This window comes from Xenopus laevis, chromosome 2L (genome assembly GCF_017654675.1).
Source record: "Xenopus laevis strain J_2021 chromosome 2L, Xenopus_laevis_v10.1, whole genome shotgun sequence".
NCBI classification, from domain to species: domain Eukaryota; kingdom Metazoa; phylum Chordata; class Amphibia; order Anura; family Pipidae; genus Xenopus; species Xenopus laevis.
Window position 1 is genome coordinate 2773495 of NC_054373.1, and position 288358 is coordinate 3061852.

Sequence of the window (288358 nt, forward strand, 5' to 3'; positions counted from 1 at the left end):
GTGGCCCAGCTGTACAGATCCACTTTGATAGCGATCGGAACCACTGGTTGGCATCTTGTTTCACATCCGATAGAGTGGAGATCATGGACAGCTTAAAATCCTCCAAACTCAGCAATTCCATGAAGAGACAAATCCTGGAATACTATGGGGAAGTGGCCCCAGATCCTCTGGGAAGCCTGATACAACTAAAGGTGCACCAGCAACCCAATGGCAATGACTGTGGGGTATATGCCATAGCCAATGTGTGCGAATTACTGGCAAACGGAGGCCCCAATGGCTGCAGGTATGATGAGAAGAGAATGAGGCAGCACCTCGTTGAATGCCTGGAGAGGGGAGAGATCACCCCATTCCCCAAAAAGGCTCAACGCTCCTCACAGAGTGTAACAAAGAGACAGAAGAGAGACAAAGAGAGTAATGCTCAATGCAGTAAGGTCCAGGCAAAGGCCCCAACAGATACAAGTGTGGCCCCTACACACAGTAATGTGACCTTACAGTGGCTCCTCATTAAGTGTGAGTGTGAGCTGATACTGCACCTCTCATGTTATGCGGTGTACTTGCATATATGCACCCCTATTGCTCTAGTGCAACTATCCTTCAGCCTCCTCCTTCCTCTACTCAACTGAAGCTGAATGGATCAAAACCTGCAGAGCTAACGGTATCACAAACTGGATCCACAGCAGAACATCACTGTGAGATCCAATCATTCCAAGTGCACATCATCCAGAGAAAGAAACGATAATCTAACATGGAGTATAGAGTGAAACTACAATCCTACCGTGCGAACCCTTTCTCTGGACCAGCTGACCAGCACTGTGACCTTACCGGTCATCATGGACAGGTGAGTGACATTTATTCACAGCACAGGCCATAAGAACTTCTCTTTGGGAGGGTCTCTAATCCGGCTCAGGCTCACGTGCTGCTGTACGGTGCATGTGGTGGGAATGTTCCGCCCGAGCAATAGTGTCCCATTAAACAGGTACTAACTGGATGCTGCTTTTCATTGCAGATTCCTCAGCTCGGAACCAGCGGCTTGGACCAGTATCCTGCAAAAGAAACATTCCAATAGGAAATGCTGGTGCCAAAAGGAATTCTGCAGGAGCTGTGGAAGAAGATTTTGGGTGGGGGGCTGGGGAAGAAGATTCTGTACAAAACTTTTCTTGCCTCCCAGACTCCCCACCAGTGAGCATCAACTTCTGAAACAGGGGGGCTACAGATTCTTTGCCCCCCCCCACAGTTCCAATGTGCATGGAATTCTTTTGTTATATTATACCCTTTCCTTTTTCCCTATAAAAATAATTGTATTTATATAAATGTTTAATAATAATAAAAAATATAATAATGTGACTATGAGGCTTTGTTGACTTTTTATGGCTGTAGAACATGTGAAAGGGAACAAAGGAGCAGGACTGGATGGGATTCACTCCAGGGTAATAAAAGAGCTCAGCCAATCAAACAAGGTTACGCAGAGGGGTCAAGACAAGGGTTAGATATTAGGGATGAATCAACACTTTTAATAATTTAGAATTATTGGCATCTAAATCTTGGAATGAGTTTATAGAAACTGAAGTCCATGGGGGGTTAGTGGATGAGGAGGTTTCCCTATATTCTACATTTACAAATAAATCCCAAAAATATCCGTCTCTGGGTGAGATACAAGTTATGCATCAGTTTGTGATTGAAGTAAAACCTCCTTTGTAGGATCACAGGGTGATAACTTAACTGCTGGGGAGAGGAAGGCCCTTCAACATCTACAGAACATGGACCAATTGGTGATGAAGTCCTCCGACAAGGGGGCAAAGTGTTATTAATGGGCCTAGAATATTATATATGGGAGGCTGAGACACAGCTCAAAGACCCCTCCCAATATATGAAACTTGATGGTAATCCTTTACAACAGTAACAATGTAGGTTAAAGACCATTTTACATGAGGCGTTGGCCGTGGGGGTAATTAACCCTTTAAGTGCCACAGAACGTAGAATCTACGTTCTGTGGATCAAAGGACCAAAGTGCCACAGATCGTAGATTCTACGTTCTGCAGCACTTCCGGGTTTGCGAGCGGAGGAGCGGCTGTTAGAGCCGCTCGCTCCGCTCCTTCACGATCCCCTGCCCCTAGACAACGAGCAGAGCAGGGGATCGTGTGGCCCCTGGGGCGCGATCGCCCAGGGGCCCCAAAGCAGCAGCAGGGACGCGTTTCCTATGCGTCCTGCTGCTGCCTGCGCCGCACTTCCGCCCAGCTCCGCCCCCACATGGCTGATGATCGTTGGAGCTGGAGATCTGCTGCGTGGGACCCTTTCTGATCGATCTGCAGCATCTACCCCAGGTAAGTGTAACATTTACACACACAAAAACACACAAACACACCAACACACACTTATTACAGTAATATACACTTACATTCACACTTACACACACTCACACATAGATTTTTGGGGATTGGGGGGGTCACACACACTCACAGCACCCATGTACACTTGCACACGCGCACATGCGCAAATAACATGCAATTTACCCGTTGTGCACACGCATATGTACATATATGGCTTTGTGGCTTTTTTTTTTTTTTTTCTTATCGCATCGTCTCTTTTTGGGCTAAAAAAAATGTTTTATTGCCGTTCCGAATAGCGTATTCGCTAACCGTACTGTGCAATAGCTTTTGTATGTTATTTTGGTGGTTATATTGCAATTTTGGGTATTTTGGTGCATTTTTAGCCATTTTATTGAATTTTTAGCCATTTTATTGCATTTTCAGCTCTGCATTTGTGTTGTTCACTTGTTTCTGCCCGTATAATCGATTTGGCCCAGCTAAAATATTCAAACGGTAATTCTGGTGGCCGATTACACTAGTGTGAAAAAAAAAAGCATTGATTTTTGTGGTTTTATTAGTTTTTGGTGATTTATTTGCATTTCACACTGTTCTGTGTTATTTTGTTTTGCCTATGTAAATTTTATCTACTATATATCCATTTGGGGGTCTCTGTGCGCCACATAGTTTGGTATATCTATGCATATTGGGCATCAAAGTGTTCAGTAGACCCCTGTCATTCATATTTAGGATGTTTTATGCTGATACGTTACGAAATGTGGGGCACATAATGGGGTAAAATTCAAGCTTTGTGACGATTTTCAGAAATTTGATAAAAACCGTTATGTTCAGCATTGCTTTGCAGTTTGGCAGTTTGCTGTAGAAACACTTATTTACCCATTTTGGATTCGTCAGAATGTGTACTTTCTGAAAATATATGGTTTTCTGGGGTCTCTGTACTGTTAGGGGGGTCTAATGTCGCATAATACACACACCAGGTGCTTATATTGCAGCAGCCAGCGCGTCAGCTGTGAAAATGTCTATACATTTTTTTTTAACAATTCTTTTATTGAAACAATTGTACATGCAACCAACATCACTGTCACAAACACAATTTTTGTACCGTTTTATACACGTACCATGCAAGCATTTTGTTACAAAATAAAACATAAACTAAAAAACAATTACACGGTGTCATTGTCATTCTATAAATTCTTGCATTATTCCTGCATTTGATCGTGATTTCTTTGCCATAGCTTTAGAATTAGACCCATGCAGTTCTATCACAGCACATCAAGTTAACCATAAGTGTAACTGTAACAAGTATCGAAAACTGCCATTGTTTCCCGTCATGACTCAATTTAAACACACAGTACTAATCCCATCCCGACTTTGTCCCGCATACCTTTGTCTCCCAACCATAGTAAGAGCAGACTGTGTAAGAGGTAGTGAACCAATAATTAGGCCTATGACATTCCCACATCCCATCCATATAAAACGCACAAACAATGGATAACAGGAGCACAATGTGTGCTGTTAATGAGTCAAGGTGGGTCCAGATCAGGGTCTTCTTCAATCCACAAGCCCCATATCTTAGCAAATTTCTCAGGACAACCCCTTTTCATATACGTAAGTTTGTACAACGGTAAGGATTTTTCTATGATCCGTACCCATTCTTGAACAGTAGGCCCTCCGCTAGATTTCCAGTTGATTGCAATCACTTTTTTAGCATACATACAGAGTATGGACAGTAATGTGCGATGAGCCCTCCTCGGAGAGACGTCCTCTACCTGACTTAGTAAAATTATTCTAGGTTCTAGTGGCACGAAGAGATCAGACTTATCTGCAATGAGTTGCACAATCGCCCGCCAATATATCTTTATCACTGGACAATCCCACACCATATGAAAAAAGTCCGCTGGAGAGTGATGACATCTGGGGCACTCTGAACTAATAGCTGGGTCTATTTTATGCAATCGCTGTGGGGTAAAGTATACTCTATGCAAGTAGTTAATTTGTGTCATCCTATCTTTACTGCTAATCAAACCCTCAAAGATGGAGGTTAGTGAATCTTCCCAGTTTTCTTGCGTGATCTCGGGAATGTCATGCTGCCACTTTGCTCGTAATTTATGTAAAGGGGTACCCCTCGTATTCTGCATCAGAGCATAAAAGTGCGATAGCGGCTTGCGTAACTCCTGATTATGTATCCCTAACTCTAGGCCGTTTGGAGCGATGTCCACAACTGCATTCTTAAATTGGGTTACAAGTGCGTGTCTCAGTTGCAGATATCTGAAAAACATAGTATTCGGTAAAGAATAAGTATCTTTCAGAGCTTGAAAACTGACAGGTTTACCTTCTGTTATGACATTGGACAAGTATTTTATATTATACCTTGCCCAGAGCTGGGGATCTGGGAGTAGCTCCAGCTGCTTCAGATAAGGGTTACACCATAGTGGGGTAAAACCGGAGCACTGGTGTTGCAGCTTCGGATAATATTGGAGAGCCAACTGCCAGGCCTTTAATGTCTCTTTCATCAGAAGAGATACTGCAATATTGTATGTGGCACCCCGGTATGGTAGATTTCTCAATCCTTCAAAAGACCCTGCCAGTTTAGCTTCAAGTATCACAGATGCATTCGTATCATCGGAATTGGCCCAGTTCCTGACAACCACCATCTGTGTTGCCAGATAATAAAGGAACAGGTTGGGGGCTGCCAACCCTCCCTGATGAGAGGGGAGCTGTAAAGTGGTGAGAGCTAATCTGGGAGTAGTGTTATTCCAGTACAGTGTAAGTGTGAGACTTTTGAGTGTGGAGAAGATTGCTCGTGGAATCAACATGGGGGACTGCCTAAATATATAAGTTAATTTCGGTAGTATCACCATTTTAAATAGATTTATTCTACCAAATAGAGATAGGGGTAGACTCGCCCAAGCATTTCTTTTCTGTTCCATATACTTAATTTGAGGCAGAATGTTAAGTTCTGTATATTTGGTTAAATCAGCGTGGATCCAAATCCCTAGATACTTGAAGGTGGACACCCAGTTAAGACCAAGAGTCTTTTGGGGGGTATCCGGTGGGAGAGCATCAATGGGAAAGAGGACGGACTTGGACCAGTTGATCTTAAGTCCAGAATAGTTAGTGTGATCGTTTATAATATTTAGAGCGTGAGCTAGTGCCAGATGGGGGTTGGGTAAATATAATAATGTGTCATCAGCATACATTGAAATCATTTCCGTCAGTTCCCCAATCTTAAGCCCTTCAATTTCATGGGAGGCCCTAATGCGGCAGGCCATAGGTTCCATGGCTAGTGCAAACAATAAAGGAGAAAGAGGGCAACCCTGCCTGGTGCCCCTAAGGATAGGAAATGAAGCAGACAGTTTGGTGTTAGTACGAATTTTGGCTACAGGCCGCCGGTATAGTGCCCTTATCCAGTTAATGTACAATGGGGGTATACCTACTCTGCTCAGTGTGGCCCATAAATAATCCCATTCTACTGAGTCAAAAGCCTTTTCGTTATCCAAAGAGGCAATCAACCTGCTACCTGAATTATCATGTGAAATGGAAATGTTGGTGAACAGTCTCCTGATGTTTATGTCCGTGGATCGCCCAGGCATAAAACCCGTCTGATCTGGGGAAATTAAGTTAGAGAGTAAGGGCGCTAAGCGCGTTGCCAATACTTTCGCTAAAATTTTTGCGTCCGCATTAATGAGTGCAATGGGTCTGTATGAGGTACATTCCAGCGGGTCTTTGCCTGGTTTTAACAATAAAATTATTAAAGACTCTCTCATCGAGGTTGGCAACGGAGACCCAATTTGTACCCCATTATATAGTTCCGTCAGGAGTGGTGCAAGTAGCTTAACATGTTGTTTATACCACTCCATTGGCAACCCATCAGTTCCTGGAGTTTTCCCGGCTGGGAATGAGGCAATAGCAGTTTCAACCTCCACTAGCGTGATACCATCAGCCAGCCCCATAGCTAGTTGTGTCTCCAGAGTTGGCATAGCAATGGATTCCAGATAGTCACGTATGTCATCAGCGGTGGTACATATTTTGGGGCTGTATAAGTCAGCATAAAAATCCATAAATCTTAGATTAATATCGTCTAATGAGGACACAACAGTACCATCCAGTAACCTGACAGCAGGGATTGCCATACTCGGCGTTTCCTCTTTAGCTAGCATCGCAAGTAACTTCCCATTTTTGTCCCCGTGCTCAAATATATTACCTTTCTGATAGAGTATATGTTTTTTGGTGAGCTCAACTTGGGCAAGTTTTAAGGCATTCTGGCTGGCCTGCCACCTCTGATACAGGTGATCGGATGGGCAGTTGATATATGCCGCCTCCTCCGCCTGAGCTGCTACCATTTTTTGGGCTAGGTCAGCCTGCGCTAGTCTTGTTAGTGCAGCAATATTACTAACAAATTCCCCCCTGATATAAGCCTTGAAAGCGTCCCATTTTACATGTAGTGGAGTTTCGTCGCCATTCACGGCTAAAAAATTTTTGATACTAGTAGCAATGGTTTCGTTTAAATGAATATGTTTCGCCCAGTAAGGGCTCAGCCTCCACACTCTATCCATGGGAGCTTGCGAGTATGTAAAGGTAAGTAGCAGGGGAGAGTGATCTGAGATGCCTCTCGTAAGCATCTCCACCTTTTTTACCCATTTATTCATCTCCATACACCCTAGAGCCAGATCAATTCTCGACATGCTGTTGGACCCAGGGGAGTAGCATGTATACTGTCTGATCTGAGGGTTACGAACTCTCCACAAATCCACTAGATTAATGGTGGAAACCCAGCGGTTGAAATACCCCGAGGATACCCGAGGGGGATGTAATTTATCCATGACAGCATCAGGTACAGCATTAAAATCACCAATAAGGAGAAATGGCGCTATGGGCAGATGTAGCATTTGCTCCGTCACTTCATTAAAAAATTCCTCTGTAGGTGAAGGGGGGGCGTAGATATTCGCTAGATTGAATTTTTTGCCAAAAACATTCCCATGCAGAAGGATAAATCTACCATATTTATCAGAAAGCACTTTTTCTACTTTTAGCGGACATGTTTTAGCTAATAAAATAGACACACCCCTAGAATAACTGGAAAAAGTGGAGTGATACATAGATCCGATCCAGGGTTTTTTCAGTGATAACAGTTTAGTGCCCACTAGGTGAGTTTCTTGGAGAAAAATTATCTGTGGCTTGTACCGTCTTATAAAGTCAAAGACCAGTCTACGCTTTATCCCATCCCCCAACCCTCTTACATTCCACGACATTACGCTAATGGTCGCCATCATCACAGGTATAGAGAGTAATGAAACCTGGTGAAGACATAGAGAGACCAAAACTGCACATTGACAGGAAACCACAATAGGTTAAGAATTTCAAGACACCGTAAAAGACAACACTGCTAACATTTCCCGCAACTTTAACCCATACCCAAACCCACCCTACCCACTCCATAACTTTAGAAGAGTGAGTTTTGTTTTCCAACTTACCCCTAAGAAAATAAAGTAAACTATGAAAGGGGGGTTAGTGTACGCACTTTGTCCTTACTAGGCACACTTGAATGTCCATAGGCCAGTCACTGCCGCCCGGGAATGAAAGGATCGTATAAGAACTGTCCTGCAAAAAAACATATTTTGTATTGTTACCTGTCCGGGAGAGTTTCTTCGGATACAGTCAGTGTGAAAAACAATGGTAGACGGACCATGTCTACCAGAATGATATTGTAATCCCAAAGCCCGAGCTGCGTCACACCAGTTGAAAGCAGAGTGAGGCAGCTTATTGCTCTCGCCGTGGAGACTGCCGTGGTCTTTCCTCCAGCCAAGTAAAGACCTCCTCCGGTGTAGTAAAGAAGCTGGCTTTGCCGTTATCTGTTACTCTCAGTCTGGCCGGAAACATCATGGCATACGGGATTTGCCTTTGTCGGAGTCGTTGCTTGGCTTCATTGAATTTCGCCCTCTGTTTCCGAATTTCTGTAGAGAAATCTGGATAAAGTGATATTCGATGATTCTCAAAAAATATTTCTCCCGCTCTCCGAGCCGCTTGTAGAGCCGAGTCTCTGTCACGGTAATTCAGAAGACGGGCAATTAATGGGCGTGGAGGGGCCCCCGGTGGTGGTGGCCTACCCGGCACCCTGTGTGCCCTCTCCACCGTAAAGGCTGATGAGAAGATGGTTCGGGTAAACATATCAGTCAGCCATTTTTCCACAAAGAGTTCTGTGGCTGTTCCCTCAACTCTCTCAGGAAGACCCAGTATCCGTATATTGTTCCGTCTCAGACGGTTCTCCAAGTCATCTGCCTTGTTCTCCAGCAATGCTAATTGTTTTTCTGTGGTTAGCATCCTGTTGGGGAGAGGCGCTGTGTAATCCTCCATGTCACTGACCCTTTCCACCTCCCCTGTTCTCTCCCTCAATTTCTGAACATCATGTTTCAAGATTGCAAAGTCAGTTCTGAGTTCATCTATTTTCCCAACCAGAGCAGTGTGATTTGTGGTAATAGCCTGCAGAACTGCTGATAAGGTAGGCTCTGAGGGGGATGGCACAATTGCAGGGGAGGAGGGTGCAGTATCATTATGCTCTAGAGCCAAAATCCCTGCTGTGTTACATGCAGGGGAAGACATACCTGCTGGTAGAGGTTGTGGTTGTGGCTCTCTGGCAAAGCGTGCTAACTTTCCTGCAGCATCGCCTCCAAGGCCCTGCTGTTCGTCAGAAGCGGAGCGCGCCGCGTGGTTTGCGCCGCCATTTTTGTTAGCCATGGTGCGGGGAGACACAGAATGGCGCGCTGTGTTATTGCGCCGACTTCTCCTCACCATCGGAGGCTCCGGCAGGGCTCCCAGGTACTGTACCCGGCAGGCAGCGAAGATTATGCGCTGTTAAGTGCAGGTTATCCGCAGTATATAGCTCCCTTGCGGCGGAGCTGACGGCCTGTGCTGCCTATCCGGTCGCCATGCAGACCACGCCCCCCGAAAAATGTCTATACATATTGTCATTTGGGGGTCTCTGTGCGCAACATAGTTTGGTATATCTATGCATATTGGGCATCAAAGTGTTCAGTAGACCCCTGGCGCTCATATTTAGGATGTTTTATGCTGATAAGCTACGAAATGTGGGGCATATAATGGGGTAGAATTCAAGCTTTGTGACGATTTTCAGAAATTTGATAAAAACCGTTATGTTCAGCATTGCTTTGCAGTTTGGCAGTTTGCAGTAGAAACACTTATTTACCCATATTGGATTCGTCAAAATGTGTACTTTCTGAAAATATATGGTTTTCTGGGGTCTCTGTGCTGTTAGGTGGTCTAATGTCGCATAATACACACACCGGGTGGTTATATTGCTGCAGCCAGCGCGTCAGCCGTGAAAATGTCTATACATATTGTCATTTGGGGGTCTCTGTGCGCCACATAGTTTGGTATATCTATGCATATTGGGCATCAAAGTGTTCAGTAGACCCCATGCGCTCATATTTAGGATGTTTTATGCTGATAAGTTACGAAATGTGGGGCATATAATGGGGTAAAATTCAAGCTTTGTGACGATGTTCAGAAATTTGATAAAAACCGTTACGTTCAGCATTGCTTTGCAGTTTGACAGTTTGCAGTAGGAACACATATTTACCCATATTGGATTCGTCAAAATGTGTACTTTCTGAAAATATATGGTTTTCTGGGGTCTCTGTACTGTTAGGGGGGTCTAATGTCGCATATTACACACACCAGGTGCTTGTATTGCAGCAGCCAGCGCGCATCAGCCGTGAAAATGTATACACTATTGTCATTTGGGGGTCTCTGTGCGCCACATAGTTTGGTATATCTATGCATATTGGGCATCAAAGTGTTTAGTAGACCCCTGGCGTTCATATTCAGGATGTTTTATGCTGATAAGTTACGAAATGTGGGGCATATAATGGGGTAAAATTCAAGCTTTGTGACGATTTTCAGAAATTTGATAAAAACCGTTACGTTCAGCATTGCTTTGCAGTTTGACAGTATGCAGTAGGAACACATATTTACCCATATTGGATTCGTCAGAATGTGTACTTTCCGAAAATATATGGTTTTCTGGGGTCTCTGTACTGTTAGGGGGGTCTAATGTCGCATATTAGACACACCGGGTGCTTATATTGCAGCAGCCAGCGCGCGTCAGCCGTGAAAATGTATACACTATTGTCATTTGGGGGTCTCTGTGCGCCACATAGTTTGGTATATCTATGCATATTGGGCATTAAAGTGTTCAGTAGACCCCTGGCGTTCATATTCAGGATGTTTTATGCTGATAAGTTACGAAATGTGGGGCATATAATGGGGTAAAATTCAAGCTTTGTGACGATTTTCAGAAATTTGATAAAAACCGTTATGTTCAGCATTGCTTTGCAGTTTGGCAGTTTGCAGTAGAAACACTTATTTACCCATATTGGATTCGTCAGAATGTGTACTTTCTGAAAATATATGGTTTTCTGGGGTCTCTGTACTGTTAGGTGGTCTAATGTCGCATAATACACACACACCGGGTGGTTATATTGCTGCAGCCAGCGTGTCAGCCGTGAAAATGTCTATACATATTGTCATTTGTGGGTCTCTGTGCGCCACATAGTTTGGTATATCTATGCATTTTGGGCATCAAAGTGTTCAGTAGACCCCTGGCGCTCATATTTAGGATGTTTTATGCTGATAAGTTACGAAATGTGGGGCATATAATGGGATAAATTTCAAGCTTTGTGACGATTTTCAGAAATTTGATAAAAACTGTTACGTTCAGCATTGCTTTGCAGTTTGACAGTTTGCAGTAGGAACACATATTTACCCATTTTGGATTCGTCAGAATGTGTACTTTCTGAAAATATATGGTTTTCTGGGGTCTCTGTACTGTTAGGGGGGTCTAATGTCGCATATTACACACACCGGGTGCTTATATTGCAGCAGCCAGCGTGCGTCAGCCGTGAAAATGTATATACACTATTGTCATTTGGGGGTCTCTGTGCGCCACATAGTTTGGTATATCTATGCATATTGGGCATCAAAGTGTTCAGTAGACCCCTGGCGTTCATATTCAGGATGTTTTATGCTGATAAGTTACGAAATGTGGGGCATATAATGGGGTAAAATTCAAGCTTTGTGACGATTTTCAGAAATTTGATAAAAACCGTTACGTTCAGCATTGCTTTGCAGTTTGACAGTTTGCAGTAGGAACACATATTTACCCATATTGGATTCGTCAGAATGTGTACTTTCTGAAAATATATGGTTTTCTGGGGTCTCTGTACTGTTAGGTGGTCTAATGTCGCATAATACACACACCGGGTGGTTATATTGCAGCAGCCAGCGCGTCAGCCGTGAAAATGTCTATACATATTGTCATTTGGGGGTCTCTGTGCCCCACATAGTTTGGTATATCTATGCACATTGGGCATCAAACTGTTTAGTAGACCCCTATGTTTATATTTAGGATGCTTTATGCTGGTAATGATACATGGACAATACGATGCTGGAAAGTTGAAGCTTTGAGGCAATTTTCAAAATATTTTACCAAAACCGCCAAATTTGGCAAAGCCTTGCGACTCAGTAGTTTGGGGCAGAAAGGCATGGGTACCCATTTTAGATTCTGTATAATGTGTACTTTCCAAAAATATATGGGTTTGGGGGGTAAACATATATTTCTGTGTTTTTACCCCACAAAAATGCAGTCAATGTGTTGATTTTTCATTAGCTGAAGTTACCCACAGGACTATTTGTATGCGCTAACTTCATTTTGGGGCCTCTAACTGCCATATACTTTGGTAAACCTATGCACAGTGGGCACCAAACTGTTTGGAAGACCCCTGGCAATCATATTTAGGGTGTTTTTTTTTGGTGCGTAACGATACGTGGGTGATATGGTGCTGAGAAGTTGAAGCTTTGAGGCAATTTTCAGATATTTCACCAAAACCGACAATTGTGGGAAAGCCTTGCGACTCAGTAGTTTGGAGCAGAAAGGCATGGGTACCCATTTTAGATTCGGTAGAATGTGTACTTTCCAAAAATATATGGGTTTGGGGGGTAAACATATATTTCTGTGTTTTTACCCCACAAAAATGCAGTCAATGTGTTGATTTTTCATTAGCTGAAGTTACCCACAGGACTATTTGTATGTGCTAACTTCATTTTGGGGCCTCTAACTGCCATATACTTTGGTAAACCTATGCACAGTGGGCACCAAACTGTTTGGAGGACCCCTGGCAATCATATTTAGGGTGTTTTTTTTTGGTGCGTAACGATACATGGGTGATATGGTGCTGAGAAGTTGAAGCTTTGAGGCAATTTTCAGATATTTCACCAAAACCGACAATTGTGGGAAAGCCTTGCGACTCAGTAGTTTGGAGCAGAAAGGCATGGGTACCCATTTTAGATTCGGTAGAATGTGAACTTTCCAAAAATATATGGGTTTGGGGGGTAAACATATATTTCTGTGTTTTTTACCCCACAAAAATGCAGTCAATGTGTTGATTTTTCATTAGCTGAAGTTACCCACAGGACTATTTGTATGCGCTAACTTCATTTTGGGGCCTCTAACTGCCATATACTTTGGTAAACCTATGCACAGTGGGCACCAAACTGTTTGGAGGACCCCTGGCAATCATATTTAGGGTGTTTTTTTTTTGGTGCGTAACGATACATGGGTGATATGGTGCTGAGAAGTTGAAGCTTTGAGGCAATTTTCAGATATTTCACCAAAACCGACAATTGTGGGAAAGCCTTGCGACTCAGTAGTTTGGAGCAGAAAGGCATGGGTACCCATTTTAGATTCGGTAGAATGTGTACTTTCCAAAATATATGGGTTTGGGGGGTAAACATATATTTCTGTGTTTTTACCCACAAAAATGCAGTCAATGTGTTGATTTTTCATTAGCTGAAGTTACCCACAGGACTATTTGTATGCGCTAACTTCATTTTGGGGCCTCTAACTGCCATATACTTTGGTAAACCTATGCACAGTGGGCACCAAACTGTTTGGAGGACCCCTGGCAATCATATTTAGGGTGTTTTTTTTGGTGCGTAACGATACATGGGTGATATGGTGCTGAGAAGTTGAAGCTTTGAGGAAATTTTCAGATATTTCACCAAAACCGACAATTGTGGGAAAGCCTTGCGACTCAGTAGTTTGGAGCAGAAAGGCATGGGTACCCATTTTAGATTCGGTAGAATGTGTACTTTCCAAAAATATATGGGTTTGGGGGGTAAACATATATTTCTGTGTTTTTACCCCACAAAAATGCAGTCAATGTGTTGATTTTTCATTAGATGAAGTTACCCACAGGACTATTTGTATGCGCTAACTTCATTTTGAGGCCTCTAACTGCCAGATACTTTGGTAAACCTATGAACAATGGCCACCAAACTGTTTGGAGGAACCCTGGCAATCATATTTAGGGTGTTTTTTCTTGGTGCGTAACGATACATGGGTGATATGGTGCTGAGAAGTTGAAGCTTTGAGGCAATTTTCAGATATTTCACCAAAACCGACAATTGTGGGAAAGCCTTGCGACTCAGTAGTTTGGAACAGAAAGGCATGGGTACCCATTTTAGATTCTGTAGAATGTGAACTTTCCAAAAATATATGGGTTTTGGGGGGTAAACATATATTTCTGTGTTTTTACCCCACAAAAATGCAGTCAATGTGTTGATTTTTCATTAGCTGAAGTTACCCACGGGACTGTTTGTATGCGCTAACTTCATTTTGGGGCCTCTAAATGCCAGATACTTTGGTAAACTTATGAACAATGGCCACCAAAATGTTCAGAGGAACCCTGGCAATCATATTTAGGGTGCTTTTTCTTAGTACGTAATGATACATGGGTGATATGGTGCTGAGAAGTTGAAGCTTTGAGGCAATTTTCAGATATTTCACCAAAACCGACAATTGTGGGAAGGCCTTGCGACTCAGTAGTTTGGAGCAGAAAGGCATGGGTACCCATTTTAGATTCTGTAGAATGTGTACTTTCCAAAAATATATGGGTTTTGGGGGGTAAACATATATTTCTGTGTTTTTACCCCACAAAAATGCAGTCAATGTGTTGATTTCTCATTAGATGAAGTTACTCACGGGACTGTTTGTATGCGCTAACTTCATTTTGGGGCCTCTAAATGCCAGATACTTTGGTAAACTTATGAACAATGGCCACCAAAATGTTCAGAGGAACCCTGGCAATCATATTTAGGGTGCTTTTTCTTAGTACGTAATGATACATGGGTGATATGGTGCTGGGAAGTTGAAGTTTTGAGGCAATTTTCAGATATTTCACCAAAACCGACAATTTTGGGAAAGCCTTGCGACTCAGTAGTTTGGAGCAGAAAGGCATGGGTACCCATTTTAGATTCTGTAGAATGTGTTCTTTCCAAAAATATATGGGTTTGGGGGGTAAACATATATTTCTGTGTTTTTACCCCACAAAAAATGCAGTCAATGTGTTGATTTCTCAGTAGCTGAAGTAAAGTCCTGAACAATTTGGATGCGCTAACTTCATATTTGTGTCTCTAAATGCCAGATACTTTGGTAAACCTATGCATAATGGATATCAAACTGTTCAGTGGACCCCTGGCAATCATATTTCAGGTGCTTTTTCTTGGTACGTAATATAGTTTGGGATATGCGGAGCAGCAAAATAAAACCTTTGAAATGATTTTTCAAAATTTTGAATTTTATTTTGAAAAACCGCTATGTTCAGACAAGCTTTTCTGTTTGGTAGTTGGGAGTAGAGAGACATAGTTACCCATTTTGTAATCGGCAGAATGTGTACTTTTCAAAAATGTATGGTTTTCTGGGGTAAACCTATGGTTTCAGGATTTTTTGCCTTGGAATCTAAAGCATGCCGTTTTCTGCCTTAGTGCTTTCAAAATTCAGTAATATACTGCCGGGAGTTTTTGCTGTACAGAAATCCTAAATCTCCCTAAAACTATACATATCTGGTATTGGCACGTTCGAGAGACATAAGGCTTTCCAAATCAGTTGGATTTTCATCTGTAAAATGAAATATTTTTCTGGTATAAATTGATATACAATGAAAAATGGTAATTTTTCATTTTTTTTTGTTATTTAGCACTATAAATTTTTTTGCACAGGTGGAAATACATGAAAACTCAGGCAGATTTAGAAAGCTCAGTTTCTACCGAAAAAAACAATGTATAGTTTTCCTAGGTAAACTATAGGTTTCCCCTCAGAAAATGCCCCTAAAGTGAGAGAGCACAAAATGCTTAAAAACGGCTGGCATTTCGCGTAACCAAAATGTGAAATTCTGCTGGCACTTAAAGGGTTAACAAACAAGAGCATGAATACCTCTGTGTTGAACACCCAACGATATTATGTTTTTATCATAAACTAAAAATCCAGAAAAGATCCACAGATGGAGGGTGGGGGACCCACAGAAACAGTCGAGAGTTGCAATAAATAGATTTTGTCTTGGCACCAATGGTTGAAACACTCCCGTCTTATGTGAAGGACACATTGGAAGTCCTTAGGAAGTTGGTTGGGAGGGAAGTGGGAGATGATGTCCTTTTGGGGGCATTGGGGTTTGAGAGCAGTGGAGACCTATTTAGATATGAGGGGTAACAAGTTCAGAGACAATACAAGATTAGCTTTGATACCTTTGGAGTTTGTGCTCAGCAACAATTTTTCAAATTTTGAGATAAGTTCTACCTCCAGTGTGAGGCACATGGACATGGGGGTGGCCTGTGCGCCTGTGTATACCTGCCTCCATCTGGGTTGAGATGTAAGAGGTCTAACTTGGATGTCAGGTGGCCCCCAGGGGTGGGGGTGCTGTACTCTGGTACATGGACAATGTGCTGTGGAGCAGTTCCCCTGACTAATTGGCAGCCTTTGTGGAAGAGCTTAACCAGAACATCAGATTATTGTACACGAGACATGGAGATGAAACACAAAAAAGATCCACCGCACACCTGTTATCTCAAGCACTAGACTGGTGGTGCTGAGCTGGTTTGGTCCCTGATGAAGGGAGGACGTACCCACAAAACGTTGATACTGGGGTAAGCTCCCCATCTGCATAATTTACAGAAAGCAGCCCTGGGGCCTGGTCAAGACTTTCATTGAGAGGAACTCGTGGAGTGGCCTGGAGGATTACTTCAAGCAGATGGGTCAGTCCTTTTACCCCTGAATAAACTCTTATCCCTGTGCCCATCCTTTATATACCCTACTCTCCTCCCTCCTGTGTCATACTCTCTGACAGGTCTCATTAGTAGGACTGTCTGAATGTTGTGCCTGTGCCCATAGGAATAAGCGCTTGCAGCAATGATATGAATATTTGAGGTTTATAATAAATTAAAACTATTATTATTATAGTTTGCATTATCTTTAATATTTCTAGTTGTTTACTGAATACAAACAGTAGTCCTGTTCTAGACAAAGATACTGTTTAATGATATTGATATTGCTTAATTAACTTACTTGCCACTTGGTATTGTGCTATAATGAGACCAGTAATGGGGGCCCCTGTCCTGAGCCCTGGGGGAGCGGATTTGCTTGATGCCAGTCAGTGAGTGTAGCAGTGGGGTTCAAGTGCAGGGAAGCCACCTCAGATGCCATTGTTCTTGGATGGGAAACTTCATTCCTGCAGAGTCTGATCTGATGATGGAAGAAAACAGTTCAGGTTCTTCAAAATCCATGAGGAGAAGGAATCAGAACCGCAGCCTGGGGGAGAACCTTCCCAAACATGGCAGCCAACACGATTTATTAGGGCCACAGTGAGTCCATGATCCAATTAGGGGCTCAGAGGATTCTCAGCACTTTGTGCCGGGTCTGTTTTTGGTTGAATCCTTAATGTTAAAACAAACCCTAAGTTTAGGGCCACACAGGAGCGGAAATCCTCAGATTTGTGCCATACCACAGGCAGTAGCCTCCTCTCTCTTCCGCATTGAATCGGCTTCAAGAACTGTGAGTCTCTGCATTTTGAGCCGAAATCTGACAAAGTCTATTTTGAAGAGTCAATTCAATGTGGAAGAGAGAGGAGGCCACGTCCCGTGGTATGGCAGAAATCAGAGGATTTTGGCCCCGTATGGCCCTAGACTTAAAGGACCTGTAAAATAAGTGAAAGTAAAATTGATGAGGGGCTATTCTTAGAAATTTTGCAATGTACATTCATTATTTATTTTCCTGGCAACTTCCTTGACTACTTGCTGGTCAGACTGGTGGGAAAATGACCAGCAGGTGGCGCTGTTGTAACAAAATCCATTCATATTAACATTACATGTATCCCTTAATATCTTGGGATCAAAAGAAAATAAATAATACATGTCATTTACAAAACTGCTTAGAATAGCCCCCTCATCAATTTTAAATTCACTTATTTTAAAGGTTTACTTATCCTTTAAAGTCATGTGTCTACAATGTACCAGATATCTGACTTGGATTTGGTTCGGTATTTGGCTAAACCTTTTGTGAGGAATTTGATATTATTATTGCGACAGAATGGGGAAATCTCAAGGGACCAAGCCGACTAAAGACAGCGGGAAAACCCCAAAAAACACATCCATCTCTGTTTTATAAGAAAAACCGCAATGCCGCGCAAGCCAAGATGGCTCCCTACAGGGCCGAAGACCATGAGGACGCAGCATCGCAAGCGTTAGATTCCTCCGAAGCGGACAGTGAAATAGACAGCACCGTGGATGTCCAGACATATTTAAGGAGATTACCTTCCAAGAGCGATATCAAGGAGATGCTGCACACGATGACCGATGAAATGCGCAAGGAGCTCCATGGAATCAGCAGGAACTGGAGAGCATGGGGACCAGAACCGACTCCCTGGAAAGGAATCAGACGAAATTGGTGAGCAACCAAAAGCAATCTAACGCAATAATCCACAAACAGGCAAGAGAACTCACAGAATTACACAGGCAAGTGGAAGACGTACAAAACAGGAGCAGAAGAAACAATATTAGAGTAAGTGGAATACCAGACGCTATCACCAGAGAAGAAATAATTCCCACACTCCTCCAGATTTTCAACGGCATCCTGGAAAGAGAAGCAACAACCCTGATACCTATAGAAAGAGCGTTTAGAAGTGAATACGGTGCACCATGGAGGGAGATAAATAGACTTGAAAGTCGCTTTAAAAATCCATATTTTATTGTTCCATTATTATTCCGTTACAAAACCACAGCTTAACGCGTTTCGTGGCTATTCAGTCACTTTCTCAAAAGCACACTGGTTCACACAGAAATCGGACATAAATACCCCTAAGTGCAAATAAACCCACCCATAAAATCATTAACCCTTAGTTCACCACAACGACCATATTAACCCTTGGTTCACCTTTAAAGAATGTGTTAGAAAACACTAATACAAAAAACATATAAAAATTGTAAATACCTAAAAACATTATATGTCGGGTCACCCACTGTTCAGGAAGACAAAATACTAACTGAGAAAACAGGACAATTCCCAATCCTGGTTCATACCACCATGTTCCTCTATAGTGTTAAAGTGGTAGATCCAGTGTGTCCCTTTACCCAAGAGCCTTTTATTCACGTCGCCTTTCCTAATCTCCATCTGGGGCTTATCAATAATTTGGAACTAAATATCCACAGGGGCCAGATGTTGCAACTTCATATGAAATTTTGTGAAACTTGAATCCCACTACATGCCTTACACCTGCTACGTCCACACTTATAAGATCCTTTATATTTTATCCAATTTCTATTTTGCACCTTTTTATCAGAGTGATATAGGCTTTTCGAGATCCAAGAAGCTATAATTTTCCCTTTTCGGAATACAAATGAGGGTACCTCATCTAAAACATTTGCCAAATGGGGATCTTGTAAATATGTATCCTAATGTTTTCGAATAATACGTTTGATATTATATGACTGATTTGAGTATCTAGTACTAAAACGTAACTTGGCCCTACTTTGTGTGTGTTGGCCCTCATCTCTATTAGGGATACATACTCTAGGCCAGGGGTCCCCAACCTTTTTTACTCGTGAGCCACATTAAATTGTAAAAAGAGCTGGGGAGCAACACAAGCATGAGAAAGTCCAAATAAGGGCTGTGATTGGCTGTTTGGTAGCCCCTATATGAACTGGCAGCCTACAGGAGAGTCTGTTTGGCAGTACACCCAGGGGCGCTCCGCCAATGAGGCGAGCTGAGCCGCTCGCCTCAGGCGGCAGCGCCAGACAGGATTCCAGGGGCGGCAAAAAGCCACTCCTGCACCTTTAAGAGCCGAATTTCCGGTTTTTAAACCGGAAATTCGGCTGCGCTATTGCGAGAGAGCGCAATTGCGCTCTCCGCAATCGTGTTCCTGCCTCCCCTCGCCGACAGGTAAATCGGTGCGGGGGGCGGCATTGCAGGAGCCGCCTCAGGCGGCTCCTTCCCCAGAAACGGCGCTGAGTACACCTGGTTTTTATGCAACAAAACTTGCCTCCAAGTCTGGAATTCAAAAATAATCTCCTGCTTTGAGACCACTGGGAGCAACATCCAAGGGGTTGGGGAGCAACATGTTACTCATGAGCTACTGGTTGGGGACCACTGCTCTAGGCCTACGTTTAGGTTCAGATTCAGAGTTCATCCTGTGATTCATAGGGAAACTGGGTGCTGTATGGTATTTTTATTTCAAAAGACTGGTTCTATCACATCTCACTGCTTTCTCAAACGCTTCCTTAATGACGGTAGTTTCGTAACCCCGTTCAATAAACCTGTCCCATAACTCCATTGACTCCTTCATAAATGCATCCCATGAGGAGCATATAGGCCTGAGTCGAATAAACTGTCCTGTGGGAATACCGCGTGTACACGGGGTGGGATGCCCACTTGAGGCATGGAGTCCCATTTTCCCATTGAGGAAAACAATATATCTAAAAATGGGATACTAGAATCACTGATCTCATATGTGAATGATATGCCTTCCACTGCACAATTGCAAAATTCAATGAAGGCCTGAAAAGATCTCATCTCCCTCCCATATTCCCACACAATCGTCTATATAGCGATAAAATTGCACAATGTGGGATCTGAAGGGGTTTATATCCCCAAAGACGTGGCGCCGCTCCCACCACCCCATGAAGAGATTGGCATAAGTGGGGGTGAAGGATACCCCCATGGCGGCACCACGTTTTTGGAGAAAAAAACCACCATTAAAATAAAAATAATTAGTATGTAGGAGATATTCTATAGATTGTAAAATAAATACATCCTGAGACTCCGAAAAACAACGTTCGTTATCTAACCAAAAGGTAATGGCCTGTAAACCCAGATCATGTTGTATCGATGAATACAGCGCATTCACGTCCATAGAAAACCACTTGTAAGTAGGTTTCCAAACTATATCCTTAAATTTATTAATACACATCGTTGAATCCCTCAGATATGTCGGTAATTTGACCAGCAACGGAATCAGGAGTTTGTCCCCATAGCAAAAAGAGCGCACAGAGTCTACAAGCCAAGGAATGCGCCAGCAGAAGCACCAAGAGACATATTATACTGTATAAATAACTTTCCACTTAAAGAAGAAATCTTGTTAAAGGCCAGAGCGGAAAAGAAACTCACTTTTGAAAACAACAACATCAGACTATTGCAAGACTTATCATTGACAACGTTAATCAAGAGAAAACAACTCAAGCCATTAACAGATCAACTGAAGTCCAAAGGTATACAATTTAGATGGGGCTATCCCTTCAGCCTAACGGCAAACAAAGATGGAGTTCAAGCGATACTTCGGCTGCCAGCTGATCTGAAGGAGTTTATGAGAAAGTTCCAACTAGACAAAGTCACCATCATGGTGTAAGGAACTTACCCTGGTGGTCTAGCAGCAGCGGGGTCCACGCCATGTCTGTGGAGAAGAAAAGCTCCATTTGGGTAGATTCACTCAAAAAACTTACTACCTGTAGTTTTATCCTGGCCTGGGGGTTCAGTTACAGTTTCGGCCTTGGTGGATTCTGGGGCTGGGGGAAATTTTTTTAGATGCTGCCTTCGCAGAAAGGTATAATATTCCCCTTATTCCCCTCACATCTCCTATGAGGATTTCTGCTATTGATAAAAGCCCACTGGGGTCAGGTTTGGTAACCCAAAAATCCAAGGCATTATCTATGTGTGTGAACAATATGCATTGTGAAAAATTAGCTTTTCACGTTCTCGATGGTTCCTCGTCTCCGTTAATTTTGGGGTTACCATGGCTACAGGTACACAACCCCCACATTGATTGGGTAACTGGGGAGGTTATTCAGTGGGGTTCCAAGTGCCAAGATTCATGTCTAGCTTCCACTCTAATGGTAGCAGTTACTTCCTTAGAGAGACTCCCTTCTGTTGAGCATAGCTCTAAGTCTCGTTCTGGGGTACGTAGTTCCCTATCGGCAGTTACATCCACTCAAAAAAGAGCAGTAGATAAGTCCCATAGGGAAGTACCCAAATTTCAGGTTGTGGACTTGGTTTGGTTATCCACAGGGAATATTAATCTTAGAATTCCAGCTCTTAAGCAGGGGCCCAATGTTATAGGTCCATACCCTATTGTGGAAATCGTGAACCCAACCTCTGTCCGCCTTGAGTTACCTGAGATAATTTTGTTATCTAACCTGTTTTATGTTTCTGTGTTAAAACCAGCCATACAGGTCCACCAACAATCAAGTCCTCATCCTGTGTTGGTGAAAAGTCTGGTCAAGTCTGATGCCAGGGTGGACTACCGTAGGAGACAATCCCATCCCAGGTCTCCTGGTAAGCTTGAGGGTCCGGTGGCCCCTCCTAGAGGAGGGGGTACTGTAAGGAATTTACCCTGGTGGTCTAGCGGCAGCGGGGTCCACGCCGTGTCCTCGGCGTGGACGCCCGTCGCGTTGCTCCCTGCTCCATGCCGGTTCCTGTCCTCTAGGGCGCGCGCGCCGCGCGTGTGCATTATTTAAAGGCGCAGCCACGCCAGCGCGCAATTGCCGCAAAATTCAAACAGTTTAAAAGGGGAATTTGGTTTTCAGCAAATTGCCCATTGTTAGGTTCAATTAGCTTGTTCTTGGGTGTTTGTTCTGTGTGATTCCTGTTTGATCTACTGTGTTTGACCCTTGCCTGCCTGCTTACTACTCTGACCTCTCCAATCCTGACCTTGCCTGTCTAAAACTACGTTGTTCTCTCCAATCCTGACCTTGCCTGCTCTCCGACTATTCTACGATCTCTAATCCTGATTCTGGCCTGTCTGACTATTCTAACTGCTTGTGCTGGCCCCGCCTGCCTGTTCCTGGTGGCTTCCTATGTTCCAGCATCCTTGTAAACAGTCGTGCCCCATTGCCTGCCAGAACTTACGCCTTGCACCTCTCATTAAGTCCAGGTGGCATCTGAGTAAGCCGAGGGCTCCTCCCGAGGCCAAAGGCGGTCACTTAACTGGTGAAGTACGAGCCAAGACCAGGGTGCTTGGCATCTGTTCTGGTGTTGGGTGCCGAACGTGACAGTACAACGGGCCCATGAGACAGAAGAAAATGGAAGAAGCTCCCGCTATTCCGCAAACCACTGAAATGTTGTATTCGACCCTCCTCCAGCGCCTTGATGAACAAGAGGGAAAGCAGAACTTTATTATTCAAGGTCTGCGGTTTCTTTCCGAGAGGTTGGATGCACAGCAATCTGAGATTCCTGAGGGGTCTGTTCCGTCAGTTACTCCGGGTAATAGAGGTTTTTCCCATGACCCAAAAATCCTGGTGGCTTCCTATCTTCCAGCATCCTTGTAAACAGTTGTGCCCCATTGCCTGCCACTTGCACCTCTCGTTAAGTCCAGGTGGCATCTGAGTAAGCCGAGGGTTCCTCCTGAGGCCAAATGCAGTCACTTAACTGGTGAAGTACGAGCCGAGACCAGGGTGCTTGGCATCTGTTCTGGTGTTGGGTGCCGACCGTGACACATGGGCTGGAATGACAAAGGAAAAGACCAACAAGAAACAACTACAGAGGCTGACAATCCATGGCAGGAGGTTCCTCTTATCCAGAAAACCCCAAAAATTATGAGAAGCCGATACCTCAAAGAGACTATACCCAATAAGAGAACGCTGAGTAAAGAATGGGCGGAGTCGTGAGTATATAATGCTTGGACAGTAAATGTTACTTATGCTTAAATTGTATGAGACTATCTCCCCAATGCTCCCACTATAGACATTTTCGAAAAGTCAGTGGGCCACAAACAATGACTGTTGTCCCTTCATACTTACTAACCTCCCCCCCACAGTGGTACACCCCAAGCACAGGCGGTTCAGACCCAATTGCATTTAAAGTTGTAACAGAAAATAATTGTTTATTTGCATTTAAATGTATATTAAGTTATATGTGTTATGGTTCTTCTCCCACCCCCCTATCCAATGGAAGCAGGTCATAATGAGTGAATATCAGATTACACCGTACAAACCATATCACTATGGGACGTAATATTTCTATAACAATATGGTCCCAAAACGTTAACGGGCTAAACAACCCTAAGGAACGTGCACAGATCATTAGCAACTGCAAAAAGCATGACGCTAAAATTGTATATCTCCAGGAAACACACGGGCCTATCGCCCAAAAACAAAGACCAGAAGATAGAAAACTATTTAGAACAACTAGAACTAACTCAGATACCAACGAAGCTGCAACAAAAACTGGAAGCACCATTATCCATAGATGAGTTAACCAAAGCAATTAAAGATTTAGCACCTAATAAGAGCCCAGGGCCAGACGGTTACAGTGCGGGTTCTATAGAGAATTCCAAAGTCATCTCACACCTATTCTTCTCCAGCATTTCAACTCAATCACAGCAGTAAAACACTTCCACAGACAAGCTCAAGAGGCTCAGATTACAAAGACCCGGCGGCTTGTGGAAGCTACAGGCCAATCTCACTGATAAACCTGGATCAAAAACTATACGCAAAAATAATAGCAAATAGACTCCAGACCATTATCCCACTGTTGATACATCCAGATCAAACAGGATTTGTGAAAGGGAGAGAGGGAAAGGATAACTTGATCAAATTAATGAACTTAATATCATACGCTAAAAAAAAAACCACGCCAATGCTTTTGTTAACAACGGACGCGGAAAAAGCATTTGATCGAGTGGACTGGGTATTTCTCAAAGCCACGCTACAAGCGTTTGGATGTGATGATAGTACGGATAATGGCCTTATACAATGCTCCCCACGCATGCATTAAAGTGAATGAAATTCTGTCCTCGCCCTTCGAGATCTCTAATGGAACCTGTCAGGGCTGCCCCTTATCCCCGATACTGTTTGTCCTGGTGATGGAGACGTTAATAACAGCTATAAGACAGAATGAGAACATATCTGGACTTCAAGTAGATAAGCGAGAACACAAAGCAACTGCATTCGCTGATGATCTACTGTTAGTGATAACTAAGCCCGAAATCTCACTACCAAATATAATTCAAGAATTCACAACATTTGGAACCGTTTCTAACTTCAAGATCAACTACTCTAAGTCAGAAGTGCTGGACATCAATATGCCACCCACAAGAGCGAAACAACTACAAGAATCGTTCCCATTTAAATACTTAGGAATCCGTCTACCATCTCAACTGGGGAAACTATATGAGCTGAACCACTTACCTCTACTAAAGAAATTTGTAATACACAGAACCAATGGCAATCCAAGACCATCTCCTGGATTGGGAGAGTACACGTACTAAAGATGATGATAATGCCCAAACTATTCTACTTATTCCAAGTGATTCCCATCAAACTCCCGAAACTATTCTTTAATAACATAGAATTCTTATGTTTCCTATGGGCAAAAAAACACCCAAGAATAAGTTACAGACAACTAATAAAAGTGATTCATGTCTGAAACAGGAAGGATATAACGTTTCCCGATGTCCATTCCTGTGGCCCCTTCATCCTACAATTTGGCTACCACCCCAGGGCTGTGCTTATTGGCAGCTGGTCCTGTTATTCATATGACTATCCAGCCCTCAGTACATATCCCGCCCCCACAGCTAACAGGACAGGCAGGGACTGGCAGTTAAAGGGTAACTATACAGTGAGTGCCAGCTCTGAGCCAAATATCCAGCACTTGTATTGCACCACAATTAGGGAGACGCTTTCCCCACACCCACCTTATTCATCTGAACCCAGAATGTACTGTATAGCACTGGCAGAGCCAAGGGCAGGTATGGGATCTTTTATCCAGAAAGCCCTGAAATGCACCAGTGTTATTTCCCATACAGTTCTATTTAACCCATTTATATCTGAGACAAAACCTTGTAACCAATGGGAGCGGAGCTGCAGAACTCCATGTTGGTGGCACAACAGTCCCATTGGGTTTTTCTGATGATTAGAAGCCTTAAAGTACAGTGACCCAAATTATGGAAAGATCCGTTCCCAGAAAATCTATAGGTGAATAGTGAGTGAGGGGTCAGTAGGGGGGTGTATAGTGCAGCTGAGGATCTAGAAGAGACATTACTCCTAATGAACAAGCTGAGACTGAGCCTCACTGACTCGCACCTCCACTACAATCCCTCCCACCTACACACTCATGTCTCCCCTTTTGTCTTTTTCACAGATGTCCAACAATTTACTTGTGTGAAATTAATAAAATTTGAGAATTGAAATCCGTGTGTTTGTGTCTGTTTTGTACAGTTATTTATTGTCTCTTACAGGAAAATAAATATATAATCATTTAATAGCAAATATGTAACAATTGTGATTTATAGATCTGCACTGAGAGCAGAAAATTGTATTCCTGTTGTAGGGCTTTTCCCAGATTCTGTAAATGTGTGGGTATGTCCCGCAGCCTCATGCCTTTATATGGTCACAGAACAACCCCTCAGTGACTTCTAATATCCTTATCATTTACAGTAGGGGGTACATTAACCCTTATAATACATGAGTGATACTCAGAGTTCCCTGTATAACTCAGCCTGCAGCCTTGTGCCTTTATATGGTCACAGAACAACCCCTCAGTGACTTCTAATATCCTTATCATTTACAGTAGGGGGTACATTATCCCTTATAATACATGAGTGATACTCAGAGTTCCCTGTATAACTCAGCCTGCAGCCTTGTGCCTTTATATGGTCACAGAACAACCCCTCAGTGACTTCTAATATCCTTATCATTTACAGTAGGGGGTACATTATCCCTTATAATACATGAGTGATACTCAGAGTTCCCTGTATAACTCAGCCTGCAGCCTTGTGCCTTTATATGGTCACAGAACAACCCCTCAGTGACTTCTAATATCCTTATCATTTACAGTAGGGGGTACATTATCCCTTATAATACATGAGTGATACTCTTATATATGGTATATACACATATATATTTGGTCACAGACTTCTCCAGTAGAATTGCACATAAACTGCTTCTCTTCATGGTGTCAGGCAATAGAGTGAAACACACAGTTTCCATATTAAATCCAGTAAAACTCATGTAAGGGAGTCAGTTAGGCCAGTTAGGAGGAGATTGCAATAGTCTAAATGGGATGAGATTATTTATCTAGTGAATCTGTTATGACTTTATATGACATGTGGCTACTGAGACTCCCATGCTCCAGAACCAGGCAGAAGTCAGGAGCAGCAGTGCAGCTGGGGGCCACAGGTTGAAGATCCATTGGGACCCAGAGTTACCGAACTAAACGGCTGCAGGTTCCAAGGCAGCAGCATCTGAACTGCTATATCCTCTATACTGAGTGTACCCCACCTGTCCCTGGACTCTCTGCGTAAAGACCTGGGACCCCCCAATATATATACACATAAAAATGGGGGTGGGACAGAAATATAAAAATGAAAGAGGGAATTAGCCTTTACATGCACTGTTAGTGTCACGTAGATAGTGACATTCGATTGGTCTTTGACTCTGGGTTGGGAAGGATTTGCCTTTCTGTTGTGTCTCTCTGCAGTGTGACAGTTAAACTGCTCTCTGCTCTCTAAGGGCACTGCCCCCGGCACTTCATTTAATATGGGGCTGTATTTATATTGTCACATGTTATCACTTATCAGTCAGTGGCCCCAGCAGCAAAATAGCAGTTTCACTGGGAAACTGAGGAGCCACATATCCCATAATCCCTTTCACATGTCCCAGAATCCCTCTCTCTGGTTTACACTACAACATGTAACGGTCACATGACTGCCTGAGACTTTGTGACATCAGAGGTTGATGATGTCATAATGGCAGCAGATGTGGTTTAAGCTTTGCAGTTGATTATTCACTTCAGATCTTGCGACTGACTGAGGTGAGTGGGGGTTCAGCTGATCTGGGGCTCAAAATTCATGCTTTTTATTCATAAAAATGACACCGAGGCATACAAATGATTTTCTTTCATCTTCTATTAGGGGCCTATTTACTATAGGTGGGTAAAACATGGGAAACTACTAATAAATCTGCCTCCAGTGTCGGACTGGCCCACCTGGATACCAGGAAAACTCCCGGTGGGCCTATTTCATGGTCATTCCCTATTTCTTCATGGGAAAAAATATTAGAATATAGAAAGTAGATATAAAAGACTAGGAAAATAAAAAGGTTGAGTGAGGACAGGAGGAATAATGGTTTGGAAAGCGGACCCACGGTCTAAGGCTTGTTTAGGTTTTCTGCTGGGCCCAGTCCGACACTGTCTGCCTCAGTGGGCTCTGGCGCCGCTCACTGTTAGTAAATAAAGCCCATTCATGCCTATTTTCGCTGTACAAGCACTAGGGATTGTAGGAACCAGGCAGTGCCACTAACTGGGCCTCCATTTCTATTGTTCTTGCAGCTTTAGCGATGAACAGGAGCAAGATCATTACTACACTGAAACGGGCGAAAGCTGCTATAGCCAAACCCTTTCATCATCTACTTCATCCCAAAAAGTCCAACCAGTTTCCTGGATCAGATGCCAAAGATCCAGATGTAGAGAAGAGCCACCATTGCTGCTTCCCACCACTGAGCATCTTCAGGAAGAAGAAGAAGAAGAAGGAAGAGGCCCAAGTATCCTATGTGGGTACAGAAGGGGCAGAGCCAGAGAACCCAACTGAGGAAATGACCGTTGGAGATTCAGTGACAGACAAGGGAGCCTCAGACTCGTCGGAAGAGAAACGGCTCCCTGGGCTCAAGCTGACGGCGCGTCAGAAACGAATCCTTCAGGGCTGTGATTGGCTGGAGGATGACGTTATAGATGCGGCACAGGCAATGCTGAAAAGGCAGTTTGGAGCCGACGGCCTCCAATCCGTCATTGAGGCCCAATGGCAGGTTGTACCTGTGTGTGGCCCAGCTGTACAGATCCACTTTGATAGCGATCGGAACCACTGGTTGGCATCTTGTTTCAGATCCGATAGAGTGGAGATCATGGACAGCTTAAAATCCTCCAAACTCAGCAATTCCATGAAGAGACAAATCCTGGAATACTATGGGGAAGTGGCCCCAGATCCTCTGGGAAGCCTGATACAACTAAAGGTGCACCAGCAACCCAATGGCAATGACTGTGGGGTATATGCCATAGCCAATGTGTGCGAATTACTGGCAAACGGAGGCCCCACTGGCTGCAGGTATGATGAGAAGAGAATGAGACAGCACCTCATTGAATGCCTGGAGAGGGGAGAGATCACCCCATTCCCCAAAAAGGCTCAACGCTCCTCACAGAGTGTAACAAAGAGACAGAAGAGAGACAAAGAGAGTAATGCTCAATGCAGTAAGGTCCAGGCAAAGGCCCCAACAGATACAAGTGTGGCCCCTACACACAGTAATGTGACCTTACAGTGGCTCCTCATTGAGTGTGAGTGTGAGCTGATACTGCACCTCTCATGTTATGCGGTGTACTTGCATATATGCACCCCTATTGCTCTAGTGCAACTATCCTTCAGCCTCCTCCTTCCTCTACTCAACTGAAGCTGAATGGATCAAAACCTGCAGAGCTAACGGTATCACAAACTGGATCCACAGCAGAACATCACTGTGAGATCCAATCATTCCAAGTGCACATCATCCAGAGAAAGAAACGATAATCTAACATGGAGTATAGAGTGAAACTACAATTCTACCGTGCCAACCCTTTCTCTGGACCAGCTGACCAGCACTGTGACCTTACCGGTCATCATGGACAGGTGAGTGACATTTATTCACAGCACAGGCCATAAGAACTTCTCTTTGGGAGGATTTCTACACCGGTTTTGTCTGATTAACTTTGGGGGATTCTGTACTACAACACTTAGCATACTCTAGCACAGTGATCCCCAACCAGTAGCTCGTGAGCAAAATGTTGCTCTCCAACCCCTTGGATGTTGCTCCCAGTGGCCTCAAACCAAGCACCTATTTGTCAATTACTGACTTGGAGGCACGTTTTTGTTGCATAAAAATCCCATATTCTGCCAAACAGAGCCTCAAGTAGGTTGACAGTCCTCCTAGGGGCTACCAGATGGCCAATCACAGCACTTATTTGGTACCCCAAGAACATTTTTCATGCTAGTGTTCCTCCCCAACTCCTTTAACATGTGAATGTTGCTCACCGGGATCTCTGCTCTAGCATTAGACTATAAGGAATGTCAGAGGGTGCTGGGAGTTACAGTGACAAGCCGGGGCACAAGGCACACTGCTCTTTGGGTGGGGACTGTACAGAGGCCAATACTGTATAGACCCGGCAGGCTCACGTGCTGCTGTACGGTGCATGTGGTGGGAATGTTCCGCCCGAGCAATAGTGTCCCATTAAACAGGTACTAACTGGATGCTGCTTTTCATTGCAGATTCCTCAGCTCGGAACCAGCGGCTTGGACCAGCATCCTGCAAAAGAAACATTCCAATAGGAAATGCTGGTGCCAAAAGGAATTCTGCAGGAGCTGTGGAAGAAGATTTTGGGTGGGGGGCTGGGGGAGAAGATTCTCTACAAAACTTTTCTTGCCTCCCAGACTCCCCACCAGTGAGCATCAACTTCTGAAACCGGGGGGCTACAGACCCATTGCCCCCCCACAGTTCCAATGTGCATGGAATTCTTCTGTTATATTATACGCTTTCCTTTTTCCCTATAAAAAAATTGTATTTATATAAATGTTTAATAATAATAAAAATATAATAATGTGACTATGAGGCTTTGTTGACTTTTTATGGCTGTAGAACATGTGAAAGGGAACAAAGGAGCAGGACTGGATGGGATTCACTCCAGGGTAATAAAAGAGCTCAGCCAATCAAACAAGGTTACGCAGAGGGGTCAAGACAAGGGTTAGATATCAGGGACGAATTAACACTTTTAATCATTTGGAATTATTGGCATCTAAATCTTGGAATGAGTTTATAGAAACTGAAGTCCATGGGGGGTTAGTGGATGAGGAGGTTTCCCTATATTCTACATCTACAAATAAATCCCAAAAATATCCGTCTCTGGATGAGATACAAGTTGTGTATCAGTTTGTGAAAGTGATTGAAGTAAAACCTCCTTTGTAGGATCACAGGGTGATAACTTAACTGCTGGGGAGAGGAAGGCCCTTCAACATCTTCAGAACATGGACCAATTGGTGATGAAGTCCTCCGACAAGGGGGCAAAGTGGTATTAATGGGCCTAGAATATTATATATGGGAGGCTGAGACACAGCTCAAAGACCCCTCCCAATATATGAAACTTGATGGTAATCCTTTACAACAGTAACAATGTAGGTTAAAGACCATTTTACATGAGGCGTTGGCTGTGGGTGTAATTAACAAACAAGAGCATGAATACTTCTGTGTTGAACACCCAACGATATTTCATAACCAAAAATCCACAAAAGACTCCCCAGATGGAGGGTGGGGGGACCCACAAAAAGAGTCGAGAGTTGCAATAAATAGATTTTGTCTTGGCACCAATGGTTGAAACACTCCCGTCTTATGTGAAGGACACATTGGACGTCCTTAGGAAGTTGGTTGGGAGGGAAGTGGGAGATAATGTCCTTTTGGGGGCATTGGGCTTTGCGTTCTTTCATTGATCCCCCATGAGGTGGGTTTGAGAGCAGTGGAGACCTATTTAGATATGAGGGGTAACAAGTTCAGAGACAATACAAGATTTGCTTTGATACTTTTGGAGTTTGTGCTCAGCAACAATTTTTCAAATTTGGAGATAAGTTCTACCTCCAGTGTGAGGCACACAGACATGGGGGTGGCCTGTGCGCCTGTGTATACCTGCCTCCATCTGGGTCGAGATGTAAGAGGTCTAACTTAGATGTCAGGTGGCCCCCAGGGGTGGGGGTGCTGTACTCTGGTACATGGACAATGTGCTGTGGAGCAGTTCCCCTGACTAATTGGCAGCCTTTGTGGAAGAGCTTAACCAGAACATCAGATTATTGTACACGAGACATGGAGATGAAACACAAAAAAGATCCACCGCACACCTGTTATCTCAAGCACTAGACTGGTGGTGCTGACCTGGTTTGGTCCCTGATGAAGGGAGGACGTACCCCCAAAATGTTGATACTGGGGTAAGCTCCCCATCTGCATAATTTACAGAAAGCAGCCCTGGGGCCTGGTCAAGACTTTCATTGAGAGGAACTCGTGGAGTGGCCTGGAGGATTACTTCAAGCAGATGGGTCAGTCCTTTTACCCCTGAATAAACTCGTATCCCTGTGCCCATCCTTTATATACCCTACTCTCCTCCCTCCTGTGTCATACTCTCTGACAGGTCTCATTAGTAGGAATGTCTGAATGTTGTGACTGTGCCCATAGGAATAAGAGCTTGCAGCAATAATTTGAATTTTTGAGGTTTATAATAAATTAAACTGTTATAGTTTGCATTATCTTTAATATTTCTAATTATTTACTGAATACAAACAGTAGTCCTGTTCTAGAAAAAGATACTGTTTAATGATATTGATATTGCTTAATTAACTTACTTGCCACTTGGTATTGTGCTATAATGAGACCAGTAATGGGGGCCCCTGTCCTGAGCCCTGGGGGAGCGGATTTGCTTGATGCCAGTCAGTGAGTGTAGCAGTGGAGTTCAAGTGCAGGGAAGCCACCTCAGGTGCCATTGTTCATGGATGGGAAACTTCATTCCTGGAGAGTCTGATCTGATGATGGAAGAAAACAGTTCAGGTTCCTCATTAGCCGAGGCTGGAAAATCCATGAGGAGAAGAAGAAGGAATCAGAACCGCAGCCTGGGGGAGAACCTTCCCAAACATGGCAGCCAACATGATCCAACACATATGGGACTAGATATGAGGAGTGATCAAACAGGTGCGCCAACTGCTGGGAATCTACTGGGTATTCATTGGCTACTGAGATATTAAATCTGTGTCTCCCTTCTTCTTCACCCTCTTTCTCTCCTAATTTTTATTAGGGCCACAGTGAGTCCATGATCCAATTAGGGGCTCAGAGGATTCTCAGCACTTTGTGCCGGATCTGTTTTATGGTTGAATCCTTAATGTTAAAACAAACCCTAAGTTTAGGGCCACACAGGAGCGGAAATCCTCTGATTTGTGCCATACCACAGGCAGTAGCCTCCTCTCTCTTCCTCATTGAATCGGCTTCAAGAACTGTGAGTCTCTGCATTTTGAGCCGAAGTCTGACAAAGTCTATTTGTGAAGAGTCAATTCAATGTGGAAGAGAGAGGAGGCCACGTCCCGTGGTATGGCAGAAATCAGAGGATTTTGGCCCCGTATGGCCCTAGACTTAGAGGACCTGTAAAATAAGAGAAAGTAAAATTGATGAGGGGCTATTCTTAGAAATTTTTCAATGTACATTCATTATTTATTTTCCTGACAACTTCCTTGACTACTTGTTGGTCAGACTGGTGGGAAAATGACCAGCAGGTGGCGCTGTTGTAACAAAATTCATTCATATTAACATTACATGTATCCCTTAATATCTTGGAATCAAAAGAAAATAAATATTACATGTCATTTACAAAACTGCTTAGAATAGCCCCCTCATCAATTTTAAATTCACTTGTTTTAAAGGCTTACTTATCCTTAAAAGTCATGTGTCTACAAGGTACCAGATATCTGACTTGGATTTGGTTCGGTATTTGGCTAAACTTTTTGTGAGGAATTTGATATTTGTGGATTTGGTAAACCCCTAATTTAACGGTTACCTTAACATTTATTGCACTGCACTTTAGACCTATGGATTCTGTTTGCTGGACAATTTTCTAAGGAATTTTGAGCTAAGTGATTGATACATAAGGTATTCATTTTTGCACTTTACATTATAATTAATGAATTTATCCTACAAGCATATTGAGTAATTGATTTATTATTTATTAGAATACTTAAGCATCTATCTTATTAATTGATTGAACTCATTGGATTATTTATTGGATTAATAAATCAGCCGCAAGGAGCAGACCTATTAGATCTAATACCTTGGTGGGGGGCGTGGCCAACCCTGAAAAGAAAATGGTCGCACAGTGAAGAGCTCTGCTCTCTAAGCGGCACACTGACAGCCTATTATTGCGACAACATGGGGAAATCTCAAGGGACCAAGCCGACTAAAGACAGCAGGAAAACCCCGAAACACACATCCCATCTCTGTTTTATAAGAAAAAACGCAATGCCGCGCAAGCCAAGATGGCGCCCAACAGGGGCCGAAGACCATGAGGACGCAGCATCGCAAGCGTTAGATTCCTCCGAAGCGGACAGTGAAACAGACAGCACCATGGATGTCCAGACATATTTAAGGAGATTACCTTCCAAGAGCGATATCAAGGAGATGCTGCACACGATGACCGATGAAATGCGCAAGGAGCTCCATGGAATCAGCAGGAACTGGAGAGCATGGGGACCAGAACCAACTCTCTGGAAAGGAATCAGACGAAATTGGTGAGCAACCAAAAGCAATCGAACGCAATAATCCACAAACAGGCAAGAGAACTGACAGAATTACACAGGCAAGTGGAAGACGTACAAAACAGGAGCAGAAGAAACAATATTAGAGTAAGTGGAATACCAGACGCTATCACCAGAGAAGAAATAATTCCCACACTCCTCCAGATTTTCAACGGCAACTGGAAAGAGAAGCCACAACCCTGATACCTATAGTAAGAGCGCACAGAGTCTACAAGCCAAGGAATGCGCCAGCAGAAGCACCAAGAGACATATTATACTGTATAAATAACTTTCCACTTAAAGAAGAAATCTTGTTAAAGGCCAGAGCAGAAAAGAAACTCACTTTTGAAAACAACAACATCAGACTATTGCAAGACTTATCATTGACAACGTTAATCAAGAGAAAACAACTCAAGCCATTAACAGATCAACTGAAGTCCAAAGGTATACAATTTAGATGGGGCTATCCCTTCAGCCTAACGGCAAACAAAGATGGAGTTCAAGCGATACTTCGGCTGCCAGCTGATCTGAAGGACTTTATGAGAAAGTTCCAACTAGACAAAGTCACCATCATGGGCTGGAACGACAAAGGAAAAGACCAACAAGAAACAACTACAGAGGCTGACAATCCATGGCAGGAGGTTCCTCTTATGCAGAAATCCCCAAAAACGACGAGAAGCCGATACTTCAAAGAGACTATACCCAATAAGAAAACGTGTAAAGAATGGGCGGAGTCGTGAGTATATAATGCTTGGACAGTAAATGTTACTTATGCTTAAATTGTATGAGACTATCTCCCCAATGCTCCCACTATAGACATTTTCTAAAAGTCAGTGGGCCACAAACAATGACTGTTGTCCCTTCATACTTACTAACCCCCCCCCCCCACAGTGATACACCCCAAGCACAGGCGGTTCAGACCCAATTGCATTTAAAGTTGTAACAGAAAATAATTGTTTATTTGCATTTAAATGTATATTAAGTTATATGTGTTATGGTTCTTCTCCCACCCCCCTATCCAATGGAAGCAGGTCATAATGAGTGAATATCAGATTACACCGTACAAACCATATCACTATGGGACGTAATATTTCTTTAACAATATGGTCCCAAAACGTTAACGGGCTAAACAACCCTAAGGAACGTGCACAGATCATTAGCAACTGCAAAAAGCTTGACGCTAAAATTGTATATCTCCAGGAAACACACATTAAATCCGCTCATGAATCCATAATTATAAACAAATGGTTTGATAAAGTCTTTTCTAGTACTAACCCAGAAGCCAAAGTGAAGGGCACATTAATCCTCATACATAAAGATGTACCATTCACTTTAATTGACTCTAGAATTGACGCACAAGGTCATTACGTCATAATAAAAGCCACTAGAGTGAAATTCCGCAGCTCTCCATTCATTTCTATGGGATTTTGAAAGGCGTATTTATCAATGGGTGAAAGTTCACCTTTGATAACTACGCCTATAAAAATTCCATAGAAATGAATGGAGAGCTGCGGAATTTCACTCTAGTGGCAGAACTTCACTATTAACTGCACTCTTTGATAAATATACCCCCTTATGTCCGAGTAACCCAAGACAGCTACATCAAAAAGATGACACAAACAATATCTGAATTTGCAGAGGGTATCCTACTTGTCGGAGAAGATTTTAATGTAGCCTTTAATTCTACTATAGACTGCGCATCTCAAAAATCCACCATTACATACAAAGCATTAAAGAAAATTAAAGGACATCTACACAAACTTAACCTAATTGATATATGGAGGACACACAACCCAAAGGAAAGAGACTAAACCTTCTTCTCCAACTCTCACAACAGCTACTCCAGAATAGATCATATGTTTATCAATCAAAAATGGCTACATATTGCCAAGAAGACACAAATTGAACCAATGCTCCTATCCGACCATGCACCATATACAGCTCAAGTAGAGATCCCGGCCACTATGAAGGCAACATTCACATGGAGGTTTAAGGAGAGACTTCTCCTAAACAAAAACAATAGAAGCTCTATACAGGAACAGATACAAGAAACTATAATGTACAATAACTTACCCGGAACAGACCCATCTACATTATGGGAAACAATAAAAGTAGTCACAAGAGACAATCTAATAGCCCTAAGCTCCAAGTTAAAAAAGGAACACAACCTTAAAACACAAACATTACTACAAGAAATCAAAACCCTAGAAAATACACACAAAGGATCTTTAGCCAAACAAGATCACGAGGAGCTGGAATTAAAGAGAATCCAATTAAAGCAACGACTAGACTCATATACAGAACAAGCCTATTTGAAATGTAAGAGAGAATATAATGAATTCGGTACCAAACCCTCTAAAATACTAACTCAGATAATTAAGGCACAAAAAATAAGACATATATTGCACAAATGAAGGTCACCAAACAAAACACATCACACCTACCCAGAAATAGCGAATTGCTTTCAGGAATTTTACTAAGAGCTATATAACTTAAAAATGGGCCTATCGCCCAAAAACAAAGACCAGAAGATAGAAAACGATTTAAAACAACTAGAACCAACTCAGATACCAACGAAGCTGCAACAAAAACTGGAAGCACCATTATCCATAGATGAGCTACCAAAGCAATTAAAGATTTCCCACCTAATAAGAGCCCAGGGCCAGACGGTTACAGTGCGGGTTCTATAGAGAATTCCAAAGTCATCTCACACCTATTCTTCTCCAGCATTTCAACTCAATCACAGCAGTAAAACACTTCCACAGACAAGCTCAAGAGGCTCAGATTACAGTCCTTCATGAGGCCAACAAAGACCCGGCGGCTTGTGGAAGCTACAGGCCAATCTCACTGATAAACCTGGATCAAAAACTATACGCAAAAATAATAGCAAATAGACTCCAGACCATTATCCCACTGTTGATACATCCAGATCAAACAGGATTTGTGAAAGGGAGAGAGGGAAAGGATAACTCGATCAAATTAATGAACTTAATATCATACATTAAAAAAAAAAAACCCCCGCCAATGCTTTTGTTAACAACGGACGCAGAAAAAGCATTTGATCGAGTGGACTGGGTATTTCTCAAAGCCACACTACAAGCGTTTGGATGTGATGATAGTACGGATAATGGCCTTATACAATGCTCCCCACACATGCATTAAAGTGAATGAAATTCTGTCCTCGCCCATAGAGATCTCTAATGGAACACGTCAGGGCTGTCCCTTATCCCCGATACTGTTTGTCCTGGTGATGGAGACGTTAATAACAGCTATAAGACAGAATGAGAACATATCTGGACTTCAAGTAGATAAGCGAGAACACAAAGCAGCTGCATTCGCTGATGATCTACTGTTAATGATAACTAAGCCCGAAATCTCACTACCAAATATAATTCAAGAATTCACAACTTTGGAACCGTTTCTAACTTCAAGATCAACTACTCTAAGTCAGAAGTGCTGAACATCAATATGCCACCCACAAGAGCGAAACAACTACAAGAATCTTCCCATTTAAATGGACATCCCATGCCATAAAATACTTAGGAATCCATCTACCATCTCAACTGGGGAAACTATATGAGCTGAACCACTTACCTCTACTAGAGGAATTTGAAATACACAGAACCAATGGCAATCCAAGACCATCTCATGGATTGGGAGAGTACACGTACTAAAGATGATGATAATGCCCAAACTACTCTACTTATTCCAAGTGATTCCCATCAAACTCCCAAAACTATTCATTAATAACATCAGAAAGGAATTCTCATGTTTCCTATGGGCACAAAAACACCCAAGAATAAGTTACAGACAACTAATAAAACAAAAAATTGACAGTGGCCTGGCTCTTCCAGGCCCAGAACAATATTATATCGCTACTCACCTGCACAGGATTTGGCTCTGGAAGAGGGATTCAGTCCCTAAAATGTGGAAAGAAATTGAACAACATGAAGTACAAGGCAGTTTACGAAACATTATGCATATAAATGACATGGACTTACCTCCACAGCTCAAAAAACCTCCCACAATAGGTGCCACACTACAGATCTGGAACCAACTGCAAGAAGAAACAGAGATATCACCATTCCCGTCACCAGAATTGGAACTGCTAAACAACCCAGGCTTCCCACCAAGCTGAGAAATTGGATTATTGGATAGATGGGCAACAACTAACAATCAACCCACAAAATTGTTCCAATTCATAAAGAATGGGGAGATCATATCTCTGAACAATGTAATCGAGCAATGGGGACACCATCCCAGAAATCAATGGAATTATATGCAAATAACCAACTACCTGAAATCTATGGGAATAATACAGAAAATATGACCACCGACTACATGGGAAATATTATTACAGCAACCTGACATACAACACCCAGTAGCACAATTCTACAAGAAGTTGATTAAAGGGATACAGGATGAAACATCACCTTTTATGAGACAATGGGAACAAGAACTCAATATAGAACTACAATATGAAACCTGGAGAAAAATAATGGAGACAACACACAAGGGGACAAAGTCAAGGAGAACACAGGGAGCCAACTACAAACTGATAAGCAGATGGCATAGGACACCACAATACTTACATAAAATATATGAAACTATATCAGCGAAATGCTGGAGATGTAACGAATTGGAAGGCTCATTCAGTCACATATGGTTCTCCTGTGCAAAAATAAGAGACTACTGGAAAGAAGTATTTGTCACAATTAAAGACTTAAGACCTAAGACACTCACTAACTGTATAGAGATGTCACTATTCAATCTGGATAAGAATGAAAACAAGGGGATAAAGGATAAGCTCACTATTCAATGCTACAAGCAGTGAGAATGGCAACCCCAAAATACTGGAGGAGCCAGGACACGACCCAATAAAGTTGACTGGATAAGAGAAATGGAAAATACTAAGGTGATGGAAGAATTAACTGCAATTAAGAATGGGGCAACCAAAACATTCAGAAAGACTTGGACAGACTGGACACAGTATATGGACTCCAACCCAAGAGAACCATGAAAATGAACTTACATGGACACATAAGCAACATTACAATCCGACAAAGGGAAAGTAAATTAAAATAAAACTCAAGACCTGCTTCCATAACTCCTTATACAACTTCTCTCTCAACCTCTCCATAACCTCCCCCATACCCCCCCCTCCGTAACTCCCCTCTATACCTATATGTTAACCCCCATCTTTATCTTCCCATATATTTCTAACAATAATCAATGCTCAGTTGTAATGATTGATTAACACCAAGCAGACATAAAAGTGATGAACCCACGATTTTACTCAGAAATAAACAGAGTTAGAATGAAACGTGGTAGTAATGTAATGAGAGATAGTGACAATGTGGCAGATAATGTGTATGTAATATTCACATGACCTATGTTCTTATTTTCCCCTTTTCCTTCTGTTCCCCCGGTTAATATGAAAAGCAAAATAAAGACAAAAAAAAAGATCTAATACGTTGGTGTTGCAGTTTTCATTAGTTACCAATCTCCTAAATCTGTATGTTCTGTCTGATAGGTGGAGAGGAATTAAAGGTTTCCGAGTGACCAATTCTCTTTAAACTAGTTTTATACAGGGGACTTTTCTCTCTATAGAAAGTTTCTCTTTAATACATTTACACTGACTTGGGTCAGACCTCTGCTTTAACTAAGTGGACATAATTATAAGTAGATAATCAAGGGCCCTGCTCCTTGTTTTTTCATAACCTTCTTAAACAAAGGGATGAGATTTAGGCCTGAACAGCAGTTCAGAGGATTTGCCCTTTGCATTGATCATCCAAAAGCATCTCTGCCCATAACGTTTAGTCTATCAGATCCCATCACAGCACTTGCCCTGCCTCCGTTTTTAAGTAAGACCTATTTGGCCATGGGAAAGAGAACAACCCAAGATCAGGAAGTGCAGATAATCAGAGCTCTGTACCTGCAGAAGTAGTGCCCGTCTCGCTGGTTTATAATATATTGTTGGCATTTTTACATATTCTCCCTTAATCTTGCAGCATCCAGCCCGATGGGATTGCTGGAGCGGATCAGCCCTACAAAGAAAAGGTATTCGCACCAGGGTTAAGGGGACTTCTACAGGACTCCATTTCCACCATTGAGCAGGTAATGGTGATACATGAAGAGCCAATATTATTTGGCCCCTGGGCTAACAATCAGATCTTATGGTGGCCTGTTGAGCTGGATTAAGGGGCAGATTTGGCACCTTCTTATTGGCCGATGTATGACCAGCTTTGTTCTTCGATTGGCTGAAGGTAGTTCGAGTCCTACGGACATTAAAACAGTTTTTTCTTTATTTCAGCTGAAGAATTCTCTGCTCCTGTCATTCATATGACTATCCAGCCCTCAGTACATATCCCGCCCCCACAGCTAACAGGAAAGGCAGGGACTGGCAGTTAAAGGGTAACTATACAGCGAGTGCCAGCTCTGAGCCAAATATCCAGCACTTGTATTGCACCACAATTAGGGAGACACTTTCCCCACACCCACCTTATTCATCTGAACCCAGAATGTACTGTATAGCACTGGCAGAGCCAAGGGCAGGTATGGGATCTGTTATCCAGAAAGCCCTGAAATGCACCAGTGTTATTTCCCATAGAGTTCTATTTAACCCATTTATTTCTGAGACAAAACCTTGTAACCAATGGGAGCGGAGCTGCAGAACTCCATGTTGGTGGCACAACAGTCCCATTGGGTTTTTCTGATGATTAGAAGCCTTAAAGTACAGTGACCCAAATTATGGAAAGATCCGTTCCCAGAAAATCTATAGGTGAATAGTGAGTGAGGGGTCAGTAGGGGGGTGTATAGTGCAGCTGAGGATCTAGAAGAGACATTACTCCTAATGAACAAGCTGAGACTGAGCCTCACTGACTCGCACCTCCACTACAATCCCTCCCACCTACACACTCATGTCTCCCCTTTTGTCTTTTTCACAGATGTCCAACAATTTACTTGTGTGAAATTAATAAAATTTGAGAATTGAAATCTGTGTGTTTGTGTCTGTTTTGTACAGTTATTTATTGTCTCTTACAGGAAAATAAATATATAATCATTTAATAGCAAGTATGTAACAATTGTGATTTATAGATCTGCACTGAGAGCAGAAAATTGTATTCCTGTTGTAGGGCTTTTCCCAGATTCTGTAAATGTGTGGGTATGTCCCGCAGCCTCATGCCTTTATATGGTCACAGAACAACCCCTCAGTGACTTCTAATATCCTTATCATTTACAGTAGGGGGTACATTATCCCTTATAATACATGAGTGATACTCAGAGTTCCCTGTATAACTCAGCCTGCAGCCTTGTGCCTTTATATGGTCACAGAACAACCCCTCAGTGACTTCTAATATCCTTATCATTTACAGTAGGGGGTACATTATCCCTTATAATACATGAGCGATACTCTTATATATGGTATATACACATATATATTTGGTCACAGACTCCGTCTCCAGTAGAATTGCACATAAACTGCTTCTCTTCATGGTGTCAGGCAATAGAGTGAAACACACAGTTTCCATATTAAATCCAGTAAAACTCATGTAAGGGAGTCAGTTAGGCCAGTTGGGAGGAGATTGCAATAGTCTAAATGGGATAAGATTATTTATCTAGTGAATCTGTTATGACTTTATATGAGATGTGGCTACTGAGACTCCCATGCTCCAGAACCAGGCAGAAGTCAGGAGCAGCAGTGCAGCTGGGGGCCACAGGTTGAAGATCCATTGGGACCCAGAGTTACCGAACTAAACGGCTGCAGGTTCCAAGGCAGCAGCATCTGAACTGCTATATCCTCTATGCTGAGTGTACCCCACCTGTCCCTGGACTCTCTGCGTAAAGACCTGGGACCCCCCAATATATATATATACACACAAAAATGGGGGTGGGACAGAAATATAAAAATGAAAGGGGGAATTAGCCTTTACATGCACTGTTAGTGTCACGTAGATAGTGACATTCGATTGGTCTTTGACTCTGGGTTGGGAAGGATTTGCCTTTCTGTTGTGTCTCTCTGCAGTGTGACAGTTAAACTGCTCTCTGCTCTCTAAGGGCACTGCCCCCGGCACTTCATTTAATATGGGGCTGTATTTATATTGTCACATGTTATCACTTATCAGTCAGTGGCCCCAGCAGCAAAATAGCAGTTTCACTGGGAAACTGAGGAGCCACATATCCCATAATCCCTTTCACATGTCCCAGAATCCCTCTCTCTGGTTTACACTACAACATGTAACGGTCACATGACTGCCTGAGACTTTGTGACATCAGAGGTTGATGATGTCATAATGGCAGCAGATGTGGTTTAAGCTTTGCAGTTGATTATTCACTTCAGATCTTGCGACTGACTGAGGTGAGTGGGGGTTCAGCTGATCTGGGGCTCAAAATTCATGCTTTTTATTCATAAAAATGACACCGAGGCATACAAATGATTTTCTTTCATCTTCTATTAGGGGCCTATTTACTATAGGTGGGTAAAACATGGGAAACTACTAATAAATCTGCTTCCAGTGTCGGACTGGCCCACCTGGATACCAGGAAAACTCCCGGTGGGCCCAGGTGTCAGTGGCCTCTTGCTTCTAACCATTTGGCCTATTTCATGGTCATTCCCTATTTCTTCATGGGAAAAAATATTAGAATATAGAAAGTAGATATAAAAGACTAGGAAAATAAAAAGTTTGAGTGAGGAGAGGAGGAATAATGGTTTGGAAAGCGGACCCACGGTCTAAGGCTTGTTTAGGTTTTGTGGTGGGCCCAGTCTGACACTGTCTGCCTCAGTGGGCTCTGGCGCCGCTCACTGTTAGTAAATAAGGCCCATTTGTGCCTATTTTCGCTGTACAAGCACTAGTGATTGTAGGAACCAGGCAGTGCCACTAACTGGGCCTCCATTTCTATTGTTCTTGCAGCTTTAGCAATGAACAGGAGCAAGATCATTACTACACTGAAACGGGCGAAAGCTGCTATAGCCAAACCCTTTCATCATCTACTTCATCCCAAAAAGTCCAACCAGTTTCCTGGATCAGATGCCAAAGATCCAGATGTAGAGAAGAGCCACCATTGCTGCTTCCCACCACTGAGCATCTTCAGGAAGAAGAAGAAGAAGGAAGAGGCCCAAGTATCCTATGTGGGTACAGAAGGGGCAGAGCCAGAGAACCCAACTGAGGAAATGACCGTTGGAGATTCAGTGACAGACAAGGGAGCGTCAGACTCGTCGGAAGAGAAACGGCTCCCTGGGCTCAAGCTGACGGCGCGTCAGAAACGAATCCTTCAGGGCTGTGATTGGCTGGAGGATGACGTTATAGACGCGGCACAGGCAATGCTGAAAAGGCAGTTTGGAGCCGACGGCCTCCAATCCGTCATTGAGGCCCAATGGCAGGTTGTACCTGTGTGTGGCCCAGCTGTACAGATCCACTTTGATAGCGATCGGAACCACTGGTTGGCATCTTGTTTCAGATCCGATAGAGTGGAGATCATGGACAGCTTAAAATCCTCCAAACTCAGCAATTCCATGAAGAGACAAATCCTGGAATACTATGGGGAAGTGGCCCCAGATCCTCTGGGAAGCCTGATACAACTAAAGGTGCACCAGCAACCCAATGGCAATGACTGTGGGGTATATGCCATAGCCAATGTGTGCGAATTACTGGCAAACGGAGGCCCCACTGGCTGCAGGTATGATGAGAAGAGAATGAGGCAGCACCTCATTGAATGCCTAGAGAGGGGAGAGATCACCCCATTCCCCAAAAAGGCTCAACGCTCCTCACAGAGTGTAACAAAGAGACAGAAGAGAGACAAAGAGAGTAATGCTCAATGCAGTAAGGTCCAGGCAAAGGCCCCAACAAGTGTGGCCCCTACACACAGTAATGTGACCTTACAGTGGCTCCTCATTGAGTGTGAGTGTGAGCTGATACTGCACCTCTCATGTTATGCGGTGTACTTGCATATATGCACCCCTATTGCTCTAGTGCAACTATCCTTCAGCCTCCTCCTTCCTCTACTCAACTGAAGCTGAATGGATCAAAACCTGCAGAGCTAACGGTATCACAAACTGGATCCACAGCAGAACATCACTGTGAGATCCAATCATTCCAAGTGCACATCATCCAGAGAAAGAAACGATAATCTAACATGGAGTATAGAGTGAAACTACAATTCTACCGTGCCAACCCTTTCTCTGGACCAGCTGACCAGCACTGTGACCTTACCGGTCATCATGGACAGGTGAGTGACATTTATTCACAGCACAGGCCATAAGAACTTCTCTTTGGGAGGGTCTCTACACCGGTTTGTCTGATTAACTTTGGGGATTCTGTACTACAACACTTAGCATACTCTAGCACAGTGATCCCCAACCAGTAGCTCGTGAGCAAAATGTTGCTCTCCAACCCCTTGGATGTTGCTCCCAGTGGCCTCAAACCAGCACCTATTTGTCAATTACTGACTTGGAGGCACGTTTTTGTTGCATAAAAATCCCATATTCTGCCAAACAGAACCTCAAGTAGGTTGACAGTCCTCCTAGGGGCTACCAAATGGCCAATCACAGCACTTATTTGGTACCCCAAGAACATTTTTCATGCTAGTGTTCCTCCCCAACTCCTTTAACATGTGAATGTTGCTCACCGGTTCAAAGGGTTGGGGATCTCTGCTCTAGCATTAGACTATAAGGAATGTCAGAGGGTGCTGGGAGTTACAGTGACAAGCCGGGGCACAAGGCACACTGCTCTTTGGGTGGGGACTGTACAGAGGCCAATACTGTATAGACCCGGCAGGCTCACGTGCTGCTGTACGGTGCATGTGGTGGGAATGTTACGCCCGAGCAATAGTGTCCCATTAAACAGGTACTAACTGGATGCTGCTTTTCATTGCAGATTCCTCAGCTCGGAACCAGCGGCTTGGACCAGCATCCTGCAAAAGAAACATTCCAATAGGAAATGCTGGTGCCAAAAGGAATTCTGCAGGAGCTGTGGAAGAAGATTTTGGGTGGGGGCTGGGGGAGAAGATTCTGTACAAAACTTTTCTTGCCTCCCAGACTCCCCACCAGTGAGCATCAACTTCTGAAACCGGGGGGCTACAGACCCCTTGCCCCCCCCCACAGTTCCAATGTGCATGGAATTCTTCTGTTATATTATACCCTTTCCTTTTTCCCTATGAAAATAATTGTATTTGTATAAATGTTTAATAATAATAAAAAATATAATAATGTGACTATGAGGCTTTGTTGACTTTTTATGGCTGTAGAACATGTGAAAGGGAACAAAGGAGCAGGACTGGATGGGATTCACTCCAGGGTAATAAAAGAGCTCAGCCAATCAAACAAGGTTACGCAGAGGGGTCAAGACAAGGGTTAGATATTAGGGACGAATCAACACTTTTAATAATTTAGAATTATTGGCATCTAAATCTTGGAATGAGTTTATAGAAACTGAAGTCCATGGGGGGTAAGTGGATGAGGAGGTTTCCCTATATTCTACATTTACAAATAAATCCCAAAAATATCCGTCTCTGGGTGAGATACAAGTTGTGTATCAGTTTGTGAAAGTGATTGAAGTAAAACCTCCTTTGTAGGATCACAGGGTGATAACTTAACTGCTGGGGAGAGGAAGGCCCTTAAACAACTACAGAACATGGACCAATTGGTGATGAAGTCCTCCGACAAGGGGGCAAAGTGGTATTAATGGGCCTAGAATATTATATATGGGAGGCTGAGACACAGCTCAAAGACCCCTCCCAAAATATGAAACTTGATGGTAATCCTTTACAACAGTAACAATGTAGGTTAAAGACCATTTTACATGAGGCGTTGGCCGTGGGGGTAATTAACAAACAAGAGCATGAATACTTCTGTGTTGAACACCCAACGATATTATGTTTTTATCATAAACCAAAAATCCACAAAAGACTCCACAGATGGAGGGTGGAGGACCCACAGAAAAGAGTCGAGAGTTGCAATAAATAGATTTAATCTTGGCACCAATGGTTGAAAGACTCCCCTCTTAGGTGAAGGACACATTGGAAGTCCTTAGGAAGTTGGTTGGGAAGGAAGTGGGAGATGATGTCCTTTTGGGGGCATTGGGCTTTGCGTTCTTTCATTGATCCCCTATGAGGTGGGTTTGAGAGCAGTGGAGACCTATTTAGATATGAGGGGTAACAAGTTCAGAGACAATACAAGATTTGCTTTGATACATTTGGAGTTTGTGCTCAGCAACAATTTTTCAAATTGGAGATAAGTTCTACCTCCAGTGTGAGGCACATGGACATGGGGGTGGCCTGTGCGCCTGTGTATACCTGCCTCCATCTGGGTCGAGATGTAAGAGGTCTAACTTAGATGTCAGGTGGCCCCCAGGGGTGGGGGTGCTGTACTCTGGTACATGGACAATGTGCTGTGGAGCAGTTCCCCTGACTAATTGGCAGCCTTTGTGGAAGAGCTTAACCAGAACATCAGATTATTGTACACGAGACATGGAGATGAAACACAAAAAAGATCCACCGCACACCTGTTATCTCAAGCACTAGACTGGTGGTGCTGAGCTGGTTTGGTCCCTGATGAAGGGAGGACGTACCCCTAAAACGTTGATACTGGGGTAAGCTCCCCATCTGCATAATTTACAGAAAGCAGCCCTGGGGCCTGGTCAAGACTTTCATTGAGAGGAACTCGTGGAGTGGCCTGGAGGATTACTTCAAGCAGATGGGTCAGTCCTTTTACCCCTGAATAAACTCGTATCCCTGTGCCCATCCTTTATATACCCTACTCTCCTCCCTCCTGTGTCATACTCTCTGACAGGTCTCATTAGTAGGACAGTCTTCATGTTGTGACTGTGCCCATAGGAATAAGCGCTTGCAGCAATAATTTGAATTTTTGAGGTTTATAATAAATTAAACTGTTATTATTATAGTTTGCATTATCTTTAATATTTCTAATTATTTACTGAATACAGACCATAGTCCTGTTCTAGACAAAGATACTGTTTAATGATATTGATATTGCTTAATTAACTTACTTGCCACTTGGTATTGTGCTATAATGAGACCAGTAATGGGGGCCCCTGTCCTGAGCCCTGGGGGAGCGGATTTGCTTGATGCCAGTCAGTGGGTGTAGCAGTGGGGTTCAAGTGCAGGGAAGCCACCTCAGATGCCATTGTTCATGGATGGGAAACTTCATTCCTGCAGAGTCTGATCTGATGATGGAAGAAAACAGTTCAGGTTCTTCATTAGCCGAGGCTGGAAAATCCATGAGGAGAAGGAATCAGAACCGCAGCCTGGGGGAGAACCTTCCCAAACATGGCAGCCAACATGATCCAACACACATGGGACTAGATATCAGGAGTGATCAAACAGGTGCGCCCAACTGCTGGGAATCTACTGAGTATTCATTGGCTACTGAGATATTAAATCTGTGTCTCGCCACCTTCTTCACCCTCTTTCTCTCCTAATTTTTATTAGGGCCACAGTGAGTCCATGATCCAATTAGGGGCTCAGAGGATTCTCAGCACTTTGTGCCGGATCTGTTTTTGGTTGAATCCTTAATGTTAAAACAAACCCTAAGTTTAGGGCCACACAGGAGTGGAAATCCTCTGATTTGTGCCATACCACAGGCAGTAGCCTCCTCTCTCCTCCGCATTGAATCGGCTTCAAGAACTGTGAGTCTCTGCATTTTGAGCTGAAATCTGACTGTCTATTTTGAAGAGTCAATTCAATGTGGAAGAGAGAGGAGGCCACGTCCCGTGGTATGGCAGAAATCAGAGGATTTTGGCCCCGTATGGCCCTAGACTTAGAGGACCTGTAAAATAAGTGAAAGTAAAATTGATGAGGGGCTATTCTTAGAAATTTTGCAATGTACATTCATTATTTATTTTCCTGACAACTTCCTTGACTACTTGCTGGTCAGACTGGTGGGAAACTGACCAGCAGGTGGCGCTGTTGTAACCAAATTCATTCATATTAACAGCACATGTATCCCTTAATATCTTGGAATCAAAAGAAAATAAATAATACATGTCATTTACAAAACTGCTTAGAATAGCCCCCTCATCAATTTTAAATTCACTTATTTTAAAGGTTTACTTATCCTTTAAAGTCATGTGTCTACAAGGTACCAGATATCTGACTTGGATTTGGTTCAGTATTTGGCTAAACCTTTTGTGAGGAATTTGATATTATTATTGCGACAGAATGGGGAAATCTCAAGGGACCAAGCTGACTAAAGACAGCGGGAAAACCTCGAAACACACATCCCATCTCTGTTTTATAAGAAAAAACGCAATGCCGCGCAAGCCAAGATGGCTCCCTACAGGGCTGAAGACCATGAGGACGCAGCATCGCAAGCGTTAGATTCCTCCGAAGCGGACAGTGAAACAGACAGCACCGTGGATCTCCAGACATATTTAAGGAGATTACCTTCCAAGAGCGATATCAAGGAGATGCTGCACACGATGACCGATGAAATGCGCAAGGAGCTCCATGGAATCAGCAGGAACTGGAGAGCATGGGGACCAGAACCGACTCCCTGGAAAGGAATCAGACGAAATTGGTGAGCAACCAAAAGCAATCTAACGCAATAATCCACAAACAGGCAAGAGAACTCACAGAATTACACAGGCAAGTGGAAGACGTACAAAACAGGAGCAGAAGAAACAATATTAGAGTAAGGGGAATACCAGACGCTATCACCAGAGAAGAAATAATTCCCACACTCCTCCAGATTTTCAACGGCAACTGGAAAGAGAAGCCACAACCCTGATACCTATAGAAAGAGCGTTTAGAAGTGAATATGGTGCACCATGGGGGGAGATAAATAGACTTGAAAGTCACTTTAAAAATCCATATTTTATTGTTCCATTATTATTCCGTTACAAAACCACAGCTTAACGCGTTTCGTGACTATTCAGTCACTTTCTCAAAAGCACACTGGTTCACACAGAAATCAGACATAAATACCCCTAAGTGCAAATAAACCCACCCATAAAATCATTAACCCTTAGTTCACCACAACGACCATATTAACCCTTGGTTCACCTTTAAAGAATGTGTTAGAAAACACTAATACAAAAAACATATAAAAATTGTAAATACCTAAAAACATTATATGTCGGGTCACCCACTGTTCAGGAAGACAAAATACTAACTGAGAAAACAGGACAATTCCCAATCCTGGTTCATACCACCATGTTCCTCTATAGTGTTAAGGTGGTAGATCCAGTGTGTCCCTTTACCCAAGAGCCTTTTATTCACGTCGCCTTTCCTAATCTCCATCTGGGGCTTATCAATAATTTGGAACTAAATATCCACAGGGGCCGGATGTTGCAACTTCATATGAAATTTTGTGAAACTCGAATCCCACTACATGCCTTACACCTGCTACGTCCACATTTATAAGATCCTTTATATTTTATCCAATTTCTATTTTGCACCTTTTTATCAGAGTGATATAGGCTTTTCGAGATCCAAGAAGCTATAATTTTCCCTTTTCGGAATACAAATGAGGGTACCTCATCTAAAACATTTGCCAAATGGGGATCTTGTAAATATGTATCCTAATGTTTTCGAATAATACGTTTGATATTATATGACTGATTTGAGTATCTAGTACTAAAACGTAACTTGGCCCTACTTTGTGTGTGTTGGCCCTCATCTCTATTAGGGATACATACTCTAGGCCAGGGGTCCCCAACCTTTTTTACTCGTGAGCCACATTAAATTGTAAAAAGAGCTGGGGAGCAACACAAGCATGAGAAAGTCCAAATAAGGGCTGTGATTGGCTGTTTGGTAGCCCCTATATGAACTGGCAGCCTACAGGAGAGTCTGTTTGGCAGTACACCTGGTTTTTACGCAACAAAACTTGCCTCCAAGTCTGGAATTCAAAAATAATCACCTGCTTTGAGACCACTGGGAGCAACATCCAAGGGGTAGGTGAGCAACATGTTACTCATGAGCTACTGGTTGGGGACCACTGCTCTAGGCCTACTTTTAGGTTCAGATTCAGAGTTCATCCTGTGATTCATAGGGAAACTGGGTGCTGTATTGTATTTTTATTTCAAAAGACTGGTTCTATCACATCTCACTGCTTTCTCAAACGCTTCCTTAATGACGGTAGTTTCGTAACCCCGTTCAATAAACCTGTCCCATAACTCCATTGACTCCTTCATAAATGCATCCCATGAGGAGCATATAGGCCTGAGTCGAATAAACTGTCCTGTGGGAATACCGCGTGTACACGGGGTGGGATGCCCACTTGAGGCATGGAGTCCCATTTTCCCATTGAGGAAAACAATATATCTAAAAATGGGATACTAGAATCTCATATGTGAATGATATGCCTTCCACTGCACAATTGCAAAATTCAATGAAGGCCTGAAAAGATGTCTCATCTCCCTCCCATATTCCCACACAATCCTCTATATAGCGATAAAATTGCACAATGTGGGATCTGAAGGGGTTTATATCCCCAAAGACGTGGCGCCGCTCCCACCACCCCATGAAGAGATTGGCATAAGTGGGGGCGAAGGATAGCCCCATCGCGGCACCACGTTTTTGGAGAAAAAAACCACCATTAAAATAAAAATAATTCGTATGTAGGAGATATTCTATAGATTGTAAAATAAATACATCCTGAGACTCCGAAAAACAACGTTCTTTATCTAACCAAAAGGTAATGGCCTGTAAACCCAGATCATATTGTATCGATGAATACAGCGCATTCACGTCCATAGAAAACCACTTGTAAGTAGGTTTCCAAACTATATCCTTAAATTTATTAATACACAACGTTGAATCCCTCAGATATGTCGGTAATTTGACCAGCAACGGAATCAGGAGTTTGTCCCCATAGCAAAAAGAGCGCACAGAGTCTACAAGCCAAGGAATGCGCCAGCAGAAGCACCAAGAGACATATTATACTGTATAAATAACTTTCCACTTAAAGAAGAAATCTTGTTAAAGGCCAGAGCGGAAAAGAAACTCACTTTTGAAAACAACAACATCAGACTATTGCAAGACTTATCATTGACAACGTTAATCAAGAGAAAACAACTCAAGCCATTAACAGATCAACTGAAGTCCAAAGGTATACAATTTAGATGGGGCTATCCCTTCAGCCTAACGGCAAACAAAGATGGAGTTCAAGCGATACTTCGGCTGCCAGCTGATCTGAAGGAGTTTATGAGAAAGTTCCAACTAGACAAAGTCACCATCATGGTGTAAGGAACTTACCCTGGTGGTCTAGCAGCAGCGGGGTCCACGCCATGTCTGTGGAGAAGAAAAGCTCCATTTGGGTAGATTCACTCAAAAAACTTACTACCTGTAGTTTTATCCTGGCCTGGGGGTTCAGTTACAGTTTCGGCCTTGGTGGATTCTGGGGCTGGGGGAAATTTTTTTAGATGCTGCCTTCGCAGAAAGGTATAATATTCCCCTTATTCCCCTCACACCTCCTATGAGGATTTCTGCTATTGATAAAAGCCCACTGGGGTCAGGTTTGGTAACCCAAAAATCCAAGGCATTATCTATGTGTGTGAACAATATGCATTGTGAAAAATTAGCTTTTCACGTTCTCGATGGTTCCTCGTCTCCGTTAATTTTGGGGTTACCATGGCTACAGGTACACAACCCCCACATTGATTGGGTAACTGGGGAGGTTATTCAGTGGGGTTCCAAGTGCCAAGATTCATGTCTAGCTTCCACTCTAATGGTAGCAGTTACTTCCTTAGAGAGACTCCCTTCTGTTGAGCATAGCTCTAAGTCTCGTTCGGGGGTATGTAGTTCCCTATCGGCAGTTACATCCACTCAAAAAAGAGCAGTAGATAAGTCCCATAGGGAAGTACCCAAATTTCAGGTTGTGGACTTGGTTTGGTTATCCACAGGGAATATTAAGCTTAGAATTCCAGCTCTTAAGCAGGGGCCCAATGTTATAGGTCCATACCCTATTGTGGAAATCGTGAACCCAACCTCTGTCCGCCTTGAGTTACCTGAGATAATTTTGTTATCTAACCTGTTTTATGTTTCTGTGTTAAAACCAGCCATACAGGTCCACCAACAATCAAGTCCTCATCCTGTGTTGGTGAAAAGTCTGGTCAAGTCTGATGCCAGGGTGGACTACCGTAGGAGACAATCCCATCCCAGGTCTCCTGGTAAGCTTGAGGGTCCGGTGGCCCCTCCTAGAGGAGGGGGTACTGTAAGGAATTTACCCTGGTGGTCTAGCGGCAGCGGGGTCCACGCCGTGTCCTCGGCGTGGACGCCCGTCGCGTTGCTCCCTGCTCCATGCCGGTTCCTGTCCTCTAGGGCGCGCGCGCCGCGCGTGTGCATTATTTAAAGGCGCAGCCACGCCAGCGCGCAATTGCCGCAAAATTCAAACAGTTTAAAAGGGGAATTTGGTTTTCAGCAAATTGCCCATTGTTAGGTTCAATTAGCTTGTTCTTGGGTGTTTGTTCTGTGTGATTCCTGTTTGATCTACTGTGTTTGACCCTTGCCTGCTTACTACTCTGACCTCTCCAATCCTGACCTTGCCTGTCTGAAACTACGTTGTTCTCTCCAATCCTGACCTTGCCTGCTCTCCGACTATTCTATGATCTCTAATCCTGATTCTGGCCTGTCTGACTATTCTAACTGCTTGTGCTGGCCCCGCCTGCCTGTTCCTGGTGGCTTCCTATGTTCCAGCATCCTTGTAAACAGTTGTGCCCCATTGCCTGCCAGAACTTACGCCTTGCACCTCTCATTAAGTCCAGGTGGCATCTGAGTAAGCCGAGGGCTCCTCCCGAGGCCAAAGGCGGTCACTTAACTGGTGAAGTACGAGCCAAGACCAGGGTGCTTGGCATCTGTTCTGGTGTTGGGTGCCGAACGTGACAGTACAACGGGCCCATGAGACGGAAGAAAATGGAAGAAGCTCCCGCTATTCCGCAAACCACTGAAATGTTGTATTCGACCCTCCTCCAGCGCCTTGATGAACAAGAGGGAAAGCAGAACTTTATTATTCAAGGTCTGCGGTTTCTTTCCGAGAGGTTGGATGCACAGCAATCTGAGATTCCTGAGGGGTCTGTTCCGTCAGTTACTCCGGGTAATAGAGGTTTTTCCCATGACCCAAAAATCCTGGTGGCTTCCTATCTTCCAGCATCCTTGTAAACAGTTGTGCCCCATTGCCTGCCACTTGCACCTCTCGTTAAGTCCAGGTGGCATCTGAGTAAGCCGAGGGTTCCTCCTGAGGCCAAAGGCAGTCACTTAACTGGTGAAGTACGAGCCGAGACCAGGGTGCTTGGCATCTGTTCTGGTGTTGGGTGCCGACCGTGACACATGGGCTGGAACGACAAAGGAAAAGACCAACAAGAAACAACTACAGAGGCTGACAATCCATGGCAGGAGGTTCCTCTTATCCAGAAAACCCCAAAAATGACGAGAAGCCGATACCTCAAAGAGACTATACCCAATAAGAGAACACTGAGTAAAGAATGGGCAGAGTCGTGAGTATATAATGCTTGGACAGTAAATGCTACTTATGCTTAAATTGTATGAGACTATCTCCCCAATGCTCCCACTATAGACATTTTCGAAAAGTCAGTGGGCCACAAACAATGACTGTTGTCCCTTCATACTTACTAACCCCCAACCCCCCCCACAGTGGTACACCCCAAGCACAGGCGGTTCAGACCCAATTGCATTTAAAGTTGTAACAGAAAATAATTGTTTATTTGCATTTAAATGTATATTAAGTTATATGTGTTATGGTTCTTCTCCCACCCCCCTATCCAATGGAAGCAGGTCATAATGAGTGAATATTAGATTACACCGTACAAACCATATCACTATGGGACGTAATATTTCTTTAACAATATGGTCCCAAAACGTTATCGGGCTAAACAACCCTAAGGAACGTGCACAGATCATTAGCAACTGCAAAAAGCATGACGCTAAAATTGTATATCTCCAGGAAACACACGGGCCTATCGCCCAAAAACAAAGACCAGAAGATAGAAAACTATTTAGAACAACTAGAACTAACTCAGATACCAACGAAGCTGCAACAAAAACTGGAAGCACCATTATCCATAGATGAGTTAACCAAAGCAATTAAAGATTTAGCACTTAATAAGAGCCCAGGGCCAGACGGTTACAGTGCGGGTTCTATAGAGAATTCCAAAGTCATCTCACACCTATTCTTCTCCATCATTTCAACTCAATCACAGCAGTAAAACACTTCCACAGACAAGCTCAAGAGGCTCAGATTACAAAGACCCGGCGGCTTGTGGAAGCTACAGGCCAATCTCACTGATAAACCTGGATCAAAAACTATACGCAAAAATAATAGCAAATAGACTCCAGACCATTATCCCACTGTTGATACATCCAGATCAAACAGGATTTGTGAAAGGGAGAGAGGGAAAGGATAACTTGATCAAATTAATGAACTTAATATCATACGCTAAAAAAAAAACCACGCCAATGCTTTTGTTAACAACGGACGCGGAAAAAGCATTTGATCGAGTGGACTGGGTATTTCTCAAAGCCACGCTACAAGCGTTTGGATGTGATGATAGTACGGATAATGGCCTTATACAATGACCCCCCGCATGCATTAAAGTGAATGAAATTCTGTCCTCGCCCTTCGAGATCTCTAATGGAACCTGTCAGGGCTGCCCCTTATCCCCGATACTGTTTGTCCTGGTGATGGAGACGTTAATAACAGCTATAAGACAGAATGAGAACATATCTGGACTTCAAGTAGATAAGCGAGAACACAAAGCAACTGCATTCGCTGATGATCTACTGTTAGTGATAACTAAGCCCGAAATCTCACTACCAAATATAATTCAAGAAGTCACATTTGGAACCGTTTCTAACTTCAAGATCAACTACTCTAAGTCAGAAGTGCTGAACATCAATATGCCACCCACAAGAGCGAAACAACTACAAGAATCGTTCCCATTTAAATGGACATCCCATGCCATAAAATACTTAGGAATCCATCTACCATCTCAACTGGGGAAACTATATGAGCTGAACCACTTACCTCTACTAAAGAAATTTGTAATACACAGAACCAATGGCAATCCAAGACCATCTCATGGATTGGGAGAGTACACGTACTAAAGATGATGATAATTCCCAAACTACTCTACTTATTCCAAGTGATTCCCATCAAACTCCCGAAACTATTCTTTAATAACATAGAATTCTTATGTTTCCTATGGGCAAAAAAACACCCAAGAATAAGTTACAGACAACTAATGAAAGTGATTCATGTCTGAAACAGGAAGGATATAACGTTTCCCGATGTCCATTCCTGTGGCCCCTTCATCCTACAATTTGGCTACCACCCCAGGGCTGTGCTTATTGGCAGCTGGTCCTGTCATTCATATGACTATCCAGCCCTCAGTACATATCCCGCCCCCACAGCTAACAGGACAGGCAGGGACTGGCAGTTAAAGGGTAACTATACAGCGAGTGCCAGCTCTGAGCCAAATATCCAGCAATGGAAGCTGAGCTGCAGAACTCCATGTTGGTGGCACAACAGTCCCATTGGGTTTTTCTGATGATTAGAAGCCTTAAAGTACAGTGACCCAAATTATGGAAAGATCCGTTCCCAGAAAATCTATAGGTGAATAGTGAGTGAGGGGTCAGTAGGGGGGTGTATAGTGCAGCTGAGGATCTAGAAGAGACATTACTCCTAATGAACAAGCTGAGACTGAGCCTCACTGACTCGCACCTCCACTACAATCCCTCCCACCTACACACTCATGTCTCCCCTTTTGTCTTTTTCACAGATGTCCAACAATTTACTTGTGTGAAATTAATAAAATTTGAGAATTGAAATCCGTGTGTTTGTGTCTGTTTTGTACAGTTATTTATTGTCTCTTACAGGAAAATAAATATATAATCATTTAATAGCAAGTATGTAACAATTGTGATTTATAGATCTGCACTGAGAGCAGAAAATTGTATTCCTGTTGTAGGGCTTTTCCCAGATTCTGTAAATGTGTGGGTATGTCCCGCAGCCTCATGCCTTTATATGGTCACAGAACAACCCCTCAGTGACTTCTAATATCCTTATCATTTACAGTAGGGGGTACATTATCCCTTATAATACATGAGTGATACTCAGAGTTCCCTGTATAACTCAGCCTGCAGCCTTGTGTCTTTATATGGTCAGAGAACAACCCCTCAGTGACTTCTAATATCCTTATCATTTACAGTAGGGGGTACATTATCCCTTATAATACATGAGTGATACTCAGAGTTCCCTGTATTACTCAGCCTGTAGCCTTGTGCCTTTATATGGTCACAGAACAACCCCTCAGTGACTTCTAATATCCTTATCATTTACAGTAGGGGGTACAGTATCCCTTATAATACATGAGTGATACTCTTATATACGGTATATACACATATATATTTGGTCACAGACTCCGTCTCCAGTAGAATTGCACATAAACTGCTTCTCTTCATGGTGCCAGGCAATAGAGTGAAACACACACTTTCCATATTAAATCCAGTAAAACTCATGTAAGGGAGTCAGTTAGGCCAGTTAGGAGGAGATTGCAATAGTCTAAATGGGATAAGATTATTTATCTAGTGAATCTGTTATGACTTTATATGAGATGTGGCTACTGAGACTCCCATGCTCCAGAACCAGGCAGAAGTCAGGAGCAGCAGTGCAGCTGGGGGCCACAGGTTGAAGATCCATTGGGACCCAGAGTTACCGAACTAAACGGCTGCAGGTTCCAAGGCAGCAGCATCTGAACTGCTATATCCTCTATGCTGAGTGTACCCCACCTGTCCCTGGACTCTCTGCGTAAACACCTGGGACCCCCCAATATATATACACACAAAAAACGAAATGAATGAAGCATAGAAGATGCTACTGGATTAGACAGAAATCCATCCCGTCCCATTACACATGGCAGTTTATTTTGGGGGACAGAAATATAAAAATGAAAGGGGGAATTAGCCTTTACATGCACTGCTAGTGTCACGTAGATAGTGACATTCGATTGGTCTTTGACTCTGGGTTGGGAAGGATTTGCCTTTCTGTTGTGTCTCTCTGCAGTGTGACAGTTAAACTGCTCTCTGCTCTCTAAGGGCACTGCCCCCGGCACTTCATTTAATATGGGGCTGTATTTATATTGTCACATGTTATCACTTATCAGTCAGTGGCCCCAGCAGCAAAATAGCAGTTTCACTGGGAAACTGAGGAGCCACATATCCCATAATCCCTTTCACATGTCCCAGAATCCCTCTCTCTGGTTTACACTACAACATGTAACGGTCACATGACTGCCTGAGACTTTGTGACATCAGAGGTTGATGATGTCATAATGGCAGCAGATGTGGTTTAAGCTTTGCAGTTGATTATTCACTTCAGATCTTGCGACTGACTGAGGTGAGTGGGGGTTCAGCTGATCTGGGGCTCAAAATTCATGCTTTTTATTCATAAAAATGACACCGAGGCATACAAATGATTTTCTTTCATCTTCTATTAGGGGCCTATTTACTATAGGTGGGTAAAACATGGGAAACTACTAATAAATCTGCCTCCAGTGTCGGACTGGCCCACCTGGATACCAGGAAAACTCCCGGTGGGCCTATTTCATGGTCATTCCCTATTTCTTCATGGGAAACAATATTAGAATATAGAAAGTAGATATAAAAGACTAGGAAAATAAAAAGGTTGAGTGAGGAGAGGAGGAATAATGGTTTGGAAAGTGGACCCACGGTCTAAGGCTTGTTTAGGTTTTCTGGTGGGCCCAGTCCGACACTGTCTGCCTCGGTGGGCTCTGGCGCCGCTCACTGTTAGTAAATAAAGCCCATTCGTGCTTATTTTCGCTGTACAAGCACTAGGGATTGTAGGAACCAGGCAGTGCCACTAACTGGGCCTCCATTTCTATTGTTCTTGCAGCTTTAGCGATGAACAGGAGCAAGATCATTACTACACTGAAACGGGCGAAAGCTGCTATAGCCAAACCCTTTCACCATCTATTTCATTCCAAAAAGTCCAACCAGTTTCCTGGATCAGATGCCAAAGATCCAGATGTAGAGAAGAGCCACCATTGCTGCTTCCCACCACTGAGCATCTTCAGGAAGAAGAAGAAGAAGAAGGAAGAGGCCCAAGTATCCTATGTGGGTACAGAAGGGGCAGAGCCAGAGAACCCAACTGAGGAAATGACCGTTGGAGATTCAGTGACAGACAAGGGAGCGTCAGACTCGTCGGAAGAGAAACGGCTCCCTGGGCTCAAGCTGACGGCGCGTCAGAAACAAATCCTTCAGGGCTGTGATTGGCTGGAGGATGACGTTATAGACGCGGCACAGGCAATGCTGAAAAGGCAGTTTGGAGCCGACGGCCTCCAATCCGTCATTGAGGCCCAATGGCAGGTTGTACCTGTGTGTGGCCCAGCTGTACAGATCCACTTTGATAGCGATCGGAACCACTGGTTGGCATCTTGTTTCAGATCCGATAGAGTGGAGATCATGGACAGCTTAAAATCCTCCAAACTCAGCAATTCCATGAAGAGACAAATGCTGGAATACTATGGGGAAGTGGCCCCAGATCCTCTGGGAAGCCTGATACAACTAAAGGTGCACCAGCAACCCAATGGCAATGACTGTGGGGTATATGCCATAGCCAATGTGTGTGAGTTACTGGCAAACGGAGGCCCCACTGGCTGCAGGTATGATGAGAAGAGAATGAGGCAGCACCTCATTGAATGCCTGGAGAGGGGAGAGATCACCCCATTCCCCAAAAAGGCTCAACGCTCCTCACAGAGTGTAACAAAGAGACAGAAGAGAGACAAAGAGAGTAATGCTAAATGCAGTAAGGTCCAGGCAAAGGCCCCAACAGATACAAGTGTGGCCCCTACACACAGTAATGTGACCTTACAGTGGCTCCTCATTGAGTGTGAGTGTGAGCTGATACTGCACCTCTCATGTAATGCGGTGTACTTGCATATATGCACCCCTATTGCTCTAGTGCAACTATCCTTCAGCCTCCTCCTTCCTCTACTCAACTGAAGCTGAATGGATCAAAACCTGCAGAGCTAACGGTATCACAAACTGGATCCACAGCAGAACATCACTGTGAGATCCAATCATTCCAAGTGCACATCATCCAGAGAAAGAAACGATAATCTAACATGGAGTATAGAGTGAAATTACAATTCTACCGTGCCAACCCTTTCTCTGGACCAGCTGACCAGCACTGTGACCTTACCGGTCATCATGGACAGGTGAGTGACATTTATTCACAGCACAGGCCATAAGAACTTCTCTTTGGGAGGGTCTCTAATCAGGCTCAGGCTCACGTGCTGCTGTACGGTGCATGTGGTGGGAATGTTCCGCCCGAGCAATAGTGTCCCATTAAACAGGTACTAACTGGATGCTGCTTTTCATTGCAGATTCCTCAGCTCGGAACCAGCGGCTTGGACCAGCATCCTGCAAAAGAAACATTCCAATAGGAAATGCTGGTGCCAAAAGGAATTCTGCAGGAGCTGTGGAAGAAGATTTTGGGTGGGGGGCTGGGGGAGAAGATTCTGTACAAAACTTTTCTTGCCTCCCCGACTCCCCAGCAGTGAGCATCAACTTCTGAAATCGGGGGGCTACAGACCCTTTGCCCCCCCCACAGTTCCAATGTGCATGGAATTCTTCTGTTATATTATACCCTTTCCTTTTTCCCTATAAAAAAATTGTATTTATATAAATGTTTAAAAATAATAAAAAATATAATAATGTGACTATGAGGCTTTGTTGACTTTTTATGGCTGTAGAACATGTGAAAGGGAACAAAGGAGCAGGACTGGATGGGATTCACTCCAGGGTAATAAAAGAGCTTAGCCAATCAAACAAGGTTACGCAGAGGGGTCAAGACAAGGGTTAGATATTAGGGACGAATTAACACTTTTAATAATTTGGAATTATTGGCATCTAAATTTTGGAATGAGTTTATAGAAACTGAAGTCCATGGGGGGTTAGTGGATGAGGAGGTTTCCCTATATTCTACATCTACAAATAAATCCCAAAAATATCCGTCTCTGGGTGAGATACAAGTTGTGTATCAGTTTGTGAAAGTGATTGACGTAAAACCTCCTTTGTAGGATCACAGGGTGATAACTTAACTGCTGGGGAGAGGAAGGCCCTTCAACATCTACAGAACATGGACCAATTGGTGATGAAGTCCTCCGACAAGGGGGCAAAGTGGTATTAATGGGCCTAGAATATTATATATGGGAGGCTGAGACACAGCTCAAAGACCCCTCCCAATATATGAAACTTGATGGTAATCCTTTACAACAGTAACGATGTAGGTTAAAGACCATTTTACATGAGGCGTTGGCCGTGGGGGTAATTAACAAACAAGAGCATGAATACTTTTACATTGAACACAATAACAATATGATGCTTTTAGGATAAACCAAAAATGCACAAATAATACAGGCCCCCAGGGCACCCAATTGTTTCTGGGTGGGGGGATCCACAGAACAAGTCAGGAGGTCCATAGATTTTGTCCTGGCACCAATGGTTGAAACACTCCCGTATTTTGTGAAGGACACATTGGAAGTCCTTGGATGGAATTGGATGGAATGGAAGTGGGAGATGATTTTGGTGGCACTGGACAGCGGTGGAAAGACCCGAAGTCACGAAAGGAGCCGACACTGAAGTCCTGAAGGTGCTGAAAAGACCCGAAGTCATGAAAACAGCTATAATTGAAGTCCTGAAGCCACGAGTTCAATTCTACTGACACCAATGTGGGTTTTTTGTTCTTTTTAATCCCTTGGGCACCAATGTTTTATATTAATAATCTATAGGCCCCTGCCACCAATTTTTTTTATAAATATTTTATGGGGCCCCAATTTTTTTCAACTTGTAAGGGGGCCTTGGCGCCAATGTTTTTTTAAAAAATTATATTTGGCACCAATGCTTTTTTAGCGCTGATGTCTGTGTGGTCTTTTAATTGTGATGTGGAGTGGGGCGGGATCAGGGGTGGGGCTTGGGTGTATGGGGCCCCGTGATTTCTAATGGTGGCCCTGGTGTCGGGTATTGGGTCAGCTTTGGAACCTTTAGCTCAGTTTGTTATGAATATTACAACTTGCTTTAAAGATACCACAGATCTCTTATACAGACTGAATGAATTACATAAGCTAAACCCTGATGTTTCTTTATGTAGTATCGACATACAACGTTTATACACTTCCAAACCCCAAGAGGAAGGGATTCAATATGTCGAAGAGGCCTGACTTGATCCAGACACCCCACATCAGTTCATTTATTTTCTAATTCACTGCCTAAACATTGTATTGAAAAAAAAATTATTTTCGCTTTGCTGGTGAATTCTATTGGCAGAGACAAGGAACATCTATGGGTGCAGCAGTCGCTCCTTATTTTGCCAATATTTTCGTGCACAAGTTAGAGAAACAATTGTTTCTTACTGACCCCTATCTCCAACACATAGTGGGGTATTATAGATTTGTGGATGACATATTAGTGATATGTGACGGCCCCATTACTGGGTTTAATGAAATGGTACAATCTGCAAATAAAGCTCATCCAACAATTACATTTACTATTGAAATAGGGATCCACACCCAGGACCGCCATCAGAAATTGCAGGGCCCCGTGCGACAAAATTTCCTGGGCCCCCTGGGCTGCACCCACCGCAAGCCCCACCTACAGGTCCGCCCTCCCCACCCCACAGTAAAAAAAACAAAAAAAATATTGGTGGCTAGAGTTCCCACATGTTAATAAAAAGATATTGGTGGTCAGGGCCCCCCATGAAAAAACATTTGTGGCCAGGGCCCCTCCATTAAAAAATATTGGTGGCTTGGACCCCACATGAGAAAAAAAAATTGGTGGCCAGGCCCCCCCCACATTATAAGAAAATTGGTGGCCAGTGCCCCTTAAATGTCCATGCCTTATCGAAGTCAGCAGCTCTCAGAAAGATGGGGGGCCCGGCTAATCAAGTAAGTGTGGCGTGGCTGGGCCCCCCTTACCCTCGGGCCCCCTACAACTCTCCCCCCTGTCCCCCCCTGATGGCTGCCCTGTCCACACCATCAAATTCTTGGCTGTTACGATAAAATTGGAAAATGGACGGATTAATACAGAGTTGTACCGTAAAAATACAGATAAAAACAACATTTTACCTGCCTCTGGCTATCACACACCTAAGCTGATCAAGGCTATACCAAAAGGCCAATTTATTAGAGCTCAGAGAATTTGCTCAAAAGATAAAGATTATGAAAATGCAGCTTTCACCCTAAAAGAAAGACTTGTGAGAAGAGGGTATAGACCTAAGATAGTGCAAGTATTTGCTAAAGAGGTAGGGGATATAACTAGAGAACAATCACTTACGTACAAAGTTAAAACTGAACAAAAATCCCTGCCATTTGTGAGCCAATATAATAACTATAGCAAAGATATAGACATTGCATAGTATATAGATATTGGCCCATATTGATACAAGATAAGGGCTTAAAAAAGTCCCTTATTGAACCACCTTTATTCAGCTATATTAAGGGTAAAAGCCTCCGAGACACCAAGTGTCAACCTGAAGTTTCCGTATTAAATAAAGGCACCAGAGGTTCCTGGGGAAACCAAAAATGGGAGCCTGTCCCTGCCTAAATTCCATTTGTTGTCCATGCATTATTAAAGGAGAAGTACTACGGCACCCTACACAAGGCACCCCAATACAATGCAGACATTTCGCCACATGTGATACATCTAATGTTATTTATCTATTGAAATGCCCGTGTGGCAGGGGATATGTAGGACAAACTTCGAGAGCCATTAAAACCCGTATTAAAGAACACAGAGACAGTATACGAATTTTATACAGGGGAGAGCCACAGACACATCAGTTGCACGACATTTCCATGAAGTAAATCATAATCTTACTCAATTAAAGTGGACTGAACTTGAGGTAATACAACTGTTTTGGATTAAATAACTGGACACACAACAACCAAAAGGCTTGAATGACAGTTGGAGTATAAAATGTTTTCTTGGATGACTTTCATTTACATGTGAATATTGATCGCGTATTTTTTCGTTGCAGATAAAGCTATACTTGTCACGGCCGGCTCCCAATACCAGAACAAGTGCCAAGTACCCTGGTCTCGGCTCGGCTTCACCAGTAGTGTGACCACCGTTGGGCTTCGGGAGGAGCCCTCAGCTTACTTGGGTGCCACCTGGACTTAACGAGGGGTGCAAGGCGAGATGTTCTGGCTGGTGAAGGGGCACGGCTGTTAGCAGAGTCTTTTGGGCCGAAGGTCACGGTACAAATGGAGCAGGCAACAGAATCGTCAGACAGGCTGGGTCGAGGAAGGCAGATATCAAGAATCATCAGGCAGGCAAGGGTCAAACCAGGTTGTCAATCAAGGGGTTAAGCAGGAAGAGTTGTCGTAGGCAGGCAAGGGTCAGGATACAGAATGCAGAATAGTCAGGAACAGACTGGGTCAAACACGGGTAATCAAACAGACAAGATTCAGATCAGATGCACAAGGCTCAGGAACCACAAGAAACAAGTTCTATCACGGGCAAAGGGCAGTACACTGAATGGCCCTTAAATACCTTTCAAAATTCGCGCCAAACGTGCAACAAAAACATGCTGGCGCAAAACACGCTAGCGTGCCTGCGCCTTTAAGAGGCGCGCGCCTTAGGAGGCAACATGGCGCCGGCGCCAAGGACAATGCGGCGGGCGACCCTGCCACACAGGTATTTTTCTTACAATAATGCTTATGAGCCCATTAAAAATGAACATGAATTAGTGAGTATAATTGTAATGAAAAAAACTAATCCTGGTGGTCTAGTGGTGCGGCGGGGACGCCCGCCACGCCGCTCCTCTTCTCCTGCGCCAGCTCCATCTTAGTGTGCACACGGCGCGCACTTCCGGTTTTTGTAGGCGCAAGCGCTGGCGTGATGATGTCAGCGCGCAATGGCATGAAATTTAAAAGTAAAAAAAGGGACATTCCTACTGTTTCTCATTGCCAGTGATAGGAGTTTGTTCCTGGTGCTTCCTGAGCTTTTGCTATTCCTGTTTTGAACCTGTTTGATTCTTGTTGTGACCCCTGCCTGGCTTTTGACTATTCTGACCTCTGGGTCCTGACCCCTTGCCTGAATACCAACTACCTCTTCTGCTTAACCCTCTGATTGACTTCCTGGTTTGACCCTTGCCTGCCTGACTACATTTATTCTCTGCCTGCCCCGACCCGGCCTGATCTGACTACTCTATTGCCTAACGCCTTGTACCTGTCAGGGAGCCGGGAGGTCCCTCCAGGGAGGTAGTCAGGATCGAGGAGGAAGCCCTCTTGAGGGAGCAAGGTCGCGGTGTCCAAAGGGTTAATCAAAAGAGTAGTCGGGATCCAGGCAAGAGTTTTAAAGGCAGGCAGAATATTAGCAAAGTCCAAAAGTCCAGGCAAGAGGTCAGCAACAAACAGGAACAAGATAAGTCTTCAGCAAAGCAGACAGGAAACCCAGGAAACTTCACAGGAATGAATCCTATTCTTGGGCGCTGTCACAGTGTTTTGGGCGCCCTTTTATGATGAGATCCCGGCACCAGTGATGACATCATCATGCAGCGACGCTGCAGCCATGTGTTCAGCATGGGCGCCGCCATCTTGGATCTTCACTGTGACCGCCGGGAATGTAAACAGCGCCGTCGGGTACTTCTGGGTCGGGTACTTCTGGCAGTCCTGACAGTACCCCCTCCCCCACGGGGGGCCTCTGGACCACCAGGACAAGGCTTTTGGGGAAACCTGGCGTGGAAATCCCTCACAAGACGAGGAGCATGAACATCAGAGTGTCCTTCCCAGGAGCATTCTTCAGGGCCAAAGCCCTTCCACTTGATGAGGTACTGAAGAGAACCCCTGGAGATTCTGGAGTCAAGGATCTTTTCCACCTCATATTCTTGTTGACCATCCACAGAGATAGTAGGAGGGGGAGACTGGTCAACAGAAAAGCGGTTGGAGGTAGCGGGTTTCACCAAAGAGACATGAAACACGTTGGGAATTCGCATCTCAGGGGGAAGCTGAAGTCTGACAGCCACAGGATTGATCACCTCCGAGATGGAGAATGGACCTACGAACCTCGGACCCAACTTAGGAGATGGTACCTTCAACCGAATGTTCCTGGAAGACAACCAGACTTTATCACCAACCTTGTAGGGAGGAGAGGGTCTACGTCTACGATCTGCAAACGTCTTATGAACCAGAGCACACTTCTCCAGGTTTGACTTGGTTGCAGCACAAACAGCAGATATGTGGGCTGCATGGTCATCAGCGGCCGGAACATCAGACAACACAAAGTCTTGTGGGAAGGCTTGAGGATGTTGACCATACACCGACATAAATGGGGACCTTCCAGTGGAAGTGTGGCAGGCATAGTTATGAGCAAATTCCGCCCACGGGAGGAGATCAGACCAATCATCTTGACAAAGGGAAACGTGGTTCCTCAAGAACTGTTCCAAGGCTTGGTTCACTCGCTCAGCCGCTCCATTTGTCTGGGGATGATAAGCTGAGGAGAACTGAAGATTAATACCCAGATCTTTGCACAGGGAACGCCAGAACTTCGCCGTGAATTGGGACCCTCTGTCAGAAACGATCTCGGCCGGGAAGCCATGCAGGCGAAAAATGAACTGGATGAACAACTGTGACAACTCCACTGCAGATGGAAGCTTCTGTAGAGGGATGAAGTGGGCCATCTTACTGAAGCGGTCAATGACAACCCAGATCACGGTGTTCCCACAGGAGGGAGGAAGTTCAACAATGAAGTCCATTGCCAAATGCGTCCAAGGACGAGAGGGAACAGGCAACGGCTGTAGTAACCCACTGGGGCGAGAATGGCTGGACTTGGAAGTGGCACAAACAGTACAGGCAGAAACAAAGTCTTTGACATCTTTACGGATTGTCGGCCACCAGACTAGACGTCGTAAAAGTTCAAGAGTTTTAACAGGATGTCCCGCTTGTTTGGAACTATGAGTCTGTTGCAGGATAGGCAGAAGAAGCTCAGGAGGTACAAAAGCCATTCCAATGGGGGTATCGGGAGGGGCAGAAGATTGACCAGCCAGGATTTGATCAGCAAACTGAGGGTACAATGAAGCGATGATCTTGACAGCAGAAATAATTGGCTCTTGTCTTTCAGGAGAACGATCCACCGGAGAGAAACTTCGCGACAGAGCATCGGCCTTCCGATTCTTGGAGCCAGGGCGATAAGTCAAGATAAAGTTGAATCGAGAAAAGAAGAGAGACCACCTTGCCTGTCTGGGATTCAGCCTCTTGAGAGACTGAATGAATTCGAGATTCTTATGATCGGTGTAAATCGTGACTGGAATCAAAGAACCTTCAAGGAGGTGACGCCACTCTTCTAAGGCAAGCTTGACAGCCAGAAGTTCTCGATTTCCTACATCATAGTTATGTTCAGCAGGCGAGAACTTCTTGGAGAAATATGCACATGGGTGCAGCTTTCCATCAGAGGGATGTCTTTGGGACAAGATAGCTCCAGCTCCAACTTCAGAAGCATCCACCTCAATGAAGAAAGGTAACCCCGGATCAGGATGGCGGAGAACCGAAGCGGAAGTGAAGGCATCCTTCAGGGATTGAAAGGCTTCAATAGCAGATGGGGGCCAAGAGCTGGGTTTACCCCCTTTTCGGATGAGAGCGAGGATAGGAGCTATACAAGAAGAGAATCCCTTAATGAATTGCCGGTAGTAATTGGCAAAACCAATGAATCTCTGGATCGCCTTGGTGCTCAGCGGAAGGGGCCACTCTTGGATTGCGGACACTTTAACAGGATCCATCTCGAATCCCTCTGGGGAGATGATATAGCCCAGAAAAGGAATCTTGGACACTTCAAAGACACATTTCTCCAGCTTGGCAAAGAGAGAGTTCTTCCTCAAACGAGAGAGTACTTCCTTCACCTGGGAGCGATGGCTTGCAAGGTCCTTGGAGAAAATCAGGATGTCGTCTAGGTATACGACCACAAACTTTCCCAAGAGATCCCGGAAAATGTCGTTCACGAATTCCTGAAAAACAGCGGGGGCATTGCAGAGACCAAAGGGCATTACGAGGTACTCATAGTGCCCATCACGAGTGTTGAATGCTGTCTTCCATTCATCACCTTCCCAGATGCGGATAAGGTTGTACGCCCCACGGAGATCCAACTTAGAGAAGATTTTAGCCCCCTTCAGTTGGTCGAAAAGTTCTGCGATCAGAGGCAAGGGATACCGGTTCTTAACGGTGATTTTGTTTAGACCCCGGTAGTCAATACAAGGACGTAGGCCTCCATCCTTCTTCTCCACGAAGAAGAATCCAGCCCCTGCAGGAGAAGTGGAAGGGCGAATAAACCCCCGCTGTAGATTTTCTTGAATATATTCTTTCATGGCAGAGGTCTCTGCTGGGGAGAGAGGATAAGTGCGACCTCTAGGAGGCATGGTTCCAGGCAGGAGATCAACTGGACAATCGTAGAGACGATGAGGAGGGAGAAATTCTGCAGACTTTTTACAAAAGACATCAGCGAACTCCTTGTAGAAGGAGGGAAGCGTCTTCAAATCTGACGAAGAAATATTCACCCTCTGGATGGGTTCAGCAGGAAGGCAGTGCTGTTGACAGTAAGGACTCCAACGGGAAACCTGCCCCGAGGACCAATCAATAATAGGGTTGTGCAGGCGTAACCAAGGAAGCCCCAAGACGACTGGAACAGAAGGACAGGAAATAATCAGGAACGATAACTTTTCTTTGTGTAAAGTCCCAACCTGTACAGGCAATTCCCCAGTCGTCATAGAGATAAACTCGGATTCAAGGGGTCGATCATCATTGGCGGTTACACGAAGTGGAGGAGTCAATGGAAACAGGGGAACATTCATATGCTTGGCAAAGAGAGCGTCCATGAAATTGCCGGCAGCTCCAGAGTCAATAAAAGCAGAGCCAACAATGGTCTTAGTGGACAGACGGATCTGTAAAGGCAGAAGAAACCTATGAGAGTTCTCTTGTGACTTGGGAGTAACACCCCCTACATGAGTCTTTGCAAGGTTACCTTGAAGAGAGGAACTCTGAGGCTTCACAGGACAGGAGTTGGCAAAGTGAGATTGACCCCCACAGTAGAGACAAAGTCCAGCTGTACGTCTCCGGAGTTTCTCCTGTTCAGAGAGACGAGCTCTTCCGACTTGCATAGGTTCCTCCGGAGGAATAACAGAAGGCTGCTGGGGGGTAGGAGGTAATAGAGGTCTTTGAAAGCGAGGAGCCAACATGGGTTGAAATTTCTTGACTCGGTCCCTATCAGCTTGATGTTCTCTCTGACGGGTGTCCACCTTGACAGACAAAGCAATGAGGTCTTCAACCTGCGTGGGTAATTCACGGGAGACCAGGTCATCTTTGAGGCGGATAGAGAGACCATTGTAGAAGGCAGCATGATAGGCGTCATTGTTCCAAGAAGTCTCTGCAGCGAGAGTACGGAATTCAATGGCATATTCTGCTACACTGCGATTTCCTTGGCGGATCTGGAACAGACGAGAAGCAGCGGTCGCCACCCGACCGGGAGCATCGAACACAGTCCGGAATTCTTGAAGGAAGGCTTTGGAATCATCAATTAAAGGAGACTCCTTCTCCCAGTGTGGAGATGCCCATTCGAGCGCTTTCCCTGCCAGACGAGTGATCACGAAACCAACCTTTGCTCGTTCAGAGTTAAATTCTGCAGGTTGCAGGGAGAACCGAATCTGGCACTGATTCACAAAACCACGACAGGCTTGAGGGTCGCCACTGTAGAGAGGTGGTGCAGGAATACGTGGACCAGAAGTGGAGGACTGTGTAGCCATGTCGGCAGCAACTAGCGTGGGCGTTGTCGGCGTTGGAGTAGTCGGCGTCAGCATAGATAACTTTTCCAAAATGGCCTCCAGCGTGCGTCCGACATAATTTTGCCGAGCTTCGTACGCCTCCATGCGAGTATGCAGACTTTGAAAGGCCCTGCCGAAATCTGGCTGAGCTTCCTCAGTGGGATCCATGGCCCAAGAATAATGTCAGGGACCCGGGAGGTCCCTCCAGGGAGGTAGTCAGGATCGAGGAGGAAGCCCTCTTGAGGGAGCAATGTCGCGGTGTCCAAAGGGTAGTCGGGATCCAGGCAAGAGTTCAAAGGCAGGCAGAATATAAGCAAAGTCCAAAAGTCCAGGCAAGAGGTCAGCAACAAACAGGAACAAGATAAGTCTTCAGCAAAGCAGACAGGAAACCCAGGAAACTTCACAGGAATGAATCCTATTCTTGGGCGCTGTCACAGTGTTTTGGGCGCCCTTTTATGATGAGATCCCGGCACCAGTGATGACATCATCATGCAGCGACGCTGCAGCCATGTGTTCAGCATGGGCGCCGCCATCTTGGATCTTCACTGTGACCGCCGGGAATGTAAACAGCGCCGTCGGGTACTTCTGGGTCGGGTACTTCTGGCAGTCCTGACAGTACCTTGACCTTCTGCCCAAAGACTTTGCTTTACAGTTGTGCCCCTCTGCCTATCCAGAACCTCTAGCCTTGCACCTCTCGTTTAAGTCCTGGTGGCATTCAAGTATCTGAGGGCTCCTCCCGAGGCCAAAGGCGGTCACACTACTGGTGAAGCACGAGCCAAGACCAGGGAGCTTGCCATTTGTTCTGGTGTTGGGTGCCGACCGTGACAATGATACTTACATACTATATATATATATATATTAATGGTTAAGATTATTGGCCATTTATTCCTTCCTATGTTTGTTCTCACTGTGTGTAACATCAAGCTCTGTGATAGGCCCTAGTGTAAGGGCAGTTCCAATATGATGTATTTTGTATTGTTTATTTTATTTCATTATTTGAATTTTAGATGCACTTATTGGACTTGGGAGACTCATTCTCATACTATGGACTGATACTTGCAGCTACACTATTTGTGAAATACACGGACTCGTATGCTAATTTGTACATTGTCCCACCCGGGTGTACCTGGTACTCTATAAATGTTTGCACAATGTATTTTTGTATAGAACACTTTGAGGAAGGGCTGAAACATGTCGTGGAAATAAAACACTTTTGCAGCAAGATCTGCTTATGGCTTTTTCCTAGTAAACCTTAGATGTTTTGCACTAAATCACATGAATTACATACATAGAACATATGGAGTTACATACATCCCAACCAATACCGGTACAAAAGGTGAGGAAGGCCCTGTGCAAAAGAGCTTACAATCTAAAGGGAAGGGAATAAGACACAAGGTGTGGGAGCATTGGATCACATACACTCGCTATTCCATAGGGAACTTTCCCAGAAATTCATTGATGAGAGATGGCGCATTACACGGCAATAGTCACACACTCAGGTGTCCGGTATAGTAAATGTACAGGATCTAATGGGCCCCTTTCACCCTAATTATTAATCTAGTGATAGAAACCCTCACTCAGAGGATAAGGCAAGTCACAGGCCTTGTTTTATGTTTGTGGGAACTGATTATTAAGGGCTGGGTGTGTAGGGGGAATAGCCAACCACAGCCGAGCAGTCACACCCACAGTTCCCTACCAGGTCAGGCTAGCTTCTGATTGGTTCCCCTACACAGCTTGGAAAGGAGGCAGCAGAAGAGGAACAGATGATTTAAGATTTAGGAGGAATGTTTCAATACAACCCAAAATACTACATTTTTCAGCAGTTTTCTTCTATATTTAAAAGAAAATACAGTAACTCAATTGTACTTTCTTGTTTTTTACACAATTTGTCCCCCTTTAATAATAATAAAAAAAAAATCATGTCAGTTTGATTCCTCAGTGATCAGAGGGATTGGACTGTCCCAAATGGGTCTCTCTAGAGGGACTTGATGCCAACTATCCAGTCTATACCCCTGCCCCCTGCTAAGTGCCATGTCCGACCCCGTGTCTCCGACCCCTTTCTTCTTTCCCTTTGTACAGATTTCTAACTGATTTCTCTTGTGTTCCTGCAATATTTTACTTTGACCAATTTAGAAAAAGATTCTGCCAATAAAAAAAGATTTTTTACCCCCTAAAACATTGACTCTTCCCAGACTGTGTTTAACAACGAGCTTCTGTGCAGACGAGCGAGGACTTAATGAAGTGAGTGTCATGTAGAGAGCGACTTGCAATTGGTCTTTGACTCTGGGTTGGGAAGAGTGAGAGATACTCAGAGTTCCCTGTATAACTCAGCCTGCAGCCTTGTGTCTTTATATGGTCACAGAACAACCCCTCAGTGACTTCTAATATCCTTATCATTTACAGTAGGGGGTACATTATCCCTTATAATACATGAGTGATACTCAGAGTTCCCTGTATAACTCAGCCTGCAGCCTTGTGTCTTTATATGGTCACAGAACAACCCCTCAGTGACTTCTAATATCCTTATCATTTACAGTAGGGGGTACATTATCCCTTATAATACATGAGTGATACTCAGAGTTCTCTGTATAACTCAGCCTGCAGTCTTGTGCCTTTATATGGTCACAGAACAACCCCTCAGTGACTTCTAATATCCTTATCATTTACAGTAGGGGGTACATTATCCCTTATAATACATGAGTGATACTCTTATATACGGTATATACACATATATATTTGGTCACAGACTCCGTCTCCAGTAGAATTGCACATAAACTGCTTCTCTTCATGGTGCCAGGCAATAGAGTGAAACACACAGTTTCCATATTAAATCCAGTAAAACTCATGTAAGGGAGTCAGTTAGGCCAGTTAGGAGGAGATTGCAATAGTCTAAATGGGATGAGATTATTTATCTAGTGAATCTGTTATGACTTTATATGAGATGTGGCTACTGAGACTCCCATGCTCCAGAACCAGGCAGAAGTCAGGAGCAGCAGTGCAGCTGGGGGCCACAGGTTGAAGATCCATTGGGACCCAGAGTTACCGAACTAAACGGCTGCAGGTTCCAAGGCAGCAGCATCTGAACTGCTATATCCTCTATGCTGAGTGTACCCCACCTGTCCCTGGACTCTCTGCGTAAACACCTGGGACCCCCCAATATATATACACACAAAAAACTGGGGGGGGGACAGAAATATAAAAATGAAAGGGGGAATTAGCCTTTACATGCACTGTTAGTGTCACGTAGATAGTGACATTCCATTGGTCTTTGACTCTGGGTTGGGAAGGATTTGCCTTTCTGTTGTGTCTCTCTGCAGTGTGACAGTTAAACTGCTCTCTGCTCTCTAAGGGCACTGCCCCCGGCACTTCATTTAATATGGGGCTGTATTTATATTGTCACATGTTATCACTTATCAGTCAGTGGCCCCAGCAGCAAAATAGCAGTTTCACTGGGAAACTGAGGAGCCACATATCCCATAATCCCTCTCTCTGGTTTACACTACAACATGTAACGGTCACATGACTGCCTGAGACTTTGTGACATCAGAGGTTGATGATGTCATAATGGCAGCAGATGTGGTTTAAGCTTTGCAGTTGATTATTCACTTCAGATCTTGCGACTGACTGAGGTGAGTGGGGGTTCAGCTGATCTGGGGCTCAAAATTCATGCTTTTTATTCATAAAAATGACACCGAGGCATACAAATGATTTTCTTTCATCTTCTATTAGGGGCCTATTTACTATAGGTGGGTAAAACATGGGAAACTACTAATAAATCTGCCTCGGTGGGCTCTGGCTCCGCTCACTGTTAGTAAATAAAGCGCATTCGTGCCTATTTTCGCTGTACAAGCACTAGGGATTGTAGGAACCAGGCAGTGCCACTAACTGGGCCTCCATTTCTAATTTTCCCGCAGCTTTAGCGATGAACAGGAGCAAGATCATCACTGAGCTGAAACGGGCGAAAGCTGCTATAGCCAAACCCTTTCACCATCTATTTCATCCCAAAAAGTCCAACCAGTTTCCTGGATCAGATGCCAAAGATCCAGATGTAGAGAAGAGCCACCATTGCTGCTTCCCACCACTGAGCATCTTCAGGAAGAAGAAGAAGAAGAAGGAAGAGGCCCAAGTATCCTATGTGGGTACAGAAGGGGCAGAGCCAGAGAACCCAACTGAGGAAATGACCGTTGGAGATTCAGTGACAGACAAGGGAGCGTCAGACTCATTGGAAGAGAAACGGCTCCCTGGGCTCAAGCTGACGGCGCGTCAGAAACGAATCCTTCAGGGCTGTGATTGGCTGGAGGATGACGTTATAGACGCGGCACAGGCAATGCTGAAAAGGCAGTTTGGAGCCGACGGCCTCCAATCCGTCATTGAGGCCCAATGGCAGGTTGTACCTGTGTGTGGCCCAGCTGTACAGATCCACTTTGATAGCGATCGGAACCACTGGTTGGCATCTTGTTTCAGATCCGATAGAGTGGAGATCATGGACAGCTTAAAATCCTCCAAACTCAGCAATTCCATGAAGAGACAAATCCTGGAATACTATGGGGAAGTGGCCCCAGATCCTCTGGGAAGCCTGATACAACTAAAGGTGCACCAGCAACCCAATGGCAATGACTGTGGGGTATATGCCATAGCCAATGTGTGTGAATTACTGGCAAACGGAGGCCCCACTGGCTGCAGGTATGATGAGAAGAGAATGAGGCAGCACCTCATTGAATGCCTGGAGAGGGGAGAGATCACCCCATTCCCCAAAAAGGCTCAACGCTCCTCACAGAGTGTAACAAAGAGACAGAAGAGAGACAAAGAGAGTAATGCTCAATGCAGTAAGGTCCAGGCAAAGGCCCCAACAGATACAAGTGTGGCCCCTACACACAGTAATGTGACCTTACAGTGGCTCCTCATTGAGTGTGAGTGTGAGCTGATACTGCACCTCTCATGTAATGCGGTGTACTTGCATATATGCACCCCTATTGCTCTAGTGCAACTATCCTTCAGCCTCCTCCTTCCTCTACTCAACTGAAGCTGAATGGATCAAAACCTGCAGAGCTAACGGTATCACAAACTGGATCCACAGCAGAACATCACTGTGAGATCCAATCATTCCAAGTGCACATCATCCAGAGAAAGAAACGATAATCTAACATGGAGTATAGAGTGAAACTACAATTCTACCGTGCCAACCCTTTCTCTGGACCAGCTGACCAGCACTGTGACCTTACCGGTCATCATGGACAGGTGAGTGACATTTATTCACAGCACAGGCCATAAGAACTTCTCTTTGGGAGGATTTCTACACCGGTTTGTCTGATTAACTTTGGGGATTCTGTACTACAACACTTAGCATACTCTAGCACAGTGATCCCCAACCAGTAGCTCGTGAGCAAAATGTTGCTCTCCAACCCCTTGGATGTTGCTCCCAGTGGCCTCAAACCAAGCACCTAATTGTCAATTACTGACTTGGAGGCACGTTTTTGTTGCATAAAAATCCCATATTCTGCCAAACAGAGCCTCAAGTAGGTTGACAGTCCTCCTAGGGGCTACCAGATGACCAATCACAGCACTTATTTGGTACCCCAAGAACATTTTTCATGCTAGTGTTCCTCCCCAACTCCTTTAACATGTGAATGTTGCTCACCGGTTCAAAGGGTTGGGGATCTCTGCTCTAGCATTAGACTATAAGGAATGTCAGAGGGTGCTGGGAGTTACAGTGACAAGCCGGGGCACAAAGCACACTGCTCTTTGGGTGGGGACTGTACAGAGGCCAATACTGTATAGACCCGGCAGGCTCACGTGCTGCTGTACGGTGCATGTGGTGGGAATGTTCCACCCGAGCAATAGTGTCCCATTAAACAGGTACTAACTGGATGCTGCTTTTCATTGCAGATTCCTCAGCTCGGAACCAGCGGCTTGGACCAGCATCCTGCAAAAGAAACATTCCAATAGGAAATGCTGGTGCCAAAAGGAATTCTGCAGGAGCTGTGGAAGAAGATTTTGGGTGGGGGGCTGGGGGAGAAGATTCTGTACAAAACTTTTCTTGCTCCCCGACTCCCCACCAGTGAGCATCAACTTCTGAAACCGGGGGGCTACAGACCCCTTGCCCCCCCAAAGTTCCAATGTGCATGGAATTCTTCTGTTATATTATACCCTTTCCTTTTTCCCTATAAAAAAATTGTATTTATATAAATGTTTATTAATAATAAAAAATATAATAATGTGACTATGAGGCTTTGTTGACTTTTTATGGCTGTAGAACATGTGAAAGGGAACAAAGGAGCAGGACTGGATGGGATTCACTCCAGGGTAATAAAAGAGCTCAGCCAATCAAACAAGGTTACGCAGAGGGGTCAAGACAAGGGTTAGATATTAGGGACGAATTAACACTTTTAATAATTTGGAATTATTGGCATCTAAATCTTGGAATGAGTTTATAGAAACTGAAGTCCATGGGGGGTTAGTGGATGAGGAGGTTTCCCTATATTCTACATTTACAAATAAATCCCAAAAATATCCGTCTCTGAGTGAGATACAAGTTGTGTATCAGTTTGTGAAAGTGATTGAAGTAAAACCTCCTTTGTAGGATCACAGGGTGATAACTTAACTGCTGGGGAGAGGAAGGCCCTTCAACATCTACAGAACATGGACCAATTGGTGATGAAGTCCTCCGACAAGGGGGCAAAGTGGTATTAATGGGCCTAGAAAATTATATATGGGAGGCTGAGACACAGCTCAAAGACACCTCCCAAAATATGAAACTTGATGGTAATCCTTTACAACAGTAACAATGTAGGTTAAAGACCATTTTAGATGAGGCACTGGCCGTGGGGGTAATTAACAAACAAGAGCATGAATACTTCTACATTGAACAACAACAATATTATGCTTTTATCATATACCAAAAATGCACAAAAAATACAGTCCCTGGGGCACCCAATTGTTTCTGGGTGGGGGGATCCACAGAACAAGTCAGGAGGTCCATAGATTTTGTCCGGGCACCAATGGTTGAAACACTCCCGTATTTTGTGAAGGACACATTGGAAGTCCTTGGATGGAATTAGATGGAATGGAAGTGGGAGATGATTTTGGTGGCACTGGACATTCAGTCCTTTCATTGATCCCCCATGAGGTGGGTTTGAGAGTAGTGAGACCTATTTGAATATGAGGTGGTCACCAGTTCAGAGCCAATATGAGATTTGTATTGAGGCTTCTGGAGTTTGTGCTCATCAACAATTTATTGAAATTTGGAGATAGATTCTACCTCAAAGTGAGAGGCTAGGCCATGGGGTGGCCTGTGTACCTGAGTATACCTGCCTCCATCTTTGTAGGTGGGAGATGGAGGAGGTCTACCCTAGATGTGAGGTTGCACCCAGGGGTGCTGTACTCTGGTACATGGATGATGTGCTGGTGCTGAGGAGCAATACCCCTGTAGTAGAAGAGACAAGGTGCCCCAGAATATAATGTAAATAGCTCACCAAGTAGTAGTTGTGGTCCAGGTGCACCAGCCCCACACCCCCAGCTTTAGGGAGCAGCAAACCAGAAAATATGGAAAAAAAGCAGGGCTGTCCAGCACTCAAATCAGATCTACAGGACCAAAATATTTTAGTTAAAAAATAGTACTTTATTAGTCAAAGTTAAAAAGTATTCTTGCATCTCCATCCCCCCTACGTGTTTCCTACCCCCAAGGGTACTAAGTCAAGGGCTATGATGTCACCCACAGGAAATGTACCCCTGACCAATTGGCAGCCTTTGTGGAAGAGCTTAACCAGAATTCCTATAACATCAGAATAACATATACGTGGCATGGGAATGGAATGACCTTCCTCGATCTTTTGATTGAGTTGAAGGGACTCTACACACGGAGGTGTTTAGGAAAGAGACCTCTACAAATCCTCTCCTACATGCCCAGAGTTTTCACCTCCTTAATTAGAGGTTATCCTTTTGGGCAGTGTCTACAAATAAGTCAATCCCTTCAATCAGCTCTGCAAGCTCCATGTGCTCAGCCACCAGCATTCCGACTGTGATAGATCCAAAAAAGTAGTCCAGGACGTGTTTCGGGAAAGCATTCCCTTAGTCATAGGCAACCTAGGTGATGTTGTTACCTACCATGACACAATAAATCATACCACCCAGAGTGCCGCCGGGAGTGTCTACAAATGCAGAGAAACTGTCCAACCAAAGAAACCATTGAGACATTGTCTAGGGATGTGAGTTTGCATCAAGTGAGAGCTCATACTCATACACCTCAGATTTACTGATACCCTGCTGGGCTTTTTCATTCGAGTGCCGAAGGGGTGTTCTTTTTTATCTCTTATAATTTAAATTCCCAACAGAGCGGTTTCCCACGGCGCAAATATATAATAGTGCCAATGTCTCCCACATCCTTTCCCTTAGTGCCCTAAAGCTTTTATCCACAGAAAGTGCTGGGCAAGTCCATCCGAGCCCATATATGTCCCCTTCATTCCACAACTGATCAACTCCTGTCTCTGTCCCATCACTAGATTCCCAGAATAAGGAAGAATAAAGTCTAATAAAATGTGCAGTAAAATAATGGAGTGAATCCCCTGTGCTCATCCTATAGACACAGAACATAGAGCCAAGAAATGGCCTCAAATCAACATCAATTAAATAATGACAGAAAAATAAAAATATAAAAGGGCAAGTGCAACTCAGCACTAGATTAGGGGAGGAATTGGGTACCATGATATCATGGCTCATTTATATTGTGCCACTACTCACACATATAATGTATCAAGTGGCAGAGTTTCAGTAAGTTCATACCCCCATATGTAATAAAAGGCACTGTTTGCCCAGGAGCAGTAACCCATAGCAACCAATAAGATGTTAGCTTTTAGACAGGTGACCAGTAAATGCTGCCAGCTCTGAGCCTGGATATTAGATCTAAGGCAGAATTCCAGCAGGCAAATAACTAAATTTTTGCCATCAAACAGAATTGCCGGGGGAGGAGCCAAGATGGCGCGTGAGCAGATACATTGAACAGTGGCTCCCTACAAGATTTATCCTGCTCTAGATTTTGTACCACTTAATATCACGTGAACTACCGCCAAACTGCTGGCAGCCTCTCTGAGTAATCATGGGGAAGTATGGGCCCAAAATGAACACTAACCGTTTGGACAAATTGCCTCTTCATCTCAAACGACCTCAGAGTCCACTGCAGAACAAGAGCAGGCCTCCATGCCCTCGGACCCCATTCTGTTGCAGGAGGCGTCTGCACCATCATAGCCTTCAAATAAAGATATACTGCAGGCCATGACTGAATTGTATGCCAACACAACGTCGCAGCTGGATACCATTAAGGTGGACCAAAACCTACGCGAGAGGACGAGGGAAGTAGAGCAGCGCGTATCAGTGATGGAGGATACAAAACAATCAGTGGCTGTGGAACTTACCCGACTCTCCAAACAACTGCTAGAAGTCTCGAATAAGACCTCGAGAACAGGCTGCGTTGGAACAATATTCGCCTTGTTGGTCAACCCGAGCCCGCTGAAGGCAAGACGCCGGAACCATTTATTGAGGACTGGCTCAAGCAAAATTTGGGACCGGACCTCTTCTCCACGATGCTGGTCATTGAGCGAGCCCACCGAATTCCGTCTAGGCCACTGCCGCTGGGCGCGCCACCAAGGCCCTTAATAATGAGGTTTCTTAACTTCTGTGACCGCTATGCAGCTCTGCCCATGACCCGCAGAAAGGAGCAACTGATGTATAATGGCGCCCGCATCTCCGTGTTTCCTGACTACTCTGCCTCTGTACAGAAGCAATGAGCATCCTACCAAGGGGTTAAACGCCGGTTGAGAGAAGCAGGCCTCAACTATTCTGTCCTCTTCCCAGCCAAGCTTCGCATTGTTGTGGGTGAGAGATCCCAAGCAGCCGGGAGAGGGCCCAGAAATATCCCGGAGCGGCAATAATGGCTAATCCACAGTAAGTACATAATAACTACGCATCGGAGTGGGCGCCATGGGCGATAACACATGGCCATAGGCCGCACCAGTGGCATATACTGCTATACAGGATATTTTGACTCTTAGTCACCAGAACAATTGCCCTCAGGACTACTATATATATATGTACTCGGCCATAAACACTTGCACAGGCCCAATAGAGCCCCCCTTGCCTATTTGACCATCCACGGGCAGGGCCTACTATTAGTGAGCAAGAAATAGCCCAGCTCGCAAGCCCAAACAAACATGGAAAGATCACACTGGGATACCCCCCTGAGACAGTGGTCTGGACTAAGCGCCAGGGGCTCAGCTATACTGATGCGGCCATTGAACTGTTCAGCAATCCTGATCTGTTTTGGCAGTTCCCATAAAGTAACAGCATCGACCTGTGAGCTCTTCTCTGAGATGATAGTGGTACAACTGTGATTTTAAGTTAAGGGATCAAGGCAACTGTTTGCAGCCTGGCCACAACTGTTCCTACCCATAAGAGTTTCTTTCTTGTTCAGGGTCTTGGCCCACCCATGTTGAGGGGTTGGTCAGGGTGGGTTAGGGAATATGTGGGAATGTTGTTTGTTTCCTTGTTGTCCAATGGTTGACACTACTACTGTTTACATAATACGACTGAATGCTTGCACTGTTATAGGCATCAGATCTCATGCAACTCCTGGAACGTCAGGGGATTAAATTGTAAATTTAAAAGAGCACAGCTTTTTGATTATATTAAGAAATATGAGCCAGCACTCCTCTTCCTCCAAGAAACCCACCTAGTTGGCCAGAAACTGCTTTAACTTAAGAGATGCTGGGTGGCCCATACATACCATGCTCCCTTTTCCACCTATGCCAGGGCGTTTCCATACTGATCTGAAAAGGTATCCAATTTGAGTTCATAGGGGCGAAAATCGACTTCTATGGGAGATATGTAGTGTTGCACTGTAAAATAGCTAACAAACGCCTCACTTTAGCCTATGTGTATTGCCCCCCGCCATTCTCAATTGAGGTTTAGGAGAGAATTTATGTGTATCATCCTTACCTACTGCTCCCATATGCCTGATGGGCTACTTTAATGCCACACTGGACCCAAATCTTGATAGGCTACGTAGGCAGCAGGGGGCGGGCAGGGACTTAAGCGCTGGGTCGATGCTCTGGCCCTTATAGAACTGTGGTGCTGGAAACACCCGGGCATCCACCTGTACTCATGCCACTCCCCTACGCATGCCAACTTGTCTAGAATTGACTTGGCACTAGCATCGGCGGATTTTTGCCCAGCTGGTAGTCTCAGTAGAATACTTACCCAGAGCTTTCTCTGACCACTCGCCCCTAGCCATCAATTGGGAGCAAAAGTAAACCAAGTTGGTGGCTAAACCCCATGTGGCTGAGCAATGAGCAGGTCAGAGATTGCTCCCAAGAGGCAAATATGATGTACTGGGACACAAACCAACGTACTACTACCCCAGATATTTTATGGAAACCCACAGAAGCTAATCATCAGATCCTATGCCAGGCCCCAAAGGTCCCTTGAATTAGGTCAAGTATAATTAACCAGGAAACGGTTACTGTATAAAGACCAAAAGATATTTGACCAGGGAGATAAGACTGGGACATTTTTGGCAAGATTGGCCATAGCCAGAGACTCCCAAACTCTAGTACCTAGAATGAGAGATGCTAAGGGTTGATTTCTACCCCGCAGGGGATACTTGAAGCATTTCTTGACTTCTACAAAGAGCTATATAAATCTAGGGTCACCTACTCTCAGGATCAACTGTCCCAGGTATTAGAGCCAATACAGTTCCCTAAGCTCACAAGGGAAGATGTTAATTATCTCGAGCAACCTATAACGGCACTTGAAGTAGCAATGGCAGTTGCAGCCCTTCCCTCGAACAAAACCCCTGGCACAGATGGGTTCCCAACATCTTGGTATAATTTACAAGGTAACCTCCTAATCCAACACCTGTTTAAAACATTTGAATATGCCATTGAACAGGCAACACTCCCCCCTCCTTTTATGAGGCGAGTATTGTGTTGATTGCCAAAGAAGGGAAAGATCCAGAGTCCTGCGACTCATACAGGCCCATTTCTCTCTAACACTGATACTAAAATATTTCCTAAAATCTTAGCCATGAGACTGATTAAGGTAGCCCCCACTGTCATCAATCTAGACCAAACTGGCTTTATGCCCGCTAAATCAACGGCCATCAATATCAGGAGAGTGTATACCCACCTACAAACAAACTATGACAATGCGGGTGCTAGGGTTCTAGTTTCCTTAGATGCCACTAAGGCATTCAATTCGGTAGAAAGGCCATACTTGTGGGAGGTGATGCAGAGGTTTTGGATTTGGGCCGAAATTCCTAAGCTGGGTCCAGTTGCTGTATTTAAAACCACTAGCATGTATTAAGGTCAATGGACTTACGTCTTCTGTTTTTACTTTAGCCAGGGGGACGAGGCAGGGGTGCTGCCATAGAGCCCCTTTCCCTCTCCCTGCGGCAAAACCCAAGGATTATGGGATTTAAGCATGGCCTAATAGAGGACAAATTGGCTCTATATGCCGATGATCTACTACTTTTTCTGGCCGACCCTAGGGAGTCCCTGAAAACAGCTGTGTCAGAGAGAGACTAGGGAAGTATTCTGGTCTAGTGATAAATAAGTCCAAGTCAGTGATTCTCCCAATAGACCCACTGCCGCAAGCCCCCACTGACATCAGAGGCGTCCAATGGGTCAACCTGGATCCAAGTAATTGACCAATTTAAGGCAGCAGCAGTGGTATGGACTAAACTCCCTATTACCTTACGGGGCCGGGTAAATCTGTATAAGATGATTTACTTGCCCAAACTATTATACAAGCTGCACAATTCCCCCGGTGTGAGTCCCAGAGCATCTATTCCATACGTTTAATGCAAGAATCATCCCCTTCCTCTGGGCCAACATATCCCCACGTATGGCATGGTGCTCCCTCACGGCCCCAGTCCAAAAGGGGGGTCTTGCCCTACTCCACCTAAGGTATTATTTTCTGGCGAGTCAGATGCACCACATACACCCTTGGTTTCAGAGCGATGTGGAAGACCCTACACTCCTGCTGCTAGCAAGCAGACTAGGCTCACTAGAGGCCATTAAAAATATGCCATATAGGAATTTAAAGGACTATGCGGACTGCCCCTCTACGCTGACTACCCCCTTCAGAGCCCGGAGGACTGCCTGTACAATTGCAGGGCATGTGCAACCAATAGTCTCCCCCTTTCTGCCTCTCTGGCGGAACTCTTATCTTCCACACTTGAAATATCTCCAAGACTTCTCATATTGGCCACTAATGGGCGTAAAGTTCCTCGGGGACGTTCTGATAGACCAATCCTTCCCCACCTACCAACAATTGAAAGTAAAACTAGGGAACTCAAACTTGCAACTGTACAGATATCTACAGTTACGACATGCTTTCAGGGCACAATTCTCCTTCTTAGAAGTAGAATAAGTCACTCCCCAAGTGGAACAGATATTGCATAACCAAGAGACAACTAAATTAACATCAAGATTATACCAGGCACTGATAGATACTATTCCCCCACCATTTGCCAGAGCTCAAAGAAGGTGGCAGCCATCTATACCGGCTCTTAGCGAGGAGCAATGGGCAGATGCCACTGACTCGCTGTATAGTGATTTGATTTCACTACGGGACAGACTGATTCAATTTAAATTTGCTCATCAAGTGTATTTCACACCCATGAAAGCTCAGAGGAGGGGAGGGCAAGCTGGTGGTATGTGCCCACGATGTGGGGAACCTGGGGCTTCCTTTCCACACCTGCCATGGGATTGTCCCCCAGTGCATAGATTTTGGGAGAAGGTCGTGAGATACTTAGCAGACAATTTGAATTTAACTCGGATGTGCTCCCCAGAGATTTGCCTACTGGGGCTAGTGGAGGATTTACTCCCCCTAAGCAAGACTCGATCACTCATGAGAGCACTAGTATTCTATGCCAAAAAGGTGGTGATAATGGGATGGATGGGGAAAGAAGACCCACTTTTGAAGTTTTGGTCAGCTTAGTAAATGAAGTGTTGCCCTCAATAACATATGTGGCTCGAGGTTGCCCGGGCAAATTTGATAAAATCTGGGGCCCATGGCTAGATGTACACCTGGCTGAAATCCCAGAGTAGGGCCTAGACCGTAGCATGGCATGACTCCTCTCCCCTCCCTGATACAGGAACCCCAAGCCCTAGGGCTGGTAATCTGTCGGCTCTAATGTGCCCGAAGCATAGGTTGAAATGGATGCTGATTGTACTAAGTATTGACATAATGCTGCAGGATGTATTGTATAATTGTACATGTGAACCATGACATGTCTTGTGTTGTTTGTCTATCCCTCTGTAACCCCTCCTGTTAAAATTCAAAAAATAAAAACCTAAAAAAAAAATTGAATGGCCAAGTAGCCTTTTTTCAGAACCAGACTGATCCCATTACTGGTATCATTAGATATAAGGGAGCATCATTATTATTATTATTATTATTACTATTAATAACATGTATTTATATAGCATATTTTGCAGCGCTGTAAAGTAATTGTGTTTATACAACTAAATCACATGAATTACATACATAGAACATATGGAGTTACATACATCCCAACCAATACCGGTACAAAAGGTGAGGAAGGCCCTGTGCAAAAGAGCTTACAATCTAAAGGGAAGGGAATAAGACACAAGGTGTGGGAGCATTGGATCACATACACTCGCTATTCCATAGGGAACTTTCCCAGAAATTCATTGATGAGAGATGGCGCATTACACGGCAATAGTCACACACTCAGGTGTCCGGTCTAGTAAATGTACAGGATCTAATGGGCCCCTTTCACCCTAATTATTAATCTAGTGATAGAAACCCTCACTCAGAGGATAAGGCAAGTCACAGGCCTTGTTTTATGTTTGTGGGAACTGATTATTAAGGGGTGGGTGTGTAGGGGGAATAGCCAACCACAGCCGAGCAGTCACACCCACAGTTCCCTACCAGGTCAGGCTAGCTTCTGATTGGTTCCCCTACACAGCTTGGAAAGGAGGCAGCAGAAGAGGAACAGATGATTTAAGATTTAGGAGGAATGTTTCAATACAACCCAAAATACTACATTTTTCAGCAGTTTTCTTCTGTATTTAAAAGAAAATAACTCTATGGCACTTTCTTGTTTTTTACACAATTTGTCTCCCTTTAATAATAATAATAATAATAATAAAAATAAAAAATCATGTCAGTTTGATTCCCCGGTGATCAGAGGGATTGGACTGTCCCAAATGGGTCTCTCTAGAGGGAGATACAATTGATCCCCACTCAGTAGAACAGGGGCACACGGCCCAATGACTGAAGTGATTCTCTTTGGGACAGTGTAGCAATTCTTATTCTATATTCCCCCACTGACAGGATCTGCACTAAATCCCCCTGATCTGGGCCTAACAATATTCTCAAAACTTGATGCCAACTATCCAGTCTATACCCCTGCCCCCTGCTAAGTGCCATGTCCGACCCCGTGTCTCCGACCCCTTTCTTCTTTCCCTTTGTACAGATTTCTTACTGATTTCTCTTGTGTTCCTGCAATATTTTACTTTGACCAATTTAGAAAAAGAAAAAGATTTTTTACCCCCATAAACATTGACTTTACCCAGACTGTGTGTAACAACGAGCTTCTGTGCAGACGTGCGAGGACTTAATGAAGTGAGTGTCATGTAGAGAGCGACTTGCAATTGGTCTTTGACTCTGGGTTGGGAAGAGTGAGAGATACTCAGAGTTCCCTGTATAACTCAGCCTGCAGCCTTGTGTCTTTATATGGTCACAGAACAACCCCTCAGTGACTTCTAATATCCTTATCATTTACAGTAGGGGGTACATTATCCCTTATAATACATGAGTGATACTCAGAGTTCCCTGTATAACTCAGCCTGCAGCCTTGTGCCTTTATATGGTCACAGAACAACCCCTCAGTGACTTCTAATATCCTTATCATTTACAGTAGGGGGTACATTATCCCTTATAATACATGAGTGATACTCAGAGTTCTCTGTATAACTCAGCCTGCAGCCTTGTGCCTTTATATGGTCACAGAACAACCCCTCAGTGACTTCTAATATCCTTATCATTTACAGTAGGGGGTACATTATCCCTTATAATACATGAGTGATACTCTTATATACGGTATATACACATATATATTTGGTCACAGACTCCGTCTCCAGTAGAATTGCACATAAACTGCTTCTCTTCATGGTGTCAGGCAATAGAGTGAAACACACAGTTTCCATATTAAATCCAGTAAAACTCATGTAAGGGAGTCAGTTAGGCCAGTTAGGAGGAGATTGCAATAGTCTAAATGGGATGAGATTATTTATCTAGTGAATCTGTTATGACTTTATATGAGATGTGGCTACTGAGACTCCCATGCTCCAGAACCAGGCAGAAGTCAGGAGCAGCAGTGCAGCTGGGGGCCACAGGTTGAAGATCCATTGGGACCCAGAGTTCCAGAACTAAACGGCTGCAGGTTCCAAGGCAGCAGCATCTGAACTGCTATATCCTCTATGCTGAGTGTACCCCACCTGTCCCTGGACTCTCTGCGTAAAGACCTGGGACCCCCCAATATATATATACACACAAAAATGGGGGTGGGACAGAAATATAAAAATGAAAGGGGGAATTAGCCTTTACATGCACTGTTAGTGTCACGTAGATAGTGACATTCGATTGGTCTTTGACTCTGGGTTGGGAAGGATTTGCCTTTCTGTTGTGTCTCTCTGCAGTGTGACAGTTAAACTGCTCTCTGCTCTCTAAGGGCACTGCCCCGGCACTTCATTTAATATGGGGCTGTATTTATATTGTCACATGTTATCACTTATCAGTCAGTGGCCCCAGCAGCAAAATAGCAGTTTCACTGGGAAACTGAGGAGCCACATATCCCATAATCCCTTTCACATGTCCCAGAATCCCTCTCTCTGGTTTACACTACAACATGTAACGGTCACATGACTGCCTGAGACTTTGTGACATCAGAGGTTGATGATGTCATTATGGCAGCAGATGTGGTTTAAGCGTTGCAGTTGATTATTCACTTCAGATCTTGCGACTGACTGAGGTGAGTGGGGGTTCAGCTGATCTGGGGCTCAAAATTCATGCTTTTTATTCATAAAAATGACACCGAGGCATACAAATGATTTTCTTTCATCTTCTATTAGGGGCCTATTTACTATAGGTGGGTAAAACATGGGAAACTACTAATAAATCTGCCTCCAGTGTCGGACTGGCCCACCTGGATACCAGGAAAACTCCCGGTGGGCCCAGGTGTCAGTGGCCTCTTGCTTCTAACCATTTGGCCTATTTCATGGTCATTCCCTATTTCTTCATGGGAAAAAATATTAGAATATAGAAAGTAGATATAAAAGACTAGGAAAATAAAAAGTTTGAGTGAGGAGAGGAGGAATAATGGTTTGGAAAGCGGACCCATGGTCTAAGGCTTGTTTAGGTTTTGTGGTGGGCCCAGTCCGACACTGTCTGCCTCAGTGGGCTCTGGCGCCACTCACTGTTAGTAAATAAGGCCCATTTGTGCCTATTTTCGCTGTACAAGCACTAGGGATTGTAGGAACCAGGCAGTGCCACTAACTGGGCCTCCATTTCTATTGTTCTTGCAGCTTTAGCGATGAACAGGAGCAAGATCATTACTACACTGAAACGGGCGAAAGCTGCTATAGCCAAACCCTTTCATCATCTACTTCATCCCAAAAAGTCCAACCAGTTTCCTGGATCAGATGCCAAAGATCCAGATGTAGAGAAGAGCCACCATTGCTGCTTCCCACCACTGAGCATCTTCAGGAAGAAGAAGAAGAAGAAGAAGGAAGAGGCCCAAGTATCCTATGTGGGTACAGAAGGGGCAGAGCCAGAGAACCCAACTGAGGAAATGACCGTTGGAGATTCAGTGACAGACAAGGGAGCGTCAGACTCGTCGGAAGAGAAACGGCTCCCTGGGCTCAAGCTGACGGCGCGTCAGAAACGAATCCTTCAGGGCTGTGATTGGCTGGAGGATGACGTTATAGACGCGGCACAGGCAATGCTGAAAAGGCAGTTTGGAGCCGACGGCCTCCAATCCGTCATTGAGGCCCAATGGCAGGTTGTACCTGTGTGTGGCCCAGCTGTACAGATCCACTTTGATAGCGATCGGAACCACTGGTTGGCATCTTGTTTCAGATCCGATAGAGTGGAGATCATGGACAGCTTAAAATCCTCCAAACTCAGCAATTCCATGAAGAGACAAATCCTGGAATACTATGGGGAAGTGGCCCCAGATCCTCTGGGAAGCCTGATACAACTAAAGGTGCACCAGCAACCCAATGGCAATGACTGTGGGGTATATGCCATAGCCAATGTGTGCGAATTACTGGCAAACGGAGGCCCCACTGGCTGCAGGTATGATGAGAAGAGAATGAGGCAGCACCTCATTGAATGCCTGGAGAGGGGAGAGATCACCCCATTCCCCAAAAAGGCTCAACGCTCCTCACAGAGTGTAACAAAGAGACAGAAGAGAGACAAAGAGAGTAATGCTCAATGCAGTAAGGTCCAGGCAAAGGCCCCAACAGATACAAGTGTGGCCCCTACACACAGTAATGTGACCTTACAGTGGCTCCTCATTGAGTGTGAGTGTGAGCTGATACTGCACCTCTCATGTTATGCGGTGTACTTGCATATATGCACCCCTATTGCTCTAGTGCAACTATCCTTCAGCCTCCTCCTTCCTCTACTCAACTGAAGCTGAATGGATCAAAACCTGCAGAGCTAACGGTATCACAAACTGGATCCACAGCAGAACATCACTGTGAGATCCAATCATTCCAAGTGCACATCATCCAGAGAAAGAAACGATAATCTAACATGGAGTATAGAGTGAAACTACAATTCTACCGTGCCAACCCTTTCTCTGGACCAGCTGACCAGCACTGTGACCTTACCGGTCATCATGGACAGGTGAGTGACATTTATTCACAGCACAGGCCATAAGAACTTCTCTTTGGGAGGATTTTTACACCGGTTTGTACTACAACACTTAGCATACTCTAGCACAGTGATCCCCAACCAGTAGCTCGTGAGCAAAATGTTGCTCTCCAACCCCTTGGATGTTGCTCCCAGTGGCCTCAAACCAAGCACCTATTTGTCAATTACTGACTTGGAGGCACGTTTTTGTTGCATAAAAATCCCATATTCTGCCAAACAGAGCCTCAAGTAGGTTGACAGTCCTCCTAGGGGCTACCAGGTGGCCAATCACAGCACTTATTTGGTACCCCAAGAACATTTTTCCTCCCCAACTCCTTTAACATGTGAATGTTGCTCACCGGTTCAAAGGGTTGGGGATCTCTGCTCTAGCATTAGACTATAAGGAATGTCAGAGGGTGCTGGGAGTTACAGTGACAAGCCGGGGCACAAGGCACACTGCTCTTTGGGTGGGGACTGTACAGAGGCCAATACTGTATAGACCCGGCAGGCTCACGTGCTGCTGTACGGTGCATGGTGCCGAGCAATAGTGTCCCATTAAACAGGTACTAACTGGATGCTGCTTTTCATTGCAGATTCCTCAGCTCGGAACCAGCGGCTTGGACCAGCATCCTGCAAAAGAAACATTCCAATAGGAAATGCTGGTGCCAAAAGGAATTCTGCAGGAGCTGTGGAAGAAGATTTTGGGTGGGGGCTGGGGGAGAAGATTCTGTACAAAACTTTTCTTGCCTCCCCAACTCCCCACCAGTGAGCATCAACTTCTGAAACCGGGGGGCTACAGAATTCTTTTTTTAGAATTTTACCCTTTCCTTTTTCCCTGTAAAAATAATTGTATTTATATAAATGTTTAATGATAATAAAAAATATAATAATGTGACTATGAGGCTTTGTTGACTTTTTATGGCTGTAGAACATGTGAAAGGGAACAAAGGAACAGGACTGGATGGGATTCACTCCAGGGTAATAAAAGAGCTCAGCCAATCAAACAAGGTTACGCAGAGGGGTCAAGATAAGGGTTAGATTTTAGAAAGAATTAACACTTTTAATAATTTGGAATTATTGGCATCTAAATTTTGGAATGAGTTTATAGAAACTGAAGTCCATGGGGGGTTAGTGGATGAGGAGGTTTCCCTATATTCTACATCTACAAATAACTCCCAAAAATATCCGTCTCTGGGTGAGATACAAGTTGTGTATCAGTTTGTGAAAGTGATTGAAGTAAAACCTCCTTTGTAGGATCACAGGGTGATAACTTAACTGCTGGGGAGAGGAAGGCCCTTAAACATCTACAGAACATGGACCAATTGGTGATGAAGTCCTCCGACAAGGGGGCAAAGTGGTATTAATGGGCCTAGAATATTATATATGGGAGGCTGAGACACAGCTCAAAGACCCCTCCCAATATATGAAACTTGATGGTAATCCTTTACAACAGTAACAATGTAGGTTAAAGACCATTTTACATGAGGCGTTGGCCGTGGGTGTAATTAACAAACAAGAGCATGAATACTTCTGTGTTGTACACCCAACTATATTGTGTTTTTATCATAAACCAAAAATCCACAAAAGACTCCACAGATGGAGGGTGGGGGACCCACCGAAAGAGTCGAGAGTTGTAATAAATAGATTTTGTCTTGGCACCAATGGTTGAAACACTCCCGTCTTATGTGAAGGACACATTGGAAGTCCTTAGGAAGTTGGTTGGGAGGGAAGTGGGAGATGATGTCCTTTTGGGGGCATTGGGCTTTGCGTTCTTTCATTGATCCCCCATGAGGTGCGATTGAGAGCAGTGGAGACCGATTTAGATATGAGGGGTAACAAGTTCAGAGACAATACAAGATTTCCTAGTTATTGGTTTACGGAAAAGGGTCGTATGTACCTCTTTTCCCATTGAGGAAAACAATATATCTAAGAATGGGATACTAGAATCACTGATCTCATATGTGAACGATATGCCTTCCACTGCACAATTGCAAGATTCAATGAAGGCCTGAAAAGATGTCTCATCTCCCTCCCATATTCCCACACAATCGTCTATATAGAGATAAAATTGCACAATGTGGGATCTGAAGAGGTTTATATCCCCAAAGACGTGGCGCCGCTCCCACCACCCCATGAAGAGATTGGCATAGGTGGGGGTGAAGGATGCCCCCATCGCGGCACCACCTTTTTGGAGAAAAAAACCACCATTAAAATAAAAATAATTAGTATGTAGGAGATATTCTATAGATTGTAAAATAAATACATTCTGAGACTCCGAAAAACAACGTTCGTTATCTAACCAAAAGATAATGGTGTGTAAACCCAGATCATGTTGTATCGATGAATACAGCGCATTCACGTCCATAGAAAACCACTTGTAAGTAGGTTTCCAAACTATATCCTTAAATTTATTAATACACATCGTTGAATCCCTCAGATATGTCGGTAATTTGACCAGCAACGGAATCAGGAGTTTGTCCCCATAGCAAAAAGAGCGCACAGAGTCTACAAGCCAAGGAATGCGCCAGCAGAAGCACCAAGAGACATATTATACTGTATAAATAACTTTCCACTTAAAGAAGAAATCTTGTTAAAGGCCAGAGCGGAAAAGAAACTCACTTTTGAAAACAACAACATCAGACTATTGCAAGACTTATCATTGACAACGTTAATCAAGAGAAAACAACTCAAGCCATTAACAGATCAACTGAAGTCCAAAGGTATACAATTTAGATGGGGCTATCCCTTCAGCCTAACGGCAAACAAAGATGGAGTTCAAGCGATACTTCGGCTGCCAGCTGATCTGAAGGAGTTTATGAGAAAGTTCCAACTAGACAAAGTCACCATCATGGTGTACGGAACTTACCCTGGTGGTCTAGCAGCAGCGGGGTCCACGCCATGTCTGTGGAGAAGAAAAGCTCCATTTGGGTAGATTCACTCAAAAAACTTACTACCTGTAGTTTTATCCTGGCCTGGGGGTTCAGTTACAGTTTCGGCCTTGGTGGATTCTGGGGCTGGGGGAAATTTTTTTAGATGCTGCCTTCGCAGAAAGGTATAATATTCCCCTTATTCCCCTCACACCTCCTATGAGGATTTCTGCTATTGATAAAAGCCCACTGGGGTCAGGTTTGGTAACCCAAAAATCCAAGGCATTATCTATGTGTGTGAACAATATGCATTGTGAAAAATTAGCTTTTCACGTTCTCGATGGTTCCTCGTCTCCGTTAATTTTGGGGTTACCATGGCTACAGGTACACAACCCCCACATTGATTGGGTAACTGGGGAGGTTATTCAGTGGGGTTCCAAGTGCCAAGATTCATGTCTAGCTTCCACTCTAATGGTAGCAGTTACTTCCTTAGAGAGACTCCCTTCTGTTGAGCATAGCTCTAAGTCTCGTTCTGGGGTACGTAGTTCCCTATCGGCAGTTACATCCACTCAAAAAAGAGCAGTAGATAAGTCCCATAGGGAAGTACCCAAATTTCAGGTTGTGGACTTGGTTTGGTTATCCACAGGGAATATTAAGCTTAGAATTCCAGCTCTTAAGCAGGGGCCCAATGTTATAGGTCCATACCCTATTGTGGAAATCGTGAACCCAACCTCTGTCCGCCTTGAGTTACCTGAGATAATTTTGTTATCTAACCTGTTTTATGTTTCTGTGTTAAAACCAGCCATACAGGTCCACCAACAATCAAGTCCTCATCCTGTGTTGGTGAAAAGTCTGGTCAAGTCTGATGCCAGGGTGGACTACCGTAGGAGACAATCCCATCCCAGGTCTCCTGGTAAGCTTGAGGGTCCGGTGGCCCCTCCTAGAGGAGGGGGTACTGTAAGGAATTTACCCTGGTGGTCTAGCGGCAGCGGGGTCCACGCCGTGTCCTCGGCGTGGACGCCCGTCGCGTTGCTCCCTGCCGGTTCCTGTCCTCTAGGGCGCGCGCGCCGCGCGTGTGCATTATTTAAAGGCGCAGCCACGCCAGCGCGCAATTGCCGCAAAATTCAAACAGTTTAAAAGGGGAATTTGGTTTTCAGCAAATTGCCCATTGTTAGGTTCAATTAGCTTGTTCTTGGGTGTTTGTTCTGTGTGATTCCTGTTTGATCTACTGTGTTTGACCCTTGCCTGCCTGCTTACTACTCTGACCTCTCCAATCCTGACCTTGCCTGTCTGAAACTACGTTGTTCTCTCCAATCCTGACCTTGCCTGCTCTCCGACTATTCTACGATCTCTAATCCTGATTCTGGCCTGTCTGACTATTCTAACTGCTTGTGCTGGCCCCACCTGCCTGTTCCTGGTGGCTTCCTATGTTCCAGCATCCTTGTAAACAGTCGTGCCCCATTGCCTGCCAGAACTTACGCCTTGCACCTCTCATTAAGTCCAGGTGGCATCTGAGTAAGCCGAGGGCTCCTCCCGAGGCCAAAGGCGGTCACTTAACTGGTGAAGTACGAGCCAAGACCAGGGTGCTTGGCATCTGTTCTGGTGTTGGGTGCCGAACGTGACAGTACAACGGGCCCATGAGACGGAAGAAAATGGAAGAAGCTCCCGCTATTCCGCAAACCACTGAAATGTTGTATTCGACCCTCCTCCAGCGCCTTGATGAACAAGAGAGAAAGCAGAACTTTATTATTCAAGGTCTGCGGTGATTCCTGAGGGGTCTGTTCCGTCAGTTACTCCGGGTAATAGAGGTTTTTCCCATGACCCAAAAATCCTGGTGGCTTCCTATCTTCCAGCATCCTTGTAAACAGTTGTGCCCCATTGCCTGCCACTTGCACCTCTCGTTAAGTCCAGGTGGCATCTGAGTAAGCCGAGGGTTCCTCCTGAGGCCAAAGGCAGTCACTTAACTGGTGAAGTACGAGCCGAGACCAGGGTGCTTGGCATCTGTTCTGGTGTTGGGTGCCGACCGTGACACATGGGCTGGAACGACAAAGGAAAAGACCAACAAGAAACAACTACAGAGGCTGACAATCCATGGCAGGAGGTTCCTCTTATCCAGAAAACCCCAAAAATGACGAGAAGCCGATACCTCAAAGAGACTATACCCAATAAGAGAACGCTGAGTAAAGAATGGGCGGAGTCGTGAGTATATAATGCTTGGACAGTAAAATGCTACTTATGCTTAAATTGTATGAGACTATCTCCCCAATGCTCCCACTATAGACATTTTCGAAAAGTCAGTGGGCCACAAACAATGACTGTTGTCCCTTCATACTTACTAACCTCCCCCCCACAGTGGTACACCCCAAGCACAGGCGGTTCAGACCCAATTGCATTTAAAGTTGTAACAGAAAATAATTGTTTATTTGCATTTAAATGTATATTAAGTTATATGTGTTATGGTTCTTCTCCCACCCCCCTATCCAATGGAAGCAGGTCATAATGAGTGAATATCAGATTACACCGTACAAACCATATCACTATGGGACGTAATATTTCTTTAACAATATGGTCCCAAAACGTTATCGGGCTAAACAACCCTAAGGAACGTGCACAGATCATTAGCAACTGCCAAAAAGCATGACGCTAAAATTGTATATCTCCAGGAAACACACGGGCCTATCGCCCAAAAACAAAGACCAGAAGATAGAAAACTATTTAGAACAACTAGAACTAACTCAGATACCAACGAAGCTGCAACAAAAACTGGAAGCACCATTATCCATAGATGAGTTAACCAAAGCAATTAAAGATTTCCCACCTAATAAGAGCCCAGGGCCAGACGGTTACAGTGCGGGTTCTATAGAGAATTCCAAAGTCATCTCACACCTATTCTTCTCCAGCATTTCAACTCAATCACAGCAGTAAAACACTTCCACAGACAAGATCAAGAGGCTCAGATTACAAAGACCCGGCGGCTTGTGGAAGCTACAGGCCAATCTCACTGATAAACCTGGATCAAAAACTATACGCAAAAATAATAGCAAATAGACTCCAGACCATTATCCCACTGTTGATACATCCAGATCAAACAGGATTTGTGAAAGGGAGAGAGGGAAAGGATAACTTGATCAAATTAATGAACTTAATATCATACGCTAAAAAAAAAAACCACGCCAATGCTTTTGTTAACAACGGACGCGGAAAAAGCATTTGATCGAGTGGACTGGGTATTTCTCAAAGCCACGCTACAAGCGTTTGGATGTGATGATAGTACGGATAATGGCCTTATACAATGCTCCCCACGCATGCATTAAAGTGAATGAAATTCTGTCCTCGCCCTTCGAGATCTCTAATGGAACCTGTCAGGGCTGCCCCTTATCCCCGATACTGTTTGTCCTGGTGATGGAGACGTTAATAACAGATATAAGACAGAATGAGAACATATCTGGACTTCAAGTAGATAAGCGAGAACACAAAGCAACTGCATTCGCTGATGATCTACTGTTAGTGATAACTAAGCCCGAAATCTCACTACCAAATATAATTCAAGAAGTCACATTTGGAACCGTTTCTAACTTCAAGATCAACTACTCTAAGTCAGAAGTGCTGGACATCAATATGCCACCCACAAGAGCGAAACAACTACAAGAATCGTTCCCATTTAAATGGACATCCCATGCCATAAAATACTTAGGAATCCGTCTACCATCTCAACTGGGGAAACTATATGAGCTGAACCACTTACCTCTACTAAAGAAATTTGTAATACACAGAACCAATGGCAATCCAAGACCATCTCATGGATTGGGAGAGTACACGTACTAAAGATGATGATAATGCCCAAACTACTCTACTTATTCCAAGTGATTCCCATCAAACTCCCGAAACTATTCTTTAATAACATAGAATTCTTATGTTTCCTATGGGCAAAAAAACACCCAAGAATAAGTTACAGACAACTAATGAAAGTGATTCATGTCTGAAACAGGAAGGATATAACGTTTCCCGATGTCCATTCCTGTGGCCCCTTCATCCTACAATTTGGCTACCACCCCAGGGCTGTGCTTATTGGCAGCTGGTCCTGTCATTCATATGACTATCCAGCCCTCAGTACATATCCCGCCCCCACAGCTAACAGGACAGGCAGGGACTGGCAGTTAAAGGGTAACTATACAGCGAGTGCCAGCTCTGAGCCAAATATCCAGCACTTGTATTGCACCACAATTAGGGAGACGCTTTCCCCACACCCACCTTATTCATCTGAACCCAGAATGTACTGTATAGCACTGGCAGAGCCAAGGGCAGGTATGGGATCTGTTATCCAGAAAGCCCTGAAATGCACCAGTGTTATTTCCCATAGAGTTCTATTTAACCCATTTATATCTGAGACAAAACCTTGTAACCAATGGGAGCGGAGTTGCAGAACTCCATGTTGGTGGCACAACAGTCCCATTGGGTTTTTCTGATGATTAGAAGCCTTAAAGTACAGTGACCCAAATTATGGAAAGATCCGTTCCCAGAAAATCTATAGGTGAATAGTGAGTGAGGGGTCAGTAGGGGGGTGTATAGTGCAGCTGAGGATCTAGAAGAGACATTACTCCTAATGAACAAGCTGAGACTGAGCCTCACTGACTCGCACCTCCACTACAATCCCTCCCACCTACACACTCATGTCTCCCCTTTTGTCTTTTTCACAGATGTCCAACAATTTACTTGTGTGAAATTAATAAAATTTGAGAATTGAAATCCGTGTGTTTGTGTCTGTTTTGTACAGTTATTTATTGTCTCTTACAGGAAAATAAATATATAATCATTTAATAGCAAGTATGTAACAATTGTGATTTATAGATCTGCACTGAGAGCAGAAAATTGTATTCCTGTTGTAGGGCTTTTCCCAGATTCTGTAAATGTGTGGGTATGTCCCGCAGCCTCATGCCTTTATATGGTCACAGAACAACCCCTCAGTGACTTCTAATATCCTTATCATTTACAGTAGGGGGTACATTATCCCTTATAATACATGAGTGATACTCAGAGTTCCCTGTATAACTCAGCCTGCAGCCTTGTGTCTTTATATGGTCACAGAACAACCCCTCAGTGACTTCTAATATCCTTATCATTTACAGTAGGGGGTACATTATCCCTTATAATACATGAGTGATACTCAGAGTTCCCTGTATAACTCAGCCTGCAGCCTTGTGTCTTTATATGGTCACAGAACAACCCCTCAGTGACTTCTAATATCCTTATCATTTACAGTAGGGGGTACATTATCCCTTGTAATACATGAGTGATACTCAGAGTTCCCTGTATAAGTTAACCTGCAGCCTTGTGCCTTTATATGGTCACAGAACAACCCCTCAGTGACTTCTAATATCCTTATCATTTACAGTAGGGGGTACATTATCCCTTATAATACATGAGTGATACTCTTATATACGGTATATACACATATATATTTGGTCACAGACTCCGTCTCCAGTAGAATTGCACATAAACTGCTTCTCTTCATGGTGTCAGGCAATAGAGTGAAACACACAGTTTCCATATTAAATCCAGTAAAACTCATGTAAGGGAGTCAGTTAGGCCAGTTAGGAGGAGATTGCAATAGTCTAAATGGGATGAGATTATTTATCTAGTGAATCTGTTATGACTTTATATGAGATGTGGCTACTGAGACTCCCATGCTCCAGAACCAGGCAGAAGTCAGGAGCAGCAGTGCAGCTGGGGGCCACAGGTTGAAGATCCATTGGGACCCAGAGTTACCGAACTAAACGGCTGCAGGTTCCAAGGCAGCAGCATCTGAACTGCTATATCCTCTATGCTGAGTGTACCCCACCTGTCCCTGGACTCTCTGCGTAAACACCTGGGACCCCCCAATATATATACACACACACAAAAAACGAAATGAATGAAGCATAGAAGATGCTACTGGATTAGACAGAAATCCATCCCGTCCCATTACACATGGCAGTTTATTTTGGGGGACAGAAATATAAAAATGAAAGGGGGAATTAGCCTTTACATGCACTGCTAGTGTCACGTAGATAGTGACATTCGATTGGTCTTTGACTCTGGGTTGGGAAGGATTTGCCTTTCTGTTGTGTCTCTCTGCAGTGTGACAGTTAAACTGCTCTCTGCTCTCTAAGGGCACTGCCCCCGGCACTTCATTTAATATGGGGCTGTATTTATATTGTCACATGTTATCACTTATCAGTCAGTGGCCCCAGCAGCAAAATAGCAGTTTCGGTGGGAAACTGAGGAGCCACATATCCCATAATCCCTTTCACATGTCCCAGAATCCCTCTCTCTGGTTTACACTACAACATGTAACGGTCACATGACTGCCTGAGACTTTGTGACATCAGAGGTTGATGATGTCATAATGGCAGCAGATGTGGTTTAAGCTTTGCAGTTGATTATTCACTTCAGATCTTGCGACTGACTGAGGTGAGTGGGGGTTCAGCTGATCTGGGGCTCAAAATTCATGCTTTTTATTCATAAAAATGACACCGAGGCATACAAATGATTTCGTTTAATCTACTATTAGGGGCCTATTTACTATAGGTGGGTAAAACATGGGAAACTACTAATAAATCTGCCTCCAGTGTCGGACTGGCCCACCTGGATACCAGGAAAACTCCCGGTGGGCCTATTTCATGGTCATTCCCTATTTCTTCATGGGAAACAATATTAGAATATAGAAAGTAGATATAAAAGACTAGGAAAATAAAAAGGTTGAGTGAGGAGAGGAGGAATAATGGTTTGGAAAGCGGACCCACGGTCTAAGGCTTGTTTAGGTTTTGTGGTGGGCCCAGTCCGACACTGTCTGCCTCAGTGGGCTCTGGCTCCGCTCACTGTTAGTAAATAAAGCCCATTTGTGCCTATTTTCGCTGTACAAGCACTAGGGATTGTAGGAACCAGGCAGTGCCACTAACTGGGCCTCCATTTCTATTGTTCTTGCAGCTTTAGCGATGAACAGGAGCAAGATCATTACTACACTGAAACGGGCGAAAGCTGCTATAGCCAAACCCTTTCATCATCTACTTCATCCCAAAAAGTCCAACCAGTTTCCTGGATCAGATGCCAAAGATTCAGATGTAGAGAAGAGCCACCATTGCTGTTTCCCACCACTGAGCATCTTCAGGAAGAAGAAGAAGGAGGAAGAGGCCCAAGTATCCTATGTGGGTACAGAAGGGGCAGAGCCAGAGAACCCAACTGAGGAAATGACCGTTGGAGATTCAGTGACAGACAAGGGAGCGTCAGACTCGTCGGAAGAGAAACGGCTCCCTGGGCTCAAGCTGACGGCGCGTCAGAAACGAATCCTTCAGGGCTGTGATTGGCTGGAGGATGACGTTATAGACGCGGCACAGGCAATGCTGAAAAGGCAGTTTGGAGCCGACGGCCTCCAATCCGTCATTGAGGCCCAATGGCAGGTTGTACCTGTGTGTGGCCCAGCTGTACAGATCCACTTTGATAGCGATCGGAACCACTGGTTGGCATCTTGTTTCAGATCCGATAGAGTGGAGATCATGGACAGCTTAAAATCCTCCAAACTCAGCAATTCCATGAAGAGACAAATCCTGGAATACTATGGGGAAGTGGCCCCAGATCCTCTGGGAAGCCTGATACAACTAAAGGTGCACCAGCAACCCAATGGCAATGACTGTGGGGTATATGCCATAGCCAATGTGTGCGAATTACTGGCAAACGGAGGCCCCACTGGCTGCAGGTATGATGAGAAGAGAATGAGGCAGCACCTCGTTGAATGCCTGGAGAGGGGAGAGATCACCCCATTCCCCAAAAAGGCTCAACGCTCCTCACAGAGTGTAACAAAGAGACAGAAGAGAGACAAAGAGAGTAATGCTAAATGCAGTGAGGTCCAGGCAAAGGCCCCAACAGATACAAGTGTGGCCCCTACACACAGTAATGTGACCTTACAGTGGCTCCTCATTGAGTGTGAGTGTGAGCTGATACTGCACCTCTCATGTAATGCGGTGTACTTGCATATATGCACCCCTATTGCTCTAGTGCAACTATCCTTCAGCCTCCTCCTTCCTCTACTCAACTGAAGCTGAATGGATCAAAACCTGCAGAGCTAACGGTATCACAAACTGGATCCACAGCAGAACATCACTGTGAGATCCAATCATTCCAAGTGCACATCATCCAGAGAAAGAAACGATAATCTAACATGGAGTATAGAGTGAAACTACAATTCTACCGTGCCAACCCTTTCTCTGGACCATCTGACCAGCACTGTGACCTTACCGGTCATCATGGACAGGTGAGTGACATTTATTCACAGCACAGGCCATAAGAACTTCTCTTTGGGAGGGTCTCTAATCCGGCTCAGGCTCACGTGCTGCTGTACGGTGCATGTGGTGGGAATGTTCCGCCCGAGCAATAGTGTCCCATTAAACAGGTACTAACTGGATGCTGCTTTTCATTGCAGATTCCTCAGCTCGGAACCAGCGGCTTGGACCAGCATCCTGCAAAAGAAACATTCCAATAGGAAATGCTGGTGCCAAAAGGAATTCTGCAGGAGCTGTGGAAGAAGATTTTGGGTGGGGGGCTGGGGGAGAAGATTCTGTACAAAACTTTTATTGACTCCCCGACTCCCCACCAGTGAGCATCAACTTCTGAAACCGGGGGGCTACAGACCCCTTGCCCCCCCCCCCCACAGTTCCAATGTGCATGGAATTCTTCTGTTATATTATACCCTTTCCTTTTTCCCTATAAAAATAATTGTATTTGTATAAATGTTTAATAATAATAAAAAATATAATAATGTGACTATGAGGCTTTGTTGACTTTTTATGGCTGTAGAACATGTGAAAGGGAACAAAGGAGCAGGACTGGATGGGATTCACTCCAGGGTAATAAAAGAGCTCAGCCAATCAAACAAGGTTACGCAGAGGGGTCAAGACAAGGGTTAGATATTAGGGACGAATTAACACTTTTAATAATTTGGAATTATTGGCATCTAAATCTTGGAATGAGTTTATAGAAACTGAAGTCCATGGGGGGTTAGTGGATGAGGAGGTTTCTCTATATTCTACATTTACAAATAAATCCCAAAAATATCCGTCTCTGGGTGAGATACAAGTTGTGCATCAGTTTGTGAAAGTGATTGAAATAAAACCTCCTTTGTAGGATCACAGGGTGATAACTTAACTGCTGGGGAGAGGAAGGCCCTTCAACATCTACAGAACATGGACCAATTGGTGATGAAGTCCTCCGACAAGGGGGCAAAGTGGTATTAATGGGCCTAGAATATTATATATGGGAGGCTGAGACACAGCTCAAAGACCCCTCCCAATATATGAAACTTGATGGTAATCCTTTACAACAGTAACAATGTAGGTTAAAGACCATTTTACATGAGGCGTTGGCCGTGGGTGTAATTAACAAACAAGAGCATGAATACTTCTGTGTTGAACACCCAACTATATTATGTTTTTATCATAAACCAAAAATCCACAAAAGACTCCCCAGATGGAGGGTGGGGGACCCACAGAAAAAGTCGAGAGTTGCAATAAATAGATTTATGTGAAGGACACATTGGAAGTTGGTTGGGAGGGAAGTGGGAGATGATCTCCTTTTGGGGGCATTGGGCTTTGCGTTCTTTCATTGATCCCCTATGAGGTGGGTTTGAGAGCAGTGGAGACCTATTTAGATATGAGGGGTAACAAGTTCAGAGACAATACAAGATTTGCTTTGATACTTTTGGAGTTTGTGCTCAGCAACAATTTTTCAAATTTGGAGATAAGTTCTACCTCCAGTGTGAGGCACACGGACATGGGGGTGGCCTGTGCGCCTGTGTATACCTGCCTCCATCTGGGTCGAGATGTAAGAGGTCTAACTTGGATGTCAGGTGGCCCCCAGGGGTGGGGGTGCTGTACTCTGGTACATGGACAATGTGCTGTGGAGCAGTTCCCCTGACTAATTGGCAGCCTTTGTGGAAGAGCTTAACCAGAACATCAGATTATTGTACACGAGACATGGAGATGAAACACAAAAAAGATCCACCGCACACCTGTTATCTCAAGCACTAGACTGGTGGTGCTGACCTGGTTTGGTCCCTGATGAAGGGAGGACATGCCCCCAAAATGTTGATACTGGGGTAAGCTCCCCATCTGCATAATTTACAGAAAGCAGCCCTGGGGCCTGGTCAAGACTTTCATTGAGAGGAATATGTGGAGTGGCCTGGAGGATTACTTCAAGCAGATGGGTCAGTCCTCTTACCCCTGAATAAACTCGTATCCCTGTGCCCATCCTTTATATACCCTACTCTCCTCCCTCCTGTGTCATACTCTCTGACAGGTCTCATTAGTAGGAATGTCTGAATGTTGTGCCTGTGCCCATAGGAATAAGCGCTTGCAGCAATAATTTGAATTTTTGAGGTTTATAATAAATTAAACTGTTGTTGTTATAGTTTCCATTATCTTTAATATTTCTAATTATTTACTGAATACAGACCATAGTCCTGTTCTAGACAAAGATACTGTTTAATGATATTGATATTGCTTAATTAACTTACTTGCCACTTGGTATTGTGCTATAATGAGATCAGTAATGGGGGCCCTGTCCTGAGCCCTGGGGGAGCGGATTTGCTTGATGCCAGTCAGTGAGTGTAGCAGTGGGGTTCAAGTGCAGGGAAGCCACCTCAGATGCCATTGTTCATGGATGGGAAACTTCATTCCTGCAGAGTCTGATCTAATGATGGAAGAAAACAGTTCAGGTTCCTCATTAGCCGAGGCTGGAAAATCCATGAGGAGAAGGAGAAGGAATCAGAACCGCAGCCTGGGGGAGAACCTTCCCAAACATGGCAGCCAACATGATCCAACACACATGGGACTAGATATGAGGAGTGATCAAACAGGTGCGCCAACTGCTGGGAATCTACTGGGTATTCATTGGGTACTGAGATATTAAATCTGTGTCTCGCCAGCTCCTTCACTCTCTTTCTCTCCTAATTTTTTTTAGGGCCACAGTGAGTCCATGATCCAATTAGGGGCTCAGAGGATTCTCAGCACTTTGTGCCGGATCTGTTTTTTGGTTGAATCCTTAATGTTAAAACAAACCCTAAGTTTAGGGCCACACAGGAGCAGAAATCCTCTGATTTGTACCATACCACAGGCAGTAGCCTCCTCTCTCTTCCGCATTGAATCAGCTTCAAGAACTGTGAGTCTCTGCATTTTGAGCCGAAATCTGACAAAGTCTATTTGCGAAGAGTCAATTCAATGTGGAAGAGAGAGGAGGCCACGTCCCGTGGTATGGCAGAAATCAGAGGATTTTGGTCAGACTGGTGGGAAAATGACCAGCAGGTGGCGCTGTTGTAACAAAATCCATTCATATTAACAGTACATGTATCCCTTAATATCTTGGAATCAAAAGAAAATAAATAATACATGTCATTTACAAAACTGCTTAGAATAGCCCCCTCATCAATTTTAAATTCACTTATTTTAAAGGTTTACTTATCCTTTAAAGTCATGTGTCTACAAGGTACCAGATATCTGACTTGGATTTGGTTCGGTATTTGGCTAAAGATTTTGTGAGGAATTTGATATTTGCGGATTTGATAAACCCCTAATTTAAGGGTTACCTTAACATTTATTGCACTGCACTTTAGACCTATGGATTCTGTTTGCTAGACAATTTTCTAAGGAATTTGGAGCTAATTGATTGATACATAAGGTATTCATTTTTGCACTTTACATTATAATTAATGAATTTATCCTACAAGCATATTGAGTAATTGATTTAATATTTATTAAAATACTTAAGCATCTATTTTATTAATTCATTGAACTCATTGGATTATTTATTGGATTAATAAATCAGCCGCAAGGAGCAGACCTATTAGATCTAATACCTTGGTGGGGGGCGTGGCCAACGCTGAAAGAAAATGGTCGCACAGTGAAGAGCTCTGCTCTCTAAGTGGCAGACTGACAGCCTATTATTGCGACAACATGGGGAAATCTCAAGGGACCAAGCCGACTAAAGACAGCGGGAAAACCCCGAAACACACATCCTATCTCTGTTTTATAAGAAAAAGCGCGATGCCGCGCAAGCCAAGATGGTGCCCGACAGGGCCGAAGACCATGAGGACGCAGCATTGCAAGTGTTATATTCCTCCATGTCCCTTCATACTTACTAACCTCCCCCCCACAGTGGTACACCCCAAGCACAGGCGGTTCAGACCCAATTGCATTTAAAGTTGTAACAGAAAATAATTGTTTATTTGCATTTAAATGTATATTAAGTTATATGTGTTATGGTTCTTCTCCCATCCCCCTATCCAATGGAAGCAGGTCATAATGAGTGAATATCAGATTACACCGTACAAACCATATCACTATGGGACGTAATATTTCTTTAACAATATGGTCCCAAAACGTTATCGGGCTAAACAACCCTAAGGAACGTGCACAGATCATTAGCAACTGCAAACTACTCTACTTATTCCAAATGATTCCCATTAAACTCCCGAAACTATTCTTTAATAACATCAGAAAGGAATTCTCATGTTTCCTATGGGCACAAAAACACCCAAGAATAAGTTACAGACAACTAATAAAACAAAAAATTGACGGTGGCCTGGCTCTTCAATGCCCAGAACAATATTATATCGCTACTCACCTGCACAGGATTTGGCTCTGGAAGAGGGATTCAGTCGCTAAAATGAGGAAAGAAATTGAACAACATGAAGTACAAGGCAGTTTACAAACATTATGCATATAAATGACATGGACTTACCTCCACAGCTCAAAAAACATCCCACAATAGGTGCCACACTACAGATCTGGAACCAACTGCAAGAAGAAACAGAGATATCACCATTCCCGTCACCAGAATTGGAACTGCTAAACAACCCAGGCTTCCCACCCACGAAATTGGATTATTGGATAGATGGGAAACAATTAACAATGAACCCACAAAATTGTTCCAATTCATAAAGAATGGGGAGATCATATCTCTGAACAATGTAATCGAGCAATGGGGACTCCATCCCAGAAATCAATGGAATTATATGCAAATAACCAACTACCTGAAATCTATGGGAATAATACAGAAAATATGACCACCGACTACATGGGAAATATAATTACAGCAACCTGACATACAACACCCAGTAGCACAATTCTACAAGAAGTTGATTAAAGGGATACAGGATGAAAAATCACCTTTTATGAGACAATGGGAACAAGAACTCAATATAGAACTACAATATGAAACCTGGAGAAAAATAATGGAGACAACACACAAGGGGACAAAGTCAAGGAGAACACAGGGAGCCAACTACAAACTGATAAGCAGATGGCATAGGACACCACAATACTTACATAAAATATATGAAACTATATCAGCGAAATGCTGGAGATGTAACGAATTGGAAGGCTCATTCAGTCACATCTGCTTCTCCTGTGCAAAAATAAGAGACTACTGGAAAGAAGTATTTGTCACAATTAAAGACTTAAGACCTAAGACACTCACTAACTGTATAGAGATGTCACTATTCAATCTGGATAAGAATGAAAACAAGGGGATAAAGGATAAGATCCCTATAGATATGCTACAAGCAGCGAGAATGGCAATCCCAAAATACTGGAGGAGCCAGGACACGACCCAATAAAGTTGACTGGATAAGAGAAATGGAAAATACTAAAGTGATGGAAGAATTAACTGCAATTAAGAATGGGGCAACCAAAACATTCAGAAAGACTTGGACAGACTGGACACAGTATATCGACTCCAACCAAAGAAGAGAACCATGAAAACGAACTTACATGGACACATAAGCAACATTACAATCCGACAAAGGGAAAGTAAATTAAAATAAAACTCAAGACCTGCTTCCATAACTCCTTATACAACTTCTCTCTCAACCTCTCCATAACCTCCCCCATACCCCCCCCTCCGTAACTCCCCTCTATACCTATATGTTAACCCCCATCTTTATCTTCCCATATATTTCTAACAATAATCAATGCTCAGTTGTAATGATTGATTAACACCAAGCAGACATAAAAGTGATGAACCCACGATTTTACTCAGAAATAAACAGAGTTAGAATGAAACGTGGTAGTAATGTAATGAGAGATAGTGACAATGTGGCAGATAATGTGTATGTAATATTCACATGACCTATGTTCTTATTTTCCCCTTTTCCTTCTGTTCCCCCGGTTAATATGAAAAGCAAAATAAAGACAAAAAAAAAGATCTAATACGTTGGTGTTGCAGTTTTCATTAGTTACCAATCTCCTAAATCTGTATGTTCTGTCTGATAGGTGGAGAGGAATTAAAGGTTTCCGAGTGACCAATTCTCTTTAAACTAGTTTTATACAGGGGACTTTTCTCTCTATAGAAAGTTTCTCTTTAATACATTTACACTGACTTGGGTCAGACCTCTGCTTTAACTAAGTGGACATAATTATAAGTAGATAATCAAGGGCCCTGCTCCTTGTTTTTTCATAACCTTCTTAAACAAAGGGATGAGACTTAGGCCTGAACAGCAGTTCAGAGGATTTGCCCTTTGCATTGATCATCCAAAAGCATCTCTGCCCATAACGTTTAGTCTATCAGATCACATCACAGCACTTGCCCTGCCTCCGTTTTTAAGTAAGACCTATTTGGCCATGGGAAAGAGAACAACCCAAGATCAGGAAGTGCAGATAATCAGAGCTCTGTACCTGCAGAAGTAGTGCCCGTCTCGCTGGTTTATAATATATTGTTGTGATTTTTACATATTCTCCCTAAATCTTGCAGCATCCAGCCCGATGGGATTGCTGGAGCGGATCAGCCCTACAAAGAAAAGGTATTCGGACCAGGGTTAAGGGGACTTCTACAGGACTCCATTTCCACCATTGAGCAGGTAATGGTGATACATGAATAGTCAATATTATTTGGCCCCTGGGCTAACAATCAGAATTCATGGTGGCCTGTTAAAATGGATTAAGGGCCAGATTTGGCACCTTCTTATTGGTCGATGTATGACCAGCTTTGTTCTTCGATTGGCTGAAGGTAGGTTGAGTCCTACGGACATTTAAACAGTTTTTTCTTTATTTCAGCTGAAGAATTCTCTGCTCCTGTTATTCATATGACTATCCAGCCCTCAGTACATATCCCGCCCCACAGCTAACAGGACAGGCAGGGACTGGCAGTTAAAGGGTAACTATACAGCGAGTGCCAGCTCTGAGCCAAATATCCAGCACTTGTATTGCACCACAATTAGGGAGACGCTTTCCCCACACCCACCTTATTCATCTAAACCCAGAATGTACTGTATAGCACTGGCAGAGCCAAGGGCAGGTATGGGATCTGTTATCCAGAAAGCCCTGAAATGCACCAGTGTTATTTCCCATAGAGTTCTATTTAACCCATTTATTTCTGAGACAAAACCTTGTAACCAATGGGAGCGGAGCTGCAGAACTCCATGTTGGTGGCACAACAGTCCCATTGGGTTTTTCTGATGTTTAGAAGCCTTAAAGTACAGTGACCCAAATTATGGAAAGATCCGTTCCCAGAAAATCTATAGGTGAATAGTGAGTGAGGGGTCAGTAGGGGGGTGTATAGTGCAGCTGAGGATCTAGAAGAGACATTACTCCTAATGAACAAGCTGAGACTGAGCCTCACTGACTCGCACCTCCACTACAATCCCTCCCACCTACACACTCATGTCTCCCCTTTTGTCTTTTTCACAGATGTCCAACAATTTACTTGTGTGAAATTAATAAAATTTGAGAATTGAAATCTGTGTGTTTGTGTCTGTTTTGTACAGTTATTTATTGTCTCTTACAGGAAAATAAATATATAATCATTTAATAGCAAGTATGTAACAATTGTGATTTATAGATCTGCACTGAGAGCAGAAAATTGTATTCCTGTTGTAGGGCTTTTCCCAGATTCTGTAAATGTGTGGGTATGTCCCGCAGCCTCATGCCTTTATATGGTCACAGAACAACCCCTCAGTGACTTCTAATATCCTTATCATTTACAGTAGGGGGTACATTATCCCTTATAATACATGAGTGATACTCAGAGTTCCCTGTATAACTCAGCCTGCAGCCTTGTGCCTTTATATGGTCACAGAACAACCCCTCAGTGACTTCTAATATCCTTATCATTTACAGTAGGGGGTACATTATCCCTTATAATACATGAGTGATACTCTTATATATGGTATATACACATATATATTTGGTCACAGACTCCGTCTCCAGTAGAATTGCACATAAACTGCTTCTCTTCATGGTGCCAGGCAATAGAGTGAAACACACAGTTTCCATATTAAATCCAGTAAAACTCATGTAAGGGAGTCAGTTAGGCCAGTTGGGAGGAGATTGCAATAGTCTAAATGGGATGAGATTATTTATCTAGTGAATCTGTTATGACTTTATATGAGATGTGGCTACTGAGACTCCCATGCTCCAGAACCAGGCAGAAGTCAGGAGCAGCAGTGCAGCTGGGGGCCACAGGTTGAAGATCCATTGGGACCCAGAGTTACCGAACTAAACGGCTGCAGGTTCCAAGGCAGCAGCATCTGAACTGCTATATCCTCTATGCTGAGTGTACCCCACCTGTCCCTGGACTCTCTGCGTAAAGACCTGGGACCCCCCAATATATATACACACAAAAAACGAAATGAATGAAGCATAGAAGATGCTACTGGATTAGACAGAAATCCATCCCGTCCCATTACACATGGCAGTTTATTTTGGGGGACAGAAATATAAAAATGAAAGGGGGAATTAGCCTTTACATGCACTGTTAGTGTCACGTAGATAGTGACATTCGATTGGTCTTTGACTCTGGGTTGGGAAGGATTTGCCTTTCTGTTGTGTCTCTCTGCAGTGTGACAGTTAAACTGCTCTCTGCTCTCTAAGGGCACTGCCCCGGCACTTCATTTAATATGGGGCTGTATTTATATTGTCACATGTTATCACTTATCAGTCAGTGGCCCCAGCAGCAAAATAGCAGTTTCGGTGGGAAACTGAGGAGCCACATATCCCATAATCCCTTTCACATGTCCCAGAATCCCTCTCTCTGGTTTACACTACAACATGTAACGGTCACATGACTGCCTGAGACTTTGTGACATCAGAGGTTGATGATGTCATAATGGCAGCAGATGTGGTTTAAGCTTTGCAGTTGATTATTCACTTCAGATCTTGCGACTGACTGAGGTGAGTGGGGGTTCAGCTGATCTGGGGCTCAAAATTCATGCTTTTTATTCATAAAAATGACACCGAGGCATACAAATGATTTTTTTTAATCTTCTATTAGGGGCCTATTTACTATAGGTGGGTAAAACATGGGAAACTACTAATAAATCTGCCTCCAGTGTCGGACTGGCCCACCTGGATACCAGGAAAACTCCCGGTGGGCCCAGGTGTCAGTGGCCTCTTGTTTCTAACCATTTGGCCTATTTCATGGTCATTCCCTATTTCTTCATGGGAAACAATATTAGAATATAGAAAGTAGATATAAAAGACAAGGAAAATAAAAAGGTTGAGTGAGGAGAGGAGGAATAATGGTTTGGAAAGCGGACCCACGGTCTAAGGCTTGTTTAGGTTTTGTGGTGGGCCCAGTCCGACACTGTCTGCCTCAGTGGGCTCTGGCTCCGCTCACTGTTAGTAAATAAGGCCCATTTGTGCCTATTTTCGCTGTACAAGCACTAGGGATTGTAGGAACCAGGCAGTGGCACTAACTGGGCCTCCATTTCTATTGTTCTTGCAGCTTTAGCGATGAACAGGAGCAAGATCATTACTACACTGAAACGGGCGAAAGCTGCTATAGCCAAACCCTTTCATCATCTACTTCATCCCAAAAAGTCCAACCAGTTTCCTGGATCAGATGCCAAAGATCCAGATGTAGAGAAGAGCCACCATTGCTGCTTCCCACCACTGAGCATCTTCAGGAAGAAGAAGAAGGAAGAGGCCCAAGTATCCTATGTGGGTACAGAAGGGGCAGAGCCAGAGAACCCAACTGAGGAAATGACCGTTGGAGATTCAGTGACAGACAAGGGAGCGTCAGACTCGTCGGAAGAGAAACGGCTCCCTGGGCTCAAGCTGACGGCGCGTCAGAAACGAATCCTTCAGGGCTGTGATTGGCTGGAGGATGACGTTATAGACGCGGCACAGGCAATGCTGAAAAGGCAGTTTGGAGCCGACGGCCTCCAATCCGTCATTGAGGCCCAATGGCAGGTTGTACCTGTGTGTGGCCCAGCTGTACAGATCCACTTTGATAGCGATCGGAACCACTGGTTGGCATCTTGTTTCAGATCCGATAGAGTGGAGATCATGGACAGCTTAAAATCCTCCAAACTCAGCAATTCCATGAAGAGACAAATCCTGGAATACTATGGGGAAGTGGCCCCAGATCCTCTGGGAAGCCTGATACAACTAAAGGTGCACCAGCAACCCAATGGCAATGACTGTGGGGTATATGCCATAGCCAATGTGTGCGAATTACTGGCAAACGGAGGCCCCACTGGCTGCAGGTATGATGAGAAGAGAATGAGGCAGCACCTCATTGAATGCCTGGAGAGGGGAGAGATCACCCCATTCCCCAAAAAGGCTCAACGCTCCTCACAGAGTGTAACAAAGAGACAGAAGAGAGACAAAGAGAGTAATGCTCAATGCAGTAAGGTCCAGGCAAAGGCCCCAACAGATACAAGTGTGGCCCCTACACACAGTAATGTGACCTTACAGTGGCTCCTCATTGAGTGTGAGTGTGAGCTGATACTGCACCTCTCATGTTATGCGGTGTACTTGCATATATGCACCCCTATTGCTCTAGTGCAACTATCCTTCAGCCTCCTCCTTCCTCTACTCAACTGAAGCTGAATGGATCAAAACCTGCAGAGCTAACGGTATCACAAACTGGATCCACAGCAGAACATCACTGTGAGATCCAATCATTCCAAGTGCACATCATCCAGAGAAAGAAACGATAATCTAACATGGAGTATAGAGTGAAACTACAATTCTACCGTGCCAACCCTTTCTCTGGACCAGCTGACCAGCACTGTGACCTTACCGGTCATCATGGACAGGTGAGTGACATTTATTCACAGCACAGGCCATAAGAACTTCTCTTTGGGAGGATTTCTACACCGGTTTGTCTGATTAACTTTGGGGATTCTGTACTACAACACTTAGCATACTCTAGCACAGTGATCCCCAACCAGTAGCTCGTGAGCAAAATGTTGCTCTCCAACCCCTTGGATGTTGCTCCCAGTGGCCTCAAACCAAGCACCTATTTGTCAATTACTGACTTGGAGGCACGTTTTTGTTGCATAAAAATCCCATATTCTGCCAAACAGAGCCTCAAGTAGGTTGACAGTCCTCCTAGGGGCTACCAGATGGCCAATCACAGCACTTATTTGGTACCCCAAGAACATTTTTCATGCTAGTGTTCCTCCCCAACTCCTTTAACATGTGAATGTTGCTCACCGGTTCAAAGGGTTGGGGATCTCTGCTCTAGCATTAGACTATAAGGAATGTCAGAGGGTGCTGGGAGTTACAGTGACAAGCCGGGGCACAAGGCACACTGCTCTTTGGGTGGGGACTGTACAGAGGCCAATACTGTATAGACCCGGCAGGCTCACGTGCTGCTGTACGGTGCATGTGGTGGGAATGTTCCGCCCGAGCAATAGTGTCCCATTAAACAGGTACTAACTGGATGCTGCTTTTCATTGCAGATTCCTCAGCTCGGAACCAGCGGCTTGGACCAGCATCCTGCAAAAGAAACATTCCAATAGGAAATGCTGGTGCCAAAAGGAATTCTGCAGGAGCTGTGGAAGAAGATTTTGGGTGGGGGGCTGGGGGAGAAGATTCTGTACAAAACTTTTCTTGCCTCCCCGACTCCCCACCAGTGAGCATCAACTTCTGAAACCGGGGGGCTACAGAATTCTTTTTTTAAAATTTTACCCTTTCCTTTTTCCCTGTAAAAATAATTGTATTTATATAAATGTTTAATGATAATAAAAAATATAATAATGTGACTATGAGGCTTTGTTGACTTTTTATGGCTGTAGAACATGTGAAAGGGAACAAAGGAGCAGGACTGGATGGGATTCACTCCAGGGTAATAAAAGATCTCAGCCAATCAAACAAGGTTACGCAGAGGGGTCAAGATAAGGGTTAGATTTTAGGAAGAATTAACACTTTTAATAATTTGGAATTATTGGCATCTAAATTTTGGAATGAGTTTATAGAAACTGAAGTCCATGGGGGGTTAGTGGATGAGGAGGTTTCCCTATATTCTACATCTACAAATAAATCCCAAAAATATCCGTCTCTGGGTGAGATACAAGTTGTGTATCAGTTTGTGAAAGTGATTGAAGTAAAACCTCCTTTGTAGGATCACAGGGTGATAACTTAACTGCTGGGGAGAGGAAGGCCCTTAAACATCTACAGAACATGGACCAATTGGTGATGAAGTCCTCCGACAAGGGGGCAAAGTGGTATTAATGGGCCTAGAATATTATATATGGGAGGCTGAGACACAGCTCAAAGACCCCTCCCAATATATGAAACTTGATGGTAATCCTTTACAACAGTAACAATGTAGGTTAAAGACCATTTAACATGAGGCGTTGGCCGTGGGTGTAATTAACAAACAAGAGCATGAATACTTCTGTGTTGAACACCCAACTATATTGTGTTTTTATCATAAACCAAAAATCCACAAAAGACTCCACAGATGGAGGGTGGGGGACCCACCGAAAGAGTCGAGAGTTGTAATAAATAGATTTTGTCTTGGCACCAATGGTTGAAACACTCCCGTCTTATGTGAAGGACACATTGGAAGTCCTTAGGAAGTTGGTTGGGAGGGAAGTGGGAGATGATGTCCTTTTGGGGGCATTGGGCTTTGCGTTCTTTCATTGATCCCCCATGAGGTGCGATTGAGAGCAGTGGAGACCGATTTAGATATGAGGGTTAACAAGTTCAGAGACAATACAAGATTTCCTAGTTATTGGTTTACGGAAAAGGGTCGTATGTACCTCTTTTCCATTGAGGAAAACAATATATCTAAGAATGGGATACTAGAATCACTGATCTCATATGTGAACGATATGCCTTCCACTGCACAATTGCAAGATTCAATGAAGGCCTGAAAAGATGTCTCATCTCCCTCCCATATTCCCACACAATCGTCTATATAGAGATAAAATTGCACAATGTGGGATCTGAAGAGGTTTATGTCCCCAAAGACGTGGCGCCGCTCCCACCACCCCATGAAGAGATTGGCATAGGTGGGGGTGAAGGATGCCCCCATCGCGGCACCACGTTTTTGGAGAAAAAAACCACCATTAAAATAAAAATAATTAGTATGTAGGAGATATTCTATAGATTGTAAAATAAATACATTCTGAGACTCCGAAAAACAACGTTCGTTATCTAACCAAAAGATAATGGTGTGTAAACCCAGATCATATTGTATCGATGAATACAGCGCATTCACGTCCATAGAAAACCACTTGTAAGTAGGTTTCCAAACTATATCCTTAAATTTATTAATACACATCGTTGAATCCCTCAGATATGTCGGTAATTTGACCAGCAACGGAATCAGGAGTTTGTCCGCATAGCAAAAGAGCGCACAGAGTCTACAAGCCAAGGAATGCGCCAGCAGAAGCACCAAGAGACATATTATACTGTATAAATAACTTTCCACTTAAAGAAGAAATCTTGTTAAAGGCCAGAGCGGAAAAGAAACTCACTTTTGAAAACAACAACATCAGACTATTGCAAGACTTATCATTGACAACGTTAATCAAGAGAAAACAACTCAAGCCATTAACAGATCAACTGAAGTCCAAAGGTATACAATTTAGATGGGGCTATCCCTTCAGCCTAACGGCAAACAAAGATGGAGTTCAAGCGATACTTCGGCTGCCAGCTGATCTGAAGGAGTTTATGAGAAAGTTCCAACTAGACAAAGTCACCATCATGGTGTACGGAACTTACCCTGGTGGTCTAGCAGCAGCGGGGTCCACGCCATGTCTGTGGAGAAGAAAAGCTCCATTTGGGTAGATTCACTCAAAAAACTTACTACCTGTAGTTTTATCCTGGCCTGGGGGTTCAGTTACAGTTTCGGCCTTGGTGGATTCTGGGGCTGGGGGAAATTTTTTTAGATGCTGCCTTCGCAGAAAGGTATAATATTCCCCTTATTCCCCTCACACCTCCTATGAGGATTTCTGCTATTGATAAAAGCCCACTGGGGTCAGGTTTGGTAACCCAAAAATCCAAGGCATTATCTATGTGTGTGAACAATATGCATTGTGAAAAATTAGCTTTTCACGTTCTCGATGGTTCCTCGTCTCCGTTAATTTTGGGGTTACCATGGCTACAGGTACACAACCCCCACATTGATTGGGTAACTGGGGAGGTTATTCAGTGGGGTTCCAAGTGCCAAGATTCATGTCTAGCTTCCACTCTAATGGTAGCAGTTACTTCCTTAGAGAGACTCCCTTCTGTTGAGCATAGCTCTAAGTCTCGTTCTGGGGTACGTAGTTCCCTATCGGCAGTTACATCCACTCAAAAAAGAGCAGTAGATAAGTCCCATAGGGAAGTACCCAAATTTCAGGTTGTGGACTTGGTTTGGTTATCCACAGGGAATATTAAGCTTAGAATTCCAGCTCTTAAGCAGGGGCCCAATGTTATAGGTCCATACCCTATTGTGGAAATCGTGAACCCAACCTCTGTCCGCCTTGAGTTACCTGAGATAATTTTGTTATCTAACCTGTTTTATGTTTCTGTGTTAAAACCAGCCATACAGGTCCACCAACAATCAAGTCCTCATCCTGTGTTGGTGAAAAGTCTGGTCAAGTCTGATGCCAGGGTGGACTACCGTAGGAGACAATCCCATCCCAGGTCTCCTGGTAAGCTTGAGGGTCCGGTGGCCCCTCCTAGAGGAGGGGGTACTGTAAGGAATTTACCCTGGTGGTCTAGCGGCAGCGGGGTCCACGCCGTGTCCTCGGCGTGGACGCCCGTCGCGTTGCTCCCTGCTCCATGCCGGTTCCTGTCCTCTAGGGCGCGCGCGTGCATTATTTAAAGGCGCAGCCACGCCAGCGCGCAATTGCCGCAAAATTCAAACAGTTTAAAAGGGGAATTTGGTTTTCAGCAAATTGCCCATTGTTAGGTTCAATTAGCTTGTTCTTGGGTGTTTGTTCTGTGTGATTCCTGTTTGATCTACTGTGTTTGACCCTTGCCTGCCTGCTTACTACTCTGACCTCTCCAATCCTGACCTTGCCTGTCTGAAACTACGTTGTTCTCTCCAATCCTGACCTTGCCTGCTCTCCGACTATTCTACGATCTCTAATCCTGATTCTGGCCTGTCTGACTATTCTAACTGCTTGTGCTGGCCCGGCCTGCCTGTTCCTGGTGGCTTCCTATGTTCCAGCATCCTTGTAAACAGTCGTGTCCCATTGCCTGCCAGAACTTACGCCTTGCACCTCTCATTAAGTCCAGGTGGCATCTGAGTAAGCCGAGGGCTCCTCCCGAGGCCAAAGGCGGTCACTTAACTGGTGAAGTACGAGCCAAGACCAGGGTGCTTGGCATCTGTTCTGGTGTTGGGTGCCGAACGTGACAGTACAACGGGCCCATGAGACGGAAGAAAATGGAAGAAGCTCCCGCTATTCCGCAAACCACTGAAATGTTGTATTCGACCCTCCTCCAGCGCCTTGATGAACAAGAGAGAAAGCAGAACTTTATTATTCAAGGTCTGCGGTTTCTTTCCGAGAGGTTGGATGCACAGCAATCTGAGATTCCTGAGGGGTCTGTTCCGTCAGTTACTCCGGGTAATAGAGGTTTTTCCCATGACCCAAAAATCCTGGTGGCTTCCTATCTTCCAGCATCCTTGTAAACAGTTGTGCCCCATTGCCTGCCACTTGCACCTCTCGTTAAGTCCAGGTGGCATCTGAGTAAGCCGAGGGTTCCTCCTGAGGCCAAAGGCAGTCACTTAACTGGTGAAGTACGAGCCGAGACCAGGGTGCTTGGCATCTGTTCTGGTGTTGGGTGCCGACCGTGACACATGGGCTGGAACGACAAAGGAAAAGACCAACAAGAAACAACTACAGAGGCTGACAATCCATGGCAGGAGGTTCCTCTTATCCAGAAAACCCCAAAAATGACGAGAAGCCGATACCTCAAAGAGACTATACCCAATAAGAGAACGCTGAGTAAAGAATGGGCGGAGTCGTGAGTATATAATGCTTGGACAGTAAATGCTACTTATGCTTAAATTGTATGAGACTATCTCCCCAATGCTCCCACTATAGACATTTTCGAAAAGTCAGTGGGCCACAAACAATGACTGTTGTCCCTTCATACTTACTAACCTCCCCCCCACAGTGGTACACCCCAAGCACAGGCGGTTCAGACCCAATTGCATTTAAAGTTGTAACAGAAAATAATTGTTTATTTGCATTTAAATGTATATTAAGTTATATGTGTTATGGTTCTTCTCCCACCCCCCTATCCAATGGAAGCAGGTCATAATGAGTGAATATCAGATTACATCGTACAAACCATATCACTATGGGACGTAATATTTCTATAACAATATGGTCCCAAGACGTTAACGGGCTAAACAACCCTAAGGAACGTGCACAGATCATTAGCAACTGCAAAAAGCATGACGCTAAAATTGTATATCTCCAGGAAACACACGGGCCTATCGCCCAAAAACAAAGACCAGAAGATAGAAAACTATTTAGAACAACTAGAACTAACTCAGATACCAACGAAGCTGCAACAAAAACTGGAAGCACCATTATCCATAGATGAGTTAACCAAAGCAATTAAAGATTTAGCACCTAATAAGAGCCCAGGGCCAGACGGTTACAGTGCGGGTTCTATAGAGAATTCCAAAGTCATCTCACACCTATTCTTCTCCAGCATTTCAACTCAATCACAGCAGTAAAACACTTCCACAGACAAGCTCAAGAGGCTCAGATTACAAAGACCCGGCGGCTTGTGGAAGCTACAGGCCAATCTCACTGATAAACCTGGATCAAAAACTATACGCAAAAATAATAGCAAATAGACTCCAGACCATTATCCCACTGTTGATACATCCAGATCAAACAGGATTTGTGAAAGGGAGAGAGGGAAAGGATAACTTGATCAAATTAATGAACTTAATTTCATACGCTAAAAAAAAAACCACGCCAATGCTTTTGTTAACAACGGACGCGGAAAAAGCATTTGATCGAGTGGACTGGGTATTTCTCAAAGCCACGCTACAAGCGTTTGGATGTGATGATAGTACGGATAATGGCCTTATACAATGCTCCCCACGCATGCATTAAAGTGAATGAAATTCTGTCCTCGCCCTTCGAGATCTCTAATGGAACCTGTCAGGGCTGCCCCTTATCCCCGATACTGTTTGTCCTGGTGATGGAGACGTTAATAACAGCTATAAGACAGAATGAGAACATATCTGGACTTCAAGTAGATAAGCGAGAACACAAAGCAACTGCATTCGCTGATGATCTACTGTTAGTGATAACTAAGCCCGAAATCTCACTACCAAATATAATTCAAGAAGTCACATTTGGAACCGTTTCTAACTTCAAGATCAACTACTCTAAGTCAGAAGTGCTGGACATCAATATGCCACCCACAAGAGCGAAACAACTACAAGAATCGTTCCCATTTAAATGGACATCCCATGCCATAAAATACTTAGGAATCCGTCTACCATCTCAACTGGGGAAACTATATGAGCTGAACCACTTACCTCTACTAAAGAAATTTGTAATACACAGAACCAATGGCAATCCAAGACCATCTCATGGATTGGGAGAGTACACGTACTAAAGATGATGATAATGCCCAAACTACTCTACTTATTCCAAGTGATTCCCATCAAACTCCCGAAACTATTCTTTAATAACATAGAATTCTTATGTTTCCTATGGGCAAAAAAACACCCAAGAATAAGTTACAGACAACTAATGAAAGTGATTCATGTCTGAAACAGGAAGGATATAACGTTTCCCGATGTCCATTCCTGTGGCCCCTTCAACCTACAATTTGGCTACCACCCCAGGGCTGTGCTTATTGGCAGCTGGTCCTGTTATTCATATGACTATCCAGCCCTCAGTACATATCCCGCCCCCACAGCTAACAGGACAGGCAGGGACTGGCAGTTAAAGGGTAACTATCCAGCGAGTGCCAGCTCTGAGCCAAATATCCAGCACTTGTATTGCACCACAATTAGGGAGACGCTTTCCCCACACCCACCTTATTCATCTGAACCCAGAATGTACTGTATAGCACTGGCAGAGCCAAGGGCAGGTATGGGATCTTTTATCCAGAAAGCCCTGAAATGCACGAGTGTTATTTCCCATACAGTTCTATTTAACCCATTTATATCTGAGACAAAACCTTGTAACCAATGGGAGCGGAGCTGCAGAACTCCATGTTGGTGGCACAACAGTCCCATTGGGTTTTTCTGATGATTAGAAGCCTTAAAGTACAGTGACCCAAATTATGGAAAGATCCGTTCCCAGAAAATCTATAGGTGAATAGTGAGTGAGGGGTCAGTAGGGGGGTGTATAGTGCAGCTGAGGATCTAGAAGAGACATTACTCCTAATGAACAAGCTGAGACTGAGCCTCACTGACTCGCACCTCCACTACAATCCCTCCCACCTACACACTCATGTCTCCCCTTTTGTCTTTTTCACAGATGTCCAACAATTTACTTGTGTGAAATTAATAAAATTTGAAAATTGAAATCCGTGTGTTTGTGTCTGTTTTGTACAGTTATTTATTGTCTCTTACAGGAAAATAAATATATAATCATTTAATAGCAAGTATGTAACAATTGTGATTTATAGATCTGCACTGAGAGCAGAAAATTGTATTCCTGTTGTAGGGCTTTTCCCAGATTCTGTAAATGTGTGGGTATGTCCCGCAGCCTCATGCCTTTATATGGTCACAGAACAACCCCTCAGTGACTTCTAATATCCTTATTATTTACAGTAGGGGGTACATTATCCCTTATAATACATGAGTGATACTCAGAGTTCCCTGTATAACTCAGCCTGCAGCCTTGTGCCTTTATATGGTCATAGAACAACCCCTCAGTGACTTCTAATATCCTTATTATTTACAGTAGGGGGTACATTATCCCTTATAATACATGAGTGATACTCAGAGTTCCCTGTATAACTCAGCCTGCAGCCTTGTGTCTTTATATGGTCACAGAACAACCCCTCAGTGACTTCTAATATCCTTATCATTTACAGTAGGGGGTACATTATCCCTTATGATACATGAGTGATACTCAGAGTTCCCTGTATAACTCAGCCTGCAGCCTTGTGCCTTTATATGGTCACAGAACAACCCCTCAGTGACTTCTAATATCCTTATCATTTACAGTAGGGGGTACATTATCCCTTATAATACATGAGTGATACTCAGAGTTCCCTGTATAACTCAGCCTGCAGCCTTGTGCCTTTATATGGTCACAGAACAACTCCTCAGTGACTTCTAATATCCTTATCATTTACAGTAGGGGGTACATTATCCCTTATAATACATGAGCGATACTCTTATATACGGTATATACACATATATATTTGGTCACAGACTCCGTCTCCAGTAGAATTGCACATAAACTGCTTCTCTTCATGGTGTCAGGCAATAGAGTGAAACACACAGTTTCCATATTAAATCCAGTAAAACTCATGTAAGGGAGTCAGTTAGGCCAGTTAGGAGGAGATTGCAATAGTCTAAATGGGATAAGATTATTTATCTAGTGAATCTGTTATGACTTTATATGAGATGTGGCTACTGAGACTCCCATGCTCCAGAACCAGGCAGAAGTCAGGAGCAGCAGTGCAGCTGGGGGCCACAGGTTGAAGATCCATTGGGACCCAGAGTTACCGAACTAAACGGCTGCAGGTTCCAAGGCAGCAGCATCTGAACTGCTATATCCTCTATGCTGAGTGTACCCCACCTGTCCCTGGACTCTCTGCGTAAAGACCTGGGACCCCCCAATATATATATACACACAAAAATGGGGGTGGGAGAGAAATATAAAAATGAAAGGGGGAATTAGCCTTTACATGCACTGTTAGTGTCACGTAGATAGTGACATTCGATTGGTCTTTGACTCTGGGTTGGGAAGGATTTGCCTTTCTGTTGTGTCTCTCTGCAGTGTGACAGTTAAACTGCTCTCTGCTCTCTAAGGGCACTGCCCCCGGCACTTCATTTAATATGGGGCTGTATTTATATTGTCACATGTTATCACTTATCAGTCAGTGGCCCCAGCAGCAAAATAGCAGTTTCACTGGGAAACTGAGGAGCCACATATCCCATAATCCCTTTCACATGTCCCAGAATCCCTCTCTCTGGTTTACACTACAACATGTAACGGTCACATGACTGCCTGAGACTTTGTGACATCAGAGGTTGATGATGTCATAATGGCAGCAGATGTGGTTTAAGCTTTGCAGTTGATTATTCACTTCAGATCTTGCGACTGACTGAGGTGAGTGGGGGTTCAGCTGATCTGGGGCTCAAAATTCATGCTTTTTATTCATAAAAATGACACCGAGGCATACAAATGATTTTCTTTCATCTTCTATTAGGGGCCTATTTACTATAGGTGGGTAAAACATGGGAAACTACTAATAAATCTGCCTCCAGTGTCGGACTGGCCCACCTGGATACCAGGAAAACTCCCGGTGGGCCCAGGTGTCAGTGGCCTCTTGCTTCTAATCATTTGGCCTATTTCATGGTCATTCCCTATTTCTTCATGGGAAACAATATTAGAATATAGAAAGTAGATATAAAAGACTAGGAAAATAAAAAGTTTGAGTGAGGAGAGGAGGAATAATGGTTTGGAAAGCGGACCCACGGTCTAAGGCTTGTTTAGGTTTTGTGGTGGGCCCAGTCCGACACTGTCTGCCTCAGTGGGCTCTGGCGCCGCTCACTGTTAGTAAATAAGGCCCATTTGTGCCTATTTTCGCTGTACAAGCACTAGGGATTGTAGGAACCAGGCAGTGCCACTAACTGGGCCTCCATTTCTATTGTTCTTGCAGCTTTAGCGATGAACAGGAGCAAGATCATTACTACACTGAAACGGGCGAAAGCTGCTATAGCCAAACCCTTTCATCATCTACTTCATCCCAAAAAGTCCAACCAGTTTCCTGGATCAGATGCCAAAGATCCAGATGTAGAGAAGAGCCACCATTGCTGCTTCCCACCACTGAGCATCTTCAGGAAGAAGAAGAAGAAGAAGGAAGAGGCCCAAGTATCCTATGTGGGTACAGAAGGGGCAGAGCCAGAGAACCCAACTGAGGAAATGACCGTTGGAGATTCAGTGACAGATAAGGGAGCGTCAGACTCGTCGGAAGAGAAACGGCTCCCTGGGCTCAAGCTGACGGCGCGTCAGAAACGAATCCTTCAGGGCTGTGATTGGCTGGAGGATGACGTTATAGACGCGGCACAGGCAATGCTGAAAAGGCAGTTTGGAGCCGACGGCCTCCAATCCGTCATTGAGGCCCAATGGCAGGTTGTACCTGTGTGTGGCCCAGCTGTACAGATCCACTTTGATAGCGATCGGAACCACTGGTTGGCATCTTGTTTCAGATCCGATAGAGTGGAGATCATGGACAGCTTAAAATCCTCCAAACTCAGCAATTCCATGAAGAGACAAATCCTGGAATACTATGGGGAAGTGGCCCCAGATCCTCTGGGAAGCCTGATACAACTAAAGGTGCACCAGCAACCCAATGGCAATGACTGTGGGGTATATGCCATAGCCAATGTGTGTGAGTTACTGGCAAACGGAGGCCCCACTGGCTGCAGGTATGATGAGAAGAGAATGAGGCAGCACCTCATTGAATGCCTGGAGAGGGGAGAGATCACCCCATTCCCCAAAAAGGCTCAACGCTCCTCACAGAGTGTAACAAAGAGACAGAAGACAGACAAAGAGAGTAATGCTCAATGCAGTGAGGTCCAGGCAAAGGCCCCAACAGATACAAGTGTGGCCCCTACACACAGTAATGTGACCTTACAGTGGCTCCTCATTGAGTGTGAGTGTGAGCTGATACTGCACCTCTCATGTTATGCGGTGTACTTGCATATATGCACCCCTATTGCTCTAGTGCAACTATCCTTCAGCCTCCTCCTTCCTCTACTCAACTGAAGCTGAATGGATCAAAACCTGCAGAGCTAACGGTATCACAAACTGGATCCACAGCAGAACATCACTGTGAGATCCAATCATTCCAAGTGCACATCATCCAGAGAAAGAAACGATAATCTAACATGGAGTATAGAGTGAAACTACAATTCTACCGTGCGAACCCTTTCTCTGGACCAGCTGACCAGCACTGTGACCTTACCGGTCATCATGGACAGGTGAGTGACATTTATTCACAGCACAGGCCATAAGAACTTCTCTTTGGGAGGGTCTCTAATCCGGCTCAGGCTCACGTGCTGCTGTACGGTGCATGTGGTGGGAATGTTCCGCCCGAGCAATAGTGTCCCATTAAACAGGTACTAACTGGATGCTGCTTTTCATTGCAGATTCCTCAGCTCGGAACCAGCGGCTTGGACCAGCATCCTGCAAAAGAAACATTCCAATAGGAAATGCTGGTGCCAAAAGGAATTCTGCAGGAGCTGTGGAAGAAGATTTTGGGTGGGGGGCTGGGGGAGAAGATTCTGTACAAAACTTTTCTTGCCTCCCAGACTCCCCACCAGTGAGCATCAACTTCTGAAACCGGGGGGCTACAGACCCTTTGCCCCCCCCCCACAGTTCCAATGTGCATGGAATTCTTCTGTTATATAATACCCTTTCCTTTTTCCCTATAAAAAAATTGTATTTATATAAATGTTTATTAATAATAAAAAATATAATAATGTGACTATGAGGCTTTGTTGACTTTTTATGGCTGTAGAACATGTGAAAGGGAACAAAGGAGCAGGACTGGATGGGATTCACTCCAGGGTAATAAAAGAGCTCAGCCAATCAAACAAGGTTACGCAGAGGGGTCAAGACAAGGGTTAGATATTAGGGACGAATTAACACTTTTAATGATTTGGAATTATTTGCATCTAAATTTTGGAATGAGTTTATAGAAACTGAAGTCCATGGGGGGTTAGTGGAAGAAGAGGTTTCCCTATATTCTACATCTACAAATAAATCCCAAAAATATCCGTCTCTGGGTGAGATACAAGTTGTGTATCAGTTTGTGAAAGTGATTGACGTAAAACCTCCTTTGTAGGATCACAGGGTGATAACTTAACTGCTGGGGAGAGGAAGGCCCTTAAACATCTACAGAACATGGACCAATTGGTGATGAAGTCCTCCGACAAGGGGGCAAAGTGGTATTAATGGGCCTAGAATATTATATATGGGAGGCTGAGACACAGCTCAAAGACCCCTCCCAATATATGAAACTTGATGGTAATCCTTTACAACAGTAACAATGTAGGTTAAAGACCATTTTACATGAGGCGTTGGCCGTGGGGGTAATTAACAAACAAGAGCATGAATACCTCTATGTTGAACACCCAACGATATTATGTTTTTATCAAAAACTAAAAATCCACAAAAGACTCCACAGATGGAGTGTGGGGGACCCACAGAAAGAGTCGAGAGTTGCATTAAATAGATTTTGTCTTGGCACCAATGGTTGAAACACTCCCGTCTTATGTGAAGGACACATTGGAAGTCCTTAGGAAGTTGGTTGGGAGGGAAGTTTTGGGGGCATTGGGTTTTGCGTTCTTTCATTGATCCCCCATGAGGTGGGTTTGAGAGCAGTGGAGACCTATTTAGATATGAGGGGTAACAAGTTCAGAGACAAAACAAGATTTGCTTTGACACTTTTGGAGTTTGTGCTCAGCAACAATTTTTTCAAATTTGGAGATAAGTTCTACCTCCAGTGTGAGGCACATGGACATGGGGGTGGCCTGTGCGCCTGTGTATACCTGCCTCCATCAGGGTCGAGATGTAAGAGGTCTAACTTGGATGTTAGGTGGCCCCCAGGGGTGGGGGTGCTGTACTCTGGTACATGGACAATGTGCTGTGGAGCAGTTCCCCTGAATAATTGGCAGCCTTTGTGGAAGAGCTTAACCAGAACATCAGATTATTGTACACGAGACATGGAGATGAAACACAAAAAAGATCCACCGCACACCTGTTATCTCAAGCACGAGACTGATGGTGCTGACCTGGTTTGGTCGATGATGAAGGAAGGACGTACCCCCAAAACATTGATACTGGGGTAAGCTCTCCATCTGCATAATTTACAGAAAGCAGCCCTGGGGCCTGGTCAAGACTTTCATTGAGAGGAACTCGTGGAGTGGCCTGGAGGATTACTTCAAGCAGATGGGTCAGTCCTCTTACCCCTCAATAAACTCTTATCCCCGTGCCCATCCTTTATATACCCTACTCTCCTCCCTCCTGTGTCATACTCTCTGACAGGTCTCATTAGTAGGACTGTCTGAATGTTGTGCCTGTGCCCATAGGAATAAGCGCTTGCAGCAATAGTTTGAATTTTTAAGGTTTATAATAAATGACACTTATTATTATAGTTTGCATTATCTTTAATATTTCTAATTATTTACTGAATACAGACCATAGTCCTGTTCTAGACAAAGATACTGTTTAATGATATTGATATTGCTTAATTAACTTACTTGCCACTTGGTATTGTGCTATAATGAGACCAGTAATGGGGGCCCCTGTCCTGAGCCCTGGGGGAGCGGATTTGCTTGATGCCAGTCAGTGAGTGTAGCAGTGGGGTTCAAGTGCAGGGAAGCCACCTCAGATGCCATTGTTCATGGATGGGAAACTTCATTCCTGCAGAGTCTGATCTGATGATGGAAGAAAACAGTTAAGGTTCTTCATTAGCCGAGGCTGGAAAATCCATGAGGAGAAGGAATCAGAACCGCAGCCTGGGGGAGAACCTTCCCAAACATGGCAGCCAACATGATCCAACACACATGGGACTAGATATGAGGAGTGATCAAACAGGTGCGCCCAACTGCTGGGAATCTACTGGGTATTCATTGGGTACTGAGATATTAAATCTGTGTCTCGACGCCTTCTTCACCCTCTTTCTCTCCTAATTTTTATTAGGGCCACAGTGAGTCCATGATCCAATTAGGGGCTCAGAGGATTCTCAGCACTTTGTGCAGGATCTGTTTTTGGTTGAATTCTTAATGTTAAAACAAACCCTAAATTTAGGGCCACACAGGAGCGGAAATCCTCTGATTTGTGCCATACCACAGGCAGTAGCCTCCTCTCTCTTCTGCATTGAATTGACTTCAAGAACTGTGAGTCTCTGCATTTTGAGCCAAAATCTGACAAAGTCTATTTGCAAAGAGTCAATTCAATGTGGAAGAGAGAGGAGGCCACGTCCCGTGGTATGGCAGAAATCAGAGGATTTTGGCCCCGTATGGCCCTAGACTTAGAGGACCTGTAAAATAAGTGAAAGTAAAATTGATGAGGGGCTATTCTTAGAAATTTTGCAATGTACATTCATTATTTATTTTCCTGACAACTTCATTGACTACTTGCTGGTCAGACTGGTGGGAAAATGACCAGCAGGTGGCGCTGTTGTAACACAATTCATTTATATTAACAGTACATGTATCCCTTAATATCTTGGAATTTAAAAGAAAATAAATAATACATGTCATTTACAAAACTGCTTCAAATAGCCCACTCATCAATTTTAAATTCACTTATTTTAAAGGTTTACTTACCCTTTAAAGTCATGTGTCTACAAGGTACCAGATATCTTGGTTTTGGTTCGGTATTTGGCTAAAAATAATAAATGTTAATAAGTGCAATAAATGTCAATGTAACCTTTAAATTAGGGGTTACGTTAACATTTATTGCACTGCACTTATTATACCTATTCTAGTTAATTGATGAATTGGGGATGAATTAACCCTAATCTGTTTGCTAGACAATTTTCTAAAGAATTTGGAGCTAAGTGATTGATACATAAGGTATTCATTTTTGCACTTTACATTGGAATTAATGAATTTATCCTACAAGTAATTGATTTATTATTTATTAGAATACTTTAGCATCTACCTTATTAATTAATTGGGATTATTTATTGGATTAATAAATCAGCCGAAGGAGCAGACCTATTAGATCTAATACGTTGGTGTTGCAGTTTTCATTAGTTACCAATCTCCTAAATCTGTATGTTCTGTCTGATAGGTGGAGAGGAATTAAAGGTTTCCGAGTGACCAATTCTCTTTAAACTAGTTTTATACAGGGGACTTTTCTCTCTATAGAAAGTTTCTCTTTAATACATTTACACTGACTTGGGTCAGACCTCTGCTTTAAAGTGGATATAATTAAAAGTAGATAATCAAGGGCCCTGCTCCTTGTTTTATCATTACCTTGTTAAAGGACCAGTAATGTCAAAGATTTTTACAAAAAAATTTGTTAGAATACAACGAAAAAAACCCATCAACACAAATTAAAATTTAAAATAGCAAAGCCTTTATTATGAAATAACTTACAGAAATTCCACTTCCTGTCCTCTTCAGAAACGGCGAAAAGGCGACCATCCATCCTGCAGCGCTCGATTCCTCCTCCTGGCTATTCAATGAGAGCGTGTCCTCTGCCCGATCGCCTTCTCCAGCTCTTCATCATCCTCCTTCATCCAGCAGCAGTAGGAAGGCGATGTCTCCAAACCCCGCTCCTCCGCTCCAGGAATGCAGCCCTGACTGCCGACCCCCGACTGTGTGGGTTGTCGGAAAGAAGCAGCGGTGGATGGTCGCCCCTTCGCCGTTTCTGAAGAGGACAGGAAGTGGAATTTCTGTAAGTTATTTCTTAATAAAGGCTTTGCTATTTTAAATTTTGATTTGTGTTGATGGGTTTTTTTCGTTGTATTCTAACAATTTTTTTTTAAAATGTTTTGATGTTACTGGTCCTTTAAACAAAGGGATGAGACTTAGGCCTGAACAGCAGTTCAGAGGATTTGCCAAAAACATTTCTGCCCATAACTTTTAATCCATCACATCACAGCACTTGCCCTGCCCCATAGAAAACAGTTTTGTAGAAAGACCTATTTGGCCATGGGAAAGAGAACAACCCAAGATCAGGAAGTGCAGATAATCAGAGCTCTGTACCTGCAGAAGTAGTGCCCGTCTCGCTGGTTCTACAGCCTGACCATGGGAAAGAGAATAACCCAACGAGCTCTGATATACAGTTAGACATGGCCCCCTGTGTGATTGGTTGAATTATAGTTGTTTTTCTATCAAAGCTTTAAAAAAAAAAGAGATCCTGTCCTTGGGCTGATTGGATTCACTTACCAAAGCCCGTTCTACCCTTAGCCCAGAACAAGGTTATCCTGTTCCTTCACATGGCAGTGGGCACCGTTGGTTAATCCCCAGTCACGTGATCTGACAGGATATGACAAGCAATCAATAAATGTTGGCTCCCTGCCCCGCCCTTCCATTCTCATTTCCTGTCACGAAGTTGAGCTCACCCCAACTACCAGCGGGGTCTTAGGCCTCTACCTGCTGAAGCTCAGGGACCGGGTATTACTACCTATGTGCGTCCTTTGAGGGTCTGATCCAGACCATGGCCATCCGTTGCCTCACATCGCAATAAGCCGCAAAGCCATTTGGCACATGCGCAGTAAGTCAATGTTTGCATTTTGGGAGAAAATTAACTCCACATACAAGAGGGTAATGTATAGAGGGCTCTCCTCACTGTGCACTCTGTGGGATAGCATTGGACTGGAGATATTTGGACTGTTACTTGTAAGCTATCTGACTCTATGGGCTTGATGCCCCAGAGTGCTTTGTGGATTAACTCCCCTGATAGTGATATTGGGAGGAGAAGTGGGTGAGTTGCAGGAAATTCAGAGTGCCTAAATTCAGCAGTTTTCAATATTGCTCAGTTCAGGTAAGTAGTTAACAGAATCATCCCTTAAAGGGAGAAAGCAATGTCTTTCCATCATGTTAGTAAGCACTTTCTGTGACTGGAAGCTTCTTTAACCATATACTGTAAGGTGAGAGCTCTCCCCACATAGGGCTGGGAACCTGTGCCCACTGCCATGTTACAGTCCAGGAAAAGAAAATCTCTGTAAGTAGGATATGATTTTCCTATTTCCTGTTCCTTCACATGGCAGTGGGCACCGTTGGGACCTTCCCAAGCAGTACATCTACATCTACATTTAGGGAGGGAAAAATAAGCTAAGCCCCATACAGGCACAATACAATTTAGGAATAATTGCACATATGTCACATGATGTGATACGGCAAATGAATTTATGAATATACCACATTTAAGGTAATTATGACTGCATAAATGCATAGTATAATACAGTGACAAAATAAGTAATTTCCTCTTGTTAAGACAGCAAACGTGCATCATGCACTATTATCTTAACTTAGACCAATGGCTTTTAAAACAGCAAGAAAAAAACGTATACCATCCTTGCAAGTTTCAAATGCATTCAATAATTGCATACTTGGGCACATAATTTCAAGGCGACTTACGCCAAAAGGTACCAGCCAAGGCTTGAAACCCACGCCCTCGGGGGGGAATCCAGGCAATTTGCTGTAAGCGCCATATAACAGCCATATATTTGTAGGATACTGATGCTCCAATAAAGTCTCTCTCGAGGTATAAGCTGCTTCTCCAGGCTTGTGTGTTTACAGCAAACGAGTTTTGGGTACTCGATCCTTCAGCCACAGCTGTCTCTAATAAAGCCATAAAGGCTGGAAGGTAGTTAAGCTTCTGTTATAAAAGGAAATTTTTCCTAAAATGAAAAATAAGACTATTTACCTGATTCTCCATTCTCGCCAAATGGAAGGCGGATGATGGACTTCTGGCACTTGCCCTTCCATCACTCTCGTGAGATGGTTTAGGCACAGCAGACTGGAGCTGCTTTTTTGGCAGAGGTGGGAATTGAACCTCCTTTAAGACCACAGTTATTCGATCCGTGCCACAGATAGCTCCCAGCTGTATGGCAATTAGTTGCACAAGCCTCTTGTATGCGGAGTTATTCCTTAATAGAATAGTACCACCAGCTTGCAGCCACAAGCATAGACGCTTCTCCATAATAGTGCATTTATATAGCATAAGACTTATATGGTTAAAGAAGCTTCCAGTCACAGAAAGTGCTTACTAACATGATGGAAAGACATTGCTTTCTCCCTTTAAGGGATGATTCTGTTAACTACTTACCTGAACTGAGCAATATTGAAAACTGCTGAATTTAGGCACTCTGAATTTCCTGCAACTCACCCACTTCTCCTCCCAATATCACTATCAGGGGAGTTAATCCACAAAGCACTCTGGGGCATCAAGCCCATAGAGTCAGATAGCTTACAAGTAACAGTCCAAATATCTCCAGTCCAATGCTATCCCACAGAGTGCACAGTGAGGAGAGCCCTCTATACATTACCCTCTTGTATGTGGAGTTAATTTTCTCCCAAAATGCAAACATTGACTTACTGCGCATGTGCCAAATGGCTTTGCGGCTTATTGCGATGTGAGGCAACGGATGGCCATGATCTGGATCAGACCCTCAAAGGACGCACATAGGTAGTAATACCCGGTCCCTGAGCTTCAGCAGGTAGAGGCCTAAGACCCCGCTGGTAGTTGGGGTGAGCTCAACTTCGTGACAGGAAATGAGGATGGAAGGGCGGGGCAGGGAGCCAACATTTATTGATTGCTTGTCATATCCTGTCAGATCACGTGACTGGGGATTAACCAACGGTGCCCACTGCCATGTTACAGTCCAGGAAAAGAAAATCTCTGTAAGTATGATATGATTTTCCTATATCCACATGTTCAGCAGCAGTGTCTCCCTTCTATAATGTCCCACAATGATTATATAGACCGGAGCACATTCAGCACCCACCTTACTGTGAATTGAGATTCATACATTTTGCACCTCCTTTTCTCCCATACAATTTAGAATTTTTGGCCTGATCCTTTACTATCAGAGGAGTTTGCAGAATAGATAGAGAATATGCAGGAGAAGAAGCAAATGCCTCTGAAATATGTTCCACCCTGTAAGTGATTGGCTGTTTGTTTTCTCTTTAGGCAGGAAAAGAGGTGCCGAGGGAAGGAACACTAGACTGGTACTAGTAATGAGTATCTTGTGAGTATCTACCTGGGGGTGCTGGGGCAGAGTTGTAGAGGGACGTAGATTTCCCATCAGTGCTGAGAACACTGGCACCTTAACAGAATTCTCATGAGAGGAGCAAGTGGAAATATTGTGACCAAAACCAGAGCAGAAAAACAGGTGAAACCATCGTATGTTCTAGGCCTGAGGCTTAATCACTGCCTTTATGCTGGTGCTGTTTCTGAGAAGATTTGGGGTCACAACACACTCTGTATTGCCCTTACTAAGTGGCCTGTACAGCGCCCCCTTGTGGAAATGATTTGTATGTGATTGTGTGATTGTGTTTTCCTCAGCCTGGTTCTGTTGGTCCTACTCAATGTCACCCTGTCAATTTTATTGATGCCCATAGACTTTAATGGGCGTCGGCGACATTTCGCAGGCAGCGAATATTTGGAGAGAGACGAATCGGGTCAAATTCGCCCATCCCTGGGGCTATTCAGTGTTTAATTTATTTCAAAGTAGGCCGACACATACACACTGCACTTCTGTTTGTTGTATTCTGTTACAATTGAAAAAAGGTTAAAACTTTTAAAAGTTTACAATCTGTTTTATGTTTTGCGGCTCCAGACTGGAAAAGGGGGCAAAATGTCTCTTTTGATAGTAAAGGTTGCCGACCCCGGCCCCAGACATATGAAACTGCATTGAAGCCGGAGAGTTATTATTGTTTCTTATTACTTTTTATCTTATACACAACAGTCTCCCAATTCATCTGCCACTTCTGTTATTTCAACCACTGCCTCAGAACTGGAGATTAAAGGGCTGGTTATAGAATGGACAATTCTAAGTCAATTTTCAATTGGTCTTTTTTATTTAGTTTTCTAGTTTTTGAATTATTTCCCTTCTTCTTCTGAATGTTTCCAGCTACATCCTACTAAGAGTTAACTGTTTAATAAGAAGGAATTTGTATCCAGAAGAGCTGAATATAAATATGGGATGAGTTTGGGTGTTACTGGGTGGGGAATTACTAATGGATTTAATAAGAATAATTCCTCTGTACCTTTAAGTGCCCTTCTCTAGTGCCACTCCGAGCTCTCACCACTAGGGGGTAGAGAATATGGTTAGAGAGTCAGCTCCCGTGTTCTGTTTACTGTAACCACACGAGAAAGCTCATAGATGCAGGAATCACGGCACTGGCATGGACAGCTATAGGAAGCACCCCGGAAGTGCCACGCACGCTATTGGCACGCACGCTGCGTTCCATCGCTCATTACGTAATCGATCCCTTCTCTGCAAGTTTATTGGTTGCCTGTGCAAGCGGGAGGGCTCGTATAATCCACGTGACTCTGGGACTGGAGACAGTAAGCTGCTTCCACTCGGCTGAGGATGTGGATGTGGGGAGCGGCGCTGAGGAGGAGCGGGCTGCGCTCATTGGTCGGTGGGTAGGCACGTGGCGCTGGAGGAACTGATACAGTGAAGTGGTGCCAGGGAGGATTATGGGTGCAGGAAGTGATTGTTGTGCCTGAGGGAAGGAGGATGGCGCTGCCATGGGGCTCTGTGTGTTTGAGTTTGTGCAGGAGGCAGAGGAGGTGAAGATGGGGAGTCTGTACATCAGGAGGTGACTGACCATAGAATAATAGAAGGATCTCCCATATAATCTGCTTGAGCATCAGGCCACGCCCACAACCTGCCCAATATACAGATCTGCCTCAAGTTTCTTCTCTATTTTCTGTCTGTTGCATCTCCCCCCCCCCCACTGGAGCAGTTTGATATTAATTGCCCTCATTGTTGTTTAAAGTAGGGCCCCGCTCTCAGGCAGGGAACTGTAGGGCTTGTTAGTCTGACATCTCTGTGCCTCATGCAACTGCCAAGGACTTGCTGGCAGGAGACACAGTAGTAGAGGAGGGGGGGGGGGCACGGTTATTTTGGGTCATTCCCAGAGTTACCTACTACTAATTCACCTTTCCCTTTACTCGCTGACAGGGGCCCCCAGACAGTTTGTATAGAAATCCTTGACTCGCCCCCCCCCAGTTGGACAGAGCAGGACATTGATGAGTTGGACGGGGGTCGCGGTGCCAGTGATTTGGTGGAGAAGTTCCCAGCCTGGCTCTCAGCACATTCCCCTGAATCAACAGAGTCTCATATTCAGGCTGCTGGGAACAGCCCCAAATAAACTCCAGGACCACAGAACAATCGCCCCATTCACTCACTGTCACAACAAACTGCCGCCTGTGGGAATGGGCAGTCGCATTCAGCAGTCGCATTCAGCAGTCGCATTCAGCAGTCGCATTCAGCAGTCGCATTCAGCAGTCGCATTCAGCAGTCGCATTGTCAGTGCTCTCACCAGACCTTGTGCCTTGGCCGAGGGGTTTGTCTGTGCGAATCTTGTGCATCAGACTAAGCGACTAAAGGGGGGAACGAACATATTTTATTTCTTCAGTGAAAGAATAGTGGCAGCCGAGAGGTTAATTAACCCATGATGTACATTTGTTACACTTTGTACTGCACCAATTATCAAAGGGAAAGTAGAGGCTCTCAGGATGATTTGGGCTTTAACAATCTATATATTTAATTGCACAGCCTGTTAATAAAGGGATTGTCTGTGCCGGGATTTCTGTATCCCTCCCATTGTACAGCAGTGAGTCTGTCGTATCCACTTGTCCTGCTCCTGAGAGCTGCGCCTTTAACCCTTCCACCCACAGATGTGACCGGCAGCACCCAGGAATCCATCTGTAGCTATAAACTATTGGTGGCAGCCACGTCAGATACAGATTGTATACAGGGCTGGGATTGTTGCCTGCTCTCGCCCTATTTGCTAGTGCAGGTAGGTGCCTGGGAGTTGCAGCAAGTCTCACTGGTGCAGGTAGGTGCCTGGGAGTTGCAGTAAGTCTCACTAGTGCAGGTAGGTGCCTGGGAGTTGCAGCAAGTCTCACTAGTGCAGGTAGGTGCCTGGGAGTTGCAGTAAGTCTCACTAGTGCAGGTAGGTGCCTGGGAGTTGCAGTAAGTCTCACTAGTGCAGGTAGGTGCCTGGGAGTTGCAGTAAGTCTCACTAGTGCAGGTAGGTGCCTGGGAGTTGCAGTAAGTCTCACTAGTGCAGGTAGGTGCCTGGGAGTTGCAGTCAGAGCTGTGGAGCAATTTTGGGAATCTGAAGTGGGAGTGAACAAAAATGAACAGACTAATGAGCTGAAATAGAAAAGGTGAATATAATGAGATGTACGAGATTCTATGAAGGCGGAAATGACAGAAGTTATTGTGTTTGTAAGAACAAGACTTGAGTTAATTTTGGGTTTTATTTAAAGTGATACAGACACGTTTATATAAAATCAGTAATGTGTCCGTATGAAAGGTGCTGGGTGCTACATATTTAACTCCAAAAGCCCCGCAAACCTTTGTGAAGCCGACCCCTCCGACCCTCCAACACTGATAATGGATCTTGTGCGACTGATTCAGTGGCGCTGGGGGGGGCGACCCTTCCATAGACTCGTCACAAAACAAGGCAGGACTCCGGCCTATGGAAGGATTGCGGGGAGTTGCAGTAAGTCTCTCTAATCACACATTCTGCTGATTTCAGAGCGAGTGACTGTGCTGAAAGGAGGGTCTTGTCCTGTACCCGCTCACACCCCTGTACCCACACGGACACTGGTGATTCAGAGATGGATGTGCAGCAAAGCCCAAGAGACCAAGGCCAAAGAGCCGGGTAAATTACTTCTCATTTTCATTGGTGTTCAAGGGTCGTTAACTGGCCTACAGGGGGCGCTGTGTCTTACAATTGCCACATACAGGAATGTTCTGGGCACACAATAAGCTAAACCCTCATACTGTACTGTCTAAGGGAATCAATATGGCACCTCCCTCCTCCCATATGTATAAATACAAATATACAGAGAAGGAATGTTCTGGGCACGCAATAAGCTATACCCTCATACTGTACTGTCTAAGGGAATCAATATGGCACCTCCCTCCTCCCATATGTATAAATACAAATATACAGAGAAGGAATGTTCTGGGCACACAATAAGCTATACCCTCATACTGTACTGTCTAAGGGAATCAATATGGCACCTCCCTCCTCCCATATGTATAAATACAAATATACAGAGAAGGAATGTTCTGGGCACACAATAAGCTATACCCTCATACTGTACTGTCTAAGGGAATCAATATGGCACCTCCTCCCATATGTATAAATACAAATATACAGAGAAGGAATGTTCTGGGCACGCAATAAGCTATACCCTCATACTGTACTGTCTAAGGGAATCAATATGGCACCTCCTCCTCCCATATGTATAAATACAAATATACAGAGAAGGAATGTTCTGGGCACACAATAAGCTATACCCTCATACTGTACTGTCTAAGGGAATCAATATGGCACCTCCTCCCATATGTATAAATACAAATATACAGAGAAGGAATGTTCTGGGCACGCAATAAGCTATACCCTCATACTGTACTGTCTAAGGGAATCAATATGGCACCTCCCTCCTCCCATATGTATAAATACAAATATACAGAGAAGGAATGTTCTGGGCACACAATAAGCTATACCCTCATACTGTACTGTCTAAGGGAATCAATATGGCACCTCCTCCCATATGTATAAATACAAATATACAGAGAAGGAATGTTCTGGGCACGCAATAAGCTATACCCTCATACTGTACTGTCTAAGGGAATCAATATGGCACCTCCTCCTCCCATATGTATAAATACAAATATACAGAGAAGGAATGTTCTGGGCACACAATAAGCTATACCCTCATACTGTACTGTCTAAGGGAATCAATATGGCACCTCCCATATGTAGAATATTAGAATAACCGGTTTGTTGGTCCATTCAGGGGTCACCTTCAAGGTACCGGGACACAGACCCACAGACTTTGAAAAGAAGATTCTGGTTTGGGGCGGGCGCTTTAAAAAACAAGAGGACATACCTGAGCTTGTCACGTGAGTATATCACCTGCGCTGTGGGAGGGGCCAGTGAGGAAGACTTGTGGGGATTGGCTCCACAGGGGCAAGTAAGCTTGTGATTGGCTGAGGGGAGGCCTAAACAAACTGCATAAAGTTTCTTATGGAAAACTACAAGATGAGGGTTCACTTTGGGGGAGGGGGGAAGAGAAATGAATCGGTGGGGAGGGGTGAGTATTACGGTGCCTCCGGGGCAGAGACAATGGGGCATTTATCAACACTGGGCAAATTTGCCCATGGGCAGTTACCTATAGCAACCAATCAGTGATTAGTTTTTACAACCTGCTGCAATGAATGCCTCAATCTGGTTGCTATTGGTTACTGCCCATGGGCAAATTTGCGCAGTGTTGATAAATGAGCCCCTGTGTGAGGTGGTGCTGCCCTGTGAGTCTCCGCTCATGGTTTGTGCCCTTCCCTAGGTACGACATGGTGGAGATGGCAAAGAGCAGAGTGCGGGTCAAGGTCTCCTACATCATGATCATAATGACTATACTGGGCTGTATCACTATGGTGGTCTCTGGGAAGCAGGTGAGTGTCCCAAATGCCCGCCCCTAGTCACCCAGCCACCATCTGATTGGTCTGTGAACATTCTACCGCTACATTCAGTGCCCTGATTGGCTACACATTGCTCTAGCCTTGTTAGTGTTCTGATTGGCTACACATTGTTTCAACCTTGAGCTCTCATAGGCTGCAGGTTTCTCTAGCTGTGTCCAATGGCACCTTGTTAGTTGCACTTTCATTTGAATATTCCCACAATGTGTTGCCATAGAATATATTGAGCCTAGAGAGTTTGTCTTGTGCCGGGACTCTGACAAGGTCCGATTGGGGCTGTGTTGCCAGAAAGTCACTTTATTTGAGCAACGACTCTGGGGTATTTACTAAACACGCCGTATATTTGGGCTCAGATACCACTGTTAAATGACAGCAGCGTCGCTTTAAATTTCAGATCTTAAAGGGCAACTACCGCAGAAATGAAAATCAAATATAAGCTTCTGAAATAAGAAACTTTCTAAATACAATCAATTAAAAATTCTGCATCATTTCTGAAATAATCAAGTTTATCTTCACTATCCCTCTCTCAGCATCTGTTTCTCTTCATTCTCTCTTCATGCAGCAGTTGGGTGTCAGATATTCAGTTAGATCCAATATATCTTATAGGGGGGCTCCTTTCCTAGCAGATGTATTAGAGCTCCCTCAAATAACTGATTCCAGTACAAACAAAATCTAACAGAATAACTGCCTTTTGCACAAATTCTGCATGTAGAGAGACATGATGTCTGGTGAGTTTAATAGAGTGAGCTCTAATACATCTTCTAGGCAAAAGGAGCCCCCCTATAAGATATATTGGATCTAACTGTCAGTGAATATCTGACACCCAACTGCTGCATTAAAGGAGAATTCAACCTGTAACATTAAAAAACCCTACCCTAGTAATATTCCAGTCCCGAACAACTGTGCATGCGCCCGAAAAAAATCAGAATTTCCAAAACATTTTCATGACATTTTCCGTCACTTTCGGAAATTCTCGTGACGCATGCGCAGTTGTTCGGGATCGTAATATCTCTTCAACTGCGCATGCCCCGAAAGTGACGGTCTGTAGTGATGTGCGGGCCGACCCGATACACGCGGGTCTGGGTCGACCACGCAGTGCTCCGGGTGAGCTCTTCTCCTGCTCTCCCCGCCCGCCACCTTCAAATGCCGGAATCTGGGTTCCGATTTTATATTATCGTGTCTGCTCGTCCCTTTTGTGACGTCATCGGCGGGGCGGGTCTATAAAAGGACCCCCGGACGCGGGTGTGGGTATTAGCAGGGTGGGTTAAGGTCGGGTGGGGGTCAGGGAAAACCCCTGACCCGCACATCACTAACGGTCTGCTTCCGAAATGTAACGAAGAAAAGAAGATGGGAACCGTAAACTCCCGAGGACAGAATCTGCATGAAGGGGTAAGTAGAAAGTTAGGGGCATTTGCTCCGGGTACCAGATAGGCTGAGGGGGGGTCTATGTAGGGTAGGGGTACAGATGCTGAGAGGGATAGTGAAGATAAACTTGATTATTTTAGAAATGGCACAGAATTTTTAATAGATTGTATTTAGAAAGTTTTCTATTTTGAGTATGAAGAAGCTAATATTACATTTTGGCGATAGTTCCCCTTTAAGACGCTGTGTATTTGGGCTCAGGCAAGTGTTAAATGACAGCAGCGTTGCTTTAAATTTCAGATCTTAGTCCAGTCCCGTGTGCCAAGTCTCTGTATAATGAGACGGGATTGGCCGGCCAGAGACTGGGCCGGGAACTGACTGTAAAGGTCGTTTAGATGAACTATAAATATCAGCGCATGGAATTGAGTTCTAACAGCACCAGTCTCTCAGTAGTCTATGTGCCAGGCATGTGATTTATTTGCCCACACACTGAAGCCACTAATCACTATTGCCCCCACTATATACAGGCGGCCGCCAGGCACGAGTCCTTGGCCAGCCGGAACCTGGAGAAGAAGGCGAGGCTGAAGGATGAGCTGCAGAAAGAGATCAGCAAATCAGAGTGAAATGAGGGTCCGGAACCCACACACAATGCCCCCCACCTGTACCCCATCTGTTTGTAGAGTTTTTAGCTAGTGGATGCCACTGACATCACAGTTTATATACTATATATATATATATCTCCACCTGATCATGTGACTGCCCCCCCCAGTCACTGGTCCCTAATTGTGTTATTGCAGCAACATGTGGGTCGAGACATTTCTAGGGACATGAATAGTTTTTTGGGTTCTCTAAATAAGTTACTGATCCATGTGAGTCTAATTGTTCTGCTGGTGAATTAGAAACATTCTCCGAATTAATCTGTAAGAAGTCAGTACAGGAAGTCAGTGTTGTGCAAAATCCATAAACTCCATTGTTCCCTCACTTGCTGTCAGTCCAATGGAAGCTGCGCCCACTAGTTCTACATAAAGGTTCTGGGCTCACAAGTCTTTCCCAATCACGGCTACACACTCACACTCAGGGCCGCCATCAGGGGGGACCAGTGGCCGGGTATGATGAGGGGCCCGGCAGTGCGGCACTTTTGAAAGAGCTGGGCCCCCCTTGCGAGCGTTGAAGATGTGCAGCCACCTGAACCTGAAGTGTTGAACAGCCGAAGTCCCAAAAACAGCCGACATTGAAGTCCTGAAGCCCCGAGTTCTACTGACACCAATTTGTGTTTACTTTATTTAATCCCATGGCCACCAATGGATTATTTTAATATTCTATAGGCCCCTTCCACCAGTCTTTTTTAAAAAATGTATTTTGGGGCCCGAATTTTTTTTACTTGTATAAGGGGCCCTGGCGCCAATGTTTTTTTTTTTTAAAATATTTTTAAGGGGCCCTGATTTTTTTTTACTTGTAAGGGAGGCTCTGGCACCAATGCTTTTTTAAAAAAACTTTTATGGGGGCCCTGGAGCCAATGTTTTTTTTTTTTAAATTTATAAGGGGGCCCTGACCATCAATAGCTTGAGTGTCACAGACACTTTCCAAGATGGTGACCCCCTGTGACAAGTTTGAAGTCCTGGATCATTGCTGCTATTGACAAGCTCAAACTTTAGCCTCGTGCAATAAATTCACTATAGAAAATATGCCATTTTTAGCCACATTCATTTTTAGGTTTTAGTTGTCCTTTAAAGTGGACCTGTCATCCAGACACAAAAATCTGCATAATAAAAGTCCTTTTCAAATTAAACATGAAATCCAATTTATATTTTTTATTAAAGCATTCATAGCTGTTGTAAACTCATTTAAAAATCTCAACTGTCAATCAAATATTGTCTGCCACTCCTTTATGCCAGTGGCATAGAGGCGGGGCAGACAATTACTTTCACTTTCCATTCAGCACTTCCTACATGTCACTGCTCTCCCCACATTCAGCCGTTCTCTTCACCATTTAATTGTGTAACCAGGACATGGGGATGGACATCAGGTCCCACATTCTGGTGCACAAACAAGATTCTGAGATGATACAAGACTTGTCTTAATAACAGTGTCCACAAAATGGCTCCTGCCTGCCTGTTATAATTATGAATTCCCAGACTGAAGGAAACAAGATTCAAATAATTTATATAGTGTAATTAAAGTTCATTTTGCTTGACTAATGTGATAAAATAGGATTTGGAATGTTTTTTTTTGGGTGACGGGTCCCCTTTAATTGGAGAAGGTCCATCAGTGCCAGTCATGGGAATAGATAGCCCACTAGCCCAGGGTACATGATGTAAAGCAGTGTTGGCCGAGGGATGGGGAATACTGGGGAAGGTCTAAATAAAGTGGCCAAGGTGAAGGGCAGTTGTGTAGTGAGGGGCGGGGTCAGTGGAGCTGGAGAGAGAGGAGTAGGTCGGCTTGTTGCACAGTTTGGGCTCCATTGAAAAGTAAAGACGGGAGATCCACTGACAGACCAGCAGCAACTGCACTCCATTATGGAACCCTCACTACTACATGATCTTTAGCCTTTTATTATAGCACTTAAAGAGGTTGATATTTTTCCGTTGAATTGTTGCCCAGTATTTGTTTACCATATGATCCCCTTATATATTTATACATAGTTATCATATCACCCCTTAAGCGCCTCTTCTCCAGTGTGAACATCCCCAATTTGGCCAGTCTTTCCTCATAGCTAAGATTTTCCCTTTACCAGCTTAGTTGCCCTTCTCTGTCCCCTCTCTAATACAATAATGTCCTGTTTGAGTGATGGAGACCAAAACTGTACGGCATATTCTAGATGGGGCCTTACCAGTGCTCTATACAGTGGGACCCCCTCCTCCCGTGACTCTCTGCCCCATTTAATACAAGTCAAGACCTTATTTGCCCTTGATGCTGCTGACTGGCATTACTTGCTACAGACAAGTTTATTATCTACAAGGACTCCAAGCTCCGTCTCCATTATGGATTTGCCTAGTGCAGTCCCATTAAGGGTATAAGTGGATATTGTTACATCCCAGGTGCAGGACTTTACATTTATCAACATTGAATCTCATTTGCCACTTAGCTGCCCAGATTGCCAGTTAGTCAAGATCCTGTTGCAAGTGCCACATCCTGGATGGAATTAATTGGGCTGATAGTTTTGTGTCATCTGCAAACACTGATACATTACTTACAACACCCTCCCCTAAGTCATTAATGAACAAGTTAAATAAAAGTGGCCCCAATACCGAGCCCTGGGGGACCCCACTAAGAACCTTACTCCAAGTAGAGAATGTCCCATTAACAACCACCCTCTGTACCCGATCCTGTAGCCAGTTTCCTATCCACGTGCAAACGACTTCATTAAGCCCAACAGACCTTAGTTTAGAAAGCAGTCGTTTGTGGGGCACAGTATCAAACGCTTTGGCAAAATCCAAATAGATCTACTGCCCCCCCCCACTGTCCAGCATCTTACTTACCTCATCATAAACAGCAATCAAATTAGTCTGACATGACCTATCCTTCATAAAGCCATGCTGATTGCTGCTCATAATGACATTCATTAGGACAAAATTTTGAATGTGATCCCTTAACAAGCCTTCAAATAATTTGCCCACCACAGATGTCAGACTTACTGGCCTATAATTGCCAGGCTGAGATCGTAATCCCTTTTTTAAAGGAAAACTATACCCCCAAAATGAATACTTAAGCAACAGATAGTTTATATCAAATTGAATGACATATTAAAGAATCTTACCAAACTGGAATATATATTTACATAAATCTTTCCCTTTTACATCTCTTGCCTTGAACCACCATTTTGTGACTCTATCTGTGCTGCTTCAGAGATCACCTGACCAGAAATACTACAGCTCTAACTGTAACAGGAAGAAGTGAGGAAGCAAAAGGCAGAACTCTGTCTGTTAATTGGCTCATGTGACCTTACATGTGGTTTGTATGTGTGCACAGTGAATCTTACGATCTCTGGGGGCGGCCCTTATTTTTTAAAATGGCAATTTTCTATTTATGATTGCCCAATGGCACATACTACTAAATAAGTATATTATTATGATAATGGTTCATTTACATGAAGCAGGGTTTTACACATGAGCTGTTTTACTCAGTTTCTTTTAATAGAGACCTACATTGTTTGGGGGGTATAGTTTTCCTTTAATATTGGAATAACATCAGCTTTTCTCCAATCCATAGGCACCATACCAGATGAAAGTGAATCTGAGAAAATCAGAAATAAGGGCTGGTCTAAAACTGAACTAAACTCTCTTAGAACCCGGGGGTGTATGCCATCAGGCCCTGGAGCCTTGTTTACATTAATTTTTATTAAAGCTTTATGAATCATATCCTGAGTCAGCCACTGACTAGATTGAGCTGAGCCATTAGTGCAGCTATAAAGTGAGCCTGGGAACTCACACTCCTCTATTGTATACACTGAAGAAAAGAACTGATTTAACACATTTGCCTTATCTGTATCTGTTACAACCATACTGGTACCATTATTTAATGGAGCAACACTCTCAACCTGCATCTTTTTACTATTAATAGATTTAAAAAACTTTTTAGGGTTAGACTTAGCCTCCACCGCAATTAACTCTTCACTTCTTTTCTTAGCCTTCCGGATTGCTGATTTACAACATTTATTACAGTGTTTATATTCATTAAATGCAGCTTCTGTCCCAACAGATTTGTAGTTATTAAATGCCTTTCTCTTCTTTCCCATTAACTTCTTTACTCCTGTATTAACACACCTCCAGCAATTTTTTGACCACGCCCCTTTCTGTGGCCACACCCCCTAATTACCATGTTTGTTTTACAAAATTTGGCAGGTTATGAAAGTTTGAAAATATTTCTCCTTATCTAAACTGTGTTTTTGTGTCTCAAAATTGTTACAAAGTATCTTATTTGCACCTGTTAGCTGTTCTGGGCTCTCTGCTAAAAGCCAATTAAGTGAGAAATTATTTTTCTGGCTGTTCAGTGCAGAGAAAAGAGGGACTTTCCAGTACAAATGAGGGACTGCGGGTTGAGCTGTCAAAAGAGGGACTGTCCCTCCGAAAAAGGGACAGTTGGGAGGTATGTTGTATTAAGCCACACAGGATGATTCTTAGAGCTTCTACGTTTTCTCATTAAGGGAATAAATTGAGAACAGTAATGATTTAATATCAGTTTAAAGGACAACCATTTCTGTTCTGTGTTTTTAGCTGAAAACCTAATGCCCCAATCAATACTCTGTAGGGCAGCCCTCAAGGCACTAAAATTAGCTTTTCCAAAATTCCTGGTTGTTGTTGCCCCAGTATATTTTGTTTTTTGCACCAGACATTAAATGATATAACATTATGGTCACTATTACCCAGGGGTTCAATGACTTGCACATTTGCTATAAGTTCTGGCTCATTAGAGATCAATAGATCCACAATAGCATTTTTTCTGGTTGGCTCCTCAACAACCTGTGCCATAAAATTGTCATGTAACAAGTTTCTAAATGATAAACTTTTTCAGTTAAAGTCCTAATTGACCTTTTACCTCCCCCCCAATGACAACAAATACATCTTCACCCCAAATAACCTCAGGCCGGGCTCCCTGGTGTATCTAGCAGAACCATTCCCCCCATAACCCCTATAACCCCCAAACGGGCTTTGCCTGAATACTGGATACACAATTGCATTATTAGAATCCAGCGTCACTTCTATGGCTGACACTTTGGACTGGGGTGCAGGTTGGGGGCAGAGCTGATGATGTTTAGGACTAATGAAGGGCTGGACCCACATCAATCAGGACAGTCGTTTCTGGGTTCCAAACCCAATGGGATGATCACATTTACTGGCAGATATCCGGTCGATTCTCAGAATGACAGTTGTAGGGAGATCCCCATCCACAACTGGAGCTCATATCAGCCTGTGATTGGCCAACAACAACCCTCATGGTATAATTAATAATAACAGAGGCATATTATTATTTTGTATTATTGCAGCTTTCAAGCAATAATTAGTGATTGGGATGGGGGCCCCCAGTGTTTCCTCTCTCTGCTGCACAGAATGCTGGGAAGGACAGAGAATGACACATTCCCTTATCCAATCACAACAGGGGCTTTATCTCCCTCAGCTTTAGTCTATAGGGAAGAAGCTGCTGCGTGTCCCTCTGGTATCTGGGGGGGCTCGGAACCTTTATGTAACTGCCACACCCACTACAAGAATTTGGAGTTTGCTGGTCAAAGGAGAACTGGGAGATCTGTGTCTCCAGAGATGCCCCAGTAGCTCCCCATCTTCTTTTCTACTGATTCACATGCTCTGTGCTGCTGTCACTTACTGAGCTTAGGGACCCACTCACAATATATCACACACACACACACACACACACACGAAAGCAAGATCCAAGATGGGGAGTTGCTAGGGGCAACTGTGAAGGCCTGGACCATGACAGTTACATGGCTGCTGTACCTCTGGGCTGGTGCAGTCCATTCAGCATAAATTATACAGCATTAAAGTAATAGTTTAGTGTGAAAATAAAAACTGTGTAAATAAATAGGCTGTGCAAAATAAATAATGTTTCTAATATAGTTATAGTTAGTTAGGCAAAAATGTAATGTATAAAGGCTGGAGTGAACAGATGTCTAATAAAACAGCCAGAATCCAACTTCCTGCTTTTCAGCTCTCTAACTCTGAGTTAGTCAGTGACTATAAGGGGGACCACATGGGACATAACTGTTCAGTGAGTTTGTAATTGACCCTCAGCAGCTCAGATTCAACAGCAACAGTTATGTCCCATGTGGCCCCCTCAAGTCTCTGATTGGTTACTGCCTGGTAACCAGGGTAACCAGTCAGTGTAAACCAAGAGAGCTGAAAAGCAGGAAGTAGTGTTCTGACTGACTTGTTATACATCCAATCACTCCAGCCTTTATACATTACATATTTGCCTAACTAACTATATTAGAAACATTTTTTATTTTGCACAGCCTATCTATTTACCCAGTTTTTATTTTTACTCTGAACAATTCCTTTAAAGCCATTTTTATAGAGTTTACTTTAACTGGTTATGTTTTTTGATCACATCTAATAAGGAATAATAATAATCTTTTTGAAAAGTATTAGGCTATTTGGTTACCTCTATGAGTCAAGCCTGCCCGCAGGTTCCTGCACCCCCTGTATGCAATGAGGGAAGGCAGAGGTAAGTTTGCACTGTGCTAAAATGCTAATAAAATGAGTGCCGCTGTTTTAGACCTTTCTACAAAGATTCAGTAAAGGCCATGGCCAACAGGTCCCTCCATTTGAAAGCACTTTATGCACCTCAATACCATGTGACCCACGAGAGGAGCCCCAACCAATGGGTTGTAATGTTCATACACACGAGGCTGTGAGAAATGGAACATCCCTGCTCTCTACTCAATGTCCTTCTCTATGGAACAAACCAAATAAACAAACCAGGGGGTGGTTTGCACAGCCAACTACAACTGCCACCTTCTGCAAATGCCAGGGGCTATAACCAAAAGCAGAAGCCTTTGGGACCCCAGTATCTTACATACAATGCGAGGTTTAGGGTCGAGAGAGGCAGGTACCACACAATTCGGGTTTAGCGTGTAACTTTGGAGATTTTTATGTCCAACAGAACATCTGTCCCAAACAAAACAAAAAAAACAAACCCACTGCAAGGAAGTGGGCACAGTCCAAGAGTTTAAAAGTGCAGTCAAGGAAAAGTTCTGTTCTTGTCTGAATTTTCCTTAGTCCTCCCCGTAGTGCAGAATTCAGGGCTCTCTAGCGCCCCCCTCTGCCCATCACAACTGCTCGGCCTGTACGTTTGGCTCCTGATACAGGCGGATTCTCAAGTGTAGCAGGTTCATTACAAAATACATGGAAGGTTGTACGTCACGGGTGCTCCCAAAATGCAAGAAAAAGTCTGTGGCACAAATGAACCCCAAATAAATCAGAAGCACAGATTCCTTGGCTGGATATGGGAAAACAACCAATCGGACTTAGCGAGTGAGTGTATGGATGGTTGTACTGGTGGCTGCTGGGAAATTGCGTGTGACCTGCACCCCGGTGCCTTATTGCTATCACATTAAAGTGGTTTAGTTTGTCAGGGTATAAAGGGTAAATCAGAAACAAAACCATGGAACCATATTTTGGCTTCTAGTGTTCACAACTATCAGTGTTGCACAGGCAACACGGGGTTAAAATACTGTGCAATGAGCAGAAATGCTTCAACTAATAGGCAACTACCTAAATATCATAGGGACTGCCCAAAGTATCAGTTCTACATAATTACTAGGGAAGCACAAAATCCACTATTTTGGATTCGGCCGAACCCCCGAATCCTCTTGCGAAAGATTCGGCGAATCCTGAACCGAATATGCAAATTAGGGCTGGGAAGGGGAAAACATTTTTTACTTCTTTGTTTTGCGACAAAAAGTCACGAGAGTTCCCTTCCCTAATTTGCATATGCAAATTCGGATTCACCCAGATCCAAATCCTGAAAAAGGCAGAATCCTGGATTCGGTGCATCCCTAATAATGGTCAAATGAAAACACTTGAGTGCAAATGGATGTCACAGTAAGTTAGGCTGCATGCTGTGCCCATTGTGACATCCATTAAGTACAGACACTCAACGAAGGGGACATATTGTGCGTGATAATGGGGTGCTTGGGTGCCTTTAATACATTTTCTAGCACGGAGTTGGGTAATACTATTGTCAGACAATACCAGTGTGTCAGAACCAGAGGGAGGAGCTACACAAGGACGAGCAGCGTTCTTACTGCAATGGGCTAGAGGCCAAAACTAAAATCTCTCTCTACAAGTTGTGCTTTAATGGTAATAAGAGTCACACATATATTCTGGGAGGCATGTGCAACTCACCTGTCAGCAGATTGACACAGTTGAAAGCAAGAAGAGGACCCCAATTGGAAATTTGTGGAGGGGCGGGGCATGAGAGAGCCATGCTCCCATGGCAACCCCCGCCTGCGACCAAGATTTTCAAATAAAACGGAAAAAAACAGGGTGTGGGATAATTCCTTCAGGGTCACGCTCCTACGGCCCTTGAGCTGGGCGTGGGGGGGGATATAGAAAATGTCTACATTAAAAAATAATGTAATAATTTACACAGCAAAAACAACTTGCTGAAGTAACGTAAATAAAAAAATATATATAATCTAACCTACGTTGGGTTACTTTGTAAACCAGAGAGCGATCGAGGGAGGAAGGAGAGGCTTGAGTAGCGAATCCGGGTCGTCCAAACGGGTTCCGTCTTCTACAAAGATCCAGTCCAATCACATTATGTGGAAATAGGGGGGGGGGGTTAGTGGGAAAGGGGCGGAGCAGGAGGAGATTTTTTTTTGTTTTTATCATTTTTTAATTGAAAGAGTCACTAGAAAAGTCCTGACCAGGAATCCAATGTCCGTCGCGTGTCTCTGGGATTAAAGATACAGCGGTCCAACGTCTCGCGGGGTCCGACAGCAGAGAGACAACAATATTCTGAATTTAAAATTACATTAAAAAAATAAAAAGCCCGGAGGGGTGTCGGCATAGCTGGACATTCCTTTCCTGGCATGAGATGGGCAGTGTTCACCAATCGGATTGGCCCCTGGAAGGCTTGAGGTGCAGCCGAACACTTAGCTTATTATTGGTAGTTTTCTTTTTTGCTGTTTTTAGCTAAATATTAATGCCGGTTCCCCATTAAACTAAGGGCAAGCAGATATCAAGCAGTCCTGCTAGTCACACGTTGTAGTGGCCTCGGGACAGTGATATTCTTGTGTCAGTGTTAAAGTCTCGTCCATTCTTTCCGTCCTTCTCAACAGACATGTTTCTGTCCATGAGAATGGAGGTCCTGTATACTTCTAAGGACATACTCATATGAAATGAAGATATGTAAAAAGCACAGCAGGAGGGCCGGCACCAAAACTGTAGTGGAGGCACCTCAGTTATTATGATCCGGCTGGGTGTATCGCGTAGCAACAACATAATCATTGGTTGGGAAAAGTGGAATTTAAAAGAAAGAATTAAAAACAAGGGTGAAGGAAGAACAGAGAGGCAGGAAGAAAATGGAAAAATAAAAGGTGGCTGAATAAATAGAGAAATGTAGGGTAGGGTGGGAGCGAGTGATTTGGGGGCACTCGCACTGGGGCATGCTAAGCCCAGCCGGGGGTTGTTAGAGCTGGAAACCCTCCATGGGAGCTTCTCGTTGCTGGAAGATGAACTGCTGCTGGTTGAGGTCCACCTGTGGGGCGATGTTGCTGTCCTCATCCTCAGTGCCGAAATAGTGCTCGATCAGGTCAAACGCCTTCTGGTAGATCTCCTGATTCTCATGGCTCTGTAAGAACTCAATCTTGTCCAGTCCTAGAGAAGACACAAAATAAAGAATTGGTGGAGGAACATCGTGGAGGATCTGCTTGGGCTACACACCCACAGCTGCAAGAACATTTAAAGGGGATTTTCACCTTCCAAACACTTTTTCAGCTCAATTGTTTCAAGATTTTTCCCCAGAAATAAAGACTTTATTCAATTACTTTCCATTATTTCTTTTTTTTACCGTTTTTCAAAATCTAAGTTGAATGTCCCTGGCTCCTGCTTAGTTATTCAGGGGCAGACTCTAAACTGCTACAATTTTATAACATGTCTCAGCAGCATCTCTGGAGTATTAGCAACTACTGTATAAATTCAAATGCCTGTAATGAAACTCAGGGATTCTGCTCAGCAGGGACAAACACATGGATCAACTAAATGTATAGATTAAGAACAGTTTACAGGGTCGGCGACCCCCCCTCCAAGCTGAAAACTTCACACTTCAATATACGAAAAACAGTCACACGTAGAAAATAGAAAGTAATTGGAAAAAGTTGTTATTTCTGGTGATATATCTAAAAACAACTCATTTAACAATCTCCTTAGTATGAAATCAGGACCCATTTGCATTTGTCCAACTAGAATGCACCTATACCCCCCTGTACTACCTACTTACAGAAGTCTGAATTTGCACTTTGGTCCCTTAATTAGGAGTGAGGGTGGGTTTGGGGTCTAAGATCAAGACTCACTGGACTCATCTTTATTGGCCAAAGCAAGGAGAATAAAGAAATTGTTACAGATCACTGTATCGGTGTAATGAGTCAGGACTAAGCCCCACTTCTCTGTTGGACCGAGGGAAAGAGAACAGCCCCAGAGGAGGAAATAAAGAAAATCAGATATTTTAAACCTCAAATACCACTTGGAAGATATTAATGTACCCACTCTTAATGGGTGAACATATTGAAGACCCCTGCACACTAGTGATGTGCTGGTTGGGTGTTTTGCAAACCGCACCTGACCCTAACCTGCCCGAGCCCGACTTCCCTTTATAGACCCGCCCCGCAGATGACTTCACAAAAAGCAGGTGCGCGGCTATAAAGCTATAAAGCCGGGCTATAAAGCCGGGACAGGGGTGTGCGAGGTCGGCCCAAATCAACAGGTATCGGCCCAGCCAACACATCACTACTGCACACCTTCCCATGTGTAAACACACAAGCCTGTTAGTAGTGGATAAAACATTGTCATCCATCAGTCACACAATCCCACACTAGCAGGGAATACATGCAGCTAACAATAATGTGCCAACAGGAAGGTCAGACCAGCTCCCGGCACTCACCATATGCTTCTTCAATAAGCGCGCAGTAAGGGTTAATGCCCGTCCCATTGGCCCGCTTGGCCTCCTGCTCTCCCAGCCTCAGTATATTCTCTAAGCCGTTCAGAGCCACTTGTACAATCTTGGAATCCATGCAAGTCAGGAGGTCACAAAGAGGTTTGATGCAACCTAAATCAACCAGGTACCTGGGATATAGAAGACATTCAAGGGTTAAAGGGATACGGACATTAAAAACAAACTCTTCAATATTAATGTATATGAAGTTGGTGATGATGGATGTCAAAAAGGTTTAATTTCTAGTGTCAGTATTTCTTTAAAGGATAAGTAAGCCTTTTAAAGGAGACATTTTGTATAAAAAAAAACCAAGAACGTACCGGTTATACTCATTTAGATATAGAAGAATTGTGCTTAAAAAAGTAGTGTTTCAGGCTGATTTATTGAACATTTCTGCAAAAACCCTAATAATCCCTCCCATCTCTTCCACTTGCTGCTCCCTGAATTCCCAGGCTGTGCACTCAGCTCACTGCACTGTAGGACAGGAACCAATCAGCAGCTAGCAGGACCTGATAGGAGCCTGTCTGTGCTTGTGTGATTGCAGGGCTGTGATTGGCTGTCCCCCTACTGTGCTTCTGGCAGGGACACACCCACCCCTCATTTGAAACACAGACAGGGACCAAAGAATATCTATAGGAAGCTCCAATAAAGGGGCTATTTTTATAGATAATATTAACTTTTAGCACCATGTAAAAGAAACACCATATATTACTTATAATTGCCTACAAAATTAGCTTTTTTTAATTTATCCTATAGGTCTCCTTGAAATAAGTGACAGTAAAATTGATGATTGTGCTGTTGTGCAATGTTCATTCATTATTTATTTTATTTTGATTCCAAGATATTAAGGGATACATGTGCAGTTAATATGAATGAATTTTGTTACAACAGCTCCACCTGCTGGTCAGTTTCCCACCAGTCTGACCAGCAAGTAGTCAAGGAAGTTGTCAGGAGAAAGAAAGAGGCTGATGTTCTTCTGCTTACGAAAGATGTGAGAAAGGTTTCTAATTTTATTCCTAAGCAGAAGAACATCAGCCTCTTTCTTTCTGAAGCACAAATCTCTCCCAAAAAGGATATTCTATAAAGCTATTCCAGCTGATATAAACAAGGTATCGGTAATTGCCAGGAGATTCTTTCTTCTGAAGTTATCACAGATAAAAATGAGTTGCTCTAGTATCTGGCCAATCATTTCACGGAAGGTGATCTCTAGCCCTGATAGAGAAATCAAGTTGGGAAGGATCCATTATATACTATAAGGCTCAGTGCCATCCCCTAGTATCGAGGCTTATCTGTGTGTCCCGTAGTCTCACACCTCCACAGCCAATTACAAATAACCTGTAAAATAGGTTTGGGGGGGGGGGGGCAGCACATACCTGATCTGTTCTATGGAGCCGCCGGATGTTGCATTTGTGATAGCCCATGCAGACTCTTTTCTTGTTCTAAATTCCGCTGTCTGTAGAATGTTTATCAGAGCTGGGAAGATATCTGCCTCGATCACGGTCTGTATAATCAGAAAAAGCGCTCAGGCAAAGTCTGCTGCATCTGCTCCACTAGTTACTACTGGCAAATGGCAGACCTATTACTTGTAGATAACTTTTAGTATGCCGGAGACAGCAGTAGATAATTTGCAATGTTTTCTGAAACATATCAATTATTTTGTAACTCTCAATATCAACTGATATCTGGTTATTATAGCTTAATTGCCCTAGCAACCAGGCAGCCATTTGGAAATTAGTATAAAAGATCAAAAGAACATGATTTGGCATTCGGGTGTATCTTCTGTTCTTTGTTAACCAAATTGGGAGCTTTAAAGCACTAGACATTAAGGGTCAGGGCACATTCGGGGAGATTAGTCGCCCGGCGACAAATCTCCTCTTCTTCCGGGCGACTAATTTCCCTGAACTGCCTCCCCTAAAATGTAAATCGCCAGCGGGATGGCACTCGGAGCACTTTGTTTTCTGAAGTCCCCGAAGTTTCCTCATGAGACAACTTCAGAAAACGAATCGCTCAGAGTGCCATCCCGCTGGCAATTTACATTTTAGGGGAGGCAGTTCAGGGAAATTAGTCGCCCGGAAGAAGAGGAGATTTGTCGCTGGGCTACTAATCTCTCTGAATCTGCCTGTGTGCCCTGACCCTAAAGGTGAGAGCTGCTTACAGACCACACAGTTCTGACTATTTGATTTGATTATACAAATAAGTACAGATGCACCAAATCCCTACATTGAGAATGCAGCCAAAAACCACAGGGATCTGTAGTAAATGTGCCCTAAAATTTACCAGATCCAAGTATTACAATAAGGTCTAGAGTCTAGACAACGTGGGAAAGCCATGACACTGGACAAACAGCCTGGTTTGGTTTAATTCTGCAAGTAATAGGCTGAGAAAATACCTGTATCTGAACTCTATTTCCAGCTGTGATGTTTGATATCGTCCAACAGGCCTCCTTCTTTATAGATTCCTTGGGACTACTCAACAGATGCAGCAAACTTTGTAGGGCTGAGCAATTTAGAATGACCTATGGATAAACAAAAAAAAATTATATTACACTTTTATCACTTTACTTTCCTGCTAAAATGTACTTACTACAGGGTGCTGCATCATGTTACAGTTTCTCTTTGTACAGGGTATAAACTCACTGTGACTCCTGTTGAATAGTATTTAGCACATGTAAGGTATATCTCTCTCTGTACAGGCTGTGAGTAAAACTGCTAAATCCTACACAGATCATGTCAGTGCTGTGTCCAAGTATCCCTTCTGCCATTTCCAGCGCTTAAAAGGGTTGTTCACTTTCAAATTAACTTTTATTATGATGCAGAGAGGACTATTCCGAGATAATTTGCAATTGGCTGTCACTTTTTATTATTTGTAGTTTTTGACTAATTTAGAAGCTCTCCAGTTTGCAATTTCAGCTATTTGGTTGCTAGGGTCCAAATTCCGCTAGTAACCATGCACTGATTTGAAAAAGAAACTGGAATATGAATAGGAGAGGCCAGAATAGAAAGACGAGTAATAAAAAGTAGCAATAACAATACATTTGTAGCCTTACAGAGCATTTGTTTTTAGATGGGATCAGTGACCCACATCTATAAGAGTCAGAAGAAAAATGCAAATAATTTGAAAACAATAAAATGCATTAATGAAGACCATTTGGAAAATTGCTTAGAATTGCCCATTCATACTAAAAGTTAACTTGAAGATTAACCACTCCTTCAATGACTACTCTACAGAACAAGCATCGCCTAACCACGACACACTTCTTTCTTGCAATCACACAAACACTTACTTGAGTCTGGATGTCATCTCCAGTCACGATGTTTCCAACAGCTCTCAGGGAAGGAGACACCACTTTGTAATCAGTGTGCCTGCAAAATTTAAAATAAAAAACATACTTCTAAAACTCTGTAGCATTGCCACAAAACTCTATATCTACAGCTACAGCAAACTACTACTTTCTGGACATATTCAGTGCCATACAATAGGACAGTCAGGCAGTCTAAACTGCCGTCTAAGACATGAATACACAGAGCTGATTAGCATTAGGTATAATTAGAATGTCTAAATGGAAACAAATCAATTTATGCCTCCAGATAGATACTAAAGTCCTGCATTTGATAGAGACAGTGCCTCACATTAGTAGTTCCACTAGTCTTCTACACACGCCTGCATCAATAACTGCTTGGATCTTATCATTCGGCCCATCGGATAGGTACGACAGTGCCCAGCAGGCATCCGCAAGAACATCAGTGTCGTTGACAAAGAGAAGCCAGGACAGGACAGTGAGGCATGGAGAAACCTGCGGGAGAAAACAAAATAGTATCAATATAGCAAACCACTCACCTATAATACTAGTGTGACAATGATGATGATAAAGCAGCAGCCAGGGTGTAGCGTGCCAGTAATACTACTGACTAATAAGACAAAAAGCATGCACACAGGACCGCCGTTAGAAATTACGGGGCCCCATACAACAAAATTTTCGGGGGCCCCTCCCACTTCACATCACGGTTAAAAGACCACACAGACATCAGTACTAATAAAGGTAACCCTCCCACACACAGTTATAAAAAGCTATTAGGGACCAGGGCCCCCTATAAGTTAAAAAAAAAAACATTGGCACCAGGGCCCCCCATAAAAGCTTTTTAAAAAAGTATTGGTGCCAGGGCCTCCCTTACAAGTTAAAAAAAAAATTGGGGGCCCCAAAGAATATTTCTTAAAAAAAACATTGGCGCTAGGGCCCCCGTTTTCATCTGTTTACGTGAGTCCAGGCCTTTTTGCCGCTTCAGAACTTTGCCTCCTTTCGTGACTTCGGGTCTTTTTGCTGCTTCAGGACTTCAATTTTGTCTGTTTCCATGATTTTGGGTCTTTTCGCTGCTTTGGGACTTCCATTTCGGCTGTTTTCGTGGCTTCGGGTCTTTTCGGCGATTCAGGACTTCAACTTCGGCAGCTTTCGGTCTTTTTCGCTGCTTTGGGACTTCAATTTCGGCTGTTTTCGTGGCTTTGGGTCTTTTCACCACTTTGGGACTTTCATTTTGGCTGTTTTGGTGGCTTCAGGTCTTTTCAGCTATTCAGGACTTCAATTTGGCTGTTTTCGTGACTTCGGGTCTTTTTGCTGCTTCAGGACTTCAATCTTGTCTGTTTCCGTGATTTTGGGTCTTTTCGCGCTTCGGGACTTCCATTTCGGCTGTTTTCGTGACTTTGGGTCTTTTAGGCGATTCAGGACTTCAACTTTGGCTGCTTTCGTAGCTTTGGGTCTTTTTTGCTGCTTTGGGACTTCAATTTCGGCTGTTTTCGTGGCTTTGGTCTTTTCGCCGCTTCGGGACTGCAGTTTCAGCTGTTTTCATGGCTTCGGGTCTTTTCAGCTATTCAGGACTTCAATTTGGCTGTTTTCGTGACTTCGGTTCTTTTTGCTGCTTCAGGACTTCAATTTCAGCTGTTTTCGTGACTTCGGGTCTTTTCGGCACTTCAGGAGTTCAACTTCGGCTGTTTTCATGGCTTCAGGTCTTTTCAATGCTTCGGGACCTCGGCTATTCGGCACGGCTTTGGCACTGTCACAGGGGGCCCGGTAGTGCTGAACTTTTCGAAAGAGCTGGGCCCCCCTCGACAGTGCCGAAGCCATTCCATCTCCTTCCGAAGTCCCGAACCGCCGAAATACGGAAATGCAGAACAGGCCTGGGCCACTTGTACCCCCTGTGCCCCCCTGATGGTGGCCCTGTCTCTCTCGCTCTCTCTCTCTATACTTTTGCTGAAATTGCCTGTTATAACAAGGTTACTGCTGGCCAATCAGAAGGCTGGATATAAAAGTCGCGAGCTGATGTTGTTGATATAAAAAACTATGTGTTTAGATTTCTGGTCAGTGTCGCCCCCATTGTTACCTTGGCGAATTCAGGAGGTGGGTTCTTCCCTCTACAAAGGTTAGACAGGGCCCACACAGCGTTTCGGGTCATTGTGAGACGGTTCTGCTTAGACAGTAATCTGAAAAATAGTAGAATAGAGTAATCTTTGCCTCCTGCTGAAATTTAGATTTCATACTGAAAGTATTCTTGTTTTAATGTATATACTCATTTATTGTATAATGCTTTTTTTTTCTGTATAATGCATTTCTTTTACATCAGAGCCGTGAGCATTCAATATTCATTCTCCCACTTCAATGTATGCATGGTCTCTGTTTAGCACTCTGATCCTATACTCAAGGATAAACATCTTTTCTACTACTGTATATCATCAACACAGTACAACTACTTCAAAACAAGGAAAAGTCCATAAAACACCCAGAATTCTTTATACTAACTGTAAAAGTGGAGGCAGAATATTACAGTCCAGCACATAATCCCGGCACACGGTACTGTCTCCAGCAATGTTTCCTAGAGCCCAGACTGCCTGTTAGGGAAGAGAAAAGAAGAGGACGACTTTCATAGCATGACCCATGTATCAAGTCCTTGTGTAGGGTAGGATGACCAGATATAGATAGGGTTGCCACCAGGCCGGTAAAAATGATGGTTGATCCCAATGTTATTAATAGGGAATAAAGATAAATATATAGGAAGGTCAGTGATATGATCCCAATGTTATTAATAGGGAATAAAAATAAATATATAGGAAGGTCAGTGATCCCAATGTTATTAATAGGGAATAAAGATAAATATATAGGAAGGTCAGTGATCCCAATGTTATTAATAGGGAATAAAGATAAATATATAGGAAGGTCAGTGATCCCAATGTTATTAATAGGGATAAAAAATAAATATATAGGAAGGCCAGTATTTTTTTCCAGAAAAGGTGGCAACCCTAGATATAGGGTTCAAACAATATCATTTCCCCATTACCTGCTCCTGCACATCTTCGAACTCTGAGCTGAGCAGCTCTATAAAGATGGGCACAGCTCCTGACTGGATCACAATGCGGGTCTGTATGGAGTTCCCAGACGCAATGTTAGTGAGCACCCACGCTGCTTCAAACTGAACAGAAAGAGAAGAATTACTTCCAGAGGCCTCCTACAAACTGATATTACGCGTTCACGCTGCTGCCACTTTATTCCATAAGCAACCATATGAATTCAGCATGCATGGAAATTCAACTGGTTATCCTATACAGGAGCCTCCCTTATTTCCCTACATGTTTGAAATAATGAATACACAGCTCCAGAGAGAGGGATGTCTGCTTTGTCCAATTAAGATGATATGGCAATATTTTTTCTCTGTATTTACACTTATGGATGGGAGCTGCCATATTATCTTGTAAGGCAATAAAGTAGGAGCACTTATTATTTGCACAGTGCATTCATTCTCTGGAGTTTTTACATGATATCTTGTTGGGCGATGCCATATTATTTCTGTTAGGCTGAAGGAACACGGGCTGCTTTACTAATATTGTTCACTGCTGCCTCCCATTGACTTGAATGGGAATGTTAGATGGCTGATTTGCACCCATTTGTCATCAGAAAAGAAGCTGTTGCTCTCCTTGAAGTTGGCAGTTGTGAAAAGTCATAAGGATTTAATCACAGTTGTAAGTTTGTTATTATTTCTGTGCAGAAATTAATTGTATGTGCCTTTTGAATGTACCTTGGCCTGAGCTAGATCTTCCTTGGCTGTTATGGTCGCTTAAAGGGTTTGTTTACCTTTAAATGTAGACTGAGATATTCTGAGACAATTTGCAACTGGTTTTCATTTTTCACTGTTTTTTTTTGTCTGTGTTTTTTATTCGTTCTATACTAAACTATACTAAAAAATTTAAAAAAAAATGACGTTGCTGGACTGGTACTTTAAAGGTAGACCACCCCTTTAAGCAAGCCTCTGATCAACTGAGTGCCTGCTAAATGTGGGGCAATCATGCCAATTTTAGAACGCCCCAAGGTACACAAATGGCTCACAACCAGCTGACCAGACTTCTCTGAAGGGATAAGAGGAGCAAGTAAAGACACCAGACAGTTAAACGGGTTGTTCACCTTTCAAACACGTTTTTCAGTTCAGATTGTTCCCCTAAAATAAAAACTTTTTTCAATTACTTTCCATTTGTTATTTTATTTTTTACAGTTTTTTTTTAAATTTTCTAAAGTTGAATGTCCCTGTATCTGGTGTTTGAGTCTGGCAGCTCAGTAATTCAGGTGCAGATTCTTTTCCAATTGGCTGATCCATTAGTTGATCCATTTCTCAGTAGGATCTATGGGGAATATAAGTGCAACTATTGTATCAAGTCTAACAGCTGCCTGTAATGGAACGCAGGGATTCTGCTCAGCAGGGACAAAAATAAGAAATTTATCAACTAAATGTATCCATTTAGAACAGTTTACAGGGTCGGCGACCCCTCCTCCCTAGAGCTGCTTTAGAAGCTGAAAAATGACACTTTTTACACTTCAATATTAGAAAAACCGTCACACATAGAAAATAGAAAGTTACTGGAAATATTTCTGGGGAACAATCTGAAACCAACTGAACTTTTAAAAGTGTTGGAAGGTGAACAACCCCTTTAAAGGGGAAGGAAACCTAGTCAGCGCAAACGCTTCTTCCTGCTGTGAACAGCGTTTTGGCCCATGCGCACTAGGATCATTTTGCCGGTACGGATCTACTGCGCATGCGCCAAAAGTCACGCGCATGCGCAGTAGATCGTACCGGCGAAATGATCCTACTGCGCATGCGCCGTTCAAAGCAGGAAGAAGATCGCGTGGAAGAAGATGTCGTCGGTGAACTCCCTGGACTGGACCTGCGCAGAAGGGTAAGTAACAAGTTAGGGGCATTTGCCCAGCGGGACGGGTAGGCCAGGGGGGAGGAGGGAGGGTGGGCAACAAACGGGAGGGGGGGTGGGGGGTTTGCCGCCGACTAGGTTTCCTTCCCCTTTAACAGCTATGGTTCATTCAGTGTATTTCTCATAGGTCGTTCCGACCTTTACCTGTAATGTACAGTTCTCTTTCCTCTTCAGGAACTCCACGAATCTTGCCACCACCCCCTGAGTCCCGGTAACCTCATCAATGGGAGGGTTAGGTTCTGTAAAAAGACAAACACACTGTTATTTCCCCAAATCACATATTTATTTAGCAGCAGTCAGAGATTCTAAACGTGTGCTCACTAAGTAGTTATGGATGTCAATTTGAATTTCCTAAGTAGCAGCGAAGGAACTATGTTATGTCTGACCAAAACTAGGATTTATATTTCTACCGGTAAATCAGTTTCTCTGTTGTCAACATGGGGACACGGGTTAAGCTCCATCCTCCATAGGCAGGACACTTGATTGGATAAAAAAAGGGGGCGTGCCTGGATAGTCTTTACCCCTAGCACTTCCCTGTTCACTCAGTTGGTACCAAGTAACCGGACAGAGAGAGAGTGTGCCCGGACCCCTAGCGATGTAGAATCTGCAAATGCATTCCCTGATCCATCTGGCAATGGTAGTCTTTGAAGCCAGTTGCACGACTCGTGGCCCGGCTGGGATGATTAACAAGCAATCCTACTTGCGGGACGACTTGGAACGTGAAAGGTACATTTTCAGTGCCCGGACCACGTCCAGACTGTGTAGACGTTTCTCCTTGGAATTCTTGAGCTCCGGGCATAGTGACAGAACTACTATGTCCTGGTTGAGGTGAAAAGATGAGACAACCTTTGGTAGAAATGTTGGATTGGTGCGGAACACTGCATTGTCTTTGTGAAAAATCACGAGATGCGGATCACAGGAGAGAGCTCCGACACCCTGCATACTGATGATATTGCCAGGAGAAGGACTACTTTCCAGGTCATCCATGATGGTTCAGCTGAACCTAGAGGTTCAAATTGAGCATTGAGAAGTGCCTCTAGAACAGGGTTGAGGTCACAAGTGGGTACTGGTGGTTGGCGTGGTGGCACAGATGGGCTACTCCCTGCAGGAAAGTCCTCACAGAATCGTCAAAAGCAAATCTGTGCTGAAACAGTAGGGATAATGCCGATACTAGGACCTTCAATGATCCTAGTTTTAGGCCTACGTCCATACCCCTTTGCAGAAAGAAGAAAATGTCTGAAAGGGAGCCCATTTGAAAACAGACCCTATTATCTTGACACCAGCCCCAGTAAGTTTGCCTGACTCTGCTTTGGAAGATACTGGTTTTCTGGCCAGCAACAGTGTTGCTAAAATTTCCTCTGAAAAGCCCTTCTGTCTATAGATGGATTCTTCAATTGCCAGGCCTTCAAATTATACAGCACCGGATTGGGGTGGTTGATGGGTCCCTGAAGGGTGCAATGAGAATCACTGAGAGATAAGACCACTGAATCTTTTTAAGTACTCTGGAAAGCGGCGGGAAAATATACACCAGTTTGAAGTTCCAGGGTTGCGTCATTGCGTTGACTCCATCTGCCAGTGAATCTCAACATCGTGGTTCACTCCCCACCCGGATGAGCTTTCATCCGTGGCCAAGACTCTCCAGTTTGGAGATGCCAAAGACTGTCCAGTGGAAAATGTCTTCAGGGCCAGCAACCACCGAAGGGAGGTTTTGGTCTGCGCCGATATTGGGAAGGTCTGACATAAGGATCCTCTTCTCCATTGCTGCAGAATTCTGGTCTGTAGTGGTCTTAGATGACTCTGAGCGAAGGGGACCATTTCTATTGCTGCCACCATAGACCCGAGGACTTTCATGGCTAAGTGAATGGTTGGGTGATCGCTTTGTGCCAACAGCCGAATCTGGTTGCGGAGCTTGAGTTGTTTGTCATGTGGCAGGAATTCTTTCTGTTGCTGTGTTTCGAATTCTAGACCCAAGAATACCATCCTTTGTGACGGATGTATCTACGATTTGTGCCAATTGATTGTCCACCCGAATTGTTGTAGCATCGAAATTGTTCGCCCCATCTTGTTCGGCCCGCTCTACAGAATCCAACTTGATGAGTAGGTGGTCCAGGTAAGGTGTGATTGATACCCCCTGTATCCTCAGGGCTGCAGCCATGACAGCCATCAGTTTCGTGAATACTCTGGGGGCTGAAGTCAGTCTGAACAGTAGTGCCACAAACTAAAAGTACCGGTTGTTGTAGGCAAATCAAAGGTACTGATGGTGAGGTGGCCAGATCGGGACATGGAGGTATGAATCCTTGATGTCTAGAGACAATAGAAGTTGCCCTGGTTCCATTCCCTGGATCACAGAACGCAGAGTTTACATCTTGAACCGCACTGTTCTGATGAATCTGTTCAATTCCTCGAGGTCCTGCAGCTTGGTGCATGCAAAGTATGTCACCTGTGCCTAAGTTGCTGGGGCTCATCCCCCCCCTTTGGGAAATAGGGCCCCTGTCCTACCTTCTGCCATGTGCTCGTCTGTGTTCCAATTGTTTCCCCACAATTCCCCACAAAGTGCTGCTAGTGACTGAAGTCCGCCGACGGATGAAGGTGCTTGATCCGTGGTCTCCCTGCTGGAAGAGTGACAGAGGTTCTCTTTGCTGGGGGAGAAGTGTAGGGAGCGCCAATTCCGTCTAGCGCCTCTGTGTAGAAGTGGTGCAGAAGTGAAGAGCAACACCTAACGACGATGTGACGTCACTTCCATGCGCCCACTCCCCTTTGCGCCAAACCTGTGTTCGCGCCAAACAGTATTCGTTCCCTGGAACCCGGAACTGCTGCTCCCAAGAAACCGCTACATGCAGAAGCAGAGAAGAGATCGAGGGGAGAAAGGCTGCCACCAAACCCACCGCAGGTGCCAGACAGCTAGCAGTCGGAAGGGAAGCCCACGCAAAGGGGAGTTGGTACAGAGATAGCCCCCCCGGGGAGGCTATACCTGAAGCAGTACATCACCAATCAGATCACAGTGACCACGCATAGGCAGGTATTTGTCTGGATGGTCTGTCCCCTTAATGGTAATGTTGCACCCGGGTGCCACAAGTCCAGCGTTGGGTGTTAACTGTGCGGAGGCAGGAATCCCTGCTCCATGTCCAGCCCCTGGTGTCAGTGCTAAGCGCTGACCTTTGGATGGGTCTCCTAGAGACCTGGTGTCCAACCTCCTGTGGACAGGACACTTGAAAAACTGAGTGAACAGGGAAGTGCTAGGCCTGCAGGGATGCCCAAAAGGTAGATCTGGATCTACCAGTAGACCTTTAGCTGGTGATCAGTAGATCTCAAGACACTGTCAACAAACAGCTTGTCTAAATCTCTGTCCTATTTCATGCTTTTCATTCAAATACTTATTATGTTATGGTTACATAGAAATTGTTGTTTGTTAAATATAGCAAAATAAATTCTCTCAAATCAATATAATAATTAAGTAATGCTTTTATGGATGTAGATCATAATGGGACATCATCACTAAAAGTAGACCTCGCATTAGTAAAGTATGGGCACTCCTGTGCTAGGGGTAAAGTTGGAATATCCAGGCACGCCCCCTTTTTATTTATCCAATCAAGTGTCCTGCCTCCGGACGGTGGAGCTTAACCCCACTGGTCTCTTGTGTCCCCCGGAGATGCCAGACAAAAATAATTATCTATGGAACAGCAATGAAAAATTATATTATAGGCACAGACTGAACTGTGCAGTACAAACAACTAACCTTTTGACAGAAGTTTTCTGAACTTCTGTGTTGCTGCAAGCTGCTGCTCTGGATTGTTGGAGAAAATCATCTCTATCATGTCTGCAGAAATAGCGGCACTCTGAAAGAAAGAATACCCAGAGTTGTTCAACTGTTTGACTATATACTAAAATGTTCCTGCTGAATTGTGCTTAGTACAGGGAATACCTATGTTGCCATAGTTTTATGGGATCTCTCTGTACAGACTATGAGCAAACTTAGGGGACTGTTCCTGCTGAATTGTGCTTAGTACAGGGAATACCTATGCTGTCATAGTTTTATGGGATCTCTCTGTACAGACTATGAGCAAACTTAGGGACTGTTCCTGCTGAATTGTGCTTAGTACAGGGAATACCTATGCTGCCATAGTTTTATGGGATCTCTCTGTACAGACTATGAGCAAACTTAGGGGCTGTTCCTGCTGAATTGTGCTTAGTAAAGGGAATACCTATGCTGTCATATTTTTATGGGATACAGGCTAAAATTAAATGTAGGCTCTCTTCTAGTAATCCAGATCTATGGATCATGCTATTTGGACAGCCATATTCTGCTATGCACTCACAGAAGCCATTTCCATATTGTTGATCTGTGCCTCGTGGAAGTTGCCATCTGACATTCCCTCTTCTTCTGTTGCTTCCTCGGCACAGGCAACATTTCTGCGCTTAAAGAGCTAGGGATGAAAGAGACATAACTAATTTAATCTGATATTAGACACATACAAGTTTAAAATGAGCCCTCCCTTTCATCTGCATATGTGTTTACTTTTGTTAACTTACAGGTAAAGGTGCATATGCAAAATAGGGTTCAGCTTTAGTTCGGTATAAGGCCAAATCTTTCACAAAGTATTAGCAAGTGTTTTCACTTCCTTGTTTTGTAATGAAAAGTCATGTGATTTCCATTCCCGTCCCTAATTGACATATGCAAATTAGGATTTTGTTCAGCCAGGCACAAGGATTCAGCCCAATAGGGATTTGGTGCTTCCCTAATAAAGAATTGCAGACGACAAGTCTCCCAGTCAGTCACTGTCCTTAGAAATCACAGCCCTCCCTCTTCCCACACTGACTGACAGCAACAGCAGGAAGGTAAACACAGCATATCTGAGGGGGCTCCTTAGGGCAACTGCAGGGGCAGAGAGTCATAAACAAATGTGGGTTGTGCTACCTGCATAGTAGAGAATGCATCCAACAGGCTGATTTTATATTGTTTTTTCCAGGCCCCAAAATATATGTAGCTCCCACCCCTACCCTGCCTATAGTTCAGAGCAAGCAGAGAATTTATAATTTATAAATAATAATGATCTCATTGGCTCCTAGCTTAAAGGAATTGTTCAGAGTAAAAATAAAAACTGGGTAAATAGATAGGCTGTGCAAAATAAATAATGTATCTAATATAGTTAGGCAAAAATGTAATGTATAAAGGCTGGAGTGACTGGATGTGTAACATAATAGCCAGAACACTACTTCCTGCTTCTCAGCTCTCTTGGTTTTCACTGATTGGCTACCAGGCAGTAACCAATCAGTTTACTTGAGGGGAGGCCACATGGTTCAGAGCTATTGCTTCTGAATCTGAGCTGAATGCTGAGGAAAAATTGCAAACTCACTGAACAGTTATGTCCCATGTGGCCCCCCTTATAGTCACTGACTAAAGGTGGCCATACACGGGCCGATAAAAGCTGCCGACAGACTTTTTGGCCCGTGTATGGGGGCCCCCGACGGGCTTCCCCGATCGAGATCTGGGCGAAAGTCGGCCAGATCTCGATCGGATGGGACTAAAAATCCCGTCGGATCGCGGCCGCATCTGTTCGTTGATGCGGTCCCGCGATCCGACCGGATCCGATCGTTGGGCCCTAGGGCCCACAATCGGATTAGCCCGATATTGCCCACCTCAAGGTGGACATATCGGAGGGAGATACGCTCGTTTGGCGACATCGTATGGCCACCTTAACTCAGAGTTAGAGAGCTGAAAAGCAGGAAGTAGTGTTCTGGCTATTATGTTACACATCCAGTCACTCCAGCCTTTATACATTACATGTTTGCCTAATTAACTATATTAGAGACATTTTTTATTTTGCACAGCCTATTTATTTACCCAGTTTTTATTTTTACACTAAACTGTTCATTTAAGCCTTTACCAAGTCTAATGTTCCAACTGGACTCAGGTGTAATAATAATAAAAATAATAATAATATAACATATACACACCTGTTCTTCTCGTTTCTGTTTGCGCAGCTGCAGTCCCTCCTCTTCCCTCCGTCGTCGCATCTCGTCGGTGTTTAGAGACTTGTTCTTGTAGCTCTTTAGCCGAGAGTTCTCTTTTCCTGAGCTCGTCATGATTCCTGCATGAAAAAATAAACAGCGTCAGTGCAATGAGTCAGTCTCTCAACACAGATTCACTAATACGCACTTTTTTTACTCGTTGTGGGGACTCTGTACCAAGATCGTCAAGTTGCAGGGGCCAAACTGAAAGCTTATGTTGGCCAGGTTTGTCAAGCTTGACCAAGTTTTGTATAAATTGAGTATAAATCACTGCTCACTCCCAGTCATGCACATACAAGGAATGTTCCCACTCAGATGAGGATGCTACTGCCAGTGGTTGGCGGAAATTGGGCAGGCGATTTTGGCAAGCGGCTCCCGTGTGACCTTAGCCAAAAGGGGTGGGTCATGTAATTTTTAGTATAGAATAGTCAATTCTAAGCAACTTTTCAATTGCTCTTCATTATTTTGTATAGTTTCTGAATAATTTGCCATCTTCTTCTGACTCTTCCAGCTTTCAAATAGGGGTCACTGACCCCCACTCTAAAAACAAAAGCTCTGTTGTGGTTTTTGAGTTATTTAGCTTTCTATGCAGCAGCTCTCCAGTTTACAACTTCAGCAGTCTGGTTGCTAGGGTCCAAATTCCCCTAGCAACCATGCACTGATTTGAATATGAAATAGAAGCCGTCTGATACGGAAGTGGGGCACAGAAAGGGCAACTGGAAGTGCTAGGCCCGAACTGAACGGGCTTTGGATTGGCCCTCACATCACTATTGTAAACCGAAATTATTACATTCAGTTGATCCATGTGTTTGTCCCTGCTGAGCAGAATCCCTGAGTTTCATTAAAGGCAGCTGTTAGACTTGATACAATAGTTGCACTTATATTCCCCATAGATCCTACTGAGAAAGGTTTCGAATCAATGTTGGAAAATTGTAACAGTTCAGAATCTGCACCTGAATTACTGAGCTGTCAGATTCAAACACCAGAGACACCGACATTAAAGGGCATGTAAAGGCAAAAAAAATAAAATCCCATTTTTAATTTCTTTAATGAAAAAGAAACCTATATCCAATATACTTTAATTATAAAATGTGTAGCGTTTTTATAAGAAACCTGACTGTATGCAGTGACATTCTCCCTTCATTTACTGCTGTGGATAGGAATTGTCAGACGGTCCCTAACTGCTCTGCAGGGAAACAATCATACTTATGAACAGCAGGGGGAGCCCCCGCCTTACTTCCCAGCCATGCAGAACTCAAGCAGCTTTGTTTATGACGATCCCTAAGCAGCCCAGATCACACTGAGCATGTGCACAGTCTTGGTCTTGCAAAGATGTATAACAAAGTTACAAGATGGTGACCCCCTGTGGCCAACTTTGAAAGCATAAATTATTTGTTTGATTAGGCTTGTGGTGCAGTGAGTTCATGTTTATGTTTAGTCTACAAAATACAGCATTTCTAGCCTTATTCTATTTTAGACGTTACATGCCCTTTAAACTTCATTTCTGGAAAAAAAACAAAAAATGGAAAGCAATTGGGAAAGGTCTTTATTTCTGGGGAACGGTCTGAAAACAGCTGAACCAGAAAGTGTTTGGAGTGTGAATCGCCGGCAGGATGGCACTTGGAGCACTTTGTTTTCCGCCCGAAGTTGCCTCACGAGGAAACTTTGGGCGACTTTGGAAAGCTGAAGAAATTCCGACTGCAAGCCCAGCAATCTTAGCCGACAGGAACGCAGTTCAGGGAGATTAGTTGCCCGAACAAGAAGCAATTTGTTACTGGACAACTAATCCCCCTAAATAGCAGCGTGTGCCCTGACCCTTGAGGTATAAAGATCCAAATTATGGATAGATCCGTTATACTGAAAACCCCAGGTCCCAATCTGGATAACAGGTCCCATACCTGTACCCTGCTTACATTATACACCCTGCTTACTTATTATATACCCTGCTTACATTTTATACCCTGCTTACATATTAAATAACCTGTTTACATATTATATAACCTGCTTACATGTTATATACCGTGCTTACATATTATACACCCTGCTTACACATTATATACCCTGCTTACATATTATATGCCGTGCTTACATATTATATACCCTGCCTACATATTATATTATATACCCTTTATATAACATACCATGCTTACATATCATATACCGTTTATATTATATACCCTTTGTTGTTATATTTGTACCTCTATGACCTCGTACGTAAAGCAAAACCACGAAATAGTGCAAGTTCAAATACAATGAGGTAGTTTATTGTGTCCAAAATATAAGAATGTTCTTAGTTCCAACGGTCCGCAGCCTCACAATCAGCTATTAGCTAAACATAGCCATTGTGGTATTTCCAGTAAGTTTGAGCAACACTTATGCAAAAAGGGGCCCCACTAGACAGACTGACACTATGCTGACACTCTGGAATTTAAGTAACAGAGTGGTGATCTTTTATTTGTATGGCCTAGTATAAGCTATATGAGTGACCATTGTCCACAGTAGACCATTAGCCCTTATAGTCCATCCTGCCTTGGGCCCTATAGCGTTATGGCATCATAGAGGGCGGAGGTGACAACTATCAACCCTCTGACACTAGCCATTCGTCCGTCTTAGGATTTAGACCGTTCCAGATATAATTTTTTAATAACACCTGCTTACATATTATTTACCCTGCTTGCATATTATATACCATGCTTACATTTTATACCCTGCTTACATATTATATAACCTGTTTACATGTTATATACCGTGCTTACATATTATACACCCTGCTTACACATTATATACCCTGCTTACATATTATATGCCGTGCTTACATATTATATACCCTGCCTACATATTATATTATATACCGTTTATATAACATACCCTGGTTACATATCATATACCGTTTATATTATATACCCTGCTTACATATTATTTACCCTGCTTGCATATTATATACCATGCTTACATATTATATAACCTGCTTGCATATTATATACCATGCTTACATATTATATACCATGCTTACATATTATATACCCTGCTTACATATTATATAACCTGTTTACATTATATACCCTGCATACGTTACATATACTCTGTTTATATTATATACCCTGCTTACATTAATCTCCATGTAACACCCCCTGCTGGCCAACAAAACACCTTCCTCCTTTAGCCAGAGCACCAGCCCTCATTCATCTGATGCAGAGCCTTCAGCCTGTGTGCCAATAGCTTTACAGATCCTTTTTTGTATCATGAGTCAGACAAAAATTGGGATCCCCGTTTGAAAGCACCAGAGCCCTAAGGTGAGTCAGATACCTGCAGAACAGCAGAGAGAGGAGAGAAGCATTCATACTAAACTAGCCTGCCAAATATAAAGGCTAAATACTAATTACTTAAGGAATTAAGTTAATTACATACGCACATATGTAGGAAGCAGAATTAAAGGCACAATAATCAGACTAACAGGAATGATAATCCGGCTGGGACAATGAATATTTCCTGGTTATCCACTAATTATACATAATAATGGGTTCAAGACAATGCCTCGCTCTGCTTTGTTAGCAATTTGTTGCATTTATCTTTAATACGAGTGTTGCTTATAACTGACATTCCACAAATTGGCAAAAACCTTCCTTTTAGTAGCCACAAGGGCTAACAATCCTGATTATTAACATTCTTTATTTAGATAAGCACTCTGGATAATAAATGCCGCATCCGTGTATAATAGATATAATACACTAGTGCCATGACTATCCGGTATATATTGAATAAAGTACCCCCTACTGTGAAATACAAGGATATAAGTTACTGAGGAGTTCCATGACCATATAAAAACATGAGGTCGAAGGTCATGGAACTCCGAGGTGACTTCTAATATCCTGATATTTTGGAGGGGGAACTTTATTTATTATAATACTCAAGTTTCAGTGAGTTATGTGACAGAAATGACATCACTAAGCTCTGATTATAACTGATGACATTACTAAGCACCATTTATAAGGATGTCATTTACAGGATATTCATGGCTTTTGTGTATTATATCCTTACAACACATAAGAGCCATGAATATGTAAATTATATCCTTTAGTGATGTCATTGGTTATAATTGGTACTTAGTGAAGTCATTTCCAATGTAAATGTCACATGACTCACTGAAACTTGTTTATTATAATAATGTACCTCTGTTGTAAAATATGAGGATATTAAAAGTCATTACCTATATAAAAACACTCAACCTTGTGACTTTGTATAGCCATGGAATGCCTTGGTGACTTATATTATCCTTATATTTCGCAACAGGGGGTACATTATTCACCATATAATGACAGGCTTTAGCATATAATACGTAAACATGTAAAGGGTTGAGCAAAGTCAAAGGCTACAGTAACATTCTGCAATGATGCCTGTTTTCTCAGAATTCTGCTGGAGCAGCACTATTAACTGATTCATTTTGAAAAAAAATTTTTTTCCCATGACAGTATCCCTTTAAAGTATTGCTGAGACAAGTGCAGAGCATTCCCTGCAGAGCGGCTGCTATCCAGGAGCAAAGAATCCACAGCCTGCATGACTAATCAGCAATTCAATTAGATGCATGGCTGTACATAAATCAGTTCAGACTGCAGCATGATTCCATATGTGTTCCGTTTTAAAGGGGTGAGATGGCAACAATACTTCTGGGGTAATTGCCAGTCTGGCTGAGCACAAGACAAGGAGAACATGCACATACTCCACATGTTCTGGGTTCTCTTATTTAAAGGGGTCATTCACCTTTAAATTAACTGTTAGTAGGATCTAGAGATGGATATTCTGAGACAATTTGCAATTGGTTTTTATTATTTGCGTTTTTTGAGTTATTTAGCTTTTTATTCAGCAGCTCTCCAGTTTGTAATTTCACCAATATGATTGCTGGGGTCCAAATTCCCATAGCAACCACGCATTGATTTGAATAAGAGACTGGAACAGAAAGATGATTTGGGGGAGATCCCTGTTTACCCTTTACTAGACACAGAGCGATGGCACTAGTACCCACACTGAGCAATAAGCCAGGGCTCCGGCTGGGATTAATGCTGGTGCCGTTACTAAGGATCCCTCGTTAGTTACCGCCGGCAAGAGCTGTCTAAATCCGGGGGGATTAGTGACGGAAGCAAGTGTCAGTTCAGAGACACGGCAGAATGTTACTACTGGAAACATGTACTGGAAAAAAATGAATGTTTAAAAGAAAATGTAAAAAAAAACAAAAAACCCTGGACACTGGGATGTGAATAATCCCACTAAAATCATTGTGTAAGAGGAATAATGAACAAGTGACCCCTCTTCACATACACAACATCAAATTATAGATCTAAACACCTTAAAGCAGCGAGAGGCTCATGTATTATTAAACTACAGCCCCCTGCGCAGGATGGGAAGTGGAGAGCTGTAGTTTAACATGGTTCAGGGTGAAAACGTGCAGCCCTCCCAACCAGGTTTCGTGGACGTAAACACTGTGCCTTTAATAACAGCTCTCTATATTGGTTCTACTGAGTGACCTGATCCCCATCTCTTTAGTCTTTGCACCCCTTCACCCATATACTGGGCCATCACCCAGGAAGAAGGACAATATGTCTTTATATAGGGCCATGTACACTCAGTAGTATAGCAGGGTGACACCCCAATGTTTCTATATATCTGTAACCTTGTTATGAGCTAAGGGGGCCCAGTCTGAAGGTCAGTTAGGGGGAGATTTGGGGTGAGTGCTTATTTGTACCCTGGGTACCCCTGGAACTATAGCAGGGTGACACCCCAATGTTTCTATATATCTGTAACCTTGTTATGAGCTAAGGGGGCCCAGTCTGAAGGTCAGTTAGGGGGAGATTTGGGGTGAGTGTTTATTTGTACCCTGGGTACCCCTGGAACTATAGCAGGGTGACACCCCAATGTTTCTATATATCTGTAACCTTGTTATGAGCTAAGGGGGCCCAGTCTGAAGACCAGTTAGGGGGAGATTTGGGGTGAGTGATTATTTGTACCCTGGGTACCCCTGGAACTATAGCAGGGTGACACCCCAATGTTTCTATATATCTGTAACCTTGTTATGAGCTAAGGGGGCCCAGTCTGAAGGTCAGTTAGGGGGAGATTTGGGGTGAGTGCTTATTTGTACCCTGGGTACCCCTGGAACTATAGCAGGGTGACACCCCAATGTTTCTATATATCTGTAACCTTGTTATGAGCTAAGGGGGCCCAGTCTGAAGGTCAGTTAGGGGGAGATTTGGGGTGAGTGTTTATTTGTACCCTGGGTACCCCTGGAACTATAGCAGGGTGACACCCCAATGTTTCTATATATCTGTAACCTTGTTATGAGCTAAGGGGGCCCAGTCTGAAGACCAGTTAGGGGGAGATTTGGGGTGAGTGATTATTTGTACCCTGGGTACCCCTGGAACTATAGCAGGGTGACACCCCAATGTTTCTATATATCTGTAACCTTGTTATGAGCTAAGGGGGCCCAGTCTGAAGGTCAGTTAGGGGGAGATTTGGGGTGAGTGTTTATTTGTACCCTGGGTACCCCTGGAACTATAGCAGGGTGACACCCCAATGTTTCTATATATCTGTAACCTTGTTATGAGCTAAGGGGGCCCAGTCTGAAGGTCAGTTAGGGGGAGATTTGGGGTGAGTGTTTATTTGTACCCTGGGTACCCCTGGAACTATAGCAGGGTGACTGTTACCCCAATGTTTCTATATATCTGTAACCTTGTTATGAGCTAAGGGGGCCCAACCTGAAGGTCAGTTAGGGGGATATTTGGGGTGAGTGTTTATTTGTACCCTGGAACTACAGCAGGGTGACACCCCAATGTTTCTATATATCTGTAACCTTGTTATGAGCTAAGGGGGCCCAGTCTGAAGGTCAGTTAGGGGGAGATTTGGGGTGAGTGCTTATTTGTGCCCTGGGTACCCCTGGAACTATAGCAGGGTGACACCCCAATGTTTCTATATATCTGTAACCTTGTTATGAGCTAAGGGGGCCCAGTCTGAAGGTCAGTTAGGGGGAGATTTGGGGTGAGTGTTTATTTGTACCCTGGGTACCCCTGGAACTATAGCAGGGTGAGTGTTACCCCAATGTTTCTATATATCTGTAACCTTGTTATGAGCTAAGGGGGCCCAACCTGAAGGTCAGTTAGGGGGATATTTGGGGTGAGTGTTTATTTGTACCCTGGAACTACAGCAGGGTGACACCCCAATGTTTCTATATATCTGTAACCTTGTTATGAGCTAAGGGGGCCCAGTCTGAAGGTCAGTTAGGGGGAGATTTGGGGTGAGTGTTTATTTGTACCCTGGGTACCCCTGGAACTACAGCAGGGTGACACCCCAATGTTTCTATATATCTGTAACCTTGTTATGAGCTAAGGGGGCCCAGTCTGAAGGTCAGTTAGGGGGAGATTTGGGGTGAGTGTTTATTTGTACCCTGGGTACCCCTGGAACTATAGCAGGGTGAGTGTTACCCCAATGTTTCTATATATCTGTAACCTTGTTATGAGCTAAGGGGGCCCAACCTGAAGGTCAGTTAGGGGGAGATTTGGGGTGAGTGTTTATTTGTACCCTGGAACTACAGCAGGGTGACACCCCAATGTTTCTATATATCTGTAACCTTGTTATGAGCTAAGGGGGCCCAGTGAGTTGGGCGCAGGTAAATAAATAAATAAATATGGAAGTGCTGATTAGTTGGGGTTAGGGTCGGGAATTTCTCATGCCACACATCCCTACAGCCTATTCCTCTGTGCTCTCTGACAAGTTTACAAGGAGTAAATATATCCAGATTGCAGAGAAATGTGTTCATTCAAGCACAAGACTGCCGCATGCTACTAGGAAATATACAATATACACACTCTGTAGGTTTATCCCAAGCCACAAAGCAGCGGCGCTGATACAAAGTGTCTGAAATAATTTCCTCCTCTGATCTAAACCCACTGAAATGTCTATTAGAAACATTAAACTAAACTGAGAGTGACATGTGACCATGTCCCACCAATCACAAGCTCAGATAAGCACCATATCCCCTGCATGTACATCTATTTTTTCCAGCAGGGAATATACTATATATACTGCACATGCTAAAGGTCATACACAAGAAGCCAGCCAAAATAGAGTGCTTGCCTAAACTGCGGGGATTAAAGGGGATGCAAACCCAAATATAACATTTTGCCTAAGGAAAGAAAATGCTGAGCAACTTTCCAGTATTTGTTATAAATGAATTAAAAAATCATTATAAATCATTATATATTAATTATAAATCAGTGGTGTGGGGGGATTGTCATCTGGGGTCTTCAGGTCAGATTCCCCAATTGTCTATAGAAGCTCGACCGCTAACAAAGGGAATGGAGGACCTCAGTTATGAAGAATGGGCGACCAGGCTGGGAAAATGGGTGTCTAGTGTAAGAAAAAAAAATTAGGGACACTTCTAGAATATTCAGCTAAATGGGTGGCACTGATCACATTTTAAAGGGGAACTGTCATGGATATAATCAAGCACCTCATGTATAGTGGATGCTTAGAGAGGTTGTTCCCCTTTAAATTAACTTTAATATGATGCAGAGAGTCTGCGATTGGTTTACATTTTGGCTATTTGTGTTTTTTGAGTTATTTAGCTTTTTATTCAGCAGCTCTCCAGTTTGCAATTTCAGCCATCTGGTTGCTAGGGTCCAAATTCCCCTAGCAACCAAGCACCGATTTGAATAAGAGACTGGAATATGAATAGGAGAGGTCTGGATAGAAAGAGGAGTAATAAAAAGTAACAATAACAATACATTTGTAGCCTTACAGAGCATTTGTTTTTTTTATAGTTTAGGAGATATAAATGAATTAGGAATGTGCTTCTTCAACCTAACTTTATCCTCCCTCCCCCATGCTGTGTGTCACAGAGCATTGTAATCTGCCAGCTCATGCTGGAATCAGCCAACCACAGCAGGGCAAATCTGTCAGAGACATTCAGCATGTGTGATGGTTGCAGCTGAGAAAAAAAGATTAGGTTGAAGAACACACAAATAAATCATGAAGTACAACAGAAAACAAATGATAATATAAAAGACTATTACAACGCGTTTATTAAAATCCACTTGTTATATTTTATATAATTTTATATTAGTGACAGTTCTCATTGGAAAGGGGCCTTTTAAAAAAAAGAAACATTCTTTCCAGAGGGCCTGAATATTGGATTCACTGCTTCCCTAATTTAGTCCTTATTCTTCTATTCACCTTCCAGTCTGCCATTAAATCCATGGTTTTGGCCCCTTAAAGAAGCGAACCGTAAAGTTAAAAAACCCCTACCCTACAGAGACCCCTCCGCCCAACCTAAGTGTTACCCCGGGCAATTCCCCTAACATTTTACTTACCCTTCGGTTCAGATTCAGGCATCGGAGTTCATGGGCGCCATCTTCAGCCGCTTCGGTAATCTTCGGAATGAGACTGGCGTATTTGGCAATTTTCGAGAGTTTCGGTGCATGCGCAGTTGTTGCGAAACAGAAAATTGCTCTAACTGCGCCTGCACCGCCACGCCGGTCTCATTCCAAAGAGGCTGAAGATGGTGCCCGCGAACTCCGATGCCTCAATCTGCACCGAGAGGTAAGTAAAGGGTTAGGGGCATTTGCCCGTGGTAGGCTGCGGGGAGGAGGGAGTTGGTTTATTTAGGGGAGGGGGGGTAGGGTTTTTTTAACTATTGGGTTTGCTTCTTCTTTAAAGGGGTTCTTCACCTTTAAAGCAGAACTAAAGCCTAACTAAAGAAGTAGGTAGAAATGTTGTACATGATGTTTTGTGCTTCTGTACCAGCCCAAGGCAACCACAGCCCTTTAGCAGTAAAGATCTGTGTCTCCAAAGATGCCCCAGTAGCTCCCCATCTTCTTTTCTGCTGATTCACTGATTCACATGCTCTGTGCTGCTGTCACTTACTGAGCTTAGGGAGCCACTCACAATATACAGTACACATAGAATAGAAATGTCACAATATAAGGCTGATTAGTAATTAATACACATAATTACTACATGGCAGCACAGAAACCAGTGCAATTAGCATCAGAATTGAATAATCAGCAAACCTGTAGCATCAGTTTATATTACAGCCAGGGAAGGTCATTTTCTGCTGGATAATTAGTGACGAGCCCTAAGCTTAGCTTCTCAACAGCCAATCAGAGCCCACTGAGCATGTGAGTGTCACAGACACTTTCCAAGATGGTGACCCCCTGTGACAAGTTTGAAGTCCTGGATCATTGCTGCTATTGACAAGCTCAAACTTTAGCCTCGTGCGATAAGTTCACTATATAAAATATGGTATTTTTTAGCCAAAATTCATTTTTAGGGTTTAGTTCTCCTTTAAATTAACTGTTGGTATGACGTAGAGAGAGTTATTGGGAGACAATTTGCATTTGGTTTTTATTTGTGGTTTTTGACTTATTTAGCTTTTTATTCAGCAGCTCTCGAGTTTGTAATCTGGTTGCTAGGGTCCAAATTCCCCTAGCAACCATGCATTGATTTGAATAAGAGACTGGAATATGAATAGGAGAGGCCTGAATAGAAAGATGGGGAACAAAAAGTAACAATTACAATACATTTGTAGCCTTACAGAGCAATTATTCTTTAGATGGGGTCAGTGACCCCCGTTTGAAAGCTGGAAAGAGTCAGAAGAAAAATGCAAATAATCCAAAAACTATAAAAAAAAAATAAACAATGAAGACCAATTGAAAAGTTGCTTAGAATTGGCCATTGTATAAGATAAACTAAAAGTTGACATAAAGGAGAACTTCCCGTTAAGAAGCCGATAAAAGACAGAGGATAAAGTATCGCCCCTCCCCCAAGTGTGACGTTATTGCCCCTCTGTTCCCCGGGCTGCGCTTATTGCCCCGTGTTCCCCTCAGGGCGGTGCTGACTCCCCGGTATCAGTTCTGACGCAGCGCGGCCATTCGCTCTCACCTGGCTCGGCTCCTCACGTTCCACTGTAATGAATAAGCCCGAGGCGGCGGTGTTCCGTTATGTGTCGGCTCCCCGGCTGTCACTCCGCTGCTGTTCCCGGGTTTCGGCCTCTCGCTACAACAGCCGGTATTAGACCTGCGTGTGGGAAAAAGAATCTGCGCATGCTCAAAGAGCACAACAATACGCATGCGCAGTATTCAACATCTATAGAGGCTTCTAGTAAGCGCTCGTTTTCAGAGCTAATGTGACTCTACGCTACAGGCCCACTGCGGCTTCCGTACCGTGTCCGGCGTATTGCTCCACCTCGTCTGTTGGACTATAGGATCTTGAAGCTGATGTACTGCCATATTGGTGCTCCTGCCAAACTTCTATGTTTGACTTCGAAATGACGGAGACGTTTACTTTCCGCTGATAATAAAGAGAACTAGGCAGGGGCATTTAGAGAGAAATTAACCAATATTCAAGGGGTTGTTCAATTACGAGTTAACTGTTATCTCCTGGGAATATATTATGGGGAATAGTGAAGCTTCTGCCGGATTAAATATAAAAAAAATATCATTATAAGATGATTAGTGATGGGCGAATAGATTCGGTGGGCACAAATTCAGAGTGATTTCCCGTGTTTCGCCGCCGGAGAATAAATTCGCGAATCTCGTGAAAATTCACCAGCGGTAATTTCCGATTTTCCAGATTTTTTTGTGAAAACGTTCGAAATGCTCGATTTTTTAGTGAAAAGGTTCGAATTGCCTGATTTTGTGGGAAAACTTCCGAATTTCACGAATTTTTTGTGAAAACGGCCCAAATTTTACGAATTTTTCGTGAACTTTCCATTTTCACGAATTTTTCGGGAAATTCACAAATTTTTCGGCGAATCAAAACGGGAGAGATTCGCCCATTACTAAAGATGATGCATCGACATTGTGCCTGGTGTGTGAGTGTGAGTATGAATGTGAGTGTGAGTGCGGCAGCTCAGTGATCTGGGTGGAGAGTCTATTCCAATGACTGATCCATTAGTTGATCCATTTCTCAGTAGGATCTACGGGGTATATAAGTTTGACTATTGTATCAATTCTTACAGCTGCCTTTAAAGGGGTTGTTCCCCTTTAAATTAACTGTCAGTATGATGTAGAGAGGGATATTCTGAGACAATTTGCAATTGATTTTTTATTATTTGTGGTTTTTGAAGTATTTAGCTTTTTATTCAGCCATCTGGTTGCTAGGGTCCAAATTCCCCTAGCAACCATGCATTGATTTGAATAAGAGACTGGAATATGAATAGGAGAGGCCTGAATAGAAAGAGGAGTAATAAAAAGTAGCAATAACAATACATTTGTAGCCTTACAGAGCATTTGTTTTTTACATGGGGTCAGTGACCCCAATTTGCAAGCTGGAAAGTGACAGAAGAATTCAAATAATTAAAAAAAAAACGTGAAGACCAACTTAAAAGTTGCTTAGAATGAGGCATTCTATAACATACTAAAATTTCACTTAAAGGTGGACCACCGCTTTAACCAAATGAATAAAGAAGGCATATTTGTTCACTAGTGATGTCACAGTGTTGGGCTTCTCCCATGTCTATTGGCTTATCAGTTTTAACTTAAAACGTAATTTCTGTAGATCATAACTTTTATTCATCTCTACTCCAGTGGTGACCCCCCCAGCTGCTGCTGAACAAGGATTTTCCCATTGTCCAATAAACAAATTATATATATATATATATATATATATATATATATATATATATATATATATATATATATATATATATATATATATATATATTCCAAAAGAGAAAGGGGTATAGAAGGCAAAAAGGCATGGGGAAGGAAAGGGGGAGAAGTACTATAAAAACACATTAATATAAATGTGGTCTGACAAATATATGATTATTATGTCCATGTTGTAAAGCACCAACTAAAAGAGGGGGATGGTGGTTAGCACAGCTTTTCCAAATGGTATGTTATAAAGGTTATTGAACCCGAAACATGTTGTGTTTACCACTGCCTGGAATAAAAAGTTGTTTGCAGTAATACTGCTGGAGTTCCTCTTCCTTCTCATATACTTGGATCAAAGCCCCAACTAACAGAAACGCGCTATTGATAAATTGTCTCATCTTTGGGGCCCAACCAGTTTTATCCCACCCAGTGTCAGTTTGCTAGTAGCCAACAAGGGTTGCCGAGGGTCCTGGGGAGTAAGAGTGCTGGAGGATGGAGTGAGGCGGAGCTCCAGATGGCACATCCCCCTTCATTTACCCATCACAGTCAGTGAAGTAACAAACTAAAACCAAATAAGGTGCCCTGTACTGATAAAGGGGAACATAAATGGAATCAATATAAAATGAGTTTTATTTACAGTGCTTTAGCATCCCAACACAAAAATTACACACAAAAACTGCACTTTTTGTCAACGTCCTAAAATCCAGTAACTGTAAAAAGGTAACAGAGTGTTCTCTGCGACACGACAGGTTTCAGTTTCTTGAGATTTTATCACAGAGAACTTTCCTGCAATGATGAAATGTTCCAAGGAAACTCAGGAACTAGACAGACAGTGGCTGGTAATGTGAGAGGGCAGGAACTGAAGACAACAGCACACAATTGGCGGTTAGTGATGGAGGCCACAGCTAATCCCTGAGCCAATCAGGATATCAGAACATATGTCCGAAGGTCTCACAGGCCCAGTCCCCAATCAGAACATTCTCAGGTGTAGCCAAAAACAGACAATGACAAAATGGTGGATACATTTTATCAGTAGGAATCAGTTTGGATAAACAAAGGTACAATGGTGCAGACAGTAACTGATCCAGGCTTTCAGGAGCCATAGTTGGCCTCATCGAAGGCTTTCCTTGCCCGTTTCAGCTCCTCGTTCATAGTCAGCAGATCTTTGACTCTGGCAAATTTGCGCGGATCCTTCCTGATCAGAAAAACAATGTCCTCCACCTGCACACGCCCCTGGCGCCCAATGGACATTGCCTTGTGGGTCTAAGAAAAAGGAATAACAGTTTGTGAATCTGCTGCAGCAAACACAAAAAAAACCCACCACATGTGACTGAACTGTAACCTTACCACATGTGCCTTTACCAATGACCAAAGGGAATCCAGTTACTGGACCTCACTCAGTCACTCTGGCCTGCTTCAATGAGGAGCCTTAAAGGGATACTGTCATGGGAAAAAACGTTTGTTTTTTTCAAAATGCATCAGTTAATAGTGCTGCTCCAGCAGAATTCTGCACTGAAATCAGTTTTTCAAAATAGCAAACTGATTTTTTAGTATTTAAGGTTGAAATGTGTCATGGGGCTAGACATATTGTCAGTTTCCCAGGTGCCCCCAGTCATGTGATTTGTGCTCTGATAAACTTCAGTCACTCTTTACTGCAAGTTGGAGTGATATCACCCCTACACTTTCCCCCCAGCAGCCTAACAACAGAACAATGGGAAGGTAACCAGATAGCAGCTCCCTAACACATGATAACTACTGCCTGGTAGATCTAAGAACAACACTCAATAGTAATAGTAAATAGTAAAATCCAGGTCCCTCTGAGACACATTCAGTTACATTGAGTAGGAGAAACAACAGCGTGCCAGAAAGCAGTTCCATCCTAAAGTGCTGGTTCTTTCTGAAAGCACAAAAGGACCCGAGATGCACCTACACACCAATATTACAATTAAATACACTTGCTGGTTCAGGAATTCAATTTTATATGGTGAATTATTTGCAGTGTAAACAAGTGTAATTTAGAAATGAAAAATACATCACTGCACTATCCTGCTATCTTGCCTCCTGGTGGTGGGGGTGCTGCTACTCCAGAGGCCCTGTGTCCTCAAAGAGTTAACTGCAATGAGTATTTCCTATGTTTTACATGCAAATACCCCATGCAGCAGGTTTTGCCTCTTATTCTCTAAAGCCTGCCATTTAATGTGGCAGAGGCAATTTTACTTCTTTTTATATTCACTATAATTTGCAGTGTTTATGCTACAGGGTGCAGGTGCCACATAGTGGGATACATGTTTTGTTTACTCACAATCTCAGTAATGAATTCTATCACCAGATCTTCCAGGATATCCACAGACTCTGTATATGGGTTCTGGTCATCCCCAAATCCGTACATCATACAGCGCACTGTAGGAAAGGAGACACGGCAGTCGTAAGGGCGAATAGAAGCAATGCAGAAGCTGCAGAGCAGACATACATATCCCAGAATCTTCCTGTGCAAGTCAGTTTTATTCAGAGGAGAGTATCGCTCTACTGCACGATGGAGGAGCTACAAAAACACTGCCACTTTGCTCAGGAACAGAACAACTGAATTGTGCACAACAATTATTAGAGTTGAAGATCTCCCTTCTACCAGTAACACATCTGGCCATCTGGTTTTCCAATCTGCAATTTCAGAAGTCTGGTTGCCAGGGTCCAAATGACCCGAGCAACCATGCACCGCGATGAATAAGACTGGAATATAAAAGTTACAATAAGTAACAATATATTTGTAGCCTTACAGAACATTTGTTTTTAGATGGGGTCGGTGACCCCTATTTGAAAGCTGGAAAGAGTCAGAAGAAGGCAAATAATTCAAAAACTACATAAAGAAAAAAATTAAAGCAAATTGAAAAGTTTCTCAGGATTAGCCATTCCATAAAATACTAGTTAACTTATAGGTGAACAACCCCATTAAAAAGGTGATGGGTGACATGCACTGAACCAGCTCTTCCGTGAGCCCTCCTGCTGGCCGACTTTTCTTGTTAAAAAACAGAAATTTAGCATCTCGAGCTTCACAGAAGATTGTCAGTGTTCTCTGTTCTCCGTTTGTGTGAATATCATTCTTTATTCATAGTGAACAGTGAAGGTGCAAGTGATAGCACATTGTATTTGCTGGGGCTTTCTGTCACTGACCTCATCTACAAATGGATTTTTATTCCCCGTCTTTCTTTTCAGGCCTCTCCTATTCATAGTCCAGTCTCTTATTCATATCAGTGCATGGTTGCTAGGGGAATTTGGACCCTAGCAACCAGAGTTCTGAAATTACAAACTGGAGAGCTGCTGAATAAAAAGCTAAATAACTCAAAAACAACAAGTAATAAAAAATGAAAACCAATTGCAAATTGTCTCAGAATATCCCTCTCTACATCATACTAACAGTTAATTTAAAGGTGAACAGCCCCTTTTGTAAGAAAGTCAGCCAGCAGGAGACAGGAGTGCACACATAAGAGCTGGTTCATTATTTATGCATAAAACATTAAAGATTATTAACTTTCTCAAGGCCAGATGTTATTGGAGGGGTTAGAAGGGATTTTTTTTTTACATAATTTATTTAGTGTTCCTGTTCCTTTAAGGCAGATGCCCCACCCCCAACCCCAAATGAAGTGCACAATGAATAACATAATAACAGACTTGATTGAAACAAAAACGTACACTCCTTGGAAAAGAGCCTCTTCCTCCTCCCCTGCCCTCCTTCAGCTGAGCCAGAGGCTTCTTCTGTTTCTTCCTCAAACTACAGGAGTCAAAGAGCAATAGATTAACAGCTGCCCTGTCCTACTTCACATTGGTACAGTCATCAAACCGCGGGAGTCTGGGTATTCGGACTATACCACCGGCAAGGAGGGGGGATTCCTACGAATGTACCCTGGGCCTCTGCATGAAACAGGTCCACCGATGCCGCCCGCCACCTACCGTTTGATCCTCATCCTCATCGGCCATGTCTGTTGCTCTCAGAACTAAAGCTTCCACTCGGCCCTTTCCGGCGCCAAACCCAATCGCTGCCACTTCCGGGTGCACCAATATGTCGCCGTCTATGCCACGCCCCTATGCTGCTCAGCTCTGGAATCAGCCTCTAGTCACCGCTACAGCCTCGCGAACTTCGCATACGTCACACAACTCCTTAATGCAGAGGGCGCTCCCGGCATCAACTCTGGTCGCAAACTTATGACGTCACTACGGCCGTCCTTTAAAGCCGCGCTGATTGGTGCATTAGATGTGCGGAAAATTTGAGTTCTACAATCGCCAAAGAAAACAAGAGAGAATTGGGGAGCAGCGGAATCGGTAATGGCTCATGTACTGGGCTGGTACCGGGCTCCAAGTGTTGCTCTAAGCATGCTGGGAGTTGTAGTGACAGCTCGACTTGTTCCCTGTGTATTTCGCTCTCAGCTGTGACAAGTAACCCTTCCCTCTCCAGCCAGAGACTGTGCCCAGACACCCCTTTATTCCTACAGATAACCTTGTTACTCGCCATATTGTCCCCCATGTGTCCCCTCCTCCTGCTTTACACTGGCACCTGTATGGTACATAGGAATGGGCACCTGCAGCTCTGTATGGCAGCACCAACCCTATGAGACAACTGACTGGGACAATATTCATAATAATCTCATATGAGCAGGGGACACAGACTGGCAATGTGGGGGGCTACTTGTTTCTACTCACAGCCCAGCTATGGTCTCCACCTTTTCTGGGAACAATACTTTATACTTTATTCCCTATTAATAACATTGGGATCACTGGCCTTCCTATATATTTATCTTTATTCCCTATTAATAACATTGGGATCACTGACCTTCCTATATATTTCTCTTTATTCCCTATTAATAACATTGGGATCACTGGCCTTCCTATATATTTATCTTTATTCCCTATTAATAACATTGGGATTACTGGCCTTCCTATAGATTTATCTTTATTCCCTATTAATAACATTGGGATCACTGACATTCCTATATATTTATCTTTATTCCCTATTAATAACATTGGGATCACTGACCTTCCTATATATTTATCTTTATTCCCTATTAATAACATTGGGATCACTGGCCTTCCTATATATTTATCTTTATTCCCTATTAATAACATTGGGATCACTGACCTTCCTATATATTTATCTTTATTCCCTATTAATAACATTGGGATCACTGACCTTCCTATATATTTATCTTTATTCCCTATTAATAACATTGGGATCACTGACCTTCCTATATATTTATCTTTATTCCCTATTAATAACATTGGGATCACTGGCCTTCCTATATATTTATCTTTATTCCCTATTAATAACATTGGGATCACTGACCTTCCTATATATTTATCTTTATTCCCTATTAATAACATTGGGATCACTGACCTTCCTATATATTTATCTTTATTCCCTATTAATAACATTGGGATCACTGACCTTCCTATATATTTATTTTTATTCCCTATTAATAACATTGGGATCACTGACCTTCCTATATATTTATCTTTATTCCCTATTAATAACGTTGGGATCACTGGCCTTCCTATAGATTTATCTTTATTCCCTATTAATAACATTGGGATCACTGACCTTCCTATAGATTTATCTTTATTCCCTATTAATAACGTTGGGATCACTGACCTTCCTATAGATTTATCTTTATTCCCTATTAATAACATTGGGATCACTGACCTTCCTATATATTTATCTTTATTCCCTATTAATAACATTGGGATCACTGACCTTCCTATATATTTATCTTTATTCCCTATTAATAACATTGGGATCACTGGCCTTCCTATATATTTATCTTTATTCCCTATTAATAACATTGGGATCACTGGCCTTCCTATAGATTTATCTTTATTCCCTATTAAGAACATTGGGATCACTGACCTTCCTATATATTTATCTTTATTCCCTATTAATAACATTGGGATCACTGACCTTCCTATATATTTATCTTTATTCCCTATTAATAACATTGGGATCACTGACCTTCCTATATATTTATCTTTATTCCCTATTAATAACATTGGGATCACTGACCTTCCTATATATTTATCTTTATTCCCTATTAATAACATTGGGATCACTGACCTTCCTATATATTTATCTTTATTCCCTATTAATAACATTGGGATCACTGACCTTCCTATAGATTTATCTTTATTCCCTATTAATAACATTGGGATCACTGGCCTTCCTATATATTTATCTTTATTCCCTATTAATAACATTGGGATCACTGACCTTCCTATATATTTATCTTTATTCCCTATTAATAACATTGGGATCACTGACCTTCCTATATATTTATCTTTATTCCCTATTAATAACATTGGGATCACTGACCTTCCTATAGATTTATCTTTATTCCCTATTAATAACATTGGGATCACTGGCCTTCCTATATATTTATCTTTATTCCCTATTAATAACATTGGGATCACTGACCTTCCTATAGATTTATCTTTATTCCCTATTAATAACATTGGGATCACTGACATTCCTATATATTTATCTTTATTCCCTATTAATAACATTGGGATCACTGACCTTCCTATATATTTATCTTTATTCCCTATTAATAACATTGGGATCACTGACCTTCCTATATATTTATCTTTATTCCCTATTAATAACATTGGGATCACTGACCTTCCTATATATTTATCTTTATTCCCTATTAATAACATTGGGATCACTGACCTTCCTATATATTTATCTTTATTCCCTATTAATAACATTGGGATCAGCCATCATTTTTACTTGCGAGGCTGGTAAAATACCGGCCAGGAGGCAACTCTAAGCCCAGCCCTCCCTCCTGCTCTAACTGAATCCCAGACAGACCAGCAGCCCATCATCATTTATTTATATAGGGCCGACAGGTTACACAGTGCTTTACCTTGGTTATAACAAACAGGGAATAAATGGTGGATAACAAACAAGGGTTACAGATACAATAGAATTAGAGGGGCCTACAAATTAGAGGTTGCAAAGTAAAGGTTAGGGTACTAGAAACAATATATCATAAGATCCCGAGGTAATGATGGGGCGCAGGATAAGGTTGGGTTCAGTCTCTGCCCAGTAACACTTTGTTTGGTTCCCAGTAGGAAACATGAGGAGGAGCTCAGTCACCAACAGGCAGTCGCTTCTGCCCCTACGGGTACAAGATGCCAACCGCATGGGTCTCACCACTCCACAGAGGTAAATTCTCATTGGCCATTATAGTGTCTGCTTCTGCCTCAGAGGGTTATGGGAACTGTGAATAAATCAATGAATAGAATGACAGACAGGGATTCCAATGACAGTTGCACAAGGCGGCACCATAGCAGTGTGCCCTCTGTACCTGTGGCATTATCACTGTGCCAGTCTGTGTGCCCTCTGTACCTGTGGCATTATCACTGTGCCAGTCTGTTTGCCCTCTGTACCAGTGGCATTATCATTGTGCCAGTCTGTGTGCCCTCTGTACCTGTGGCATTATCACTGTGCCAGTCTGTGTGCCCTCTGTACCAGTGGCATTATCATTGTGCAAATCTGTGTGCTCTCTGTACCTGTGGCATTATCACTGTGCCAGTCTGTGTGCCCCCTGTACCTGTGGCATTATCAATGTGCCAGTCTGTGTGCCCTCTGTACCTGTGGCATTATGACTGTGCCAGTCTGTGTGCCCTCTGTACCTGTGGCATTATCACTGTGCCAGTCTGTGTGCCCTCTGTACCAGTGGCATTATCACTGTGCCAGTCTGTGTGCCCCCTGTACCTGTGGCATTATCAATGTGCCAGTCTGTGTGCCCTCTGTACCAGTGGCATTATCACTGTGCCAGTCTGTGTGCCCTGTGTACCAGTGGCATTATCATTGTGCCAGTCTGTGTGCTCTCTGTACCTGTGGCATTATCACTGTGCCAGTCTGTGTGCTCTCTGTACCTGTGGCATTATCAATGTGCCAGTCTGTGTGCCCTGTGTACCAGTGGCATTATCATTGTGCCAGTCTGTGTGCTCTCTGTACCTGTGGCATTATCACTGTGCCAGTCTGTGTGCCCTCTGTACCAGTGGCATTATCACTGTGCCAGTCTGTGTGCCCTGTGTACCTGTGGCATTATCACTGTGTCAGTCTGTGTGCCCTGTGTACCTGTGGCATTATCACTGTGCCAGTCTGTGTGCCCTGTGTACCTGTGGCATTATCACTGTGCCAGTCTGTGTGCCCTGTGTACCTGTGGCATTATCAATGTGCCAGTCTGTGTGCCCTGTGTACCTGTGGCATTATCACTGTCCCAGTCTGTGTGCCCTGTGTACCTGTGGCATTATCACTGTGCCTTTCTGTGTGCCCTCTGTACCTGTGGCATTATCACTGTCCCAGTCTGTGTGCCCTGTGTACCTGTGGCATTATCACTGTGCCAGTCTGTGTGCCCTGTGTACCTGTGGCATTATCACTGTGTCAGTCTGTGTGCCCTGTGTACCTGTGGCATTATCACTGTGCCAGTCTGTGTGCCCTGTGTACCTGTGGCATTATCACTGTGCCAGTCTGTGTGCCCTGTGTACCTGTGGCATTATCAATGTGCCAGTCTGTGTGCCCTGTGTACCTGTGGCATTATCACTGTCCCAGTCTGTGTGCCCTGTGTACCTGTGGCATTATCACTGTGCCTTTCTGTGTGCCCTCTGTACCTGTGGCATTATCACTGTCCCAGTCTGTGTGCCCTGTGTACCTGTGGCATTATCACTGTGCCTTTCTGTGTGCCCTCTGTACCTGTGGCATTATCACTGTGCCAGTCTGTGTGGCCTCTGTACCTGTGGCATTATCATTGTGCCAGTCTGTGTGCCCTGTGTACCAGTGGCATTATCACTGTCCCAGTCTGTGTGCCCTGTGTACCTGTGGCATTATCACTGTGCCTTTCTGTGTGCCCTCTGTACCTGTGGCATTATCACTGTGCCAGTCTGTGTGGCCTCTGTACCTGTGGCATTATCATTGTGCCAGTCTGTGTGCCCTGTGTACCAGTGGCATTATCATTGTGCCAGTCTGTGTGCTCTCTGTACCTGTGGCATTATCACTGTGCCATTCTGTGTGCCCTCTGTACCTGTGGCATTATCAATGTGCCAGTCTGTGTGCCCTGTGTACCAGTGGCATTATCACTGTGCCAGTCTGTGTGCCCTCTGTACCTGTGGCATTATCACTGTGCCAGTCTGTGTGCTCTCCATACACTGTTCCAACGAGCTGCTCCAATTCCATTATATTTCTCTGGAATGTGATTGCAGCATGTGTTGGTGATTGGAACGCCCTGCTTTGGGGTCTGCCATGGGTCTGTTCAGCATATCTGGGGTTCCCTCTATTTGTTCTAACAACTCACCTACTGCCCCCCCTCCAGTTCCCTTGTTACCCCAATGTCTAATTCAGTGCAACCCTGTGCCTTGTTCCTAGCAAAGACAGACAGGGCTTCGGGAAGCTGAGCATGAGCAAGCCCCACTCCGGCACATCTGAGAGGAAGACCAGCTTCTTTGGGAAGAGGTGAGTGCCCTCATTACTTTAACCATGTGCTCTCCAGGCTGCTGTGCTCAGGACTCTTTAGTGTCTAATTTGAGACTCTGTTTAATGTGACCTAGTGAGATGGCAGATGATACTTGGTTGTCAGTTTGCAGTTGGTCACTTTTTTTTTTTTTTTTAAGGCAGTGATACTGTCTGGGTGGACCCTCTTGTTTGTCTAGTCTGTTATTCAAGAGACTGCCTGGTTGTCAGGGTCAGTCACCATAGCACCCAGATGCCAGTTTGTCTGGTTACAGCATTGTTGTGGCACACAGATCAATGATGTTTGCTTTCTCCCCCACAGAGCGAGTAATGGTACAACCCGGACAAGTCAATACGGAGCCTTCGGGGGTGCTGAGAAAATCAAGGACCCCAGGCCTCTCCATGACAAGGCATTTATACAGCAGTGTATACGGCAGCTCTGTGAGGTCAGTACTGAGACTCTGCTCTGACTTATTCTGCTTTCCATATCCCCCGTGCAGTCCTTATAATAAATGCTTGCACTGTGGGAGGGGCTTCTATCCAACTATGAAAGGACTGGTAATCTGCTTGTGCTGTGGGAGGGGCCTTTAAATGGGTTGTTCGCCTTCCAAACACTTTTTTTTTTTTCCAGATTGTTCCCAAGAACCAAACTTTTTTCAATTACTTTCCATTATTAATTTTTTTAGTGTTTTTCCAAAATCTAAGTGTAAAGTTGAATGTTGGTGTCTCTGGTGTTTGAGTCTGACAGCTCAGTAATTCAGGTGCAGACTCTGAACACATTTAGTTCAGTGCTGTCCAACTTCTGTGGTACCGAGGGTCAAAATGTTACTGGCCTATGAGGAGGGCCGATAATGGAAGTCAGTGTTGGCCACTCCCCTTTTAAGCCACACCCACTGTAAAACCACACCCATGTTACCACAAGAACTTCTAAGATCATATCCACATTAACGATGGTAACACACCAAAAAACCAAATGGTTGGTGCTCACTGCAGGGAAATCCCTCATCACTCATATGTGAGACATTGAAGTCATGTTAAAAACATCCCCTTAAATCCATATGCCTCATCCTCCCCTGTGGATAATACAGCAACCCCCCAACACATGATTAAACACTTTAGGGGCCCTTAACAACAGTTTCCAAATGCTAACAAACCCCTAACAGGCTTACATCCCACAGGTAGCGTAGGGCAAGCAGAGAATGGCACACACATGCAGCACTGGGCAAGCAGAGAATGGCACACACAAGCAGCACTGGGCAAGCAGAGAATGGCACACACAAGCAGCACTGAGTAAGCAGAGAATGGCACACAAGCAGCACTGGGCAAGCAGAGAATGGCACACACAAGCAGCACTGGGCAAGCAGAGAATGGCACACACAAGCAGCACTGGGCAAGCAGAGAATGGCATACACAAGCAGCACAGAGTAAGCAGAGAATGGCACACACAAGTAGCACAGAGTAAGCATAGAATGGCACACACAAGCAGCACTGGGCAAGCAGAGAATGGCACACACAAGCAGCACAGAGTAAGCAGAGAATGGCACACACAAGCAGCACTGGGCAAGCAGAGAATGGCACACACAAGCAGCACAGAGCAAGCATAGAATGGCACACACAAGCAGCACTGGGCAAGCAGAGAATGGCACACACAAGCAGCACTGGGAAAGCAGAGAATGGCACACACAAGCAGCACAGAGCAAGCATAGAATGGCACACACAAGCAGCACTGGGCAAGCAGAGAATGGCACACACAAGCAGCACTGGGCAAGCAGAGAATGGCACACACAAGCAGCACAGAGTAAGCAGAGAATGGCACACACAAGCAGCACTGGGCAAGCAGGGAATGGCACACACAAGCAGCACAGAGCAAGCATAGAATGGCACACACAAGCAGCACTGGGCAAGCAGAGAATGGCACACACAAGCAGCACTGAGTAAGCAGAGAATGGCACACACAAGCAGCACAGAGTAAGCAGAGAATGACACACACAAGCAGCACAGAGTAAGCAGAGAATGACACACACAAGGAGGGAAGGCAGAACAGAGCAGGAGACAGGGAAAGCTCTCAGTCTAATATGTACTACATACAGTAACACAGTGCTGGGGCCCCTTCAGCAGTTTGTATGTGTGTGAACAATGTGGCAGTTTCAGCACAGTATAGGGTTTAGGTTATAAATAATAGAGGTGTCACGAGTGTGAACAATACAGGGGGATAAGAGTCAGAATTTGAGGTTTAAACAATGCAGGGGTCAGTTAATCTCTGTAGTGATACCTTTTAAATCTTACATATGGTAATCAGACACGGCATGTGGAGGGTCACAGAAGGGGGGTCGCCAGTTGGACAGCCCTGATTTAGTTGATCCATTTCTCAGCAGCATCTCTGGAGTATCAGTAACTATTGTATCAAGTCTAACAGCTGCCTGTAATGAAACTCAGGGATTCTGCTCAGCAGGGACAAAGATAAGAAATGTATCAACTAAATGTATCAATTTAGTACAGTTTACAGGGTCAGCGACCCCCCTCCTTCCCAGAGCTGCTTTGGAAGGTGAAAAATGACACTTTCCACTTCAATATTAGAAAAACATCACACGTAGAAAATAGAAAGTGATTGTCAAAATTAGTTATTTCTGGTGATCTGTCTGAAATCTACTAGTTGTTTGAATTTGAACAACCCCTTTAAGGTTGCATGGAAGCTATTACTAGTCATATATGTGTACAGGTATGGGACCAGTTATCCAGGATACTCTGGACCAGATAACAGGTCTTTCTGTAATTTGGATCTTCATACCTTAAATGTACTAGAAAATCATTTAAAGGGCATGTAAAGGCAAAAAAAAAATACAATCCCATGTTTACTTTCTTGAATGAAAAGAAACCTATCTCCAATATACTTTAGTTAAAAAATGTGTACTGTTTTTATTAGAAACCTGACTGTATGCAGTGAAATTGTCCCTTCATTTACTGCTGTGGATAGGAATTGTCAGACGGTCCCTAACTGCGCTGCAGGGAAACAATCATACTTATGTACAGCAGGGGGAGCCCTCACCTTACTTCCCAGCCATGCAGAACTCAAGCAGCTTTGTTTGTTTTCCTGTAGAACAGTCGGCGACTGTGAAGAAGTGCCAGTTTGGAATGCACGAAACGCGTTAGTTCTATTAATCTCGCCCACTGTTAATGTCACAAAGTGTTGGTTAATAAAAGCCATCAAATCAATACAGCAGCGACTCTGGATACCTTTTGTCAGTGCCGGAGGGCGGAGAGACACTGATATATTCTGATTATTAATCAGTCTTGCTGTATCGGCTTCTGGCAGATATTATTTGACTTGTGCTGTTTTGATCATTTATAACGATCCCTAAGCAGCCCAGACCACACTGAGCATGTGCACAGTCTTGGTCTTGCAAAGATGTATAACAAAGTTACAAGATGGTGACCCCCTGTGGCCAACTTTGAAAGCATAAATTATTTGTTTGATTAGGCTTGTGGTGCAGTAAGTTTATGTTTAGTATACAAAATACACCATTTCTAGCCTTATTCTATTTTAGAAATCCCCTTTAAACATTAAATAAAGCCAATAGGCTGGTTTTGCTTCCAATAAGGATTAATTATATCTTCGTTGGGATCAAGTACAAGCGACTGTTTTATTATTAATTAATCTACCTGTTTGCACACTCAAAATCAAAAACAATTTAACGAGAGGGTGGTTTTGAAAAAATAATTTTTACTTTTTGTTCAAAAAACATTTTACACGGACAACGCCTTACAACACATGGCATAATTTATACAATTAAAAAAATAGCATAGAATATCAACCACCCATTAGTTATATGTAGCAAGCAAGAAATCAGCAAGGGAGCAGATACACCTACCAGAAAAATGAGAATGGCCCCCCTAAAGACGGAAGCTTCAGGCTGATCCTATGCTTTAACCTGTCATTATAATATTCTCACACAGAACTCTTCCAAATATAGAATTTGTTCAGAAATCTTTTTTTGTCCTTTCAGTTCCTGAATGCGAATGGCTACTCCCAGGCTCTCCCAGTCAAGTCCCTGCAGGGCCCCTCCACCAAGGACTTCCTCAAGATCTTTGCCTTCATCTACTCATTTATATGCCCCAATTATGAGAACCCGGAGTCCAAGTTTGAAGAGGAGATTCCCAGGATTTTTAAGGAACTCGGGTAGGTACCGGTTGAGCCACTAAATAATTCTATTGGGTTCCATAATGATTAGTGTTTTGATTTCTGCTGATTATTATTAGTGCCAGTTTATTGGTCAGAAAATTCATATTGTACAGAGATTTTAGCTCTTCGTTGCTCAAGCGATAACTCTCTTCCCTCACCCAGGTACCCCTTTGTTTTGTCGAAAAGCTCCATGTACACAGTTGGCGCACCCCACACGTGGCCGCAGATTGTTTCAGCTCTTGTCTGGTTAATAGACTGTGTCAAGGTATTCGGTTTAACTCCTGCATTAGCGCAAGTGATCTCTTATTCAGTTGGCCATGGAGGCTCAGATCAAGCATATGTTGCCCTTTAGCTTCACAGGAACTTTCCCTGCCATTGGATTATAGCTTAATGTGCCCCTCTTCTATATTCAAGCAAATGTCATTATTAACATGTATTTTTAGAATGCCAACATATTTTGCAGCACAGTGATAAAGCTTATAGTATAATAATGCAGTAACTATGGGCACAATGGCACAGACAGTGGTCAATTTATCAGCCATTAAAGGAGAACTAAAGCCTAGCTAAAGAAGTAGGTAGAAATGTTGTACATGATGTTTTGTGCTTCTGTACCAGCCCAAGGCAACCACAGCCCTTTTGCAGTAAAGATCCAGGCCCGGATTTGTGGCAAGGCCACATAGGCCCGGGCCTAGGGCGGCAAAAAATAGGGGCAGCATGCCGCCCAGCCGCATTATGGGGACGTGTGCGTCCCCATTCAATTACACCAGCTGCACAGGCATTTTTTCGCCGGTGCGCTGGGAAGGGGAAGTGTAGGCGGGCACTAGGACCACGCGGCCGCCTGGTCGGACCGCGTGGCCTAGGCGCTGTAAAGATCTGTCTCTCCAAAGATGCCCCAGTAGCTCCCCATCTTCTTTTCTGCTGATTCACTGATTCACATGCTCTGTGCTGCTGTCACTTACTGAACTTAGGGAGCCACTCAGAATAAACAGTACACATAGAATAGAAATGTCACAATATAAGGCTGATTAGTAATTAATACACATAATTACTACATGGCAGCACAGAAACCAGTGCAATTAGCATCAGAATTGAATAATCAGCAAACCTGTAGCATCAGCTTATATTACAGCCAGGGAAGCTCATTTTCTGCTGGATAATTAGCGACGAGCCCTAAGCTTAGCTTCTCAACAGCCAATCAGAGCCCACTGAGCATGTGAGTGTCACAGACACTTTCCAAGATGGTGACCCCCTGTGACAAGTTTGAAGTCCTGGATCATTGCTGCTATTGACAAGCTCAAACTTTAGCCTCGTGCAATAAGTTCACTCTATAAAATAGGACATTTTTAGCCACATTCATTTTTAGGGTCTAGCTCTTTAAGTAGGAGCTGTATCTTGTAACAATGAAACCTTCTCTCCTCCTCTATAGACTTCAGGACCTTTTTTCCTTGTATTGCATTTTACTACCTAACCCAGGGCAATTTCTGTCCTCTCATTGGTACTTACCAGGGTGTCTTTGTCCAATCATAGCTGTTCAGTGTGTTGAGGAGTGAGAATCCAGTGTTTGATGAGCCTCAGACGGGGGAACAAAGCGAGAATGGAATTGACTTCAACCAGGTGGGTTTTATTCCCTCTTCCAGGCGTTTGTGGAACCAGCGCAGGTCTCCTGCCTCCTCATTAACAGGAACAGAGCCCAACCATCCGGCTTCCCTGATTTGTAGTCAGTGGTGTGTTCAGGATAGTTGTACTGGCAGCACCCTCTCTATATAGGAGACCTATAAGATAAAAAAAAAACAAAAAAAACTAATTTTGTAGGCAATGATGTATACTATATGGTGCTGGTTTTACTTTTGGCTGTAAATTAATATTGTCTTTAAAAATAGTCCCTTTATTAGATGTTCTCTGGTCCCTGAGGGTTGGGTCCCTGCCAGAAGCACAGTAGGAAGGGGACAGCCAATCACAGCCCTGAATTCACACAAGCACAGAGAGGCTTCAGTCCCCTATCAGGTCCTGCCTGCTGCTGATTGGTTTCTGTCCTACAGTGCAGTGAGCTGAGAGTCGCCGACTCCCCTGCACAGCCTGGGAAAGGAGGCAGCAGCAAGTGGAACACATGGGTGGGACTAGTAGGGTTTTTGCAGACCTTTTCAAAGTAACCAGAAACACAACATTTTAAAGCACATTCCTTCTATATTTAAGAGTTTAATGCACTGCTCATTCTTGTTTTTTTACAAAGAATGTCTCCTTTAAAGACAGTCTATAAACAAGTAATTATCCCTTTCTTGCAATTATGGCAGAACCTTCTCGATCCGATTAGTGACACCCTGGGAGTTCTAAAGAGGCAAAGACTGACCATTCACAGTATAGAGCACTAACCCCCTGTACATGTTATTTGCCGTATCTCACACTTACTGTTTATTAGAGAGATCCATCGTGGCAGCAGCAGAAAGTTAATCTTTGGTTTATCCCTGTGGGTCCAGTTCTCAATCGCTCATTCCCGTTTGCAGCTGTTCCTTGACTACACCGCGCGTTGCTATGATCAGTTCATGGAAGGATGCGACACATTTGAAGAGTATGACACAGACGTGTGCACCAAGCTCAGTAAGTAACAGGGAAATTATCTTTTTAAAGGGGTGGTTCACCTGTAGGTTAACTTTTAGTATATTATTGAATGGCCATTTCTGAAACTTTGAACAATGTCTGACCTGTTACCTTGTCAATATGCAAAACCAATAAAAAATCACAAATTAAAAGAAAAAATGGCAAATTCTAAGTAACTTTGCAACTGGCCTTCATTATTAATTTTCTTTTTTTATAGGGCTTTTAATTATTTGCCGCCTTCTTCTTTTTCCAGCTTTCAAATGTGGGTCACTGACCCCATCTAAACAAATGCTCTGCACATTTATTGTTGTTGCTACTTTGTATTCCTCCTCTTTCTATTCAGGCCTCTCCTATTCATATTCCAGTCTTTATTCAAATCAGTGCATGGTTGCTAGGGTAATTTGGACCCTAGCAACCGGATTGGTGAAGCCGCAAACTGGAGAGCTGCTGAATACAAAGCTAAATAAGTCAAACCATGAAATAAACAGTGAAAATTCATTCATTAAAGGGATTCTGTCATGGTTTTTATTTCTAAATGACACTGTTTACACTGCAAATAATTCACTAATACAATATAAAATTCCATTCCTGAACCAACAAGTGGGTGGGGTTTTTTTTTTGTAGTTGTAATATTGATGTGTAGGTGCATCTCAGGTCATTTTGCCTGGTCATGTGCTTTCAGAAAGAGCCAGCACTTTAGGATGGAACTGCTTTCTGGCAGGCAGTTGTTTCTCCTACTCAATGTAACTGAATGTGTCTCAGTGGGACCTGGATTTTACTATTGAGTGGTGTTCTTAGATCTACCAGGGAGCTGCTATCTTGTGTTAGGGAGCTGCTATCATTGTTCTGTTGTTCGGCTGAGGGAGGGGGTGATATTACTGCAACTTGCAGTAAAGTGACTGAAGTTTATCAGAGCACAAGTCACATGACTGGGGCTAGATGGGAAACTGACAATATGTCTGGCCCCATGTCGGATTTCAAAATTAAATATAAGTTTAAGAGGAGGGGTGTGACTACGGACTAACCAGGACAGACGTGTGATAGTGTAGCTCCGTTCCTGTTCTACAAAATCCAGTACCTTACCCTGACAGTGTGGCTTGGAAACCACCGCAAAGTTGCGCATTTACCCCCTGTACCATCCAGGCACACTGGTAGACAGCGAGATGAGGAGAAACCGGGGCCCAGGCGCCCGCAGTGGTGCTGCAGCCGCAACATCGGAAATCCAAGATGGCGGCTCTTCACAAAGGAGCGGTGCGTCCCACAGACCCCACAGCTCTATGGACCAGACAGATAAGAGGAAGAGCATAGGAGCCCTGGCAGCACATAAACTTGGCAGGTATGTCAGCGACCCTCCTGTTGAATCACAGGGAAGTGGCAGCAACTGCTCGTCTCCAGCTTTTCCATACAACTCTCCCCAGCCAGTGTCCCAGATGCAGATATGGCTGAACAGGCAGCACCCCAGCCACCATTGATGGAGGTAATGACACTGATCTGTAACCACCACGCAGTTACTATTGCTAAAATTGATGATCTGAAATCTGACTTTGCCCTCATCAAACATGATGTGCAAAAGATAAGAGCGCGCACAGTTGAAGCAGAGAGCAAATAACATTGCTGAAATGGCGCAGAAAGTACGCGCTCTGGAGGCCAAAGCAGATGACATGGAAAATAGACTGCGCAGGAATATTATTAGGTTGTTGGGCTTGCCAGAAAGGACAGAAGGCAGTACACCTGAAATATTCCTGGAGAGATGGCTACGGGAACAATTGGGCGGCGATGCTTTCTCGCCAACTTTCATTGTGGAACGTGCCCATAGGATCCCTGCTCGTTGTCCTCCTCCTGGAGCTCCTCCTAGACCCTTCATTGCAAGACTTCTGAACTACAGAGAACGTGATACGATCCTGACAGAAGCCCGGAAAAACAAGAAATCATCCATGACAACGCCAAAGTCTCCATTTATCCTGATTTTTCAGTGGAAGTTCGTAAGCAACGTCTGAAGTTCTTGGAAGCTAAAAAGCGCCTGAGGCAGCATAACCTTCCCTATGCCATGATGTTTCCGGCTAAACTGCGAGGGAGATCGAACAAAAACTTCTCTCAAGCGACAGAGGGTGGCGCACGCTTACCATGCACTCTTCTCAACACATGCCAGGGGAGTCTCCCTGAACCGTTAATACTAACCAATATATACTGCCCCCCACCCTTCTTATTAGCAATACTGGAACATGTCATACAACAATCTCAGACCAACGTGCAGTCCACTCACATCTACTTTGCACTCCTTCACCCCTGCAACTCTAGATGAAGTCAGCAAACTTCTAGCCAGCTCAAAACCCACCACCTGCTCCCTTGACCCCATACCCTCTCGCCTTCTCCACCCAATCTCTGATACACTCTCTCCTGCACTTACCCACCTATTCAATCTTTCACTCTCTACTGGTACCTTTCCATCATTATACAAACAAGCACTAATCACTCCTATCCTCAAAAAACCTTCCCTTGATCCCAGCTCTCCCACTAACTATCGACCGGTCTCCCTTCTTCCATTCGCCTCCAAATTACTAGAAAGGCTTGTTTATAAACGCCTGATCCAGCATCTCACTCACAACTCCCTCCTCGACCCCTTGCAATCTGGCTTCCGCCCATCACACTCGACTGAAACTGCCCTCACCAAAGTAACCAATGATCTTCTATTGGCAAAGTCTAAAGGTCATTATTCCATTCTAATCCTTCTAGATCTCTCTGCAGCCTTTGACACAGTTGACCACACACTCCTCCTTGACATTCTACACTCATCTGGCATTCGGGACACTGCTCTTTCATGGTTTACATCTTATCTGTCTGACCGTTCCTTTAAAGTTTCCTTCTCTGACTCTACTTCTACTACTTTCCCACTCTCTGTTGGAGTTCCTCAAGGCTCTGTTCTTGGCCCCCTGCTGTTCTCGCTCTATACAACTTCACTAGGAAAACTCATTCAGTCATTTGGACTTCAGTATCACCTTTATGCTGATGACACCCAACTCTACTTGTCTACTCCTGATCTTTCTAATTCTGTCCTTTCCCAAGTCACAGACTGTCTCTCTGCTGTCTCCTCCTGGATGTCACAGCGCCACCTGAAACTGAACCTTTCTAAAACAGAACTCATTATATTTCCTCCAAGATCTTCCCCTGTCCCTCAGATATCACTCACCGTAAACAACACCACCTTTCATTCCACCACACAGGCACGCTGCCTAGGAGTCATCTTAGACTCTCATCTGTCTTTTTCACCACACATTCAAACACTTGCAAAATCTTGCCGTATTCAACTGCGCAACATTGCTCGAATACGACCATATCTCAGTTCAGAATCAACTAAAACACTGATTCAGTCTCTCATCATCTCCCGCCTTGATTACTGCAACTTACTCCTCACAGGTATTCCAACAAGTCACCTTTCACAACTCCAATCTGTTCTAAACGCGGCCGCTAGACTCATTCATCTATCTCACCGCTCAACATCAGCTGCTCCCATATGTATGTCCCTTCACTGGCTCCCAATCTCTTCTAGAATCAAATTCAAATTACTTACACTCACATTCAAGGCCCTTAATAATGAAACCCCTCCCTATATTTCATCTCTAATCTCCAAATACACTCCTTCACGAAACCTACGCTCTGCTTCTGATCTTCGCCTCACTTCTCCTCTGGTCACTTCTGCCCATTCTCGTCTACAAGACTTCTCTCGGGCTTCTGCTTTTCTCTGGAACTCTCTGCCACAAGCTGTCAGACTTTCTCCTTCCTTCCAAACTTTCAAGCGCTCCTTAAAGACCCATCTGTTTAAAGAGGCCTATTCGTTGTACCTTAATTAATCATTGCTGTATCAAAAATGACAATGTGTTTATATAATCCTAATGTCTCAATTGTACCCTAACCTTTTAGTTTGTAAACCCTATTGTACTCTGTAATCCTTGTCTGTTAGCCACCATTTATTCCCTGTTTGCTATAACTGCAGTAAAGCACTGCGTATCTTGACAGCGCTATATAAATAAATGATGATGATACAAAATCATGGCTTCGTTCCCAATCGGCCAACAACTACACAAAGGCTGGAGTGGGTCAACAGATTCAAATATCTTAGAGTTACCCTAACAACTGACCTAAATAACTAAATTTTGGGACATATTCAACCTATATTGTCTCCTTTTTTGCCACTTTGAAAAAACTCCTGCCTACAGCATCTCAAGGGGCTTCAGGACTTTCATTACTGCCCATTAACGAGAATCAAACTGCTGGGACACCTTCAAGTAGACGATTCCTTCCCTACTCATTCGCAACTACGAGCCAAAGTCGGAGATCATCCAGTACAACTGTTTCGGTATTTACAACTACAACATGCCTTTCAGGCTCAATTTGGCTCTCTCAGTGTTGAGTAGAAAACCCCTTCAATAGAACTTATCCTCCGACATCCCCAAACCATAGAGCTAACATCTTGCCTCTATTGAGCTCTCCTTGACTCTACTCCTCCACTCTTTGCTAGAGCAAAATCCAAATGGCAGCAAATACTTCCAGCACTTGCTGATGAGGACTGGGAGGAACTCACCGTTACACTATACAGTGATCTCATCTCTAATAGAGATAAAATTATTCAATTTAAATTTGTCCATCAGATTTATATCACTCCATTAAAACTTCAAAAGATGGGAGGCAGACCAATGGCTGACTGTCCCAGGTATCTATCACCAAACGGCTCTTTCCTTCACCTGGATTGGGAATGCCCTCCTATACAGTGCTACTGGAGAAACATAACTCAATACCTTGAAAATACTCTGGATTTTCTGAACTTGTGTACTCCAGAAATGTGCCTTTTGGGGCTGATAGCCGATTCCCAATGACCAAATCCAGATCTCTAGCCAGAGTACTGTTGTTCTATGCCAAAAAGCTGATGGCTATGCACTGGATGGGAGGCACGGCACCTGCAATTGCCCGATGGGTCAACTTGATTAAGAAAATCCTTCCTGCAATTAGACTTACTTACGAAGGAAGGGGTTGTCCATCGAAATTCGTCAAGATATGGTCCCCTTGGCTAGATAGTAATGCAATTGAGGCCACTAATTAACCACCTAATTAATTAACTTTCAGTAACGTGATGTCAATATTCAGTACCTTGCATGTTGGGAATATGCAGATCCGATAGTAGGTCATTCTCATACTATATTGCATGTTTGTATTCCTATGCTATTTGACATGAAGGTACAGTGTACACCTTTTTCTCTTCCGTGTCTATTGTTTGTTGTTTTTTAAAATAGAAATTTTAAAAATAAATAAATATATATATATATATATAGTATATTCTGCTGGAGCAAAAAAAAAACTTTTCCCATGACAGTATCCCTTTAACATATAGTCACAGTAGATGAGATTATGGAAAGACCAAACATGGCGACGCTCACCCCTGGTAATTGTGCTTAACCCACTATTGCCTGAACCTCTCCCCACAGAGGAAGCGTATCACGTGGATGAATCCAACCTGGAAGCCCTGCAACAGGAATCCAGGAGACTGATGGAAGAAGTTGAGAGATTGGAAAAGGAAAAAGAGAATGAGCCTGTCCGTATCTGTAATATAAATATGTGCAACACGTTTTATGTTCTGCAAACAGCGCGGAGCCTTAGTGTGGCCCTAAATACAACTCCCAGTATTCATGAGATGGCAACCAATCAGACTTTAGAGTCTACTAGCTTAGAGCCATTAGAATAAACTCAATGCACTTACAATAAATGAAGATCAATTCTGATTGGTTGCTATGGGTTACCAGACTGGGAAAGACTTTACACAGCTCAATTTAACATTCGTGTAACATTAATCTGCTCACAGGACCGTCTGGCCTCCATGAGAAAGCTAAAGGCTTCCTTGCAAGGCGATATCCAGAAATATCAGAACTACCTGACTGAGATCGAATCCCATTCCACCCTGTGGGACCAGCGAGTGAGTAGTGTTAGCGAGGAGTTGGAAGCGTCAGGTGAGCGATTGTGTTATCACCAGGGGGTGGGGCTTGATGTTGCTAGTGCACATTAACACCAATAAAATAAGAGCTCCAAAATGTCCCCCATGTCCATCATTTTTGGTAGCTGTTTGGGGGAGGAGTAGTGCTGCCATCTGGAGGGGCTTTGCAGCCCAGTCGGTCTGCCCAATCATATTGCTCCATGCATCTTTAGTGTCTCTCGCTCTCTCTAAATTCATAATTTGCCAAAATGTCATTAAATAGATTTTACTACTTCTGTTTTCTCCTTCATCCACTCCTAGAACTTGAGAGCAGAGCCATGCAACAGGAGAACCTGCGCCTGAAGAACATCTTGGACAACCAGAAGTACTCGGTGGCTGATATAGAGAGGATAAAATACGAGGAAAATGAACTGCAGCAAACGATTACCAAACTGACCAAGGACCTGGATGAGGACAAACAGCAGCTGTGGAGCGAGGAACTGAAATACGCCAAGACGAAAGAGTCGGTATGGGGGATTAGGGACTGGCACTGAGCAGTTATTGGCTAAATCGTGGCTAAAGTGACCCTTGCCATCCTTAAGGCATTAGCAACAATCTGATTGGTTGCTCTGGCAGATCTTCCCCACCCTGTGTGACAGACCCTAATGCTGAGGCTATTGGGAGCTGTCGTTTCGGGTGCTGGGTTATTGTTGGCGCAGCTTGGCTATAATATGGGACTATTAATTATCTCTCCAGGTGGAAACACAACTGTCAGAATTTCACAAGATTGGCAGGAAAGTGCGATTGATCCCTCCTACAGCTGAGAATGCCAATGGCTACGACTTTCAGATCCAGTGCAACCTGGACGGTGATCAGAGCAGCTTAATGCACTACCGGAACAAGATCAATGTGAGAAACGGGACTGGAACGGTTTGCCCCAATAGGAAGGACTTGGTAGTCCAATGTGCAGCGCTAATTTCTCCTCTTCGTTTCTGTTTGTCAAGGTGCCGCTTGTGGAAACCCTGTCGCAGTGGGAGGGCCAAATTGCCAGCGCAACCAATAAGAAGATGGGGGTTGAGGACATGGTAGAGCAGGTTAGGAATGACCACACCAGGGGGTACCTGCAAAATGACCTTCTGTTTGGTTTCTTTGGCTCATGCCATTTTTTACTTTGCCTTCTGATTATTAGTCTAGTGTTTGTCTTCTCGTGTGATTTTCTGCTTTAGCTGAACACCCTGGTCAGTGAGAAAAAGAATGAAGTGAAGGTTTATAAAGATGAAGCTCAGAAGTTGGAGGAGCTTTATCAGCAGAAAGTGGAGGTGAGTTCTGCAGTTCATGTGCCTCTTGCAGATTAGACATGACAAACCTTGCTCTGCACACTTAACCCACTCTTGTCTGTTTCATGGGCCTCCATCAGGAATCCGAGATGGATGAGAAAAGATGGATCTCTGAGATTGAGTCGCTGGAGAAACACAGGCAGCTGCTTGAGTCTGGAGTCAACAAAAGCCTGGATGAAGCCACGAAGGACCTTCAGAAAGAGCAGCAGGAGTAAGTGATCCCTGATAATCTGACATTCTGTCCCAGTGGCAGCTGAGATTCTAGCTATCTGTATAACAGAACATTCTGTCCCAGTGGCTGCACAGATCCTATATGATCCCCATTGTAAGCAGCAGTCCTGTCCTGCTTTATGGCAGCTGAGATTCTAGCTATCTGTATAACAGAACATTCTGTCCCAGTGGCTGCACAGATCCTATCTGATCCCCATTGTAAGCAGCAGTCCTGTCCTGCTTTATGGCAGCTGAGATTCTAGCTATCTGTATAACAGAACATTCTGTCCCAGTGGCTGCACAGATCCTATCTGATCCCCATTGTAAGCAGCAGTCCTGTCCTGCTTTATGGCAGCTGAGATTCTAGCTATCTGTATAACAGAACATTCTGTCCCAGTGGCTGCACAGATCCTATCTGAACCCCATTGTAAGCAGCAGTCCTGTCCTGCTTTATGGCAGCTGAGATTCTAGCTATCTGTATAACAGAACATTCTGTCCCAGTGGCTGCACAGATCATATCTGATCCCCATTGTAAGCAGCAGTCCTGTCCTGCTTTATGGCAGCTGAGATTCTAGCTATCTGTATAACAGAACATTCTGTCCCAGTGGCTGCACAGATCCTATCTGATCCCCATTGTAAGCAGCAGTCCTGTCCTGCTTTATGGCAGCTGAGATTCTAGCTATCTGTATAACAGAACATTCTGTCCCAGTGGCTGCACAGATCCTATCTGATCCCCATTGTAAGCAGCAGTCCTGTCCTGCTTTATGGCAGCTGAGATTCTAGCTATCTGTATAACAGAACATTCTGTCCCAGTGGCTGCACAGATCCTATCTGATCCCCATTGTAAGCAGCAGTCCTGCCCTGCTTTATGGCAGCTGAGATTCTAGCGATCTCTATAGAAAGTGCATCAGAAAAATGTCTAACGTAAGTAACATTTTGGAGAGGTAGGTGGGTGGGCCATGTTTTAAAGAGTGTAGTAGATTATGAATTATGATTAAAATCGTACTGATCCCAGGGACATGGCATAAAGGATCCCATACTTGTAGCTACACCATGAGTAACAGCGCCTCCTACTGTTTGTCAGTCTGCAGTTGGTAGAACATCAGACTGAAGAAGAGACGAGACAAGTCGAGAACAAGCTGGCCCGCGTGGTGCATTCTGTGGCCAACCACATTGCAGTGATAGAGGTAAGTGGTTAGTTTGTGGTATGTAAAGAGATGGGTAAGAAAGGTTAATGGGTGGAGGGGTTGCCATACACAAACTCTGTTTAATGTATTAGTCCCAACTTCCTGCCTTATTGTACAGATTAAATGCTGTCCCTTCCTATTCATGTATGATGTGCTATTTACTTGCCCTTTCGTCTGTATCAGAAACACCTGGAGGAGAAGCATCTGAAGGTGGAGCGGGAGTACGAGGAGTTCATGAAGGAGGATCTGCTGCTGGATCTGCAGGAGCTGCTGGAGAAATACAAGGAGAAGGCCAAATTGCTGGACTCCTTACAAGAGTGACGCTCCCCCAATAATGATGTGCAGGATTATATGGGTCACATATTCTAGTATTGGCATCATTATATGGCACGGGTGTGTCCTGTGTGTTCTCTATGTATATTTGTATCTAGAACAAGTTATGTCTGTAGTGTTTCCTTCTGCAGAACTCCTCCCTCACATTTGTTCTATTTTTGTACATGTTTTTCAGTTGTTTTGATAATATAAATAAAAATTCTCTAACCCTGGAGATAACAAAAATTTAGTGAGATATGTAAAAATAAAAGTGAAATAAAATATATTTTTTTTTAAACTGGATTTACTGACATTTTACCGTTTGTAAAAACTCTGATTTCTGCTGAATCCAATGATCCCAGATATGTATTTAGTACCCCACTTTTCTTGTCCACAACGCGCCCCAACACTAAAACGCCATTTTGTACAATTTTACATTGGAGCGCACCAGATCAGGGCATTTATAGGTTAACTGGGAAGTGAAATACCCCCATAAGTAGGTGTTTTTGGAAAGTGCATACCTCTACGTTTTTAGTTGTGTTGTAGTTTGTGCTGTAAATGGAGCTGCCGTCTTACAGTTCACCCTGAGATGCAACAATATTTTTATTTTTTTTCTGAAACTCCATAGTCACAAAGGCAGAAGTGAATTTGACAAAAATACTCCAATAAAAATGTTCCAATGAACCCAAATATGAACAAACAAGTACTCGTGAGTAAAACAATACCTTGCATGTACGGGCGCACCTAGAGACACAGCCTTCAAACACCCCAAAACAAGGGCAATTTTACTGGAACGTTTGGGGATTCGCTCTAATCGCACACACTCAGTTTTTTAGTCCAAACACCCCCTTACCTGTGAAATACCCCCCCACAAACTATTTATTCCTTGAAAGTGCCCACCTGCAGCTATTCAGCGGCACCACCCTTGCTTTCATGCATTCAGAGTTGTGTGCACAATTCTGCCCTAAAGCTGAATGCCCACCCCCTTATAGACAGAAGAGTGAGCCGAGACCAGGTCCTTGGGGTTAGTTCTGGGATTCTTTACGTTACAGCTGTTTAAAGGCCAGGTAAAGGCAAACAAATAAAATCCCATTTTTACTTTCTTTAATGAAAAAGAAACCTATCTCCAATATACTTTAATTATAAAATGTGTAGCGTTTTTATAAAAAACCTGACTGTATGCAGTGAAATTCTCCCTTCATTTACTGCTGTGGATAGGAATTGTCAGACGGTCCCTAACTGCTCTGCAGGGAAACAATCATACTTATGAACAGCAGGGGGAGCCCCCGCCTTACTTACCAGCCATGCAGAACTCAAGCTGCTATTTCAGGAGATTAGTGTCCCAGCGCCAAATTGCTTCTTCTTCGGGCGACTAATCTCCCTGAACTGCCTTCGGAACGCTTCGGCTTTCCAAAGATGACCAAAGTTTCTTTGTGAGGCAACTTCGGGCGACTTTGGAAAATGAAACTTTCTGAGTGCCACCCCGCCGGCGATTTACATTCTAGCCGGCGGGAAGGCAGTTCAGGGAGAAGCAATTTGTCGATGGGCGACTAATCTCCTGAAATAGCAACTTGTGTCTCTGCCCTTACTGTTTCCAACTCCAGCTGCAGGGACAAAGATCATGGAGCCAGATTTAAACAGATAAACTGGGATTCTATTTGGAGGATTATTTTGCTGCAGCCACTGGTTCTGCAGAGTTGGAGAAAGTTTGTATTAAACAATACAAAAACTATAAAATCCACATTAGATTACATGACAACACAGGAGCCAGTGCAGTCTGTATATTCTGATTATTAATCAGTCTTGTTGTATCGGCTTCTGGCAGATATTATTTGACTTGTGCTGTTTTGATCATTTATGACGATCCCTAAGCAGCCCAGACCACACTGAGCATGTGCACAGTCTTGGTCTTGCAAAGATGTATAACAAAGTTACAAGATGGTGACCCCCTGTGGCCAACTTTGAAAGCATAAATCATTTGTTTGATTAGACTTGTGGTGCAGTAAGTTTATGTTTAGTATACAAAATACAACATTTCTAGCCTTATTCTATTTTACACTTTACTTCCCCTTTAAGGACACACACATATATATATATATATAATATAACTGTGTAGCAGAGTGGTTGTGTTTATAATACAGGACTATAAGTAAAATGGTAAAGTAGAGAAGGGCACCCCCTCTACTGATAAAATAAGATCCAATCAACACATTTCTGTGTAATTCCTAATAAAAAGGATAATAAACGTATGGGACCTGCTATCCAGAATGTTTTGGGCTTTGGGTTTTCCAGATAATGGATCAGTAATTTGGATCTTCATACCTTAAGTCTAATAGAAAATCATATAAACATGAAATAAAGCCAATAGGCTGGTTTTGCCTCCAATAAGGATTAATTATATCTTAGTTGGGATCAAGTACAAGCGACTGTTTTATTATTACACAGAAAAAGGAAATCAGTTTAAAAAATTGGTTGACCAGGTTTCCGGATAACAGATCCCATACCTGTTATTAGAAATCCGCCAGAACAGAAACCATAAAAAGGACAAGTAATGAATTACTTCTATAGTTTGTCCAAGAACAATCTGCTTTGCTTTGGCTTTTATTGTATAATCTTACCCTAAATCTGTGACTGATCATGTGACACATTCCTGTACTAGAGAAACAGAGATCTGTCCCTTTAAAAAAGTCCCGCCTTCTTTTTCTCTGTGTTTCTCTCCCCTACTCAATAGGTTTCCCTTCCCCCAGCGAGTGTGGCCTGAGCCTCCTCATCACTGAACTGCTGCCTCCTGTCTCTCATCTGCCCCTCACTGTCTGTCCTTCCTGGGACCCCGGTAAGTCTTGCACCCCTCCCCCCCCTCTGTCTGTCCCTCAGTCTCACGTCTGTCCTGCGCCTCCTCCTCCTCCTCCTCCTCCTCCTCATTATTATATTGTTTTATTTACCCTAAATGCACCCGAGAGGCCCCTGTGTATCACATGTCTCTATAGATCCGACTGCAGCAACTTCCCTCAACATAATGTCAGATATCAGGTATAGTAGTGACACTTGTCTATAGTAACAGTGTCTCTGGGAAGGGAGTGTGACTGTGGGATAACAGGTATAGTAGGGAGAGATGTGTCTATAGTAACAGTGGATAATAGTCTCTGGGAAGGGAGTGTGACTGTGGGATAGCAGGTATAGTAGGGAGAGATGTGTCTATAGTAACAGTGGATAATAGTCTCTGGGAAGGGAGTGTGACTGTGGGATAGCAGGTATAGTAGGGAGAGATGGTGCCTATAGTAACAGTGGATAATAGTCTCTGGGAAGGGAGTGTGACTGTGGGATAGCAGGTATAGTAGGGAGAGATGGTGTCTATAGTAACAGTGGGATAATAGTCTCTGGGAAGGGAGTGTGACTGTGGGATAGCAGGTATAGTAGGGAGAGATGGTGTCTATAGTAACAGTGGATAATAGTCTCTGGGAAGGGAGTGTGACTGTGGGATAGCAGGTATAGTAGGGAGAGATGGTGCCTATAGTAACAGTGGATAATAGTCTCTGGGAAGGGAGTGTGACTGTGGGATAGCAGGTATAGTAGGGAGAGATGGTGCCTATAGTAACAGTGGATAATAGTCTCTGGGAAGGGAGTGTGACTGTGGGATAGCAGGTATAGTAGGGAGAGATGGTGCCTATAGTAACAGTGGGATAATAGTCTCTGGGAAGGGAGTGTGACTGTGGGATAGCAGGTATAGTAGGGAGAGATGTGTCTATAGTAACAGTGGATAATAGTCTCTGGGAAGGGAATGTGACTGTGGGATAGCAGGTATAGTAGGGAGAGATGGTGTCTATAGTAACAGTGGATAATAGTCTCTGGGAAGGGAGTGTGACTGTGGGATAGCAGGTATAGTAGGGAGAGATGGTGTCTATAGTAACAGTGGATAATAGTCTCTGGGAAGGGAGTGTGGCTGTGGGATAGCAGGTATAGTAGGGAGAGATGGTGTCTATAGTAACAGTGGATAATAGTCTCTGGGAAGGGAGTGTGACTGTGGGATAGCAGGTATAGTAGGGAGAGATGGTGCCTATAGTAACAGTGGATAATAGTCTCTGGGAAGGGAGTGTGACTGTGGGATAGCAGGTATAGTAGGGAGAGATGGTGCCTATAGTAACAGTGGATAATAGTCTCTGGGAAGGGAGTGTGACTGTGGGATAGCAGGTATAGTAGGGAGAGATGGTGTCTATAGTAACAGTGGATAATAGTCTCTGGGAAGGGAGTGTGACTGTGGGATAGCAGGTATAGTAGGGAGAGATGGTGCCTATAGTAACAGTGGATAATAGTCTCTGGGAAGGGAGTGTGACTGTGGGATAGCAGGTATAGTAGGGAGAGATGGTGCCTATAGTAACAGTGGGATAATAGTCTCTGGGAAGGGAGTGTGACTGTGGGATAGCAGGTATAGTAGGGAGAGATGTGTCTATAGTAACAGTGGATAATAGTCTCTGGGAAGGGAGTGTGACTGTGGGATAGCAGGTATAGTAGGGAGAGATGGTGTCTATAGTAACAGTGGATAATAGTCTCTGGGAAGGGAGTGTGACTGTGGGATAGCAGGTATAGTAGGGAGAGATGGTGTCTATAGTAACAGTGGATAATAGTCTCTGGGAAGGGAGTGTGGCTGTGGGATAGCAGGTATAGTAGGGAGAGATGGTGTCTATAGTAACAGTGGATAATAGTCTCTGGGAAGGGAGTGTGACTGTGGGATAGCAGGTATAGTAGGGAGAGATGGTGCCTATAGTAACAGTGGATAATAGTCTCTGGGAAGGGAGTGTGACTGTGGGATAGCAGGTATAGTAGGGAGAGATGGTGCCTATAGTAACAGTGGATAATAGTCTCTGGGAAGGGAGTGTGACTGTGGGATAGCAGGTATAGTAGGGAGAGATGGTGCCTATAGTAACAGTGGATAATAGTCTCTGGGAAGGGAGTGTGACTGTGGGATAGCAGGTATAGTAGGGAGAGATGGTGCCTATAGTAACAGTGGGATAATAGTCTCTGGGAAGGGAGTGTGACTGTGGGATAGCAGGTATAGTAGGGAGAGATGGTGCCTATAGTAACAGTGGATAATAGTCTCTGGGAAGGGAGTGTGACTGTGGGATAGCAGGTATAGTAGGGAGAGATGGTGTCTATAGTAACAGTGGATAATAGTCTCTGGGAAGGGAGTGTGACTGTGGGATAGCAGGTATAGTAGGGAGAGATGGTGTCTATAGTAACAGTGGATAATAGTCTATGGGAAGGGAGTGTGACTGTGGGATAGCAGGTATAGTAGGGAGAGATGGTGCCTATAGTAACATTGGGATAATAGTCTATGGGAAGGGAGTGTGACTGTGGGATAGCAGGTATAGTAGGGAGAGATGTGTCTATAGTAACAGTGGATAATAGTCTCTGGGAAGGGAGTGTGACTGTGGGATAGCAGGTATAGTAGGGAGAGATGTGTCTATAGTAACAGTGGATAATAGTCTCTGGGAAGGGAGTGTGACTGTGGGATAGCAGGTATAGTAGGGAGAGATGGTGCCTATAGTAACAGTGGATAATAGTCTCTGGGAAGGGAGTGTGACTGTGGGATAGCAGGTATAGTAGGGAGAGATGGTGCCTATAGTAACAGTGGGATAATAGTCTCTGGGAAGGGAGTGTGACTGTGGGATAGCAGGTATAGTAGGGAGAGATGGTGCCTATAGTAACAGTGGATAATAGTCTCTGGGAAGGGAGTGTGACTGTGGGATAGCAGGTATAGTAGGGAGAGATGGTGTCTATAGTAACAGTGGATAATAGTCTCTGGGAAGGGAGTGTGACTGTGGGATAGCAGGTATAGTAGGGAGAGATGGTGTCTATAGTAACAGTGGATAATAGTCTCTGGGAAGGGAGTGTGACTGTGGGATAGCAGGTATAGTAGGGAGAGATGGTGCCTATAGTAACATTGGGATAATAGTCTATGGGAAGGGAGTGTGACTGTGGGATAGCAGGTATAGTAGGGAGAGATGTGTCTATAGTAACAGTGGATAATAGTCTCTGGGAAGGGAGTGTGACTGTGGGATAGCAGGTATAGTAGGGAGAGATGTGTCTATAGTAACAGTGGATAATAGTCTCTGGGAAGGGAGTGTGACTGTGGGATAGCAGGTATAGTAGGGAGAGATGGTGCCTATAGTAACAGTGGATAATAGTCTCTGGGAAGGGAGTGTGACTGTGGGATAGCAGGTATAGTAGGGAGAGATGGTGCCTATAGTAATAGTGGATAATAGTCTCTGGGAAGGGAGTGTGACTGTGGGATAGCAGGTATAGTAGGGAGAGATGGTGCCTATAGTAACAGTGGGATAATAGTCTCTGGGAAGGGAGTGTGACTGTGGGATAGCAGGTATAGTAGGGAGAGATGGTGCCTATAGTAACAGTGGATAATAGTCTCTGGGAAGGGAGTGTGACTGTGGGATAGCAGGTATAGTAGAGAGAGATGGTGCCTATAGTAACAGTGGATAATAGTCTCTGGGAAGGGAGTGTGACTGTGGGATAGCAGGTATAGTAGGGAGAGATGTGTCTATAGTAACAGTGGATAATAGTCTCTGGGAAGGGAGTGTGACTGTGGGATAGCAGGTATAGTAGGGAGAGATGGTGCCTATAGTAACAGTGGATAATAGTCTCTGGGAAGGGAGTGTGACTGTGGGATAGCAGGTATAGTAGGGAGAGATGTGTCTATAGTAACAGTGGATAATAGTCTCTGGGAAGGGAGTGTGACTGTGGGATAGCAGGTATAGTAGGGAGAGATGGTGCCTATAGTAACAGTGGATAATAGTTTGTGGGAAGGGAGTGTGACTGTGGGATAGCAGGTATAGTAGGGAGAGATGGTGCCTATAGTAACAGTGGATAATAGTCTCTGGGAAGGGAGTGTGACTGTGGGATAACAGGTATAGTAGGGAGAGATGGTGTCTATAGTAACAGTGGATAATAGTCTCTGGGAAGGGAGTGTGACTGTGGGATAGCAGGTATAGTAGGGAGAGATGTGTCTATAGTAACAGTGGATAATAGTCTCTGGGAAGGGAGTGTGACTGGGGGATAGCAGGTATAGTAGGGAGAGATGGTGTCTATAGTAACAGTGGATAATAGTCTCTGGGAAGGGAGTGTGACTGTGGGATAGCAGGTATAGTAGGGAGAGATGTGTCTATAGTAACAGTGGATAATAGTCTCTGGGAAGGGAGTGTGACTGGGGGATAGCAGGTATAGTAGGGAGAGATGTGTCTATAGTAACAGTGGATAATAGTCTCTGGGAAGGGAGTGTGACTGGGGGATAGCAGGTATAGTAGGGAGAGATGGTGTCTATAGTAACAGTGGATAATAGTCTCTGGGAAGGGAGTGTGACTGTGGGATAGCAGGTATAGTAGGGAGAGATGGTGTCTATAGTAACAGTGGGATAATAGTCTCTGGGAAGGGAGTGTGACTGTGGGATAGCAGGTATAGTAGGGAGAGATGGTGCCTATAGTAACAGTGGATAATAGTCTCTGGGAAGGGAGTGTGACTGTGGGATAGCAGGTATAGTAGGGAGAGATGGTGCCTATAGTAACAGTGGGATAATAGTCTCTGGGAAGGGAGTGTGACTGTGGGATAGCAGGTATAGTAGGGAGAGATGGTGTCTATAGTAACAGTGGATAATAGTCTCTGGGAAGGGAGTGTGACTGTGGGATAGCAGGTATAGTAGGGAGAGATGTGTCTATAGTAACAGTGGATAATAGTCTCTGGGAAGGGAGTGTGACTGGGGGATAGCAGGTATAGTAGGGAGAGATGGTGTCTATAGTAACAGTGGATAATAGTCTCTGGGAAGGGACAACATTGTTTGTAGTATTTGTATGTTTTGGACTCTTTAAGGGGGTATAATAAGTTTGTATGTTCAGCTTTTTTATTGGGCTTGAGGTGCTGAATGTGATAGGCTGCTTGTAAGAGTGTTTATTATGTCTCCAACCAATCAGAGGTTGGCACCAGCCCTCTTAAGGTGGCCATAGACGCAAAGATCCGCTCATTTGGCAACATCGCCAAACGAGCGGATCTTTCCCGATATTCCATTAACGATCATCGCTATATCAGGGGTAATCTGATTGTTCGGCCGTATGGTCTAATGATCCGATTACGATGTGCCGTGGGCTCCGGCAGGATCCGTCGGGTCAAAATCAAACCTGACCGTTCGACCAAACGACCGATCTCCACCGGACGAAAGATGTCGGCACACGCCACACACGATCCGAAAATCGTACGAATCCTCGATTCGTACGATAGGATCTGTGTGTCTATGGCCACCATTACTCCTCCATCAGGGTTGAATACATAAGACAATCCTGGAAGTGATTAATGGTAAAGATGGGATTTGGGGGAGGCAGAATGTGGAGGGGTTGGGGTACAAGTAATTTCTATGTAACTATTACATTTATGAGTCTATGGAACCAGTAACGTAACTAGAGGGGGGTGGGCCGTGGCGCGGGATGTGCAGCCGGCCCCCCGCCCCCCCATCCGTACACCCGGAACTCCGTAGAAGACAGTGGCGCGCGAGCTACTGGGGGGCCCTGAGGGGGGGCAGGCCCTAGCCCAATCGCACCCCCTGCTTTCCCAGTAGTTACGCCACTGTATGGAACACGTAACATGTTTTATATTTGTTCCTAATTTTTTATTTAAAAAATAGTGTTTCTGTAATTTCCCCCAGTTTCATCTAATTTCCCTTTTTCTCCCCCGCTTTTCTCCCCAGGTGTAAGTCATGCCCAGATGCATCGTTGCCGGTTGCACCAACTACAGTTCCAAGGCGTCTCGCTCTAAGGGGCTGAAGATGCACGCGTTTCCTCTCAACCTGACGCGGATTAAGCTTTGGCTCAAGCAGATCGGCCAGGATTTCGGCAACCACGACGCCTTCGCTCAGCGGATCATGGACGCCAAGAACAGTAACCCGTATCGCGTGTGCTCCGACCACTTCACCGCGGGGTGTTACATCACACAAGGAAGTAAAACCGTTCTCACCACGGACGCCATGCCAACCATTTTCCCAAACAGGAAGACCCCTTTGTCCCTACAGGAAGACGTTTACCCTTCGCCGCCCAAAAAGCCCCGGGAGGAGGAGCTGGGCACAGACACGCCCACGAGTAACGGTACGGATGGAATGAACAAACTGTGTTACGTTGTAGGGGCGCCGGTGATTATTGTGAATGAAGTGTTTACACGGTCCAATGGGTACAATGGCGCCAAGGACGCGGACACGCAATTCGACCGTGATTTTGGGGTGAAACACAAGAGGACGAGCACAAACCCCAGATATTTCATGAAAAATGTGGGTACCAGCACCGACCCGCAGGAAGAACTAAACTGGTGCCTTCCAAAAATAATGGTAGATGCCAGCACCTCTACTGACCCCCTGGAGTGAACCCCCAGACTCACAAACTGAACTACTGACGTGTCAATGGTATTCCGCCCGTGCCAACTCTCACATACTCTTAATGACCATGGCAAACCTTCTCCCCAACAGGGCAGAGACCTTGGTGACCTTGGCTGAGGTGTGAGCCCCCCAATTCTGCGAGTCCTTCTAGAGTGTGTGTGAAGCCATTTGCCACTCCCAGGAGCTGCTCCCAACTCCCAGGCACCTTTACTTTTTTTTAATAAAATAATTTTGTAGCAATGTTTGTTTATGGCTTCCAAGTACAGATGACTACTTCCGAGGTGTGCGCTATTGTGGTACAACTGCTTGTATGGAGGAAAACTATAGGTTCATGTCAGACTCACCGGCTCTTCAGAACCAGCATTTGCTCGGTATTCGCAGCATTCCTTGTAAACGAAATATGTTACATCTGGGTTCAGCGTGTGAATCACATTCCATAGGGTGAGAAATTGGAGATGCTTTTCATTCTGTCCATTTATGGGATAAAACCAGACTTGTGAATACAATCAACTTTGTTCACCTTGGTTTTTTTAAGTTATTCGGCTTTTTATTCAGCAGTTTGCAATTTCAGCAATCTGGTTGCTAGGGTCCAGATTCCCCTAGCAACCATGCATTGATTTGAATAAGAGACAGGAATGTAAATAGGAGAGACCTGAATAGAAAGATGAGGAATAAAAAGTAGCAATAACAATACATTTGTAGCCTTACAGAGTGTTTGCTTTATAGATGGGGTCAGTGACCCCCATTTGAAAGCTGGAAGTGGCAGAAGGGAAATCACTCAAAAACTATAAATGATGAAGGCCATGCTTAGAACTGGCCATTCTATAACATACTACAATTTAACTTAATGGTGAACCACCCCTTTAAAGGGAGAGATGTTAGAATTAGTCAGATTTTAAAGGACAAGGAAGATATTACCTGGCGGGTGCCAATTTGTTGCACCTCCGAGTGAGTGAAACAGGGTGCCATTTTTTTATAGAAAATAATTGTCCCTGGGGTGAGATTGAGTGGGATTGGGTGAGATTGAGTGGGATTGGGTGAGATTGAGTGGGATCGGGTGAGATTGAGTGGGATTGGGTGAGATTGAGTGGGACCGGGTGGGATTGGGTGAGATTGAGTGGGGTCTGGTGGGATTGGGTGAGTGAGTGGGATCGGGTGAGATTGAGTGGGATCAGTGGGATTGGGTGAGATTGAGTGGGATCGGGTGGGATTGGATAAAATTGGGTGGGATTGTTTGTATTATACTCTCGCTTATATTTTGCTTCGTGGAAGAACTGGAGAAAAATGGTGGAACTAAGTTCCCAGCAAAGAACCTCTGGACATTTCTCTCTCTCTTTCTCTCTCTCTGGAATTGGAAGTGTTACCAGGCTTTATTGTCCTTAGCAACCAGCTTATCTATTTATTCTGACGCCAGACCCTTACTGTTGTTTATAGTGCTCAATTCACATTCTGCCTTGTTGCTAGGGTGCAGCAACACCCTAACAACCTCAAAAAGTTGACTAAACAAGCATGTGAAATAGTGAACGTTTATTCTAAACTGAACGTCCCCTTTAGACAGCCCCATGTCTAGTTGCCAACGTGACCAGAGGGAGTTCTGATTTATTAGTTAGTGCTGGGCCCAGGGGGGGGGGGGATTGTCTTAATCCTGGCGGCCCCAGACATGGGAACAAAACTGCAAGAAGAAGGGCACATGGACCACATTATGTTCAGGGGGGTACCTACCTACCTATACTTCTTCAGTTTGTTGGTCAGGTAGTGACTTAAAGGATAAGTAAACCTTTAAAATAAGTGAATATAAAATGGATGAGGGGGCTATTCTAAGTGTTTTTGTAATTTAGATTCATTATTTATTTAGTTTAAATTCCAAGATATTAAGGGATACATGTGCTTTTAATATGAATGAATTTTGTTACAACAGCGCCACCTGCTGGTCAGTTTCCCACCAGTCTGACCAGCAAGTAGTCAAGGAAGTTGTCAGGAGAAAGAAAGAGGCTGATGTTCTTCTGCTTAGGAATAAAATTAGAAACCTTTCTCACATCTTTCCTAAGCAGAAGAATTTTTTTCCCCTCTCTTCTTTAATTGGATTACTTATGTGTGATGTAATTTATACAATTCATTCCTATTGGTTTATTACCATGTATTGACCTTTACCTGTATTGGATAAGGCATTGTGTGATGTCATGTATGTAAATTGTATTGGTCATTATCCGCCCTATAAAAAGGATTGTGTGGAGGGGAGACTGACAGCCTATGGCATGAAACGTGTCAGGCATAAGTATGTCCTAAATAAAGATTTTCTACTTTAAATACATAATTTGGCCTCTCTGTTTCAAGGGGCCCCTTCTTGCCCTCCTCTAAACCCTCTCTGTGACCTCTTTTTTCCTTTCCTCATCCTGCAACAATACCGGCCCCATCAGGTTTAAATGAATCTTAGCTCCTCCCAATTTGAGCTATAGGTCGAAATATATCTGCCTTGTCATCAGACCTCCCATATAAAAGAGACTATTCCTTGCCCGAGTCTATGTTCTAGAGATACTTATATTGGGGTGACCTCTCCCCTAAATCTGTTCTTTAGGTCCCTAGAGAATCTCTCAATGGCTTCTTTCATTGAAAAGTTTCTCTGCATTTGGAGACACTGTCCAACAAGATTGCCTCTAAGGTGAGGGGGTGACAACTCTGGGGATGTAGGAGAGGATTTGTAGAGGTCTCCTTACTAAATACCTCCGTGTGTGCTCTCTAAATCAGAAGATCCAGGAAGGATATTTTTCAACTACAGTATATGGAGCCGCACACACTCAAAATTATGTAGATGGGGAGCTTACCCCATTTATTGATTCCCCTACAGTATCAACTTTACACCCTCTGTTCATCAACCAAACCAGGTCAGCACCACCAGTCTAGTGCTTGAGATAACAGGTGTGCGGTGGATCTTTTTTGTGTTTCATCTCCATGTCTCGTGTACAATAATCTGATGTTCTGGTTAAGCTCTTCCACAAAGGCTGCCAATTAGTCAGGGGAACTGCTCCACAGCACATTGTCCATGTACCAGAGTACAGCACCCCCACCCCTGGGGGCCACCTGACATCTAAGTTAGACCTCTTACATCTCGACCCAGATGGAGGCAGGTATACACAGGCGCACAGGCCACCCCCATTGTTGTGCCTCACACTTGCAGGTTAATATCTACAGAACTTATCTCCAAATTTGAAAAACTTTTGCGGAGCACAAACACCAAAAGTATCAAAGCAAATCTTGTATTGTCTCTGAACTTGTTACCCCTCATATCTAAATAGGTCTCCACTGCTCTCAAACCCACCTCATGGGGGATCAATAAAACCACTCAAAGCCCAATGCCCCCAAAAGGAGATCATCTCCCACTTCCCTCCCAACCAACTTCCTAAGGACTTCCAATGTGTCCTTCACATAAGACGGGAGTGTTTCAACCATTGGTGCCAAGATTAAATCTATTTATTGCAACTCTCGACTCTTTCTGTGGGTCCCCCCACCCTCCATCTGGGGAGTCTTTTGTGGATTTTTGGTTTATGATAAAAACATAATATCGTTGGGTGTTCAACACAGAGGTATTCATGCTCTTGTTTGTTAATTACCCCCACGGTTCCCTTTTACATGTTCTACAGCCATAAAAAGTCAACAAAGCCTCATAGTCACATTATTATATTTTTTATTATTATTAAACATTTATATAAATACAATTATTTTTATAGGGAAAAAGGAAAGGGTATAATATAACAGAAGAATTCCATGCACATTGGAACTGTGGGGGGGCAAAGAGTCTGTAGCCCCCCGGTTTCAGAAGTTGATGCTCACTGGTGGGGAGTCTGGGAGGCAAGAAAAGTTTTGTACAGAATCTTCTCCCCCAGCCCCCCACCCAAAATCTTCTTCCACAGCTCCTGCAGAATTCCTTTTGGCACCAGCATTTCCTATTGGAATGTTTCTTTTGCAGGATGCTGGTCCAAGCCGCTGGTTCCGAGCTGAGGAATCTGCAATGAAAAGCAGCATCCAGTTAGTACCTGTTTAATGGGACACTATTGCTCGGGCGGAACATTCCCACCACATGCACCGTACAGCAGCACGTGAGCCTGCCGGGTCTATACAGTATTGGCCTCTGTACAGTCCCCACCCAAAGAGCAGTGTGCCTTGTGCCCCGGCTTGTCACTGTAACTCCCAGCACCCTCTGACATTCCTTATAGTCTAATGCTAGAGCAGAGATCCCCAACCCTTTGAACCGGTGAGCAACATTCACATGTTAAAGGAGTTGGGGAGGAACACTAGCATGAAAAATGTTCTTGGGGTACCAAATAAGTGCTGTGATTGGCCATCTGGTAGCCCCTAGGAGGACTGTCAACCTACTTGAGGCTCTGTTTGGCAGAATATGGGATTTTATGCAACAAAAACGTGCCTCCAAGTCAGTAATTGACAAATAGGTGCTTGGTTTGAGGCCACTGGGAGCAACATCCAAGGGGTTGGAGAGCAACATTTTGCTCACGAGCTACTGGTTGGGGATCACTGTGCTAGAGTATGCTAAGTGTTGTAGTACAGAATCCCCAAAGTTAATCAGACAAACCGGTGTAGAAATCCTCCCAAAGAGAAGTTCTTATGGCCTGTGCTGTGAATAAATGTCACTCACCTGTCCATGATGACCGGTAAGGTCACAGTGCTGGTCAGCTGGTCCAGAGAAAGGGTTGGCACGGTAGAATTGTAGTTTCACTCTATACTCCATGTTAGATTATCGTTTCTTTCTCTGGATGATGTGCACTTGGAATGATTGGATCTCACAGTGATGTTCTGCTGTGGATCCAGTTTGTGATACCGTTAGCTCTGCAGGTTTTGATCCATTCAGCTTCAGTTGAGTAGAGGAAGGAGGAGGCTGAAGGATAGTTGCACTAGAGCAATAGGGGTGCATATATGCAAGTACACCGCATAACATGAGAGGTGCAGTATCAGCTCACACTCACACTCAATGAGGAGCCACTGTAAGGTCACATTACTGTGTGTAGGGGCCACACTTGTATCTGTTGGGGCCTTTGCCTGGACCTTACTGCATTTAGCATTACTCTCTTTGTCTCTCTTCTGTCTCTTTGTTACACTCTGTGAGGAGCGTTGAGCCTTTTTGGGGAATGGGGTGATCTCTCCCCTCTCCAGGCATTCAATGAGGTGCTGCCTCATTCTCTTCTCATCATACCTGCAGCCAGTGGGGCCTCCGTTTGCCAGTAATTCGCACACATTGGCTATGGCATATACCCCACAGTCATTGCCATTGGGTTGCTGGTGCACCTTTAGTTGTATCAGGCTTCCCAGAGGATCTGGGGCCACTTCCCCATAGTATTCCAGGATTTGTCTCTTCATGGAATTGCTGAGTTTGGAGGATTTTAAGCTGTCCATGATCTCCACTCTATCGGATCTGAAACAAGATGCCAACCAGTGGTTCCGATCGCTATCAAAGTGGATCTGTACAGCTGGGCCACACACAGGTACAACCTGCCATTGGGCCTCAATGACGGATTGGAGGCCGTCGGCTCCAAACTGCCTTTTCAGCATTGCCTGTGCCGCGTCTATAACGTCATCCTCCAGCCAATCACAGCCCTGAAGGATTCGTTTCTGACGCGCCGTCAGCTTGAGCCCAGGGAGCCGTTTCTCTTCCGACGAGTCTGACGCTCCCTTGTCTGTCACTGAATCTCCAACGGTCATTTCCTCAGTTGGGTTCTCTGGCTCTGCCCCTTCTGTACCCACATAGGATACTTGGGCCTCTTCCTTCTTCTTCTTCTTCCTGAAGATGCTCAGTGGTGGGAAGCAGCAATGGTGGCTCTTCTCTACATCTGGATCTTTGGCATCTGATCCAGGAAACTGGTTGGACTTTTTGGGATGAAATAGATGGTGAAAGGGTTTGGCTATAGCAGCTTTCGCCCGTTTCAGTGTAGTAATGATCTTGCTCCTGTTCATCGCTAAAGCTGCAAGAACAATAGAAATGGAGGCCCAGTTAGTGGCACTGCCTGGTTCCTACAATCCCTAGTGCTTGTACAGCGAAAATAGGCAGGAATGGGCCTTATTTACTAACAGTGAGCGGAGCCAGAGCCCACAGAGGCAGACAGTGTCGGACTGGGCCCACCAGAAAACCTAAACAAGCCTTAGACCGTGGGTCCGCTTTCCAAACCATTATTCCTCCTCTCCTCACTCAACCTTTTTATTTTCCTAGTCTTTTATATCTACTTTCTATATTCTAATATTTTTTCCCATGAAGAAATAGGGAATGACCATGAAATAGGCCAAATGATTAGAAGCAAGAGGCCACTGACACCTGGGCCCACCGGGAGTTTTCCTGGTATCCAGGTGGGCCAGTCCGACACTGGAGGCAGATTTATTAGTAGTTTCCCATGTTTTACCCACCTATAGTAAATAGGCCCCTAATAGAAGATGAAAGAAAATCATTTTTATGCCTCAGTGTCATTTTTATGAATAAAAAGCATGAATTTTGAGCCCCAGATCAGCTGAACCCCCACTCACCTCAGTCAGTCGCAAGATCTGAAGTGAATAATCAACTGCAAAGCTTAAACCACATCTGCTGCCATTATGACATCATCAACCTCTGATGTCACAAAGTCTCAGGCAGTCATGTGACCGTTACATGTTGTAGTGTAAACCAGAGAGAGGGATTCTGGGACATGTGAAAGGGATTATGGGATATGTGGCTCCTCAGTTTCCCAGTGAAACTGCTATTTTGCTGCTGGGGCCACTGACTGATAAGTGATAACATGTGACAATATAAATACAGCCCCATATTAAATGAAGTGCCGGGGGCAGTGCCCTTAGAGAGCAGAGAGCAGTTTAACTGTCACACTGCAGAGAGACACAACAGAAAGGCAAATCCTTCCCAACCCAGAGTCAAAGACCAATCGAATGTCACTATCTACGTGACACTAACAGTGCATGTAAAGGCTAATTCCCCCTTTCATTTTCATATTTCTGTCCCCCACCATTTATTTGTGTGTATATATATTGGGGGGTCCCAGGTGTTTACGCAGAGAGTCCAGGGACAGGTGGGGTACACTCAGCATAGAGGATATAGCAGTTCAGATGCTGCTGCCTTGGAACCTGCAGCCGTTTAGTTCGGTAACTCTGGGTCCCAATGGATCTTCAACCTGTGGCCCCCAGCTGCACTGCTGCTCCTGACTTCTGCCTGGTTCTGGAGCATGGGAGTCTCAGTAGCCACATCTCATATAAAGTCATAACAGATTCACTAGATAAATAATCTTATCCCATTTAGACTATTGCAATCTCCTCCCAACTGGCCTAACTGACTCCCTTACATGAGTTTTACTGGATTTAATATGGAAACTGTGTGTTTCACTCTATTGCCTGACACCATGAAGAGAAGCAGTTTATGTGCAATTCTACTGGAGACGGAGTCTGTGACCAAATATATATGTGTATATACCGTATATAAGAGTATCACTCATGTATCATAAGGGATAATGTACCCCCTACTGTAAATGATAAGGATATTAGAAGTCACTGAGGGGTTGTTCTGTGACCATATAAAGACACAAGGCTCCAGGCTGAGTTATACAGGGGACTCTGATTATCACTCATGTATTATAAGGGATAATGTACCCCCTACTGTAAATGATAAGGATATTAGAAGTCACTGAGGGGTTGTTCTATGACCATATAAAGACACAAGGCTCCAGGCTGAGTTATACAGGGGACTCTGATTATCACTCATGTATTATAAGGGATAATGTACCCCCTACTGTAAATGATAAGGATATTAGAAGTCACTGAGGGGTTGTTCTGTGACCATATAAAGACACAAGGCTGCAGGCTGAGTTATACAGGGAACTCTGAGTATCACTCATGTATTATAAGGGATAATGTACCCCCTACTGTAAATGATAAGGATATTAGAAGTCACTGATGGGTTCTGTGACCATATAAAGGCACAAGGCTGCAGGCTGAGTTATACAGGGAACTCTGAGTATCTCTCATGTATTATAAGGGATAATGTACCCCCTACTGTAAATGATAAGGATATTAGAAGTCACTGAGGGGTTGTTCTGTGACCATATAAAGACACAAGGCTGCAGGCTGAGTTATACAGGGAACTCTGAGTATCACTCATGTATTATAAGGGATAATGTACCCCCTACTGTAAATGATAAGGATATTAGAAGTCACTGAGGGGTTGTTCTGTGACCATATAAAGGCACAAGGCTGCAGGCTGAGTTATACAGGGAACTCTGAGTATCTCTCACTCTTCCCAACCCAGAGTCAAAGACCAATTGCAAGTCGCTCTCTACATGACACTCACTTCATTAAGTCCTCGCACGTTTGCACAGAAGCTCGTTGTTACACACAGTCTGGGAAGAGTCAGTGTTTTAGTGGGTAAAAAATCTTTTTCTTTTTCTAAATTGGTCAAAGTAAAATATTGCAGGAACACAAGAGAAATCAGTAAGAAATCTGTACAAAGGGAAAGAAGAAAGGGGTCGGAGACACGGGGTCGGACATGGCACTTAGCAGGGGGCAGGGGTATAGACTGGATAGTTGGCATCAAGTTTTGAGAATATTGTTAGGCCCAGATCAGGGGGATTTAGTGCAGATCCTGTCAGTGGGGGAATATAGAATAAGAATTGCTACACTGTCCCAAAGAGAATCACTTCAGTCATTGGGCCGTGTGCCCCTGTTCTACTGAGTGGGGATCAATTGTATCTCCCTCTAGAGAGACCCATTTGGGACAGTCCAATCCCTCTGATCATTGGGGAATCAAACTGACATGATTTTTTTTTTATTATTATTATTATTATTATTATTATTATTATTATTATTAAAGGGGGACAAATTGTGTAAAAAACAAGAAAGTACAATTGAGTTATTTTCTTTTAAATATAGAAGAAAACTGCTGAAAAACATTCCTCCTAAATCTTAAATCATCTGTTCCTCTTCTGCTGCCTCCTTTCCAAGCTGTGTAGGGGAACCAATCAGAAGCTAGCCTGACCTGGTAGGGAACTGTGGGTGTGACTGCTCGGCTGTGGTTGGCTATTCCCCCTACACACCCAGCCCTTAATAATCAGTTCCCACAAACATAAAACAAGGCCTGTGACTTGCCTTATCCTCTGAGTGAGGGTTTCTATCACTAGATTAATAATTAGGGTGAAAGGGGCCCATTAGATCCTGTACATTTACTAGACCGGACACCTGAGTGTGTGACTATTGCCGTGTAATGCGCCATCTCTCATCAATGAATTTCTGGGAAAGTTCCCTATGGAATAGCGAGTGTATGTGATCCAATGCTCCCACACCTTGTGTCTTATTCCCTTCCCTTTAGATTGTAAGCTCTTTTGCACAGGGCCTTCCTCACCTTTTGTACCGGTATTGGTTGTAATGTATGTAACTCCATATGTTCTATGTATGTAATTCATGTGCTTTAGTTGTATAAACACAATTACTTTACAGCGCTGCGAAATATGTTGGCGCTATATAAATACATCTTATTAATAATAATAATAATGACACTCCCTTATATCTAATGATACCAGTAATGGGATCAGTCTGGTTCTGCTCGTTGTGTCTGTTGGACTCAGAGCTCTCACATTCCTGCCGCTGCTTTATAAAGGCTACTTGGCCATTCAATTTTTTTTTTAGGTTTTTATTTTTTGAATTTTAACAGGAGGGGTTACAGAGGGATAGACAAACAACACAAGACATGTCATGGTTCACATGTACAATTATACAATACATCCTGCAGCATTATGTCAATACTTAGTACAATCAGCATCCATTTCAACCTATGCTTCGGGCACATTAGAGCCGACAGATTACCAGCCCTAGGGCTTGGGGTTCCTGTATCAGGGAGGGGAGAGGAGTCATGCCACGCTACGGTCTAGGCCCTACTCTGGGATTTCAGCCAGGTGTACATCTAGCCATGGGCCCCAGATTTTATCAAATTTGCCCGGGCAACCTCGAGCCACATATGTTATTGAGGGCAACACTTCATTTACTAAGCTGACCCAAACCTTCAAAAGTGGGGCTTCTTTTCTCATCCATCCCATTATCACCACCTTTTTGGCATAGAATACTAGTGCTCTCATGAGTGATCGAGTCTTGCTTAGGGGGAGTAAATCCTCCACTAGCCCCAGTAGGCAAACCTCTGGGGAGTACACCTTAGTTAAATTCAAATTGTCTGCTAAGTATTTCACGACCTTCTCCCAAAATCTATGCACTGGGGGACAATCCCATGGCAGGTGTGGAAAGGAAGCCCCAGGTTCCCCACATCGTGGGCACATACCACCAGCTTGCCCTCCCCTCCTCTGAGCTTTCATGGGTGTGAAATACACTTGATGAGCAAAATTTAAATTGAATCAGTCTGTCCCGTAGTGAAATCAAATCGCTATACAGCGAGTCAGTGGCATCTGCCCATTGCTCCTCGCTAAGAGCCGGTATAGATGGCTGCCACCTTCTTTGAGCTCTGGCAAATGGTGGGGAAATAGTGGCTATCAGTGCCTGGTATAATCTTGATGTTAATTTAGTTGTCTCTTGGTTATGCAATATCTGTTCCACTTGGGGAGTGACTTATTCTACTTCTAAGAAGGAGAATTGTGCCCTGAAAGCATGTCGTAACTGTAGATATCTGTACAGTTGCAAGTTTGGGTTCCCTAGTTTTACTTTCAATTGTTGGTAGGTGGGGAAGGAACATCCCCAAGGAACTTTATGCCCATTAGTGGCCAATATGAGAAGTCTTGGAGATATTTCAAGTGTGGAAGATTAGAGTTCCGCCAGAGCGGCAGAAAGGGGGAGATTATTGGTTGCACATGCCCTGCAATTGTACAGGCAGTCCTCCCGGCTCTGAAGGGGGTAGTCAGCATAGAGGGGCAGTCCGCATAGTCCTTTAAATTCCTATATGGCATATTTTTAATGGCCTCTAGTGAGCCTAGTCTGCTTGGTAGCTGCAGCAGTGTAGGGTCTTCCACATCGCTCTGAAACCAAGGGTGTATGTGGTGCATCTGACTCGCCAGAAAATAATACCTTAGGTGGAGTAGGGCAAGACCTCCCTTTTGGACTGGGGCCGTGAGGGAGCACCATGCCATACGTGGGGATGTGTTGGCCCAGAGGAAGGGGATGATTCTTGCATTAAACGTATGGAATAGATGCTCTGGGACCCTCACCGGGGGAATTGTGCAGCTTGTATAATAGTTTGGGCAAGTAAATCGTCTTATACAGATTTACCCGGCCCCATAAGGTAATAGGGAGTTTAGTCCATACCACTGCTGCTGCCTTAAATTGGTCAATTACTTGGATCCAGGTTGTCCGCCAGGTATGCAGTGAGGTCTGTTGAAATAACAATGCCCAGGTACTTAAATTTGGATACCCATTGGATGGCTCCGATGTCAGTGGGGGCTTGCGGCAGTGGGTCTATTCGGAGAATCACCGACTTGGACTTATTTATCACTAGACCAGAATACTTCCCTAGTCTTTCTATCTCTGACACAGCTGTTTTCAGGGACTCCCTAGGGTCGGCCAGAAAAAGTAGTAGATCGTCGGCATATAGAGCCAATTTGTCCTCCAGAAGGCCATGCTTAAATTCCACAATCCTTGGGTTTTGCCGCAGGGAGAGGGTATTTAAAACCACTACAAGCTAGTGGTTTTAAATACAGCAACTGGACCCAGCTTAGGAATTTTGACCCAAATCTAAACCTCCGCATCACCTCCCACAAGAATGGCCATTCTACCGAATCGAATGCCTTAGTGGCATCTAAGGAAACTAGAACCCTAGCACCCGCATTGTCATGGTTTGTTTGTAGGTGGGTATACACTCTCCTGATATTGATGGCCGTAGATTTAGCGGGCATAAAGCCAGTTTGGTCTAGATTGATGACAGTGGGGGCTACCTTAGTCAGTCTCATGGCTAGGATTTTAGGAAATATTTTAGTATCAGTGTTAGAGAGAAATGGGCCTGTATGAGTCGCAGGATTCTGGATCTTTTGCTTCTTTGGCAATCAACACAATACTCGCCTCATAAAAGGAGGGGGGAAGTGTTGCCTGTTCAATGGCATATTCAAATGTTTTAAACAGGTGTTGGATTAGGAGGTTACCTTGTAAATTATACCAAGATGTTGGGAACCCATCTGTGCCAGGGGTTTTGTTCGAGGGAAGCTCCGCAACTGCCATTGCTACTTCAAGTGCCGTTATAGGTTGCTCGAGATAATTAACATCTTCCCTTGTGAGCTTAGGGAACTGTATTGGCTCTAATACCTGGGACAGTTGATCCTGAGAGTAGGTGACCCTAGATTTATATAGCTCTTTGTAGAAGTCAAGAAATGCTTCAAGTATCCCCTGCTGGGTAAAAATCAAGTCACCCTTAGCATCTCTCATTCTAGGTACTAGAGTTTGGGAGTCTCTGGCTATGGCCAATCTTGCCAAAAATGTCCCAGTCTTATCTTCCTGGTCAAATATCTTTTGGTCTGTATATAGTAACCGTTTCCTGGCTAATTATCCGGCGTCTTGCCTTCAGCGGGCTCGGGGTGACCAACAAGGCGAATATTGTTCCAACGCAGCCTGTTCTCGAGGTCTTATTCGAGACTTCTAGCAGTTGTTTGGAGAGTTGGGTAAGTTCAGCAGGCACTGATTGTATTGTATCCTCCATCACTGATACGCGCTGCTCTACTTCCCTCGTCCGCTCGCGTAGGTTTTGGTCCACCTTAATGGTATCCAGCTGCGACGTTGTGTTGGCATACAATTCAGTCATGGCCTGCAGTATATCTTTATTTGAAGGCTATGATGGCGCAGATGCCTCCTGTGACAGTATGGGGTCCGAGGGCATGGAGGCCTGCTCTTGTTCTGCAGTGGACTCTGAGGTCGTTTGAGATGAGGAGGCAATTTGTCCAAATGATTAGTGTTCATTTTGGGCCCATACTTCCCCATGATTACTCAGAGAGGCTGCCAGCAGTTTGGCGGTAGTTCACGTGATATTAAGTGGTACAAAATCAAGAGCAGGATAAATCTTGTAGGGAGCCACTGTTCAATGTATCTGCTCATGCGCCATCTTGGCTCCGCCCCCGGCCATTTTGTTTGATGGCAAAAATGTAGTTATTTGCCTGCTGGAATTCTGCCTTAGATCTAATATCCAGGCTCAGAGCTGGCAGCATTTACTGGTCACCTGTCTAAAAGCTAACATCTTATTGGTTGCTATGGGTTACTGCTCCTGGGCAAACTTAATGCCTTTTATTACATATGGGGGTATGAACTTACTGAAACTCTGCCACTTGATACATTATATATGTGAGTAGTGGCACAATATGAATGAGCCATGATATCATGGTACCCAATTCCTCCCCTAATCTAGTGCTGAGTTGCACTTGCCCTTTTATATTTCTGATTATTTAATTGATGTTGATTTGAGGCCATTTCTTGGCTCTATGTTCTGTGTCTATAGGATGAGCACAGGGGATTCACTCCATTATTTTACTGCACAATTCTGTTGGGAATTTAAATTATAAGAGATAAAAAAGAACACCCCTTCGGCACTCGGATGAAAAAGCCCAGCAGGGTATCAGTAAATCTGTGGTGTAGAGTATGAGCTCTCACTTGATGCAAACTCACATCCCTAGACAATGTCTCAATGGCTTCTTTGGTTGGACAGTTTCTCTGCATTTATAGACACTCCCGGCGGCACTCTGGGTGGTATGATTTATTGTGTCATGGTAGGTAACAACATCACCTAGGTTGCCTATGACTAAGGGAATGCTTTCCCGAAACGCGTCCTGGACTACTTTTTTGGATCTATCACAGTCGGAACGCTGGTGGCTGAGCACACGGAGCTTGCAGAGCTGATTGAAAGGATTGACTTATTTGTAGACACTGCCCAAAAGGATTACATCTAATTAAGGAGGTGAAAACTCTGGGATTGTATGAGAGAATTTGTAGAGGTCTCTTTCCTAAACACCTCCGTGTAGAGTCCCTTCAACTCTTAATCAAAAGATCGAGGAAGGTTATTCCATTCCCATGCCACGTATATGTTATTCTGATGTTATAGGAATTCTGGTTAAGCTCTTCCACAAAGGCTGCCAATTGGTCAGGGGTACATTTCCTGTGGGTGACATCATAGCCCTTGACTAAGTGCCCTTGGGGGTAGGAAACACGTAGGGGGGATGGAGATGCAAGAATACTTTTTAACTTTGACTAATAAAGTACTATTTTTTAACTAAAATATTTTGGTCCTGTAGATCTGATTTGAGTGCTGAACAGCCCTGCTTTTTTTCCCATATTTTCTGGTTTCTGCTCCCTAAAGCTGGGGGTGTGGGACTGATGCACCTGGACCACATCTACTACTTGGTGAGCTTTTTACATTATATTCTGGGGCACCTTGTCTCTTCTACTACAGGGGTATTGCTCCACAGCACCAGCACATCATTCATGTACCAGAGTACAGCACCCCTGGGTGCAACCTCACATCTAGGGTAGACCTCCTCCATCTCCCATCTACAAAGATGGAGGCAGGTATACTCAGGTACACAGGCCACCCCATGGCCTAGCCTCTCACTTTGAGGTTGAATCTATCTCCAAATTTCAATAAATTGTTGATGAGCACAAACTCCAGAAGCCTCAATACAAATCTCGTATTGGCTCTGAAGTTGTGACCACCTCATATTCAAATAGGTCTCACTGCTCTCAAATCCATCTCATGGGGGATCAATGAAAGGACTGAATGTCCAGTGCCACCAAAATCATCTCCCATTTTCATTCCATCTAATTCCATCCAAGGACTTCCAATGTGTCCTTCACAAAACCATTGGTGCCAGGACAAAATCGATGGACCTGCTGACTTGTTCTGTGGATCCCCCCACCCAGAAACAATTGGGTGCCCCGGGGCCTGTCTTTTTTGTGCATTTTTGGTATATGATAAAAGCATAATATTGTTGTTGTATTCATGGTATATACAGAGGTATTCATGCTCTTGTTTGTTAATTACCCCCACGGCCAACGCCTTATGTAAAATGGTCTTTAACCTACATCGTTACTGTTGTAAAGGATTACCATCAAGTTTCATATATTGGGAGGGGTTTTTGAGCTGTGTCTCAGCCTCCCATATATAATATTCTAGGCCCATTAATAACACTTTGCCCCCTTGTCGGAGGACTTCATCACCAATTGGTCCATGTTCTGTAGTTGTTGAAGGGCCTTCCTCTCCCCAGCAGTTAAGTTATCACCCTGTAATCCTACAAAGGAGGTTTTACTTCAATCACTTTCACAAACTGATGCACAACTTGTATCTCACCCAGAGACGGATATTTTTGGGATTTTATTGTAAATAATGAGAATATAGGGAAACCTCCTCATCCACTAAACCCCCATGGACTTCAGTTCTATAAACTCATTCCAAGATTTAGATGCCAATAATTCCAAATTATTAAAAGTGTTAATTTGTCCCTAATATCTAACCCTTGTCTTGACCCCTCTGTGTAACCTTGTTTGATTGGCTGAGCTCTTTTATTACCCTGGAGTGAATCCCATCCAGTCCTGCTCCTTTGTTCCCTTTCACATGTTCTACAGCCATAAAAAGTCAACAAAGCCTCATAGTCACATTATTATATTTTTTATTATGATTAAACATTTATATAAATACAATTATTTTTACAGGGAAAAAGGAAAGGGTAAAATTTTAACAGAAGAATTCCATGCACATTGGAACTGTGGGGGGGCAAGGGGTCTGTAGCCCCCCGGTTTCAGAAGTTGATGCTCACTGGTGGGGTCGGGGAGTCAATAAAAGTTTTGTACAGAATCTTCTCCCCCAGCCCCCCACCCAAAATCTTCTTCCACAGCTCCTGCAGAATTCCTTTTGGCACCAGCATTTCCTATTGGAATGTTTCTTTTGCAGGATGCTGGTCCAAGCCGCTGGTTCCGAGCTGAGGAATCTGCAATGAAAAGCAGCATCCAGTTAGTACCTGTTTAATGGGACATTATTGCTCGGGCGGAACATTCCCACCACATGCACCGTACAGCAGCACGTGAGCCTGAGCCGGATTAGAGACCCTCCCAAAGAGAAGTTCTTATGGCCTGTGCTGTGAATAAATGTCACTCACCTGTCCATGATGACCGGTAAGGTCACAGTGCTGGTCAGCTGGTCCAGAGAAAGGGTTGGCACGGTAGAATTGTAGTTTCACTCTATACTCCATGTTAGATTATCGTTTCTTTCTCTGGATGATGTGCACTTGGAATGATTGGATCTCACAGTGATGTTCTGCTGTGGATCCAGTTTGTGATACCGTTAGCTCTGCAGGTTTTGATCCATTCAGCTTCAGTTGAGTAGAGGAAGGAGGAGGCTGAAGGATAGTTGCACTAGAGCAATAGGGGTGCATATATGCAAGTACACCGCATAACATGAGAGGTGCAGTATCAGCTCACACTCACACTCAATGAGGAGCCACTGTAAGGTCACATTACTGTGTGTAGGGGCCACACTTGTATCTGTTGGGGCCTTTGCCTGGACCTTACTGCATTTAGCATTACTCTCTTTGTCTCTCTTCTGTCTCTTTGTTACACTCTGTGAGGAGCATTGAGCCTTTTTGGGGAATGGGGTGATCTCTCCCCTCTCCAGGCATTCAATGAGGTGCTGCCTCATTCTCTTCTCATCATACCTGCAGCCAGTGGGGCCTCCGTTTGCCAGTAATTCGCACACATTGGCTATGGCATATACCCCACAGTCATTGCCATTGGGTTGCTGGTGCACCTTTAGTTGTATCAGGCTTCCCAGAGGATCTGGGGCCACTTCCCCATAGTATTCCAGGATTTGTCTCTTCATGGAATTGCTGAGTTTGGAGGATTTTAAGCTGTCCATGATCTCCACTCTATCGGATCTGAAACAAGATGCCAACCAGTGGTTCCGATCGCTATCAAAGTGGATCTGTACAGCTGGGCCACACACAGGTACAACCTGCCATTGGGCCTCAATGACGGATTGGAGGCCGTCGGCTCCAAACTGCCTTTTCAGCATTGCCTGTGCCGCGTCTATAACGTCATCCTCCAGCCAATCACAGCCCTGAAGGATTCGTTTCTGACGCGCCGTCAGCTTGAGCCCAGGGAGCCGTTTCTCTTCCGACGAGTCTGACGCTCCCTTGTCTGTCACTGAATCTCCAACGGTCATTTCCTCAGTTGGGTTCTCTGGCTCTGCCCCTTCTGTACCCACATAGGATACTTGGGCCTCTTCCTTCTTCTTCTTCTTCTTCTTCCTGAAGATGCTCAGTGGTGGGAAGCAGCAATGGTGGCTCTTCTCTACATCTGGATCTTTGGCATCTGATCCAGGAAACTGGTTGGACTTTTTGTGATGAAATAGATGGTGAAAGGGTTTGGCTATAGCAGCTTTCGCCCGTTTCAGTGTAGTAATGATCTTGCTCCTGTTCATCGCTAAAGCTGCAAGAACAATAGAAATGGAGGCCCAGTTAGTGGCACTGCCTGGTTCCTACAATCCCTAGTGCTTGTACAGCGAAAATAGGCACGAATGGGCCTTATTTACTAACAGTGAGCGGCGCCAGAGCCCACCGAGGCAGATTTATTAGTAGTTTCCCATGTTTTACCCACCTATAGTAAATAGGCCCCTAATAGAAGATGAAAGAAAATCATTTGTATGCCTCGGTGTCATTTTTATGAATAAAAAGCATGAATTTTGAGCCCCAGATCAGCTGAACCCCCACTCACCTCAGTCAGTCGCAAGATCTGAAGTGAATAATCAACTGCAAAGCTTAAACCACATCTGCTGCCATTATGACATCATCAACCTCTGATGTCACAAAGTCTCAGGCAGTCATGTGACCATTACATGTTGTAGTGTAAACCAGAGAGAGGGATTCTGGGACATGTGAAAGGGATTATGGGATATGTGGCTCCTCAGTTTCCCACCGAAACTGCTATTTTGCTGCTGGGGCCACTGACTGATAAGTGATAACATGTGACAATATAAATACAGCCCCATATTAAATGAAGTGCCGGGGGCAGTGCCCTTAGAGAGCAGAGAGCAGTTTAACTGTCACACTGCAGAGAGACACAACAGAAAGGCAAATCCTTCCCAAGCCAGAGTCAAAGACCAATCGAATGTCACTATCTACGTGACACTAACAGTGCATGTAAAGGCTAATTCCCCCTTTCATTTTTATATTTCTGTCCCCCAAAATAAACTGCCATGTGTAATGGGACGGGATGGATTTCTGTCTAATCCAGTAGCATCTTCTATGCTTCATTCATTTCGTTTTTTGTGTGTATATATATTGGGGGTCCCAGGTGTTTACACAGAGAGTCCAGGGACAGGTGGGGTACACTCAGCATAGAGGATATAGCAGTTCAGATGCTGCTGCCTTGGAACCTGCAGCCGTTTAGTTCGGTAACTCTGGGTCCCAATGGATCTTCAACCTGTGGCCCCCAGCTGCACTGCTGCTCCTGACTTCTGCCTGGCTCTGGAGCATGGGAGTCTCAGTAGCCACATCTCATATAAAGTCATAACAGATTCACTAGATAAATAATCTCATCCCATTTAGACTATTGCAATCTCCTCCTAACTGGCCTAACTGACTCCCTTACATGAGTTTTACTGGATTTAATATGGAAACTGTGTGTTTCACTCTATTGCCTGACACCATGAAGAGAAGCAGTTTATGTGCAATTCTACTGGAGACGGAGTCTGTGACCAAATATATATGTGTATATACCGTATATAAGAGTATCACTCATGTATTATAAGGGATAATGTACCCCCTACTGTAAATGATAAGGATATTAGAAGTCACTGAGGGGTTGTTCTGTGACCATATAAAGACACAAGGCTGCAGGCTGAGTTATACAGGGAACTCTGAGTATCACTCATGTATTATAAGGGATAATGTACCCCCTACTGTAAATGATAAGGATATTAGAAGTCACTGAGGGGTTGTTCTGTGACCATATAAAGACACAAGGCTGCAGGCTGAGTTATACAGGGAACTCTGAGTATCACTCATGTATTATAAGGGATAATGTACCCCCTACTGTAAATGATAAGGATATTAGAAGTCACTGAGGGGTTGTTCTGTGACCATATAAAGGCATGAGGCTGCGGGACATACCCACACATTTACAGAATCTGGGAAAAGCCCTACAACAGGAATACAATTTTCTGCTCTCAGTGCAGATCTATAAATCACAATTGTTACATATTTGCTATTAAATGATTATATATTTATTTTCCTGTAAGAGACAATAAATAACTGTACAAAACAGACACAAACACACAGATTTCAATTCTCAAATTTTATTAATTTCACACAAGTAAATTGTTGGACATCTGTGAAAAAGACAAAAGGGGAGACATGAGTGTGTAGGTGGGAGGGATTGTAGTGGAGGTGCGAGTCAGTGAGGCTCAGTCTCAGCTTGTTCATTAGGAGTAATGTCTCTTCTAGATCCTCAGCTGCACTATACACCCCCCTACTGACCCCTCACTCACTATTCACCTATAGATTCTCTGGGAACGGATCTTTCCATAATTTGGGTCACTGTACTTTAAGGCTTCTAATCATCAGAAAAACCCAATGGGACTGTTGTGCCACCAACATGGAGTTCTGCAGCTCCGCTCCCATTGGTTACAAGGTTTTGTCTCAGAAATAAATGGGTTAAATAGAACTCTATGGGAAATAACAGTGGTGCATTTCAGGGCTTTCTGGATAACAGATCCCATACCTGCCCTTGGCTCTGCCAGTGCTATACAGTACATTCTGGGTTCAGATGAATAAGGTGGGTGTGGGGAAAGCGTTTCTCTAATTGAAACTTGAAGCCCTATTATGGGAGGGTCTCGACCAAGGTATCTTGTCACAAAGTGAATGGGAAGGGTTGAAATGCGATTCCCCAGTTATGCCAATTTTTCATGTGCTCCCCAAAGTGCATAAGTCATTGAGTGAGGTTAAGGGTCGTCCGATTGTGGCAGGGATAGGATCTTTGGGGGAGGGGTTGTCGTCCTATGTATATAAATTATTGAGACCTTTGGTTGAAATACTCCCGACATATTTGAGAGATACCACGATGTGTATAAACAAATTCCAGAATTTGGAGTGGAAGTCTACGTATAGATGGTTCACAATGGATGTGGTAGCCCTTTATTCTTCAATTAACCACATTAATGGTATTGAGGCTGTCAGGTTTTGGTTGAACTTGGAACATAGATTTAATGAGGAACAGTCGGCTTTTTTGCTGCAATCAATTGAATTTTTACTTGGATCCAACTTTTTCATGTTTGATGGACATTATTATGTTCAGAAATGTGGGGCCGCCATGGGTGCTTCCTTCGCCCCTACGTATGCCAATTTTTATATGGGATGGTTTGAGCGGCTCCACATTTTTGATGATACTAATCCATATAGAACTAGTAAAGTTCGTTTGTACCGCTACATCGATGACTGCATAGGAGTATGGGATGGTGATGAAGCTTCGCTGCAAGCATTTGTTCAATACTGTAATAACAAAGTGGCGGGGTTGGCATTTACTATGGAAACACAAGTTACATGTATTCCTTTCTTGGATATAATGCTAATGGTTAGGGAGGGGAGGATTTGTATGGATTTGTATAGAAAACCCATTACCCGTAATACTCTGCTGCATGCAGAGAGTGCACACCCTGCGGCGTGTTTGCGAGGGATTCCCATAGGCCAGTTTATACGCCTAAGGAGGATTTGTTCCACATGGGATGATTTTCATTCCCAGGCTATGGCATTATGGGCAAACTTTCGTAGTCACGGAGCACCAGTCAGAATAAAACATCTATTTTATTGAAAAATGGTTAAAAAAATAACAATGGAGCATAAGGAACCCAACGGCTCCATGGCTTTGACGCGTTTCGTGGACAAACCACTTCCTCAAAAAAAAGGCTTTTTGAGGAAGTGGTTTGTCCACGAAACGCGTCAAAGCCATGGAGCCGTTGGGTTCCTTATGCTCCATTGTTATTTTTTAACTATTTTTTAACCATTTTTCAATAAAATAGATGTTTTATTCTGACTGGTGCTCCGTGACTACGAAAGTTTGCAGATACATACACGCTTCGGGGGCGTTCTCCACGTTGCAGCACATCAGAGGTTCATCGCGGGTTGGTGAGTGCTCCCAGCGTTGCTCAGTCCATATGGCATTATGGGACCGTTTCATCGAGAGGGGATATGAGATGAGTGTGGTGAGATGAGCCTATGAGAGCGCAGTGGCTATGGATAGGGAGAGTTTGCTGTCCGACTGTGGCTCTAAACGGCATAAGAAGCCTAAGACTCAGAGACAGGGGAACACAGGGGTCAGATTTTGTACTACATACAGTAAAGAAACATGGTCATTACAACGCAGTGTAAGGAAATATTGGGGGGTGCTGCTCCAGGACTCGATTCTGGCCAGGGTGTTGGACACACGACCATCCTTTGTGTTCAGAAAAAATAGGAATGTAGCGTCATGGATTTCACGTAGTTTATACAGTTCTAAAGATCGTAGTAATTCTTACAACTGGCTAAAATATAAAGGGAACTACAGATGTGGTAGAATAAGATGCAAATCATGTTTTCTAAAGGTTTCGAAAGAGTTTTCAGCTACTAATACAGGGAGAGTCTTTAAGATTAATAAATATTTTAACTGTACGTCAAAGGGAGTGGTCTACCTGATTACATGTGCATGTGGGTCCCAGTATGTGGGAAAAACATTGAGAAAGGCAGGAACACGTATTCTGGAGCATATTTCGGCGGTGGGTAGAAATGACTGTAAATCCGCTGTAGCTAAACACATCCTAGATAAACATGAAGGAGTAATGGATATTCAATTTCAAATTATAGATGAGCCCCATTTTGATGTGAGGGGTGGGGATCTTGATAGGAGGCTGTTAGTTAGGGAGGCGTTCTGGATTCATCAGTTGAGAACCACTGAAGCATATGGTGGGATGAACAGGGAATGGGAATTATCATGTTTTTATTAATAATTATCGTGGGGTTAATTAATGTTCCTTCAGACTCTTCGTTTTGGGCCGTCATGTGGGTAATGTTGTTGGTTCTGGGCGACTTATTTATGTCAACTAATTTTAATTTACTGGAATGGGTTAATTTATTTACCATTTCTGTGGGCCTGGACCCTTTTACATGTCCCCTCTAACTATGGATATAATGGATCATGCACATTGTCACTTATTTTACACTAATCACATTGTTACAAATGATGTTATTTTTGTACTAGCTATTTTGTATTTATATTGGTTTATATTTGTTGGCTCTATACCTGATGGGGATGGCTGTCTGTGTTTTTTTTCTAAGTATTACTGCATTTTCTTATCTGATAGGGATGGCTGTCTGTTTTCTCTAAGCATTACTGCATTTTCTTGGGGCATATGGGGTTAATGGTTTTTGTGGGTGTGTCTATATGGGGGTTTTTAAAGGAGTTGAAGGTTGGCTGCCGTCAGCTTCTGATGAAGTGGCAGGACGCCACGAAACGCGTTAAGCGGGCAGCCAGGGTTTACTGCTGCTGTAACCTGTTTTTACATGTTTATTGAATAAAACTTTCATTTTTTTAATACTTTTACTGGACTCTTACGGTCCTCCGCTGTTTTTTCTTCTTGTCCTTGGAATCCTTTTGACCGTATGGGATGGCGGCTGGCTGTGTAGCACGTTTGAATCCAGTGTCCGGTAAGTGCTCCCACTAAACACACATTTTTTCTCTCTAATTGTGGTGCAATGCAAGTGCTGGATATTTGGCTCAGAGCTGGCAATCGCTGTATAGTTACCCTTTAACTGCCAGTCCCTGCCTGTCCTGTTAGCTGTGGGGGCGGGATATGTACTGAGGGCTGGATAGTCATATGAATAACAGGAGCAGAGAATTCTTCAGCTGAAATAAAGAAAAAACTGTTTTAATGTCCGTAGGACTCGACCTACCTTCAGCCAATCGAAGAACAAAGCTGGTCATAGATCGGCCAATAAGAAGGTGCCAAATCTGCCCCTTAATCCATTTTAAAAGGCCACCATGAATTCTGATTGTTAGCCCAGGGGCCAAATAGTATTGGCTATTCATGTATCACCATTACCTGCTCAATGGTGGAAATGGAGTCCTGTAGAAGTCCCCTTAACCCTGGTCCGAATACCTTTTCTTTGTAGGGCTGATCCGCTCCAGCAATCCCATCGGGCTGGATGCTGCAAGATTAAGGGAGAATATGTAAAAATCACAACAATATATTATAAACCAGCGAGATGGGCACTACTTCTGCAGGTACAGAGCTCTGATTATCTGCACTTCCTGATCTTGGGTTGTTCTCTTTCCCATGGCCAATAGGTCTTTCTAAAAAACTGATTTCTATGGGGCAGGGCAAGTGCTGTGATGTGATCTGATAGACTAAACGTTATGGGCAGAGATGCTTTTGGATGATCAATGCAAAGGGCAAATCCTCTGAACTGCTGTTCAGGCCTAAGTCTCATCCCTTTGTTTAAGAAGGTTATGAAAAAACAAGGAGCAGGGCCCTTGATTATCTACTTATAATTATATCCACTTAGTTAAAGCAGAGGTCTGACCCAAGTCAGTGTAAATGTATTAAAGAGAAACTTTCTATAGAGAGAAAAGTCCCCTGTATAAAACTAGTTTAAAGAGAATTGGTCACTCGGAAACCTTTAATTCCTCTCCACCTATCAGACAGAACATACAGATTTAGGAGATTGGTAACTAATGAAAACTGCAACACCAACGTATTAGATCTTTTTTTTTTTGTCTTTATTTTGCTTTTCATATTAACCGGGGGAACAGAAGGAAAAGGGGAAAATAAGAACATAGGTCATGTGAATATTACATACACATTATCTGCCACATTGTCACTATCTCTCATTACATTACTACCACGTTTCATTCTAACTCTGTTTATTTCTGAGTAAAACCGTGGGCTCATGACTTTTATGTCTGCTTGGTGTTAATCAATCATTACAACTGAGCATTGATTATTGTTAGAAATATATGGGAAGATAAAGATGGGGGTTAACATATAGGTATAGAGGGGAGTTACGGAGGAGGGTATGGGGGAGGTTATGGAGAGGTTGAGAGAGAAGTTGTGGAAGGAGTTATGGAAGCAGGTCTTGAGTTTTATTTTAATTTACTTTCCCTTTGTCGGATTGTAATCTTGCTTGTGTCCATGTAAGTTCGTTTTCATGGTTCTCTTCTTTGGTTGGAGTCCATATACTGTGTCCAGTCTGTCCAAGTCTTTCTGAATGTTTTGGTTGCCCCATTCTTAATTACAGTTAATTCTTCCATCCTTCACCTTAGCATTTTCCATTTCTCTTATCCAGTCAACTTTATTGGGTCGTGTCCTGGCTCCTCCAGTATTTTGGGGTTGCCATTCTCACTGCTTGTAGCATTGAATAGTGAGCTTATCCTTTATCCCCTTGTTTTCATTCTTATCCAGATTGAATAGTGACATCTCTATACAGTTAGTGAGTGTCTTAGGTCTTAAGTCTTTAATTGTGACAAATACTTCTTTCCAGTAGTCTCTTATTTTTGCACAGGAGAACCAGATGTGACTGAATGAGCCTTCCAATTCGTTACATCTCCAGCATTTCGCTGATATAGTTTCATATATTTTATGTAAGTATTGTGGTGTCCTATGCCATCTGCTTATCAGTTTGTAGTTGGCTCCCTGTGTTCTCCTTGACTTTGTCCCCTTGTGTGTTGTCTCCATTATTTTCTCCAGGTTTCATATTGTAGTTCTATATTGAGTTCTTGTTCCCATTGTCTCATAAAAGGTGATTTTTCATCCTGTTTCCCTTTAATCAACTTCTTGTAGAATTGTGCTACTGGGTGTTGTATGTCAGGTTGCTGTAATAATTTTTCCCATGTAGTCGGTGGTCTTATTTTCTGTATTATTCCCATAGATTTCAGGTAGTTGGTTATTTGCATATAATTCCATTGATTTCTGGGATGGAGTCCCCATTGCTCGATTACATTGTTCAGAGATATGATCTCCCCATTCTTTATGAATTGGAACAATTTTGTGGGTTGATTGTTAGTTGTTGCCCATCTATCCAATAATCCTTTTTCTCAGCTTGGTGGGAAGCCTGGGTTGTTTAGCAGTTTCCAATTCTGGTGACGGGAATGGTGATATCTCTGTTTCTTCTTGCAGTTGGTTCCAGACCTGTAGTGTGGCACCTATTGTGGGATGTTTTTTGAGCTGTGGAGGTAAGTCCATGTAATTTATATGCATAATGTTTGTAAACTGCCTTGTACTTCATGTTGTTCAATTTCTTTCCACATTTTAGCCACTGAATCCCTCTTCCAGAGCCAAATCCTGTGCAGGTGAGTAGCGATATAATATTGTTCTGGGCATGGAAGAGCCAGGCCACCGTCAATTTTTTATTTTATTAGTTGTCTGTAACTTATTCTTGGGTGTTTTTGTGCCCATAGGAAACATGAGAATTCCTTTCTGAAGTTATTAAAGAATAGTTTCGGGAGTATGATGGGAATCACTTGGAATAAGTAGAGTAGTTTGGGCATTATCATCATCTTTAGTACGTGTACTCTCCCAATCCATGAGATGGTCTTGGATTGCCATTGGTTCTGTGTATTTCAAATTTCTTTAGTAGAGGTAAGTGGTTCAGCTCATATAGTTTCCCCAGTTGAGATGGTAGATGGATTCCTAAGTATTTTATGGCATGGGATGTCCATTTAAATGGGAACGATTCTTGTAGTTGTTTCGCTCTTGTGGGTGGCATATTGATGTCCAGCACTTCTGACTTAGAGTAGTTGATCTTGAAATTAGAAACGGTTCCAAATTTTGTGAATTCTTGAATTATATTTGGTAGTGAGATTTCGGGCTTAGTTATCACTAACAGTAGATCATCAGCGAATTAAGTTGCTTTGTGTTCTCGCTTATCTACTTGAAGTCCAGATATGTTCTCATTCTGTCTTATAGCTGTTATTAACGTCTCCATCACCAGGACAAACAGTATCGGGGATAAGGGGCAGCCCTGACGGGTTCCATTAGAGATCTCGAAGGGCGAGGAGAGAATTTCATTCACTTTAATGCATGTGTGGGGGGCATTGTATAAGGCCATTATCCGTACTATCATCACATCCAAACGCTTGTAGCGTGGCTTTGAGAAATACCCAGTCCACTCGATCAAATGCTTTTTCCGTTTCCGTTGTTAACAAAAGCATTGGCGTGTTTTTTTTTTTTTTAGCGTATGATATTAAGGTCATTAATTTGATCAAGTTATCCTTTCCCTCACTCCCTTTGACAAATCCTGTTTGATCTGGATGTATCAACAGTGGGATAATGGTCTGGAGTCTATTTGCTATTATTTTTGCGTATAGTTTTTGATCCAGGTTTATCAGTGAGATTGGCCTGTAGCTTCCACAAGCCGCCGGGTCTTTGTAATCTGAGCCTCTTGAGCTTGTCTGTGGAAGTGTTTTACTGCTGTGATTGAGTTGAAATGCTGGAGAAGAATAGGTGCGAGATGACTTTGGAATTCTCTATAGAATCCGCACTGTAACCGTCTGGCCCTGGGCTCTTATTAGGTGGGAAATCTTTAATTGCTTTGGTAGCTCATCTATGGATAATGGTGCTTCCAGTTTTTGTTGCAGCTTCGTTGGTATCCGAGTTAGTTCTAGTTGTTTTAAATAGTCTTCTGGTCTTTGTTTTTGGGCGATAGGCCCGTGTGTTTCCTGGAGATATACAATTTTAGCGTCATGCTTTTTGCAGTTGCTAATGATCTGTGCACGTTCCTTAGGGTTGTTTAGCTTGTTAACGTTTTGGGACCATATTGTTAAAGAAATATTACGTCCCATAGTGATATGGTCTGTACGGTGTAATCTGATATTCACTCATTATGACCTGCTTCCATTGGATAGGGGGGTGGGAGAAGAACCATAACACATATAACTTAATATACATTTAAATGCTAATAAACAATTATTTTCTGTTACAACTTTAAATGCAATTGGGTCTGAACCGCCTGTGCTTGGGGTGTACCACTGTGGGGGGGGGGTTAGTAAGTATGAAGGGACAACAGTCATTGTTTGTGGCCCACTGACTTTTAGAAAATGTCTATAGTGGGAGCATTGGGGAGATAGTCTCATACAATTTAAGCATAAGTAACATTTACTGTCCAAGCATTATATACTCACGACTCCGTCCATTCTTTACTCAGCGTCTTATTGGGTATAGTCTCTTTGAGTGATCGGTTTCTCGTCGTTTTTGGGGTTTTCTGGATAAGAGGAACCTCCTGCCATGGATTGTCAGCCTCTGTAGTTGTTTCTTGTTGGTCTTTTCCTTTGTCGTTCCAGCCCATGATGGTGACTTTGTCTAGTTGGAACTTTCTCATAAAGTCCTTCAGATCAGCTGGCAGCCGAAGTATCGCTTGAACTTCATCATATTTGTCGTTAGGCTGAAGGGATAGCCCCATCTAAATTGTATACCTTTGGACTTCAGTTGATCTGTTAATGGCTTGAGTTGTTTTCTCTTGATTAACGTTGTCAATGATAAGTCTTGCAATAGTCTGATGTTGTTGTTTTCAAAAGTGAGTTTCTTTTCCGCTCTGGCCTTTAACAAGATTTCTTCTTTAAGTGGAAAGTTATTTATACAGTATAATATGTCTCTTGGTGCTTCTGCTGGCGCATTCCTTGGCTTGTAGACTCTGTGCGCTCTTTTTGCTATGGGGACAAACTCCTGATTCCGTTGGTGGTCAAATTACGGACATATCTGAGGGATTCAACGATGTGTATTAATAAATTTAAGGATATAGTTTGGAAACCTACTTACAAGTGGTTTTCTATGGACGTGAATGCGCTGTATTCATCGATACAACATGATCTGGGTTTACACACCATTACCTTTTGATTAGATAAAGAACGTTGTTTTTCGGAGTCTCAGGATGTATTTATTTTACAATCTATAGAATATCTCCTACATACGAATTATTTTTATTTTAATGGTGGTTTTTTTTCTCCAAAAACGTGGTGCCGCCATGGGGGTATCCTTCACCCCCACTTATGCCAATCTCTTCATGGGGTGGTGGGAGCGGCGCCACGTCTTTGGGGATATAAACCCCTTCAGATCCCACATTGTGCAATTTTATCGCTATATAGACGATTGTGTGGGAATATGGGAGGGAGATGAGACATTTTTCAGGCCTTCATTGAATTTTGCAATTGTGCAGTGGAAGGCATATCGTTCACATATGAGATCAGTGATTCTAGTATCCCATTTTTAGATATATTGTTTTCCTCAATGGGAAACGAGGTGCATACGAGCCTTTTCTGTAAACCAATAACTAGGAATACCTGACTCCATTCCTCAAGTGGACATCCCACCCCGTGTACACGCGGTATTCCCACAGGACAGTTTATTCGACTCAGGCCTATATGCTCCTCATGGGATGCATTTATGAAGGAGTCAATGGAGTTATGGGACAGGTTTATTGAACGGGGTTACGAAACTACCGTCATTAAGGAAGCGTTTGAGAAAGCAGTGAGATGTGATAGAACCAGTCTTTTGAAACAAAAATACAATACAGCACCCAGTTTCCCTATGAATCACAGGATGAACTCTGAATCTGAACCTAAACGTAGGCCTAGAGTATGTATCCCTAATAGAGATGAGAGCCAACACACACGAAGTAGGGCCAAGTTACGTTTTAGTACTAGATACTCAAATCAGTCATATAATATCAAACGTATTATTCGAAAACATTGGGGTATATTATTACAAGTTCCCCATTTGGCAAATGTTTTAGATGAGGTACCCTCATTTGTATTCCGAAAAGCGAAAAATATAGCTTCTTGGATCTAGAAAAGCATATATCACTCTGATAAAAAGGTGCAAAATAAAAATTGATTAAAATATAAAGGATCTTATAAGTGTGGACGTATCAGGTGTAAGGCATGTAGTGGGATTCGAGTTTCACAAAATTCCGTTAGTACATCTACTCAAAAGCAATTTACAATACCCCAGTATTTTAACTGCCTGATGAAGGGGGTGGTATATTTATTTAGCTGCCAGTGTGGGGCACAATATGTGGGACAAACCACCCGGGCTGTAGGAGTTAGAATTTTAGAAGATCTTTCAGCGATAGATAGGGGTGATAGTGGCAGACATATGAAGTTGCAACATCCGGCCCCTGTGGATATTTCGTTCCAAATTATTGATAAGCCCCAGACGGAGATTAGGAAAGGTGATGTGAATAAAAGGCTCCTGGGTAAAGTGGCACACTGGATCTACCACCTTAACACTATAGAGGAACATGGTGGTGTAGGGACCTATAGGATCTATTAGGCTCCTATAGAGTTAATCCCCTACCTTTCCTTAAGTTCTCTTATCCCTTGTTATTGGGCCAAGCCCTTTATACTGGTTAAGTGTAACATCTACACCTATTGGACAAAGAGTGTAATGACACTCCCCTGTCACACTGCTATATAGTGTTGTGTAGGGAGTGGCCTCTTCCTCTTTGGCTCCTGGTGTCTGTGCTGCTGGTGTTTCCCATTGAGCCTGGGATCACCAAGGCCCCAGTAAAGCCATTTACCCCAAAGGGACCTGTACCTTTGGTGCTGAAGTCGGGAACCAGGCAATCCCGTGAATGAGGATTAGCTATCATTAGGGCAGATCTGTAATAGTCTCTCTAGGAGAGAGAGATAGTCAGATTTATGTAGTATGAGCAGTTCTGTGCTCCAACAAGGAGAATAGCAGGGAGTAGCCTCCCAAAGGCTTCTAAGGTGCCTTTAGTGTAGGGAACTCAGTGATAGGGAATTCAGTTTAGCAGAGCACTGCCTGACCCCTACTTGATCGATCCTGTTTCACATTGGTCGCTGGTCTTTGGGAGTGAGATATTCTTCCTACTGTTTGACTTGAGGAGAGACATCTGTACCTGCTGCATCATCATCATCATCAATGCTATCCTTTCTCCTCTGTGATGTGCTAACTCCTACTGCAGCTCCTGCGTGAGTAAACCTGTGGTCAATTGCCTTTGTATATTTGTGTGCTAATAAACCATCTCACTTGTTTCACTATCTAAAAAACCTCCTGGTGTCCAATTAATCTATCTTTCACACTAATTAGCCTGTGGGTTGTAGTTTTACACCATCTTAAAGGGGAAGCTTCCATTTAGCGAAGGCTCCGCCCTGAGTGTAGTTTCACAGTGTAACCCATGCTCATACACTAGCTGGACGCCCTTAACCCCTAATTGGCGGGATAGGCCAAGAAAGTGTTACAGTGGTATGAACCGGGATTGGGAATTGTCCTGTTTTCTCAGTTAGTATTTTGTCTTCCTGAACAGTGGGTGACCCGACGTATAATGTTTTTAGGTATTTGCAATTTTTAGATGTTTTTTGTATTGGTGTTTTCTAACACATTATTTAAAGGGGAACAAAGGGTTAATATGGTCGTTGTGGTGAACTAAGGGTTAATGATTTTATGGGTGGGTTTATTTGCACTTAGGGGTATTTATGTCCGATTTCTGTGTGAACCAGTGTGCTTTTGAGAAAGTGACTGAATAGCCACGAAACGCGTTACACTATGGTTCCTTCACATGTGATGTTTTGTCTTTTTTAACGGAATAATAATGGAACAATAAAATATGGATTTTTAAAGCGACTTTCAAGTCTATTTATCTCCCTCCATGGTGCACCGTATTCACTTCTAAACGCTCTTTCTATAGGTATCAGGGTTGTTGCTTCTCTTTCCCGGATGCCGTTGAAAATCTGGAGGAGTGTGGGAATTATTTCTTCTCTGGTGATAGCGTCTGGTATTCCCCTTACTCTAATATTGTATCTTCTGCTCCTGTTTTGTACGTCTTCCACTTGCCTGTGTAATTCTGTGAGTTCTCTTGCCTGTTTGTGGATTATTGCGTTAGATTGCTTTTGGTTGCTCACCAATTTCGTCTGATTCCTTTCCAGGGAGTCGGTTCTGGTCCCCATGCTCTCCAGTTCCTGCTGATTCCATGGAGCTCCTTGCGCATTTCATCGGTCATCGTGTGCAGCATCTCCTTGATATCGCTCTTGGAAGGTAATCTCCTTAAATATGTCTGGACATCCATGGTGATGTCTGTTTCACTGTCCGCTTCGGAGGAATCTAACGCTTGCGATGCTGCGTCCTCATGGTCTTCGGCCCTGTCGGGCGCCATCTTGGCTTGCACGGCATCATCATTTTTCTTATAAAACAGAGATAGGATGTGTGTTTTAGGGTTTTCCCGCTGTCTTTAGTCGGCTTGGTCCCTTGAGATTTCCCCATGTTGTCGCAATAATAGGCTGTCAGTGTGCCGCTTAGAGAGCAGAGCTCTTCACTGTGCGACCATTTTCTTTCATCGTTGGCCACGCCCCCCCCACCAAGGTATTAGATCTAATAGGTCTGCTCCTTGCGGCTGATTTATTAATCCAATAAATAATCCAATGAGTTCAATCAATTAATAAAATAGATGCTTAAGTATTCTAATAAATAATAAATCAATTACTCAATATGCTTGTAGGATAAATTCATTAATTATAATGTAAAGTGCAAAAATGAATACCTTATGTATCAATCAATTAGCTCCAAATTCCTTGGAAAATTGTCTAGCAAACAGAATCCATAGGTCTAAAGTGCAGTGCAATAAATGTTAAGGTAACCCTTAAATTAGGGGTTTACCAAATCGGCAAATATCAAATTCCTCACAAAAGGTTTAGCCAAATTCAAACCAAATCCAAGTCAGATATCTGGTACCTTGTAGACACATGACTTTAAAGGACAAGTAAACATTTAAAATAAGTGAATTTAAAATTAATAAGGGGGCTATTCTAAGCAGTTTTGTAAATGACATGTATTATTTATTTTGTTTTGATCCCAAGATATTAAAGGATACATGTAATGTTAATATGAATGAATTTTGTTACAACAGCGCCACCTGCTGGTCAGTTTCCCACCAGTCTGACCAACAAGTAGTCAATGAAGTTGTCAGGAAAATAAATAATGAATGTACATTGCAAAATTTCTAAGAATAGCCCCCTCATCAATTTTACTTTCACTTATTTTAGAGGTCCTCTAAGTCTAGGGCCATACGGGGCCAAAATCCTCTGTTTTCTGCCATACCACGGGACGTGGCCTCCTCTCTCTTCCACATTGAATTGACTCTTCAAAATAGACTTTGTCAGATTTCGGCTCAAAATGCAGAGACTCACAGTTCTTGAAGCTGATTCAATGCGGAAGAGACAGGAGGCTACTGCCTGTGGTATGGCACAAATCAGAGGATTTCCGCTCCTGTGTGGCCCTAAACTTATGGTTTGTTTTAACATTAAGGATTCAACCTAAAACAGATCCGGCACAAAGTGCTGAGAATCCTCTGAGCCCCTAATTGGATCATGGACTCACTGTGCCCCTAATAAAAATTAGGAGAGAAAGAGGGTGAAGAAGGTGCGAGACACAGATTTAATATCTCAGTACCCAATGAATACCCAGTAGATTCCCAGCAGTTCAACTCACCTGTTTGATCACTCCTCATATCTAGTCCCATGTGTGTTGGATCATGTTGGCTGCCATGTTTGGGAAGGTTCTCCCCCAGGCTGCGGTTCTGATTCCTTCTCCTTCTCCTCATGGATTTTCCAGCCTCGGCTAATGAAGAACCTGAACTGTTTTCTTCCATCATCAGATCAGACTCTGCAGGAATGAAGTTTCCCATCCATGAACAATGGCATCTGAGGTGGCTTCCCTGCACTTGAACCCCGCTGCTACACTAACTGACTGGCATCAAGCAAATCCGCTCCCCCAGGGCTCAGGACAGGGGCCCCCATTACTGATCTCATTATAGCACAATACCAAGTGGCAAGTAAGTTAATTAAGCAATATCAATATCATTAAACAGTATCTTTGTCTAGAACAGGACTACTGTTTGTATTCAGTAAACAACTAGAAATATTAAAGATAATGCAAACTATAATAATAACAGTTTTAATTTATTATAAACCTCAAAAAATCAAATTATTAATGCAAGCCCTTATTCCTATGGGCACAGGCACATAATGAACACAGTCCTATGAGACCTGTCAGAGAGTATGACACAGGAGGGAGGAGAGTAGGGTATATAAAGGATGGGCACGGGGCTAAGGGTTTATTCAGGGGTAAAAGGACTGACCCATCTGCTTGAAGTAATCCTCCAGGCCACTCCACGAGTTCCTCTCAATGAAAGTCTTGACCAGGCCCCTGGGCTGCTTTCTGTAAATTATGCAGATGGGGAGCTTACCCCAGTATCAACATTTTGGGGGTACGCCCTCCCTTCATCAGGGACCAAACCAGGTCAGCACCACCAGTCTAGTGCTTGACATCCAAGTTAGACCTCTTACATCTCGACCCAGATGGATGCAGGTATACACAGGCGCACAGGCCACCCCCATGTCCATGTGCCTCACACTGGAGGTAGAACTTATCTCCAAATTTGAAAAATTGTTGCTGAGCACAAACTCCAAAAGTATCAAAGCAAATCTTGTATTGTCTCTGAACTTGTTACCCCTCATATCTAAATAGGACTCCACAGCTCACAAACCCACCTCATGGGGGATCAATGAAAGAACACAAAACCCAATGCCCCCAAAAGGACATCATCTCCCACTTCCCTCCCAACCAACTTCCTAAGGACTTCCAATGTGTCCTTCACATAAGACGGGAGTGTTTCAACCATTGGTGCCAAGACAAAATCTATTTATTCCAATTCTCGACTCTTTTTGTGGGTCCCCCCACCCTCCATCTGTGGAGTCTTTTGTGGATTTTTGGTTTTTGATAAAAACATAAATATCGTTGGGTGTTCAACACAGAAGTATTCATGCTCTTGTTTGTTAATTACACCCACGGCCAACGCCTCATGTAAAATGGCCTTAACCTACATTGTTACTGTTGTAAAGGATTATCATCAAGTTTCATATATTGGGAGGGGTCTTTGAGCTGTGTCTCAGCCTCCCATATATAATATTCTAGGCCCATTAATACCACTTTGCCCCCTTGTCGGAGGACTTCATCACCAATTGGTCCATGTTCTGTAGTTGTTGAAGGGCCTTCCTCTCCCCAGCAGTTAAGTTGTGATTCTACAAAGGAGGTTTTACGTCAATCACTTTCACAAACTGATACACAACTTGTATCTCACCCAGAGACGGATACTTTTGGGATTTATTTGTAAATGTAGAATATAGGGAAACCTCCTCATCCACTAACGCCCCATGGACTTCAGTTTCTATAAACTCATTCCAAGATTTAGATGCCAATAATTCCAAATTATTAAAAGTGTTAATTCGTCCCTAATATCTAACCCTTGTCTTGACCCCTCTGCGTAACCTTGTTTGATTGGCTGAGCTCTTTTATTACCCTGGAGTGAATCCCATCCAGTCCTGCTCCTTTGTTCCCTTTCACATGTTCTACAGCCATAAAAAGTCAACAAAGCCTCATAGTCACATTATTATATTTTTTATTATTAATAAACATTAATATAAATACAATTATTTTTATAGGGATAAGGGAAAGGGTATAATATAACAGAAGAATTCCATGCACATTGGAACTGTGGGGGGGGCAAGGGGTCTGTAGCCCCCCGGTTTCAGAAGTTGATGCTCACTGGTGGGGAGTCGGGGAGGCAAGAAAAGTTTTGTACAGAATCTTCTCCCCCAACCCCCCACCCAAAATCTTCTTCCACAGCTCCTGCAGAATTCCTTTTGGCACCAGCATTTCCTATTGGAATGTTTCTTTTGCAGGATGCTGGTCCAAGCCGCTGGTTCCGAGCTGAGGAATCTGCAATGAAAGCAGCATCCAGTTAGTACCTGTTTAATGGGACACTATTGCTCGGGCGGAACATTCCCACCACATGCACCGTACAGCAGCACGTGAGCCTGCCGGGTCTATACAGTATTGGCCTCTGTACAGTCCCCACCCAAAGAGCAGTGTGCCTTGTGCCCCGGCTTGTCACTGTAACTCCCAGCACCCTCTGACATTCCTTATAGTCTAATGCTAGAGCAGAGATCCCCAACCGTTTGAACCGGTGAGCAACATTCACATGTTAAAGGAGTTGGGGAGGAACACTAGCATGAAAAATGTTCTTGGGGTACCAAATAAGTGCTGTGATTGGCCATCTGGTAGCCCTTAGGAGGACTGTCAACCTACTTGAGGCTCTGTTTGGCAGAATATGGGATTTTTATGCAACAAAAACGTGCCTCCAAGTCAGTAATTGACAAATAGGTGCTTGGTTTGAGGCCACTGGGAGCAACATCCAAGGGGTTGGAGAGCAACATTTTGCTCACGAGCTACTGGTTGGGGATCACTGTGCTAGAGTATGCTAAGTGTTGTAGTACAGAATCCCCAAAGTTAATCAGACAAACCGGTGTAGAAATCCTCCCAAAGAGAAGTTCTTATGGCCTGTGCTGTGAATAAATGTCACTCACCTGTCCATGATGACCGGTAAGGTCACAGTGCTGGTCAGCTGGTCCAGAGAAAGGGTTGGCACGGTAGAATTGTAGTTTCACTCTATACTCCATGTTAGATTATCGTTTCTTTCTCTGGATGATGTGCACTTGGAATGATTGGATCTCACAGTGATGTTCTGCTGTGGATCCAGTTTGTGATACCGTTAGCTCTGCAGGTTTTGATCCATTCAGCTTCAGTTGAGTAGAGGAAGGAGGAGGCTGAAGGATAGTTGCACTAGAGCAATAGGAGTGCATATATGCAAGTGTTAATTATCTGAGTTAGTATTTTAGAGGGTTTGTTACCGAATTCATTATATTCTGTCTTACATTTCAAATAGGCTTGTTCTGTATATGAGTCTAGTCGTTGCTTTAATTGGATTCTCTTTAACTCCAGCTCCTCGTGATCTTGTTTTGCTAAAGATTCTTTGTGTGTGTTTTCTAGGGTTTTGATTTCTTGTAGTAATGTTTGTGTTTTAAGGTTGTTTTCCTTTTTTAACCTGGAGCTTAGGGCTATTAGATTGTCTCTTGTGACTACTTTTATTGTTTCCCATAATGTAGATGGGTCTGTTCCGGGTAATTTATTGTACATTATAGTTTCTTGTATCTGTTCCTGTATAGAGCTTCTATTGTTTTTGTTTAGGAGAAGTCTCTCATTAAACCTCCATGTGAATGTTGCCTTCATAGTGGCCGGGATCTCTACTTGAGCTGTATATTTTGCATGGTCGAATAGGAGCATTGGTTCAATTTGTGTCTTCTTGACAAAATGTAGCCATTTTTGATTGATAAACATATGATCTATTCTGGAGTAGCTGTTGTGAGAGTTGGAGAAGAAGGTTTAGTCTCTCTCCTTTGGGTTGTGTGTCCTCCATATATCAATTAGGTTAAGTTTGTGTAGATGTCCTTTAATTTTCTTTAATGCTTTGTATGTAATGGCGGATTTTTGAGATGCGCAGTCTATAGTAGGATTAAAGGCTACATTAAAATCTCCTCTGACAAGTAGGATACCCTCTGCAAATTCAGATATTGTTTGTGTCATCTTTTTGATGTAACTGTCTTGGGTTACTCGGACATAAGGGGGTATATTTATCAAAGAGTGAAGTTAATAGTGAAGTTCTGCCACTAGAGTGAAATTCCACCACTCTCCATTCATTTCTATGGAATTTTTATAGGCGTAGTTATCAAAGGGTGAACTTTCACTTTCACCCATTGATAAATACGCCTTTCAAAATCCCATAGAAATGAATTGAGAGCTGCGGAATTTCACTCTAGTGGCTTTTATTGTGACTTAATGACCTTGTGCGTCAATTCAAGAGTCAATTGAAGTGAATGGTACATCTTTATGTATGAGGATTGATGTGCCCTTCACTTTGGCTTCTGGGTTAGTACTAGAAAAGACTTTATCAAACCATTTGTTTTTAATTATGGATTCATGAGCGGATTTAATGTGTGTTTCCTGGAGATATACAATTTTAGCGTCAAGCTTTTTGCAGTTGCTAATGATCTGTGCACGTTCCTTAGGGTTGTTTAGCCCGTTAACGTTTTGGGACCATATTGTTAAAGAAATATTACGTCCCATAGTGATCTGGTTTGTACGGTGTAATCTAATATTCACTCATTATGACCTGCTTCCATTGGATAGGGGGGTGGGAGAAGAACCATAACACATATAACTTAATATACATTTAAATGCAAATAAACAATTATTTTCTGTTACAACTTTAAATGCAATTGGGTCTGAACCACCTGTGCTTGGGGTGTACCACTGTGGGGGGGGGTTAGTAAGTATGAAGGGACAACAGTCATTGTTTGTGGCCCACTGACTTTTAGAAAATGTCTATAGTGGGAGCATTGGGGAGATAGTCTCATACAATTTAAGCATAAGTAACATTTACTGTCCAAGTATTATATACTCACGACTCCGCCCATTCTTTACTCAGCGTTTTCTTATTGGGTATAGTCTCTTTGAGGTATCGGCTTCTCGTCGTTTTTGGGGTTTCTGGATAAGAGGAACCTCCTGCCATGGATTGTCAGCCTCTGTAGTTGTTTCTTGTTGGTCTTTTCCTTTGTCGTTCCAGCCCATGATGGTGACTTTGTCTAGTTGGAACTTTCTCATAAAGTCCTTCAGATCATCTGGCAGCCGAAGTATCGCTTGAACTCCATCTTTGTTTGCCGTTTGGCTGAAGGGATAGCCCCATCTAAATTGTATACCTTTGGACTTTAGTTGATCTGTTAATGGCTTGAGTTGTTTTCTCTTGATTAACGTTGTCAATGATAAGTCTTGCAATAGTCTGATGTTGTTGTTTTCAAAAGTGAGTTTCTTTTCCGCTCTGGCCTTTAACAAGATTTCTTCTTTAAGTGGAAAGTTATTTATACAGTATAATATGTCTCTTGGTGCTTCTGCTGGCGCATTCCTTGGCTTGTAGACTCTGTGCGCTCTTTTTGCTATGGGGACAAACTCCTGATTCCGTTGCTGGTCAAATTACCGACATATCTGAGGGATTCAACGATGTGTATTAATAAATTTAAGGATATAGTTTGGAAACCTACTTACAAGTGGTTTTTCTATGGACGTGAATGCGCTGTATTCATCGATACAACATGATCTGGGTTTACACACCATTACCTTTTGGTTAGATAAAGAACGTTGTTTTTCGGAGTCTCAGAATGTATTTATTTTACAATCTATAGAATATCTCCTACATACTAATTATTTTTAATTTAATGGTGTTTTTTTTCTCCAAAAACGTGGTGCCACGATGGGGGGTATCCTTCACCCCCACCTATGCCAATCTCTTCATGGGGTGGTGGGAGCGGCGCCACGTCTTTGGGGATATAAACCCCTTCAGATCCCACATTGTGCAATTTTATCTCTATATAGACGATTGTGTGGGAATATGGGAGGGAGATGAGACATCTTTTCAGGCCTTCATTGAATTTTGCAATTGTGCAGTGGAAGGCATATCGTTCACATATGAGATCAGTGATTCTAGTATCCCATTTTTAGATACATTGTTTTCCTCAACGGGAAAAGAGGTGCATACGACCCTTTTCCATAAACCAATAACTAGGAAATCTTGTATTGTTTCTGAACTTGTTACCCCTCATATCTAAATAGGTCTCCACTGCTCTCAAACCCACCTCATGTGGGATCAATGAAAGAACGCAAAGCCCAATGCCCCCCAAAAGAACATCATCTCCCACTTCCCTCCCAACCAACTTCCTAAGGACTTCCAATGTGTCCTTCACATGAGAAGGGAGTGTTTCAACCATTGGTGCCAAGACAAAATCTATTTATTGCAACTCTCGACTCTTTCTGTTGGTCCCCCACCCTCCATCTGGGGAGTCTTTTGTGGATTTTTGGTTTATGATAAAAACACAATATCGTTGGGTGTTCAACACAGAGGTATTCATGCTCTTGTTTGTTAATTACCCCCACGGCCAACGCCTCATGTTAAATGGTCTTTAACCTACATTGTTACTGTTGTAAAGGATTACCATCAAGTTTCATATATTGGGAGGGGTCTTTGAGCTGTGTCTCAGCCTCCCATATATAATATTCTAGGCCCATTAATAACACTTTGCCCCCTTGTCGGAGGACTTCATCACCAATTGGTCCATGTTCTGTAGATGTTGAAGGACCTTCCTCTCCCCAGCAGTTAAGTTATCATCCTGTGATCCTACAAAGGAGGTTTTACTTCAATCACTTTCACAAACTGATGCACAACTTGTATCTCACCCAGAGACGGATATTTTTGGGATTTATTTGTAGATGTAGAATATAGGGAAACCTCCTCATCCACTAACCCCCCATGGACTTCAGTTTCTATAAACTCATTCCAAGATTTAGATGCCAATAATTCCAAATTATTAAAAGTGTTAATTAGTCCCTAATATCTAACCCTTGTCTTGACCCCTCTGCGTAACCTTGTTTGATTGGCTGAGCTCTTTTATTACCCTGGAGTGAATCCCATCCAGTCCTGCTCCTTTGTTCCCTGTTACATGTTCTACAGCCATAAAAAGTCAACAAAGCCTCATAGTCACATTATTATATTTTTTATTATTATTAAACATTTATATAAATACAATTATTTTTACAGGGAAAAAGGAAAGGGTATAATATAACAAAAGAATTCCATGCACATTGTAACTGTGGGGGGGCAAGGGGTCTGCAGCCCCCTGGTTTCAGAAGTTGATGCTCACTGATGGGGAGTCTGGGAGGCAAGAAAAGTTTTGTACAGAATCTTCTCCCCCAGCCCCCCACCCAAAACCTTCTTCCAAAGCTCTTGCAGAATTCCTTTTGGCACCAGCATTTCCTATTGGAATGTTTCTTTTGCAGGATGCTGGTCCAAGCCGCTGGTTCCGAGCTGAGGAATCTGCAATGAAAAGTAGCATCCAGTTAGTACCTGTTTAATGGGACACTATTGCTCGGGCGGAACATTCCCACCACATGCACCGTACAGCAGCACGTGAGCCTGAGCCGGATTAGAGACCCTCCCAAAGAGAAGTTCTTATGGCCTGTGCTGGGAATAAATGTCACTCACCTGTCCATGATGACCGGTAAGGTCACAGTGCTGGTCAGCTGGTCCAGAGAAAGGGTTGGCACGGTAGAATTGTAGTTTCACTCTATACTCCATGTTAGATTATCGTTTCTTTCTCTGGATGATGTGCACTTGGAATGATTGGATCTCACAGTGATGTTCTGCTGTGGATCCAGTTTGTGATACCGTTAGCTCTGCAGGTTTTGATCCATTCAGCTTCAGTTGAGTAGAGGAAGGAGGAGGCTGAAGGATAGTTGCACTAGAGCAATAGGGGTGCATATATGCAAGTACACCGCATAACATGAGAGGTGCAGTATCAGCTCACACTCACACTCAATGAGGAGCCACTGTAAGGTCACATTACTGTGTGTAGGGGCCACACTTGTATCTGTTGGGGCCTTTGCCTGGACCTTACTGCATTTAGCATTTCTCTCTTTGTCTCTCTTCTGTCTCTTTGTTACACTCTGTGAGGAGCGTTGAGCCTTTTTGGGGAAAGGGGTGATCTCTCCCCTCTCCAGGCATTCAATGAGGTGCTGTCTCATTCTCTTCTCATCATACCTGCAGCCAGTGGGGTCTCCGTTTGCCAGTAATTCGCACACATTGGCTATGGCATATACCCCACAGTCATTGCCATTGGGTTGTTGGTGCACCTTTAGTTGTATCAGGCTTCCCAGAGGATCTGGGGCCACTTCCCCATAGTATTCCAGGATTTGTCTCTTCATGGAATTGCTGAGTTTGGAGGATTTTAAGCTGTCCATGATCTCCACTCTATCGGATCTGAAACAAGATGCCAACCAGTGGTTCCGATCGCTATCAAAGTGGATCTGTACAGCTGGGCCACACACAGGTACAACCTGCCATTGGGCCTCAATGACGGATTGGAGGCCGTCGGCTCCAAACTGCCTTTTCAGCATTGCCTGTGCCGCGTCTATAACGTCATCCTCCAGCCAATCACAGCCCTGAAGGATTAGTTTCTGACGCGCCGTCAGCTTGAGCCCAGGGAGCCGTTTCTCTTCCGACGAGTCTGACGCTCCCTTGTCTGTCACTGAATCTCCAACGGTCATTTCCTCAGTTGGGTTCTCTGGCTCTGCCCCTTCTGTACCCACATAGGATACTTGGGCCTCTTCCTTCTTCTTCTTCTTCTTCCTGAAGATGCTCAGTGGTGGGAAGCAGCAATGGTGGCTCTTCTCTACATCTGGATCTTTGGCATCTGATCCAGGAAACTGGTTGGACTTTTTGGGATGAAGTAGATGGTGAAAGGGTTTGGCTATAGCAGCTTTCGCCCGTTTCAGCTCAGTGATGATCTTGCTCCTGTTCATCGCTAAAGCTGCAAGAAAATTAAAAATGGAGGCCCAGTTAGTGGCACTGCCTGGTTCCTAAAATCCCTAGTGCTTGTACAGCGAAAATAGGCACGAATGGGCTTTATTTACTAACAGTGAGCGGAGCCAGAGCCCACCGAGGCAGATTTATTAGTAGTTTCCCATGTTTTACCCACCTATAGTAAATAGGCCCCTAATAGAAGATGAAAGAAAATCATTTGTATGTCTCAGTGTCATTTTTATGAATAAAAAGCATGAATTTTGAGCCCCAGATCAGCTGAACCCCCACTCACCTCAGTCAGTCGCAAGATCTGAAGTGAATAATCAACTGCAAAGCTTAAACCACATCTGCTGCCATTATGACATCATCAACCTCTGATGTCACAAAGTCTCAGGCAGTCATGTGACCGTTACATGTTGTAGTGTAAACCAGAGAGAGGGATTCTGGGACATGTGAAAGGGATTATGGGATATGTGGCTCCTCAGTTTCCCAGTGAAACTGCTATTTTGCTGCTGGGGCCACTGACTGATAAGTGATAACATGTGACAATATAAATACAGCCCCATATTAAATGAAGTGCCGGGGGCAGTGCCCTTAGAGAGCAGAGAGCAGTTTAACTGTCACACTGCAGAGAGACACAACAGAAAGGCAAATCCTTCCCAACCCAGAGTCAAAGACCAATCGAATGTCACTATCTACGTGACACTAACAGTGCATGTAAAGGCTAATTCCCCCTTTCATTTTTATATTTCTGTCCCCCAAAATAAACTGCCATGTGTAATGGGAAGGGATTGATTTCTGTCTAATCCAGTAGCATCTTCTATGCTTCATTCATTTCGTTTTTTGTGTGTATATATATTGGGGGGTCCCAGGTCTTTACGCAGAGAGTCCAGGGACAGGTGGGGTACACTCAGCATAGAGGATATAGCAGTTCAGATGCTGCTGCCTTGGAACCTGCAGCCGTTTAGTTCGGTAACTCTGGGTCCCAATGGATCTTCAACCTGTGGCCCCCAGCTGCACTGCTGCTCCTGACTTCTGCCTGGTTCTGGAGCATGGGAGTCTCAGTAGCCACATCTCATATAAAGTCATAACAGATTCACTAGATAAATAATCTTATCCCATTTAGACTATTGCAATCTCCTCCTAACTGGCCTAACTGACTCCCTTACATGAGTTTTACTGGATTTAATATGGAAACTGTGTGTTTCACTCTATTGCCTGGCACCATGAAGACTGTAAATGATAAGGATATTAGAAGTCACTGAGGGGTTGTTCTGTGACCATATAAAGGCACAAGGCTGCAGGCTGAGTTATACAGGGAACTCTGAGTATCACTCATGTATTATAAGGGATAATGTACCCCCTACTGTAAATGATAAGGATATTAGAAGCCACTGAGGGGTTGTTCTGTGACAATATAAAGGCACAAGGCTGCAGGCTGAGTTATACAGGGAACTCTGAGTATCACTCATGTATTATAAGGGATAATGTACCCCCTACTGTAAATGATAAGGATATTAGAAGTCACTGAGGGGTTGTTCTGTGACCATATAAAGGCACAAGGCTGCAGGCTGAGTTATACAGGGAACTCTGAGTATCACTCATGTATTATAAGGGATAATGTACCCCCTACTGTAAATGATAAGGATATTAGAAGCCACTGAGGGGTTGTTCTGTGACAATATAAAGGCACAAGGCTGCAGGCTGAGTTATACAGGGAACTCTGAGTATCACTCATGTATTATAAGGGATAATGTACCCCCTACTGTAAATGATAAGGATATTAGAAGTCACTGAGGGGTTGTTCTGTGACCATATAAAGGCACAAGGCTGCAGGCTGAGTTATACAGGGAACTCTGAGTATCACTCATGTATTATAAGGGATAATGTACCCCCTACTGTAAATGATAAGGATATTAGAAGTCACTGAGGGGTTGTTCTGTGACCATATAAAGGCACAAGGCTGCAGGCTGAGTTATACAGGGAACTCTGAGTATCTCTCATTCTTCCCAACCCAGAGTCAAAGACCAATTGCAAGTCGCTCTCTACATGACACTCACTTCATTAAGTCCTCACACGTCTGCACAGAAGCTCGTTGTTACACACAGTCTGCGAAGAGTCAATGTTTTAGGGGGTTTTTTATTTGCAGAATCTTTTTCTAAATTGGTCAGTACATAAAATATTGCAGGAACACAAGAGAAATCAGTAAGAAATCTGTACAAAGGGAAAGAAGAAAGGGGTCGGAGACACGGGGTCGGACATGGCACTTAGCAGGGGGCAGGGGTATAGACTGGATAGTTGGTATCAAGTCCCTCTAGAGAGACCCATTTGGGACAGTCCAATCCCTCTGATCACTGAGGAATCAAACTGACATGATTTTTTTTTTATTATTATTAAAGGGGGACAAATTGTGTAAAAAACAAGAAAGTGCCATTGAGTTTTATTTTTTAAATATAGAAGAAACCTGCTGAAAAATGTAGTATTTTGGGTTGTATTGAAACATTCCTCCTAAATCTTAAATCATCTGTTCCTCTTCTGCTGCCTCCTTTCCAAGCTGTGTAGGGGAACCAATCAGAAGCTAGCCTGACCTGGTAGGGAACTGTGGGTGTGACTGCTCGGCTGTGGTTGGCTATTCCCCCTACACACCCAGCCCTTAATAATCAGTTCCCACAAACATAAAACAAGGCCTGTGACTTGCCTTATCCTCTGAGTGAGGGTTTGTATCACTAGATTAATAATTAGGGTGAAAGGGGCCCATTAGATCCTGTACATTTACTAGACCGGACACCTGAGTGTGTGACTATTGCCGTGTAATGCGCCATCTCTCATCAATGAATTTCTGGGAAAGTTCCCTATGGAATAGCGAGTGTATGTGATCCAATGCTCCCACACCTTGTGTCTTATTCCCTTCCCTTTAGATTGTAAGCTCTTTTGCACAGGGCCTTCCTCACCTTTTGTACTGGTATTGGTTGTGATGTATGTAACTCCATATGTTCTATGTATGTAATTCATGGGATTTAGTTGTATAAACACAATTACTTTACAGCGCTGCGAAATATGTTGGCGCTATATAAATACATGTTATTAATAATAATAATAATAATGATGCTCCCTTATATCTAATGATACCAGTAATGGGATCAGTCTGGTTCTGCTCGTTGTGTCTGTTGGACTCAGAGCTCTCACATTCCTGCCGCTGCTTTATAAAGGCTACTTGGCCATTCTGTTTTTGTTTTTTTAGGTTTTTATTTTTTGAATTTTAACAGGAGGGGTTACAGAGGGATAGACAAACAACACAAGACATGTCATGGTTCACATGTACAATTATACAATACATCCTGCAGCATTATGTCAATACTTAGTACAATCAGCATCCATTTCAACCTATGCTTCGGGCACATTAGAGCCGACAGATTACCAGCCCTAGGGCTTGGGGTTCCTGTATCAGGGAGGGGAGAGGAGTCATGCCATGCTACGGTCTAGGCCCTACTCTGGGATTTCAGCCAGGTGTACATCTAGCCATGGGCCCCAGATTTTATCAAATTTGCCCTGGCAACCTCGAGCCACATATGTAATTGAGGGCAACACTTCATTTACTAAGCTGACCCAGACTACTGTCTCAAGGGGATATCCCAGTGTGATCTTTCCATGCTTGTTTGTGCTTGCGAGCTGGGCTATTTCTCGCTCGCTAATAGTAGGCCCTGCCCGTGGATGGTCAAATAGGCAAGGGGGGCTCTATTGGGCCTGTGCAAGTGTTTATGGCCGAGTACATATATATAGTAGTCCTGAGGGCAATTGTTCTGGTGACTAAGAGTCAAAATATCCTGTATAGCAGTATATGCCACTGGTGCGGCCTATGGTCATGTGTTATCGCCCGTGGCGCCCCCTCCGATGCGTAGTTATTATGTACTTACTGTGGATTAGCCATTATTGCCGCTCCGGGCTATTTCTGGGCCCTCTCCCGGCTACGCGGGTGACCAGCGAGCGATCAGCTTCTGTAAGAGTTGCAAAAAAGTGGGATCTCTCCCGGAGGCAGTGGCCTAGACGGAATTCGGTGGGCTCGCTCAATGACCAACATCGTGGAGAAGACGTCTGGTCCCAAATTTTGCTTGAGCCAGTCCTCCATGAATGGTTCCGGCGTCTTGCCTTCAGCGTGCTCGGGGAGGCCAACAAGGCGAATATTGTTCCAACGCAGCCTGTTCTCGAGGTCTTCCGCCTTATTCGAGACGTGGGTAAGTTCAGCAGGCACTGATTGTTTTGTATCCTCCATCACTGATACGCGGTGCTCTACTTCCCTTGTCCTCTCGCGTAGGTTTTGGTCCACCTTAATGGTATCCAGCTGCGACGTTGTGTTGGCATACAATTCAGTCATGGCTGCAGTATATCTTTATTTGAAGGCTCCGATGGCGCAGATGCCTCCTGTGACAGTATGGGGTCCGAGGGCATGGAGGCCTGCTCTTGTTCTGCAGTGGACTCTGAGGTCGTTTGAGATGAGGAGGCAATTTGTCCAAACGGTTAGTGTTCATTTTGGGCCCATGCTTCCCCATGATTACTCAGAGAGGCTGCCAGCAGTTTGGCGGTAGTTCACGTGATATTAAGTGGTACAAAATCAAGAGCAGGATAAATCTTGTAGGGAGCCACTGTTCAATGTATCTGCTCATGCCGCCATCTTGGCTCCGCCCACGGCCATTTTGTTTGATGGCAAAAATGTAGTTATTTGCCTGCTGGAATTCTGCCTTAGTTACATAGTTACATAGTTAAATTGGGTTGAAAAAAGACAAAGTCCATCAAGTTCAACCCCTCCAAATGAAAACCCAGCCCCATACACACACCCCTCCCTACTGTCACATAAATGATATATACCCATATCTATACTAACTATAGAGTTTAGTATCACAATAGCCTTTGTATTATGTCTGTCCAAGAAATCATCCAAGTCCCTCTTATAGTCATTAACTGAATCATCACCCGGCAGTGCATTCCCCAACCTCACTGTCCTCACTGTGATGAACCCCCTACTCTGTTCCTTTAAATGAAACTTCTTTTCCTCTAGTCTGAAGGGGAGGCCTCTGGTACGTCATTCTCTTTATGGGTAAAAAGGTCCCCCTGCTATTTGTCTATAATGTCCTCTAATGTACTTGTAAAGTCTAATCATGTCCCCTCACAAGCGCCTTTTTTCCCCCAGAGAAAACAACCCCAACCTTGTCAGTCTCCCCTCATAATTTAACTCTTCCCTCCCTCTAACCAGTTTAGTTGCACTTAGTCTCTGCACTCTCTCCAGCTCATTTATATCCCTCTTAAGGACTGGAGTCCAAAACTGCCCCCATACTCCAGATGAGGCCTCACCAGGGACCTATAAAGAGACACAATTATGTTTCATCCCTTGAGTTAATGCCCTTTTTTATACAAGAACTTTATTTGCTTTAGTAGCCACAGAATGACACTGCCCAGAATTAGACAACTTGTTATCTACAAAGACCCCAATATCCTTCTCATTTAAGGAAACTCCCAACACACTGCCATTTAGTGTATAACTTGCATTTATATTATTTTTGCCAAAGTGCATAACCTGCATTTATCAACATTGAACCTCATTTTCCAGTTTGCTGCCCAGTTTTCCAGTTTAGACAAATCACTGTGCAAAGTGGCAGCATCCTGCATGGAACCTATAGTTCTGCACAATTTAGTCTCATCTGCACAAATAGAAACAGTACTTTCAATGGCACCTCCAGGTCATTAATAAACAAGTTGAAAAGCAAGGGACCTAGTACAGAGCCCTGCGGTACTCCACTATCAACACTAGATCTAATATCCAGGCTCAGAGCTGGCAGCATTTACTGGTCACATGTCTAAAAGCTAACATCTTATTGGTTGCTATGGGTTACTGCTCCTGGGCAAACTTAGTGCCTTTTATTACATATGGGGGTATGAACTTACTGAAACTCTGCCACTTGATACATTATATGTGTGAGTAGTGGCACAATATGAATGAGCCATGATATCATGGTACCCAACTCCTCCCCTAATCTAGTGCTGAGTTGCACTTGCCCTTTTATATTGTTTTATTTCTGATTATTTAATTGATGTTGATTTGAGGCCATTTCTTGGCTCTATGTTCTGTGTCTATAGGATGAGCACAGGGGATTCACTCCATTATTTTACTGCACATTTTATTAGACTTTGTTCTTCCTTATTCTGGGAATCTAGTGATGGGACAGAGACAGGAGTTGATCAGTTGTGGAATGAAGGGGACATATATGGGCTCGGATGGACTTGCCCAGCACTTTCTGTGGATAAAAGCTTTAGGGCACTAAGGGAAAGGATGTGAGACATTGGCACTATTATATATTCGCGCCGTGGGAAACCTCTCTGTTGGGAATTTAAATTCTAAGAGATAAAAAAGAACACCCCTTCGGCACTCGGATGAAAAAGCCCAGCAGGGTATCAGTAAATCTGTGGTGTAGAGTATGAGCTCTCACTTGATGCAAACTCACATCCCTAGACAATGTCTCAATGGCTTCTTTGGTTGGACAGTTTCTCTGCATTTGTAGACACTCGGCGGCACTCTGGGTGGTATGATTTATTGTGTCATGGTAGGTAACAACATCACCTAGATTGCCTTTGACTAAGGGAATGCTTTCCCAAAACGCGTCCTGGACTACTTTTTTGGATCTATCACAGTCGGAATGCTGGTGGCTGAGCACACGGAGCAGAGCTGATTGAAAGGATTAAGTTATTTGTAGACACTGCCCAAAAGGATTACATCTAATTAAGGAGGTGAAAACTCTGGGATTGTATGAGAGAATTTGTAGAGGTCTCTTTCCTAAACACCTCCGTGTAGAGTCCCTTCAACTCTTAATCAAAAGATCGAGGAAGGTCATTCCATTCCCATGCCACGTATATGTTATTCTGATGTTATAGGCATTCTGGTTAAGCTCTTCCACAAAGGCTGCCAATTGGTCAGGGGTACATTTCCTGTGGGTGACATCATAGCCCTTGACTTAGTGCCCTTGGGGGTAGGAAACACGTAGGGGGGATGGAGATGCAAGAATACTTTTTAACTTTGACTAATAAAGTACTATTTTTTAACTAAAATATTTTGGTCCTGTAGATCTGATTTGAGTGCTGGACAGCCCTGCTTTTTTTCTCATATTTTCTGGTTTGCTGCTCCCTAAAGCTGGGGGTGTGGGGCTGGTGCACCTGGACCACATCTACTACTTGGTGAGCTATTTACATTATATTCTGGGGCACCTTGTCTCTTCTACTACAGGGGTATTGCTCCACAGCACCAGCACATCATCCATGTACCAGAGTACAGCACCCCTGGGTGCAACCTCACATCTAGGGTAGACCTCCTCCATCTCCCACCTACAAAGATGGAGGCAGGTATACTCAGGTACACAGGCCACCCCATGGCCTAGCCTCTCACTTTGAGGTAGAATCTATCTCCAAATTTCAATACATTGTTGATGAGCACAAACTCCAGAAACCTCAATACAAATCTCATATTGGCTCTGAACTTGTGACCACCTCATATTCAAATAGGTCTCACTGTTCTCAAAACCACCTCATGGGGGATCAATGAAAGGACTGAATGTCCAGTGCCACCAAAATCATCTCCCAGTTCCATTCCATCTAATTCCATCCAAGGACTTCCAATGTGTCCTTCACAAAATACGGGAGTGTTTCAACCATTGGTGCCAGGACAAAATCTATGGACCTCCTGACTTGTTCTGTGGATCCCCCCACCCAGAAACAATTGGGTGCCCCGGGGGACTGTATTTTTTGTGCATTTTTGGTATATGATAAAAGCATAATATCGTTTTGTTCAACGTAGAAGTATTTATGCTCTTGTTTGTTAATTACACCCACGGCCAGTGCCTCATCTAAAATGGTCTTTAACCTACATTGTTACTGTTGTAAAGGATTACCATCAAGTTTCATATATTGGGAGGGGTCTTTGAGCTGTCTCTCAGCCTCCCATATATAATATTCTAGGCCCATTAATACCACTTTGCCCCCTTGTCGGAGGACTTCATCACCAATTAGTCCATGTTCTGTAGATGTTTAAGGGCCTTCCTCTCCCCAGCAGTTAAGTTATCACCCTGTGATCCTACAAAGGAGGTTGTACGTCAATCACAAACTGATGCACAACTTGTATCTCACCCAGAGACGGATATTTTTTGGATTTATTTGTAAAAGTAGAATATAGGGAAACCTCCTCATCCACTAACCCCCCATGGACTTCAGTTTCTGTAAACTCATTCCAAGATTTAGATGCCAATAATTCCAAATTATTAAAAGTGTTAATTCTTCCTAAAATCTAACCCTTGTCTTGACCCCTCTGCGTAACCTTGTTTGATTGGCTGAGCTCTTTTATTACCCTGGAGTGAATCCCATCCAGTCCTGCTCCTTTGTTCCCTTTCACATGTTCCACAGCCATAAAAAGTCAACAAAGCCTCATAGTCACATTATTATATTTTTTATTATTATTAAACAATTATATACATCATATTATTTTTATAGGGAAAAAGGAAAGGGTATAATATAACAGAAGAATTCAATGAGGAGGGCAAGGGGTCTGTAGCCCCCCGGTTTCAGAAGTTGATGCTCACTGGTTCGGTCGGGGAAACAATAAAAGTTTTGTACAGAATCTTCTCCCCCAGCCCCCCACGGGAAATCTTCTTCCTCATCTCCTGCAGAATTCCTTTTGGCACCAGCATTTCCTATTGGAATGTTTCTTTTGCAGGATGCTGGTCCAAGCCGCTGGTTCCGAGCTGAGGAATCTGCAATGAAAAGTAGCATCCAGTTAGTACCTGTTTAATGGGACACTATTGCTCGGGCGGAACATTCCCACCACATGCACCGTACAGCAGCACTTGAGCCTGCCGGGTCTATACAGTATTGGCCTCTGTACAGTCCCCACCCAGAGAGCAGTGCCTTGTGCCCCGGCTTGTCACTGTAACTCCAGCACCTCTGACATTCCCTTATAGTCTAATACTAGAGCAGAGATCCCCAACCCTTTGAACCGGTGAGCAACATTCACATGTTAAAGGAGTTGGGAGGAACACTAGCATGAAAAATGTTCTTGGGTACCAAATAAGTGCTGTGATTGGCCATCTGGTAGCCCCTAGGAGGACTGTCCAACCTACTTGAGGCTCTGTTTGGCAGAATATGGGATTTTTATGCAACAAAACGTGCCTCCAAGTCAGTAATTGACAAATAGGTGCTTGGTTTGAGGCCACTGGGAGCAACATCCAAGGGGTTGGAGAGCAACATTTTGCTCACGAGCTACTGGTTGGGGATCACTGTGCTAGAGTATGCTAAGTGTTGTAGTACAGAATCCCCAAAGTTAATCAGACAAACCGGTGTAGAAATCCTCCCAAAGAGAAGTTCTTATGGCCTGTGCTGTGAATAAATGTCACTCACCTGTCCATGATGACCGGTAAGGTCACAGTGCTGGTCAGCTGGTCCAGAGAAAGGGTTCGCACGGTAGAATTGTAGTTTCACTCTATACTCCATGTTAGATTATTGTTTCTTTCTCTGGATGATGTGCACTTGGAATGATTGGATCTCACAGTGATGTTCTGCTGTGGATCCAGTTTGTGATACCGTTAGCTCTGCAGGTTTTGATCCATTCAGCTTCAGTTGAGTAGAGGAAGGAGGAGGCTGAAGGATAGTTGCACTAGAGCAATAGGGGTGCATATATGCAAGTACACCGCATAACATGAGAGGTGCAGTATCAGCTCACACTCACACTCAATGAGGAGCCACTGTAAGGTCACATTACTGTGTGTAGGGGCCACACTTGTATCTGTTGGGGCCTTTGCCTGGACCTTACTGCATTGAGCATTACTCTCTTTGTCTCTCTTCTGTCTCTTTGTTACACTCTGTGAGGAGCGTTGAGCCTTTTTGGGGAATGGGTGATCTCTCCCCTCTCCAGGCATTCAATGAGGTGCTGCCTCATTCTCTTCTCATCATACCTGCAGCCAGTGGGGTCTCCGTTTGCCAGTAATTCGCACACATTGGCTATGGCATATACCCCACAGTCATGCCATTGGGTTGTTGGTGCACCTTTAGTTGTATCAGGCTTCCCAGAGATCTGGGGCCACTTCCCCATAGTATTCCAGGATTTTGTCTCTTCATGGAATTGCTGAGTTTGGAGGATTTTAAGCTGTCCATGATCTCCACTCTATCGGATCTGAAACAAGATGCCAACCAGTGGTTCCGATCGCTATCAAAGTGGATCTGTACAGCTGGGCCACACACAGGTACAACCTTGCCATTGGGCCTCAATGACGGATTGGAGGCCGTCGGCTCCAAACTGCCTTTTCAGCATTGCCTGTGCCGCGTCTATAACGTCATCCTCCAGCCAATCACAGCCCTGAAGGATTCGTTTCTGACGCGCCGTCAGCTTGAGCCCAGGGAGCCGTTTCTCTTCCGACGAGTCTGACGCTCCCTTGTCTGTCACTGAATCTCCAACGGTCATTTCCTCAGTTGGGTTCTCTGGCTCTGCCCCTTCTGTACCCACATAGGATACTTGGGCCTCTTCCTTCTTCTTCTTCTTCTTCCTGAAGATGCTCAGTGGTGGGAAGCAGCAATGGTGGCTCTTCTCTACATCTGGATCTTTGGCATCTGATCCAGGAAACTGGTTGGACTTTTTGGGATGAAATAGATGGTGAAAGGGTTTGGCTATAGCAGCTTTCGCCCGTTTCAGTTTAGTGATGATCTTGCTCCTGTTCATCGCTAAAGCTGCGGGAAAATTAGAAATGGAGGCCCAGTTAGTGGCACTGCCTGGTTCCTACAATCCCTAGTGCTTGTACAGCGAAAATAGGCACGAATGGGCTTTATTTACTAACAGTGAGCGGAGCCAGAGCCCACCGAGGCAGATTTATTAGTAGTTTCCCATGTTTTACCCACCTATAGTAAATAGGCCCCTAATAGAAGATGAAAGAAAATCATGTGTATGCCTCAGTGTCATTTTTATGAATAAAAAGCATGAATTTTGAGCCCCAGATCAGCTGAACCCCCACTCACCTCAGTCAGTCGCAAGATCTGAAGTGAATAATCAACTGCAAAGCTTAAACCACATCTGCTGCCATTATGACATCATCAACCTCTGATGTCACAAAGTCTCAGGCAGTCATGTGACCGTTACATGTTGTAGTGTAAACCAGAGAGAGGGATTCTGGGACATGTGAAAGGGATTATGGGATATGTGGCTCCTCAGTTTCCCACCGAAACTGCTTTTTGCTGCTGGGGCCACTGACTGATAAGTGATAACATGTGACAATATAAATACAGCCCCATATTAAATGAAGTGCCGGGGGCAGTGCCCTTAGAGAGCAGAGAGCAGTTTAACTGTCACACTGCAGAGAGACACAACAGAAAGGCAAATCCTTCCCAACCCAGAGTCAAAGACCAATCGAATGTCACTATCTACGTGACACTAGCAGTGCATGTAAAGGCTAATTCCCCCTTTCATTTTTATATTTCTGTCCCCCCCCCATTTATTTGTGTGTATATATATTGGGGGGTCCCAGGTGTTTACGCAGAGAGTCCAGGGACAGGTGGGGTACACTCAGCATAGAGGATATAGCAGTTCAGATGCTGCTGCCTTGGAACCTGCAGCCGTTTAGTTCGGTAACTCTGGGTCCCAATGGATCTTCAACCTGTGGCCCCCAGCTGCACTGCTGCTCCTGACTTCTGCCTGGTTCTGGAGCATGGGAGTCTCAGTAGCCACATCTCATATAAAGTCATAACAGGTTCACTAGATAAATAATCTTATCCCATTTAGACTATTGCAATCTCCTCCCAACTGGCCTAACTGACTCCCTTACATGAGTTTTACTGGATTTAATATGGAAACTGTGTGTTTCACTCTATTGCCTGGCACCATGAAGAGAAGCAGTTTATGTGCAATTCTACTGGAGACGGAGTCTGTGACCAAATATATATGTGTATATACCATATATAAGAGTATCACTCATGTATTATAAGGGATAATGTACCCCCTACTGTAAATGATAAGGATATTAGAAGACACTGAGGGGTTGTTCTGTGACCATATAAAGGCACAAGGCTGCAGGCTGAGTTATACAGGGAACTCTGAGTATCACTCATGTATTATAAGGGATAATGTACCCCCTACTGTAAATGATAAGGATATAAGAAGTCACTGAGGGGTTGTTCTGTGACCATATAAAGGCACAAGGCTGCAGGCTGAGTTATACAGGGAACTCTGAGTATCACTCATGTATTATAAGGGATAATGTACCCCCTACTGTAAATGATAAGGATATTAGAAGTCACTGAGGGGTTGTTCTGTGACCATATAAAGGCACAAGGCTACAGACTGAGTTATACAGGGAACTCTGAGTATCACTCATGTATTATAAGGGATAATGTACCCCCTACTGTAAATGATAAGGATATTAGAAGTCACTGAGGGGTTGTTCTGTGACCATATAAAGGCACAAGGCTGCAGGCTGAGTTATACAGGGAACTCTGAGTATCTCTCATTCTTCCCAACCCAGAGTCAAAGACCAATTGCAAGTCGCTCTCTACATGACACTCACTTCATTAAGTCCTCGCACGTCTGCACAGAAGCTCGTTGTTACACACAGTCTGCGAAGAGTCAATGTTTTAGGGGGTAAAAAATCTTTTTCTTTTTCTAAATTGGTCAAAGTAAAATATTGCAGGAACACAAGAGAAATCTGTACAAAGGGAAAGAAGAAAGGGGTCGGAGACACGGGGTCGGACATGGCACTTAGCAGGGGGCAGGGGTATAGACTGGATAGTTGGCATCAAGTTTTGAGAATATTGTTAGGCCCAGATCAGGGGGATTTAGTGCAGATCCTGTCAGTGGGGGAATATAGAATAAGAATTGCTACACTGTCCCAAAGAGAATCACTTCAGTCATTGGGCCGTGTGCCCCTGTTCTACTGAGTGGGGATCAATTGTATCTCCCTCTAGAGAGACCCGTTTGGGACAGTCCAATCCCTCTGATCACTGGGGAATCAAACTGACATGATTTTTTTTTATTATTATTATTATTATTATTATTAAAGGGGGACAAATTGTGCAAAAAACTGTTATTTTCTTTTAATATAGTAGAAAACTGCTGAAAAATGTAGTATTTTGGGTTGTATTGAAACATTCCTCCTAAATCTTAAATCATCTGTTCCTCTTCTGCTGCCTCCTTTCCAAGCTGTGTAGGGGAACCAATCAGAAGCTAGCCTGACCTGGTAGGGAACTGTGGGTGTGACTGCTCGGCTGTGGTTGGCTATTCCCCCTACACACCCAGCCCTTAATAATCAGTTCCCACAAACATAAAACAAGGCCTGTGACTTGCCTTATCCTCTGAGTGAGGGTTTCTATCACTAGATTAATAATTAGGGTGAAAGGGGCCCATTAGATCCTGTACATTTACTAGACCGGACACCTGAGTGTGTGACTATTGCCGTGTAATGCGCCATCTCTCATCAATGAATTTCTGGGAAAGTTCCCTATGGAATAGCGAGTGTATGTGATCCAATGCTCCCACACCTTGTGTCTTATTCCCTTCCCTTTAGATTGTAAGCTCTTTTGCACAGGGCCTTCCTCACCTTTTGTACCGGTATTGGTTGGGATGTATGTAACTCCATATGTTCTATGTATATAATTCATGTGATTTAGTTGTATAAACACAATTACTTTACAGCACTGCAAAATTTGTTGGCGCTATATAAATACATGTTATTAATAATAATAATAATGATGCTCCCTTATATCTAATGATACCAGTAATGGGATCAGTCTGGTTCTGCTTGTTGTGTCTGTTGGACTCAGAGCTCTCACATTCCTGCCGCTGCTTTATAAAGGCTACTTGGCCATTCTGTTTTTGTTTTTTTAGGTTTTTATTTTTTGAATTTTAACAGGAGGGGTTACAGAGGGATAGACAAACAACACAAGACATGTCATGGTTCACATGTACAATTATACAATACATCCTGCAGCATTATGTCAATACTTAGTACAATCAGCATCCATTTCAACCTATGCTTCGGGCACATTAGAGCCGACAGATTACCAGCCCTAGGGCTTGGGGTTCCTGTATCAGGGAGGGGAGAGGAGTCATGCCACGCTACGGTCTAGGCCCTACTCTGGGATTTCAGCCAGGTGTACATCTAGCCATGGGCCCCAGATTTTATCAAATTTGCCCGGGCAACCTCGAGCCACATATGTAATTGAGGGCAACACTTCATTTACTAAGCTGACCCAAACCTTCAAAAGTGGGGCTTCTTTTCTCATCCATCCCTTTATCACCACCTTTTTGGCATAGAATACTAGTGCTCTCATGAGTGATCGAGTCTTGCTTAGGGGGTGTAAATCCTCCACTAGCCCCAGTAGGCAAACCTCTGGGGAGCACACCTGAGTTAAATTCAAATTGTCTGCTAAGTATTTCACGACCTTCTCCCAAAATCTATGCACTGGGGGACAATCCCATGGCAGGTGTGGAAAGGAAGCCCCAGGTTCCCCACATCGTGGGCACATACCACCAGCTTGCCCTCCCCTCCTCTGAGCTTTCATGGGTGTGAAATACACTTGATGAGCAAATTTAAATTGAATCAGTCTGTCCCGTAGTGAAATCAAATCGCTATACAGCGAGTCAGTGGCATCTGCCCATTGCTCCTCGCTAAGAGCCGGTATAGATGGCTGCCACCTTCTTTGAGCTCTGGCAAATGGTGGGGGAATAGTGGCTATCAGTGCCTGGTATTATCTTGATGTTAATTTAGTTGTCTCTTGGTTATGCAATATCTGCTCCACATGGGGAGTGACTTATTCTACTTCTAAGAAGGAGAATTGTGCCCTGAAAGCATGTCGTAACTGTAGATATCTGTACAGTTGCAAGTTTGGGTTCCCTAGTTTTACTTTCAGTTGTTGGTAGGTGGGGAAGGATTGGTCTATCAGAACGTCCCCGAGGAACTTTACGCCCATTAGTGGCCAATATGAGAAGTCTTGGAGATATTTCAAGTGTGGAAGATTAGAGTTCCGCCAGAGCGGCAGAAAGGGGGAGACTATTGGTTGCACATGCCCTGCAATTGTACAGGCAGTCCTCCGGGCTCTGAAGGGGGTAGTCAGCATAGAGGGGCAGTCCGCATAGTCCTTTAAATTCCTATATGGCATATTTTTAATGGCCTCTAGTGAGCCTAGTCTGCTTGGTAGCTGCAGCAGTGTAGGGTCTTCCACATCGCTCTGAAACAAAGGGTGTATGTGATGCATCTGACTCACCAGAAAATAATACCTTAGGTGGAGTAGGGCAAGACCTCCCTTTTGGACTGGGGCTATGAGGGAGCACCATGCCATACGTGGGGATGTGTTGGCCCAGAGGAAGGGGATGATTCTTGCATTAAACGTATGGAATAGATGCTCTGGGACTCACACCGGGGGAATTGTGCAGCTTGTATAATAGTTTGGGCAAGTAAATCATCTTATACAGATTTACCCGGCCCCATAAGGTAATAGGGAGTTTAGTCCATACCACTGCTGCTGCCTTAAATTTGTCAATTACTTGGATCCAGGTTGTCCGCCAGGTATGCAGTGAGGTCTGTTGAAATAACAATGCCCAGGTACTTAAATTTGGATACCCATTGGATGCCTCCGATGTCAGTGGGGGCTTGCGGCAGTGGGTCTATTGGGAGAATCACCGACTTGGACTTATTTATCACTAGACCAGAATACTTCCCTAGTCTTTCTATCTCTGACACAGCTGTTTTCAGGGACTCCCTAGGGTCGGCCAGAAAAAGTAGTAGATCGTCGGCATATAGAGCCAATTTGTCCTCCAGAAGGCCATGCTTAAATCCCACAATCCTTGGGTTTTGCCGCAGGGAGAGGGTATTTAAAACCACTACAAGCTAGTGGTTTTAAATACAGCAACTGGACCCAGCTTAGGAATTTTGGCCCAAATCTAAACCTCCGCATCACCTCCCACAAGAATGGCCATTCTACCGAATCGAATGCCTTAGTGGCATCTAAGGAAACTAGAACCCTAGCACCCGCATTGTCATGGTTTGTTTGTAGGTGGGTATACACTCTCCTGATATTTATTGCCGTTGATTTAGTGGGCATAAAGCCAGTTTGGTCTAGATTGATGATAGTGGGGCTACCTTAGTCAGTCTCATGGCTAGGATTTTAGGAAATATTTTAGTATCAGTGTTAGAGAGAAATGGGCCTGTATGAGTCGCAGGACTCTGGATCTTTCCCTTCTTTGGCAATCAACACAATACTCGCCTCATAAAAGGAGGGGGGAAGTGTTGCCTGTTCAATGGCATATTCAAATGGGTGTTGGATTAGGAGGTTACCTTGTAAATTATACCAAGATGTTGGGAACCCATCTGTGCCAGGGGTTTTGTTCAAGGGAAGGGCTGCAACTGCCATTGCTACTTCAAGTGCCGTTATAGGTTGCTCGAGATAATTAACATCTTCCCTTGTGAGCTTAGGGAACTGTATTGGCTCTAATACCTGGGACAGTTGATCCTGAGAGTAGGTGACCCTAGATTTATATAGCTCTTTGTAGAAGTCAAGAAATGCTTCAAGTATCCCCTGCTGGGTAAAAATCAAGTCACCCTTAGCATCTCTCATTCTAGGTACTAGAGTTTGGGAGTCTCTGGCTATGGCCAATCTTGCCAAAAATGTCCCAGTCTTATCTTCCTGGTCAAATATCTTTTGGTCTGTATATAGTAACCGTTTCCTGGCTAATTATCCGGCGTCTTGCCTTCAGCGTGCTCGGGGTGACCAACAAGGCGAATATTGTTCCAACGCAGCCTGTTCTCGAGGTCTTATTCGAGACTTCTAGCAGTTGTTTGGAGAGTTGGGTAAGTTCAGCAGGCACTGATTGTATTGTATCCTCCATCACTGATACGCGCTGCTCTATTTCCCTCGTCCTCTCGCGTAGGTTTTGGTCCACCTTAATGGTATCCAGCTGCGACGTTGTGTTGGCATACAATTCAGTCATGGACTGCAGTATATCTTTATTTGAAGGCTCCGATGGCGCAGATGCCTCCTGTGACAGTATGGGGTCCGAGGGCATGGAGGCCTGCTCTTGTTCTGCAGTGGACTCTGAGGTCGTTTGAGATGAGGAGGCAATTTGTCCAAACGGTTAGTGTTCATTTTGGGCCATACTTCCCCATGATTACTCAGAGAGGCTGCCAGCAGTTTTGTGGTAGTTCACGTGATATTAAGTGGTACAAAATCAAGAGCAGGATAAATCTTGTAGGGAGCCACTGTTCAATGTATCTGCTCATGCCGCCATCTTGGCTCCGCCCCCGGCCATTTTGTTTGATGGCAAAAATGTATTTATTTGCCTGCTGGAATTCTGCCTTAGATCTAATATCCAGGCTCAGAGCTGGCAGCGTTTACTGGTCACATGTCTAAAAGCTAACATCTAATTGGTTGCTATGGGTTACTGCTCCTGGGCAAACTTAGTGCCTTTTATTACAAATGGGGGTATGAACTTACTGAAACTCTGCCACTTGATACATTATATATGTGAGTAGTGGCACAATATGAATGAGCCATGATATCATGGTACCCAATTCCTCCCCTAATCTAGTGCTGAGTTGCACTTGCCCTTTTATATTTTTTTATTTCTGTCTGATTATTTAATTGATGTTGATTTGAGGCCATTTCTTGGCTCTATGTTCTGTGTCTATAGGATGAGCACAGGGGATTCACTCCATTATTTTACTGCACATTTTATTAGACTTTGTTCTTCCTTATTCTGGGAATCTAGTGATGGGACAGAGACAGGAGTTGATCAGTTGTGGAATGAAGGGGACATATATGGGCTCGGATGGACTTGCCCAGCACTTTCTGTGGATAAAAGCTTTAGGGCACTAAGGGAAAGGATGTGGGAGACATTGGCACTATTATAATATATTCGCGCCATGGGAAACCTCTCTGTTGGGAATTTAAATTATAAGAGATAAAAAAGAACACCCCTTCGGCACTCGGATGAAAAAGCCCAGCAGGGTATCAGTAAATCTGAGGTGTAGAGTATGAGCTCTCACTTGATGCAAACTCACATCCCTAGACAATGTCTCAATGGCTTCTTTGGTTGGACAGTTTCTCTGCATTTGTAGACACTCCCGGCGGCACTCTGGGTGGTATGATTTATTGTGTCCTGGTAGGTAACAACATCACCTAGGTTGCCTTTGACTAAGGGAATGCTTTCCCGAAACGCGTCCTGGACTACTTTTTTGGATCTATCACAGTCGGAATGCTGGTGGCTGAGCACACGGAGCTTGCTGAGCTGATTGAAGGGATTTACTTATTTGTAGACACTGCCCAAAAGGATTACCTCTAATTAAGGAGGTGAAAACTCTGGGATTGTATGAGAGAATTTGTAGAGGTCTCTTTCCTAAACACCTCCGTGTGTAGAGTCCCTTCAACTCTTAATCAAAAGATCGAGGAAGGTTATTCCATTCCCATGCCACGTATATGTTATTCTGATGTTATAGGAATTCTAGTTAAGCTCTTCCACAAAGGCTGCCAATTGGTCAGGGGTACATTTCCTGTGGGTGACATCATAGCCCTTGACTAAGTGCCCTTGGGGGTAGGAAACACGTAGGGGGGATGGAGATGCAAGAATACTTTTTAACTTTGACTAATAAAGTACTATTTTTAACTAAAATATTTTGGTCCTGTAGCTCTGATTTGAGTGCTGGACAGCCCTGCTTTTTTTCCCATATTTTCTGGTTTCTGCTCCCTAAAGCTGGGAGTTTGGGGCTGGTGCACCTGGACCACATCTACTACTTGGTGAGCTATTTACATTATATTCTGGGGCACCTTGTCTCTTCTACTACAGGGGTATTGCTCCACAGCACCAGCACATCATCCATGTACCAGAGTACAGCACCCCTGGGTGCAACCTCACATCTAGGGTAGACCTCCTCCATCTCCCATCTACAAAGACGGAGGCAGGTATACTCAGGTACACAGGCCACTCCATGGCCTAGCCTCTCACTTTGAGGTAGAATCTATCTCCAAATTTCAATAAATTGTTGATGAGCACAAACTCCAGAAACCTTAATACAAATCTCATATTGGCTCTGAACTTGTGACCACCTCATATTCAAATAGGTCTTACTGCTCTCAAAACCACCTCATGGGGGATCAATGAAAGGACTGAATGTCCAAAAAATCATCAAAATCATCTCCCACTTCCATTCCATCTAATTCCATCCATGGACTTCCAATGTGTCCTTCAAAAAACCATTGGTGCCAGGACAAAATCTATGGACCTCCTGACTTGTTCTGTGGATCTCCCCACCCAGAAACAATTAGGTGCCCCGGGGACTGTATTTTTTGTGCATTTTTGGTATATGATAAAGGCATAATATCGTTTTGTTCAACACAGAGGTATTCATGCTCTTGTTTGTTAATTACCCCCACAGCCAACGCCTCATCTAAAATGTTCTTTAACCTACATTGTTACTGTTGTAAAGGATTACCATCAAGTTTCATATATTGGGAGGGGTCTTTGAGCTGTGTCTCAGCCTCCCATATATAATATTCTAGGCCCATTAATACCACTTTGCCCCCTTGTCGGAGGACTTCATCACCAATTGGTCCATGTTCTGTAGATGTTTAAGGGCCTTCCTCTCCCCAGCAGTTAAGTTATCACCCTGTGATCCTACAAAGGAGGTTTTACTTCAATCACTTTCACAAACTGATGCACAACTTGTATCTCACCCAGAGATGGATATTTTTTAGATTTATTTGTAATGTAGAATATAGGGAAACCTCCTCATCTACTAACCCCCCATGGACTTCAGTTTCTATAAACTCATTCCAAGATTTAGATGCCAATAATTCCAAATTATTAAAAGTGTTAATTCGTCCCTAATATCTAACCCTTGTCTTGACCCCTCTGCGTAACCTTGTTTGATTGGCTGAGCTCTTTTATTACCCTGGAGTGAATCCCATCCAGTCCTGCTCCTTTGTTCCCTTTCACATGTTCTACAGCCATAAAAAGTCAACAAAGCCTCATAATCACATTATTATATTTTTTATTATTGTTAAACATTTATATAAATACAACTTTTTTTTACAGGGAAAAAGGAAAGGGTATAATATAACAGAAGAATTCCATGCACATTGGAACTGTGGGGGGGGGGCAAGGGGTCTGTAGCCCCCCGGTTTCAGAAGTTGATGGTGGGGAGTCTGGGAGGCAAGAAAAGTTTTGTACAGAATCTTCTCCCCCAGCCCCCCACCCAAAATCTTCTTCCTCAGCTCCTGCAGAATTCCTTTTGGCACCAGCATTTCCTATTGGAATGTTTCTTTTGCAGGATGCTGGTCCAAGCCGCTGGTTCCGAGCTGAGGAATCTGCAATGAAAAGCAGCATCCAGTTAGTACCTGTTTAATGGGACACTATTGCTCGGGCGGAACATTCCCACCACATGCACCGTACAGCAGCACGTGAGCCTGAGCCGGATTAGAGACCCTCCCAAAGAGAAGTTCTTATGGCCTGTGCTGTGAATAAATGTCACTCACCTGTCCATGATGACCGGTAAGGTCACAGTGCTGGTCAGCTGGTCCAGAGAAAGGGTTGGCACGGTAGAATTGTAGTTTCACTCTATACTCCATGTTAGATTGTCGTTTCTTTCTCTGGATGATGTGCACTTGGAATGATTGGATCTCACAGTGATGTTCTGCTGTGGATCCAGTTTGTGATACCGTTAGCTCTGCAGGTTTTGATCCATTCAGCTTCAGTTGAGTAGAGGAAGGAGGAGGCTGAAGGATAGTTGCACTAGAGCAATAGGGGTGCATATATGCAAGTACACCGCATAACATGAGAGGTGCAGTATCAGCTCACACTCACACTCAATGAGGAGCCACTGTAAGGTCACATTACTGTGTCTAGGGGCCACACTTGTATCTGTTGGGGCCTTTGCCTGGACCTTACTGCATTTAGCATTACTCTCTTTGTCTCTCTTCTGTCTCTTTGTTACACTCTGTGAGGAGCGTTGAGCCTTTTTGGGGAAAGGGGTGATCTCTCCCCTCTCCAGGCATTCAATGAGGTGCTGTCTCATTCTCTTCTCATCATACCTGCAGCCAGTGGGGCCTCCGTTTGCCAGTAACTCACACACATTGGCTATGGCATATACCCCACAGTCATTGCCATTGGGTTGCTGGTGCACCTTTAGTTGTATCAGGCTTCCCAGAGGATCTGGGGCCACTTCCCCATAGTATTCCAGGATTTGTCTCTTCATGGAATTGCTGAGTTTGGAGGATTTTAAGCTGTCCATGATCTCCACTCTATCGGATCTGAAACAAGATGCCAACCAGTGGTTCCGATCGCTATCAAAGTGGATCTGTACAGCTGGGCCACACACAGGTACAACCTGCCATTGGGCCTCAATGACGGATTGGAGGCCGTCGGCTCCAAACTGCCTTTTCAGCATTGCCTGTGCCGCGTCTATAACGTCATCCTCCAGCCAATCACAGCCCTGAAGGATTCGTTTCTGACGCGCCGTCAGCTTGAGCCCAGGGAGCCGTTTCTCTTCCGACGAGTCTGACGCTCCCTTGTCTGTCACTGAATCTCCAACGGTCATTTCCTCAGTTGGGTTCTCTGGCTCTGCCCCTTCTGTACCCACATAGGATACTTGGGCCTCTTCCTTCTTCTTCTTCTTCTTCCTGAAGATGCTCAGTGGTGGGAAGCAGCAATGGTGGCTCTTCTCTACATCTGGATCTTTGGCATCTGATCCAGGAAACTGGTTGGACTTTTTGGGATGAAGTAGATGATGAAAGGGTTTGGCTATAGCAGCTTTCGCCCGTTTCAGTGTAGTGATGATCTTGCTCCTGTTCATCGCTAAAGCTGCAAGAACAATAGAAATGGAGGCCCAGTTAGTGGCACTGCCTGGTTCCTACAATCCCTAGTGCTTGTACAGTGAAAATAGGCACAAATGGGCCTTATTTACTAACAGTGAGCGGAGCCAGAGCCCACCGAGGCAGATTTATTAGTAGTTTCCCATGTTTTACCCACCTATAGTAAATAGGCCCCTAATAGAAGATGAAAGAAAATCATGTGGATGCCTCAGTGTTATTTTTATGAATAAAAAGCATGAATTTTGAGCCCCAGATTAGCTGAACCCCCACTCACCTCAGTCAGTCGCAAGATCTGAAGTGAATAATCAACTGCAAAGCTTAAACCACATCTGCTGCCATTATGACATCATCAACCTCTGATGTCACAAAGTCTCAGGCAGTCATGTGACCGTTACATGTTGTAGTGTAAACCAGAGAGAGGGATTCTGGGACATGTGAAAGGGATTATGGGATATGTGGCTCCTCAGTTTCCCAGTGAAACTGCTATTTTGCTGCTGGGGCCACTGACTGATAAGTGATAACATGTGACAATATAAATACAGCCCCATATTAAATGAAGTGCCGGGGGCAGTGCCCTTAGAGAGCAGAGAGCAGTTTAACTGTCACACTGCAGAGAGACACAACAGAAAGGCAAATCCTTCCCAAGCCAGAGTCAAAGACCAATCGAATGTCACTATCTACGTGACACTAACAGTGCATGTAAAGGCTAATTCCCCCTTTCATTTTTATATTTCTGTCCCCCAAAATAAACTGCCATGTGTAATGGGACGGGATGGATTTCTGTCTTGTAAAAGCATAACATCATTGGGTGTTCAATGTAGAAGTATTCATGCTCTTGTTTGTTAATTACCCCCACGGCCAACGCCTCATGTAAAATGGTCTTTAACCTACATCGTTACTGTTGTAAAGGATTACCATCAAGTTTCATATATTGGGAGGGGTCTTTGAGCTGTGTCTCAGCCTCCCATATATAATATTCTAGGCCCATTAATACCACTTTGCCCCCTTGTCGGAGGACTTCATCACCAATTGGTCCATGTTCTGTAGATGTTGAAGGACCTTCCTCTCCCCAGCAGTTAAGTTATCACCCTGTGATTCTACAAAGGAGGTTTTACTTCAATCACTTTCACAAACTGATACACAACTTGTATCTCACCCAGAGACGGATATTTTTGGGATTTATTTGTAAATGTAGAATATAGGGAAACCTCCTCATCCACTAACCCCCCATGGACTTCAGTTTCTATAAACTCATTCCAAGATTTAGATGCCAATAATTCCAAATTATTAAAAGTGTTAATTCTTCCTAAAATCTAACCCTTGTCTTGACCCCTCTGCGTAACCTTGTTTGATTGGCTGAGCTCTTTTATTACCCTGGAGTGAATCCCATCCAGTCCTGCTCCTTTGTTCCCTTTCACATGTTCTACAGCCATAAAAAGTCAACAAAGCCTCATAATCACATTATTATATTTTTTATTATTATTAAACATTTATATAAATACAATTTTTTTTACAGGGAAAAAGGAAAGGGTATAATATAACAGAAGAATTCCATGCACATTGGAACTGTGGGGGGGCAAGGGGTCTGTAGCCCCCCGATTTCAGAAGTTGATGCTCACTGGTTGGGAGTCGGGGAGGCAAGAAAAGTTTTGTACAGAATCTTCTCCCCCAGCCCCCCACCCAAAATCTTCTTCCTCATCTCTTGCAGAATTCCTTTTGGCACCAGCATTTCCTATTGGAATGTTTCTTTTGCAGGATGCTGGTCCAAGCCGCTGGTTCCGAGCTGAGGAATCTGCAATGAAAAGCAGCATCCAGTTAGTACCTGTTTAATGGGACACTATTGCTCGGGCGGAACATTCCCACCACATGCACCGTACAGCAGCACGTGAGCCTGCCGGGTCTATACAGTATTGGCCTCTGTACAGTCCCCACCCAAAGAGCAGTGTGCCTTGTGCCCCGGCTTGTCACTGTAACTCCCAGCACCCTCTGACATTCCTTATAGTCTAATGCTAGAGCAGAGATCCCCAACCCTTTGAACCGGTGAGCAACATTCACATGTTAAAGGAGTTGGGGAGGAACACTAGCATGAAAAATGTTCTTGGGGTACCAAATAAGTGCTGTGATTGGCCATCTGGTAGCCCCTAGCATATTGTCAATTTCCCAGCTGCATCAGTCATGTGACTTGTGCCTGCACTTTAGGATGGAACTGCTTTCTGGCAGGCTGTTATTTCTTCTAATCAATGTAACTGAATTTGTCTCAGTGGGACCTGGATTTTACTATTGAGTGTTGTTCTTAGATCTACCAGGCAGCTGTTATCTTGTGTTAGGGAGCTGTTATCTGGTTACCTTCCCATTGTTCTGTTGTTAGGCTGCTGGGGGGAAAGGGAGGGGGTGATATCACTCCAACTTGCAGTACAGCAGTAAAGAGTGACTGAAGTTTATCAGAGCACAAGTGACATGACTGGAGGCAGCTTGGAAAGTGACAATATGTCTAGCCCCATGTCAGATTTCAAAATTAAATATAAAAAAAATCTGTTTGCTCTTTTGAGAAACTGAGTTCAGTGCAGAATTCTACTGGAGCAGCATTATTAACTGATGTGTTTTGAAAAAAAACACGTTTTCCCATGACAGTCTCCCTTTACAATTAAAACTTTTACTATGTTATAGAATGAACAATTCAAAGCAACTTTTCATAAGTTACCCTTTAGGAGCACTAAATCATAGGACTTCCATTGGGGCCACTTTCTACAGATCATCCTACTGTCCTGGGTGGGTTTCATGTGCCAATGGGCTGAGGAACTGACAGTCCAACTGAAAGGAGCAATAGAACGTGAATATTACGGGTGCTCAGCAGGGTCAGGCCTATAGAAAGTGACAGACAGGTGGGAACCCGTTTGTTGGGCAGGTAAGTGGCATGTTAGGATTTGCTGCTTGTGCAATGAGATTTTATTAGAGGTAAGAAATACATTATCAGGAAGAATAACTCCCAGCCCTGCGGGGATTCCTGATACTCAGAGGATGATGCAGAGGAAACTGGTTTGATTATCGTCTTATCTGCAGAGACTTGTACAGTTGGGGTGAATGTATCTACCCCACCCATTGCTATTTGGCACTGCTGGTTCTGGTACAGTAGTGGCACATGGACATCACGCTCTGATCTGTGTATTTCCTACTGTGAAAGATCATGGAACCCACCCAGCACCACAAAGTATTATGGGAAAGTATAATATCAGGAGTGGCTGCAGGGAGGGACACATTGGGGGCAGCTGGGGGTTCAGTGCTTTATTTGTATCAAACAGAAATTTAAAGATGGACTTGCAATGTTGTGGGGTTTAGTTTCCCTTCAATCTGTGAGCAAATCAGTGTGCTGAGGGTGGCCATTATTGTCCCTTTATTGGTATTGAAGGGTAAAAGTGAAGTGGGTGCAGGTGCAGAAGGGGTTATTCCTGATTAATGACAGGTGAAAAGTACAAGGGTCCCATTCTGTACGCTGCACCCAGCACCTTATTCCCAGTAACTGGCACAATGGGTGCATCAGGGATAAGCACAAGCTCATTTGGGTGCAACTGCCATATTATGTCTTAATGCAGGAAAACGTGTGCATTTTATTTGCAGCCGCAATAGAGTGAATGAGCCCCTGAGCATGAAATTCCCTTTTAGAGAAAGCAGCCAATGAGGTCTCTATAAAAAGATATTGAATAAAACAGCTCATATGCAAAACCCTGCTTCATATAAATAAACCATTTTCATAATAATATACTTTTCTTGTAGTATGTGCCATTGGGTAATCATAAATTGCCATTTTAAAAAATAAGGGCTGTCTCCTGGGATCTTACGATTCACGGGGCACACAAACATACCATACTTGTAAGGTAACATGAGCCAATTAACAGAGTTGTGTCTTTTGCTTCTGCCCTTCTTCCTGTTACAGTTAGAGCTGCAGTATTTCTGGTCAGGTGATCTCTTCCTGTTACAGTTAGAGCTGCAGTATTTCTGGTCAGGTGATCTCTTCCTGTTACAGTTAGAGCTGCAGTATTTCTGGTCAGGTGATCTCTTCCTGTTACAGTTAGAGCTGCAGTATTTCTGGTCAGGTGATCTCTTCCTGTTACAGTTAGAGCTGCAGTATTTCTGGTCAGGTGATCTCTTCCTGTTACAATTAGAGCTGTAGTATTTCTGGTCAGGTGATCTCTTCCTGTTACAGTTAGAGCTGCAGTATTTCTGGTCAGGTGATCTCTTCCTGTTACAGTTAGAGCTGCAGTATTTCTGGTCAGGTGATCTCTTCCTGTTACAGTTAGAGCTGCAGTATTTCTGGTCAGGTGATCTCTTCCTGTTACAGTTAGAGCTGAAGTATTTCTGGTCAGCTGATCTCTTCCTGTTACAGTTAGAGCTGCAGTATTTCTGGTCAGGAGCTCTCTTCCTGTTACAGTTAGAGCTGCAGTATTTCTGGTCATGTGATCTCTTCCTGTTACAGTTAGAGCTGCAGTATTTCTGGTCAGGAGCTCTCTTCCTGTTACAGTTAGAGCTGCAGTATTTCTGGTCATGTGATCTCTTCCTGTTACAGTTAGAGCTGCAGTATTTCTGGTCAGGTGATCCCTTCCTGTTACAGTTAGAGCTGAAGTATTTCTGGTCAGCTGATCTCTTCCTGTTACAGTTAGAGCTGCAGTATTTCTGGTCAGGTGATCTCTTCCTGTTACAGTTAGAGCTGCAGTATTTCTGTTCAGGTGATCTCTTCCTGTTACAGTTAGAGCTGCAGTATTTCTGGTCAGGTGATCTCTTCCTGTTACAGTTAGAGCTGCAGTATTTCTGGTCAGGTGATCTCTTCCTGTTACAGTTAGAGCTGCAGTATTTCTGTTCAGGTGATCTCTTCCTGTTACAGTTACAGCTGCAGTATTTCTGGTCAGGTGATCCCTTCCTGTTACAGTTAGAGCTGCAGTATTTCTGGTCAGATGATCTCTTCCTGTTACAGTTAGAGCTGCAGTATTTCTGGTCAGGTGATCTCTTCCTGTTACAGTTAGAGCTGCAGTATTTCTGGTCAGATGATCTCTTCCTGTTACAGTTAGAGCTGCAGTATTTCTGGTCATGTGATCTCTTCCTGTTACAGTTAGAGCTGCAGTATTTCTGGCCCGGTGATCCCTTCCTGTTACAGTTAGAGCTGCAGTATTTCTGGTCAGGTGATCTCTGAGGCAGCACACAGACCATCACAAAATGGTGGCTCAAGGCAAGAGATGTAAAAGGGCAATATTTACTTAAATATATATTCCAGTTTGGTGAGATTCTTTAATATGTCACTTAATATGATATAAACTATCATCTGTTGCTTAAGTGTTCTTTGTGGGGGTATAGTTTTCCTTTAAAGGAACCTTCTGCAAAACTAATACAATCATAGCCCCCTTAAAGCTGAACTTCTCTGTACCAGAGCCCTGAGTTACGTTGGTCAGACCAAAGAGAAAGCTGCTTTATCTATGTTGTAATGTGAATAAAATAAAATAATCAGATCTTTGTCTAAGGCTTTAGTTACCCTTTAACAGAAGTACTGAATCGTTTTCCCATGTGAATAACCAGCCAGCAAGAAACCTAGGAACAGATTTACTAAAGGGCGAAGTGACTAACGCTGGCGGTGATCTTCCTCAATCTTCTGTCACTTACATCATATTTTTAGTGGAAAAAGTTTCTAAGTCCCAAAAAACGCTGGTGTCTTTTCCTTTTTTCAGAATGATAGGCTGCAAAAGTCCTTACATTTTTTTTGGGTAACCGGGTTCCCCCCATACAATTTCTAACATATGGAACATAAACTATACAGTGGGCTCATGTGTAGGGCAATATAACAACTCTATTGTCTTTATTAAGGTTCCCTGGACTTGTGTAATGTAATGTATTTTCTGCAACATATACGTCCATTCAACTTTAACTTCCCGCCGTATGCAAATTAGCCTGAGCGAAGACCTCTAACGAAGTTGCGCTAGGCAGAATTGAACGCTGGCGTATTTTTGCTTTGATTGACGAAGTTACGCTAGCGAAAATTCACCAGCGTTCGGCACCCTGGATGCAACTTCGCATTTTAGCAAATTAGTTGTTTGAGCGAATTTTCCCCTGGCAAAGTGTTGCCGAATTTTCGCCGCTTTATAAATTTACCCCCTAGTGAGATAGCACACACCCTGAATATTCTATATTATAAGTCAGTGCTGCTTTGAGATTCTAGATGATAAAGTAGATCTATATGATGTTGCTTTCCTGCATGTCCCGGCACATAGATAGTAGCCTTCAGGGTGTGGGGCACCCAGGTTTGGGCTGGTATTGCTCCCCGGCTGAGAGATCACATATCAGTGCACCCGTGTATCCATGACTATATATATATATATATATATATATATATATATATGGGTGCTACTGACAATTGTCCCACACCAGCAGTGTTGGACTGGCCCACTGGGATACCAGGAAAACTCCCGGTGGGCCCAGGCGTCAGTGGCCTCTTGCTTCCTACCATTTAGCCTAATTCATGGTCATTCCCTATTTCTTTATGGGAACAAAGAGGAGTAATAATGGAAGAATATAGTTAGTAGATATAAAAGACTAGACACCCCTCTCATTACTTGTAAATGTAGATGCATCAGACTTCACTGCAGATCCGTCACCTTTCAGCTCTGAATCGTGTAATGACGGCAAGTGGACTCCAATTCGTTCTCCTCTTTGTCTGAACAAAGTAGAAATCGACATCACTGGCTCTGAGTTACCGTAGTGCCACGTGATCAAAGTCTGAGGCCACAGAAAGGGCTTCATCTGCCGATTTCCTTCCACAAAACACACTTTTGTAGGTACTTTTGTAAGTGGTTCTTCAACACAAGGGCGGTACCACTGTGAATGTAGTGATGGAAGATTCAATGGATTCATTAAAGGGGAAATCTGCTCAGACAGGGCAACGGGTATTTTTATTAATGTGTAACCCAGGGATCCCCAACCTTTAGAACCCGTGAGCCACATACAGAAGTAAAAGGAGTTGGGGAGCAACACATGCATGAAAAATGTTCCTGGGGTGCCAAATAAGGGCTGTGATTGGCCATTTAGTAACCCCTGTGTATATAAGCATCTGCTTTGAGGCCACTGGGAGCAACATCCAAGGGGTTGGAGAGCAACATGTTCCTCACGAGCTACTGGTTGGGGATCACTGGTGTAACCAGTCCCTGAACATGTTTTCCTTCCCAGCAGAGAGTCACACTGCAACTTTATTTCCCTGCTGCGGAGGAATCGACAGAATCTACAGGGATTATTTGCTGTTCTCTGTGCCAAACGTACCGGCCAGATTGTTAATAAGATGGAGAAACATAAATGCTCATAAAATACTCATTATTTGGAAGTCCCCATGTCTCCTGCGTGCGTCTATACTGAATATCTGCTGTTTTATATCATTTTATATTGTAAAGCTAGAAATGCCCCTAAAAGTAAGTTGACCCCAGAAAGATCATGTTATTTTGGAAAGTCGTCATTCTGGCAAATTCAACAGTAAAACAAGTTGTGGGGCTGAGGCAAATGATTGCAGGGTTACTAGGGAGGCGATTTCTGAAACCCCTGTGAGAACACCTTGCACAGAAAACGCACTAATTAAGCAGGAACCAAAGAATTCACATCCACAAACATCTAAAACTGCAGAGAGTTTTTATTGTGCAGCATGTTATGAAGGCACTTTGGGTTGACCGAGGTTGACCCTTCCAGTCCCTCTCTGTGATCACTTGGGCTTTGAGCCTCAGAAAGAGACCAGTGGGCTATCAATGGTCTGGCAGTCTTTCACATTGGAGAGCTTCACATTCCCCTGGAGGTCCTCGTATATCCGAATATGAATGAATTCAACGGATCCCACTTTCACCTGAAAAAAAAGACCAACTGTTAATGGAGATAGGAACGTATTTCCCAAGACTTAACAGTGGTGGACCTTCTAACTGAGACGTCTTATTCCTATCCCAGTCTCTCATTTAAACCTCCACCTGGTTGCTTGGGTAAATAGGACCATAGCAACAAGATGCTAAAATCTCAAACTGAAGACAAAAGGGACAAAAAGCTCAATCAATCAATTGCAAATTGCTTCAGAATTTTGATGTGTTTGTCATTATACAGTAAGCTCCACACAGTTACATGATGTCTATAGGAAGCCCATTTCCTTCCCAGTTGAAAGGCATAACTATAGAGAAAGTGGGGTACAGGGGGGGCAGAGCTGTCGGATCAGCTTCCTCTATAGCATAGAAGCCCCCCCTCCCCAGCTGCTCTTTACTTTAAATTTTCTGCCTCCCCCATGTTCTGTAGGAGCAACTTATAGAACAGAGTTAGACAATCCTTCGTCCTGTAGATATTGTTGAAGTGCAACCCCCAAAATCCCACTGGCAGCCAAAGACTGAAAACCACCCCACTGTGATAAAGATAAAGACAGAGAGATCATTGCCAGTAACCCCCCCTTCTACTTGAACTTACCTTAAAAAAGTAATTTATTCCAGCCACAACCTGAGTAGAAACCTGTACAACTTTGAATGTTGATACATTGCGCCCAATCTTCTTCACCACATCTTCCTTTACCTGAGGGGAAGAACACAAATGAATCACTGGGGAGCTTGAACCATATATAGAGCTAATATAGAGCTGATATAGAGCTAATATAGAATTTATATAGAGCTAATATAGAGCTTGCCACCAAACTATACAACTGTCACTGGATAGATGCTAATTACTGAAATATACGTACAGTTATTCTATATAAGGGGTTCACTGTGACCCTATTTTTGGGGTTTATGCTTCCCCTTAAACCCATTCCTGGTTTTGTGTACATATATTATTATTTATATAGTGATACTTGTACATAGAGTTTGTACATTAAAACAACACACACCCTTTCTCTGCCCCCTCCCCTTTTCCCTCCAGCCCAGCCTCCCCCATTTATCTGACAGTTGACGATAGCCCCCAGTATAAACTGCCATGATTGTCTCTCTCTTTTCTCCCTTCATTCTACCCCCCATTCTCTCTCTCTTTCCCCAGATCGATCCCCCCAGATAATTCATGTGCATATGATCCTTCACCAAGTGTATTTTCTGTCCCCATGAGCCACTGAGACTGGGGGCTATTACTGCTGACCCCCTTACCTTATCCGCCAGTTTCTGGTCCTCTGCAGTTGGTTCTCTGACCTCGCTCAGCCCTCCGGCTTTTTTAGGTGCCATGTTGGTGAGTAGGAATTGCTCTGTTGTAGGTGAATGAATGGAGTCAGTAACAATGTATCACACAGAGACACTTATATACTCCCTCATCCCTCAATTTCATAATCAACGTGTGTGGAAATAACGATTTAACAATTGTTTCTTTTCCAGCAGCCAACGCCCTGTCTGGCCTGATACAGATAACATCTAGTTACTGAATAAAGTGAGTTTTAGGGCAAATACACACGCAGTGTCGGACTGGGGCACCTGGGGCCCACCAGAGAACCTGATCTGAAGGGCCCCCCAAATTACTCATGAAAGCCGACAAGGAAAAATGTTCACTTTTTGACAGTACTTAGATTGTAAGTTCACTGGGCAGGGTTTGATCGAAATGAGATAGGGACCTTGGAATGTAAGATCACTAGGGCAGGAACTGATGGTACTGTGATAGGGACCTTAGATTGTAAGCTCACTCGGGCAAGGACTGATGGGAATGTGATTGCGACCTTAAATTCTATCTATCTATTATCTATCTATCTATTATCTATCTCTCTATCTATCTATCTATCTATCTATCTATCTATCTATCTATCTATATCTATATATATAGAGAGAGAGAGATACACAGTTTATTCACATCAGTACTCCATCAGCTTTATGAATTGCATTCCATTTAAGAAACTTGTAATTCATTAATTAACTAAAAATTACACAGAATTAATGAATTAAAAAAGTAAAAATTCAGTGTGCATTTCATATTTTAAATCAATTTTTATTTAATTGTAAGCACTTGAGTCCCACCCCAGTCCCAGTAAAATAATTTGGAAACTGGAAAGAAGCATGGAAATGAATAATAACATAAAAAAGTAGGGCAGCAAACTTAAAGGGGCAAACAAATGGTTAAATGTAAAATTAAATTAAAGAAGTTGGTGGTGGCCACTCAGGGTCATACAGTCTATGTGGATTATAGGGGTAATTAAACCCAACATTCACTGGCAACTTGCTTCCTGCTCCACACTCCACTAATTTCATCACTGACTGTCTGACTCTGCTGCAACAGAACCCCCCATAGGCTGCAGATCGATCAGCACCAGGAACCCCACTAGTACTCCTTCCCTGATGCACTCTCTCTCTCTGATTCCCCCACCATGTGATGGCGCCAGTGAGTGACAGGCGCATACCAACACCAACGAAGAGCAGCCGCATTTCCTAACAGGTACCAGTTGGAGTAGAGGCAGCAGGGCCCACTAGGTTCTGGAGGCGGCCCATAGCTCGATCCGAGCACCAGCAATTTACATGTAATGTACATGTAAGGTCTAGTGGCCGCAGGGGTCCACAAGGACTGGGGTCCACAAGGACTGGGGCCCACCGCGATTTTTCCCGGTATCCCGGTGGGCCAGTCCGACCCTGGACACACGTGGAGATTCTGGGAGATTAGTCGCCGAGCAACAAATAGTCTCTTCTTCAGTGATTTGTTGTTGGGCGACTAAATCTCCCTGAATCTCTGCGTGTGTCTCTGCCCTTATGGGATGAGAGTTGCCAATATAAATGTGGGAAGGTTCCATAATGTCTGTAGTTGCTTTATTTTGGTTTATCAGTGTATTGCACTATAGGTTTGTGTGTTGGTGGGGAGATATAGCTGGCCTTAACCCCCTAACCCTCAAATTGTCCCTATATAGGCAGGACATTCAGGGGGGACAGGGCTGCCAGATCGGCTTCCTCTATAGCAGTGATCCCCCAACCAGTAGCTCGTGAGCAACATGTGCTCTCCAACACCTTGGATGTTGCTCCCAGTGGCCTCAAAGCAAGTGATTATTTTTGAATTCCAGGCTTGGGGGCAAGTTTTAATTGAATAAAAACTAAGTATAGTGCCAAGAAGAGCCTCTTGTAGGCTGCCAGTCCACATAGGAGCTACCGAATGGCCAATCACAGCCCTTATTTGGCACCCAAGGGACATTTTCATGTTTGTGTTGAAGCCCCGCAGCCTCTCTCTTTTCTTTAAAAATTCCCTATTCTGCCTCCCACCAACTTGTGGGGGGCACTATTTGCCAGGATGCCAGAACACCCAGCCTATCACTGGTATCTTCCAAGTGCAGCCGACAGAAAGCACCACTCTCATTACTTGTAAATGTAGATGCATTCTGCTTCACTGCAGATCCGTGTCCTTTCAGCTCTAAATTGTGTAATGACGGCAAGTGGAGTCCAATTAGTTCTCTTCTTTGTCTGAACAAATTAAAAATTGACATCACTCGCTCTGAGGGACCGTAGTGCCACGTGATCAAAGGCTGTGGCCACAGAAAAGGCTTCATCTGCCGATTTCCCTCATTGATCCACAAAACACACTTTTGTAGGTAATTTTGTAAGTGGTTCTTCAACACAAGGGCGGTAAACACTGTGAATGTAGTGATGGCAGATTCAATGGATTCATTAAAGGGGAAATCTGCTCAGACAGGTGTAATACCCAGGGCAACAGGCATTTGTATATGTGTAACCAGTCCCTGAACCTGTTTTCCTTTCCAGCAGAGTCACACTGCAACTTTATTTCCCTGCTGCGGAGGAATCAACAGAATCTACAGGGATTATTTGCTGTTCTCTGTGCCAAACGTAACGGCCAGATTGTTAATAAGATGGAGAAACATAAATGCTCATAAAATACACATTATTTGGAAGTCCGCATGTCTCCTGTGTGCACCTATACTGAATATCTGTTGTTTTATATTGTAAAGCCAGAAATGCCCCTAAGAGTAAGTTGACCCCAGAAAAAACATGTTATTTTGGAAAGTAGACATTGTGGCAAATTCAGAGTTATAACAAGTTGTGGGGCTGAGGCAAATTATTTCAGGTTACTAGGGAGGCTATTTATGAAACCCCTGTGAAAATGCCTTGTACAAATGACTCTTAATTAAACAGGAACTAAAAAATTCACATCCACAAATATCTAAAACTACAGAGAATTTTTATTGTGCAGCACGTTTGTAAGAGGGTGAACCAATTGTTGTAAATGATTTTTTTTTTAAAGTTGGTTGAATAATATGTGACTGTATGTGTTAAAATTGTTGAGGGTGTTATGTGGTTGATTGGTCACCAGGTGGTGCTCAAGGGTATAAAGGTGTCATTTGGCGTTGCGAGCAGGGTCAAATTGTGTAAGGGTAACTTACCGACTATTAGCCCTTCACATAACGAACTCCAGCCTGCATGTCATGAATAAAAAAAATATTTCTTTATTTTTGCACACAAATTCAAACAGTCACACTCACAGATCGAATCATGCATCCAACACCATCCCAGATGCTAGGGCAGGTTAACTCTTACAGCTCTGGTGTTTTCCTCTGCTTGGTTAAGTAATCCAGTGCACCTTAGCACTCCTTTACTATTCCGCCAAGCCCTCCCGTCTCAGTAATCCGGTGCTTGACCAGCACCCCTTTACCATTCTAATCGGGATCCACCGATAGCACTTGCTTTAAGTCCTATTAACCCTATCCTGTGTCTTCCCTTCACTCTGGGTCCCTATCTCATGGGATATACACTGGAAACTATTTCCACTACACTCCTAGATGGGGCAATAAACTACCCATTCTAACTTTCCTAACTCAGACATCTAGTGCCTGCGATACTAAAAGCTGCTATACCAATATCTACTTTTTTCTTCTTTAGGTCTCCTTTAAAACAGAGCTTCCTTCTCTGGTAGCATTCTCCCATTAACATTAATTCTAGGGTGTGGCTCCCTTTTATACCCTCTAGCACTCTGGGCTCCCTCTACTGGTGGGGGAATGAATTACACCTTTTCACCCTTGAGCACCACCTGGTGGCCAGTCAACCACATAACACCCCCAACAATTTCAACACATACATTCACATATTATTCAACCAACTTTCAAACACAAATCAGTTACAACAATTGGTTCACCCTGGTTCACGTTATGAATGCACTTTGGGTTGGCCCTTCCAATCCCTCTCTGTGATCACTTTGGCTGTGAGCCTCAGAAATGGACCAGTGGGCTGTCCTTAGTCTGGCAGTCTTTCACATTGGAAAGCTCCACCTTCCCTTTCAGGTCCTTGTATATCCGAATATGAATGAATTCATCGCATGCCACTTTCACCTGAAAAAAAAGACCAACTGTTAATGGAGATAGGAACGTATTTCCCAAGACTTAACAGTGGTGGACCTTCTAACTGAGACGTCTTATTCCTATCCCAGTCTCTCATTTAAACCTCCACCTGGTTGCTTGGGTAAATAGGACCATAGCAACCATATGCTAAAATTTCAAACTGAAGACCTTAAAAAAAGTCCATTTGCAAATTGCTTCAGAATTTTGATGTGTTTGTCATTATACAGTAAGCTCCACCCAGTTACATGATGTCTATAGGAAGCCCATCTTCCTTCCCAGTTGAAAGGCATAACTATAGAGAAAGTGGGGTACAGGGGGGGCAGAGCTGCCGGATCAGCTTCCTCTATTGCATAGAAGCCCCCCCTCCCCAGCCGCTCTTCTTTTAATATTCTACCTCCCCCATGTTCTGTAGGAGCAACTTATAGAACAGAGTTTGACAATCCTTCGTCCTGTAGATATTGTTGAAGTGCAACCCCGTCATTGGAATAGGCTGTTCTCATATAAATGTGGTCATATAAAAATATATTATCAACCCCCGAAATCCCATTGGCAGCCAAAGACTGAAAACCACCCCACTGTGATAAAGATAAAGACATAGAGAGATCATTGCCAGTAACCCCTTCTAATTGAACTTACCTTTAAAAAGTAATTTGTTCCAGCCACAACCTGAGTAGAAACCTGTACAACTTTGAATGTTGATACATTGCGCCCAATCTTCTTCACTGCATCTTCCTTTACCTGAGGGGAAGAACACAAATGAATCACTCGGGAGCTTGAACCATATATAGAGCTAATATAGAGCTAATATAGAGATTATATAGCGCTTATATAGAGCTAATATAGAGCTAATATAGAGATTATATAGAGCTAATATAGAGCTAAAATAGAGCTTAGATAGAGCTTATATAAAGCCTATATAGAGCTAATATAGAGCTTATATAGAGCTAATATAGGGCTTATATAGAGCTAATATAGAAGTTTTATAGAGCTTGCTACTGTAGATATCAGGGTTTTAGATTTAAGCCATTAGTGGTTATTATCAAAGAACAAAGATTATTATTGTTATTAGAATGTAGAATGTTTGCACAGAACAAGGAATACGTCTGTTGTCTCATGTCACAAGTATTGATAGTTCAAGGCCAAGAAAGACACATATAGTTTCAGAAATTAGAGCATAGATACCATTCTGGACACTGAGCTGACACACTAGTTGCACCTTATTTGGCTTTTGTACTGAGACTGTGAGTTTGTCCCTAAGATGGAAATAGTGACACAGTTATGCTGAAACAAGAATGATGATTGGATGCCTCTGGATCAGCCCCATGGAAGAAGAAATGGTTAAATAGTCATCTGTTGTATTGCTTATTGTCCCCCAACGTCCTCACGAGCTTTCAGGAAGTATGAGCTATTATTTAATACTCTGTATTATATTACTCTGTATTAATGTATACCTCAAATAAAGCTGTCTGGTTAATATCCAGAGTGAATCTGATTGGTTCCAGTCAGCCCCAGGGGGAACTTCGGGGCCAGGCTTGATTTGAGTAAGTATTTATTTAAATCCAAGAGAGACTTACTCATTGTGGGTGAGAATCTTATATCCCTAGTGGAGAATCATATCAATAGACGAGCGACAATATATAAAAGAATATATTCTATATATATATATATATATATATATATATATATATATATATATATATATATATATATATAATACACAAAAGCCATGAATATCCTGTAAATTATATCCTTATAAACGGTGAGTTCTGATGTCATCAGTTATAAACGGGGAGTTCTGATGTCATTTCTGTCACATGACTCACCGAAACTTGTGTATTATAATAAATAAAGTACCCCCAGTTGTAAAATATAAGGATATTATAAGTTACCTCGGAGTTTCCTGACCTGTATAAAAACACTCGGCCTTCGGCCTCGTACTTTTATATGGTCATGAAACTCCTCGGTAACTTATAATATCCTTATATTTTACAAAAGGGGTATTTTATTCACTATATATTATATTATCCATAAATTGGAATGCGAGGAGCAGAAAAAGGACGGAGCACCGTGAGAATTCAGTAAAATGTTAAAAAATAACGATTTTATTCAGTAGACATATAAAAACATGTTACAGCAGCAGTAAACCCTTGGCTGCCCGCTTAACGCGTTTCGTGGCGTCCTGCCACTTCATCAGAAGCTCATAAATTGGAATGCGACATTTCTCGTACAACAGCCACCAACCTATACAACTGCCTCATTGGAAAGATGCTCTCTGTGTAGTTACTGAAATATACGTACAGTTATTATATATAAGGGGTTCACTGTGACCCTATTTTTGGGGTTTATGCTTCCCCTAAACCCATTCCTGGTTCTGTGTACATATATTATTATTTATATAGTGATACTTGTACATAGAGTTTGTACATTAAAACAACACACACCCTTCCTCTGCCCCCTCCCCTTTTCCCTCCAGCCCAGCCTCCCCCATTTATCTGACAGTTGGCGTTAGCCCCCAGTATAAACTGCCATGAAGTTTGGCGATTGTCTCTCTTTTCCCCCTTCATTCTACCCCCCATTCTCTCTCTCTCTCTTTCCCCAGATCGATCCCCCCAGATAATTCATGTGCATATGATCCTTCACCAAGTGTATTTTCTGTCCCCATGAGCCACTGAGACTGGGGGCTATTACTGCTGACCCCCTTACCTGATCCGCCAGTTTCTGTTCCTCTGCAGTTGGTTCTCTGACCTCGCTCAGCCCTCCGACTTTTTTAGGTGCCATATTGGTGAGTAGGAATTGCTCTGCTGTAGGTGAATGAATGGAGCCAGTAACAATGTATATCACACAGAGACACTTATATACTCCCTCGTCCCTCAATTTCATAATCAACGTGGGTGGAAATAACGATTTAGCAATTGTTTGTTTTCCAGCAGCCAACGCCCTGCCTGGCCTGATGTTTTACAGATAAACATCTAGTTACTGAATAAAGTGAGATTTAGGGCAGAGACACACGTGGAGATTCGGGGAGATTAGTTGACCCGCGACAAATCGCCTCTTCTTCTTTGCCTCACGAAGAAACTTCGGGCGACTTTGGAAAATGAAGCGCTCCCAGTGCCACCCTGCTGACGATTTAGATTC

At 43.7% G+C, this 288358-nt stretch overlaps 9 protein-coding genes and 2 long non-coding RNA genes across 16 annotated transcripts in view; 4 read left to right on the forward strand and 7 right to left on the reverse strand.

Moving 5' to 3' along the window:
* Nucleotides 1-16686: 16686 nt before the first annotated feature.
* LOC121399793 lies at nucleotides 16687-32215 on the reverse strand. Its single transcript, XR_005965263.1, has 3 exons — nucleotides 32054-32215; nucleotides 17982-18090; nucleotides 16687-16914 (listed from the first exon to the last, which is right to left on the reverse strand). It is a non-coding gene; the product is annotated as an uncharacterized LOC121399793 (long non-coding RNA).
* Nucleotides 32216-46573: 14358 nt separating this feature from the next.
* On the forward strand, nucleotides 46574-129608 carry LOC108705700 (protein Aster-C-like). Its single transcript, XM_041581156.1, has 5 exons — nucleotides 46574-46680; nucleotides 101292-101465; nucleotides 128652-128709; nucleotides 129027-129142; nucleotides 129595-129608. Exons 1-5 carry the CDS (start codon nucleotides 46677-46679, stop codon nucleotides 129606-129608), a joined length of 366 nt encoding a protein of 121 aa, XP_041437090.1. The 5' UTR covers nucleotides 46574-46676.
* On the reverse strand, nucleotides 46882-49347 carry LOC121399794. Its single transcript, XR_005965264.1, has 3 exons — nucleotides 48646-49347; nucleotides 48386-48494; nucleotides 46882-47166 (listed from the first exon to the last, which is right to left on the reverse strand). It is a non-coding gene; the product is annotated as an uncharacterized LOC121399794 (long non-coding RNA).
* A 352-nt stretch (nucleotides 129609-129960) lies between the features above and the next one.
* LOC108707811 (protein FAM162A) lies at nucleotides 129961-136931 on the forward strand. Its single transcript, XM_018245811.2, has 5 exons — nucleotides 129961-130108; nucleotides 132242-132367; nucleotides 133515-133620; nucleotides 134061-134169; nucleotides 136083-136931. The coding sequence occupies exons 1-5, from the start codon at nucleotides 130057-130059 to the stop codon at nucleotides 136176-136178; spliced, it is 489 nt and encodes a 162-aa protein (XP_018101300.1). The 5' UTR covers nucleotides 129961-130056; the 3' UTR covers nucleotides 136179-136931.
* A 6201-nt stretch (nucleotides 136932-143132) lies between these two features.
* On the reverse strand, nucleotides 143133-172583 carry kpna1.L (karyopherin alpha 1 L homeolog). 2 transcript variants are annotated; one of them, XM_041581415.1, is made up of 15 exons: nucleotides 172393-172583; nucleotides 164579-164775; nucleotides 161416-161549; nucleotides 159777-159884; nucleotides 159197-159296; nucleotides 155605-155699; nucleotides 153546-153677; nucleotides 153011-153099; nucleotides 152595-152694; nucleotides 150852-151015; nucleotides 150506-150584; nucleotides 149612-149737; nucleotides 148596-148723; nucleotides 147172-147353; nucleotides 143133-145889 (listed from the first exon to the last, which is right to left on the reverse strand). In XM_041581415.1, exons 3-15 carry the CDS (start codon nucleotides 161542-161544, stop codon nucleotides 145702-145704), a joined length of 1620 nt encoding a protein of 539 aa, XP_041437349.1. In that variant the 5' UTR covers nucleotides 161545-161549; nucleotides 164579-164775; nucleotides 172393-172583; the 3' UTR covers nucleotides 143133-145701. The 2 variants fall into 2 exon arrangements, with proteins under 2 accessions (XP_041437349.1, XP_018101301.1); XM_018245812.2 differs by lacking the exon at nucleotides 164579-164775 and having other exon boundaries at nucleotides 172393-172582.
* A 2136-nt stretch (nucleotides 172584-174719) lies between these two features.
* LOC443712 (uncharacterized) lies at nucleotides 174720-178125 on the reverse strand. 2 transcript variants are annotated; one of them, NM_001091837.1, is given in 4 exon segments: nucleotides 174720-175370; nucleotides 176410-176507; nucleotides 177795-177873; nucleotides 178053-178125. In NM_001091837.1, coding segments are annotated over 4 exon segments (375 nt in total). In that variant the 5' UTR covers nucleotides 178080-178125; the 3' UTR covers nucleotides 174720-175199.
* Nucleotides 178126-178306: 181 nt separating this feature from the next.
* ndc80.L (NDC80 kinetochore complex component L homeolog) lies at nucleotides 178307-199686 on the forward strand. Of its 2 annotated transcripts, none has more exons than XM_018245384.2 (17): nucleotides 178307-178421; nucleotides 181221-181314; nucleotides 183520-183606; nucleotides 183926-184049; nucleotides 187608-187780; nucleotides 187946-188048; nucleotides 189311-189397; nucleotides 190285-190378; nucleotides 195856-195962; nucleotides 196230-196374; nucleotides 196659-196864; nucleotides 197094-197246; nucleotides 197342-197431; nucleotides 197564-197656; nucleotides 197755-197885; nucleotides 198969-199071; nucleotides 199255-199686. In XM_018245384.2, the coding sequence occupies exons 2-17, from the start codon at nucleotides 181226-181228 to the stop codon at nucleotides 199390-199392; spliced, it is 1923 nt and encodes a 640-aa protein (XP_018100873.1). In that variant the 5' UTR covers nucleotides 178307-178421; nucleotides 181221-181225; the 3' UTR covers nucleotides 199393-199686.
* A 2384-nt stretch (nucleotides 199687-202070) lies between these two features.
* On the forward strand, nucleotides 202071-209041 carry XB5720877.L (provisional ortholog of THAP domain containing 1 L homeolog). 2 transcript variants are annotated; one of them, XM_018245814.2, is made up of 3 exons: nucleotides 202094-202216; nucleotides 202344-202413; nucleotides 208124-209041. In XM_018245814.2, exon 3 carries the CDS (start codon nucleotides 208133-208135, stop codon nucleotides 208787-208789), a length of 657 nt encoding a protein of 218 aa, XP_018101303.1. In that variant the 5' UTR covers nucleotides 202094-202216; nucleotides 202344-202413; nucleotides 208124-208132; the 3' UTR covers nucleotides 208790-209041. The 2 variants fall into 2 exon arrangements, with proteins under 2 accessions (XP_018101302.1, XP_018101303.1); XM_018245813.2 differs by lacking the exon at nucleotides 202344-202413 and having other exon boundaries at nucleotides 202071-202216.
* A 39464-nt stretch (nucleotides 209042-248505) lies between these two features.
* Nucleotides 248506-250070, reverse strand: LOC121399617. Its single transcript, XM_041581157.1, has 2 exons — nucleotides 248755-250070; nucleotides 248506-248586 (listed from the first exon to the last, which is right to left on the reverse strand). The coding sequence occupies exon 1, from the start codon at nucleotides 250068-250070 to the stop codon at nucleotides 248970-248972; it is 1101 nt and encodes a 366-aa protein (XP_041437091.1). The 3' UTR covers nucleotides 248506-248586; nucleotides 248755-248969.
* Nucleotides 250071-279577: 29507 nt separating this feature from the next.
* LOC108707654 (cystatin-A) lies at nucleotides 279578-281196 on the reverse strand. The gene is made up of 3 exons (XM_018245658.2): nucleotides 281064-281196; nucleotides 280402-280503; nucleotides 279578-279802 (listed from the first exon to the last, which is right to left on the reverse strand). The coding sequence occupies exons 1-3, from the start codon at nucleotides 281136-281138 to the stop codon at nucleotides 279683-279685; spliced, it is 297 nt and encodes a 98-aa protein (XP_018101147.1). The 5' UTR covers nucleotides 281139-281196; the 3' UTR covers nucleotides 279578-279682.
* Nucleotides 281197-284312: 3116 nt separating this feature from the next.
* LOC108707815 (cystatin-A) overlaps nucleotides 284313-288358 on the reverse strand; it is a 6323-nt gene continuing 2277 nt past the window's right edge. Inside the window, exons 1-3 of one of the 2 annotated variants that reach the window (XM_018245815.2) lie at nucleotides 287927-288059; nucleotides 285860-285961; nucleotides 284313-285214 (exon numbers count right to left, since the gene is read on the reverse strand). In XM_018245815.2, the coding sequence (XP_018101304.1) occupies nucleotides 285095-285214; nucleotides 285860-285961; nucleotides 287927-288001 (297 nt within the window). In that variant the 5' untranslated portion in view covers nucleotides 288002-288059 and the 3' untranslated portion in view covers nucleotides 284313-285094. Of the gene's footprint in view, nucleotides 285215-285859; nucleotides 285962-287926; nucleotides 288060-288358 lie in introns of those variants that run through there. The other variant, XM_041581416.1, reaches the window with a different exon arrangement.

Excerpts from the sequence above, each read along its gene's own strand:
- XB5720877.L (XM_018245813.2), top strand. The coding sequence starts at position 208,133 with ATGCCCAGATGCATCGTTGCCGGTTGCACCAACTACAGTTCCAAGGCG.
- ndc80.L (XM_018245384.2), top strand. The coding sequence starts at position 181,226 with ATGAGGAGGAGCTCAGTCACCAACAGGCAGTCGCTTCTGCCCCTACGG. Across the intron at positions 189,398-190,284 it reads ATGGAATTGACTTCAACCAG|CTGTTCCTTGACTACACCGC; the intron begins GTGGGTTTTATT and ends TCCCGTTTGCAG. Across the intron at positions 196,375-196,658 it reads CGAGGAGTTGGAAGCGTCAG|AACTTGAGAGCAGAGCCATG; the intron begins GTGAGCGATTGT and ends ATCCACTCCTAG.
- kpna1.L (XM_041581415.1), bottom strand. The coding sequence starts at position 161,544 with ATGACGAGCTCAGGAAAAGAGAACTCTCGGCTAAAGAGCTACAAGAAC. Across the intron at positions 153,100-153,545 it reads TCGAAGATGTGCAGGAGCAG|GCAGTCTGGGCTCTAGGAAA; the intron begins GTAATGGGGAAA and ends CTTCCCTAACAG. Across the intron at positions 145,890-147,171 it reads GCTTATTGAAGAAGCATATG|GACTGGACAAGATTGAGTTC; the intron begins GTGAGTGCCGGG and ends TGTCTTCTCTAG.
- LOC108707811 (XM_018245811.2), top strand. The coding sequence starts at position 130,057 with ATGTGGATGTGGGGAGCGGCGCTGAGGAGGAGCGGGCTGCGCTCATTG. Across the intron at positions 132,368-133,514 it reads GACCAAGGCCAAAGAGCCGG|GGGTCACCTTCAAGGTACCG; the intron begins GTAAATTACTTC and ends TGGTCCATTCAG. Across the intron at positions 134,170-136,082 it reads TGGTGGTCTCTGGGAAGCAG|GCGGCCGCCAGGCACGAGTC; the intron begins GTGAGTGTCCCA and ends CACTATATACAG.
- LOC108705700 (XM_041581156.1), top strand. Across the intron at positions 101,466-128,651 it reads TATGAGGAGTGATCAAACAG|GCAGGAAAAGAGGTGCCGAG; the intron begins GTGCGCCAACTG and ends TTTTCTCTTTAG. Across the intron at positions 128,710-129,026 it reads GTACTAGTAATGAGTATCTT|CCTGGTTCTGTTGGTCCTAC; the intron begins GTGAGTATCTAC and ends TGTTTTCCTCAG.
- LOC108707654 (XM_018245658.2), bottom strand. The coding sequence starts at position 281,138 with ATGGCACCTAAAAAAGCCGGAGGGCTGAGCGAGGTCAGAGAACCAACT. Across the intron at positions 280,504-281,063 it reads ACCAGAAACTGGCGGATAAG|GTAAAGGAAGATGTGGTGAA; the intron begins GTAAGGGGGTCA and ends TCTTCCCCTCAG. Across the intron at positions 279,803-280,401 it reads GAATAAATTACTTTTTTAAG|GTGAAAGTGGGATCCGTTGA; the intron begins GTAAGTTCAAGT and ends CTTTTTTTTCAG.
- LOC121399617 (XM_041581157.1), bottom strand. The coding sequence starts at position 250,070 with ATGAACAGGAGCAAGATCATCACTGAGCTGAAACGGGCGAAAGCTGCT.
- LOC443712 (XM_018245011.2), bottom strand. The coding sequence starts at position 178,079 with ATGGCCGATGAGGATGAGGATCAAACGGTAGGTGGCGGGCGGCATCGG. Across the intron at positions 176,508-177,794 it reads GAGGCTCTTTTCCAAGGAGT|TGCGCTGTATGATGTACGGA; the intron begins GTACGTTTTTGT and ends CCTTTCCTACAG. Across the intron at positions 175,371-176,409 it reads TAGAATTCATTACTGAGATT|ACCCACAAGGCAATGTCCAT; the intron begins GTGAGTAAACAA and ends CCTTTTTCTTAG.